At 44.2% G+C, this 288,358-nt stretch overlaps 9 protein-coding genes across 16 annotated transcripts in view; 4 read left to right on the top strand and 5 right to left on the bottom strand.

Moving 5' to 3' along the window:
- LOC109874443 (trace amine-associated receptor 13c-like) overlaps positions 1–2,705 on the bottom strand; it is a 10,871-nt gene extending 8,166 nt beyond the window's left edge. The window contains exon 1 of the mRNA XM_020466345.2: positions 2,407–2,705. The gene's annotated coding sequence lies outside the window, so the exon portion shown is untranslated. The remainder of the gene's footprint in view (positions 1–2,406) is intronic.
- A 19,409-nt stretch (positions 2,706–22,114) lies between these two features.
- On the top strand, positions 22,115–26,841 carry LOC109886717 (haptoglobin). 2 transcript variants are annotated; one of them, XM_020478327.2, is made up of 4 exons: positions 22,115–22,271; positions 24,457–24,575; positions 25,650–25,918; positions 26,103–26,841. In XM_020478327.2, exons 1-4 carry the CDS (start codon positions 22,267–22,269, stop codon positions 26,676–26,678), a joined length of 969 nt encoding a protein of 322 aa, XP_020333916.1. In that variant the 5' UTR covers positions 22,115–22,266; the 3' UTR covers positions 26,679–26,841. The 2 variants fall into 2 exon arrangements, with proteins under 2 accessions (XP_020333916.1, XP_020333920.1); XM_020478331.2 differs by lacking the exon at positions 24,457–24,575 and having other exon boundaries at positions 22,134–22,271; positions 26,103–26,836.
- Positions 26,842–38,974: 12,133 nt separating this feature from the next.
- LOC109886693 (sulfotransferase 2B1-like) lies at positions 38,975–54,184 on the bottom strand. Its single transcript, XM_020478313.2, has 6 exons — positions 53,924–54,184; positions 53,371–53,579; positions 53,121–53,247; positions 52,928–53,025; positions 42,316–42,496; positions 38,975–39,302 (listed from the first exon to the last, which is right to left on the bottom strand). The coding sequence occupies exons 1-5, from the start codon at positions 54,060–54,062 to the stop codon at positions 42,353–42,355; spliced, it is 717 nt and encodes a 238-aa protein (XP_020333902.2). The 5' UTR covers positions 54,063–54,184; the 3' UTR covers positions 38,975–39,302; positions 42,316–42,352.
- Positions 54,185–66,467: 12,283 nt separating this feature from the next.
- LOC109872820 (sulfotransferase 2B1) lies at positions 66,468–76,121 on the top strand. Its single transcript, XM_020464174.2, has 6 exons — positions 66,468–66,759; positions 67,104–67,312; positions 67,436–67,562; positions 67,658–67,755; positions 72,905–73,085; positions 75,723–76,121. Exons 1-6 carry the CDS (start codon positions 66,621–66,623, stop codon positions 75,917–75,919), a joined length of 951 nt encoding a protein of 316 aa, XP_020319763.2. The 5' UTR covers positions 66,468–66,620; the 3' UTR covers positions 75,920–76,121.
- A 9,984-nt stretch (positions 76,122–86,105) lies between these two features.
- On the top strand, positions 86,106–94,731 carry LOC109886682 (dipeptidase 1). Its single transcript, XM_020478306.2, has 10 exons — positions 86,106–86,506; positions 87,113–87,239; positions 87,496–87,628; positions 87,975–88,125; positions 88,658–88,727; positions 89,183–89,359; positions 90,214–90,298; positions 91,828–91,903; positions 93,800–93,935; positions 94,164–94,731. The coding sequence occupies exons 1-10, from the start codon at positions 86,379–86,381 to the stop codon at positions 94,353–94,355; spliced, it is 1,275 nt and encodes a 424-aa protein (XP_020333895.1). The 5' UTR covers positions 86,106–86,378; the 3' UTR covers positions 94,356–94,731.
- Positions 94,732–95,134: 403 nt separating this feature from the next.
- LOC109886671 (putative solute carrier family 22 member 31) lies at positions 95,135–113,561 on the bottom strand. Its single transcript, XM_020478297.2, has 9 exons — positions 113,070–113,561; positions 110,530–110,633; positions 110,181–110,335; positions 102,773–102,941; positions 100,303–100,448; positions 98,372–98,480; positions 97,973–98,187; positions 97,537–97,648; positions 95,135–97,437 (listed from the first exon to the last, which is right to left on the bottom strand). Exons 1-9 carry the CDS (start codon positions 113,457–113,459, stop codon positions 97,032–97,034), a joined length of 1,806 nt encoding a protein of 601 aa, XP_020333886.1. The 5' UTR covers positions 113,460–113,561; the 3' UTR covers positions 95,135–97,031.
- Positions 113,562–114,405: 844 nt separating this feature from the next.
- LOC109886640 (ankyrin repeat domain-containing protein 11) lies at positions 114,406–260,058 on the bottom strand. Of its 4 annotated transcripts, none has more exons than XM_020478272.2 (14): positions 259,498–259,979; positions 224,987–225,065; positions 171,154–171,221; positions 144,574–144,719; positions 140,209–140,341; positions 133,316–133,489; positions 132,058–132,258; positions 130,468–130,610; positions 130,230–130,377; positions 122,863–130,079; positions 122,565–122,663; positions 122,125–122,292; positions 121,387–121,479; positions 114,406–121,267 (listed from the first exon to the last, which is right to left on the bottom strand). In XM_020478272.2, the coding sequence occupies exons 4-14, from the start codon at positions 144,658–144,660 to the stop codon at positions 121,082–121,084; spliced, it is 8,649 nt and encodes a 2,882-aa protein (XP_020333861.2). In that variant the 5' UTR covers positions 144,661–144,719; positions 171,154–171,221; positions 224,987–225,065; positions 259,498–259,979; the 3' UTR covers positions 114,406–121,081. The 4 variants fall into 4 exon arrangements, with proteins under 4 accessions (XP_020333861.2, XP_020333881.2, XP_020333869.2 ...); XM_020478292.2 differs by having other exon boundaries at positions 122,149–122,292; XM_020478280.2 differs by lacking the exon at positions 171,154–171,221 and having other exon boundaries at positions 259,498–260,058.
- Positions 260,059–262,182: 2,124 nt separating this feature from the next.
- On the top strand, positions 262,183–268,461 carry spg7 (SPG7 matrix AAA peptidase subunit, paraplegin). Of its 4 annotated transcripts, none has more exons than XM_031809937.1 (18): positions 262,437–262,826; positions 262,924–263,150; positions 263,306–263,408; positions 263,519–263,611; positions 263,734–263,975; positions 264,373–264,512; positions 264,702–264,804; positions 264,893–265,018; positions 265,108–265,270; positions 265,386–265,559; positions 265,778–265,902; positions 265,984–266,086; positions 266,455–266,565; positions 266,681–266,796; positions 266,954–267,110; positions 267,190–267,353; positions 267,471–267,548; positions 267,704–268,461. In XM_031809937.1, the coding sequence occupies exons 2-18, from the start codon at positions 262,935–262,937 to the stop codon at positions 267,917–267,919; spliced, it is 2,430 nt and encodes an 809-aa protein (XP_031665797.1). In that variant the 5' UTR covers positions 262,437–262,826; positions 262,924–262,934; the 3' UTR covers positions 267,920–268,461. The 4 variants fall into 4 exon arrangements, with proteins under 4 accessions (XP_031665780.1, XP_031665797.1, XP_031665803.1 ...); XM_031809943.1 differs by having other exon boundaries at positions 262,442–262,475; positions 262,919–263,150; XM_031809928.1 differs by having other exon boundaries at positions 262,459–262,826; positions 262,919–263,150.
- Positions 268,462–268,568: 107 nt separating this feature from the next.
- On the bottom strand, positions 268,569–287,173 carry LOC109874426 (cadherin-15). The gene is made up of 14 exons (XM_031809912.1): positions 286,933–287,173; positions 274,159–274,323; positions 273,560–273,715; positions 273,022–273,166; positions 272,731–272,912; positions 272,432–272,560; positions 272,058–272,243; positions 271,567–271,811; positions 271,305–271,447; positions 270,974–271,207; positions 270,632–270,871; positions 270,372–270,517; positions 270,069–270,263; positions 268,569–269,954 (listed from the first exon to the last, which is right to left on the bottom strand). Exons 1-14 carry the CDS (start codon positions 286,999–287,001, stop codon positions 269,754–269,756), a joined length of 2,436 nt encoding a protein of 811 aa, XP_031665772.1. The 5' UTR covers positions 287,002–287,173; the 3' UTR covers positions 268,569–269,753.
- Between the last annotated feature and the right edge of the window lie 1,185 nt (positions 287,174–288,358).

The following is a 288,358-nucleotide window of genomic DNA, read 5'->3' as shown; positions in this document are numbered from 1 at the left end:
CATGTTTAAGATAATGCACACAAAATAATGGAGCCCTTAACCTTCACGGCACATTCAAAGTTGTTTTCTCTCTCCATGCAATCTTCGAACACAGACGTATGTGTGTGTGCAACAGTCATTTTTTGAGGTATCTGTACTTTACTATTTATATTTGACCATTTTTACTTCTACTTCACTAACTTCACTAACCAAGTAATGTACTTTTTACTCCATACATTTTCCCTAACACCCAGAAGTACTTGTTACGTTTTGAATGCTTAGCAAGACAGGAAAAAGGTCAATTTCACACACTTGGTCATCCCTTCTGCCTCTGGCAGACTCACTAAACACAAATGCCTTGTTTTTAAATCATGTTTGAGTGTTGGAGTGTGCCCCTGGCTATCTGTAAAAAAAGGCATTAAAAACAATGTGCTGTCTGGTTTGCTTAATATAAGGAATGTGAAATGATTTATACTTGTACTTTTAATACTTAAGTATATTTTAACAATTACATTTACTTTTGATATTTAAAACCAAATACTTTTAGACTTTTACTTTCCCTTTTACTTGAGTAATTTTCTATTTAAAAAATTAGTTTTTTACTTTTACTCAAGGATGACAATTCAGTACTTTTTCCACCACTGCACATAACTGAGATTTATAGCCGGTAAGATCCCTGAGTGGACCAAATCAAAATGGTGGGGATAGAGAAAATCTGATTACAGCTATTATTCTAAATTAAACTGAGCCTTACACTGAGCATTCCATCTCAATTATATGAGGATTAAGCACGACTAAGACTTGAAATAAAAATGCTGAACGAAAGAACTGAAGCATTTTGTTTGATGGCATACAGATTTATCTTTTGAGCTTCGGGGAGGTACAAGATCTGTACCCTTGTTAACCGTCTGGTTGTAACTAAAGTGGAGATGACAGGCGGAAATGTCCCCTGTGTGCCCATAGCAATGCCTGAGGCTGTGGGGGACACTGTCACAACAAATACACAACTGATCCTCACAGCAAGACATGACTTCATCCACACAATCTTTTAGTTTTACAACAAAACTAAAATCTCACAAACTCCAAACCAATGCAAATGACAAAGGAGAACCAGTATAACAATAGACGAACAAATGTCCTTGATACAAATTAAAATGGATATACAGGCGTCTGTGCAAAGTGAAATGCCTAAGTGGTAGGCAGAAGTGTGTGGTGAACCTATGAGGAGCAATGGTAGCTAGCTGGGTAAGGAGGGCTGACTGACCACGGGGCTGACCACGTGTTTGTCATGCATGCAGTGGATGTATATTTGTTTGTGTGGCGGGCGGTCTCCTTGGGTGAGAGGCAAGGCGTGGAGAAGGCTGTTGGATTAGGGGCTAGGTCAGGGCTCCCACCCTGGAGCAGGAATAATGGACTGGCCATCTCTACTCGATGTCCCCCCAAACCAGGGCTGTCTTTACTGTCATGGCCTAGCTGTACTAGAACACAGCAGTGACTCCTTCATCTCTCTCACACTCCCTCTCCTCCTTTTTACCCTTCTCCAAAGTCCACCCAATCTATGAAGACTCCCCATACTGCATATCTCTTCCCAGCCTTCCCTTTCCACACCTTCTCTCATCTACCTCTCTCTATCAATCCATTTTATTTTGCTGTTACCGAATGTGTGAAGAGCATTGTGAAAAGCGCTTTATTCCTGAATCTAGCTATCCGTTGATCTATAGGTGACTTGATCTTTGTTGTGTTTGTTAATCATGTACAGTAGTCTCATTGTTCTACTCCCTGTCAATATACTGTGGTCTCAATCACACTCATCTAACGAACAGGCACCCCACCCAGAGCACGTTACTCCATCAACTGTCCTGCTGTCTACAGCTCTAGGGAGAGACAGCAGCACAGGACTTAATGAACAAAGGCAACACATACTGTGAGTGTGACTGTATCTGTGTGTACGGTATGAGAGAGGGGAAAGAAGAGCGATACAGAGATACAGTACGTCATTGTTCTCTACACTCAATCATAAAAGTTCACTTTCCAAAGCACATCTTTGTTTTTTTGTTTTTTACCTGGAAGCCATATCAAATATATCTCAGATTATAAGTAAATGCATAGTAACAGCTCATTACCACAATTAAACTAAACAACACAGCTTCTGTCGACAGATCATATGGCTTCAGACAGAAGCTGTTTTTTTTTTTTTTTTTTACCGCAAACATAACATACAGTCTGCAAGCGCATGAAATATACATAACTCAGCATCTGGTAGATATTCAGTTTTCCCGATTATAAACAGATAGAAATGCCATGCACCGCAAGTGATTCATTTCAATAAAAAGGCTTACTTCAAGTCGAGCAAACCAAACACTATAATTTCAGTACAACATGCAGTTGAACACACGAACAGTATATAAACAATCAAGAGAATCTCACCTGCATTGTCACTGCACTTGTTAAAAGTCCACCTTTAGTGCCTGCAATATTGTGGAGAAGTATATGGTCCAATGGTCATTGATGCCCTTTTCGGAGTAAATCCGGCTGATAGGAGACAGGAAATGTATAGTCCTTGTATCACGCTGCCTCCACAGAATTCGTACACCTAAAGTAGACAGAGAAGCACTGCGTCACTGTACAGTCTTTCTTGCATTTTTTATTTACTTCACTCTCTGTGTTTCAGCCTTCTCTATCTCTGTCTGTCTCTCTCTCACCCTCTTTTGCTTTCTCTCTCTCTCTCTCTGGTAGTCTCTGAGTCTCTCTCACATGAGCACGCTTTCTTGCTCTTCCACAATTGCAGCTGCAAGCCACAGTCCACACACAGCAGCTTCTCTCTCCCAGTCTCTTTCCCCCACACTCTCCTTCCCACATCCCCTCCCCCTTCTGTCTCTCACCACTCCAAGCGACTTATATGCCTTATGTCTTGTGCGCTCTCTACACTCATATAAAAAAGGTGCTATCTATCCCCATAAGAGAACCATTTGACTAACCCTTTTTGGTTCTAAGTAGAACCCTTTTGGTTCCTGATAGAAACTTTTAGGGTTCCATGTAGAACCATTTCCACAGAGGGTTCTACGTGGAACTAGTGCTGAGCGATAAGTGTTTTTTGAGGTCGATTCGGATTCGGTTTCGGTTCGCAATTTATTTATTTTTAATGTTTTTTATTTTGTTTCCGATAATTTTTTTAAACATTAAATGCATTATGAAATAATGGCATTCAAATGATTTTAGAGCTTTTTCATGGAAATTCTGAAGCCAACAACAGTGAACATTCACATTTTTTTCCGTCAGGTCCACATTTGGTAGACATCAATAGAAAAATAGGAGATTACTATGAAATATTACAATATTTCAGTTGTGTATATTACTTAGTTTTTATTTGATGGCTTTGTTATTTTTAATTCCTTAAAGTCATCCTCTCATCTCTGCTCAGGCAGCAGCAGCTAGCCAGACAACGTTATCTCTGTTCTCCCCATATTGTACTGTCTTTAGTCATCCTATTCAGCTTGGAAAGCCTGCCTAAGTATGTTGCAGAGCTGTCTGACAAAATAATTTGACTTGCTCTTCAAAGTAGATAACCGACCTGGACTGGGGGGGTAGATGTAACTTAGTAAACGAAATCTGGGACATTTCAATTATACTGAACAAAAATATAAATGCAATGTGCAACAATTTCAAAGATTTTACTGAGTTACAGTTCATATAAGGAAATCAGTCAATTTAAATACATTCATTAGACCCTAATCTATGGATTTCACATGACTGGGAACACAGATATGCATCTGTTGGATCACAGATACATAAAACAACATTGGCCTCATTATGGGCCTCAGAAACTCGTCACGGTATTTATGAGCATTCAAATTGCCATCGATATAATTGTGTTCGTTGTCTGTATTTTATGCCTACCCATATCATAACCCCACCGCCACCATGGGGCACTATGTTCACAACGTTGACATCAGCAAACCGCTCGCCCACACAACGCCTTACATGTGGTCTGTGGTTGAGAGGCCACAGAACACATTTGGTCGTACTGCCAAATCCTTTAAAACAACGTTGGAGGCGGCTTCTGGTAGAGAAATTAACATTAAATTATCTGGCAACAGCTTTGGTGGACATTCTTGCAGTCAGCATGCCAATTGCACGCTCCCTCAAAACTTGAGACATCTGTGGCATTGTGTTGTGTGACAAAACTGCACATTTTAGAGTGGCCTTTTATTGTCCCCAGCACAAGGTGCACCTGTGTAATGATCATGCTGTTTATTCAGCTTTTTGATATGCCCCACCTGTCAGGTGGATGGATTATCTTGGCAAAAGAGAAATGCTCACTAACAAGGATGTAAACAAAATGTGAGAGAAATAAGCTTTTTGGATGGAACATTTCTGGGATATTTTATTTCAGCTCATGAAACATGGGACCAACACTTTACATGTTGAGTTTATATTTTTGTTCAATGTAGTATGATGTTACGAATTACAATTTGTATGATATGTTGCTAATTGCAATTTGTACAATATGTTATAAATTGCAAATAATACAATATGTTATGAATTTGCAAAACTTCAAATTTGTTGTGGCTAACGTTAGCTAGGTGGCTAACACTGACATTAACTATGTGGCTAACGTTAGCTAAGCTAGAGGATAGGGTTAGGGTTTATTGTTAGGGTTAAGGTTAGGAGTTTGGTTAAAGGGATAAGGTTAGGGGAAGGTTTAGCTAACTACTAAAAAGTAGTTGCTAATTAGCAAAAATGTTACATTTGTACATGATGAGATTCAAATATGCAACCTTTGGGTTGCTAGACCCATCCACCCTGACCAACCACCCAACTTTTGTTTTTGCCATAATTAACCTTCTGTCTTATGTAACCATACCAAACATAACACATCATACTAATTTGGAGGTCCCGGATTTACATTTACTATGTTACGTCTAGTCTATGAGACCAGGCTGAGATAAGGCATACTTTCACAAACTGTCTATCCCTCTCTCATTGTTGTGTCTGTACATCTCTCATGTGGTTTATGTGGTCTGTGTGTATCTAACCTAAAATAGCAGGCGTAAAAGTGTATCTCTGTCTGAGCTGGAAAGAACAGCCAGCTTGCAGTGGTGGAAAATGTACTCAATTGTCATACTTGAGTAAAAGTAAAGATACCTTAATAGAAAATGACTGAAGTAAAAGTGAAAGTCACCCAGTAAAATACGACTTCAGTAATTAGATTTTAATTTGACTAGGAAAGTCAGTTAAGAACAAATATTTATTATTTACAATGACTGCCTACCCTAGTCAAAACCGGACGAGGCTGGGCCAATTATGTGCCACCCTATGGGACTCTCAATCACGGCCGGATGTGATACAGCCTGGATTCAAACCAGGGACTGTAGTGACACTTCTTGCACGGAGATGCAGTGCCTTAGACCGCTGCGCCACTCGGGAGTAAAAATCTAAAAGTATTTGGTTTTAAATATGCTTAAGTATCAAAAATAAATGGAATTGCTAAAGTAAAAATAATTTCAAATTACTTATATTAAGCAAACCAGATGGCACAATGTTCCTGTTGTTTTTTTTTTTTTTATTGCGGATAGCCAGGGGCACACTCCAACACTCAGACAATGCATCTGCCCCACCTGCCCTGAATGACGGGTTGCCACTGGCTAGTACACATGATTCAATTACTTTGGATATGATCTAGAATATTTGTATTTGTCAAATGGCTGTTGAGCATCGTGTCACCAGAATAACACCCTCGATATTTATTGGAAAGGAGCACCAAGCTCACCACCGTGCACTTTCAACACTGTGAAATTCATCATAATATATTTCATCTGTTGCCTAATAAACTGCATGGTTTTATGAGTCGTAGTGGGAGGGCCACACAAAATATAATCGCGTGACAAGTTTACTTCGATATGATGGAAATTACATAAATATTTGAGCATAAAGGCGTTTACACCGCTATTTCTCCCATCATTAATTTTAAGGACACAAAACTATCCCACCATGTCGAACGAACTAAAAATTAAACGAATTAAAAACTGTGTATGAAAACGTGGTTAATGTAGTTAATTCCGACATTTCTGCGCTGAACTAGGTTGAATATTTGGTTAATGAAAACTACAACTCCCTTCAGCCCACTGTCCCACAAAGTTCTTGACTTGATTTCTCTTGTGAATGATTTGATTTCTCTCTAGAGAAACGACGCGTTGGGATCACAAAAATAACGAACTAAATGGAATTCATGTCATTGAACCGACATCGGTCAATTAGTTGTTGAATAACCCGAGAAAAAAAACGAAATTTCGGTTAATCGCTCAGCACTTCCCCTCTCTCCATCCCTCACTCCAGTGCTTAATTTTAGCCGGATCCTACCGGAACAGGATCTGGCACCTCTCCGTCTTGGACAGTTTCGTTTTGGCCTGATCCGGTACCTCTACCTCCGCGCAAAGGGTTGAAATACATTTGCCAAAGTTATAGTTACTGCTGTCTGTTCAGAAATAAATGAAATAATTCAGAATAGCCTTCTACACCGTAAATATCTTATTTAAAAAATTGCCTAGCTGTGAAGTGTGGCCCAATGATAAGGCATAGCCGACAGCCGGGAACGACAAATCTGTCCGTTAACAAACAGTTTGCAGACAAAATTGGCCTTTCCCAATATTTCAAATAGTCTACAATCGTGGGAAAACACAGGTTGGAAAGCAAATGGCTCCTGCTGAAAAGATAATTCACTAATCTGTCAGCTGTAGGCTACCAAAATATTTGATCAACTTGTCTTCCAAAAATTGTTTTATAAAGTATAATGAGAGAAAGTGGGAGAGGCTTTTGACACTAGCACATAGCCTTTTTAGGACTATAATGTACTCCTCATTTTGTAACATACAATTGTCTCCACACACCTAGGCAATTGATGGATTCAACGTCGTTTTCATTAATCTCCGATTCTCAGTTTGTCAGTGTCTAAATTGCCTGTCATTTAGATCATTTTGTGCTCAAGATAACTTGGAACTCAAAAAAAAAATAAGCTGAATCATGATGTCAGTGATCTTCAGGTCAGAAAGTCAGCTCTAGAAGAGGCCAGAGTTCCCCACGTGGAATTTCAAATTGGATAACATTCAAAAACAAATTTTCCCAGTCAGCTTGTTTTTTCCCCAATTTCACAGTTGTCTTGAACGCACTAAAGTCGAAGTCATAGATTTCCCAGCTCTGAGTTCACAGTTGTTTTGAATGCAGCATTAAAAAAGATTGTGCCAAAATCTCTAATCGTAAAATGACGTAGAATTGCATTAAATGCGTTTATAAAAAGGCCAACAATTTTTTGGACCCTAGGCCACAAACCTTTTTTCCCATGTGGGCAACTTCTGTAAATGCCTCTACTTACTGCTCTATGCCACTACGCAAATGTGATGATATGCATGCAATGCTTTCTTATAAAGGTTATATTTTTTTCTCATGCATTCCGATTACTCAGAGCTCCCCAGGTCACCCCCCTCTCGTGCTCACTTGTTTCGGCAACTCCTTATTTACAAATTAGGCACTGCCTAGCTCTTTTTTCTCCCTCAGTCAGTCATTTTGCAGTAACTCCACAGTCAACAACTCTACAGTTAACAATGTCTAGCCCAGGGGTGTCAAATTCGATTCCCAAGTGTCTGCGGGTTTTAGTTTTTTTCCTTTCAATAAAGACTTAGACAACCAGGTGAGGGAGTTCCTAACTAATTAGTGACCTTAATTAATCTATCAAGTACAAGGGTGGAGGGATAACCTGCAGACACTTGGCCCTCTGTGGAATGAGTTTGACACGTGATCTAACCCTTACCGAGCTCTCTCTCTCTCTCTGTGGCTTGTATTCTTTCCCCTGGCTTCCTTGTTTGGGCACTCTCTCCCTCCCCTACTCGCTCTCTCCTCTCCCCCCACTCTCTCTCCTCTTCCCCCTTTCTCTCCTTTCTCCCCTCTCTACTCTGTTCCTCTCTCATTCTTCCACCACTAGCAGTGCACTCTTAATCCCCCGCCAGAGTCCATGCCCTTGTGGAGCAGAGAGCATACGCTGGCGACCGTCAGCCCAGCCCCTAGTTGATGAGGTAGCAGCATATCGCTTAGGGGCCCTGGCATGGGTCACATCCTGCCACGGCCCTACCGCAGCCCTCAGGGAGGCACCATCCCAGTCAACTCCCCCCTCCACTATCATTGCACTTCATGTGTAAGCACTGAGCATGCATGGCTGCTTCACCCAATCATAATCATTTATCACAATAAAATAACAACAGTTTGCAGTTAACGGTAGATCCACATAGCCAGGTAAAACACTTCTTCAATCACTAGATGTAATATTGGGGTGGTGAACGATTAATGACTTACCACATAATTGTTAACAACATATAAATTAACTTCATATAAATGTACACACTCAATCTCATAGCAATATCACAAGGTCATTCTTCTTTCCGATTTGGATAATCTGTCAACGTCAAAGCATTCCCCCTGGCATGTCCATGTTTGTCTTGGCTTATAATGCATTTGTGTGGTATGGAGTCCACATACCTACAAACCCATAAGGCTATATTAAAATGGCGTGCTGACTGTTAATGGACTGGGACAAACATATGACTTCACTGTCTGTTGTGGCTTCAAGCTCATGTAATGAATAATACAAAAGTCAATGGGCCTGACAGTTGCTGTTTACATTTATATTTTCAGCACAGTGTCTTCCCTCCAAGATCACACTCAGTCAACTTGTCCTTGAATTACACAGACAAGATAGCAAAACAATACACAGAGAAAAGACAGTTAATTATCCTCTTTTAAAAGCTAATCAAATCAAATCAAATGTCTTTATATAGCCCTTCGTACAGCAGCTGATATCTCAAAGTGCTGTACAGAAACCCAGCTTAAAACCCCAAACAGCAAGCAATGCAGGTGTAGAAGCACGGTGGCTAGGAAAAACTCCCTAGAAAGGCCAAAACCTAGGAAGAAACCTAGAGAGGAACCAGGCTATGATGGGTGGCCAGTCCTCTTCTGGCTGTGCCGTGTGGAGATTATAACAGAACATGGCCAAGATGTTTTCAAATGTTCATAAATGACCAGCATGGTCAAATAATAATAATCACAGTAGTTGTCGAGGGTGCAGCAAGTCAGCACCTCAGGAGTAAATGTCAGTTGGCTTTTCATAGCCGATCTCTAGAGAGTTGAAAACAGCAGGTCTGGGACAGGTAGCACGTCCGGTGAACAGGTCAGGATTCCATAGCCGCAGGCAGAACAGTTGAAACTGGAGCAGGAGCACGGCCAGGTGGACTGGGGACAGCAAGGAGTCATCATGCCAGGTAGTCCTGAGGCATGGTCCTAGGGCTTAGGTCCTCCGAGAGAAAGAGAGAATTAGAGAGAACATACTTAAATTCACACAGGACACCGGATAAGACAGGAGAAGTACTCCAGATATAACAAACTGACCCTAGCCCCCCGACACAAACTACTGCAGCATAAATACTGGAGGCTGAGACAGGAGGGGTCAGGAGACACTGTGGCCCCATCCGATGATACCCCCTGACAGGGCCAAACAGGAAGGATATAACCCCACCCACTTTGCCAAAGCACAGCCCCCACACCACCAGAGGGATATCTTCAACCACCAACTTACCATCCTGAGACAAGGCCGAGTATAGCCCACAAATATCTCCGCCACGGCACAACCCAAGGGGGGGCACCAACCCAGACAGGAAGATCACGTCAGTGACTCAACCCACTCAAGTGACGCACCCCTCCTAGGGACGGCATGAAAGAGCACCAGTAAGCCAGTGACTCAGCCCCTGTAATAGGGTTAGAGGCAGAGAATCCCAGTGGAGAGAGGGGAACCGGCCAGGCAGAGACAGCAAGGGCGGTTCGTTGCTCCAGAGCCTTTCCGTTCACCTTCACACTCCTGGGCCAGCATGCAGTGACATAGCCTGATGCAAAATAGAAATTCCAGGAGAAAAACTCCCCATGTAACTAATTTGTGCTCTGAGTGAAAGTAAGCTCACCCATGCGGTTAATTTGACTAATTTTCTGAAATGACTTCTGTTTCTCATGAGGGGATGTAGCTAGCTAATGAGTTTGTCGGTCCACTCCAGCTGAATAATATGTATAGAGATCCTATTAAATAACTATTCTAGTATTCTAATTCATAATTTTATGGTCATATGACCCACAATGAGAGACAACTGGGGAATGCAGCTGATCGGTAGACTACTACACTGACATCACAATGTCAGACCCGGGAAGCACTGCTCCCATTGCCTTCCCATGCCCTCTGCCCATTTTCTCGGACGGTCACAGCACCCCATCCACCCTTTTCCCCACCCCCTCCCACTTAATGACCCCATACCTCATTATGATCTGCAAAGTCCCTTGGTGTCCTCTCACCATTTTTATTTTTAATTGAACCTTTATTTAACTAGGTAAGTCAGTTGAGAACAAATTCTTATTTACAATGATGGCCTACCAAAAGGCAAAAGGCCTCCTGCAGAGACGGGAGACTGGGATTTAAAAAATACAAATAAATACAATATAAATATAGGACAAAACACACATCACAACAAGAGAGACAACACAACACCTGGTCCCCCACAGCACAGCCTATCTCTTTAAAGGTACAGCACCCTGGTAAGAATGTACTGTATTTTCAACCATATGGCTGTCAGGTAGAGTCATAGCATCTGTACTGAGAGTGGTGTTATTGATATTTTTGCTACGAGTGCTTTACTATGTAGATTCTCCACTTGTCATTCCTGTCTTATAATCAATTTGATGTAGCCAATGGTAATCTGCAGTTTGAACCATAACAACGTTTTAGTAAAGGGATGAGGGATGGGACTGGAGAAATGAAACCACTTTCAAAGTTATAGACAGAGTTATGGATGCAAGGACTGACCATCCATGGTATCAAAGTTATAGTTTTAACCATGTTTTGAGGCTATACCGTGTTTGTTTACATTTACATTGTTTACAAACAATGGAGTTAAACAAGAGTATAGTTTGCATTCGGATGGGGTACAACAGTTAAACGAAGGACATGAGGCAATCCATAAATTATAAATGTATTGAAAAGTTATTGACAAGCAGCCAGCAGCCAGTCCTCCAGACTGCTGCCTGAGTGTCTTTGTCTGCTCACACAAGCTGTGCTCTGCTTTGATACCAACACAGAAATACAGTGCCTTGCGAAAGTATTCGGCCCCCTTGAACTTTGCGACCTTTTGCCACATTTCAGGCTTCAAACATAAAGATAAAAAACTGTATTTTTTTGTGAAGAATCAACAACAAGTGGGACACAATCATGAAGTGGAACGACATTTATTGGATATTTCAAACTTTTTTAACAAATCAAAAACTGAAAAATTGGGCGTGCAAAATTATTCAGCCCCTTTACTTTCAGTGCAGCAAACTCTCTCCAGAAGTTCAGTGAGGATCTCTGAATGATCCAATGTTGACCTAAATGACTAATGATGATAAATACAATCGACCTGTGTGTAATCAAGTCTCCGTATAAATGCACCTGCACTGTGATAGTCTCAGAGGTCCGTTAAAAGCGCAGAGAGCATCATGAAGAACAAGGAACACACCAGGCAGGTCCGAGATACTGTTGTGAAGAAGTTTAAAGCCGGATTTGGATACAAAAAGATTTCCCAAGCTTTAAACATCCCAAGGAGCACTGTGCAAGCGATAATATTGAAATGGAAGGAGTATCAGACCATTGCAAATCTACCAAGACCTGGCCGTCCCTCTAAACTTTCAGCTCATACAAGGAGAAGACTGATCAGAGATGCAGCCAAGAGGCCCATGATCACTCTGGATGAACTGCAGAGATCTACAGCTGAGGTGGGAGACTCTGTCCATAGGACAACAATCAGTCGTATATTGCACAAATCTGGCCTTTATGGAAGAGTGGCAAGAAGAAAGCCATTTCTTAAAGATATCCATAAAAAGTGTTGTTTAAAGTTTGCCACAAGCCACCTGGGAGACACACCAAACATGTGGAAGAAGGTGCTCTGGTCAGATGAAACCAAAATTGAACTTTTTGGCAACAATGCAAAATGTTATGTTTGGCATAAAAGCAACACAGCTCATCACCCTGAACACACCATCCTCACTGTCAAACATGGTGGTGGCAGCATCATGGTTTGGGCCTGCTTTTCTTCAGCAGGGACAGGGAAGATGGTTAAAATTGATGGGAAGATGGATGGAGCCAAATACAGGACCATTCTGGAAGAAAACCTGATGGAGTCTGCAAAAGACCTGAGACTGGGACGGAGATTTGTCTTCCAACAAGACAATGATCCAAAACATAAAGCAAAATCTACAATGGAATGGTTCAAAAATAAACATATCCAGGTGTTAGAATGGCCAAGTCAAAGTCCAGACCTGAATCCAATCGAGAATCTGTGGAAAGAACTGAAAACTGCTGTTCACAAATGCTCTCCATCCAACCTCACTGAGCTCGAGCTGTTTTGCAAGGAGGAATGGGAAAAAATGTCAGTCTCTCGATGTGCAAAACTGATAGAGACATACCCCAAGCGACTTACAGCTGTAATCGCAGCAAAAGGTGGCGCTACAAAGTATTAACTTAAGGGGGCTGAATAATTTTGCACGCCCAATATTTCCGTTTTTGATTTGTTAAAAAAGTTTGAAATATCCAATAAATGTCGTTCCACTTCATGATTGTGTCCCACTTGTTGTTGATTCTTCACAAAAAAATAAATATTTATATCTTTATGTTTGAAGCCTGAAATGTGGCAAAAGGTCGCAAAGTTCAAGGGGGCCGAATACTTTCGCAAGGCACTGTATATAGAAAGTCACTGATTTAATATTTGATATTTGTAACGAACATCGGTGTCTGTTTGTATGTGGTCTGACAGAGGTTTGAGGGCAGTGAAGGTCAAATGCATAAACATCATAAATGATTTCACTCTGAAGCAACAAATCTATAAATTAAACTGTCGACAGGATTATATCTTCGCCCCTTGGTGGAGTCATTCAAACTAAAAGACGTCAAGAAAAGTCAAGAAAGTAGACAGCCCACTTACCTGACTCTTGCTATTCAGAAGAGTATTTTTTTTATTAAGGGTCTGGAAAAATACACTGCACTATTTACATAGATAGAGAGGCTCCTCAATGGGAGCATCACTTGTGAATACAATTAATTCAACTGAAATACAATGAACTCTTATGACTCAGATTGGACATATTCTTTCAAAATAAAATATCAAAGAAAATAATGACGTCCAGACTTATGAAATTCCTGTAGTTGTCATTCAAGACTATGTGATAACTTGTTGATCTAAGGAGGTTTTGAATGTTATATGATCACATGACTCAGGCATGTGAGTAACCTGGTTCAAAGGGACAGTTCTCCATCCTCGGCAATCAATGAGTGGTGTAAACCTTTGTTGATTCCGTATTGAATAGCAGTGATTGAATCAACATGAATAAGCTTTAAACATTCGTGACCAAGACCTTTGTATCGACAGACATAGCTATCCTGATTTGTGCTGCAGAGAAAATAGAGAGGATCCCGAATGCATAGTACAGCAAGGTCAAAGTGTAAACCATACAGAGAACAGCTAAAGAGTAGTGCACCAAGTCTCTTTCTCCTGCTTTAAAAACCTTTTACAGCAGAGGACTAAATCAGCGTCACACAGAGTGTTTCTTGGTAGTCAAACAAATCTACTTTGAAACAAAAGTACTCCACTCGTAGGAGTGGAGTAGTTTGTTCATAACCATCCTCCTTTTTTGAGGCCACTAGGTCATTTGACTGCAGGAAAGGGCTACAGCTGGAATCCTTAATTGGTGAAACTGCCACGTCCGTTTGGGATATTACAACCACAAAGAAGTTACTGCAAACAACCAACACTGTTTTTTCCCTCTGACATCATTGCCCACGTGATAGAACAGCACAATATGTACTGCAATTTTTTGACGTCGCTGCCGGAGTCTCCTCTCCTCTGTTTCAACAACTAAAACAAAAACAATAATAAAAAAGATGCGCACACACACACACACACACACACACACACACACACACACACACACACACACACACACACACACACACACACACACACACACACACACGCACACACGCACACACGCACACACACACACACACACACACACACACACACACACACACACACACACACACACACACACACACACACACACACACACACACACACACACACACACACACACACACACACACACACACACACACACACACACACACACACAGAGACAGATTTGGCCCTCAGATCCTCAAGAAGTTCTACAGCTGCACCAATGAGAGCATCTTGACTGGCTGCTTCACTGTCTGGTATGGTAACTGCACCGCCCTCGACCACAAGGCTCTACAGAGGGTGGTGCGGACAGCCTAGTACTTCTCTGGGGCCGAACTCCATGCCATCCTGGACGTTTATACCAGGCGGTGTCTAAGGAAGGCCCAGGAAATTGCCAAAGACTTCAGCCACCTAAGCCATGGACTGTTCTCTGTGCTACCGGAGCAACAGGTCTCAGACTAACAGGCTCCAAGAATACTTCTATCTTGAAAGCAATTTGACTGCTGAATGGCTACTCAGACTATCTGTACTGACTCTACCTGCACTGGCTATATACAGATTCACATGTCTCTATCCACACAACACACACACGTAACACACTCACGCGTACTGATGTCACATGCAGTCGTGGCCAAACGTTTTGAGAATGACACAAATATTAATTTCCACAAAGATTGCTGCTTCAGTGTCTTTAGATATTTTTGTCAGATATTACTATGGAATACTGAAGTATAATTACAAGTGTCAAAGGCTTTAATTGACAATTACATGAAGTTGATGCAAAGAGTCATTATTTGCAGTGTTGACCCTTCTTTTTCAAGACCTCTGCAATCCACCCTGGCATGCTGTCAATTAACTTCTGGGCCACATCCTGACTGATGGCAGCCCATTCTTGCATAATCCATGCTTGGAGTTTGTCAGAATTTGTGGGTTTTTGTTTGTCCAGCCTCTTGAGGATTGACCACAAGTTCTCAATGGGATTAAGGTCTGGGGAGTTGCCTGGCCACGGACCCAAAATATCGACTTTCTTGGGCGCCCTGAAGCCTTCTTCACAACAATTGAACCGCTCTCCTTGAATGGTTGATTTAGGTGCAATCTTACTGGCAGCATTATCCTTGCCTGTGAAGCCCTTTTTGTGCAAATCAATGATGATAGCACGTGTTTCCTTTCAGTTAACCATGATTGACAGAGGAAGAACAATGATTCCAAGCACCACCCTCCTTTTGAAGATTCCAGTCTGTTATTCAAATTCAATCAGCATGACAGAGTGATCTCCAGCCTTGTCCTGGTCAACACTCACACCTGTGTTAACGAGAGAATCACTGACATGATGTGAGCTGGTCCTTTTGTGGCAGGGCTGAAATGCAGTGGAAATGTTTTTTGGGTATTCAGTTCATTTGCATGACAAAGAATTAATTGCAATTCATCTGATCACTATTCATACCATTCTGGAGTATATGCAAATTGCCATCATACAAACTGAGGCAGCAGACTTTGTGAAAATTAATATTTGTGTCATTCTCCAAACTTTTGGCCACGACTATACACACTCACTCACTCACTGCTGCTACTTTTCACTCTTATTATTATATCCTAATGCCTAGTCACGTTATATATTTATTTAACCTTTATTTAACTAGGCAAGTCAGTTAAGAACAAATACTTATTCACAATGACTGCCTACCCCGGCCAAACCCAGACGACACCGGGCCAACTGTGCACCACCCTATGGGTCTCCCAATCACGGCTGGATGTGATACAGCCTGGATTCAAACCAGGGACTGTAGTGACACCTCTTGCACTGAGATGCAGTGCCTTAGACCGCTGCGCCACTCGGGAGCCCCAGCCTCCTGTACATATTTACCTCAATTACCACGTATCCTTGCACGTTGATACGGTATTGGTACTCCTTGTATATAGCTTCATGCTTGTGTGTTTTATTTCTCACATTCTTTTAAATATTTTTATCTAAAACTCTACATCTTTGGGAAAGAGTTTGTAAGTAAGCATTTTACTGTTGTATTTGGCGCATGTAACAAATAACATTGGATTAGACACACACACACACACACACACACACACACACACACACACACACACACACACACACACACACACACACACACACACACACACACACACACACACACACACACACACACACACAGACACACGTGAAAACGCTAAATGAAATGTCTGCTGGCAGATGGCTGTTTTTATCTGTACACATACCTGTACATCATGTCCTGTCCTGTAGTGTGATACCCAACACAACACACAGGTTCCAGTCTGGAATCACAAGGGCTAAGGACAGTCAGTGGTTGTGAGAGTGAGCCACAATGACCTTACCAGTCTTATGTAACATCAGGCACTAAGAGCATGACAGTTCAGAGACATCAACAGCATTACAGTGGCAGGCAAGCAAGCAAGCAGGCAGGCAGGCAGGCAGGCAAGCATGGCATCCATCCCTCTGTCCTTGCATCAGTCATTGCCCACCTGTTTCAGAAACATGAATGAATGATACCAATGAGGCCATCAGAGAGACAATCTGCTAACTCGTTAGCCCTGACACAGTTCCTATTAACAATGGCTGTTTTATATGTTGTAATTACACTGATGAGGTACATGATACTGTTCAGCCAGTATTCATCCCTAGATCTACAGTAATATAAGTACACGACAACATACTGTACGCTGTACGCTCACCTATTTGCTACAAAGCACGTGAGCTTTTTTCTGTTTGTCAATGAAAGCCTCTCATTTTACATTTCATCGATACTATAGAAAACTAATTTTGCACAGACAAAACGGAGGATGGCTATGAACGAACTACTCCACTCCTACGAGTGGCCATAAGAATGAGATGGCACACTGATACATGTCAGAAGGTGCTTTGAACTGGGATGTGGTAGTAGCCCTGTCCTGCAGTCAAATTATCTAGTGGCCTCACGGGTGGAGTGAAATTCTTATTTTTCATAATTTAATAATTTATCAACATTATTAGATTTTTTTAATGCAGAAAATCCGGTGTTTCTATGTCTAACGGTTTTGTTATATTCAGTATTCTATGACGTATATAAGGTGTAATATTGGGATTCAAACTCAGAATTGAATACATCAGATAATGACCAGATCTCCCGGTGGAAGAAAGTCACATAATATTACAATTTATTTTCCCAACACCAGCAAATTCTTTAGTTGCAAGGCTGGACTTTTCCTAATGTTGAGCCAAGAAGCATGGCAAAAGGACAGACAACTTGTTTACTCAACTTTACCCTACTAGGCTACCTGTTCTTTCTCCCTCTGTCAACAGCCAAGTTGAATTCACATGATTTCACAAAGCTGGCACTCAGTCAGCTGTATAAGGAAATAAGCAAACAGGAAACCACTCACCCAGAGGCGACGCTCCTAGTGGCCGGCGACTTCAATGCAGGGAAACTTAAATCAGTTCTACCAAATTTCTATCAACATGTTAAATGTGCAACCAGAGGGAGAAAAATTCTAGATCACCTGTACTCCACACACAGATGTGTACAAAGCTCTCCCTCCATTTGGTAAATCCGACCACAGCTCTATCATCCTGATTCCTGCTTACAAGCAAAAATTAAAGCAGGAAGCACCAGTGACTCGGTCCAAAAAAAGTGGTCAGATGAAGCATATGCTAAACTACATGACTGAATTGCTATCATAGACTGGAACATATTCCTCGATTCTTCCAATGACATTGAGGAGTACACCATATCAGTCAGTGGCTTTATCAATAAGTGCATCAAGGACGTCGTCCTCACAGTGACTGTACGTACATACCCCAACCAGACACCATGGATTACAGGCAACATTCGCACTGAGCTAAAGCTGCCGCTTTCAAGGTGCGGTACTCTAACCCGGAAGCTTACAAGAAATCCTGCTATGCCTTGCGACAAACCATCAAACAGGCAAAGTGTCAATACATGGCTAAGATTGAATCATGTTACACTGTCTCCGATGCTCGTCTTAAGTGGCAGGGCTTGCAAACCATTACAGACAACAAAGAGAAGCACAGCCACAAGCTGCCCAGTGACACAAGCCTACCAGACGAGCTAAATCACTTCTATGCTTGCTTCGAGGCTAGCAACACTGAGGCATGCATGAGAGGATCAGCTGTTCAAGACGACTGTGTGATCATGCTCTCCGTAGCCGACGTGAGTAAGACCTTTAAACAGGTCAACATACTCAAGGCTATCCTTGGTGCGGCTGGCTTCCGGGGTGGATGTGCATTGTGTCAAGAAGCAGTTGTGTGTTTTTTTTTTTTTAAACATACACAAGGCCAGATGGATTACCAGGACGTGTGCTCCGGGCATGTGCTGACCAACTGGCAGGTGTCTTCACTGACATTTTCAACATGTCCCTGATTGAGTCTGTAATACCAACATGTTTCCACCATAGTCCACCATAGTCCTTGTGCCCAAGAACACTAAGGCAACCTGCCTAAATGACAACACGCCATGTAGCACTCACGTCCGTAGCTATGAAATGCTTTAAAAGGTTGGTAATGGCTCACATCAACACCATTATCCCAGAAACCATAGACCCACTCCAATTTGCATACCGCCCAAACAGATCCATAGATGATGCAATCTCTATTGCACTCCACACTGCCCTTTCCCACCTGGATAAAAGGAACACTTATGTGAGAATGCTATTCATTGACTACAGCTCAGCGTTCAACACCATAGTACCCTCAAAGTTCATCACTAAGCTAAGGATCCTGGGACTAAACACCTCCCTCTGCAACTTGATCCTGGACTTCCTGACGGGCTAGGTGGTTAGGGTAGGTAACAACACATCTGTGCCACGCTGGTCCTCAACACTGGAGCTCCTCAGGTGTGCGTGCTCAGTTCCCTCCTGTACTCCCTGTTCACCCACGACTGGCCAGGCACGACTCCAACCTCATCATTAAGTTTGCAGATGACACAACAGTAGGCCTGATCACGGACAACGACGAGACAGCCTATAGGGAGGAGGTCAGAGACCTGGCCGGGTGGTGCCAGAATAACAACCTATCCCTTAACGTAACCAAGACTAAGGAGATGATCGTGGACTACAGGAAAAGGAGGACCGAGCATGCCCCCATTCTCATCGACGAGGCTGGAGGCTGGAGTAGGTTGAGAGCTTCAAGTTCCTTGGTGTCCACATCAACAACAAACTAGAACGGTCCAAACACACCAAGACAGTCGTGAAGAGGGCACGACAAAGCCTATTCCCCCTCAGGAAACTAAAAAGATTTGACATGGGTCCTGAGATCCTCAAAATGTTATTTTTATTTTGTTACCTTTATTTAACTAGGCAAGTCAGTTAAGAACAAATTCTTATTTTCAATGACAGCCTATGAACAGTGGGTTAACTGCCTGTTCAGGGACAGAATGACAGATTTGTACCTTGTCAGCTCAGGGGTTTGAACTTGCAACCTTCCGGTTGCTAGTCCACCGCTCTAACACCTAGGCTACCCTGCCGCCCCAAAACGCTATCTGCATTGTGTCCCGCCATCCACCACCCGCCAACCCCTCTTTTACGTTACTGCTACTCTCTGTTTATCATATATGCATAGTCACTTTAACCATATCTACATGTACATACTACCACAATCAGTCTGACTAACCGGTGTCTGTATGTAGCCTCACTACTTTTATAGCCTCGATACTGTATATAGCCTGTCTTTCTACTGTTGTTTTATTTCTTTACTCACCTATTGTTCCCCTAATCCATTTTTTGCGCTATTGATTAGAGCCTGTAAGTAAGCATTTCACTGTAAGGTCTACTTTACACCTGCTGTATTCAGCGCACGTGACAAATAAACTTTGGTGCAAATCTCCTAGAGATGAACGTACTTGGTACAAAAAGTGCAAATCAATCCCAGAACAACAGCAAAGGACCTTGTGAAGATGGTGGAGGAAACAGGTACAAAAGTATCTATATCCACAGTAAAACGAGTCCTATATCAACATAAAGCCACTTAGAAAGGAAGGTCGCTCAGCAAGGAAGAAGCCACTGCTCCAAAACTGCCATAAAAAAGCCAGACTACAGTTTGCAACTGCACATGGGGACAAAGATCGTACTTTTTGGAGAAATGTCCTCTGGTCTGATGAAACAAAAATAGAACTGTTGGCCATAATGACCATCGTTATGCTTGGACGAAAAATGGGGAGGCTTGCAAGCCAAAGAACACCATCCCAACCGTGAAAGACGGGGGTGGCAGCATCATGTTGTGGGGGTGCTTTGCTGCAGGAGGGACTGGTGCGCTTCACAAAATAGATGGCATCATGAGGTAAAAAAATTATGTGGATATATTGAAACAACATCTCAAGACATCAGTCAGGAAGTTAAAACTTGGTCTCAAATGGGTCTTCCAAATGGACAATGACACCAAGCATACTTCCAAAGTTGTAGCAAAATGGCTTAAGGACAACAAAGTCAATGTATTGGAGTGGCGATCACAATGCCCTGACCTCAATCCTATAGAAAATCTGTGGGCAGAACTGAAAAAGCATGTGCAAGCAAGGAGGCCTACAAACCTGACTCACACCAGCTCTGTCAAGAGGAATGGGCCAAAATGTACCTAACTTATTGGGGGAAGCTTGAGGAAGGCTACCCAAAACCTTTGACCCAAGTTAAACATTTTAAAGGCAATGCTACCAAATACTATTTGAATGTATGTAAACTTCTGACCCACTGGGAATGTGATGAAAGAAATAAAAGCTTAAATAAATAATTCTCCCTACTATTATTCTTAAAATAAAGTGGTTATCCTAACTGACCTAAGACAGGGAACTTTTACTTGGATTAAATATCAGGAATTGTGAAAAACTGAGTTTAAATGTATTTGGCTAAGGTGTATGTAAATCTCCGACTTCAACTGTATATCTCCCTCACTAACTTCAAGCATCAGCTATCTGAGCAGCTTACCGATCGCTGCAGCTGTACATAGCCCATCTGTAAATCGCCCATCCAACTACCTACCTTATTCCCATATTGTTTTTATTTACTTTTTTTGCTCTTTTGCACAACAGTATTTCTACTTGCACATCATCATCATCTGCACATCTATCACTCCAGTGTTAATTTGCTAAATTGTAATTACTTCGCGACTATGGCCTGTTTATTGCCTTACTTCCTTACTCCATTTGCACACACTGTATATCGATTTTTTTTATTGTGTTATTGACTGTACTTTTGCTTATCCCACGTGTAACTCCGGGTTGTTGTTTTATGTCGCACTGCTTTGCTTTATCTTGGCCAGGTCGCAGTTGTAAATGAGAACTTGTTCACAACTGGCCTACCTGGATAAATAAATAAATAATAATTTTTTAAAATTTTAATAAAAAATAAAAAATCTGACATCAATGTGTGGGCAATTACAATAATTGAATATGGTCTATTTCAAACATTTTTATATAACATAAACATACTGTTGACATGTAGGCTATGGTGTAATGGAATGTGTTGCCTTGTGTGGTAGGTTTTCTGGGTTTTGACACTCTTATGTAGGTGTTATAACCAGCCATAAAATAACGCAATACAGTGTTATGACCATATTATAACTGACAAGTTATGTCAGCTGTTATGACATATTATGACATGGTTATGACTGTGTCATAATGTTTTATGACGCTGGATGTCAAGTACAGTGTTACCAAAGTGAGTCGTAAACAGCAAATGTGAGTCAACAACAAACAACAACAACAATTTTTATTGGGGTTTTCCAAATAGCATAATCAAGAAAATGTTTGGGGATTATGATGGTACCACATTTTTTAAATAACACACTCTGATGCGGCATTTATATGCACCTCATTTACTTTCAATAAACCAAATTGACACACAAATTATAGATGTGCTGTGTCCTGTTCTGATTTCATAATTCATACCCTATGAAATGATTTATCCCTCCGATGATCTTCTCTGATTCTAGTTGGCAGTGGCTGAGCTCCAGATGGGGCCAGGGTTTGGACACGATTCCAATAACGGGTTGGCATGAACAGAGATTTTGCAATCTCTCCGATTTTCGGGAATCAGAACTGAAGCTGTGTCCAGCAAAATTCCCATGGGTGGGCAGACAGGGGGCGAGTTCTCTTCTCGGCAGATATAAGGCCTTGGTCCTATAACTTCTCACGGAGTACATTGTCTTTACAGAGGAGACACAGCTCAACATACAAACTGATAAACAGATATTTCCATCAAAATGTGGTATGTTATACTTTTCATATTATTTCCTCAACGAAATCCTAGTAGCCTGGCAATTGTTGTCTTTGCAGTACCAATCCAAATTAATCTCTGGAATGTCTTTGGAAAATTGATCTTTGTGAAATGGCAGGGAAACGCAGCTACTTAAATCTTTCAAAAAACATTCAAACTGCTCTATCTAGAGACCTTTTCTAAATATAAGTAAACATGCAAGCCCCGTGAGTGTTTGGGCTCTGTCTGTCAAATCAAATCAAATCCAATTTTATTTGTCACATACACATGGTTAGCAGATGTTAATGCGAGTGTAGCGAAACGCTTGTGCTTCTAGTTCCGACAATGCAGTAATAACCAACAAGCAATCTAGCTAACAATTCCAAAACTACTACCTTATAGACACAAGTGTAAGGGGATAAAGAATATGTACATAAAGATATATGAATGAGTGATGGTACAGAGCGGCATAGGCAAGATACAGTAGATGGTATCGAGTACAGTATATACATATGAGATGAGTATGTAAACAAAGTGGCATAGTTAAAGTGGCTAGTGATACATGTATTACATAAAGATGTAGTAGATGATATAGAGTACAGTATATACGTATACATATGAGATGAATAATGTAGGGTATGTAAACATTATATTAGGTAGCATTGTTTAAAGTGGCTAGTGATATATTTTACATAATTCCCCATCAATTCCCATTATTAAAGTGGCTGGAGTTGAGTCAGTGTGTTGGCAGCAGCCACTCAATGTTAGTGGTGGCTGTTTAACAGTCTGATGGCCTTGAGATAGAAGCTGTTTTTCAGTCTCTCGGTCCCAGCTTTGATGCACCTGTACTGACCTCGCCTTCTGGATGATAGCGGCGTGAACAGGCAGTGGCTCGGGTGGTTGTTGTCCTTGATGATCTTTATGGCCTTCCTGTGACATCGGGTGGTGTAGGTGTCCTGGAGGGCAGGTAGTTTGCCCCCGGTGATGCGTTGTGCAGACCTCACTACCCTCTGGAGAGCCTTACGGTTGTGGGCGGAGCAGTTGCCGTACCAGGCGGTGATACAGCCCGCCAGGATGCTCTCGATTGTGCATCTGTAGAAGTTTGTGATTGCTTTTGGTGACAAGCCAAATTTCTTCAGCCTCCTGAGGTTGAAGAGGCGCTGCTGTGCCTTCTTCACGATGCTGTCTGTGTGGGTGGACCAATTCAGTTTGTCTGTGATGTGTACGCCGAGGAACTTAAAACTTACTACCCTCTCCACTACTGTTCCATCGATGTGGATAGGGGGGTGTTCCCTCTGCTGTTTCCTGAAGTCCACAATCATCTCCTTAGTTTTGTTGACGTTGAGTGTGAGGTTATTTTCCTGACACCACACTCCGAGGGCCCTCACCTCCTCCATGTAGGCCGTCTCGTCGTTGTTGGTAATCAAGCCTACCACTGTTGTGTCGTCCGCAAACTTGATTTATTGAGTTGGAGGCGTGCGTGGCCACGCAGTCGTGGGTGAACAGGAGAGTACAGGAGAGGGCTCAGAACGCACCCTTGTGGGGCCCCAGTGTTGAGGATCAGCGGGGTGGAGATGTTGTTGCCTACCCTCACCACCTGGGGGCGGCCCGTCAGGAAGTCCAGTACCCAGTTGCACAGGGCGGGGTCGAGACCCAGGGTCTCGAGCTTGATGACGAGCTTGGAGGGCACTATGGTGTTAAATGCCGAGCTGTAGTCGATGAACAGCATTCTCACATAGGTATTCCTCTTGTCCAGATGGGTTAGGGCAGTGTGCAGTGTGGTTGAGATTGCATCGTCTGTGGACCTATTTGGGCGGTAAGCAAATTGGAGTGGGTCTAGAGTGTCAGGTAGGGTGGAGGTGATATGGTCCTTGACTAGTCTCTCAAAGCACTTCATGATGACGGAAGTGAGTGCTAACTGAGTCGTTTCGCTCAGTTACGTTAGCATTCTTGGGAACAGGAACAATGGTGGCCCTCTTGAAGCATGTGGGAACAACAGACTGGGATAGGGATTGATTGAATATGTCCGTAAACACACCAGCCAGCTGGTCTGCGCATGCTCTGAGGGCGTGGCTGGGGATGCCGTCTGGGCCTGCAGCCTTGCGAGGGTTAACACGTTTAAATGTTTTCCTCACGTCGGCTGCAGTGAGGCTCTGTGTGTGTGTGTACTGTACTCATGTGTTCCTTCTGTCCGCAGGTCATCCCTGGCAGTGCTCCTCGTGGCCTCCTGTGTCTGTCTGGCACAGGTCAAAATCAAAACCAAAACCAAAACCAAAACCAAAAACAAATTAATTGATGAGATCTCAGACGATTCAGGTCTGTCTAACTGACACATAACCAACTCCCTGCTTTATGCCAATACGGGCTTACTTCTTCTGATTTAGATTGACATGTCAACAAAGTGAGAGGGATGAAACGTTTTCAAACAAAAACATGTACATTTTAAAGATCAAGGAGCCATTGACAACTTTTTTTAAATCCCATGTCTATGTTAAGGTGGGTATTAGTGACACCATTGATGCAGAATATCGCCCCAAAATATTGGACATACACATTCCACGTGTGTTTTCTCACGTGCAATTTGTCTATTTCCGAAACATATTATATTTGCTGGCCCATTGTGACTGGTTCGTGTAAGGATATCACTCACATTTCAATTACACTGTCATTCTCATCGGATGTTCTGAAGCCAATCTTCACTATGGCTCCCCTTACGCTACTCTGAGCTGAGCAGACACAAGTTGTTCCTATTCAGCCTGTTGGCCTCTGTAAGAGGAAGAGAATACAGTAGCTGTGGCTAAAATGAGTATGTCACCATCACTTTCAAGTGAAAACCTTGTTAAGTCTCACGGCTCACAGCTATTATCCTGATTATCTTAAAAATCGATTCATCAGCGACACACATGAGATGGATGAAAGCCTTGAAAAGTACAATTCCTCCAAAAATCCACCTCTCAACAAGCGTTTCAGGAAAATGTTTGAGAAGAGAAATGACACTAATTCCATCCTCATCTAGGTTTCTGAGTATTGTGACCTCCAAGGTAATTCTGTGAAAGCCAGCCTTGTCTGGCTCAAGTCAGGTCAACACTTATTTTTTCAGATAATAGTAGATGATTAATGAATTTACTGAACTTTTGTCAGGTCAAAGCTAAAAGGTTCCACAAAGCTATTACCAAATGCTGTGTGTATTCAAGTGAATAGTGCTGATTTTAGCAAACTCAAACTAAAACTAAGGCTGGAATTGTATTGAGCCACATTTCATTTTTCTGCAATAATCTTTTACAGTTGTGTTTGAGTTGCACAGCAGAATGTGCTAGGTGGTGCTGAGTTGGGGATGTTTTAACCATATAGAGATTGTATAGAAATAATGTTGTTGTGTTTCTTGCCCAGACTTGCGCTTCAGGCGTATGATTAGGGGCAGCCTGGCCCCTCATGTCCCCTGGCAGGCCATGGTCTACCTGAGTAAAAGCGTCATGAACGGGGGCTTCGCTGGGGGAGCTCTAATCTCTGACCGCTGGGTCCTGACCGCTGGCAGGAACTTGTTTGTCAGGAAGAGTAGACAGGACACCCGGGGGAAAGAACCAATCATCCCCAAGGTGTACTTAGGCATCACGCGACAATCCCAAGCCGATGACTCCAAAGAAGTTGCTGTAGAAAAGGTGAGCTAGTATGCCCATTACCATGTCTTTCAAACAATATTCAGACAATTCAGTATTTCAGCAAGCAGAACTGCACTGGGCTCTCTCACCTACATCATAATTTTCAGTCTTACAGGTAGTTAGAGCACAAATACAGTAGATCATCAAAAAGAGGTCCTATGAATTATTCCCTTCCCCCTTCTAGGTGGTTCTGCACCCAAGCTTCCAGAACGTGTCAGACTGGGACAACGACCTGGCTCTGATTCAGCTGAAGGAGCCATTCACACTGAGCGAGGATGTGATGCCCATCCCTCTGCCTGAGAGGGGTGAGGACCTGGCTGAGGCAGCCCAGGAGAAAGGCATCATCACAGGCTGGGGTTGGGGGGTCCTCTTCACCCCCACTGAGTCACTGAAACACCTGGTATTGCCTGTGGCATCGCATAGCTCCTGTAAGGCAGAGTACAACCCTGGTGGCCAAGTGCTGAAGAGCACTCCAACCGTAGATGACAACATGTTCTGTACTGGAGCCAGCAAGTACCAGGAGAATGTGTGCTTTGGGGACGCAGGCGGTGCCCTGGCAGTCCAGGACCCCAAAGATGGCAGAGTGTATGCTGCAGGGATCCTGTCCTTCGATAAGACCTGTGCTGTGGAGAAATACGCTGTCTACATGAAGCTCTCTGCCTACATGCCTTGGATCAACAGTGTCCTCAGGGGCGACAGTGAGACATCAGCCAGTCTCCGCTCCAGTGTAATGTCTGACATGTATTCGAGGCAGTTGTAGCCTCCACTCAGCACAGTTTCAGATATGAGAGCCGGGGCTCATAATCTCCATTATGCCTTTGCTAACAAAGTCATTTTCTGACTTGATCTTGTCAAACTCTCTCAAGTTATGACTTTCATTGAGTGTGTCTTCCGATTTTCAATAAATTCATCTCCCCTAAGAAGTTTGGTTTCCGATGTTTCACCTTATAACTTTTATTCACATTTTCTTCAACTCATATTAGAATGCTGGGAAACATGTTTTAGATCATCTCTACCAGCTGTAAGATGAGAGCATGTTAGAGCCATTAAAACAAGTAGCCTAAAGCCAGGACATGAGACAATTTAAGCAATGGAATTATTAAGGACAAATTGTTATCTGGCCAAGGAGGATATTGTGTTGAGACCAGCAAGGATTTTTAAATGGATTTGTCATGAAAATCATCCAAGAAGGAAATAACTTGTTCTAAAATAGAGCTGCATAAACAAGGGTCTAGAATCCCTCCCAGCAGGGGAATGGAGGTCCTGTCACTCCTGGTTAGTGACTAATTTAAATACAGAAGACAAAAGGCTTGTCACCATAGCTCAACACTAGTTAATAGCTCTCTTGCTTCTGTACCACAATCTGTTCAGTTTCAACAAGAGATATCTCAGAAATGGCGCTGAAGAGTATGGCTGACGTTTTACATGCCCGTAATCAATTACACTATTTTGTTCATTTTTCTGCGTTGTTTGTAACCTTTTTTAAAAACGTATTTTGTACATAATGTTGCTGCTACCGTCTCTTATGACCGAAAATAACTTCTGGACATCAGAACTGAGATTATTCACCACTACTCAAAGAGGCTTTTTCCTTTAACGAGTCATACGAGAAAAATATACTGCTGTCCCGGGAACAGGCCCAAATCCCTGTCATTTGCGTGAAGAAAAAGAGGCAAAGGAGGAAAAGAGGACGCAGATCGGGATGCGTTCTGAGAATCCGTAGGCGAGTGAGTAAACTCCCATTGCCATAAATTCTACTTGCTAACATGCAATCATTGGAAAATAAAATTGATGACCTAGGATTACGATTATCCTACCAACGGGACATTAAGAACTGTAATATCCTATGTTTCACCGAATCGTGGCTGAACAACGACACAGACAATATTGAGCTGGTGGGATTATCAATGCATTGGCAGAACAGAGAAGCTACGTCTGGTAAGACGAGGGGTGGGGATGTGTGTCTTTTTGTCAATAACAACTGTCTAATTTTAAAGAAGTCTCGAGGAACTGCTCGTCTGAGGTAGAGTACCATATGATAAGTTGTAGACCACACCATCTACCACAAGAGTTCTCAACTATATTATTCATAGCCTATTTACTAGCACAGACCGATGCTGGCACTAAGAGTGCACTCAACCAACTCTATAAGGCCATAAGCAAACAAGAAAATGCTCAGCCAGAAGTGACACTCCTAGCGGCCGGGGACTTTAATGCAGGCAAACTAAATCAGTTCTACCAAATCTTTACCAGCATGTCACATGTGCAACCAGAGGAAAAAAAACTCTAGCTCATATTTACTCCACACACAGAGATGTATACAAAGCTCTCCCCCGCTCTCCAATTGGCAAGTCCAACCATAATTCTAGCCCCGCTTAAAAGTAAAAACTAAAGCAGGAAGTACCAGTGACTCGCTCAATACGGAAGTGGTCAGATGCCACGGATGCTACGCTACAGGACTGTTTTGCTAGCACAGACTGGAATATGTTCCGGGATTCATCCAATGGCCTTGAGGAGTATACCACCTCAGTCATCGGCTTCATCAATAAGTGCATCGACGATGTCGTCCCCACAGTGACCGTACGTACATACCCCAACCAGAAGCCATGGATTACAGGCAACATCCCCATCGAGCTAAAGGCTAGAGCTGCCCCTCCAGCTATGCCCTCAGACAAACCATCAAACAAGGAAAGCGTCAATACAGGATTAAGATTGAATCCTACTACACCAGCTCTGACGCTCGTTGGATGTGGCAGGGCTTGAAAACTATTATGGACTACAAAGGGAAACCCAGACGCGAGCTGCCCAGTGACGCGAGCCTACCAGACGAACTAAATGCATTTTATGCTCGCTTCGAGGCAAGCAACACTGAAACATGCACAAGAGCACCAGCTGTTCTGGATGACTGTGTGATAACTCTCTCGGTAGCTGACGTGAGCAAGCCCTTTAAACAGGTCAACATTCACAAAGCCACGGGGCCAGATGTATTACCAGCATGCGCCAGCATGCGCTGACCAACTGGCAAGTGTCCTCACTGACATTTTCAACCTCTCCCTGACATGAGTCATGTTTCAAGCAGACCACCATAGTCCCTGTGCCCAAGGAAGCGAAGGTAACCTGCCAAAATGTTTACCGCCACGTAGCACTCACGTCGGCAGCGATGAAGTGTATAGCCTTGACATAGCATAGCCTTGACATAGCATAGCATAGCCTTGACATAGCATAGCATAGCATTAACGGGAGAGGTTGATGCGGCGCATTTATTTTGCGTGTGCTCAGGTAGGCTTTCCACTTTCCTCCGTTATTTATTTAGCAAAGATAACACAATCACTCCGGACATATACGAGCAAAAACTCATGACATAAATGTTACAGCAGCCTAGGCTACACCTAAACATTAGAAATCTGACATGCTGTATCGGATGAAAACGAGACGATATTTCCGTGTGATCAACTATTAAAAATTGTCCCACAGCTCTGGGACCTATGGTGCCACCAGTCTGCTTGCAGTTGTTATGTTGATGATCATTGATTTATTCAGGAACGTTTCTTAGTCCACTTTGATGTGTCAAGTGGGAGAGATGCGCGGTCTGTGTTTGACTTTAGGAATTTTGAGATGTCTGATGTCTGATGACGCTTCTGTAATGGAATGTATCTGCTATTTGTATTTCTAGCTAAGTCCCCTCCTGTTCCCTTATTAATAGCTGATGACTACTCCACTCCACTACCATTGTCAACTTTCTCCTGACATAAACTGAAGCCTCGTCTCATGTGCCCGCTCACATTTCCCCTCCAAGTACTGTGAGTACCCCTATCAATTTTCTCTCATTACTGTATGTAGAGTCAATCACATACAAAAACACAATCACAATATTACACATCAATGATTTTACTCCTTGCTCAGCTTTTCACCAAAATGTCTCGAAAGCCTAGCTTGATAGGAGCAATACCTCCTCGTTGTTTAGCAATATACAAGTGACAGCATTTAGGCTAGTATTGTGAGATATCAAATTCGGAACTAAATTGAGCTTCTTGATGTTAGTCTAGAGGGAGACACAATGGGTGCAATATGAATATGTCCATTTGGCTCCACAGTAGGATGTAATATTCTGTAAACTCATCACCACCTAGTGTTGAGAACTGAGGAGAACAGAGGGGAGGGCCATTTTGACATAATGAAATTCCAAGAAGGAGGTGAGCTCTTCCGCTGCCACATGTACAAAAATGACACGCTGTGGTTCTTGGTACTTCAACATCTACCTCTGTTGACAGCAGGTTGTCCAATTCCCTAAATTAAACAGTGGGGGGACGGAACCATTGATCTCAGGAGAAAAGAGTAGCTTACCTCAACCCAGAGGCTGTTATGACAGATGGGAAGATTCAATTCATACTTGATCATTGAAAATGTACCTTAGCAACTCTTCTATAATGTAGCTATTTCATTACAAGTGCATGTGCATAGCAACAGGAAATGGTTAACCAATCCTATTCCACTACCAGAATGACTCAACACGATTTCGAAGCCATTTGTCAATGAAAACACAACCTTCATGTTTGAGGATTAAGAAGGCATTTTTAAAGCAATTGGTAACAGAGTGACGTGGTGGGTTAAGAACTCTGTCAAGTTAAAATATCAATGTCCCTGTCAGGGTACATTACGCTCTACTAGTCTCAGTTTGTGCATCATGTTCCTGATGTGCTAGTTACATTAACAGTCCCTCGCCCCCGGATCAAGGGCTAGGCCTCATGGTTTCTTGCAGCACATTGGCGCTTAGACTCCGCAGCTTGTTCGTGTCATCACCTTATCCAACACATAGTCTAGCCTAGGCCGGTTCCTCAGGGGCCTACTGATAAAGTGCTCTCCCTAATCATTGTTACTACGTGACTTGCTGTGTACACTTGACATCTGTGTGAACTTTTGAAATTGTGTTGTCTTTTCCTGCAAGGATACACTGACAAACAACTGCAACGCTACTAGTGATGCAACTATTACAGTGCCTTGCGAAAGTATTCGGCCCCCTTGAACTTTGCGACCTTTTGCCACATTTCAGGCTTCAAACATAAAGATATAAAACTGTATTTTTTTGTGAAGAATCAACAAGTGGGACACAATCATGAAGTGGAACGACATTTATTGGATATTTCAAACTTTTTTAACAAATCAAAAATGGAAAAATTGGGCGTTATGTTTGGCGTAAAAGCAACACAGCTCGTCACCCTGAACACACCATCCCCACTGTCAAACATGGTGGTGGCAGCATCATGGTTTGGGCCTGCTTTTCTTCAGCAGGGACAGGGAAGATGGTTAAAATTGATGGGAAGATGGATGGAGCCAAATACAGGACCATTCTGGAAGAAAACCTGATGGAGTCTGCAAAAGACCTGAGACTGGGACGGAGATTTGTCTTCCAACAAGACAATGATCCAAAACATAAAGCAAAATCTACAATGGAATGGTTCAAAAATAAACATATCCAGGTGTTAGAATGGCCAAGTCAAAGTCCAGACCTGAATCCAATCGAGAATCTGTGGAAAGAACTGAAAACTGCTGTTCACAAATGCTCTCCATCCAACCTCAAGGAACTCCAGTGTATATTTTTCTTTGAGTTTAAGGTTATTGAAAAAAAATATGTTTATGTTGATATTGGGTGATCACAATGTGTTCTGAGGTCTGATTGGGAGACTGACTTTAATTTCCTGTCTTCCTGTTTCCCTTCTCATCTACATCCCCAGGAATTCCTGTGTGTGTGTGTTTCTGAGAACATGTATGTGAGTAAAAAACATTTTATTTCCCATAGGGCCTGAGTTATCATACCATTATTAGACGAGTAGAATGTGGCTTTAGAAGGAGCCTTATCGGAAAGCCTTTCATGTTGCTGAACTGACAAATAAAAGTCAAACAGTCATTCAGAGTAAAATCCATGAATAATATTTGTTTTCAATCGCTCTGACGTTGTGGAGAGGACTTTGGCTTTGTCTCATGTCCTCCACTGTATCTGGGAAACTAATATCTGCCAAGCCAACCAGGAAACATTCACAGCTGACATATTTACAGTGCCCGACCACACAAATGTGCCTTTTCAACATGCAACAATATCAGAGATACTGTGTATATCCACAGAAGCCTGTGAACTCTACCAGAGCGACTCCGTCTTCCACAGAAAATTCATATTGAACTAGTCCGATATTTAATTGTTATAGATATGGCTGGTATACAAACACGCATTTGATAACGCTAGTACACACTTAAAGAGTGTTTGTAGAGTGTTCTTTGGTAAGAGTAATGGTGTTATGTGGAATCATAATGACTCAACGAACCCTTCAAGCCCTTCAATGGTTATTGTCCTCCATCCACACCTGAGAAGCTGGGACAGTTCTGACTGGTTGTGGTGACTGTGGCCAACTCTCCCATGACTAAACTACTAGACTAAATGGTGTTGTATGAATGACAGCCCCTCACTCCAGGTGGGAGCTGAGGGGTAATGTTTTCCCAGTGGACAGAATACAGAGAAAGTAGAAAAGAGAGCTTTATATGGAGTTGAGAGGATTGTATGACAGGATGCCAGAGACACCAGCATGCAGAGATCAAGTCACTGAGAGATATGATGTAAGAGAATACATTATCATACAGGGCATCAGAAAACTTTTTGACAATTCTTCCATGTGTCCGAACCCCCTGCAACCCCAATCCCCTCCCGTTGAATGCAGTGTTTTATATCACACATACAGTGGGGATAATTGAATGAAGTCACTAATAGAGACAGGGAGTTATCACTATCTCCAAAAGCAGATTATCTGATTTGCTTATATCCCTGGCCTGTGCATAAGGGCTGAACAAACCTTCACTCTGAAAGTTACTGGATTTAAATAGATTACTATTCAGTGTTGCAGACAGCACCGTGTATGTGTGACATGCACACACGGCAGGGCGGCAGGGTAGCCTAGTGGTTAGAGCGTTGGTAACTGGAAGGTTGCAAGTTCAAATCCCCGAGCTGACAAGGTACAAATCTGTTGTTCTGCCCCTGAACAGGCAGTTAACCCACTGTTCCTAGGCCGTCATTGAAAATAAGAATTTGTTCTTAACTGACTTGCCTAGTAAAATAAAGGTAAAATAAAAAATAAAACATGTTTCATCTGTCCTTCTGTGGTTTCTCTGCCTTTGTCATCGATTCGGATTGAGTTTGCAGATTAGGTTATATAACATTACATGATCAAAACATAGATAAGGTAGATAAGCAGCAAAAGAATTACAATCAAATCACGTCAAATAATAACAAGAATTCGCTATTAGTTTTCTCTGTACCTGTCGGAATAATATAATAAGGACTAGCACATCCTTCAGCTATTATTAACAGAATACAAATGATTTTCCCTTCTGACCCTAGATTGGCACATCTCACCCTTTGACTGCACCAAGTGTAATTCTGTCTGACTACTGACATTACAAGCACTAGGAGGTTCAGTGTAGCATTTGAGACCTTTACAACAGTTATGACTGCAATGATGCTGTCTCTGTTGGAGGACACCAGCTTTCAGCCGCTTGATTATGTTTGAGAACCTATTTTACATTCAGATGAAGGACATGATTAATTATTGACTCAGGAGACGGCATTTCAGAGTTGTTACTTAGTTCACTGCTTCTTAGTTCCTGTATGTCAACATGCTGCCCAGACAAGAAGATAATAAGAAAAGAGGGAAGTTCAAATTCGATATTGAAGCCAATTGGCTGAGAAGATCAGGCACAAAATTATGTTTTTGACGGTCTGAATCTCTTGCAGAAAACGTTGCGGTTCTGTTTCAACTGAGCAGCAGCCACTGTGCACAAACTCAACTGCTTCACTCTTCATTCATTCTTATTTTTTCTTCTTGGGTCTGAGAGGCAGTGCTCATTGGCTTTGATGTCAATTGGTAATGCATTCCCGATTTAACAAGGTTCTGGCTGACAGAGTTTGATTGAACAAAAAAGGCCAAGGCTTAACTTCCTGAAGTGGATGAGATTATGTTGTAATTGGGACCAATTTGGATAGAGGCACAGAGAGGAAAGCCAACTTACACGCAACACTTACCTCTAGTCCCTTTCTATGCTGAAGTGAGTAGCATAGCCAATGAGGTTGACTTTTTAGGGAAGATCAAAATACGAATGATTCTGCTGCTGTTGGGAGTGGTTTGATGGTCTCCCCTTCATCACTATTCCTGATCAATTGTAGTGATTCAAATGCATAATTCACCTAATGCACATTTTTCAAATGTTCCATCTTACCTCTTCCGGAACATTTTCAATAATTTGATGCAATTTACAGGGACTTCATTCGGAATTGGAAACAGCCGATGATTCAATTTACTACCCTAGAGCATCCCAAATCTCCGGGTGGTCTGTTTTTTACCCAATTGTAAATTATATATTTTCCATATTGAGTTCCCCATGGAAAGCTTTCAAAAGTTGCATAGTCATTTTATGTAAACATGTTTCTCTGGCTAAAAGCTCTGATGTGTGAGAACCGAGTGATGATGACGATAATCATTTGGACAAACAGACAAACAGACAGGGATGCAGACAGGCAGGCCTGGTTTGGAACTTTAAGAACTGGGGACGTTGGTCCCAGATGGCACAGGAAGCCTGGCTGTCTCAGTTGCTCTTCCAAGACACCCCCTCCACTCATGAATGAAACGCTCATTACTGCCCAGGCCAGGCCAGGCTCTACACAGCTGCCCCATTATAACCAGGGTGAGCCGGACAGAAACACTGTGCGTGTGTGTGTGTGTCTGTCTGTCTGTGGGTCATCAGCATTGAGACTATGTACCCAACACCATCACTTTACACTCCATTACAGATTAAACTCATTCTGTTGCATGGCCTTTTAAGAGTCCTCTGTCTCTGTGGCTGAACGTCATGGATCAGCAGCTAATTCTAACAATATGTTCTATTCAGTATTCCAGAGACACTCAGCACTGTGTGTGTTTGTTAGCACATGAGTATAGTGTGCATGTATTGTGTAGTGTGCTTGCGTAACGTATGTGAAACGGCTAGCTAGTTAGCAGTGGTGCGCGCTAAATAGCATTTTAATCGGTGACTTCACTTGCTCTGAGACCTTGAAGTAGTGGTTCCCCTTGCACTGCAAAGGCCGAGGCTTTTGTGGAGCGATGGGTAATGATGCTTCGTGGGTGACTGTTGTTGATGTGTGCAGAGGGTCCCTGGTTCGCGCCCGGGTATGGGCGAGGGGACGGCCTAAAGTTATACTGTTACACTTGCATATAGTGTGCTGGCATATAGTGTGCTTGCATATGTCTTGTACTGTATGTTGGAAATATACTATAAGTTCTAGTCTATATCTGTGGAGCCTGTGCCTGTCTCTGAGCAGGATTGACTGTATTCTGTCTTTGTTGCTGGTTGGTGGGTTATAGACACTGGGCCAGGCTTCTTTTCTTCACAGTTCCCTCAGTGGCTAAGTGCCTTTCCATGTTCTGACATGATGGAGCATTACGATGGTCTAAATGAGAGGGGACAGGAATTAAATGTCTGTCACACCCGTTTTAGGCAGCAGCCTGCGATGGCCTTCTCTCTTGTCCTCACCCAGCCTTATTTACAGGAGAGGCAGCTGGACCATGGGCAGAGGGGGTACTCTCTCTCTGTCTCTCATGTTGTTCCATACTCATTTTCTGTCATATATTGCTCTCTCCTTCGCTTGATATACAACATTCAATTTCTTGCTCGCGACAATTTTCTTGATCGTCTCTCTCCCTCTATCTGACACACGCAGGGTCATCACCCAGGGAACAGTGGGGACGTTGAGGGTGGGTATTATGTTGGCTAAACACCCCAGAGCATGTCACACAGTTCCCCTGACATGAATCCATGTGAAAACATGTAGATGTTAAGATGGCTGGAGCCAGGACTGGACATGTGGACCTCAGTAGGGCATATAGGGCTCTTGGATGTGAGAAATATGCTCTTGATTCAACCATGATGAATAATTATAATGGATTGCATAAACAGTATAGTGCACAGTGACTAAACACTTTGGTCACACAACCATCAGTGTCATGCTACTCTCTGAAACTAAGGAGGGTTCTGGGGAGAGTCCTCTTCAGACAGACAACTCTCCCAACAAATCGTGAGGTTTGCTAAGGCAGGGCTTAAAATGTGGGCGGGAGTTGTTCTCATGTTTAGCTAGGGCAACAAGCAGATATGGCAGTGACGTCACCGGTGTGGCGCATCCCATTTCCAACTTGTCCTCCATGTCACAACTCACGCCGGAACTTCTACAGACGCGTATGCAGGAAAATTAGTACATTGTGGGATGCAACCCGTCTGTCTAGAGAGACCATTGTCATGCTACACATTGAAATGTTTTTACATCTGAAGGTCTGCTGAGATTTGTCTGACTTCACTCCCACCCAACAATTTCTCTGTTACTTAATCAAAGAAGAAAGTGACTCAGTGGAGTCTCATACAGTGAAAGCTGTAAAAGTTCAGAGCAGACCAGTACCTATATTCACCAAAGGTTGGGACAGATATTCGCAGTGACAATTCTCTCTCCTCTTAGCCCAGTGTACAGATGGAGGGGTGTGAAGAGGATCCCCACATGCGCTGTGTGTGTGTCTCAGTCGGAGCCTAGTAAAACTGAGGTGTTCTCTGGACAACAGGAGGACTCCTGAGCATCTTATCACAACAGAGTTTTTCTCCTCTTAGCCTGTTTCCATTCATTGTTTCACTGCGCATAACTTAATTAACAGTTGTTAGAATAACACATGCACTGCACAGTGTGCATTAGCATAGCTATGGTACTTCTATGAAGTGAATGTGAGGACGGCTATTGTGATGATTTTAGCCCTTTGCTGACCTCCTCACTCAGTTCTACATGTTTGCTAGGTGCAATTCCACGACAGGTTGGACCAAAGATATTTATGATGTTTTGGATCTTCCTGAAATAAAACCATATGAAGGCCCTTTGGGGAAGGATGTTTTGAATACCTTTTGAACTCTAAATCCAAAAATATTCATGAGAAATAATTGATTAAAATTGGTAAATTTGTGACACAACAATGATGAGTCTGTAGATGCTATAAAGTCAGTCTTGGTGTCATTTGAAATATGAGTAGTGTTTAGATTAATAATAGCTAAATGTCTTTACATTCATTGATCCAAAACATTATAGATATATCTATGTAAATGAAAATTCAACATACAATATATATACAAAAGTATGGGGACACCCCTTCGAGTTGATGGATTCTGATATTTCAGCTACACCCGTTGCTGACAGGTGTATAAATGGAGCACACATCCATGCAATCTCCATAGACAAACACTGGCAGTAGAATGGCTTTAATGAAAAGCTCAGTGACTTTCAACGTGGCACTGTCGTAGGATGCCACCTTTCCAACTGCTAGACCTTCCCCTGTCAACTGTAAGTGCTGTTATTGTGAAGTGGGAGCAACAACGGCTCAGCCGCGAAGTGGTAGGCCACACAAGCTCACAGAATGGGACCACCGAGTGCGGAATCGTATAGCGCGTAAAAATCGTTTGTCCTCAGTTGTAACACTCTCTACCGAGTTCCAAACTGCCTCTGGAAGCAACTTCAGCACAATAACGGTTTGTCGGGAGCTTCATGAAATGGGTTTCCATGGCCAAGCAGCCACACACAAGCCTAAGATCACCATGGACTCTGGAGCAGTGGAAACATGTTCTCTGGAGAACTGAATCCCACTTCCCCATCTGGCAGTCTGACAGACGAATCTGGATTTGGCGGATTCCAGGAGAACGCTACCTGCCCCAATGCAGTGTCAACTGTAAAGTTTGGTGGAGGAAGAATAATGGTCTGGGACTGTTTTTCATGGTTCGGGCTAGGCCCCTTAGTTCTAGTGAAGGGAAATCTTAACGCTAACGCATAAAATGTTATTCTAGATGATTCTGTGCTTGCAACTTTGTGGCAGCAGATTTGGGGAAGGCCCTTTCCTGTTCCTGCATGACAATGCTCCGGTTCACAAAGTGAGGTCCATACAGAAATAGTTTGTCGAGATCGGGTTGGAAGAACTTGACTGGCCTGCACAGAGCCCTGACCTCAACCCCATCAAACACCGACTGCGAGCCTGGCTTAATCGCCCAACATCAGTGCCTGACCTCACTAATGCTCTTGTGGCTGAATGGATGCAAGTCCCCGGAGCAATGTTCCAATATCTAGTGGAAAGCCTTCCCAGAAGAGTGGAGGCTGTTATAAAAGCAAAGGGGGACCAACTCAACATGAATGCCCATGATTTTGGAATGAAATGTTTGAGCAGGTGTCCACATGTAGTGTATAATATACATCAAAAGACCCATCTATTCTGAACTATAGATTCAGAGTTATATTTGGATGGTGTATGAGGGCGGCAGCAGGTCTCCACAGTGAAGTGAGTCTGGCAACACAACCACGTGCCACCCTCTGAGTGGCCAGGTGCAGTGCTCTAGCTCTGGCCCCTCCCCTGATAAACACATTCCTGCCAGGTATGTACTCTCTGAAGCACCACTTGTCTTGCCGTGTAAGTACTAATCAAGCAGCCGGAGTCTGAGAGCAACAGATGAAGATTGATGTCATTAGTTACTGAGGGGACACTCATTGGATCAGCTTGACACACTGCCACTCATTGGATCAGCTTGACACACTGCCACTCATTGGATCAGCTTGACACACTGCCACTCATTGGATCAGCTTGACACACTGCCACTCATTGGATCAGCTTGACACACTGCCACTCATTGATATAAACTGTGATCGGGAGGATTATGACCTTTTGTTAATGTGTTCGCATAACTTCCTCATCATGTTCCCATGAGCTGACAGGTTGTTCGGAGTCAAGCTATGTGACTGATGTAACAACAGCTTTTTATGTACACGTCAGCCTTTCTGGAGTTAATATATCATCCCTTCTGGTTAATGCACTGCCACAAACTGGGAGGTTTTCCAATGTGTCAATGTCAGGGAGTTAAATGTCCCCCTCGTGTCCCTTCATCTAGCTATTGCAGTTAACTGTAACATTTAGATTTTTTTTGAGTTGTTAAAACCCAACTACAACAAATAGGTCACACAATATTTTTGTTATATTAGCATATCAATTTTATTATATAGTTTTACTATATTGGGTTGTGTACATTATATGTACATTCACAAAAAGTGAGAGAATTCCAAGACTTGTATGAAGCGTATCCATCAATCTCCGGCGTCATGGAGGATAAGGGCCCTATCCTGATCCCCAGAGGCCTGTCCTCCTCCTCCTCCCCCACAGGACTCAGGAGGACACGCCCACATGAAGGTCATGGGACAGTCTTTCATCTGGTAGCTGTAGACGGTGTCAAAAATACCAATCTGCTCCTCTGTGAAAGTGTTTCTCCCAGTCACCGATTATACCTGTAAACAGAACAAGGCCTCCATTATTATGGCCAATCTCTCCACAGCACTGTAATTTTTATTAGGATTCCAATTAGCTAAGGCCATAACGCTAGCTAATCTTCCTGGGGTCCAACACCAATTAACAAGACATTACAAACAACCACAATCAAGACTTCAAACATTCAACAAGTAGACAATACAGATAATTAAAATACCTGACAGGAAACACATTTAACATTCAGTTGATACTTTCTATTTGCTGTCCAGGTATATGGTCTATCGCATTAGATGTTCTTTTATTTTTTTCTTGAAGGTGGATTTACTTTTTGCCTGAGAAATATGGATTGGTAAAAAGTTTCATTCAGCTATAGCTCTATATAAAACTGTAGATTTAAGGCAATTTGTCCTTGGCTTGATTTGTTTTTGCTACGCGGAATTTGTCTGTCTGGTTCGGTGGTTGTGTGTGTTGCTAGTATGTACTAATTGGACAGAAAAGTACTGTGTTTTTTAAATGTTTAAATATAACATTCCTAAAGAAAATCAGAAGACTAGATAGTAATTTGTTTTTAACGTGAAGCCATGAGAGATTCTGATGCATTTTAATAATATTCATTCGGTTAGAGCAATGAAGAGAATCTGGTAACCCTGTTTTGAGCCATTTGGAGCTTTTTTACATCTTTCTTTGCTGCAGGGGACCACACAACTGGACATTACTCTAAGTGTGATAGGACCATGGATTGACCATACAACTGGACATTAATCTAAGTGTGATAGGACCATGGATTGACCATACAACTGGACATTAATCTAAGTGTGATAGGACCATGGATTGACCATACAACTGGACATTACTCTAAGTGTGATAGGACCAGGGATAGACCATACAACTGGACATTACTCTAAGTGTGATAGGACCATGGATTGACCATACAACTGGACATTAATCTAAGTGTGATAGGACCAGGGATTGACCATATAACTGGACATTACTCTAAGTGTGATAGGACCAGGGATAGACCACACAACTGGACATTACTCTAAGTGTGATAGGACCATGGATTGACCATACAACTGGACATTAATCTAAGTGTGATAGGACCAGGGATTGACCATATAACTGGACATTACTCTAAGTGTGATAGGACCAGGGATTGACCATAAAACTGGACATTACTCTAAGTGTGATAGGACCAGAGATTGACCATATAACTGGACATTACTCTAAGTGTGATAGGACCAGGGATTGACCATATAACTGGACATTACTCTAAGTGTTATAGGACCAGGGATTGACCATACAACTGGACTTTACTCTAAGTGTGATAGGACCAGGGATTGACCATACAACTGGACGTTACTCTAAGTGTGATAGGACCAGGGATTGAATGACCTGATTCAGAGCGCTAGATGTTACATTTTATTGTAACAGAAATTCCCTTACCCATCTTAATAACAATATTATCTATGTGTTCTGACCATGATAAAGCTGCGTCCAACATCACGCCTAGCAGTTTTTTTTTTCACTTGCTCTACATGTATTCTATTCATCGACAAATTAAATTGGGGGTCATCAGCAAGCATATATCTTGAACCAAATACAATACATTTAGTTTTAGAAATGTTCAACACAAATTTGTTCATATCAACCCACTCAGACAACATTCTTAGTTCACCGCTCAGTACATCTGTTAGCTTATTACATTCTGATGCTGCACTATACATTGTAGAGTCATCAACATACATGACCACTCTTGCTTTGTTCATTACTGAAGGTAAATCATTAGTAAAGATAGAGTAGAGCAGTGGGCCTAGGCAGCTTCCTTGAGGAACACCACAATGCATATCTTTACTATTTGAAAAGCTACCATTAATGAACACTTTTCATTCTCCTGGATAGATAGCTGCATCCTTAAAACCATAACGTTTGAGTTTTCCTAGTAACAGTTCATGATCAATTACTTCAAAAGCAGCACTGAAATCCAACAACACTGCACCAACTAACTTCCTATCATCTATACTCTAACCAATCTGTCATTTGTGCTAAGGCCGTACTCGTAGAATGCCCTTTGTATGCATGCTGGAAACCCGTTATCAGATCATTACATGAGAAATAATACTTGATTTGTACAGATACAATTTTTTGCAATAATTTACTTAACACAGGCAGCAAGCTTATAGGACAACTTTTAGGACCAGTGAATTTATCCTTAGGTAGTGGAATAACCTTAGACTCTTTCCAGACTTCTGGGCACACCCCATACATCAAGCACTTATTAAAAATATGAGAAATCTTATCTGTACCAGGTGACTTGTCATCCAAAAGAGACAACAGCATCTTTTCTACCTCTTCTCATTCTACTTGATGAAATTTGAACCCGCATTGCCTCTCCTTCATGATACAATCTTTTATAAGGGTATATGACATGGAGCCATCAGTTGGAATCATAGCATTCCTCAACTTGTCCACTTTGGCCTGTAGAATATGAATTAAAGTAGTTTACGATGTCATGTGGTTTTGTAATAAATATACCCTCTGATTCAACAAAAGAGGCAGACATGTTTGAATTCCTACCCATAATAGTGTTCAACGTTCTCCACAGCTTTTTCCCATCACCCTTCATCAATTTTGTGCTGATAGAATCCCTTCTTGTTTCCTTTGTTTAGCTTGGTCACAAGATTTATTAATTTACATTTTTTTTTTGCTTATTATTTTTACTTATTTTGCTTATCAAACAAAGTACCAGATTTATCTGCTACTTTTTGGCATCACAACGTTGAATCATTACATTTCTCAGCTCATCATCAATCCATGGGGCACCATTTGACCTCGCAGTGCATTTTCTTAAAGGGACGTGCTTATCAGCTGTACTGATAAATAATTTCGTAAACAAACTTAGTGACATTTCAGGATCATCCTTACTACACACTTCTAACCATACTGTGAGTGCAGGGGAGGTCTATGGTACTGTTCTATCCTTCTGACACACAACTCTAGTCAGGATTGTACTCCTGTTGAGCAAGGGAGCCTCACCTTTCCTCATGAATTTGCCTTTGCTGTGGTCCATGATCTACTTTGGGTTCTGAGTGTAGTTCACCATGGCGTTATCGCTCATGCTGCTGAAGCTGCAGTGTCTCAGGGAGTTGGTTAACTCCTCGCCAACCAGGGGGCACTGCAGGAAAGAGCTGATCCTCTCCACCGAGCCTTGCAGGTCCTGAGGAAAGTCAATGCTCTTATTATAGATATGGACAAAGAGGGTGGTTTTCACAAAAGGCTGAATTGATCCTCTATTTCTAGTCTATCAACAGCATTTGTGGCATACTAAGACCAAACGCTCATTAGGTTGGATACAGTTGGTTGGTGGAACTCCACGATGGCGTAGCAGTGCAGACGCTGTTTGTTGTTCTCCCGTGCACATATTAAATATTTCTTATTTTTTGTATATATTTCCAATATATTTTTCCATTTTTTAAAATTAAATGTATCTTCCGGCAACCTGTCTCACCCAATGTGATACAGATCTGCTATTTTTGGACCTTATAGCCAGAACCTCAATCAGCAGCTAAACAGCTAATTAGCAATTTAGTCATTGTTAGCTACTGCAAGCGGCCTTTACTTTTAGCACAGACACCAGACTCTTTTAGCCTGGATAATTACTTTCCAGCCTGCACAGTGCGTTATCAACCCTGAGCAAATCGGACAGTTTTTTTCCTCCACGACAATGCCGGATTCCTGCCGTAAGCTCTGGATCATTACTCCAGATCATCGTTGCTATCTAGCTGCTACCGAGTGGCTATAGTGGCTAACACCCTTGTCCCGAAGCTAGCATCAGTTAGCCGAGAGCTAGGCGCATCTCCCGGCTAGCAAACAAAATTACTCCAGTGAGAATACCTATTTGCCAACTGGCCTGGACTCTGTCAACATGGAACCCCGCCATTCCATCATGACTGGTCTACCGACGTAATTCCATCCGCTGTGCCCCCAACTGACCTTTGCCGGATGTCGGAGCAGACGCTTCTACTAGCCCTGGCCTGCTAACTTTATTAACATATGATATATATTTTTTAACGCTGTGTCTCCCGCTTGCTAGCGTAGTAACGACTACCTAGCGGCTTCCCTATTTCATCTATTGCTGTTAACTGAACCCTATGATCACTTGGCTACATAGCTGATGCCTGCTGGACTGTTCATTAATCACGGTACTCCATTTTGTTTATCTGTCAGCCCCAGACTCGAACTCAGGACCTGTGTGTAGTTAACTGACCCTCTCTGCCCATTCATCGCCTTTTTACCTGTTGCTGTTGTCTTAGCTGATTAGCTGTTGTTGTCTTACCCGTTGTTGTCTTTGCTAGCTCTCCCAATCAACACCGTTGATTGCTTTATGCCTCGCTTTATGTCTCTTTCTAATGTCAATATGCCTTGTATACTGTTTAGGATATTTTTCATTGTTTTAGTTCACTGCGAAGCCCCAAGTCCCACTCAACATGCCTCAGATAACTGTTTTGTCCCACCACCCACACATGCGGTGACTTAACCCAGCATAACTTGTGCATCCAGAGATGCAACCTCTCTTATCGTCACTCAATGCCTAGGTTTATCTCCACTGTACCCTCACCCTACCATACCCATCTGTACATTATGCCCTGAATCTATCCTACCATGCCCAGAAATCTGCTCCTTTTATTCTCTGTCCCCAATGCACTAGACGACCAGTTTTGATAGCCTTTAGCCGTATCTTAATCCTCCTTTGTTCCTCGGGTGATGTGGAGGTTAACCCAGGCTCTGCGTGTCCCCGTGCGCTCTCATTTGTTGACTTCAGTAACCTGCAAAAGCCTTTGTTTCAAGCATGTTAACATCAGAAGCCTCCCCTAAGTTTGTTTTACTCACTACTTTAGCACACTCGGCCAACCCTGATATTCTTGCCGTGTCTGAATCCTGGCTTAGGATAGCCACCAACAATTCTGAGATTTCCATCCCCAACTACTACATTTTCCGTCAAGATAGAACTGCCAAAGGGGGAGGAGTTGCAATCTACTGCAGAGATAGCCTGCAAAGTTATGTCATACTTTACAGGTCTATGCCCAAACAGTTTGAACTTCTAATTGTTAACAATCTTTCCAGAAATAAGTATCTCACAGTTGCTGCCTGTTATAGACCACCCTCAGCTCCCAGCTGTGCCCTGGACACCATATGGGAATTGATTGCCCCCCATCTATCTTCAGAGTTCGTTCTGTTAGGTGACCTAATTTGGGATATGCTTAACACTCCGGGCAGTCCTACAATCTAAACTAGATTCCCTCAATCTCACACAAATTATCAAGGAACCCACCAGGTACAACCCCAAATCCGTAAATATGGGCACCCTCATAGATATTATCCTGACCAACTTGCCCTCCAAATACAGCTCTGCTGTTTTCAATCAGGATCTCAGCAATCACTGCCTCATTGCCTGCGTCCGCTGTCAAACGACCACCCCTCATCACTGTCAAACACTTCCTAAAACACTTCTGCGAGCAGGCCTTATAAATCGACCTGGCCCGGGTATCCTGGATGGATATTGACCTCATCCCGTCAGTAGAAAATGCCTGGTCGTTCTTTAAAAGTAATTTCCTCACCATCTTAAATAAGCATACCCCTTTCAAAAAATGTAGAACGTAGAACAGATACAGTCCTTGGTTCACTTCAGACCTGACTGCCCTCAACCAGCACAAAAACATCCTGTGGCGGACTTCACTAGCATCGAATAGTCCCCGCGATATATGCAACTTTTCAGGGAAGTCAGGAACCAATACACGCAGTCAGTCAGGAAAGCAAAGGCTAGCTTTTTCAAACTGAAATTTGCTAGGAATCACTGTCACCACTGAAAAATCCACGATAATCGAGAATTTCAAGAAGGATTTCTCTACGGCTGGCCATGCTTTCCTCCTGGCTACCCCAGCCCCGGCCAACAGCTCCACACCCCCCGCAGCTACTTGCCCAAACCTCCGCAATTTCTCCTTCACCCAAATCCAGATAGCAGATGTTCTGAAAGAGCTGCAAAACCTGGACCTAGGCTAGACAATCTGGACCCTCTCTTTCTAAAACTATTCACCGCCATTGTTGCAACCCCTATTACCAGTCTGTTCAACCTCTTTCGTATCGTCCGAGATCCCTAAAGATTGGAAAGCTGCCGCGGCCATTCCCCTCTTCAAAGGGGGTGACACTCTAGACCCAAACTGTTATAGACCTATATCCATCCTGGCCTGCCTGTCTAAAGTAATCAAAAGCCAAGTAACGAACAGATCACAGGGGCGGAGCTAGCATGTTGGAGTGAACGGCTGTGCGTGAGAGGCTCCTGCAACTTTTTTGCGAAATAATCTAATTTAACCTACTTTATGGCACTTTTTACAACAAACGTTTCTTTCTAATACAAGATTGTAATTTTTTATATGAAAATGCCGAGTAATAAGCGACCAAAGGACAATAAATCCACAGCGGCGGCCTACTCCCCACTAAACAACGAGACAGACATGGCGGGAGGCACATGCAACAACGTGACACTTACAGAACTTACCCGGGCTTTGGGGGAGCTACGTGTTGCTATAGCTGAGGATCTTAAGGCCACTATTGCTGAACTGGACACCAAAATCGAGAGCATCATTCGAACGGTCGCTTTGCATGGCCAGAGTATTGTGGACCTTGAGAAAGCTTCTGAATTCAACGCTGGTAGGATCGACGAGTTAGAGAAGCTATGCACGTCATTGCAGGATACTGTGCAGAGGCTTTCTGTGAAAGTGGTGGACCTGGAGGGCCGATCCAGACGTAATAACCTTCGCGTTGTTGGTCTGGCAGAGGGGGTAGAGGCGGGCTCTCGCCCCACCGACTTCTTCGCCAAGCTATTGAAGGATGCAATGGGATCGGATGTTTTGGATTCGGATTCCCAGCTGGACCGCGCACATCGCTCCCTTGTCCCAGTGCCTGGACCGGGCCAACGTCCTCGCCCAGTAATCATCTGTTGTCACAGTTTCAAGACCAAGGATCTTATCCTGCGTGAAGCTCGAATGAGGGGCAACCTGTCAAATAAAGGGCATCCATTCCGTGTCTATGAGGATTATGCGCCCGATGTGGCAAAGCATCGCGCCGACTACAGAGATGTCATGACCAAACTCTACAAACTCCATCTTCGCCCAGCCTTACTCTTCCCTGCAAGACTAAGAATTACCCCGCCTTCCGGTGAGAAGATTTGGCTCTCCTCGGTTTTGGACGCAGAGAAGTTTATCCGGGGATATACACCAAAATTAGAGTGCCTTGTTATTGCGTGTTAGGGTCTGCTCATGGACTCGAATCCATACTATACCATATTGGGTGAAAACGTATTAAACGGGCTCAACAAGGGCTACCGAACATGTAAGACGCTGAGCAGACCAATGAATGGCGGTCAGAGCTCTCATTTAACGTTAAATTCACTTTCATCCCGGCTGTGCTCAGAGCGATGCATATTTTTTACTTCCAGGTTTGATCACTGACACCTTCGGACGGATATACTTATATTCCCCCACTTTTGTTTTGTTTCGTTATTTATTTTACAATCCTTACATTATTCTTACTACCATACCATTTATTTATTGCTTGCGGGGGACTGGGGGTGATGGTTGGGAGGGGGCAGACACCTGGTTAGCAAGTTGATGTTTTGTGCCATTCTGCCTTTGTCTGGCCGTGGGCCTCTCTCCCGACTAGTCCCACCAGCCCTCTGCAGTGCTTATGTCTGTGTAGGTGTGCGTACATATAATTACTATTTGTACTTTATTACTATTTTCTCTTAGCATTTTAGTATTATGTATGTGTATATTTTAAATCAGTGTAGATTGTTATTCTGGGGTATGAATGTGTGTATGTGTATATGTGCATGTGGATGTATATACATATTCTTTAAATATCTATTTTTATATATGATTTATTTTGTGTGGGTATGTATACATACATGGATATGTATGTATATATGTGTGTATGTATATGTATGTATGTATATGTGTGTATGTATGTGTATGTATGTATATGTGTGTATGTGTGTGTATATGTATATGTGTGTATGTATGTATGTGTGTACATGTGTGTATGTGTATATGTATGTGTATGTATATATATGTATGTATATATATATATGTATGCATATATTATTCTTTCTTTCTTATTAAACATGTTTTTTTATGGGGGGAACGTTTAATTTAACAAATCCTTGTTCCGATCTCCTGACCCACAGTATGTAAAGGTACGGCTGACTATGTCGGTTGCGGATGGTTTATTTTTTGACCGGCAGTGCTTAGCAATATAATCTTGAGGCTATATCTTGCTTATCTCTGGGATTGACCCAGGATGACGCTTAAATGCGCAATATGTTTAAGTTGCAACTTATTCGGTTTAGGTTTATTAGATGCTAACTGAACACTTAACTCGCGGGAGCCTCCTCAGTTCAAATGTTAGTAGAAGTTCTAGGATAGTGAGAGGTGAACGTATAGTTGGGATTTTATTTTTGTTTTACCTCTTGTTCGAGGTCGCGCCATGCTTTTTTGGCATCGGCCAGACAATGTGTTTATTATTTTTATTTTTCCTTTTTTTTCTCTCCTGTTTGTACATGCCTGTTAAATGTGGGTTGATGGGGGGGTAAGTGTTGGGGAAATTAGGGGTACAGGGTGGGAAGTAAAGGTGCTTGCAGGGGGGGAGGGGTGGGTTGGATACTGCTCGGGTGTAGGTGCTACATATGCTGATCGTGATGGTTTGGTGCGCTTTCTTACCTTTTTATCAAGTTACATGGTATGCAGGCCACCATAGGAACTACAAGCGAGAGGAGGGCGGGGCTTACATTCACTTCCTGGAATGTCAAGGGTTTAAACGAACCAATTAAGAGGGGCAGGGTCCTAGCCCACTTGAAAGCTTAAATGTAGGTGGGTGGGGCAAGTGTATCACTCTAACTTCTCTGCCAAAACGAGAGGCACAGCGATTCTGGTACGGAAAGGAATTCCCTTTCTACATAAAACCACTATTGCGGATAAAGAGGGTCGGTATGTGATCGTAATAGGAGAAATCCACTCTACTTCAGTAACTCTACTAAATATCTATGGGCCAAACATTGACAACCCCTCTTTTTTCAAAAGAGTCCTTGCCCTGATTCCAGATATCTCCCATACTAACCTGGTCATTGGAGGGGACCTTAACTGTGTGCTAGACCAATATTTGGATAGATCCTCTACCCGGCGAACCCCTACCTCCTATTCAAGCGAATTCTTGAATACCTACATAAAAAATTCGAACTTATTTGATATATGGAGGATCGCTAACCCTACGGGTAGGGAATACTCCTTTTACTCTCATGTTCACAAGGTTTACACTCGAATTGACTACTTTTTGTTGGATGTTAGACTACTCCCCTATACCTGTAATGTGAGGTATCATGATATTATAATCTCGGACCACAGTCCACTCACCTTCTCCCTGAGATTGGGTGACATTGTACCAAATGAGAGGGTCTGGAGGTTGAATCCTCAGCTCCTCACAGAACCAACATTCTGTGAATATCTTAAAGACCAAATAATTTTTTTTTTGATACCAACGACAACACATAGACCTCCCCAGCATTATTGTGGGAAACACTGAAGGCTTATCTGAGAGGCTGTATCATCTCCTTTCAGGCTGCCAGGAGTAGGCAAAACAGAGGAAAACTGGAAGAACTGGAGGGACAAATTCACTTACTGGATAGGGAGAATGCTAGCCACCCATCTATGGAGAAACATAACAAAAATTACCTCTTTAAAATTTTTATATAATCAGATTCTCTCAGCTAAAATTGCTAAATCCTTTCTCTATGCCAAGCAAAAATATTTTGAGTTTGGTGACAAACCACACAAATTACTCGCCAGACAACTTCGAAAAAATGTGAGTGACCGAATGATTCACAGGGTTAAATCTGCATCTGCGGAATTACTCTCTTCCCCCAAAGACATCAATGACAGATTCCGGCAGTTTTATGAGACTCTATATACATCTAAAGCGGATCCTAACCCCTTAATTATGCAAACATTTTTGGAGGACTGTAATTTTCCTGCCCTGAACCAGGAAGATTCTAACTTCCTGAATAAGGAAATATCTCTTGATGAAATTCGAGAAACAATTAAATCTCTAAAGAGTGGCAAGACCCCGGGCCCAGATGGATACCCTGGTGAATTCTATAAAACATTCAGCAACATGCTCTCTCCCTACCTGCACAAAATGTTGGTTCAGGCCAATGAGGATGGAGCTCTCCCTTCTACTTTGGACGAAGCGTTCATTACAGTTATATATAAGAAGGGTAAAGATCCAGAAGAGGTAGGGTCATACAGACCAATATCTCTCCTTAATACAGACCAAAAGATTTTAGGAAAAACTCTGGCTAACAGGCTTAGCACTTTAATTGGCAAATTGGTCCATTCGGATCAGACCGGCTTTATCTCTAACAGAAACTCATTCTTCAATCTCAGGCGCCTCTTCAATATTATGCATTCTCAGAGGTTACCCAACGTGGACCTTGCCGTCATATCTCTTGACGCCGAAAAGGCCTTTGACCAAGTTGAGTGGCCCTATCTATTCAAGGTCCTACAGAAATTTAATATTGGAGATAGGTTCATAAATTGGATCCAGCTTTTATATAGGAACCCCTGTGCCAGAATACTCACTAACCAATCATTGTCGCCCCGATTTAACCTCAATAGGGGGACAAGGCAGGGTTGTGCGCTGTCACCTATGCTCTTCGCCCTAATTATCGAACCGCTCGCTCAGACGATTAGATCTCATGCAGCAATACACGGCTATAATACTAAAGATACCCTAAATAAGATCTCCCTATACGCAGATGACATCCTCCTCTATGTAACAGAACCCCAGGCTAGTATCCCAGCTATTCTTGATGTGATCAATTTGTTTGGTACCTTCTCGGGATACAGAATAAATTGGAACAAGAGTGAATTAATGCCCATACGGTCGCAAAATACCTCCTGGCTAGAACATCTCCTATTTAAGTTATCTTCAGAAAAATTTACCTACCTAGGAATTGTAGTTACCAAACAATACTCCTTACTATTTAAAGAGTATTTCCCCTCTCTGATACAAAAACTCAAAGCAAACATACTATTTTGGAGAACTCTACCAATTTCTCTGCTCGGAAGAATTAATGCCATTAAAATGGTCTTCCTCCCACAACTGCTCTACCTATATCAGAACATCCCAGTATTCATACCTAAATCCTTTCATAAACAACTGGACTCAATTATCAATCCTTTCATCTGGGATTATAAAACACACAGGATAGGTAAAAAACACCTCTGTAAATCCAAGATGGAAGGAGGATTTTCTCTCCCAAATTTTATATTTTATTACTGGGCCGCTAACCTCCGCGTTGTTACGTTTCTGCTGGACGACGTACTTCCGGCATCCAGCTGGCTTAGTATGGAACGTGAGGAGTGTCACCCCTTCTCTATTGGCGCTGTGATTTTGTCGCCTGTCAATCTGGAGATGTCACTTTATTGTAACAATCCTATTATACATAGCACAGTCCGAATCTGGAAGCAAATTAAAGTCCACTTTGAGCTTAGACCAATGTCATTCATTCAACAACAAAAAAAATCCAAAAAGGGGGGAAAAAAAATAAAATAAAAAAAAAACAGATCACTGACCATTTCGGATCCCACCATACCTTCTCCGCTGTGCAATCCGGTTTCCGAGCTGGTCACGGGTGCACCTCAGCCACGATCAAGGTACTAAACGATATCATAACCGCCATCGATAAAAGACAGTACTGTGCAACTGTCTTCATCGACCTGGCCAATGGTTCCAACTCAATCTCTGTATTCAATCACTGTATTCTTATCGGCAGACTCAACAGCCTTGGTTTCTCAAATGACTGCCTCACCTGGTTCACCAACTACTTCTCAGATAGAGTTCAGTGTGTCAAATCGGAGGGCCTGTTGTCCGGACCCCTGTCAGTCTCTATGGGGGTACCACTGGGTTCAATTCTCAGGCCGGCTCTTTTCTCTGTATATATCAACAATGTCGCTCTTGCTGCAGGTGATTCCCTGATCAACCTCTACACAGACGACACTATTCTGTATACATCGTGCCCTTCTTTGGACACTGTGTTAACAAACCTTCAAATGAGCTTCAATGCCATACAACACTCCTTCCGTGGCCTCCAACTGCTCTTAAATCACTAGTAAATCTAAATGCATGATTTTCAACCGATCGCTGCCCCGCACCCGCCGTCCGACTAGCATCACTACTCTGGACGGTTCTGACTTAGGTATTTACAGTTGTCCAGATATTCTAGATGTCTGGCTAGACTGTAAACTCTCCTTCCAGACTCATATTAAACATCTCCAATCCAAAATTAAATCTAGAGTCGGCTTCCTATTTTGCAACAAAGCCTCCTTCACTCATGCTACCAAACATACCCTCGTAAAACTTACTATCCTACCGACCCTCGACTTCGGTGATGTCATTTACAAAATAGCCTCCAAAACTCTACTCAGCAAACTGGATGCAGTCTATCACAGTGCCATCCGTTTTGTCACCAAAGCCCCATATACCACCCACTACTGCGACCTGTATGCTCACGTTGGCTGGCCCTCTACATATTCGTCGCCAGACCCACTGACTCCAGGTCATCTATAAGTCTTTGCTAGGTAAAGCTCCGCCTTATCTCAGCTCACTGGTCACCATAGCAACGCCCACCCTTGGCACACGCTCCAGCAGGTATATCTCACTGGTCATCCCGAAAGCCAACATCTCCTTTGGCCGCCTTTCCTTCCAGTTCTCTGCTGCCAATGACTGGAACGAATTGCAGAAATTGCTGAAGTTGGAGACTTATATCGCCCTCACTAACTTTAAGCAACAGCTATCTGAGCAGCTTAGCGATCGCTGCAGCTGTAAATAGCCCATCCAATCTACCTACCTCATCCCCATATTGTTTTTATTTACTTTGCTCTTTTGCACACCAGTAGTTCTACTTCCACATCATCATCTGCACATCTATCACTCCAGTGTTAATTTGCTCAATTGTAATTACTTCACTACTATGGCCTATTTATTGCCTTACCTCCTCACACCATTTGCACACACTGCATATAGATTTTTCTACTGTGTTATTGACTGTACGTTTGTTTATTCCATGTGTAACTGTGTTGTTGTTTGTGTCACACTGCTTTGCTTTATCTTGGCCAGGTCAGAGTTGTAAATGAGAACTTGTTCTCAACTGGCCTACCTGGATAAATAAAGGTGAAGTAAACATTATTTTTTATTTTTTTTATTAAAAAGAATCTGTGAATATCTACAATGCAATAATTAATTTTTCCTAAAGCTATGTTCACGTATGTCACTTAAAATAGCATCTCACAAAGGTCTATTTGTAATCTATGACTAATATTTTCATGTCTGAAGGATAGCCTATTTCTGTAGTTACACAACCTCAGAGACTCATGAGACTGTAATACAAGTGTTGTGTTCTGATGCGCTTAAATGGACACGTCTACAATATGGTTACGGGTGACACAACTGCAATGAGGAAGAGAGAATGTAATGGGATGTTTGCAATTGATGACAACAACAATACATATCAGACAGTGATAGACAAGAGTTATCCTACCAGCCACATCTCCTCATAAGAGATATAAAGAACATTTGCCAAGACTCCTGCTTGACTCGTCCAGCCTTTCACATGATCGAACCAAGACCCATAACTCACTGCAAAAAGGGTAAACGTTGGATTAGATCTGACTGTTAACAGTAGGATTAAATCCCAGAATTGCTTGAGGTACAAATCATTAGTGTCAACTCACCTGATCCCTTCAGAAAACTATTCAGAAACTCATCAAATGAATTGGGTTCTGGGAGGAACTTGGCCATTTTATGGAAGTGGTAATATGACACAGCAACATCTTTGGGGTTTCTGGCGACATAGATGACCTGAGAGATGGGGTGGAGATAGTGTCACTAACTATCAATATATTATTTTCATAGAGTTGCTTTACAAAATAGGAAATGTCTCACAGCTTTGAGAATAGTCTCTTCAACATAACCACATCCTACCTTAGCTTTGGAGCCCTGAAGCGCAGAAGACAGCAGGTTGTAGGGCAGGTGAGTGGTGATGATTCGGTCCCCCTGGGTGGCTTCCAGCACCTTTGCACTGCCATGCTGTTCCAGCCAGGGGGCTCGTGCCCAGTTGGGTACAGTTTTGGAGAGTTGTGGGTCCCCTCTGTTTTTCACAAGAGTGACAATCTCCTGCATCCAGGTAGTCCCTTTAACCAGAGATCACAAAGGGAAAGAAAGAAGAGTTAAAGAGAGAGAACTGTACATCTAAGACCTCTGTATTCATTGAATCCCTGCCTAAACCACTACTTCCATAAAGACAGATGGTCTGAGAGAAGTGGATCTTGAAAGCAATTAATCATTGACAAGTTAAACCAACAGTAACAATACAATAACCTACTGGAGTCTGTGCATATACAGTTATTAAAGCCCTGACCGTTTGCTTCAACTGCAAAGTGTGAAAGAGGAAAAAGTCCTGCAGTTGGCTAGTGTTGCAGTATGTCTAATGTGTTGTGACACCGAGCAGTGGTGTGACAGAGCTGTCCTGTCTCACCTGATTTGGGGTAGGTGGCGATGACAGTGTCCCTGTCCTGAAACTGGAAGTGGAGGGCATAGTTCAGGGAGTCCTGGGTGTGAATGTGCCCAGGGAATGCGATGTGATGGAAGGTCTCTGTCACGTCCAGCCTGGCCATGTCTGTCAGCTTGTCTACCTAACTGCCTGTCTCTCTCTGTCTGTTTTTCTGACTGACTATTTGTGAGGAGGGAAGTATGAGATGATCTGGCTTCCTACAGATCTTAAATAGCCAAGCAGTATGTCATGACGTTGGCCTGTGGGTAACACCAGCCTTAGTAAAGTTGAACATTTATTTTGAGGCCTTTAACTCTACAGCACTCATCAGTTCTCTTCTCAGAAGTCCATAGGTCATCCCTGTAGACTGCCCAAAACTAGTTCCTTACAGCTGTTGACTTATACAGTGGGCAAAAAAGTATTTAGTCAGCCACCAATTGTGCAAGTTCTCCCACTTAAAAAGATGAGAGAGGCCTGTAATTCTCATCATAGGTACACTTCAACTATGACAGACAAAATGAGAAATAAAAATCCAGAAAATCACATTGTAGGATTTTTTATGAATTTATATGCAAATGATGGTGGAAAATAAGTATTTGGTCAATAACAAAAGTTTATCTCAATACTTTGTTATATACCCTTTGTTGGCAATGACAGAGGTCAAATGTTTTCTGTAAGTCTTCACAAGGTTTTCACACACTGTTGCTGGTATCTCAGCCCATTCCTCCATGCAGATCTCCTCTAGAGCAGTGATGTTTTGGGGCTGTTGCTGGGCAACACGGACTTCAACTCCCTCCAAAGATTTTTTATGGGGTTGAGATCTGAAGACTGGCTAGGCCACTCCAGGACCTTGAAATGCTTCTTATTGTCATGCTGAAAGACCCAGCCACGTTTCATCTTCAGTGCCCTTGCTGATGGAAGGAGGTTTTCACTCAAAATCTCACGATACATGGCCCCATTCATTCTTTCCTTTACACGGATCAGTCGTCCTGGTCCCTTAGCAGAAAAACAGCCCCAAAGCATGATGTTTCCACCCCCATGCTTCACAGTAGGTATGGTGTTCTTTGGACGCAACTCAGCATTCTTTGTCCTCCAAACACGACGAGTTGAGTTTTTACCAAAAAGTTATATTTTGGTTTCATCTGACATTCTCCCAATCTTCTTCTGGATCATCCAAATGCTCTCTAGCAAACTTCAGATGGGCCTGGACATGTACTGGCTTAAGCAGGGGGACACGTCTGGCACTGCAGGATTTGAGTCCCTGGCGGCGTAGTGTGTTACTGATGGTAGGCTTTGTTACTTTGGTCCCAGCTCTCTGTAGGTCATTCACTAGGCCACCCCCGTGTGGTTCTGGGATTTTTGCTCACTGTTGTGATCATTTTGACCCCACGGGGTGAGATCTTGTGTGGAGCCCCAGATCGAGGGAGATTATCAGTGGTCTTGTATGTCTTCCTTTTCCTAATAATTGCTCCCACAGTTGATTTCTTCAAACCAAGCTGCTTACCTATTGCAGATTCAGTCTTCCCAGCCTGGTGCAGGTCTACAATTTTGTTTCTGGTGTCCTTTGGCAGCTCTTTGGTCTTGGCCATAGTGGAGTTTGGAGTGTGACTGTTTGAGGTTGTGGACAGTTGTCTTTTATACTGATAACAAGTTCAAACAGGTGCCATTAATACAGGTAACAAGTGGAGGACAGAGGAGCCTCTTAAAGAAGAAGTTACAGGTCTGTGAGAGCCAGAAATCTTGCTTGTTTGTAGTTGACCAAATACTTATTTTCCACCATAATTTGCAAAAAAAATCATTACAAATCCTTCAATGTTATTTTCTGGATATTTTTTTCTCATTTTGTCTGTCATAGTTGAAGAGTATGATGAATTACAGGCTTCTCTCATCTTTTTAAGAGGGAGAACTTGCACAATTGGCTAAATACCTTTTTGCCCCACTGTAGATAATTTTCTTTTGTACACCGGAAGTTGGGGCTGAGCAAAATTATCCGCACTGCCTGTACATAGAAACTGTCTCTGAGCCTGGTGGTCTGGGTCGTAAAGATGTAATCCTTAGTGGCTACATCCATTTTTGGACTTGAAATTAATTATATATACTCAATGATGCTTAAAGAATATAACTTATAAATGCCTCATGTGTCACATTCGTCATAATGATGAGACCAAGGCGCAGCGTATGTTGAGTTCCACATCATTTTAATGAAAGAGAAACTCACCAAAACAAAACAATAAATAACGAATGAAACGTGATATATAAAAATATTGAAATGAATGTGTCTTTTTCAGTATATTTAGTTATTGCTTGTTTTTCTAAAGTCTACCAGCCTTGCCAGAAGGCATGCCAGCTGAGATAGTTAGACAAACTCACTACTTTAACTTGATTGATAGCTTTAGTTATGAGGTTGGGAGATTAGGAACCTATCTGGGCTTTAAAGTGTCTAACCACTAGGCTACAGGGCGGCAGGTAGCCTAGTGGTTAGAGCGTTGGGCCAGTAACTGAAAGGTTGCTGGATCGAATCCCTGAGCTGACAAGGTAAAAAAAACTGTTGTTCTGCCCCTGAGCCAGGTAGTTAACCCACTGTTCCCCAGGTGCTGTGGATGTTGATTATGGCAGCCCCCTGCACCTCTCTGATGGGGTTGGGTTAAATGCAGAAGACACACTTCAGTTGAAGGCATTCAGTTGTACAACTAACTAGGTATCTCCCTTTCAAGCCAACTTCATTATTATTATTAAACAGGGTAAATCTGAGGAGGCATGTGCCCCTGTGCATAACGCCTGTGGTTCTGCCCTGGTTTCATGTCAGTCAGTCTGTCTGTCAATCTTCAGAGCCACAGTTAGAGGCAACAGGTGATACATACCGATCTTTAATCCTCAACCAATATACTGTAAATTGTACTGTAAGGATATGATTGATTGTAATTTTTCTTGATATCAAAAAATGGTTGTGTAGCAGTGGCAGCTCCTCAGTGAAATTGAATAAAAATGAAAATAGTGAAACATTTAAAAAGTTATCCTTTTTAGATAAAACTATACTAAACATATGTCACCAAATAATGTATTAAAATACACTGTTTTGCAATGAAGGTCGACAGTAACTTCAACAGCACTGTCTGGGTTAGCACCATGGTGTAGCCGGAGGACAGCTAGCTTCCGTCCTCCTCTACCTACATTGACTTCAATACAAAACCTAGGATACTCGTAGGCCTCACCCCCTTCCATAGACATACATGGTAATTATGACCACGTCCGTGTTCAGTTAGTGTAATTTATTTAAATTTGCTTGCAAACTTCAGTAGCTAGCTAGCTACCAGCACAAGTGTGCAATTTTCTCCGGCAGAATGTTAGAATGGCCAACACTGCCGAAATGTTTTGGACATTTTGTTGAAGAACCCCTTTCATTCTCTGGGATGCACGGAAAAGGTGTGAATTAAAAGTGAGTGTCGACCTCTGCCTGAGATCAGTTTCATGAAGACATTAAAAGATGAGGGTGTTCAATACTAACTTCAATCACATTTATGGCTGGTTAACAGGGAGCCTTTCACCAGGCCGCCTGTATTGCTGGCCTTGCCTGCTTTTTGGAAAGTCTAAGCCTTGGTCGAAGGGGGAACAGTGACCTTAAAAACATCAATCGTTCAGCTAAATGAAAAAACAAAGGGGGGCATGCAATAAATGCTTTTAGGAGGACACGACGAGAGGGAAAGTTCTGTTAACAAGGGCAACTACAAGGAGCTTGCAGAGGTAATTGCACATTATGTTGCTTTACTGGGATGTTGAAAACAATTCCAAATGATTAGATAGCTTCCATTACCTCATCCATTAAAGTTATATTAACTATATTTTGCGTATGCTCAGGTAGGCTTTCCACTTTCCTCCGTTATTTATTATGTCACTCCGGACATACACAGGCAAAAACTCATGACATAAATGGTGCAGCAGCCTAGGCTACACCTAAACATTAGACATGCTGTATCGGATGAAAACAAGACAATTTTTCAGTCTGATCAACTATTAAAAAATTACCCCACTGCTCTGGAACTAATGGTGCCACCAGTCTGCTTGCAGTTGTTATTGTCAGGTATGTTGATGATCAGGGCTTTGTCAGGAATGTTTCTTGGGCCACTTTGATATGTCAAGTGGGCGAGATGCGCAGTCTGTGTTTGACTTTATGAATTTTGAGATGTCTGAGTTTAACTTCATAGAGAAACTCGTTGTCCAAACCTATGATAGCGCAGCTGTAATGGAATGTATCTGCTATTTGTATTTCCAGCTAAGTCCCCTCCTGTTCCCTTATTAAGAGGTGATGACTATTCCACTCCACTACCATTGTCAACTTTCTCCTGACATGAACTGAAGCCTCGTCTCATGTGCCCGCTCATCCACTGGCACATTGAATATTTCCCCTCCAAGTACTGTGAGGACCCCTATCAATTTTCTCTCATTACTGTATGTAGAGTCAATCACATACAAAAACACAATCACAATATTACACATCAATGATTTTACCTCTTGCTCAGCTTTCCACCAAAATGTCTCGAAAGCCTAGCTTGATAGGAGCAATACCTCCTCGTTGTTTAGCAATATATAAGTGACAGCATTTAGGCTAGTATTGTAAGATATCAAATTCTGAACTAAATTGAGCTTCTTGATGTTAGTCTAGAGGGAGACACAATAGGTGCAATATGAATATGTCCATTTGGCTCCACAGTAGGATGTAATATTCTGTAAACTCATCACCACCTAGTGTTGAGAACTGAGGAGAACAGAGGGGAGGGCCATTTTGATATAATGAAATTCCAAGAAGGAGGTGCGCTCTTCCGCTGCCACATGTACAAAAATGACACGCTGTGGTTCTTGGTACTTCAACATCTACCTCTGTTGACAGCAGGTTGTCCAATTCCCTAAATTAAACAGTGGGGGGACGGAACCATTGATCTCAGGAGAAAAGAGTAGCTTACCTCAACCCAGAGGCTGTTATGACAGATGGGAAGATTCAATTCATACTTGATCATTGAAAATGTACCTTAGCCACTCTTCTATAATGTAGCTATTTCATTACAAGTGCATGTGCATAGCAACAGGAAATGGTTAACCAATCCTATTACACTACCAGAATGACTCAACACGATTTCGAAGCCAATTGTCAATGATGTTACTACGAGACTTGCTGTGTACACTTGACATCTGTGTGAGCTTTTGAAATTGTGTTGTCTTTTCTTGCAAGGATACACTGACAAACAACTGCAACGCTACTAGTGATGCAACTATTATAAAGAGAACATCAGGCATAATTAGTACTTTGTGTTAATGTTTGTACCTATTTTAAATACACATTTAAACACAGACAGCAAGTTCTGATATAATCACAGTCTTCTAAACAACTCTGATCTCCTTCATGGTCAACAGTGGAGCCCTTGTGTGCAGCGGTTGGCTTACCATTAGGCAGAAGAGGCAGTTGCCTCAGGCCTCATATATTGTATCATCAAGGGTGAGCTGGGCATAATTGAAAAAATAAATTACTTAGGTAAAGCAGATATTTTAGTTAACTAATTTCTTCAGTAAAAGACAGGTGCTGTTGATAATACTGCCATAGTCGTCGAGGCAGAGGCCATGTGTCTGATGCTGTCTGGCCAAAACGAGCATGGCATGTCAAACCTCAGACTGGACTCTGCCTGGAGCCTCCAAATCACCTAGTCCGCCCCTGCTTGCATGCAACTCTTTGAGGGAAGGTTTACAGTTCCATACATTACATATCATGAACTATTGCCCTCTCGCACACAGTTAAAAGCACTACCTCCTACACTTCTGATCCACTAACTGGCCTCTATAACCTTACACGACCTAGAGGGACCAAGACCACAGGGCAGAGTGGGTTTAAAGGCTACTGACACTCACTAGTTTCAATACCAGCATATCCCCACTTATATAATCAGAGGCTAAGCAACCAAGAGAATTCCTCTGTGTTAAGTAGCTGACAATTTGGCCCTGACATTTTTTGGACATCTTTTCTTTTAGACACTGAACAGTGAGTATTGAGGGTTGAGAAAAGTTCAAAGTCTATATACAGTGCCTTCAAAAAGTATTCATACCCCTTGACTTATTACAGCCTGAATTCAAAATGGATTTAAATAATAATAATTCTCACCCATCTACACACAATACCCCATAATGATAAAGTGAATGCATGTTTTTAGAAATGTTTGCAAATGTATTGAAAATTAAGTACAGAAATATTTCATTTACATAGTATTCACACTCCTGTGTCACACCCTGATCTGTTTCACCTGTCTATGTGATTGTCTCCACCCTCCTCTAGGTGTCGCCCATCTTCCCCATTTTACCCTGTGTATTTATACCTGTGAAGTCTGTTGCTAGTTTGTCTTGTTTGTTAAGTCAACCAGTGTTTTTGTTCTCAGCTCATGCTTTTCCCAGTCTCTCTTTTTCTCACCCTCTTGGTTTTGATTCTTGCCTGTCCTGACTCTGAGCCCGCCTGGCCGACCTGTCCCTTTGCCCCATCTCTGGATTTTTGACCTCTGCCTACCCTGACCTTAAACCATTGTTTATTCGATGTGTCTGCATCTGGATCTTACCTTCATACCTGATATCCTGAGTCAATACATGTTAGAATCATCTTTGGTAGTGATTACAGCTGTTAGTCTCTAAGAGCTTTGCACACCTGGATTGTGCAACATTTGCACACTATTTTTTAATTCTTCAACCTCTGTCAAGTTTGAACTTAGTTTGAAATGTTTCTTCGACCTGTAATATAACTTTTTGAAGTTTTTGTCCGAAGTAATGCTCGACCTGCACGAGTGTTTGGATATGTGTACCTAACTGCCCTAAAAAAAAGTAGCTACGAGGACATAAATAACGGACATTATCGAGCAAATCAAGCATTTATTGTGGAACTAGGATTCCTGGGAGTGCATTCTGAAGAAGATCATCAAAGGTAAGGGAACATTTGTTTTTTCTGGTTTCTGTTGACTCCAACATGGCGGCTAATTTTATTATTTTTCTGAGCGCCGTCTCAGATTATTGCATGGTTTGCTTTTTCCGTAAAGTTTTTAAAAAATCTGACACAGCTGTTGCATTAAGGAGAGGTATATCTATAATTCCATGTGTATAACTTGTATTATCATCTACATATATGATGAGTATTTCTGTTGAATCGATGTGGCTATGCAAAATCACTGGATGTTTTTGGAACTAGTGAACGTAACACGCCAATGTAAACTCAGATTTTTTAAATATAAATATGAACTTTATCAAACAAAACATACATGTATTGTGTAACATGAAGTCCTATGAGTGTCATCTGATGAAGATCATCAAAGGTTAGTGATTCATTTTATCTCTATTTGTGCTTTTTGTGACTCCTATCTTTGGCGTGAAAAATAGCTGTGTTTATTCTGTGGCTTGGTGGTGACCTAACATAATCGTTTGTGGTGCTTTCGTTGTAAAGCATATTTGAAATCGGACACTGTGGTGGAATTAACAACAAGATTACCTTTAAAACGGTATAAGATACATGTATGTTTGAGGAATTTAAATTATGAGATTTCTGTTTTGAATTTGGCGCCCTGCACTTTCACTGGCTGTTGTCATATCGATCCCGTTAACGGGATTGCAGCCATAAGAAGGACACATGTATCCTGTCCATTGTTTAGGGAAAGGAATGTGTCGCTACCTCGCTCTTCAACCAAAGATGATGAATTGAGGCGCAAAGTGAAGAGGAAATATTGTTAAAATAGGCCTATTGCAACCACAATTGGCCACCGATTTAACACAGGGTAATCCATTGTTAAACCATCAATTTGCACAAATCACCTGCACATCTTGTCTCAATTGCAACCATCATTGGCCACTGAATTACCGCTCCCTAAACCTGATGTCAGTGTTAACTTTTAGTAACCTACTGCTTGCTGTCAACATCTTTGAAGAAATGTTCTCCCTCTGGTGTGTATTATCATCGGAGTAAATTAAACATGCTTTCTTTTGTGGGGGGGGGGGGATTTATGAATGGAAAACTCTTTGGTGTAGCCGACTGTTCTTTTTATTCCCATTTATGTAATCGATTTAATTACAACTTGTCTTGAAAAGTACTGTCATTTCTTATCAAGATCGCAGGGGGGAGATATCCCTGCACTCTCCATATTTGAAATGTGTAACTAAATCAACCCAATTGTGATTGAGTAGAATCTATTATTTTAATGAAATTAAAATGTAGTCTAACAAGGTTATTTCAAATGGCACAAATATTATTAGGTCATTTAAGATGAAACGTTTGAATGAAGTGTAAACCTACTAATCCTATACTGGTATTTTACATTCATCAGCCTTACGGTTTCCGATCCCCTGATTTCAACTGGGATGGGAATAGATTGGCTAGACTAGGAAAGTTGCAGCTGCCTAGTATCAACGTGAGATCAGCTAAATCGCTGGTTGATGTATTTGGGTTTTGTGTTGCAAATAAGCTTCTTTTAGCATGCTGGTGCATGTAATCTCCCGTTTAGTATCATTTTGAGGCATAATTAACGGTTGACCTCAGCTATTCCAGGGTTTTCCGTGGTCTTTTCAAGACATTTTCTCTCACCCTCTCACTGTTCTACATTGTTAGGCCTATATGGGATCTGGAAGATAGAGGTTTCAGGTCAGGAACATTCAGACATGTTGAGTTTACACATGGACACTTTTACTGCTAAATAGCACATGACAGGTATTCCTAATAATCCGAAATAGTAAGCCTTAGACAAGTAAGCTTTGTCCAAGCCAGAACGACACATAGGGACAGGAGCAAGTACACCCCGTGGACATGACGCCAGTCGGTCGCAGGACCTCAACCCATTTCCTTAATGCAGAGTGCCAAGCAGAGAGGCATGAGGTTCAATCCCTGGTATGACTTGACCATGGATGGAACCCCCAATCTTCCTATCTCAGTGCAGACACTCCACAAGGCCACTGTGTTGGTTTAGTCATTTATGACTGAATTCAGAATATTTATGGATACCATTAGCTTATCACCCTGATTATTGTGAGGATCATCCCATAATAGTCTCTTATTAATGGTTACTTAGAAGTCTACTCTTAAAATAAGTGTTTGGAGGTAAAAGGTTAATTTGAATCAGATTACAGTCAGCTCTCTATCAGGAGCAGTAAAGAGAGCCATGACCATGGAGGTGAGCTGTGAAGGACATGACTTGTTTGCATTATGATAATCAACTCTTAGATAGAACATCCTTAGAGTGCCCTCAGGACTCTTCGCTCATCATCAACAACTCTCGTCCCCGAGTCAATTAAACAGTGGCAAAAATAAAACTCAACACTAGTATAATCAGGGACCCCAGTCACCCTCGTCATGAATCAAGCAAATCCTGCAGTCTGGCAGAGAGTACTGTAGTATTAAAGCTAGAATCCTTAATGGAAACAATAACAAAGTGGCCACCTTGCCTGTGTTTTGGTAAAAATCTGAGGGATGGGCTTAGAGAAATGTAACCACTTTCAAATGTATAGACAGAGCTATGAATGCAAGGATGCATGATATCAAAATGATAGTTTTGGGCTCTATTCAATTTGTATTGCTGAAGCATTACAGATTGCGCAATATAAATGTAAAGGTCATTTCCGATTGTGCCGACATATGCAGTGTTTACCGTGAATGCTGTCACCGCTAACGCAGAAACATTGCCTAAATTTCAATCATTCTGTAACACTGAATTTCCACAGAAAGGGTTGAAAAGAGGAGCCCTTAAAGATCCAAGGCAGCCATTTTTATCTCAATTTAAATCATTTATTGGTTACAATTAAATACCTTACTGTGATTGTTTCCTTTTGAACATTTTAATTGAAAACAAAAATAGCTTCTAAGCAAATGGCAAATTCTCAAGCAAGAATTTTGCTAGGTGATGTCACCTAGGCAGGTCAAAACTCCATCCCAGCAAAACAGGCAGATATTTCAGGTGGTCTTTTCAAACAGCACTTACACTTAAAGGGCATTATCATAATTTCTACAATTTCACAGTATTATTCCAACCTCATAGTGTGGAAATATATATAAAACATAGGGGGGAAATATTTCTGCTCTGGGCCTTTAACCATGTTTTGAGGCTATATAGTGTTTGTTAGTTTGTAAACAATGTAAAACAAACCTGTATTTTGGGTTCTGATGGGGTAGGACAGTTGAACTAAGCTCATGATGTCACGCCCTGACCTTAGATATCACTGTTTTTCTATATATTTTGTTTAGGTCAGGGTGTGACTAGGGTGGGAATGTTTTTCTACATTCTGTGTTTTGTATTTCTATGTTGGCCTGATATGGTTCCCAATCAGAGACAGCTGTTTATGGTTGTCTCTGATTGAGGATCATATTTAGGCAGCCCTTTTCCCCACTCTCTGCTGTGGGATCTTGTCTACATTGAGTTGCCTGAGTGAATACCAGTAACGTCACGTTTAATTTGTTCATTGTTTTGGTGAGTTTCAATTTCATTAAAATTATGTGTAACTCAACATACGCTGCTCCTTGGTCTCATCATTACGACGAATGTGACACGAGGCATTTATAAGTTAAATTCTTTAAGCATTGAGTATATATCATTAATTTCAAGTCCATGTATGTAGCCACTAAGGGTTACTTCTTCACGACCCAGACCACCAGGCTCAGAGACAGTTTCTATGTACAGGCAGTGCGGATGATTTTGCTCAGCCCCAACTTCCGGTATACAAAAGAAAATGATATATCTGGTACTACAGGTAATTCCCGTAGTACCAGTACCTACTGAACAGTAAAAGTTTTCCTGGGAAATTCCCAGACTTTGAACGATTTCTACAGCAACATTCACTCAGCTTTTCTCCCTCTCCTTTTCTCTTACAGTTCTCGTTGTATCGTACTTGTCATGTCTTTGGCTATGCCGGATTAATTGATATGACATGCTGTTGACCAACAGCGATCTTCCTGTCCTCGGCAGAATGTCTCTGGTGGTAAATTGAATACGTTGTAGTATCGTCGTTGTGTGTTAGACTGGATACGTCGTCTGTCCTTTCCTAGCCCACGTATACAGCGGCCGCTGCTAACTCAACGGCTAGGAGGCATCACTTCTGTAGTGAATAAGAGTCCAAAGCTCACGCTGAGGTTGGCTTCGTTCTGTAGTTATTATCTGAATCCTTCTGACATCGGACCGTCGCCCTAATGTACCCGGAACAGAAAGTAATTTGCCCTTTTAACGCAGAGCCTACTCGCGTACTCGGAACCGAAGGTTACCTTTTCGTCAAGGGCTTATATAGTGGAGGGAGAGAAGGGTGTGTTTCATAGTTTATAACCCATATCTCTTCACAGGGGTGGGCCACTGATTGAGCAGAGCTCTAACCTCAATTCTAACCTCAATTCCCAAACCCAATTCTCTCATTTGGAAGCTAAAATTACATTGAATCTTTTCACAAATAGTGTCATATTCAAACATTTAAATTCCAAAACAATTCCATGTGAATCTGATAACTAGAATGTGGAGACTTTCCCAGATACAGTTTGTCGTCCTGTCATCAGTCATAATGTCTCAGATGACAACCGAACTGACATCATATTCATGAAGTACCAACGCATATTTTCAACTGGTTCTATTACCGAAATATGGTTCCTTTCCCAAACTCTCTATGTTTAACAAAGGCTATACAAGAGTCCTTCAGAAGAGTCAAGAGAGAAAGGTATTTATGGGGGGGGTCATAAACCTTACCCACAGGCCAACGTCATGACAGTTCCCCCATGTTGGGTTCAATCTTGCGATTAACCTGCATGTTGCAAACCAACATAAAAATGGCCGTGGGTTGTCCTGGTTGTGGACCATCGTTGTGGTCCCTATCTGGTGGTCGACCCGGGTAGGGGTTTCTGTGAATAAAGAGGTGCACTCCATGGTTGGGCAGCAGATGTCCAGTTGGTGATCACTGTTGCAGTCCCCCCTCTGGTGGTCGACCTGGGTAGGGTGTCTGCAAATGACGAAGTCCGCTCCATGGCTCGGCAGCGGATGTCCGGATTGGGATCGCCGTTACGGACCCGTCGTCTGGTCGTCCAGACTGGAAGATCTGGGCAGTAACTTAACAACGCACACACATTCATGAAATATATCATTACATTTCCTCCCAAATGAGCAGCATTGTGGCACTAACTGATGGTTGTATGGGGGAGTTGTTTATGGCTCTATCACTTTGTACGTGCTGAAGAAAATGAATGAAAGCATAAATCAAACAAAATATAGTTATGACACCTTAATCATCTAATTGGACTGTATTCTATCTATGTCCATGGTCTTGTCAAAATGACCCTATCATGGCATTGTCTGATGTCATATCTAGGGATTTCCTAATTTGCGGGGTGTTGCTTAGGGTACTATCCTAAGTTGATAACTATATGATAAGTCTACAGCTGTAAGACACTAGTTTTGGGCAGTCTACAGGGATGACCTATGGACTTCTGAGAAGAGAACTGGTGAGTGCTGTAGCTGTAGAGTTAAAGGCCTCAAAATAGATGTTTAACTTTACTACGGCTGGTGTTACCCACAGGCCAACGTCATGACAGACTGCTTGGCTATTTAAGGTCTGTAGGAAGCCAGATCATCTCATACTTCCCTCCTCACAAATAGTCAGTCAGAGAAACAGACAGAGAGAGACAGGCAGTTAGGTAGACAAGCAGACAGACATGGCCAGGCTGGACGTGACAGAGACCTTCCATCACATCTCATTCCCTGGGCACATTCACACCCAGGACTCCCTGAACTATGCCCTCCACTTCCAGTTTCGGGACAGGGACACTGTCATCGCCACCTACCCCAAATCAGGTGAGACAGGACAGCTCTGTCACACCACTGCTCGGTGTCACAACACATTAGACATACTGCAACACTAGCCAACTGCAGGACCTTTCCTTCTGTCACACTTTGCAGTTGAAGCAAACGGTCGGGGCTTTAATAACTGTATATGCACAGACTCCAGTAGGTTATTGTATTGTTACTGTTGGTTTAACTTGTCAATGATTAATTGCTTTCAAGATCCACTTCTCTCAGACCATCTGTCTTTATGGAAGTAGTGGTTTAGGCAGGGATTCAATGAATACAGAGGTCTTAGATGTACAGTTCTCTCTCTTTAACTCTTCTTTCTTTCCCTTTGTGATCTCTGGTTAAAGGGACTACCTGGATGCAGGAGATTGTCACTCTTGTGAAAAACAGAGGGGACCCACAACTCTCCAAAACTGTGCCCAACTGGGCACGAGCCCCCTGGCTGGAACAGCATTACAGTGCAAAGGTGCTGGAGGCCACCCAGGGGGACCGAATCATCACCACTCACCTGCCCTACAACCTGCTGTCTTCTGCGCTTCAGGGCTCCAAAGCTAAGGTAGGATGTGGTTATGTTGAAGAGACTATTCTCAAAGCTGTGAGATATTTCCTATTTTGTAAAGCAACTCTATGAAAATAATATATTGATAGTTAGTGACACTATCTCCACCCCATCTCTCAGGTCATCTATGTCGCCAGAAACCCCAAAGATGTTGCTGTGTCATATTACCACTTCCATAAAATGGCCAAGTTCCTCCCAGAACCCAATTCATTTGATGAGTTTCTGAATAGTTTTCTGAAGGGATCAGGTGAGTTGACACTAATGATTTGTACCTCGAGCAATTCTGGGATTTAATCCTACTGTTAACAGTCAGATCTAATCCAACGGTTACCCTTTTTGCAGTGAGTTATGGGTCCTGGTTCGATCATGTGAAAGGCTGGACGAGTCAAGCAGGAGTCTTGGCAAATGTTCTTTATATCTCTTATGAGGAGATGTGGCTGGTAGGATAACTCTTGTCTATCACTGTCTGCTATGTATTGTTGTTGTCATCAATTGCAAACATCCCATTACATTCTCTCTTCCTCATTGCAGTTGAGTCACCCGTAACCATATTGTAGACGTGTCCATTTAAGCGCATCAGAACACAACACTTGTATTACAGTCTCATGAGTCTCTGAGGTTGTGTAACTACAGAAATAGGCTATCCTTCAGACATGAAAATATTAGTCATAGATTATAAATATGCCTTTGTGAGATTGTGACATTATGAAGTGACATTATGAAATACTACGCGAACATAGCTTTAGGAAAAATAAATGCTTGCTTTTTCACTGTTTTTATTTTTTATTTAACCAGGTAGGCCAGTTGAGAAGTTCTCATTTACAACTCCGACCTGGCCAAGATTATGCAAAGCGGTGTGACACAAACAACAACACAGTTACACATGGAATAAACAAACATACAGTCAATAACACAGTAGAAAAAGTCTATATGCAGTGTGTGCAAATGGTGTGAGGAGGTAAGGCAATAAATAGGCCATAGTAGCGAAGTAATTACAATTTAACACTGGAGTGATAGATGTGCAGATGATGATGTGGAAGTAGAACTAGAGCAAAGTAAATAAAAACAATATAGGGATGAGGTAGGTAGATTGGATGGGCTATTTACAGCTGCAGCGATTGGTAAGCTGCTCAAATAACTGATGCTTTAAGTTAGTGAGGGCGATATAAGTCTCCAACTTCAGCAATTTCTGCAATTCGTTCCAGTCATTGGCAGCAGAGAACTGGAAGGAAAGGCGGCCAAAGGAGATGTTGGCTTTCGGGATGACCAGTGAGATATACCTGCTGGAGCGCATGCTACGGGTGGGTGTTGCTATGGTGACCAGTGAGCTGAGATAAGGCGGAGCTTTACCTAGCAAAGACCTATAGATGACCTGGAGCCAATGGGTCTGGCGACGAATATGTAGAGGGCCAGCCGACGAGAGCATACAGGTTGCAGTGGTGGGTGGTATATGGGGCTTTGGTGACAAAACGGATGGCACTGTGATTGACTGCATCCATTTTGCTGTGTAGAGTGTTGGAGGCTATTTTGTAAATGACATCACCGAAGTCGAGGATCGGTAGAATAGTCCGTTTTACGATTGTATGTTTGGCAGCATGAGTGAAGGAGATTTTGTTGCGAAATAGGAAGCCGACTCTAGATTTAATTTTGGAATGTAGATGTTTAATATGAGACTGGAAGGAGAGTTTACAGTCTAGCCAGAAACCTAGGTATTTGTAGTTGTCCAGATATTCTAAGTCAGAACCGTCCAGAGTAGTGATGCTAGTCGGACGGCGGGTGTGGGCATTTAGTTTTACTAGTGATTTAAGAGCAGTTGGAGGCCACGGAAGGAGTGTGGCATTGAAGCTCGTTTGGAGGTTTGTTAACACAGTGTCCAAAGAAGGGCACGATGTATACAGAATGGGGTCGTCTGCGTAGAGGTGGATCAGGGAATCACCTGCAGCAAGAGCGACATTGTTGATATATACAGAGAAAAGAGTCGGCCCGAGAATTGAACCCAGTGGTACCCCCATTTAGACTGACAGGGGTCTGGACAACAGGCCCTCAGGTTTGACACACTGAACTCTATCTGAGAAGTAGTTGGTGAACCAGTTGAGGCAGTCATTTGAGAAACTGGCTGTTGAGTCTGCCGATAAGAATACGGTGATTGACAGAGTCGAAAGCCTTGGCCAGGTCGATGAAGACCGCTGCACAGTACTGTCTTTTATCGATGGCGGTTATGATATCGTTTAGTACCTTGAGCGTGGCTGAGGTGCACCCGTGACCAGCTTCGGAAACCGGATTGCATAGTGGAGAAGGTATGGTGGAATTCGAAATGGTCAGTGATCTGTTTGTTAACTTGGCTTTCGAAGACTTTAGAAAGGCAGGCCAGGATGGATATAGGTCTATAACAGTTTGGGTCTAGAGTGTCATCCCCTTTGAAGAGGGGGATGACCGCGGCAGCTCTCCAATCTTTAGGGATCTCGGACGATACGAAAGAGGTTTAATAGACTGGTATAGGGGTTGCAACAATGGCAGTGGATAATTTTAGAAAGAGAGGGTCCAGATTGTCTAGCCTGGCTGATTTGTACCGGTCCAGGTTTTGCAGCTCTTTCAGAACATCTGCTATCTGGATTTGGGTGAAGGAGAAATTGCGGAGGTTTGGGCAAGTAGTTGCGGGGGGTGCGGAGCTGTTGGCCGGGGCTGGGGTAGCCAGGAGGAAAGCATGGCCAGCCGTGGAGAAATCCTTCTTGAAATTCTCGATTATCGTGGGTTTATCAGTGGTGACAGTGTTTCCTAGCAAATTTCTGTTCGAAAAAGCTAGCCTTTGCTTTCCTAACTGACTGCATGTATTGGTTCCTGACTTCCCTGAAAAGTTGCATATCGCGGGGACAATTCGATGCTAGTGCAGTCCACCACAAGATGTTTTTGTGCTGGTCAAGAGCAGTCAGGTCTGAGGTGAACCAAGGACTGTTTTTTTAAAGGGGCATGCTTATTTAAGATGGTGAGGAAATTACTTTTAAAGAACGACCAGGCATCCTCGACTGTCGGGATGAGGTCAATATCCTTCCAGGATACCCAGGCCAGGTCAATTAGAAAGGCCTGCTAGCAGAAGTGTTTTAGGGAGCGTTTGACAGTGATGAGGCGTTGTCGTTTGACTGCGGACGCAGGCAATGAGGCAGTGATCGCTGACATCCTGATTGAAAACAGCAGAGGTATATTTGGAGGGCAAGTTGGTCAGGATAATATCTATGAGGGTGCCCATATTTACGGATTTGGGGTTGTACCTGGTGGGTTCCTTGATAATTTGTTAGATTGAGGGCATCTAGCTTAGATTGTAGGACTGCCCGGAGTGTTAAGCATATCCCAAATTAGGTCACCTAACAGAACGAACTCTGAAGATAGATGGGGGGCAATCAATTCACATATGGTGTCCAGGGCACAGCTGGGAGCTGAGAGTGGTCTATAACAGGCAGCAACAGTGAGATTATTATTGCTGGAAAGATTGTTAAAAATTAGAAGCTCAAACTGTTTGGGCATAGACATGGAAAGTATGACATAACTTTGCAGGTTATCTCTGCAGTAGATTGCAACTCCTCCCCCTTTGTTAGTTCCATCTTTTCGGAAAATGTAGTAGTTGGGGATGGAAATCTCAGAATTGTTGGTGGCCTTCCTAAGCCAGGATTCAGACACGGCAAGGACATCAGGGTTGGCCGAGTGTGCTAAAGTAGTGAGTAAAACAAACTTAGGGAGGAGGCTTCTGATGTTAACATGCTTGAAACAAAGGCTTTTGCGGTTACTGAAGTCAACAAATGAGAGCGCATGGGGACACGCAGAGCCTGGGTTAACCTCCACCACCCGAGGAACAAAGGAGGATTAGGATACGGCTAAAGGCTATCAAAACTGGTCGTCTAGTGCGTTGGGGACAGAGAATAAAAGGAGCAGATTTCTGGGCATGGTAGGATAGATTCAGGACATAATGTACAGATGGGTAATGGTAGGATGAGGGTACAGTGGAGATAAACCTAGGCATTGAGTGACTATAAGAGAGGTTGCATCTCTGGAGGCACTAGTTATGCTAGGTGAGGTCACCGCATGTGTGGGTGGTGGGACAAAACAGGTATCTGAGGCATGTTGAGTGGGACTAGGGGCTTCGCAGTGAACTAAAACAATGATAACTATCCTAAACAGTATACAATGCTTATTTACATTAGAAAAATACCTCAAGCGAGGCATAAAGCAATCACAGGTGTTGATTCGGAGAGCTAGCAAAGACAACAACGGGTAAGACAACAACAGCTAATCAGCTAAGACAACAACAACAGGTAAAAAGGCGATGAATGGGCAGAGAGGGTCAGTTAACTACGCACAGGTCCTGAGTTCGAGTCTGGGGCTGACAGATAAACAAAATGGAGTACTGTGATTAATGAACAGTCCAGCAGGCATCAGCTAAGTAGCCAAGTTATCATAGGGTTCAGTTAACAGCTAATAGATGAAATAGGGAAGCCGCTAGGTAGTTGTTAATAAAGCTAGGAAGCGGCAGACACAGCTTTGAAAAAAAAAAAAAAATAACTTTATAAAGTTAGCATGCCAGGGCTAATAGAAGCGTCTCCTCCGACGTCCGGCAAAGGTCAGTTGGGGACACAGCGGATGGAATTACGGCGGCAGACCAGTCATGATGGAACAGCGGGGCTCCATGTTGACAAAGAGTCCAGTCCAGTTGGCACATAGGTATTGTCACTGGAGTAACTTTGTTTGCTAGCCGGGAGATGCGCCTAGCTCTCGCGAAACTGATGATAGCTTCGGGACAAGGGCGTTAGCCACTATAGCCACTCGGTAGCAACTAGATAGCAACGATGATCCGATGCAAAGGTCGAGAGCTAATGGCTGGAATCCGGTAGTGTAGTGAATTCTAGTCGTGTTAGTGAAGAGTCCGGGAGGCATCAGCTGTGTGTCCAAGTAATCATAGGGTCCATTGAGCAAGCCGGGAGATGGGCCTGGCTCAAGGCTAGCTTCGGGGCTGGGCCACTCGGTGGCAGCTAGCTAGCTGCGATGATCTGGAGTAATGGTCCAGAGCTTACGGCAGGAATCCGGCATTTTCGTGGAGCAAATCGGAGGAAAACTGTCCGATTTGCTCAGGGTTGATAACGCACTGTGCAGGCTGGAAAGTAATTATCCAGGCTAAAAGAGTCTGGTGTCTGTGCTAAAGGTAAAGGCTGCTTGCAGTAGCTAACAATGACTAAATAGCTAATTAGCTGGTTAGCTGCTGATTGATGTTTTGGCTATAAGGTCTAAAAATAGCAGATCTGTATCACATTGGGTGAGGCGGGTTGCCGGAAGATAAATTTAGTTTAAAAAAAATCGATAAAGATAATGAACATATTTTGAAATATATACAAAAAATACGAAAAATAACACGGGAGAACGACAACGTCTGCACTGCTACACCATCGTGGAGTTGCACTAACCAACTGTATCCAACCTAATGAGCGTTTGGTCTTAGTTTGCCACAAATGTTGTTGATAGACCAGACATAGATGATCAATTCAGCCTTTTGTGAAAACCACCCTCTTTGTCCACATCTATAATAAGAGCATTGACTTTCCTCAGGACCTGCAAGGCTCGGTGGAGAGGATCAGCTCTTTCCTGCAGTGCCCCCTGGTTGGCGAGGAGTTAACCAACTCCCTGAGACACTGCAGCTTCAGCAGCATGAGCGATAACGCCATGGTGAACTACACTCAGATCCCAAAGGAGATCATGGACCACAGCAAAGGCAAATTCATGAGGAAAGGTGAGGCTCCCTTGCTCAACAGGAGTACAATCCTGACTAGAGTTGTGTGTCAGTCAGTGTCAGAAGGATAGAACAGTACCATAGACCTCCCCTGCACTCACAGCATGGTTAGAAGTGTGTAGTAAGGATGATCCTGAAATGTCACTAAATTTGTTTATGAAATTATTTATGAGTACAGCTGATAAGCACGTCCCTTTAAGAAAATGCACTGCGAGGTGAAATGGTGCCCCATGGATTGATGATGAGCTGAGCAATGATTCAACGTTGTGATGCCAAAAAAGTAGCAGATAAATCTGGTACTTTGTTTGATAAGCGAAGTTAATGTAAATTAATAAATCTAGTGACCAAGCTAAACAAAGGAAACAAAAAGGGATTCTATCAGCACAAAATTGATGAAGGGTGATGGGAAAAAGCTGTGGAGAACGTTGAACACTATTATGGGTAGGAATTCAAACATGTCTGCCACTTTTGTTGAATCATGGGGTATATTTATTACAAAACCACATGACATCGCAAACTACTTTAATTAATATTTTACTGCAAAGTGGACAAATTGAGGAATGCTATGATTCCAACTGATGGCTCCATGTCATATACCCTTATAAAAGATTGTATCATGAAGAGAGGCAATGCGGGTTCAAATTTCATCAAGTAGAAAGAGAAGAGCTAGAAAAGATGCTGTTGTCTCTTTTGGATGACAAGTCGCCTGGTACAGATAGTCTAGATGCCAAATTGCTTAGAGTTACAGCTAACCAAATATCTACACCAATCTCTCATATTTTTAATAAGTGCTTGATGTATGGGGTGTGCCCAGAAGTCTGGAAAGAGTCAAAGGTTATTCCACTACCTAAGGATTAAACATCTGCATTCACTGGTCCTAAAAGTCATCCTAAAAACTTGCTGCCTGTGTTAAGTAAATTATTGCAAACAATTGTATCTGTACAAATCAAGTATTATTTCTCATGTAATGATCTGATAACGGGTTTCCAGCATGCATACAAAGGGCATTCTACGAGTACAGCCTTAGCACAAATGACAGATTGGTTAGAGTATAGATGATAGGAAGTTAGTTGGTGCAGTGTTGTTGGATTTCAGTGCTGCTTTTGAAGTAATTGATCATGAACTGTTACTAGGAAAACTCAAATGTTATGGTTTTAAGGATGCAGCTATCTATCCAGGAGAATGAAAAGTGTTCATTAATGGTAGCTTTTCAAATAGTAAAGATATGCATTGTGGTGTTCCTCAAGGAAGCTGCCTAGGCCCACTGCTCTACTCTATCTTTACTAATGATTTACCTTCAGTAATGAACAAAGCAAGAGTGGTCATGTATGTTGATGACTCTACAATGTATAGTGCAGCATCAGAATGTAATAAGCTAACAGATGTACTGAGCGGTGAACTAAGAATGGTGTCTGAGTGGGTTGATATGAACAAATTGGTGTTGAACATTTCTAAAACTAAATGTATTGTATTTGGTTCAAGATATATGCTTGCTGATGACCCCCAATTTAATTTGTCGATGAATAGAATACATGTAGAGCAAGTGAAAAAAAAAACTACTAGGCGTGATGTTGGACGCAGCTTTATCATGGTCAGAACACATAGATAATATTGTTATTAAGATGGGTAAGGGAATTTCTGTTACAAGAAAATGTAACATCTAGCGCTCTGAATCAGGTCATTCAATCCCTGGTCCTATCACACTTAGAGTAACGTCCAGTTGTATGGTCAATCCCTGGTCCTATCACACTTAGAGTAATGTCCAGTTTTATGGTCAATCCCTGGTCCTATCACACTTAGATTAATGTCCAGTTGTATGGTCAATCCATGGTCCTATCACACTTAGAGTAATGTCCAGTTGTGTGGTCAATCCATGGTCCTATCACACTTAGAGTAATGTCCAGTTATATGGTCAATCCATGGTCCTATCACACTTAGAGTAATGTCCAGTTGTATGTTCCCCTGCAGCAAAGAAAGATATAAAAAAGCTCCAAATGGCTCAAAACAGGGTTACCAGATTCTCTTCATTGCTCTAACCGAATGAATATTATTAAAATGCATCAGAATCTCTCATGGCTTCACGTTAAAAACAAATTACTATCTATTCTTCTGATTTTCTTTAGGAATGTTATATTTAAAAAAGAAATTCAAACACAGTACTTTTCTGTCCAATTAGTACATACTAGCAACACACACAACCACCAAACCAGACAGACAAATTCAGCGCAGCTAAAACAAATCAAGCCAAGGACAAATTGCCTTAAATCTACAGTTTTATATAGAGCTATAGCTGAATGAAACTTTTTACCAATCCATATTTCTCAGGCAAAAAGTAAATCCACCTTCAAGAAAAAAATAAAAGAACATCTAATGCGATAGACCATATACCTGGACAGCAAATAGAAAGTATCAACTGAATGTTAAATGTGTTTCCTGTCAGGTATTTTAATGAACTGTATTGTCTACTTGTTGAATGTTTGAAGTCTTGATTGTGGTTGTTTGTAATGTCTTGTTAATTGGTGTTGGACCCCAGGAAGATTAGCTAGCGTTATGGCCTTAGCTAATGGGAATCCTAATAAAAATTACAGTGCTGTGGAGAGATTGGCCATAATAATGGAGGCCTTGTTCTGTTTACAGGTAAAATCGGTGACTGGAGATACACTTTCACAGAGGAGCAGATTGGTATTTTCGACACCGTCTACAGCTACCAGATGAAAGACTGTCCCTTGACCTTCATGTGGGCGTGTCCTCCTGAGTCCTGTGGGGAAGGAGGAGGAGGACAGGCCTCTGGGGATCAGGATAGGGCCCTTATCCTCCATGACGCCGGAGATTGATGGATACGCTTCATACAAGTCCTGGAATTCTCTCACTGATGTTCTGTGTTTTTGTGAATGTACATATAATGTACACAACCCAATATAGTAAAACTATATAATGAAATTGATATGCTAATATAACAAAAATATTGTGTGTGACCTATTTGTTGTTGTAGTTGGGTTTTTCCACCTCTATAAAAAATCGAAATGTTACAGTTAACTGAATGAGAGTGAAGTTTCTCCTCCATCTTGGCTTGTGCTGCAATAGCTAGATGATGGGACACGAGAGGGACACATTTAACTCCCTGACTTTGACACATTGGAAAACCTCCCAGTTTGTGGCAGTGCATCAAGCAGAAGGGATGATATATTAACTCCAGAAAGGCTGACGTGTACCTAAAAAGCTGTTGTTACATCAGTCACATAGCTTGACTCCGAACAACCTGGATTTCCCATATATACAGTGCCTTGCGAAAGTATTCGGCCCCCTTGAACTTTGCGACCTTTTGCCACATTTCAGGCTTCAAACATAAAGATATAAAACTGTATTTTTTTGTGAAGAATCAACAACAAGTGGGACACAATCATGAAGTGGAACGACATTTATTGGATATTTCAAACTTTTTTAACAAATCAAAAACTGAAAAATTGGGCGTTTAAAATTATTCAGCCCCCTTAAGTTAATACTTTGTAGCGCCACCTTTTGCTGCGATTACAGCTGTACGTCGCTTGGGGTATGTCTCTATCAGTTTTGCACATCGAAAGACTGAAATTCTTTCCCATTCCTCCTTGCAAAACAGCTCGAGCTCAGTGAGGTTGGATGGAGAGCATTTGTGAACAGCAGTTTTCAGTTCTTTCCACAGATTCTCGATTGGATTCAGGTCTGGACTTTGACTTGGCCATTCTAACACCTGGATATGTTTAGTTTTGAACCATTCCATTGTAGATTTTGCTTTATGTTTTGGATCATTGTCTTGTTGGAAGACAAATCTCCGTCCCAGTCTCAGGTCTTTTGCAGACTCCATCAGGTTTTCTTCCAGAATGGTCCTGTATTTGGATGGTGCATTTATACGGAGACTTGATTACACACAGGTGGATTGTATTTATCATCATTAGTCATTTAGGTCAACATTGGATCATTCAGAGATCCTCACTGAACTTCTGGAGAGAGTTTGCTGCACTGAAAGTAAAGGGGCTGAATAATTTTGCACGCCCAATTTTTCAGTTTTTGATTTGTTAAAAAAGTTTGAAATATCTGTCGTTCCACTTCATGATTGTGTCCCACTTGTTGTTGATTCTTCACAAAGAAATACAGTTTTATATCTTTATGTTTGAAGCCTGAAATGTGGCAAAAGGTCGCAAAGTTCAAGGGGGCCGAATACTTTCGCAAGGCACTGTAGCTCATCTACTTACTGTATGTCCATCAGCCCTGAGTATGTCCCTGAGTTGTTAGGAAACTATGTGACTGATGCTAACATATGGGCATATATGATCATTAGACCTATCTGATCCCAGATTCCATGTGCTGCTCAACTAAAATAATGTGAAAGATGGTGAGTTGTGTTATGAAAGCGTTCAAGACAGTACTGTCTCACCGACCAGAGATTGCGGTCAAGTGTCTTTATCATAGTGCTCCGGTTGTCTCATTGATGCTGCTAAAATATACAACCACATACAGTATGTCCACCTAATGCGTGTCATGTTATTCAGTCTGGGTTGGTTGTTGAAGTTGTCTTTGTGGGGGCTTGTGCGTCGTGGGTCTTGTGGTCAGTGATGTCAGGATTTACCACTGGATTCCATTACGAAGGCGTGTGCCAGAGCTGTTGCTGGGGATCAGCATGAACTCTGTCCCCAAGTGACATGCATCAGCAACATAAGTATAGGAAGTGGTTTAGTTAAAGAGGAAGTGGTCTATTATTTCACTAGTGGTGAGTTCCAAGTCACATGTGTCCCAATCACTCTTGGGCCTGTCAAGCTGTCAGCTCATGGGAACATGATGAGGAAGTTATGCGAACACTAACAAAAGGTCATAATCTTCCCGATCACAGTTTATATCAATGAGTGGCAGTGTGTCAAGCTGATCCAATGAGTGTCCCCTCAGCAACTAATGACATCAATCTTCATCTGCTGCTCTCAGACTCTGGCTACTTGATTAGTACTTACACGGCAAGACAAGTGGTGCTTCAGAGAGCACATACCTGTCAGGAATGTGTTTATCAGGGGAGGGGGCCAGAGCTAGAGCACTGCACCTGGCCACCCAGAGGGTGGCACGTGGTTGTGTTGCCAGGGCTAGGGCTCTGTGCAGGCCAGTCAAGTTCTTCCAACCTGATCTCGACAAACTATTTCTGTATGGACCTCACTTTGTGAACCGGAGCATTGTCATGCAGGAACAGGAAAGGGCCTTCCCCAAATCTGCTGCCACAAAGTTGGAAGCACAGAATCTTATAGAATAACATTATATGCTTTAGTGTTAAGATATCCCTTCACTAGAACTAAGGGGCCTAGCCTGAACCATGAAAAACTGTCCCAGACCATTATTCCTCCTTCACCAAACTTTACAGTTGACACTGTGCATTGGGGCAGGTAGCGTTTTCCTGGCATCCGCCAAACCCAGATTCATCTGTCAGATGGGGAAGCGTGATTCAGTTCTCCAGAGAACATGTTTCCACTGCTCCAGAGATCATGGTGATCTTAGGCTTGTGTGTGGCTGCTTGGCCATGGAAACCCATTTCATGAAGCTCCCGACAAACAGTTATTGTGCTGAAGTTGCTTCCAGAGGCAGTTTGGAACTCGGTAGAGAGTGTTGCAACCGAGGACAGATTAATTTTACGCGCTATACGATTCAGCACTCAGTGGTCCCATTCTGTGAGCTTGTGTGGCCTACCACTTCGCGGCTGAGCCGTTGTTGCTCCCACTTCACAATAACAGCACTTACAGTTGACAGGGGAAGGTCTAGCTGTTGGAAAGGTGGCATCCTATGACTGTGCCACATTGAAAGTCACTGAACCATTCTACTGCCAATGTTTGTCTATAGAGATTGCATGGATGTGTGCTCGATTTTATACACCTGTCACCAACGGGTGTATTTTGAATTTTCATTTACATAGAGATATCTATAATGTTTTGGATAAATGAATGTAAAGACATTTTGCTATTCTTAATCTAAACACTACTCATATTGCAAATGACACCAAGACTGACTTTGTAGCATCTACAGACTCATCATTGTAGTGTCACAAATGTCCCAATTTTAATCAATTATTTCTCATGAATAATCTAGGATTTAGTCTTCAAAAGGTATTCAAAACATCCTTCCCCAAAGGGCCTTCAAATGGTTTTATTTCAGGAAGATCCAAAACATAAATACCTTTGGTCCAACCTGTCGTGGAATTGCACCTAGCAAACAGGTAGAACTGAGTGAGGAGTAGGGCAGCAAAGGGCTAAAATCATCACAATAGCCATCCTCACATTCACTTCATAGAAGTACCATAGCTATGCTAATGCACACTGTGCAGTGCATGTGTTATTCTAACAACTGTTAATTAAGTTATGCGCAGTGAAACAATGAATGGAAACAGGCTAAGAGGAGAAAAACTCTGTTGTGATAAGATGCTCAGGAGTCCTCCTGTTGTCCAGAGAACACCTCAGTTTTACTAGGCTCCGACTGAGACACACACACAGCGCATGTGGGGATCCTCTTCACACCCCTCCATCTGTACACTGGGCTAAGAGGAGAGAGAATTGTCACTGCGAATATCTGTCCCAACCTTTGGTGAATATAGGTACTGGTCTGCTCTGAACTTTTACAGCTTTCACTGTATGAGACTCCACTGAGTCACTTTCTTCTTTGATTAAGTAACAGAGAAATTGTTGTGTGGGAGTGAAGTCAGACAAATCTCAGCAGACCTTCAGATGTAAAAACATTTCAATGTGCAGCATGACAATAGTCTCTCTAGACAGACACGTTGCATCCCGCAATGTACCAATTTTCCTGCATACGCGTCTGTAGAAGTTCCGGCGCGAGTTGTGACATGGAGGACAAGTTGGAAATGGGATGCGCCACACCGGTGATGTCACTGCCATATCTGCTTGTTGCCCTAGCTAAACATGAGAACAACTCCCGCCCACATTTTAAGCCCTGCCTTAGCAAACCTCACGATTTGTTGGGAGAGTTGTCTGTCTGAAGAGGACTCTCCCCAGAACCCTCCTTAGTTTCAGAGAGTAGCATGACACTGATGGTTGTGTGACCAAAGTGTTTAGTCACTGTGACCTATACTGTTTATGCAATCCATTATAATTATTCATCATGGTTGAATCAAGAACATATTTCTAACATCCAAGAGCCCTATATGCCCTACTGAGGTCCACATGTCACCCATGTCGTTATAGACCAGACCTGGCTCCAGCCATCTTAACATCTGTTTTCACATGGATTCATGTCAGGGGAACTGTGTGACATGCTCTGGGGTGTTTAGCCAACATAATACCCACCCTCAGCGTCCCCACTGTTCCCTGGGTGATGACCCTGCGTGTGTCAGAGAGAGGGAGAGAGATGATCAAGAAAACTGTCGCGAGCAAGAAATTGAATGTTGTATATCAAGCGAAGGAGAGAGCAATATATAATATATGACAGAAAATGAGTATGGAACAACGAGAGAGAGAGAGAGACAGGGAGACAGAGAGAGACAGAGACAGAGAGAACTCCCCCGCTACCCCCTCTGCCCATGGTCCAGCTGCCTCTCCTGTAAATAAGGCTGGGTGAGGACAAGAGAGAAGGCCATCGCGGGCTGCTGCCTAAAACAGGTGTGACAGACATTTAGTACCTTTCCCCTCTCATTTAGACCATCGTAATGCCCCATCATGTTAGAACGTGGAAAGGCACTTAGCCACTGAGGGAACTGTGAAGAAAAGAAGCCTGGCCCAGTGCCTTTAACCCACCAACCAGCCACAAAGACAGAATACAGTCACTCCTGCTCAGAGACAGGCACAGGCTCCACAGATATAGACTAGAACCCATAGTATATTTACAACATGCAAGACATATGCAGACACACATTCATGTGTACATGCATATTATACGCATGTGCTGGTTGGGTTCCATTGAAACATTAATAAAGTACATGTTGGTATTTTGAGTTCATCTCTATAATTCTATTGTTTATATTTGTTTAAGCATTATTTGTGCTTTGCCAGTCAGGGGTGCCAGTAATTTTGGAGACCACTGTAGTTCCAAACCAGGCCTGCCTGTCTGCATCCCTGTCTGTTTGTCTGTTTGTCCAAATGATTATCATCATCATCACTCGGTTCTCACACATCAGAGCTTTTAGCCAGAGAAACATGTTTACATAAAATGACTATGCAACTTTTGAAAGCTTTCCATGGGGAACTCAATATGGAAAATATATAATTTACAATTGGGTAAAAAAACAGACCAGAACATAATCTCATCCACTTCAGGAAGTTAAGCCTTGGCCTTTTTGTTCAATCAAACTCTGTCAGCCAGAACCTTGTTAAATCGGGAATACATTCCCAATTGACATCAAAGCCAATGAGCACTGCCTCTCAGACCCAAGAAGAAAAAATAAGAATGAATGAAGAGTGAAGCAGTTGAGTTTGTGCACAGTGGCTGCTGCTCAGTTGAAACAGAACCACAACGTTTCCTGCAAGAGATTCAGACCGTCAAAAACATAATTTCATGCCTGATCTTCTCAGCCAATTGGCTTCAATATCGTATTTGAACTTCCCTCTTTTCTTATTATCTTCTTGTCTGGGCAGCATGTTGACATACAGGAACTAAGAAGCAGTGAACTAAGTAACAACTCTGAAATGCCGTCTCCTGAGTCAATAATTAATCATGTCCTTCATCTGAATGTAAAATAGGTTCTCAAACATAATCAAGCGGCTGAAAGCTGGTGTCCTCCAACAGAGACAGCATCATTGCAGTCATAACTGTTGTAAAGGTCTCAAATGCTACACTGAACCTCCTAGTGCTTGTAATGTCAGTAGTCAGACAGAATTACACTTGGTGCAGTCAAAGGGTGAGATGTGCCAATCTAGGGTCAGAAGGGAAAATCATTTGTATTCTGTTAATAATAGCTGAAGGATGTGCTAGTCCTTATTATATTATTCCGACAGGTACAGAGAAAACTAATAGCGAATTCTTGTTATTATTTGACGTGATTTGATTGTAATTCTTTTCCTGCTTATCTACCTTATCTATGTTTTGATCATGTAATGTTATATAACCTAATCTGCAAACTCAATCCGAATCGATGACAAAGGCAGAGAAACCACAGAAGGACAGATGAAACATGTTTTATTTTTTATTTTACCTTTATTTTACTAGGCAAGTCAGTTAAGAACAAATTCTTATTTTCAATGACGGCCTAGGAACAGTGGGTTAACTGCCTGTTCAGGGGCAGAACAACAGATTTGTACCTTGTCAGCTCGGGGATTTGAACTTGCAACCTTCCAGTTACCAGTCCAACGCTCTAACCACTAGGCTACCCTGCCGCCCTGCCGTGTGTGCATGTCACACATACACGGTGCTGTCTGCAACACTGAATAGTAATCTATTTAAATCCAGTAACTTTCAGAGTGAAGGTTTGTTCAGCCCTTATGCACAGGCCAGGGATATAAGCAAATCAGATAATCTGCTTTTGGAGATAGTGATAACTCCCTGTCTCTATTAGTGACTTCATTCAATTATCCCCACTGTATGTGTGATATAAAACACTACATTCAACGGGAGGGGATTGGGGTTGCAAGGGGTTCGGACACATGGAAGAATTGTCAAAAAGTTTTCTGATGCCCTGTATGATAATGTATTCTCTTACATCATATCTCTCAGTGACTTGATCTCTGCATGCTGGTGTCTCTGGCATCCTGTCATACAATCCTCTCAACTCCATATAAAGCTCTCTTTTCTACTTTCTCTGTATTCTGTCCACTGGGAAAACATTACCCCTCAGCTCCCACCTGGAGTGAGGGGCTGTCATTCATACAACACCATTTAGTCTAGTAGTTTAGTCATGGGAGAGTTGGCCACAGTCACCACAACCAGTCAGAACTGTCCCAGCTTCTCAGGTGTGGATGGAGGACAATAACCATTGAAGGGCTTGAAGGGTTCGTTGAGTCATTATGATTCCACATAACACCATTACTCTTACCAAAGAACACTCTACAAACACTCTTTAAGTGTGTACTAGCGTTATCAAATGCGTGTTTGTATACCAGCCATATCTATAACAATTAAATATCGGACTAGTTCAATATGAATTTTCTGTGGAAGACGGAGTCGCTCTGGTAGAGTTCACAGGCTTCTGTGGATATACACAGTATCTCTGATATTGTTGCATGTTGAAAAGGCACATTTGTGTGGTCGGGCACTGTAAATATGTCAGCTGTGAATGTTTCCTGGTTGGCTTGGCAGATATTAGTTTCCCAGATACAGTGGAGGACATGAGACAAAGCCAAAGTCCTCTCCACAACGTCAGAGCGATTGAAAACAAATATTATTCATGGATTTTACTCTGAATGGCTGTTTGACTTTTATTTGTCAGTTCAGCAACATGAAAGGCTTTCCGATAAGTCTCCTTCTAAAGCCACATTCTACTCGTCTAATAATGGTATGATAACTCAGACCCTATGGGAAATAAAATGTTTTTTACTCACATACATGTTCTCAGAAACACACACACACACGCACACACACACACACACACACACACACACACGCACACACGCACACACGCACACACGCACACACGCACACACGCACACACGCACACACGCACAGGAATTCCTGGGGATGTAGATGAGAAGGGAAACGGGAAGACAGGAAATTAAAGTCAGCCTCCTAATCAGACCACAGAACACATTGTGATCACCCAATATCAACATAAAAGTACAAAGCGCCTCACGTTTCATAAACACGAGACAAATGTCTGGGGAATGAGCCCTCTCTCTCTCTGTCTGTCTGTCTGTCTGAGACTGAGTGTCTTACGTACGTTTAAAGACTGGGCAGAAAGTGTTAGCGATGGCTTTCTTAATTCAGAGTGGGGCTCCAGAAACATGGACATACACAGACCACTCTGCTCAACACGTAAGTGGACCACAATCATCTGTGAACACAAGTGGTCTAGATGAGCACTTATTCAGCCAAGGTAAAGATAAAGGATCTTAATTTGACCAGTTTCACAGTAGGAAAACAATCCTACAACAACAGGAAATGTGAATTATTGTATGGATTATAATTAATGGACGTTTATGTAGGGGTTGATAAAGTTTTAGTAAGGACAAATCAAGTCTGACATTTTTAAGTGGAAATTACAAACTTTATAAGCCTTTTTCACCTCGAATACAGTAGAAGTTTGCATTTCCAGCTATAGTCAAATCCAGTGGTGATTTTTGTAAATCTTGGTGGGACAAACAAAAAAATGTTGGGGAATGCATGCCAGCAAAGCCACTACACAACACAACACAAAACGAAACAATATCAACATCAATAATGACATCATTCAACAAGAAGCCATTTGACAGGAAGAACATGATATTTGCCGCTTAATGGAAAAAGAAGCCTTATCATATAAGATAAAAAAGAGCCTATAGACTGACTACAAGGGTTATGTACTAGCGTTCAGATATCCCACTGCTATATTGATACACAGAGACCAGATTCACTGCCTGTCATTTGAGAAAAGGATTAACGCTGAAAGCCAAATCATTTGATTTATTGAAAATGACAATTCAAAGCAGAACACATACCATTTGAGTTATGTACATTGCACCTAGTTAATTATCTAGGAGCTGTATGAATTAATGATCTTTCTCATCAAAGGTTAGAGAGGTACCATGAAGCAGAAGCTGTGCAGAGACAGCATAGCAAAGCAAAGTCTGGTTAAATTGTGGCCTAAGAGGGATAAAAGCAAGAATGACAAGAATATTCCTCTTTAATGATCATTTTCACTGAGGGTGCAGAGGTTAACCTTGTGTGAATTGAATGGACATTTTTCTTTGGCATCACCTTCATTAAAATAATAAAATACACACATTCATTCTCACCAGTCAGTCCATCATGTTGCATGCACTAACAACATAGAGGACATTAATACATTCAGTCGCAAACGACCACTGTCCCAACTGCACTAGATAGATAAGAACATATACAGATAAGTACATATACCGATACAATTTACTTTTACTTAGTTGTCCAACAGCACAAGGAACGAATGAATGTTTGAACCCGTTGTTCTGTTATTCTGAAGCACCGTTCAGAGGGAAGCCTCTCAAACTGAGGGTGTAGAGGGTGGGAGGGTCGCTAATAACAGCCAGTGTCTTCTTTTTGGTTGCCTTGTGGAACAGAATGTTCAAATACGCCTGTGGTCGACCAATTATTTTGCTGGCTGTGTTTACTATTCTGGTCAGTTTGCTGTTGCTCCTCTACGCTCAGATTACCATACCAGACTGTCATATTGAACACGAGGATGCTCTCCGCCAAGCTGCTGTACACCCTCTCCAGAACATCCTAGCTGACCCCAAACCCCTTTAATTTCCTGATTAAGAACAGGCGTTGGATTGCTTTTACATTTTTAAAATTCCTATTCCTCCAGGCTCTCTTTATCTCAGTTACGCCCACCACATCTTATCTATGGAATGCCAGCTGTAGGTTATTAGGCTCCTCTCGGTTCACACAGACATTTCATAAAACAGAAATGTCTTACTATTGGTTAAGTATATAATCGTTAACTATTACTATCAAACAAATCAGGTAAATATGTCATTTTTCGATCATACCTGTCATATGCAGGTATTGTGACTCAAATATAGATGTATTTATATTTGTGGACGTATAACAGTGACTCCACTCCGAGTAGAGTAGAAGGTTAACCCATCTTATTAAACTTGCACTGACCCCTGATAAACTCCGACCCTCAGCACATATTGTTGATGAGGTGCTCTCTACATATATTTAGAACACATGTTTATAACATTTATTTGAGTGGTCATGCCATCATCGGGCACATTCCAACGTTAATCCACATCTATATCATTACTGGGGTTGTCTTGCTTATGGATTTCAAACTTGAGGGAGTTGTACTGAACGTTACACATTAACCAATATGCACAACTTCATGTGTTGACTTTACAACCAAAGAGATAATGACAGAGTAGGCATAATAAACTCTCTCAAGTATTTGACCCTGGCCCACAAAGAGACACTTTGGGGACAGAGGAAGAGTTCGGAGGGAACACAGTGAACTGTGAAATCTGAAGAAGCACCAGACAGACCAAAGTCAAACTAACTTAGTGTAGGCTGAGGAATGTATTGAAACAAGTCAAAATACACTTTTTTGAGTTAGTAAGAAACAGAGTTAGAGAGAAAACCATAGTGGCTGTAGTGAACCAGAGAGGACAAGTCCAGGTCAGGCTGGATCAGATTGTGTGTTAGCTAGGGTGTAGTTTGACAGAGTAAGAGATGTTGTCTGGAGGTAGTGTATGGGGGACTCTGCTGATACTGTCCTGTGCTCTCAAGCTCTCCTTGACACAGGATGAACACATGAACAACGCACTGAGGCTAATGTCAGAGACACCACTGATTGATGGGTAAGTGACTAACACATATTTCTCTCCTCACAAGACCCTAGAATGGGTGATTTTGAATGTTTAAACCAAAATGAATCGTTTATAATACATTACATCGACATATTTGATTCACACTGTAATGTTAATGGCACAGAAGACGTGCCAATGTAAGGTGTGTATGTGTATAAAGACTGACGCTGGAGATGAGAAGCAGGTACGGGGAGTTGAACATTTAATGAGGAACGGACAGGTAACAGGACAGGAACAGCGTCAGCACACGGGTAAACAAGGACGTATGACAATCAATGCAGAAGCGGGGAACAGAGCGGGGAACCAGACAGATATAGGGGAGGTAATGACAGAGGGGATTGAGTCCAATGATCGCTGATGTGTGTGACGGGGGGGAAGGCAGGTATGCGTAATGGTGGTGGCAGGAGTGCGTCGTGCTCGGGAGTGAGCGGGGGCAGGCGTGACAGTATATGCTTCGCTAAGATTTTGGAGGCTGTTTTTTAACGTTTCAAGATGGTTCTGTCCTAATGTACAGTTAAATAATGGCTGTGTGTTAGCAGCACTGACTGCCCTGCATGAATAGTGTCATGCGTTGATCTCTCTGTCTTGACTCCACAGCCATAATGATCTGCCCTGGCAGTTGAGGATGAAGTTTAACAACCAGCTGAACAAAGTGGATCTGTACACCCTCAACAACACACACACCAACATCCCCAAGATCAGGGAGGGACGACTGGCAGCACAGGTACACACACGCATGCACCCACACAAACTGACAAGGACGCACAAAACGGTGTATGTGACGATAATAATACATGTATTAAATCAGGGACCCTAGCTTCAGCCGCGGGTCGATTTTTTTCTTCCTTGAGTGGATGGTCGGGGGGCCAGAACATAATTACAAATAATTTGTAGACTGCAAATTGACCACAAGAAGCCCGCCAGTTCGGGAACTCTGTATTACGTAATAAACTGATAAAACGTTTACTGTTTACTTGCAGTTCTGGGCAGCATATGTACCATGTGACACTCAGTACAAAGACGCAGCCAGACAAACTCTGGAGCAGATTGACGTCATCCACAGAATGTGCATGAAATACCCAGAAGCCTTCATGTTTGCTACCAGCAGCAAAGGTGAGAGTCATCTACAAAAAAAAGTGTAATCAAAAGTTATACAGTAAAGGGCTTTACTCAATTTATAAAGTTAAAGTGTTATAGATTCCACAATGTACATTTAAAGGTAATTTCCAATTGAGCCAACATATGCAGCGTTTACCGTGAATGCAGTCTCCGCCAACACGGGAACATTGCCTTTAAATTTCAATCACACTGTAGAGCTGAACATCCGCGATACGGATTGAATGGAGCCATACATTTGGTTATGAGAATGAAAGCCCTTTGGAACACTCAACTGTGAAATACCATAGATAACAGAGTTGCATTCACCCACCTGTATCATCAAGTATTTATTTTACCACAGATATCGTGGATGCCTTTAGTCAGAACAGGACAGCCAGTCTGATCGGGGTGGAAGGAGGACACTCTTTGGACAGCAGCCTGGGAACTCTGCGTACCATGTACCACCTGGGGGTCCGCTACCTCACCCTCACCCACAGCTGCAACACACCATGGTGAGTAGGCTCTGCTACCCTGCTGACGACAGGTCCACCCTGGTCTGGGGACTAGGTGCCACAGATTATACTTAGTAAGTGACAAGGTGCTCAACATTGTTTTTGTCGTACTTCATAGTTGAGATTCCTAAGCATATCAACGCTTTACACACCATATGATGCTCTCTCAAAGAACACTTCCAGTAAGATAGAAATGACACGAATGTAAATGAATGAGACACAACAGGTAACAGCTGAAACTGCTTATTAATAGACAACAAAAAAAGACTGTATTTCACTAAATTCTGTGGTGGGGAAAATAGGGGATTCCTGTCACCACCTGTTTCAGAGGTGTCATATTCTGGGGGAGTCGTCTAAACAGATGGGCCTGCTAATCAAACCATGGCCCTGGACAGACTACAGAGTCTAGTGAATCCCTCAGCCCCTCACTGATTCATATCATGTTAGCAGGATATAGGAGAGTGGAAGGGAAAGATCACTTCCAGAAGCTGGCCTAGTGTTTTACTGTGGTTGTGTGTGTTTTCCCCCCCAGGGCAGATAATTGGCTCGTGGATTCGGGAGCCGAGCCATCGCAACACAATGGACTGTCTGAGTTTGGCAAGGTTGGTCTATCACACTGAGCCACACACACACACACACACACACACACACACACATTGGAAATACCCCACTCATAACAAAGGTCAAATCTATGATACTATTTGGTGCGGCTTTTAATACTTCTGCTTCTGTCAAAAACATAGGCAATATTCCAAGTAAATATTTTTGTCAAATGAGCAATTCCTCAGAAACTATTGGGTTACCCTCAAAGACTAATTTTCGTCTAGTTTGCCTTTAGATGTTCATTTATGTTATAGCAGTATGATATCACTTGTATAAAACACACTGGATGAAAACAAGTTCATTCTCTTGATCCTAGCTACAAACCATATCATTAGGTTTGATAGGCTGAATGAATCACATAGAATTGTCTCTATAACACCAGTAGGGTGACACAGTAAGAGGGTCATTTCCCCCAGTCCTGGCAGAAACATTCATTTTTTTCTCCACCCGACAGCAACTGATATTTGAGATGAACCGCATTGGGATGTTGATTGACTTGGCCCACGTGTCAGAGAACGTGATGAACCAGGTTCTAGACCTGTCCAAAGCCCCAGTCATCTTCAGTCACTCCTCTGCCTACGCTGTGTGCCCACACAAGAGGAACGTGCCTGACGACGTCCTGAGGAAGGTGGTGAGTGAAGGGGGAGAGGGGCAAGGGGATAGTGGATTACAGAATATATATGAGGGACTTGGTCATTCCTTCTCCTTAGACCTCATCCCTTCCCACGAGGAGGGTGGTGAGTCAGGGGAGAAGGGTGAGAGACGAGGGGATAGAGTATTGGGAGTCGGGTAGTGAGAGGAGAAGGACTAGGAGAGCAGGTAGAGTGAGGGGATTGGAGGGTGAGGTGTATAAAGGAATTGGACCTGAGATTGAGTGGACGTGATCGGATGAAGGGGTATGTGACGGGGGATAAGGGGAAGAACATGGATTGAGGAAACAGACAGGGAACTGAAAAGGGGTTTAAGAGTGAAAAGGAGGTGTCTGGGAATATAGGCTGAGGGGAGGATGAGAAAGGGAAGGTTGAGGCAAAGGCAAAGAAGAGTAAGCAATAAGACTGAAAAAAAAGACGTGGTAATGTCTACAGTGATATTAAAACTACAAAGATATCAAAAGGAAGTTAGAAAAGCCATCAGATCTTTCCAGTACCTTGGAAAACAGACACAAACTAAAACGTTTTATTACACTATTAAACCCAGCTCACGTCAGAAGCATTTATTGTGAAATACCTCATGCTGACAATATAGCTTTACCAACAAGAGTACGGGAAACATTTGAGCTATTCAGTGGTAAGGGCCCATAAAACTACAGATGAAGGAACATTGTATTTCTATATAGCACCATAAATTGTTAACAACAGAACATAAAAGCCCAACTGACTACACCAACATGGTAGCTACAGTTCTTCATTGTAATGGTTAGTGAGTTGAGTTTATAGTTCTGACTTATCATACAGTTTATATGTCTGTGTCCTTTTTTCTCACCAGCAAAACAAAAAAGGAATTGTCATGGTGAACTTTTACAACGACTATGTCACATGCAGCAATACAGCCAACCTATCACAGGTGGCAGGTGAGTAGCTGAGTCATATGGTCATCATTTTTATCATTACTTTTTACTCTCCACCAATCACTCACTCACCCAACCTTGTCTCTCAATTTTTTATTATACAGTTTCTTCAGAAAGTATTCATACCCCTTGACCTGTTCTTCATTTAGTGTTAGTCTGAATTCAAAATGAATTCAAAAAATTTGAATTCTCACCCATCTACACACCATACCTCATAACGACAAAGTGAAAACATGTTTTTTTACATTTTTGCAAATGTATAAAAAAATACGCTGAAATATCACATTTACATAAATATTCAGACACTTCACTCAGTACTTTGTTGAAGCACCTTTGGCAGCGATTACAGCCTCGAGTCTTGACACCTGTATTTGGGGAGTTTCTCTTCATTCTTCTCTGCAGATCCTCTCCAGCTCTGAGGTTGGATGGGGAGCGTCGCTGAACAGCTATTTTCAGGTCTCTCCAGACATGTTCGATCGGGTTCAAGTCTGGGCTCTGGCTGAGCCATTCAAGGACATTGAGACTTGTGGTGAGACTCTTGCGTTGTCTTGCCTGTGTGCTTAGGGTCGTTGTCCTGTTGGAAGGTGAACCTTCGCCCCAGTCTGAGGTCCTGAGCGCTCTGGAGCAGATTTTCATCAATGATCTCTCTGTACTTTGCTCCGTTCATCTTTGCCTCGTTCTTGACTAGTCTTCCAGTCCCTGCCGCTGAAAAATATCCCCACAGTATGATGCTGCCACCCCCATGCTTCACCGTAGGGATGGTACCAGGTTTCCTCCAGATGTGACACTTGGCATTCACGCCAAAGAGTTCAATCTTGGTTTCATCTGACCAGAGAATCTTGTTTTTCATGGTCTGAGTCTTTAGGTGCCTTTTGGCAAATTCCAAGTGGGCTTTCGTGTGGCCACTCTACCATAAAGACCTGATTGGTGGAGTGCTGCAGAGATGGTTATTTTTCTGGATGGTTCTCCCATCTCCACAGAGGAACTCTGGAGCTCTGTCAGAGTGACCATCAGGTTCATGGCCACCTCCCTGACCAAGGCCCTTCTGTCCCATTTGTTCAGTTTGGCAAGCTATAGAAAGAGTCTTTGTGGTTCCAAACTTCTTTCAGTTAAGAATGTTGGAGGCCACTCTATTCTTGGGGACCTTCATAGCTGCATAAATGTTTTGGTACCCTTCCCCAGATCTGTGCCTCAACACAATCCTGTCCCGGAGCACTACGGACAAATCCTTTGACCTTATGGCTTGGTTTTTACTCTGACATGCACTGTCAAATAGACAGGTGTGTGCCCTTCCAAATGATGTCCAATCAATTGAATTTACTACAGGTGGACTCCAATCCAGTTGTAGAAACATCTCAAGGATGATCAATGGAAACAGGATGCACCTGAGCTCAATTTTGAGTCTGACAGCAAAGAGTCTGAATCAGTTTTAGAATAAGGCTGTAACGTAAAAATACATTGGAAAAAGGGAAGGGGTCTGAATACTTTCCGACTGCCCTGCATATTCACCTTTCTTTTCATGTTCAATCTAGATCACTTTGACCACATAAAGAATGTGGCTGGACACAGTATCATTGGTTTTGGTGGGGATTATGATGGAGTGGGCAGGTGAGTCGAGTGAATTGACCTAGGAGTTATTCACCTAGTTACAATAAAACACCAATGAACTTGATTGAGCAAAGTGTATTATCTTAAAAGGTGCTAATTGTAATATACCAGTAAAAAAGTATAAAGTCATACAGTGGGGCAAAAAAGTATTTAGTCAGCCACCAATTGTGCAAGTTCTCCCACTTCAAAATATGAGAGAGGCCTGTAATTTTCATCATAGGTACACTTCAACTATGACAGACGAAACGAGAAAAAAAATCCAGAAAATCACATTGTAGGATTTTTAATGAATTTATTTGCAAATTATGGTGGAAAATATGTATTTGGTCACCTACAAACAAGCAAGATTTCTGGCTCTCACAGACCTGTAACTTCTTCTTTATGAGGCTCCTCTGTCCTCCACTCGTTACCTGTATTAATGGCACCGGTTTAAACTTGTTATCAGTATAAAAGACACCTGTCCACAACCTCAAACAGTCACACTCCAAACTCCACTATGGCCAAGACCAAAGAGCTGTCAAAGGACACCAGAAACAAAATTGTAGACCTGCACCAGGCTGGGAAGACTGAATCTGCAATAGGTAAGCAGCTTGGTTTGAAGAAATCAACTGTGGGAGCAATTATTAGGAAATGGAAGACATACAAGACCACTGATAATCTCCCTCGATCTGGGGCTCCACGCAAGATCTCACCCCGTGGGGTCAAAATGATCACAAGAACGGTGAGCAAAAATCCCAGAACCACACGGGGGGACCTAGTGAATGACCTGCAGAGAGCTGGGACCAAAGTAACAAAGCCTACCATCAGTAACACACTACGCCGCCAGGGACTCAAATCCTGCAGTGCCAGATGTGTCCCTCTGCTTAAGCCAGTACATGTCCAGGCCCGTCTGAAGTTAGCTAGAGAGCATTTGGATGATCCAGAAGAAGATTGGGAGAATGTCATATGGTCAGATGAAACCAAAATATAACTTTTTGGTAAAAACTCAACTCGTCGTGTTTGGAGGACGAAGAATGCTGAGTTGCATCCAAAGAACACCATACCTACTGTGAAGCATAGGGGTGGAAACATCATGCTTTGGGGCTGTTTTTCTGCAAAGGGACCAGGACGACTGATCCGTGTAAAGGAAAGAATGAATGGGGCCATGTATCGTGAGATTTTGAGTGAAAACCTCCTTCCATCAGCAAGGGCATTGAAGATGTAACGTGGCTGGGTCTTTCAGCATGACAATGATCCCAAACACACCGCACGGGCAACGAAGGAGTGGCTTCGTAAGAAGCATTTCAAGGTCCTGGAGTGGCCTAGCCAGTCTCCAGATCTCAACCCCATCGAAAATCTTTGGAGGGAGTTGAAAGTCCGTGTTGCCCAGCAACAGCCCCAAAACATCACTGCTCTAGAGGAGATCTGCATGGAGGAATGGGCCAAAATACCAGCAACAGTGTGTGAAAACCTTGTGAAAACGTTTGACCTCTGTCATTGCCAACAAAGGGTATATAACAAAGTATTGAGATAAACTTTTGTTATTGACCAAATACTTATTTTTTGCAAATAAATTCATTAAAAATCTGTGATTTTCTGGATTTTTTCCTCATTTTGTCTGTCATAGTTGAAGTGTACCTATGATGAAAATTACAGGCCTCTTTCATCTTTTAAGTGGGAGAACTTGCACAATTGGTGGCTGACTAAATACTTTTTTGCCACACTGTATGTCTGAGTAGATATAGTAGTAGTATTTAAAAAATATATCAAAAGTCATGTCTGAGTAGTAGTAGTAAAATATTGTATACATTTTTTACATGGAAAGAAACCCATTCTGCTGGGGGTGGAGTTCAGAAGAATTGCATAATATTGGCTTCAGTTTGACACACACCCCTCTCTACCTGTGCTGTCTGTCAGGGTACCGGGGGGGCTGGAGGACGTGTCTAAGTACCCTGCTCTGGTGGCAGAGCTGCTGAGGAGAGGATGGACAGATGCTGAGGTGAAAGCTGCTCTGGGAGACAACCTTCTCAGAGTGTTCAGAGAGGTGGAGCATGTGAGTACGACAGTAAAAGTTACACACTGACCTCTACAGCTCAGCACCCCTCACAACACCACTGTTTCCACAAGATTGACATCAACACACAAGCCTCCATAGATCCATTTAAAAAAGGGCTGATGCAATACAGAATACAGTGTATACACAGAGATTACAGGCATATTTAATGCACTATTTGGTCCAGTGCTTTGTTACCCTCCCTGACTCTGAACTCCTATCTTCCAGGTACGAGACAGCCTGAAGGGTACGGCCCCAGATGATCTGCCCATCCCTTATGAAGAAGTGAAAAACGACTGCAGGACCAGCTACGGCTACCCTGTCCCCAACCCAGACAGTGCTGGAACTATTCTCTCCCTCAGCCCTCTGGCCCTGGTACTAACACTGACTCTGAGTAGCCTGCTCTCCTGGTCTCAATAAGGCCCCTCTATATAGACCATGCTGGGTGTGATGTTCTGTCGATGGCAGTAGGCTGCCCAAGGCATAGCTGGACCTTACCACTTGAGTTCTGTGGTCACTTCAACTTTCACAAGTTCTATTGGTGATGTAGTCCATGAACTGTGTTTGAAGGATTTGTACAACGAAATGTTAACATTAGTAAACCAGTAAATTCTTCTGAAACGGTGTTATACACATCACTGTTGACCTTATACCAAGTAAATCCATGACTAGGCAACTTTACATTTTAGAGTTGAAATTGAACGGTTAAATGTGGCCCTCAATAAACAAATAAATCGGGAAAATTGTGTAAGCACAAGTATTTTTGGGGTATAATAATAAACATCTAATAACTCGACCATGCTGTCTTACACCTTCCACTGCATCACTGCCTTCTTCACTTCAGTGTTGTACCATGAGCCATGTGACACAGGAAATACTAAACTGACTGAAAAGCTTTCAGAGGGGAGTTTATGGTTGAGAGACAACAGTGAGCATCCCAAATAATTGATAGGCTGTTCCAGATGTCATGTTCTAAAAGCCCTGACTGAGACAACTGCTGTACCTCGGTCTCCCTTTCCCTGTTCTTATACAGCCCTAGAGTCACGGAACACTGTCCATTGAGCACAATTTACTTCATTTTGACATACACAAAACAAAAACTCAAGGGCAGGTTAGAATGGTGTTTCACTCAACAAAACAGTGTCTATGATCCCATCTGGCTCCATCATTTTGAGAACGCTGTACAAACAGACATCGTGAACTTGGTAATGGTGTGTTTGGACTTACTCCAAGCCATCTTATTTTATTTACACTGAAATACGTTTCCAATTCTTCAAAATACAAAAATCTGACTTTGTTGATAAAACATAACACAAAGTTGAAAGACAGATGGTTTCGTACATTCAATACATTTATAAGAGAACACCACCATCTTGTGGTAAGCATTGTATCAGACATGTGAAGCACAGGGCAGAACTCTAAACATTTTCAGTTTTGGGCCATTCAAACTTACTGTTTAACGGATTTCATTTTTGAAAAGTGAGGCGAGCAAGCAAATCAAAGTTAAAAATAGAAGTGGATCAGCTTCAGAAAAATACTATAGCAACCTTAGTTCCAACACCCAGTGACCTCGTTAAGACCCCATTGATGTCAAAAGCAGAATAGCATTGTTGAAAATGTCCTGACCGGGTCTGTTCGTTTACCATAATCTGAAAGGAAGTTGTGCATCTCTTTACTTGATGCTTGAGGTCACTGTTATTCTATTTGTTTTTCTATGAGACATGCGAAGAGGGGCAAACAGTAGATAAACATTGTATGGCCTCAGCTTCCAGATTACTCAATGTGAACTTTCGAGAGTCAGTCAAGTTATTCATAGCTGAAAATAATATAATACTTTGTACATGTAATTTAATATAAGTATTTTTAGAAGGACAGAATATTGTCCGCTGTGGGGAAAAGTTGAGCAGCTGCATTTACATTTTTTCCTAATAAACTTACTGTACAAGGGACTATGTTCCCATGCAAGCAAAAGAGAGGGGGATGAAAAAGGAAGAGCGAATGAGTTAGAGTGTAAACATCCTATCCAACAATAACGTAAAACAGTTCCACAGCCAGGCCAAGAAGGGCAACACCTCAAACCACAGTCAAATACCAAAAAGAGCAGTGAAATGTGGTTCAATAGTTGATAAAAATGTATTTAATTAAATTACTTATAGAACATTAAGTATCATGTCCTAGCAACTGCCTTCTTTGAACAGGAAAGTTCACCGTTTAAGGCAGAGAGATGGACGTGATACAACTAAGCACAATGAGGTAAAGTCCCATTTGAAAGGTTATAATGACTCAGAGTAAAGGTCATATTTCAATCATTTTAACAACTTTGTTCCTGGTGCAAATCATCATGTGACAACATCTCATGTTCTTAAAACACGTCCAACAAGTGGACAGGATGGAATGACCTTTCACTGCTTAGGTCATATTATATTAATATTAAAATCAAACAATTGGCTACAATACATTCCAGTTTGAGCCAAACTGACTTCTATCTGTGAGGTCCCCTCGTTGATTCACCAATGAGTCAGATTAAGTAACAGTCAGGACCCTGCTCTTTCTCTTTGCAGTCACAGGCACAAGACAGCAGCACTGAAAAGCATGAGTCACCAGTTAAGTGGACAAGCAACGCTTCTCAAGTGAGCCTTAGTGGTTAATAAAGCCATAGCTCCCATGCTGCACAGCCTGGAGAAGAGAGGGCGTTAACACAGTCTTAGAAACAGCAGATCTCCATCAGTACAAAAACAAAGGACTAGCACAGTCTTTCAGCAGAGGCTGTGCAAGCACACACACACACAGATAGTTTTTGTTGTATTGTTTTAAACACTTGGCACAACAACAAAAAAGACAGACACAGTAGATACACACATCTCCAACTCTCCTCCCCTTCAAAATATCCAAGAAGACCCGTCGTTCAGAGCGATACGAGTCTGGATCACACCGTCTCAGTCTGGTGAAAGGGAACCAGGCAGCTAGCCCAGGATGATACCAGGGAGAGATATCCAGTGGGTTTGAGGTGAGGTCTCTCTGTGGGAGAGGAGGATGGGTGATGGTAGTTAGAGGCTGCTAAGATAAGTCCTCTCTTAGTGCCTCTTCCTCCAGTATTCAGTGCACAGCGCTGTTGGAAGGCATCAGTGGGGACTGGGAGGGCACAACGATCTTATAGGGTAAATTGTCTTCGATGAGCATCTTCCTGGTGGCGGTGACCAGGCGGGAGTAGTTATCAGGGTTGTACTCGGAGGCTCCACACCGGGTATAGAGCAGGGGCAGGGTGTCTTCACGGGACAGGAAGAGAGGGGGCCGTCGCTGGCCCTCTCCATCCTTCAGGGAGTCGGGTAGCGGCTTGCGCTTGCTCTCCGGCAGCAGCATGATGGACAGCACCGAGAGGACGGCGAAGGAGGCGAAGATGACGTGGTGGAGGAAGAAACCCCTGTTGTTCTGGAGCTCCATCACAGAGGAGGCAGCCATCCCCATACAGCCAGAGGCAAGCACCAGCCCCAGACAACCACCACTGAGGCAGAGGGAGAGAGAGGGTCAGGAGAGATATAGAGCTCACTAACATTGTCAAGGGCACCTGACCCAGCATTCTGAGAGTAGACATAATACTCACCGGACTACGGTGGGCATGACCTCACTGGCGAAGAATGCACTGAGCATGGCCAGGGCCTGGGAGAAGAGGAGCCCCAGCACAGACAGCACCAACACCAGCACTCCACAAAGATCTAGAGAAGGACAAGGACACGTCTTTCTGATGACTCACTAAACTAGGCAAACTAGGAAACAGGCAACTTAAAAGAAAATTGACCTGAAAAAAACTGAAAAAAATCTAATGGCCAATCAGAATCATAACAGTGACATCATTATGAATGAGGTCATTGTGGCAAACCTATGGCTACTGTATGAGGAGAAGAGTTACTAATGAACCATGTACAGGGGAGAGAAGACCGTATGAGACCCTGTATTGGTGCACTTAAAGAAAATGTGTGTATAGAAATAGTAAAGCAACGTAGTATCATCATCATAGAAATAAAGCAGGTTAAACCTACACTGTGTGAGGGCCAGCAGCAGCAGCGAGGACAGGCCGGTGATAATGGCAGACAGAAGCAGGATACCACGGCGACCAAAGAGGTTGACGGACAGGCAGAGGAAGATACATCCCAGAGCTCCAGTCAGCACACGCAGGAAGTAACTAAAGTAGAAGTTGTGGGAGTAGCTGTGAAGGTTCCTGATGAAACAGTACTGGATGCCTGTGCCTATGAACCTGGAGAAGGAGGAGAGTTCGGAAAGGTGAGGTCCTTGGCCCAAAACATGAAAGTTACTCTGTCCAAACTGTACTGTTAAAAGCAGCTGCGGTAAATGGTAACATTACCATTCCTCGTGGCTGTATTGTTCAGTGGGGGGAGTCATATAGAATGTCATACAAGCTGTGTTAGCTCCTAACTCACATAGTAAAGCTAAGGATGAGGCAGTTCCTCCAGATCACTCGGGTGGAATGCAACTCCAGGACTGAGTGGTAGCAAGGCTGGGTATCATCTGGGTACTCCGCATCGATCTCTACCGAGAAGAAAAGGAGAGGGAGGGAGGGAGGGAGAGGAGAGATATGAGCCTGCATTCACACTGCCAATACCAAAGCCAAAGGGCACTTGACCCAAACGCTGTTCACTCGGTACAAACATATAACCCACATTCCATAGGGAATCTCTCTCCTCAGAACCAGTGCCTACGATTAAATCACAATAAATGGAACCATTCAGTCGGACTAGAAGTTAAGAGCGTTGGGCCAGTAACCGAAAGGTCTCTGGTTCGAATCCCTGTGCCGACTAGTTGGAAAATCTGCCGGTGTGTCCTTGAGCAAGGCACTTAACCCTGATTGCTCCTGTAAGTCACTCTGGATAAGAGCATCTGATAAATTACCAAAATATAAAATGTCATGGGTCTTGATTTGGACTAAGGTAATTCCAGTTCGTGATTTAGTACACTACGGTCGCATTGAAATGTCCAACAAACAAAGAGCTCTTATCGTGACTACCACAGGTGTTGGATGCTCTCACTCATTAAGTGACTGGCTGCCTGTGAAAGGCTGTGCCTGTGAAAGAGCTCAGTTGTCTAGCTGGCACAGGTAACCAGGCACACTTCTGAACCATCTCAGAAATGTCCAATGCTACGTGTACCTCAAACAAAGTTCACTAATATTGGATATGAGGGAATGCTATGAGTGGACTGGATGGGTTGTCTGTTAGGTGTTGCTGTGCTGATTGTGTATAAGTGAAAACCAATAACCTAACATATGGGGAAACCTGGGCGTTTGGATGTATCGCCCAAAGCATTAGTTTACCTCTCTAACAATGCAGCTACAAGGTTAAGATAAAGATTTTTGGTTTGGGTGCCAGGCAGGTATTAAACCTGCTGAAAGGAAGAGAATAGGATAGAGAGAGTACAGCTACCACACACACACACACACACAGGCAGAAGTGGCTGCCTAGAGTAAAGCCTGTTTGCCAGGTATCCTCTCTCTCCACTGGCACACCACAGGGGTAACCCAACCAATAATAATAATAAGGATTAGAGCGACTCATAGGTAACCGACTATAGAGAACCCAGTCATCAACAAATGATTTGCAATACTCTGTGTTAGTTCCCAGAATGAAGAGTGAATGGGTGTATGAAATTGTGTGGGTATAGACAAAACAAAAAAAAGTACCTAAGTCTCTAAGGACAGAAAACCATAGGAACCAATATAAATCTAGTTCAATCAATAATCCCATATAATAAAACATCTCAACTGCACACTCTGTTGAACACCACTGTCACAAATATGTCCTGAAAGCAATATTAGGCCAGCAGTACTGAACATACTATGGCGTACAGCGCAAAACAAAAAAAAGAATCAGCTCCAGTGTGAAGCACTAGAGCGAGAGAGGGCTATGTCTTAGCTATAAACTCCAGGCTTTCAGTTGCACTCATCTGCCAGTCTGGTTTGTTGGTTTATTTGTCAACGCTTCGCAACAATGTTGATACTAATCCATGCGATCAATGACAAGAGCTGTCCCAACAGATTCAAAACACGACATTGAGCGGTAACACCGGCGATCGATTTAAACACTTTACGAACTAAGCACGCTGAAAATAAACAAGACTTCTGCAAAGAGACACACACAGTCAAAACTACCGCGTCAACCGACAGCTCTCACAGAGCGGAAGAGTCATTTTCATTTCCTCCTTCCTGACTTGCTGATGCGCTCTTAAAAGTGGCAACACACGGTAAAGGCTCCGTGCAGGATTTCGCCGCAACCGATTACACTACCAAAGGCAGCAGACATTATTCATTGACACAGACCAGCTAAAAGGGTCAGGATAGGGTGGGGGATGATGATACCTGAGAGCAGGTTCTCAGCAGGGTAGATGTCCTCCCTGAGATAGACTCTGTTTCTGGTGGAGAAGATCTGGAGACACCTCTTAGCCTGGTGGATCTGACCTGTGGCCAGAAGCCAGCGGGGTGACTCTGGAAACACTGATGGACAACTGAGGGGGATACGAGAAAACAGGAAAATAAAAACACACGTCTCTTTCTCCATCCATGACACTCTCTCTACTTCCTGTCCTTCCACAAAAATGCATAATAATATAACACACATCCCTCTTTCTCTATCCATGCCTTTAGACGTGCTGTCCCATGACATAAACAATATACACTATACCAGGGGTGGGCAAACTTTTTGGTTCGAGGGCCACATCGGCCACATTTTTTGGGGGGACCAATTGTTTGTTCAAGTCAATTTGCGGGGGCCTCCATAGTTGCGCAGCTGTCTAAGGGACTGCATCACAGTGCTTGAGGCGTCATTACAGACCCAGGTTCGATCCCAGGCTGTGTCACAGCTTGCCGTGACTGGGAGACCCATGAGGCGGCGCACAATTGGCCCAGCGCCGTCCGGGTTAGGGGAGGGTCTGGTAGGCCAAGATTCAAGATTTCCGCTCGAGTAACTCCTGTGGCAGGCCGGGCGAATGCACGCTGACACGGTAACCAGGTGTCCACGGTGTTTCCTCCGACACATTGGTGCGGCTGGTTTACGCGTTAAGTGGCATTGTGTCAAGAAGCAGTGCTGTTTGGCTGGGTTGTGTTTCGGAGGACACGCTCTCGACTTTCGCCTCTTCCGAGTCCGTACGGGAGTTGCAGCGATGGGACAAGACTAACTACCAATTGGATATCTGATAGGTGAGAATTGTCTGTTAATTGAATGATTAGAATATTCCGCCCTGAAACATATCATTGTATTGTATTGATTATAATGTATGAAATCATAATCAATAAATGTGTAGTCCTAGTCAGAATTAGGGTGAAACAATATACCTTTATGGTATTCTAAACACAGACTGTCTGAGCTTGGTGCCGACCTGACTAGAGATTTGTGAGAGGACGGGGAGTACGTCTCAAGGACAAAGTCACTATCTCTGTCGGCTGGGTAGTGAGACAGACAGTGTGTGCGTAGCAGGACATGTGTGTATGTGTGTGCGTATGTTTGTGTGTGCGTATGTTTGTGTGCGTATGTTTGTGTGTGCGTATGTTTGTGTGTATGTGTGTGCGTATGTTTGTGTGTATGTGTGTGCGTATGTTTGTGTGTATGTGTGTGCGTATGTTTGTGTGTATGTGTGTGCGTATGTTTGTGCGTATGTTTGTGCGTATGTTTGTGTGTATGTATGTTTGTGCGTATGTTTGTGCGTATGTGTGTGCGTATGTTTGTGTGTATGTGTGTGCGTATGTTTGTGTGTATGTGTGTGCGTATGTTTGTGCGTATGTTTGTGCGTATGTTTGTGTGCATATGTTTGTGCGTATGTTTGTGCGTATGTTTGTGCGTATGTGTGTGCGTATGTTTGTGTGTATGTGTGTGCGTATGTTTGTGTGTATGTGGGTGCGTATGTGTGTGCGTATGTGTGTGCGTATGTTTGTGTGTGCGTATGCGTATGTTTGTGTGTATGTGTGTGCGTATGTGTGTGCGTATGTTTGTGTGTGCGTATGTTTGTGTGTATGTGTGTGCGTATGTGTGTGCGTATGTGTGTGCGTATGTTTGTGCGTATGTGTGTGCGTATGTTTGTGTGTGCGTATGTTTGTGTGTATGTGTGTGCGTATGTTTGTGTGTGCGTATGTTTGTGTGTATGTGTGTGCGTATGTTTGTGCGTATGTTTGTGTGTATGTGTGTGCGTATGTTTGTGCGTATGTTTGTGCGTATGTGTGTGCGTATGTTTGTGCGTATGTTTGTGTGTATGTGTGTGCGTATGTTTGTGCGTATGTTTGTGTGTATGTGTGTGCGTATGTTTGTGTGTATGTGTGTGCGTATGTTTGTGCGTATGTTTGTGTGTATGTGTGTGCGTATGTTTGTGTGTGCGTATGTTTGTGTGTATGTGTGTGCATATGTTTGTGCGTATGTTTGTGTGTATGTGTGTGCGTATGTTTGTGTGTATGTGTGTGCGTATGTTTGTGTGTATGTGTGTATGTGTGTGTGTATGTGTGGGCGTGAGAAGTCAGTATAAAATGAATTGATTTGTATTCTTGACTTCAGAACGTTCCCGTGAATAAACATTTAACTTTGGTAGACTGGGCCTCTGTCTGTTTCCTTTTCTATCAGTATCTTACAAATCCTGATATAACAGACTAAGGGTAACTTAATTGAATTGGTAAATTCTCATGACAATATCACAAAATTTATGAGAAAAAAAACACAAAAAACAACAATTGAAAAAATAATAATAATAATTGTCTCGCGGGCTGAATTGAAGTACCCGGTGGGCCATACTTTGCCCCCCCTTGCACTATACCGGGTTTACACAAAAAGTGCTTATGACAGACTCACCACCAATAGGAGAGCAACAGGAGCAGTGGCAAGGTTGCCACTGCTTGAAGAACTGGCCAATCACGACAGAGCACCGCCAGCCCTGGCAACAAGAGCTCTGCCACAACGGCAAAGAAACCACTGACCATTTCAACCATGAGACGATGGGGAGGGTCACACAGCTCCAGTCCTGGAGAACACACAAAGGGAGATGGAGAGAGGATGAAGGAAGGAGATAGAGGAAAGAGAGAAAGAAAATGCAAATAGTAGCCTGACTGACCATAAAACTATTTGTGACCATTTGTGTGGTGTGAAATTCCTCTCTACTTTGACCTAAATTCCAATGCCCTAGTTCTTCTCCTTCAAAACCCCTCACAGAGAAAACAAAGGAAAAAAATACACATTTTCTTCCACTATGTTCTGTCCTGCTATTGTTCCCCCACTCCCCCTTTGAAGAACTCTCTGGCAGTAGATCACTGAGAGGCAGTCCTCCAGAATACAGCCTAAAACCTCAATTTAACCAGTGACCTTAGAGGAATGTAAGAAGAGCAAATGTGTGTGTGGGTGTGTTAAAGACAGACTGCGGTGGGCCTCCCTCTCAGGCTGTATCTAGCACCATTACTCCCACACACAGAATGGTCTTAAAAACACATGGAGCACTGCTTGACCACTTTCACTCAGCAAAGAACACACCATTTCACACAATTAGCTCACAATCACAGGAAGGTTACAGCAAGAAAACCCCAAACCCCCTAACAATGGAACGACTCTTGGTCTAGGGATGGTCTAGCCCAGAGAGCCTTGAGTTACCTCACACTCAAGCCATCTCTGAGAGAGGGAGGGGGTGTAAAGGGGGAAGGAGAGAGTCAGTGAATGAGTAATGCTCAGCTTGGCTCCAGACTGTTTATTTATCCGTTATTTTACCAGGTACGTTGACTGAGAACACGTTCTCATTTGCAGCAACGACCTGGGGAATAGTTACAGGGGAGAGGAGGGGGATGAATGAGCCAATTGTAAACTGGGGATTATTTGGTGACCGTGATGGTTTGAGGGCCAGATTGGGAATTTAGCCAGGACACCGGGGTTAACACCCCTACTCTTACGATAAGTGCCATGGGATCTTTAATCGCCTCAGAGAGTCAGGACACCCGTTTAACGTCCCATCCGACGTGCCCTTTGAACCCTAATAAGACAGCAGTGCAACAAGATGGCACCCGGTGACCCGGGTATGCGACCACCACCCCGACACAGTCAACCCCTAACCTGTCACCCTCCCCTATCCCTTAAACATCCCCCAATCACTTTTCCCTCCAGTGATCCTTAATGTTTATTGGCAACAGAGGGAAACCCCCAAGTGAGGAATCCAGAGGCTAGGGATTGGTGTGGGATCATGGGACATAAGGTAAGGACTTTCTAACCCCCATAGCAGCAATAGAGGGCTATGGTTAACCTGGAAGTAACAAACATAAATCTGGGACATTCCAAATAGTATGGCACGTTTCGTATGGTATTTATTCATTTGTGGCTATCCATCATCCATTTCGTACGATATGTTACGAATTGCAATTCGTACAATATGTTACGAATTCCAATTTGTTGTAGCTAATGTTAGCTAGGTAATTAACTTTAGCTGGGTTTGGAGTTAAGGTTAGGAGTTAGGTTAGGGGAAGGGTTAGCTAACATGCTAAGTTGCAAAGTAGCTTAAAAAATAGAAAGTAGTAGAAAATGTTAAAATCAAAAGTTGTCATTGATGAGATTCAAACCCACAATCTTCGGGTTGGTAGATGTTAGGCGTTCACGTTATATGCCCAGTCCACCCATCCACACTGCTTTTGTTTGCCTTCTGTCTTATGTAACCATACCAAACATAACATACTAATTTGTGTGTCTCCGATTTACTTATACTATGTTATGTCGAGTCTATGAGACCAGGTTGCTATGGGAAGTATGGGGGAATGCCACACAGCCTCTTTTTTTTATTTTTACAACGTATGTATTTGTTCTCAATGTGTTGACGTGAAACTGGTAACAGTTGAGAAAAAAGTCAATAGTTGGAAGAGTTGCAGAGTTAATTGAAAATAATGCCATTGTTGATTAGATACTTTTTCATCAGACTATTTTCTCTTTAACCATATGGACAATATTGACACACAAAAAAGGTAAACTATATATGAATACAGTTATCCAAGTATAAATGACCAGAGTTACGATAGATTACCAAAATGACTGAAGATTCCTGTAACTTTGGTATATTACCAGTAGCTTTGCAGTACTTTTAGAAGAGTGCAAATGACATGTAGTGGCAGCGAATTGTCTCAGTTCCATTGACTTCTATGCAATATTGACGTGATTGATTAATCTGTGTGCGCTATTGATTAAAGTAGAACAAGCTAATCAATTTCAGTCTGGAGTGACCGTTTGGTAACTGTTGATAGGTGAGCAGTTAAGGTACTAATTTAGCAAAATACAATGAACAAAAATATAAACGCAACTTCAAATATTTTACTGAGTTACAGTTAATATAAGGAAATCTGTCAAAAATAATAATAATTAGGCCCTATTCTATGGATTTCACATGAGAATACAGATATGCATCTTTTGGTTACAGATACCCAAATAATTTTTTTAAAAGTAGGGGCATGGATCAATATCTGGTGTGACCATCATTTGCCTCATGCAACGCGACATCTCCTTTGCATGGAGTTGATCAGGCTGTTGATTGTGCCCTGTGGAATGTTGTCCCACTCCTCTTCAATGACTCTGTGAAGTTGCTGGATATTGGCAGGAACTGGAACAAGCTCTCACACATGTTGATCCAGAGCATTCCAAACATGCTCAACATGTGACATGTCTGGTGAGTATGCAAGCCATGTGGAACATTTTCAGCTTCCAGGCATTGTGTACAGATTCTTGCGACATGGGGCCATGCATTATCATGCTGAAACAGGAGGTGATGGAGGCGGGTGAATGGCACGACAATGGGCCTCAAAATCTCGTCACAGTACCTCTGTGCATTCAAATTGCCATCGATAAAATGCAATTGCATTCCTTATACGTAGCTTATGCCTGCCCATACCATAACCCCACCGCCACCATGGGGCACTCTGTTCAAAGTTGACATCAGCAAATCGCTCGCACAAGCAACGCCATACACTCAGTCTGCCATCTACCCCGTACAGTTGAAACCGGGATTCATCCGTGAAGAGCACACTTCTCCAGCATGACAGTGGCCATCGAAGGTGAGCATTTGGCAAGAGCTCTGGTGGACATTCCTGCAGTCAGCATGCCAATTGCACTCTCCCTTAAAACTAGAGATATCTGTAACATTGTGTTGTGTGACATTTTAGAGTTTCCTTTTATTGTCCCCAGCACAATGTGCACATGCTATTTAATCAGCTTCTTGATATGCCACATCTGTCAGGTGGATGGATTATCTTGGCATAGGATAAATGCTCACTAACAGGGATGTAAACAAATTTGTGCACACAATTTTAGAGAAGTAAGCTTTTTGTAGCTATGGAAGATTTCTGGGAAATTTCATTTCAGCTTATGAAACCAACACTTTACATGTTGCATTTATATTTTTGTTCAGTATACAAGTGACGTGTGTATATAGGGAGCATTTAAAAAAATCTATTGTCTTCAACATCAGAACTTATTTCAGCATATTGATATGAATTTGGACATTTAAAACTGGTGTTTTGACACCATGACAACAGGAAGCAGCAACAGTATTTTTCTCAACTTATGTTTTAGTAATATAAACTCAGCAAAAAAATGAAATGTTCTCTCACTGCCAACTGTGTTTATTTTCAGCAAACTTAACGTGTAAATATTTGTATGAACATATCAAGATTCAACAACTGAGACATAAACTGAACAAGTTACACAGACATGTGTCTAACATAAATGGAATAATGTGTCCCTGAATAAAGGGGGGTCAAAATCAAAAGTAACAATCAGCATCTGCAGAAAGTACTGCAGTGCATCTCCTCCTCCTGGACTGCACCAGATTTGCCAGTTCTTGCTGTGAGATGTTACCCCACTCTTACAGTAAGGTACCTGCAAGTTCCTGGACATTTCTGGGGGGAACGGCCCTAGTCCTCACCCTCCGATCCAACAGGTCCCAGACGTACGCAATGGGATTTAGATCCGGGCTTCTCGCTGGCCATGGCAGAACACTGACATTCCTGTCTTGCAGGAAATCACGCACAGAACGAGCAGTATGGCTGGTGGCATTGTCATGCTGGAGGGTCATGTCAGGATGTGCCTGCAGGAAGGGTACCACATGAGGGAGGAGGATGTCTTCCCTGTTACGCACAGCGTTGAGATTTCCTGCAATGACAACAAGCTCATTTCTATGATGCTGTGAATACACCGCCCCAGACCATGACTGACCCTCCACCTCCAAATCGATCCCGCTCCAGAGTACAGGCCTCGGTGTAACGCTCATTCCTTAGACAATAAAAGCGAATCCAACCATCACCCCTGGTGAGACAAAACTGCGACTCTTCAGTGAAGAGCACTTTTTGCTAGCCCTGTCTGGTCCAGCGACGGTGGGTTTGTGCCCATAGGCAACGTTGTTGCCGGGTGATGTCTGGTGAGGACCTGCCTTACAACAGGCCTACAAGCCCTCAGTCCAGCCTCTCTCAGCCTATTGCAGACAGTCTGAGTACTGATGGAGGGATTGTGCGTTCCTGGTGTAAATCGGGTAGTTGTTGTTGCCATCCATAACCTTATTTTATTATTATTTATTTCACCTTTATTTAACCAGGTAGGCTAGTTGAGAACAAGTTCTCATTTACAACTGCAACCTGGCCAAGATAAAGCACAGCAGTTCGACACATACAACAACACAGAGTTACACATGGAATATACAAACATACAGTCAATAATACAGTAGAAAAAAATCTAAGTCTATGTACAGTGAGTGCAAATGAGGTAAGAAGGGAGGTAAAGGCAATAAATAGGCCATGGTGGTGATGTAATTACAACATAGCAATTAAACACTGGAATGGTAGATGTGCAAAAGATGAATGTGCAAGTAGAGATAATGGGGTGCAAAGGAGCAATATAAATAAATAAATACAGTATAGGGATGGGGTAGTTGAATTGGCTGTTTACCGATGGGCTATGTACAGGTGCAGTGATAAGTGAGCTGCTCTGACAGCTGGTGAGGGAGACATGACTCTCCAGCTTCAGTGATTTTTGCAGTTCGTTCCAGTCATTGGCAGCAGAGAATGGGGCCTGTCCCGCAGGTGTGATGTTCGGATGTACCAATCCTGTGCAGGTGGTTGTTACACGTGGTCTGCCACTGCGAGGATGATCAGCTGTCCGTCCTGTCACCCTGTAGGGCTGTCTTAGGAATCTCACAGTACGGACATTGCAATTTATTGCCCTGGCCACATCTGCAGTCCTCATGCCTCCTTGCAGCATGCCTAAGGCACGTTCACACAGATGAGCAGGGACCCTGGGCATCTTTCTTTTGGTGGTTTTTAGAGTCCTTTTTAGTGTCCTAAGTGTTCATAACTGTGACCTTAATTGCCTACCGCCTGTAAGCTGTTAGTGTCTTAACGACCGTTCCACAGGTGCATGTTCATTCATTGTTTATGGTTCATTGAACAAGCATGGGAAACAGTGTTTAAACCCTTTACAAATGAAGATCTGTGAAGTTATTTGGATTTTAATTATTATTTTTGAAAGACAGGGTCCTGAAAAAGGGACCTTTCTTTTTTTGTCGAGTTTACATGGTACTTATAATTTTTTAAACATGTTTCTACTTAAATCAGATAAAAACTACCAAATGAACCCAAAAATGTGCTAGGATTGATTGATTTTGATGATATTAGTGAAATTGTGAGAATGAGTTCGTCCTGGCTTCCCATAGATCATTGTCCCTACACAACGCTAAGGGAAGCACTTTGTGTGGGAGCTTTAGATATATGGGTTTGGTCTATAGTTATCCAACAGATGTTAGCCACTGACACACTTCTGAGTGAGAAGTAATAAAAACTGCTATTAAATATATTTAAATATATTTTGCCGACTGCTTTAATTCAGTTAAACAAAGTCGGATGTAGAACTCCCACCTGAACTGTCCAGAATACAGAAATCTACAATATGATCCACATGACCATTTCACAAATGATATTACATTTTGAAGAGGAAACGTGATTACATTTCACAGAAATACACTGCGCTGACGTAAGAACAATACCAGTAACTGCCCTAGGCTTGGGCAAAATACCGTATACAGGGGTATACCGTATACCGGGGTATTTAGAAATAGCCACAGGAGGCCTTTTTAATACAGTCAATACCGAAGTTTTTCAATAAATTTACATTTGTAGCTTTTTAAGTAAATACCTGCAGTCAACTTTTGCAATACTTTCGGAAATAAAGCAGACCGCGTTCTTCATTTCACCTTTCACATTACGAAGCTTACCGCAGTTCCCCAGAACAGTTGAGCCAGTTAAGTGTTTGTTTGTAAATTGCACAGCGGGGAAAAGCAGGAGCAGTTGAGTTTAGCTGTGAATTGACAGGGGTCGTGTTTCATATTTAAAGTCAACAGTTTTTTTTGCTTCAATAGTGATCAGGGCCATGCAACTACTAACTAAACCACTACTGTTTTCCTTCACAGAAAATACATTTGTGCAACACATTCAGAAAGTGCGCAACGCTATTTGGCTGGCAGCCACACAAGTGAATGAGCTTACAATGAAAAAGCACGTTTTTTTGTTGTTGCTTGAAGTTAATATTGCATTTTACCAGAGAAAAGTAGACGACTTCACCGAGAAAAGTACAGGAGAAAAGCAGCTACACATCAGTCAGAGCGCTGGCTGCTGATAGAATGCCCATTGGGGAATTCCCAGAGTGGAAAAGTGCAACTGAAGCACAAAATGTGTCTGATACAGAGCAGAAATTACAATAAGAAGCATTTTAGATCTGCGTTTACAAAAAAAACACAGCAAGATATTTCTTATGCGTTTTATATTTATTTTCTGGGTGAAAAACGCTTGTATTTTGCATTAACGCAACCCTCAAATTTACACTTGCTAGTTATCTACGTAAGTGGCTGAATTAATAAGGAGATGGGGCATCATATAGTGTTAGCTTTCTTCTGTGTTTGGAAAGTCAAAGCCCTTTGGATGACTTATCTGTACAGCTTCCCCTGCCATCATGGACAGTTTCTGCTTTGCGTGATGCATTATTGCCTGTACCTTCTTGCCCTTTGTGCTGTTGTCTGTGCCCAATCATGTTTGTACCCATGTTGTGCTGCTACCATGCGGTGTTGTCTTAGGTATCTTTTTATGCAGTGTTGTCTCTTGTCATGTGTGTTTTGTCTGATATGTTTATTTAATTTAAACTGCCCCATTAAGTGTGTACTCAGGAGTGAGCGGTATTAGTAGGGTGAGTCAAGTGTACTTACTGGTGAGGTAAGAGGAGAGGAAGACCCCAGCCAACATGGCGCCCTGAGACAGGCGTAGCAGCAGAAACACTACAGGGCTGTTGGACAGACACACAGCTACTCCTAACAGACCGGACAAAGAAACAGACAGCAGGAAGCCCTGTCGACGACCCAACCTGAACATAGAAAAGACAGTTAGAGACACATAGCTTCCCATGCACACATATTAAACATTCATAACAGCCTAATACCATCAATAACATAAACATGTTGAAATTAATACAATTGAAATTAATACAATTGTAGTTTACAATTATACAACAGAAATATCACGCACACACACACACACAAAATGCAGAAGTGTAGCTACCAGTCACACACTGTGCCCAGGAGGACATATCCCACAATCCACCCTGTCATGAAGCAGATGTGCTGTAGAGGAATCTTCCAGTAGTCAACACACACTAGGTTCCACTGTGGAGCAGAGAGAGAGAGAGAGAGCGCGAGATGGTGAGTCATTCCACCTCAAAAAGAACAATAAAGAGGATTGACACCCACCATCTCAGATTGTTCTGAAATAGTTTCTGTAGTTAGAAAAAGATAAGATAGTGGCCTCCTAAGTGAGAGGCCACAATCCGGGTTAGATCCCGGGCCGTGTTGCAGCCGGCCACAACCGGGAGACCCATGAGGCGGCGCACAATTGGCTTAGCGTCGTTCGGGTTAGGGGAGGGTTTGGCCAGCTGGAATGTCCTTGGCCCATCACGCTCTAGCTACTCCTTGTGCTGTACGGTGTTGGTACAGATGGTTTCCGGGTTAAGCGAGCAGTGTCAAGAAGCAGTACGGCTTGGCAGGGTCGTGTTTCGGAGGACGCATGGCTCTCGACCTTCGCCTCTCCCGAGTCTGTACGGGAGTTGCGGCGATGGGACAAGACTAACTACCAATTGGATAACACGAAATTGGGGAGAAAAAAGGGGTATTTTTTTTTACAAAAAAAATTCTAAAATAGATTAGCATTCCTGAAACATTATTTGTTGAAATATAATTTATTTAACGCAAATTGGCAATTTTAAATGTACAGGATTCATATAGTAACTATTTAGTTGCAATCAATTAGCTTAATTTCTCAGAGATAAAATTATTTTCAACAAAATAATGTTTCAGGAAGGCTAATCTTATCTGTTCCTAACTACAGAAATGATTTCAGAACAATCTGAGATGGCGGGTGTCATGGCTTTCTGAAATAACATGGAATGACCCTTTTGCCACATAGTTAGGAATGAGGTAAAAGAGCCAAGTCAATGGAGCCACTGAAATAATGACATAATGGGTGGCCTATTTCGTGGTCCAGGATTGCATTACCAGGGTAGAGAAATTCCGGTGGCAGATTGAACATACCCTATTTTTAAGGACTGTTAATAAACATGCTTGGAAAATGTTTGAAACTGTAGCTCCATTATCCCTTATTATTATATAAGTGAGAATTATAGGCCAGTGGCACACACACACACACACACACACACACTTGAGGGCAATGGAAATCCTTGTGCGAAGGAGGAGGAATTCAGCTGTGTGATAGATAGGTTTATCACATTAGAGCCACTGCACTGTTTGGTTTCCAGTGCCTTCCACCATTCTTCACCCTACTCTAACGCTTTCTTTCTTCCTCCCTCATTTTCTCCTTTTCCTTGCTTCATCTCTTGATCTGTCGCTATCATCCCACCCGTTAAAAATCAGGGGGGGGGGGGGGGGGGGGCTGGTTGCCAGGTAAACATGCGCGAGAAAATACACCACATCAGGACTACTGTCTGCCTTGTTGAATTCCTGTACAGCCGGCACACACACACTCTCTCTCACACACACACACCAGTATTTGCCTTGTGTCTGAACATTTGAGTAACTGCTGATACTTCTGTTTACCAAGATCCCGTTCCAGTATTTGCAGTGGGATGGGCCTGCCCCTTTTTTGATATTATAATGGGCTGGTGAGGTTTGTCCATGTGCAATAAGTCAACATTTAGTTAACTTTTCCCAAAACGCAAAACAGGACAGCGTTAGAGAGGCATTGACTGTGCTAGTCTGAAATAAGAATATAGGCCTAGTAGTAAAAAATATGAAAAGTGTTCCCTTAGAGCCAAATAAATTCAGTTGAACTCGAGTGTTCCTTGGTTATGAGATGGCTAAGGGTCAGTACAGAAAGATGAATGCTCATCCTAGACTGACCCCTCTCATGTGCTCTGTTGAGGACATATCTTCCCAGGAACTCCATCAGGGTGGAAAAACACGGTTGTCCCTGCATTTCCTGTTGTGCTGCTATCATCACATAATCACACATTCACCCATATTTCATGGCTCTGCACAGCAGTTTCGTTATGTAATTAACAGACTAATGTGATCTGATAAATAGTGCTAATAGGATTTTTTGTTGTTGAAATCTGGTAATCAAATTCAGCACATAACCAAAACACCATGTATCCTAGAGTTACAAACTCTAAAGCATGTTAACCAACAGCAGACTTGAGCAAATGAGTAGGACTAACAGGGCATGTGCCGTGTCATCTATTGACGTTATCTAGTTGGCCTATTGATGACCAACTCTAGCCCCAGCAGTCTGTCTGGGACAAGCTCAATTAACACAAATGGGAATTAAAAAGTTGCAAACCCCGAAGTAATAGGCTAAACCCAAATGTCCTTTGAGTAGCCGACTTTGAATGGATGAATAACATTCGACAGGGCTTGGCAAAGATATTTACACATTAGCCTGAAAAGGCGGCTACTTGTAAACCAAATCAGGTAAGGTAAATGCGTCGTCATAAAAACATCACTAGCACACGAATGATTGCTAATCTGGCAAAAGCACAAACTCTCCTAAAACAACCACAAACCATCGAATCCAAGTATATATTTGTTTACCTCTGTCACGTAGTTGCTCCGAAGCGCCGCAGCTTGGTCGTACTCCCATCCTCTCGTACATGGCACTAACTCCTTTGGAATGCTGTCTATGAAGTTGGAGACGTTTCTAGGGTACTTGTAAAGTTTACAGTGACTCAGTCCAGAACCATTCACCCACGGTATGGCAAAATTGAGATACCCTTGTCTGGAATAATTACTGAAAAGAAAACCCGAAGGTAAAAGGGTCGGGTCGGGTTTACAGTGGTACGACCCGGGAATCAGGGTGTAAAAAACGTCACAAAAAAGATTCAGCATCACAGCAAAATTCGGAAAACAGCTGAATATGGAAACAATTCTGTTATATCGTCCATATCCACCGATTTTGGTATAAATCTTCGTTTCAAAGTCCATTGTTAGAGACAATGCCGAGACAGCTGTTAGTCAGTAGTGTTGGACATCCACACACACCGCTGGGCATGGCAGGATAGGTTAGATGAGATAGCACAACTCAAGCCAAGTGGGCAGGTTGGTGAGTAACCGAAGTGTCATTGGTGGGAAGTCTATCTGCTCGTAGATCAGTGTTTGTACGCACTGTGGCCTAGGCCTATTTCGCACTGACAGATCGACATATTTCTTAACTTTATTTAGAGGATGATTTCAAATGGTTACCCTCTTCATATCTGGCTCATAAGTAACCTACTATAAATGCTTCTGTGTCAACAAATATAATGGCATCTACTGGTCATATTGCATGGCAAAACAATAGGCCTGTTATACCCACAGGTCTTTTAAGTTTTTCTCAAAAGTCAAAACCCCTCATGATCATAGATCTAAATGTCAGGCTAAACACACACTTTTCCAGGCGTCCTCCTGCTGGCCAAGCAAAAGATAAGAGCCAGTGTTTCCACTACCGCTGTATAGACAGTTTTCTAATTGGTTTCAGTTGACCACTTTGGTGCCACAGAAGCCTGAATGTTGCCTTGAGGGCCTTTGGGACAAACCAGGGATTAAATATAGGGATGAAATTCAAATGTAAATTAAATCTGGTGCAACACATCCCTTCTCATACTCAGACTGATGATTTGTTGAACATTGTCCCTGACAAATAAAGTATACATAGGTGTAAAGTGTTACACATGTGTACACTGATTGGTATTCTATCAACTTAACTTGCCTGTGATAAATGTGCTAACCAATCTTAATTAATAAAAATTAACTGTTGTTAAAGTTCCTCATTTGGCTCAGAAACTGTGTGCGCGTGTTGGCATGGTGCTAAAATAGATGTGCCCATCTCCCGAATGACACAAAGCATATTTAAGAGTGTATGAATGAGGACAAAGTAAAAGCAGAAAACAGGTAATATTTCAAAATTTTATTTACGAACATAATCTCTGAGGAACAACAGCAGTTCTCGCGCTCTCTGTACATGCAACTGTAGAAAATAACAATTTAGAATTTTTCTTATCAGTTTAGTCCTTTTTAATTTTCTCGCCTTTGTTTTTGCAGGAAATCAACACAGCTAGAGGTGAAAGTACTGGATCTTTTACAGCACTGACGATAGCATCAACAAACCCCTTCCCCCATAGCTGCTCCAACAATATGTACACAATTCAACTACATTGTACAAATAAAAAAAAGTGACGTTGTTACATCACCTGCAGCGAGCGCACTGTCTCGTTGCTGTTAGAACCCCACATTCTACGCAAGTTTAGACTAGTACAAAGAGGAGGGTGCAAAACGTCCTGGGATATTTATTTACAACTATGTACAATGTCTCCAACGCATTACAGGAGGAAAATTTACACAGCGGAGACCTTTAACTGAAACATACCACAGGTGTCAGAAAGATAATAAATAGGTTATTTGTCACCATTTAAAGAGTAGTTCTCCATGCTTTATTAGTCATTTCCCATTCTAATGAATCAGCTACTGTCTTGTTCAATAAAGGGAAAAAGGCTTGAAATTGTGATTCTATTATGTAAAATAACAGTATGTCCAGTTAAATATTAAATGAACACTCAGATGGACACAGTAGAGGTAACTTGTTGCAGACCGATGAGGTCACAGGGTAATCTAGGGCATGGCCAAGTGGTTCACAGTAGGGGGGAGAAGGGAATGAGACCGGTGTACATTTCCTAATATAAATGATTCTTCACTGGTGTGGCTTGGAAATAATATTTGGATGTGTGTATGAGACACCGGTGTCTCAACAAAAATCACAGGGGATGTTGTCTTGATCAACCAAATATATAAACATTTTTGAATGAAAAATCATTTGAATGGTTAATAAAACTATTGCTCTGTATGTTTGCTGCAAGCTTTGAATTCCAAGGTTAGATTTGACACTAATTAGCCATCACAATTTCAAGCCTTTGTGGTTCAATAAATGATGAAATAAAGAAATCAAGGCAGGGCTCAAACCGTTAAGGTGAGAGAGACGAAACCGAAACACACTTGATGTCTTGTAAACAATATTGAGGGTGTGGGGGTGTAGTAACGGTATACATTCTGCTCATAAGAAGTGATTGACATGCCACTGGTGTTTTATGCTTCGTACAGAAGAAAAAACCCAAGAGAAAAAGACAACACAACACACTCTGATCTAAAACACAAGAGGATTCTGTTGACAAAACTCCCTCTCCCCCGCAGAAAAAGCCCTAAAAAACTAAATCAAATAAAGAAAATTGAGGGCTTAAATCAAACTGCTGAAGTCTACATGACGCTGACTACCTGTGCTATGACATTTATTTATGCGTTTACTGCCTTATGACTAGATTTTCCTCTTTCAAAATGTCCAGGACTACAACTAGTCAACTGCCCGTACACTGGAGTAGCAACACCCATTGCACTTGAATAGACACCTCATACACACAGCTATGTTGAAAGTGTGTACATAACGTCACAAAATGTCACTTCATATTGTCATTAGGATGAATGTGCAGATCACAGACTCAATCTTTTTTTTAAATCAGGACCAACCAAAAATAAGGAAACAATCAATTCTCACAAATCAATATTCCAATTGGATAAAAAACATTTTTTTCTTAACTATCACTTTTGCACCATTCTTCCCCCCTTTGTGTACGAGTTAACTTAGTCTGCTTTTTGGTTCATAATTGTCTAGGCTTTACTCTTAGCATGGTAAACAACACAATAGAGCAAAGTATGATGGCCTACTGAATATGAATCAAACGGAACATTAAAACTTCCTGATACCCCTGACAAATACCTACACTTGGTACACTTGAGAAGCTAAAGTGAAACAAACTACCTGCCTGTTAATATCACCATCCACCAAATCGTTCTGAATAAACTATTATGAAACTTGCTTTTAGAGTGATTAGTCATAAAAAGGATTATTGACTAACAAAAAAGGAATTTGATTAAAAGGCTAATTAAAAAAATCTCATTCATGGTAATGTAAGTCAAACCTAGTTCTTTTAAAATCAAAGAAACAATTGACCACAGAGTAGTATGATCTTTACTTTGGCTCCACCCTTTGAGTATTCGAAGAGCAGCACCTTATACTGTAAACTTATCTCCACTACTGTACAAAACTAGATAAATAGAGGGGGTCCATACTTGCAAACATTAGAAAAAGTTTGAGTTTAAACTTTCTCTGTCTCAAAATATGCATCAGCCAATTCAAATCGCTGACATAGTTGTATTTGACAAGGCTACGGTAGCTGTTGCACATTACATAACCTGGCACATTTAGCCCTATGCTAGCCTGACCAGTTGGCAGTGATTATTTCCTGTAACAAATTCCACATCAGCCTATCAAAGATCTCAGACTTCACATCCACCAACCAATGGCATTACTTAATATAGATCAACTTGGCCAACAGAGGAATATTTTAAGCTTCCAAATTCAAGGTTTACATTTGTTCAACTTGGTCTGTAAAGTATAGCAACCCAATATTGCATGACACATCCTTGACTATGCTGCTACTAACGTTGGACAAAATTCAAAAGGCATGTTTTCGCACATATGACAAAATCACAAGTTTATGCTTATCCGTTTCACACACATCCATGTGCTTTTAGGGGGAAAAAAATATAAAAGGGTCATTTAAGTTTATCGTACATTGGCCCAAAAAAGTCAGACCGTTATGGTCTTGTCAAATAGCCGTCATGTACCCCTACTACCATCGCAGCGAGGAGTCATATGTTGCTAAGGCAATTATAGGCCCCTTCATGTCAAGCTTTTTTGTTGAAGATCCAATGGCAACATTTTTCTCTCAATATCTGTGTATCAATTAAGTACTCTACTGTGATTGTCAAAAATAAATAGCTTCTCCAGCAAGAACTTTGATAGGACTGTCTGGGAGTGGTCAGAGGGGCCTAATTGGAGTAACCTAATGGGAGGGATGCGTCACCTGAAATTGGTCTATTACACTTACATTCACCAGGCAGCCTAAAAAAAACACCCAGCCAAACCAGCTGATATTTCAAACAGCTCTTACACTAAAAGTGCATTATAATTTTGATCATATCTGTATTCCAACCTGTGTGGAAATATATATAAAGCAATGGAAAAAAAGTTTACTAGTGGTCCTCAAAGCTCGATTCAAATAACTAATATGTGATGATGTGGATGATTTTTATAATGCATATAAAATGTTGTAGCCTAAATAAGAAAATAAGTGGTGATTCTGGTCTAACAGTAAAGTTATACTATGCTATTATATTTGGTATGTTAGGCCTATGTAGAATACGAATGAATCATTAAGTGAACTTGCGAGACATTGATTCAGCTTTGATCTAAACTTCATTCAAATTCTTAAGTCTATTGACGTACCTGTGCAACAAATCTAATTAACCTAAAAAAAATCCCAATAAAAATCTGAGATATGTTGTTTTGCATGGGATGCATCTCAATCCACCACATCCACCCATGTCGGCCTTCCGTATCTGCTGTGGAAAGTGGCAGAGCTGTTTGTCAGACCAAGAGACATTTTGAAAATCATTCTTCTCACGAAAATGTCTGTAGCTTCCAAAAGGTTGGCCTACAAACTAATATGACCACACTATGGGAAGATGAGACTAAGAACAAAATGGGGTTTTAGTTTTGCTCTACAACCCCCACAACTGTCACGGGACATGTAACCCAGTATCGGTAATTCAAATTTAAGTAGAATTATGGAGGTAGTTTTGTGCCAAAAAAAGGGGTTAAATATGTGTCACCCCCAAAAATATATACACTTTTCCTGATCTCCCAGATATAAGACAGATACTTCAAAACCTTAATCCTTATGATTGACTTTTATTTTTTACACCGTCTGTTTTTCCATTTACGAATCAGTTACTCAATTAGTTTCTATAGCATAGTAGTAAAGCCCAAATTCAATATTTTATCATACCTAGTGGGGTCCTAAAATTCTAAATCAAATAGCTAAATAATCCACGGTATGACCATTTTAAAACCATTCCATATGTTAAACTCCCCTCACCTCAAGGCTTTGAGGTTCAACAAGCACCATTCTGAGAAGTGGCAGACAGTTGCAAATGACCAGGAGCCAGGCTCACTACATTGAGCTATTGGTACAGTTGAAACTTCATGTGTGTTTTTAAAACTTTGATTAGCAGATGGTACCGGTTGACATCTGTTAAGGATGCTCTCATGGAAAAGGGTTCTAATTGCATCCAAGTCAAGATTTGAAATTGGCTGATGCAGAATGTGTAACCTGACATAATCACTGCCTTCGGGCCAGGTTAGCATAGGGCTAAATGTGTCAGGTTATGTAATGGGAACAGCTAACATGGAGCATTTTATCACATGCAACTACGTCAAAGATTTGAATTGGCAGATGTGCATTTTGAGACAAACATTTTTACTTACAAAAATACATCTTATGTTCGCAAGTATGGACCCAGGGAGTTTGGAAGCGAACACATCCCATAATTAAAGCAAGAATTCATTTTTAAAACCAATATGGAATGTGGCCTGTATCTTGTGGATAAACAGCTTTGCTAAAAATTAAGATTCTAAACATTTCTTTAGGTAAGTAGTTTTAGGTGGTATACGGTAGAGATCAGGAACAACAATGCCAATCTGATGTGGCCTGAAAAACAGTTAACCTGTAAATGATGCCTATGACAGTGACATTCAAAAAGGGAAGTTAAGGATTTCAAATATTGAGTTGGCTGTCAGATTGTGGCCTGAAAGTTCTCCAACGTCATGATGAATATTATTCCTAAAGACCCAAACATACAATTAAAGTCCAATTAAATGGGTAGATGAAATTTCAAAAAATAAAGACAAAAATAAAATCCCATCCAGAATGAGAAAATAATGTGATGGTTTTGCTTGTTAGTGGCATTTCTTTCTTGACCAATCCAGATGTACCCTTGTTTGACTTGCCAAACACTGAGTAAATAAAAATATTCACTGTAAAAAGGCATTTTCTTGGTTTAGATTTTTTTCAGATATAATTGTGTAATAAAGCAATGACTAATATAACTATTCTATTCTTTAAATAATTTTATAACCATTTTGCTACATCTGAGGACTATAGTTGTGGCCCTTAGTTTGGGCATTGTTCAATACGGTGGGGTTTTGTATTACCTATGTATGTTGTGGGGATTCCAACCCAGGTAACTTATTTTGACCAGCCCTGGACAAAACCTATAGATGGGAACGTTACAACTGTGCACTGGAGTCTTTCAAATACTGACAACGTGTGCACATTTTGGCCCATGGGTATGAGGGGGAAAGTGCTGCCCGAAAGTGAACTGTACATACAAAGATCATTTTTATTCATTTATTTTTTTACACTTAACTGAGTGATGTTACAGTACATACGTTATTTACAACTGTGCAGTAATGTGTGGCAAAATAAATTATCTAGAAGGCAGCAAGAATACATTGGTTAACGAATATAAAAACTGTACATAATTTACGGAATACAATTTTTTTTCAGTTTTCTTTTTTCCCATTAAACTAATATTGGCTCTGTAGTGTTTCAAGTCACTTCCTCAGAAACAATTAAATGCCCAAGTAAAGAAAGACAAAAAGAAGAATATTCTCCTCTAAACCACCATCTGTTTAGTCTTGAATCGCAACATTCTTGAATTATTCTTTTATCCTGTTTTTCCATTTGCAGTCATAGTTGCAGGTGAACAGGTATGTGTGTTCTACCTATCTTGGCAGAGTGTCAGAGACTGGTTCTTCCTGCATGCAGAACCAGGTGACCAGACTCTAGTGGGGATGCTCCGGTTCATCCCCATTCTCTCCCTCACTCCTCTGCCCAGGCCATGAGGCGGAAGATGCCGCCTCTTCCCCTCCGACATTAACCCCCGACACACTATGGACCCTTGGCTGTACTCTGCTCCGGGGCAGGATGCTGGTTCTACCGGGTGTGGTGGTGGGCTGTGGACAGAGGGGACTGAAGCTCTCTGACTGAGTGTGGCCTTATGGTCCCGACCAGAGAGACAGCGTCCACACAGACCCTCCTGTCCTTTCAACAGCAAGAGGCTGGAGGTCCCGCAGATATTACTTGTTGCACCACCATATCGCGCATGCATGCCCTTCTGGCCATGTGCTGCGTTCTCAAAGCTCACCTGGAGCTCTGTGTCCACTGTGGTGCCTCCTTCTCATCCACCAGGAGATGATCCAGAATGGTGGGAGGGCTCCTCTCCAGCGTTCCTTTGTTGTTTGATTTTACGGGGACCAAAAAATTCAGAAAAATATTTCTATATCTTATCCCCTATTCTCTGTCCAAACATCACCTAAAAGGAAGGTGGTGTTGGGTGCTTCAAAGCAAAGCCGTTTAGCTTTTTATATTCTGAACAAAAGCATAAAAACTTGAGGGATGAAAGTGCAAGTTGTGTTTTTCCCCGGTAAAAAGATGCTTCCTCCTCTCATGGAAGAGAATCATTAGCAAGTTTTTTTTTCTTTGAATTTTTTCTATATAATATATAGGTTTTATTCCTGTTCAAACCGGCTAGCCCTTACCATACGTTCTGTTTGATGTCTCTTTGATAAGTGATGATATTTGACCTCTAACTCTGTGAACGAGTGCATGTTTCTGTCACGCGGGCAACAGCACAAAGTCATCGTTGACGTCAACCATTGGCACGTAGAAGGAGGGGACCTCGTTGACGCACAGAGACTTGTGTACAGCAGGGTCCAGCTCCTGCACCTTCAGTTGCCACTCCATCCTCTGCACCGCGTTCAGGGCAGCTGCCTCATGCTGCTGCCGCATTAACAGACACGTCTGAGAAGAGAGAGAGGCCATTATGAACCAGCAGAAATACAACTGCCATACACAGATAGCCCGCATTTCAACCACATAGCAAATGTGCCGTAAAAGATGAAGTACAGTCATATCGTTACCTTCATGCGGTCATATTTGTCATCCACGTCTTGGATCCAGGAAATGAACTGGCGAGCGTTGAAGCGATCTCTCACTGACTTGTTCTCATCACCCTGAGTTAAAGATGACAAGAATGTCAGATTTGATTTTTTATATGTACACTACCGTTCAAAAGTTCTGGGTCACTTAGAAATGTCTTTGTTTTTGAAAGAAAAGCACATTTGTTGTCCATTAAAATAGCATCAAATTGATCAGAAATATAGTGTAGACATTGTTAAATGACCAAACAGGATAAAATAATAATTCAAGAATGTTGCGATTCAATATTCTTGTCATTGCTTCTTTAATCAGAACAACAGTTTCAGCTGTGCTAATATAATTGCAAAAAGGTTTGCTAATGATTAATTAACCTTTTAAATTGATCAACTTGGATTAGCTAACACAACGTGCCATTGGAACACAGGAGTGACGGTTGCTGATAATGGGCCTCTCTCTGTACGCCTATGTTGATATTCCATTTAAAAAAATCTGCCATTTCCAGCTACAAGTCATTTACAACATTAACGATGTCTACACTGTATTTCTGATCAATTTGATGTTATTTCAGACAAAAAATTAGCGTTTCTTTCAAAAACAAGGACATTTCTAAGTGACCCCGAACTTTTGAGTGGTAGTGTATATAAAATATTAAGAGTAATTGGAAGAGCTGACTAAACAAATTCCGTGTTAATGGCCCTGTCTGTCAACTTTTTGCCCACCTTTTTAACCACCCACAGACGCACCTGACTCTCTGTTGGCATGTTGTACACCTCAGAGTCCAGTAACATTGTGCAGGCACTGAATGGGACGGCCTGATTGGCTATCGTCCTTGCCGCTCTGCAATGGACCCGCAGTACTTCTTGCTCACATGAGACAATAAGCTTTTCCTGGAAGGAGAGATATAGAAAGTCAATACAATAAGACTGGAGAGAGGGGAGACAGACTGGACTTTTAACTTTACTTTACGCAAAGTGATAAGGTTCATGTGAAATGTCACATTTTTTAAAACGATTGCTTGGTTGGAGAAATGCCTATTGCAGTTTGGATTTCTATTACATAGCAGCTTTGAACATTCATCAAAGGATTGTTCAAAGCACTCCTTCTCACTGCGACTTCAGAAGTAGATATTAGGGAGGGTACAGTGAGCCCGTGTTCTTACCCTCTCTATGCTGTGCTGCAGTCTCAGCTTCCCCCTCACTGTCTCCTGCTGTCTAAAGAGCTCCTTCAGGGGCTCCGATAACGATGGAGGTGGAGCAATCTGAGAAACCATAGCAATGATTTGAGATTATGATGTAACCAATCTTTCCATTGCAACAAAGTTCAAACTTTTGTTGTAAATGTGCTGTGCGGTTATTATAGGTTACAGAACGCAGTTACTTGACGTGTATTATTGTAATGAAATAAAATCTATGAATCAACAGAAGTGTGAACATTTGTAGGGGAAGGGAGGTACTCACCACTGGGATGTGCAGCTTGCTGAGAGGCTTGCCATCCAGCAGGTAGGAGCCTGTGTAGGTCACATACTCTGCGTAGCACTGAGGGGCCTGTGGTGTGATGTAGCACAAGATCTTCCTCTTCTCCTCAATTTTTTTCCTTATCTGCAGGTATTCGAAGTAAGGGTTAGAGCGGTCACTGTGGTAGGGTTCTATGTCATCCAGTTTGATGGCATTGACAATGACAGCCAGCGTCTGTTGAATCATCTCCCTGGTCTGCTGCATGGCTGTGTTGACCAGCTGAACCTGCGGTTTGGGGAACTTCCTCTTGCGTGGATGCTGCGTCTGGGATTCCTCTTCCTCCACAGGCCGCCCTTTAGTTTTGCTGACCACTACAGGAGGCGGCGGCGGAGGAGTCGGGGTAATGGCTGCTGTGGTGGAGATGGTGGTGACAAGTTCCTTTTCTTTCTCCAGAACAACAAAGGGGACAAAGGTAGGGGTGGGGATAGGGGTGGTTGTGGTTACAGCCATGCTCATGGTGACAGGGGTAGGGACAGATGGAGGTATCACGCTAGAAGGTATAATGCTGGTGGTTGTACTCTCTGCTACTACTCTACTACTCGGCTTTTTTGTGGTGGTGGTGGTATTCTCCTGTTTTGCCAGCATCTGGGCCCTGTTTCTGGTCATCCTCTGTGGTGGGAACTCCTCCACCTTCTTGGGAAGGTCAGTTGACAACGTTGTCAGAGTGACCGTGAGCTTAGACGTGGTCTCAAGAGCCTCCGAAACATGGACTGTTCCAGAAATCGTGACAGCAACTGGCAGAGGAACTGAGGGGACAGGACTGCAAGTTGGCCCAACAAAGGGATCTGATACCTGCCCACTTTGTTCTGGTTTAACAGTTGTCAAGGAGTCCATACATGGAGTAATTACAACTGATAAAGACTCGGTCAGTGACATCTGCTTGTGAAGCTGGGTATTGTTTGTATCAACAGCTGAGAACATGTTTCCATCGCTGTCATCAGTCTCTTCATATGTGGCTCTGTTTTCGAAGATCTGTGTTTTCACTAAGTTAATTTCAGGGACATTCTGAGGCTCAGACTCAAATTCTGGTTGGAAATTGTGTTTTGGTGAGGGCACAACCAAATCATGCAAAGAATCATTGAGTGTTAGGACTTCGGGAGGGCACAAGGGTTTGGCCAGGATAGGCAGGTCAACCTCCATAAGCTCTTCGCCCTCTATTGTTTCAATAGCAGGAGGCCTTATATGAGCAGATGGAGGCTTGTAGTCGGCTGGCTCTGCATCTCTGACGTCAAGCTCTGGCATCTCCTTGTCTGGCAGGGAGGTCGGGAGGGAGAGAGAAGGGAGGTCAGGTAGAGAGAAAGGGCCAAGATCATCCAGCTCATCCACTGTAGCTGAGAATGGGTCTGTCCAGGGCACCACTGGCTCGTTGCTTACTGCTAGAGGCATATGGCTCTCAGAAGTAAAGCCATGGGAGTTTTGTCTGCCGACTTGTACTGCACAAGAAAGCTCTGAGTCCATCTGGTGATTATCCTCCAAGTTTGGCTTGCAGTCTGTGAAGAAAGACTCTAACCTTGTGGAGGATGAGGTGGTTGTCAAGTAGTTTGGTTCCAATTCCATGGGTGTCATTTCAGGTCTTGCTGGAGAAATTGGAATGTCCTCCACAGCCTCTTTTTGCTCGTCAAAGTCAGGGTCAGGCACATAAGACCTGTAAGCAGCATATGGAGGGGTCACTGATGGATGGCCAGGTATGGCAGTAATGTGCTGCAAATCACTGTCTGAATGCGAGAAGGGGCTGGTTATCTTGGAGACAGCTGCCTCTATTTCCCCATAAGTCCTTTGAGGAGATTTCAAAATCATCTCAGAGTTCCAGCTGATGGTATGATCACTGGAGTTCTCCACCTGGTTGGGTGGTGGATGTGGGGGAGTCAACTGATGCACCTCTATAACTCTTCTGTCTGGAGATTCAGCCCAGCTTTTCCTCAAAGGCTCTTCAACTCTTGGAGGAGAGAATGAGCAGACGTCCCTCGTCTCCTCAGCAGCATGATGATCAGAATCTGTTGGTTCGTCAAGATCCCCTTCTTCCTCCTCCTCCTCTTCTTCTTCTTCCTCCCCCTCCTCTTCATAGTCTTCTTCCTCCTCCTCCTCCACAACAGGGGGCAGATACTCACTGCCACTGACTGGGTCAGAGGGAACAAGACTCTGCTCACTTTGATGAGGCTCAGAAAGGTCATCAATATCCAGGGGAGGAAGAGCAGCAGGTGCAGGGGTGGGTGGAGCAGCAATGTCCAGACACGGCTCCTGGGGGTCAGGTCTGTGGACTGGGGTTGAGGGCTTCATCAGGAAGTTGTTGTAGACACTCTCAGGTAGGTGTTCACAGGTCTCTGTGCCAGCCATTGCTGTGGTGGCCCCATCTAGTGCAGGTTCGGCAAGTTCCAGCCCGGGAGACAGCATTCTAATAGGTGAGAAGTAAGGAGGAGACAGACATTCAAGTCTCTCCACTGATGCTGACTTGTTTTCTGGAGGCTGGGAGGCTGCCAAGTCAAACTCAGAGGCGTCTGGCAAAATGTGTTGTAGAAACTTGCCAGCTTCAGCTTTGAACTCCTCTTCCAGGGGTCTTCTAACATCAGACGAAGCCGATCGACTGACAAGGGGCAACTGGAGATTCTTAGCCGGAGTTATACAAGTCCCTTCTTGGAAGGTGTGTGATGAGTTGGAGTACCTGTCAAAGAAGGATGGTGAGCAGGCATTCATAGACATGGCCATGGCTGATGAGTTCTGACAATCTAACCCATCAAACATTATATCAGGGTAGTCCTCTGCACTGCAGGATGGAGTCCGTGGCGTCTGCATGATTTCCTCATAGCTGGGACAAGAGATAACAGATGTGGGGGTGGGAACACCCGTTGGTCTATTCTGATCTTGCCGAGGTGAGGCAGGGAGATTTTCTTTCATCTGATGGCCTGCAAGCCAGTCCTTAGAATTTTGAGGGTCAATGGGTTGTGGCTTTCTTTCCGGAGACATCATTTGGGCTGGGAGACCAATATCTTTGAGCTTCTTCTCTTTCAATGCAGATTCTAAACTATTAGATTTTTTGGATGATAGTTCATTGCGATTTTTCTTTATTTCCTCAGTGGACTTCATTTTATCCCTAAGTTTGGGATCCCCTGATCTGTGTCTTAGTTTCTCCATCTGCTTCATCCTCTCCTTATGCTTCTTATGGCGTTCTTCAATCTCCTGGTCTTTTAAACCTAACATTTGCCCAAAGCTGGTTAGTCTGAGATCCCCATCCACCAGAAGCTTTGAACGTGGACGGTTGTCTTTGCGAGCTGTGTCTTTGGATTGAATTACTTTTTCATTTTCTTCTTTAACCTTGGACTTAACATGGTCCGCCCTACTGTCTTTGTCCAAAGAGTCTCGATTTCTTTCTTTTTTCACATCAAATTTGGGACTGTCTTCCTTTGATCTTTCCTTCAAATTGGTCATTTGAGGACTCTCTTTCATTCCACATTTAATCTCCTCCTTGGAGTGTTTAAGGGATCCAAAGCCATCCGTGTACTTGTGCTTCTCCTCTTTGACTTTCTCCTTATGTTTCTCTTTTTTCTTTTTGTCCTTGATCTTATCACTGATGACAGTACTCAATTTGTCTTTGTCAGCTTTTTTAGACATCTCCTTTTCAAACTCCAATGTCTTATCAAATTCATCTTTATCACCCTTAGACCCAAATGGAAATGTGTAAGGGTCCGCTTCTAATGGCATAGGCTCTTTCTCGAAGGGCAGACTTTCTCTGCGTCCATAGGATTCTCTTATTTCCTCGATCTTGTCTTGTTTATCCCCCTTTTCCTTCTTGACTTTGTCCTTCTCCTTGTCGTGACTCTTTTTGGACGACGATGAAGATGAATGCCGGTGCCTCTCTTTCTCTCTGAACTTGTCTTGAGGATTAGATATGGAGAGTGAGTCTCGTCTCTCATCAGTAATGTCTGGAAGGCTGATGTTGGAGGAATCATAGTAGCTGCTGAGCACTGGCTCATGACCCTGATCAGTGAAGCTGTCTGAGGATAACTCACTGTTCTTGTCATTGGAGTCATCCTTGTAGTCATTCATGGCCTCTTCCTCCAGCTTCTCCAAGAGCGACTTTTCATTTTCCCCACTCCCCTTTGAGGGCTTTCTGTCGTTAACATGATCTTGCTTGTCTTTATATTTACTCTTGGTCTTTTCCTCATTGGCGTCCCTCTTGTCCAGCAGCTTCTGCTTGTTTTTCTTCTCTTGGTTTGAGTCCACAGACATTCTGTCTTTGCGTTCCTTGTGTTTTGCATCAACAGAATCCTTATCTTTCTTGTGTTTCTCCAAGGAACCCTTCCTCTCTTTCCCCATATCAAATGTGGTCTTGTCTTTTTTCTTGTGGTCTTTTTCTTTCTGTTTTTCTGATGTGTGTTTGGCCTCAGCAGAATATTTTCTGGGTTTTTCCGTTTGGAAGTGATCAAGCTCATCCCTGTCAGATGTGGAGTCTTTCCTGTGAGAATCGGACAACCCAAGGGAATCACTTAACTTGGCCACACCCCCATTGTAATTGTCTTCTTCATCCTCACTTTCATCTGTGAAAATGTCTGCTATCTTGTACCATGTTTTCTCAGGTTTAACTTTCTCAGGTTTCCTTTCCTCCTTCTTCACCTCAAGGACATCTTTATCCCGGTCAGCATGCTTGTCCTGTGAAGCTTTTTCTTTCTTGTCCTTAGTTTGTTCTGAAGACACCTTCCGGTCCTTGTCTTTGTGTTTGTCTTTAGCTCCCTCCTTCTTGTCTTTAGAGCCTCTGTCTGTGTCCTTTTCTTTCAGAAGCTTCTCAGTTGAGGTCTTCTCAGGCTTCTCCTTGTCCTGTTCTATGGATCGGTCTTTAGGCTTTTCCTTGTGTTTGTCAGCTTTTGTCTTTTCTCTCTTTTCCACCCCATCTCCCTTTCTCTCCTTCTCTTTTCCAGAGTGGTTCCTCTCTCTAATTTCACATGGTTTGCTGACAGTTTCAGTTTCTTTGACGGAAGCATCGTTCCCATAATCGTCTCTTATGGACTCCTGTTTGATTTTCAAGTCCTTTCTTTCTTTAGTGAACTCATAGGAATCTTTTCGGTCTCTACTGCTGTCCGTGGAGTCCTTCTCTTTCTTCTCTTTGACAGTATCTGCAGATTCCTTTCGTTTCTTCTCCTTTTCCACAGAGTGGCTGGAGTTGAGTTTCTGTTTTTCGGTCAAATCCTTTTTCTTGTCACAGATTTTTTCTGAAGAGTCTTTCTCTTTCTTCTTGGAGGTAGGCTCTTTCTCTGACCGTTTGTCATTATGATCTAATTTCTTGTCTTTGATTTTGTTCTCCTTCCTCCGGTCTCTGCTCTCTATTTTTTCAGTCTCAACGATCAGCTTTACAGTGTTGCTTGCTTTATATTCTTTGTAGTCCTTCACAGGAGGAGCATCCCAGCTGTCATCTCCATATAGGTCGCAGTCAGAGGAAAGGTCTGACACCCATCGGTCGTGGTGGTCGTCTGAGGCACTGAGCTTGGTGTCTTCTAGGTTTAAGAAACGGTTACTGACATCATAGACTTCATAATCAGGCTCTTCCTTCAGAACCTTTTCTTTCTTAGATTTTTCCTTCTCCTCCCTGGAATTTTTCTCCTTATCCACCTTAATATGTTTTTCTTCTTTTTGCTCACTGCTCTTCCTGTCTGGTTTAGATGACTTGTCCTTTGACTTTTTCTTCTTCTCCTCCTTTTGAGTCTTTTGTTGTTTCTCCTCCTTGGGCTTCTCTTTTTCCTTGAGGCTCCTTTCTTTTTCAGTTTTCAAGGGCTTTTCCCTCTCCTCCTTGCTAGGTTTCTCCTTGGTGGACTCTTTTGTTTTCTTGGATTTCTCCTCCTTAGCAGTTCTTTGCACCTCTTTTCCAGAAGACCAGTCTCTGTCCTCAGATTTGCCCTTCGACAACCTGTCCTCCTTTTTCAAATGCTCTTTTTCATGTTTAGACAGCTTGACCTTGCTTTCAGCTGGGGACTCCGTCTCAACAAGGAGTGACTTCTGCCTTGAATCATCAAAATCAAATGAGAAGCTTTTAACAAATTTCTCGTTCATGTCTTGATTGAGCACTAAACTGGGAGCCTTTTCTTTCTCTTTGTTTTTGTGCTTGTGTTTGACTTTATGCTTTTTCAACACTTTGCCATCTTTATCCGTTTTGGAGACCGTACTATCTGTGTTGGAGTTCTTGTGAAAGTCAGAGTTCTTTTTGTCTAGTGCATTGGTGTGCACATTGTTTTTCCTTCTGTTTTCCTGTGCTTTCTTTCTCACCTGTTTCACTGACTCGACACTCGAGTCGGCAGAGGAGTAGTCCGACTCACTGGAAAGCCTTGTTCTAACCGAGTCAGAGAGAGAGCTTACATCTGACCATACAGGTGATGACACAGTCTTCCAGCCGTCTGTCCTCCACTGCTTTGGGTTATGCTCTGTCAGCGAGGGTGTCAGTTTCTGAGAGCTCATGCTTCCATGAGAAGAGGAAGAAGAGGATGCAGAGTGAGTACTGAACTCAGAGGATTCTTTTAGGCTCATTGTGGAGTCCTTTATACAGTTCGAGTTCTTCATAGAGCCTTCATCATCCTCACTCCCTATGTCCCCACAATCAGAGTCAGAAGTGCAGAATTTGTCATTGACTTTACCAAATCTGACCTCCTTACTGACATTTTTTGTCTCCTTCTTCCTCTTCTTCTTAACTTTAGTCTTCTCTTTCTGCTGCTTAGAGCTCAGTGTAGCAGAGTCCCGGGCCTTGGTATTAGTAGGTGGCACTGGTTGCCGTGGTGTGGGCATAGGTGTGAAACACAACGTTCCATCATCCTCGTCTGAGCTGTCAGAGAGAATCCGTCTAACAGCCTTCTTTGGTGTGAGCGAGTTGCTTTTGGAATAGGTTTTGACCACCTCCCCCTTCGGTACTGAAATTAAGCCGCCAGCCTTGGTGACACTGGGAGACTCCTTGCGGAACTCTTTCTTGAGCAAGTGCTTGTCGTCCACTGGAGGGACGCGCTCTTCCTCATCGTCCTCGTCAAACTCATACTCGTCCTTGACGGGGGTGGTTGTTGTGGATAGGGGCTGATCCAGCCCTTTCTTCCCTTTCAGCTTCAGGCCCTTCTCAAACTCGGAGTCTGTGTTATTTCCATCCACCGAACTGGATGGGGCAAATGATGGGGCATCTTCTTCCTCTGAAGATTCTGAAAAAACAACAACAAAAAAAACAGTTAAATAACAGCAAATATCTGTTGCACCCAGTGGTTAAAGGAAAAGCAAGGCAGTTAAAATACAAGTAACAGATGGCAGAGTGAAGGTGTTCAGAACTACTCATGGTATAAAATGTCACACACCTGACGAGCTCTCCTCACTGGAGGTATACGTGCCTTTTCCAAGCAACAGATTGAGCATCGTTGGGGAGTTAGCAACCTTCAACGCAGTTTCACCCCTTCTGTTGCTTTGTCGAGGGTCCCCTCCATACCTTAAAAGCAACTTTACCACCTACAAAGAAACATCGAAACATTTGTCTCAGTCCTAAACACAGCCGTTGGCTTTCTACATGAGCATTCGCAAGCGTTACACTGAAGTTACCTTGAAGTGCCCGTTGTTTGATGCGTCATGCAGAGGGGTGTCGTCATCCAGGCCCTTGGTGTTGACCTCTGCACCGGCTGCCAGCAGCTGCTTGGCCACGTCGTAGTAGCCTCGGTTGCACGCTTCATGCAGTGCAGTCCAGCCTGTGAATCCCAAACACAGTTAAATAACGGCTCTAATGTTTCTCAAACGCAGGATTCAGCGAGGAGGAGGAGGAGCAGAGAGAGCGAGGAGGAGGAAGAGCAGAGAGAGCGAGGAGGAGGAGGAGCAGAGAGAGCGAGGAGGAGGAGCAGAGAGAGCGAGGAGGAAGAGCAGAGAGAGCGAGGAGGAGGAGGAGGAGCAGAGAGAGCGAGGAGGAGGAGGAGCGGAGAGAGCGAGGAGGAGGAGGAGCAGAAAGAGCGAGGAGGAGGAGGAGCAGAGAGAGCGAGGAGGAGGAGGAGCAGAGAGAGCGAGGAGGAGGAGGAGCAGAGAGAGCGAGGAGGAGGAGGAGCAGAGAGAGCGAGGAGGAGGAGGAGCAGAGAGAGCGAGGAGGAGGAGGAGCAGAGAGAGCGAGGAGGAGGAGGAGCAGAGAGAGCGAGGAGGAGGAGGAGCAGAGAGAGCGAGGAGGAGGAGGAGCAGAGAGAGCGAGGAGGAGGAGGAGCAGAGAGAGCGAGGAGGAGGAGGAGCAGAGAGAGCGAGGAGGAGGAGGAGCAGAGAGAGCGAGGAGGAGGAGGAAGCAGAGAGAGCGAGGAGGAGGAGGAGCAGAGAGAGCGAGGAGGAGGAGGAGCAGAGAGAGCGAGGAGGAGGAAGAGCAGAGAGAGCGAGGAGGAGGAAGAGCAGAGAGAGCGAGGAGGAGGAGGAGCAGAGAGAGCGAGGAGGAGGAGGAGCAGAGAGAGCGAGGAGGAGGAGGAGCAGAGAGAGCGAGGAGGAGGAGGAGCAGAGAGAGCGAGGAGGAGGAGGAGCAGAGAGAGCGAGGAGGAGGAGGAGCAGAGAGAGCGAGGAGGAGGAGGAGCAGAGAGAGCGAGGAGGAGGAGGAGCAGAGAGAGCGAGGAGGAGGAGGAGCAGAGAGAGCGAGGAGGAGGAGGAGCAGAGAGAGCGAGGAGGAGGAGGAGCAGAGAGAGCGAGGAGGAGGAGGAGCAGAGAGAGCGAGGAGGAGGAGGAGCAGAGAGAGCGAGGAGGAGGAGGAGCAGAGAGAGCGAGGAGGAGGAGGAGCAGAGAGAGCGAGGAGGAGGAGGAGCAGAGAGAGCGAGGAGGAGGAGGAGCAGAGAGAGCGAGGAGGAGGAGGAGCAGAGAGAGCGAGGAGGAGGAGGAGCAGAGAGAGCGAGGAGGAGGAAGAGCAGAGAGGAGAGCGAGGAGGAGGAGGAAGAGCAGAGAGAGCGAGGAGGAGGAAGAGCAGAGAGCGAGGAGGAGGAGGAGCAGAGAGAGCGAGGAGGAGGAGGAGCAGAGAGAGCGAGGAGGAGGAGGAGCAGAGAGAGCGAGGAGGAGGAAGAGCAGAGAGAGCGAGGAGGAGGAAGAGCAGAGAGAGCGAGGAGGAGGAAGAGCAGAGAGAGCGAGGAGGAGGAAGAGTAGAGAGAGTAAGATGACCACCAGCCTGCAGGGGCAGCGACTCACCTGCGAAGTCTTTTACATTCACGTCCGCTCCCTCACTGATGAGCTCCTTGATGCGGCGTGCCTCTCCACGGATGGCTGACCGGTGAAGCCTCGTCTCGCCCCTCTCATTTCTCTTGTTTACTTTGTCTTTGGTTTTAGATGCAGAGTTTGGCGTTCCCTTCTGGCCCAGACTTGACTGTGACTGATGCTTTGGTGTTGTGTCTACAAGAACAGGACAAAAACAGAGTTTTAATAGAATTGGCATGATTCATTTCTATAGTAAAAACATACGCCAAATGAGCATAGGGCTACATATTACAGTACCATTATGTAACAGTGCAGAATATTTAATTGAAAAACAACTGTTACAGCTCCATCGCCTGTAGGTGGCGGTCTTGCTCAAAACATCAGGAGGAGAACTCCAAGACTCCCAATTGCTCGAGTTCATTTCATCACATTTAGTGGATTAAACCAAAGCCTTAACCACATTTACATTATTGAGTTTGCAGAGCGTGGTCCTGAATGCTATTTGAAACTCACTTCGCCTGGGTTCTGTCTTTAAGGCACAAACTCAGGCACGGCTGTTTAACAGCAGCAACCCGCCAAATAATACAAACAGCAGGCAACATATGACCCAAATCAGAAGCACAACTTAATGACTAACCCATAGAGATCAGCTCTATTACTTAATAAGAGGAAATATAGCCTACTAAAGCCTGTTTCCTCAACGTTTAAACCACAATGTTTTAACGACAGAACCTAAGTACAGCACTTGAGGAGGAAATGCTAAATCCAACTAATCTAATAACAGATAGCAGATATGAAATGAACAAAAAGCCTTGGTCTGGATATTGTGTGGTTTGGCCCAGATCTGATAGTGCACTATTAGGTCCCCTCAGACCCAATCCCTGGGGTAAGCTACTTTCATTTCCCTCATGGTTGAACACTACATCCTAAAACAAAGCAGCACAATTTACCATACAGGAACGTGATACCAACTTGTAGAGCCCAAAAATCTCCCACAAACAGCCAGTCCCAGAAAAGAACAGTGGATTAAGACAGCGGAGGTCCATTCCACTGTAATAATGGAAATTGATGAGGGTTATCTTGTACAATTTAATTCTAATTAAGCAGTGTGGTCTGTTCTTTAATGAAGCATGGTGCAAAAGTGTGGCTGGGACGCTAAGCACCAGGGACGCTAAGCACCAGGGACACAGCAACCCCCCCCCCCAACCCCCGCTGAACCCTCAGAGACGTGGCATCCATGACAAACGCGCACCTGGACTGTTGACTGACTCTTCAGCCGTCATCTGCATGAGAAGAGCCACCTGCTGCCGCTCAGAGAGGGGGTACCCGGCCCGGATCCCTGGCATGCCCATCCCAAACGGCAGGCCTGACTTCCTGGTGTTGGTGGGCTCCTTTTTAATGCGCTTCCGTTCCGGACCTTGCTTTTCTGTGAGGAGAGAGGGGAACAGACAATGTGAGGCCTATGGGAAGCACAGACACACATACAAACACAGGATTGCAAATTTCTCAGGTTATAATCGGCTTTTACTTCAGCAGTCAAATTGAAGTGATTTCAATTCTGACCACAACAACAGTCATTGATAACGGTCATTCAACATCTCCATGGCAACATGTCAGATAAGTGTCCTCTGTGATGTTCTAAGGAACCCCCTTGGTGAAACCCCTATCAACTTCTAGTCTAGTTTAGGCCACATCCATCTTCTGAGGCAGCTGATGGTGGTGGGCATTTAAACCCAGCTGCCCAGAGGCAGGGAGGGGTCAACTATTGACAGTCTGATGTTTATGTCTCCCTCAGGGGGTGTGTGACTTGGCATAGTGACAGTGATTACAAGATGGCCGGTGTTCATTTCAATGTGGACGAGCCAAGGTCATCACAATGGCGACTTGCCACTGGACAAAAATCAGCAGCTCCTCAAAGACACGCCCATCAATTATTTTCAGTGTCATGAGGAATGATCGAATCTCCACAGCAAATGTCAGTTTTACTTTACTATTGAGACACAAATACATAAACACTACATTTGCAACTGCTGGACGATTTGGAGGTACGCTCCGTCAATGTTTGAACAAGCCCAAACTGCGCCAGCTTCAAGATCCTCCCGAAACATTCTGACATCAATAAAAACAGATGGCATGGCCTTCAACTGCGTCCATGGAGACAACACACATCGTCGAATCAAAAGGGGAGATCTACAAGCCTGCTCGCTGTTGCTCTCAACACAGTGGATTGCTCAAGGCCACAAACAAGAATTAATAGGAGTAGGAAACATGGCAGCTCACACTTCCGGGCACAAAACCCTTTCCAGAGATTTTCCATAGTCAGAGCTGATGAACTTTCAGTAACATCTGTGAATACTTACGCCTAATATACCCCCACCCCTGATACACACTCACATCCTGAAAGGAATTTGCCATTTCGACACATTCCTTTTATTCAGACTTAAACAGCATGAACCACAGCAGTGGATGTTTCAGGCGGTGGATGTCGAGGACTGAAAACGCTAGAGTTGCTGTTCCAAGCCTTGACAGTGGGCCCCAGTCAGTAATGAGCCCGTTTCAGTACTTGAAAAGGGCTGCTATCAAACTACATTCAAGCTGCCTAACTACAATGACTTTTTCAGACGAGATTTTGGACATGCATTGAGTAGGCTAAGCGGCACGCAAACATGTGTGATGCATCTTCAATGTAAATGAGATACAATGGGAAGATGGGAAAACAACATAACAGCATGAAGTCAGCCTCACACACAACCCACATGGATGACCAGGATGGGATTAAGACAGAGGCATCTGAAAATGCAATGTAAGCCCATAGACATCCGTAGCTGGGTCTAATTAAACAATGAAATAGCTTTTTAAGAAACATTTAAGACTATATATATATATATATACACTAGCAAAAGAAGGCGTATGTATACAATGTCATTTTGGATTTTTCCTTTAACTTGAGAGATTTGATGGCAAAGTTGGAGGGAGACCAAACTACCTCACTGTTCCCAAGAACGCCAGCCTATGCCAGGGGCGGAGCCCACAGCAAGACGACAGTCAAGTTACAATGGGCCCATGACGCCACTGTGTCAGCCTATTGTGGAGACGTTGCTATCAGCTTCCCACAGTATGGGCAGGCAGAACCAGAACCAGCCTAACCAGAGGAACCAGGTAGGCCTAGTCCGTTTGTTGTGTCCCCAAATTCAATAGGACCACAAAGATGACAAGCTCATCTTTCTATCATTCCACTTGGGACATCAAACATGCTAACAGCCTGTCTTTCTCTGAGTGACAGCTATGAATATATTCCGACCAGTTCTGTCAGTTGGGGTTCCTGCCCCGTGGGAGACAATTATTATTAGAGGTAGACCAGATGAGCTCCGTTTGCTTTACTGCAATGTGTATGTAGGACTGGCCTTCCTGTGTGTTAACTTACGTAGAACATGGGAATCAACTGTGAAGACACGAGTGGGACGACTAGGCAGGGTGAGATCTCATGGTCAATGTGTAAATACATTAGCACCACAACTCTGTCTTCATTCTTAAACTGAGATCGAAACTGAAAACAAAGCATGAACACTTCTAGCGCTTACGACCACACATGCCAACACCACCACCGCCCAGTCACACAGGAGCCAGACACATTCATGCTTCTGTATGGGGATTACCCCCAGGAGAATGTCATGGCCTGGGACAGTGAGAGGCAATTCCCTCATACTCAGAAGACAGGGAGAGAAGAGAGAGCTCTGCTGTCAAGCAGCCCAGTCAGACACAGCCAGCAAACAGGAAATGAAGGAAGAAGAGACTGGAAGTGGCCACAGGATGTTGTGTCACTGCTTTGTTTTGTGCTTGGCTACGATGACGAGAGCAGAGGAAAGTGTTGGTGCAGAACAACATTCTTCAGTTGTGATGATCACAGAGAGCGGGACAGATCGGCAGACTACCGAAGGGCTTTCTCTCACACCGTGTTGGCCTACCTACTGCCGCTTACTGCTGGACCTCATCTCCATGTACAGAGTAGACTGGGCCATCCTGATGTAGGCTACAGTACATACAAGGGGTCAAAGGTGGTCTGGAGAAACAATGGAACCGTTTCAGAACGCCTGGACAGAGTGCAACTACTAGCCTATCTAATATACCTAGTGGAGACTCAAGCTCCAAAACAACTGAACCCGGACCAAATCTGATTTCAAGTCAAGTAACAGTGAATAATTCATGGATCTTCCAAAGGATGGGGGATGAAACATTAAAAACATTTCTTCCTCCAGGGATCTGAATAATAGTGGTGTGCAGCAGGCAGACAGGGCTGATTTGGGATGCGGTGGAGAAGATCTCAAGCCAGCAGCCCCCCCCCCCTGTCCCTACTGAAAGCAGCACCTGCTGCACCTGCTGATAAGACAGGCGTCCTGTATTCCTGCCATATCGTGAAGGTGATGATGTGTGTGCTAGCCTGCAAGTAGCTGATCTGCACTCATCACTGTCTCTTATCCGTCTCCCGCTCCTCATAGCTTTATCCAGAGCAGTCCCCTTGCTGAGCAGCCCTGGCCATAACTCCTACACTCCTGCTGCAAGGCCTGTGGATGGGCTCTACACCAATACAGGTTACAACAACCATCTGCTTGCTACACAAGCTACCATCTCTAGAAGAATGTCTTGTAAACTGTCAACACCGGTGTGTTCAAGATAACAGAGCAATCCCTGCAATTAGCTACATCGTTCATCTAACAGATGCCTCGGGGAGAAAACCTTCAGTAGAGATCGAGTGCCCTGTTAGAACCATAGAAATGGATGTTATGCACTCAGATAAGGCACAACCACACACACTGACTTCACTTTAAGTACTGACAGGGTAGTACTCGTCCTAGATAACTAACACTGTAGAAACACGGTCACCTTGTGGGTTCGGAGAGTGCAAAGACAACACAAATGCAGAACGAAGCAAATCCCTGTCTACAAAAGGACCAACAGTATGAACTACGCATTTCAAATGGAGTATGTAGCCTAGTCCATGTTCGATGAGCTCCCTGTGTCCTCTGTCTGTTCCCATCAAACCATCCAAATAATAAGGGGATGTGAAGGGTCTGACTTGCTCATCTTTCATAGCTGAACAACACAATCAAAAGTAGTCACGCCGTACATTTCTCAAAAGCCAATGTTATGCTACAAATTCAACAATAGCTGCCTCAAGCTATAGCTTTAAAAACACTCGCTCATAGGCCAACTATGGTCAGTCGTGTTACAGATCCTATGCAAAAATAGAGCATAGCCTCAGTCTGAACTCACCATCAGCACACTAGCGCGAGGAGCTGGAAGCACAGAGAGTGTATTCTCCCAGCAGCTCGCAGCACAGTGAAAACAATAGACCTGCAGTTCCTTCTCTGAGTAGGAGAGGAGCCACGCTGGACTGACGGCAATAACCTCAAGGCAGATTGAGAGAAATTGGCTATGACGTCATTAAGGAGGTTTCTGTTTCATCATTCGCGCTCTGTGTTGTTTTTTTCCCCACTCAGGGTGAGGAGGGTGGAGCAATGTGAAGGCTCTCTCTCCTGCAGAGGGTCATACGAAGCCCAGTCCACTAGGAGAGGACTAGTCCACTAGGAGAGGACTAGTCCACTAGGAGAGGACTAGTCCACTAGGAGAGGACTGTACAGCCTGCACTTCTCAAAGTTCACTACTGGAATCCTTATGGCTTTTCTGCAGGCACAAGTGAGCAGGCCAAGGGGCACACAAACCCTCCATACACGGGCCTACTGGGCCACAGTCTAGACTCTATCCCCACAATGTAGGGCCGTAGAAGGAGAGTTCACCATATCAAGGGGAGATGCAGTATCACCAGAAAGACACCATCGACGTCAGAGGGAGGGGATATGGCCGGCTGTAAAGTACTTAACAAATTCCATAGGGTAGAGACAATAACACAGCATGAAAGGAACTAGCTATCAAGGTCAAGACAACAGAAGAGGGGAAGTGTGTGTGTGTGTGTGTGTGTGTGTGTGTGTGTGTGTGTGTGTGAAACCACACACACACACACACTACAGTGTGTATATGGGTTAAATAAGGCGGCATGGAGACACCTAACACAATGAAGGATGAACCATTTAAATGAATGTTTCCATTGTACAGCCAGGTTTAAGACATGTGGATGGAAAAGACACTGAGGAGGATAACAGGCAGGGAACACGAAGACAAACGCAACCCGAAAGTGTATAAATTACGGTCTAGTTAATGTGAGAGACATCCAGCCTTGCTGTTGAGGCAGAGACTCCACCCTAACATTAGCATGACAATAGACAATCAGGGCACTGTTCTAGACAGGGGGAGGGGAGAAACTGAGGTGGGAGGCAACCTTTCTCTGCCAACAGCCTGCGAGAAGGTTACAGGGCCACTACCACCAGCATACACACAACCAAGCCACTATAGCTGTGACTAAAGTTACTACGCTCCTGATTTGGTCACTCAAGCTGCACTGAGAACACAAGTTCTATATTCAATATCTCTTCAAAACAGAGAAATACCATTTTCAAACGTTTCCTGCAAAAAGCCAACACACGTCAACAAAACAAAAAAGAGAGAAATGTACACAATGGGTTGGACTCCATATTACCCAAAGAAATAACAGCGGAAGTTCACAGCAGCATTTCAAACCAACCCAATAGCCCAGCACACAGATGTGGAATCCATTAGAGTACATGTTATTACAGACCATCAACAAATAATTTCAAGATCCTCAAAGATCAAGCCAAACAAGCTGGAACAGTAGTTCCCCCTTTCTCTCTTATTAAAGAATAACACAAGTGAGTGTCAATCCTTTCCAGGCCCTCGTGATTGACAAATCCTCACTTAATTGGCCCATGTTCCGTGTGGCCTTTTTTCTCTTTTTCCCAAATGATGGACAGTTGAACCAAGTTAAACCATGGCACACAGCCTTCTTCTTTGAGGTTATAAAGAAACACTGCCTGCAGGAGCTCCTCCATCACACCTCTCAGCCCAGCACCTCTTCAACCTCAGGAGGCTGAAGAAATTTAGCTTGGCCCATAAGACCCTCACAAACGTTTACAGAAGCACCATTGAGAGCATCCTGTGGGGCTGTATCACCGCCTGGTACGGCAACTGTACTGTCCACAACCGCAGGGCCCTCCAGAGGGTGGTGTGGTCAGCCAAATGCATCACCGGGGGCACACCGCCTGCCTTCCAGGATATCTACAGCAACCGGTGTCACAGGAAGGCCAAGAAACTCATCAAGGACCTCAGTCACCCGAGCCACGGCCTGTTCACCACGCTACCATCTAGAAGGCGAGGTCAGTACAGGTGCATCAAAGCTGAGACCGAGAGACTGAAAACTGCTTCTATTTCAAGGTCATCAGGCTGTTCAATATTTACCACTAGCTGGCCCCTGCCCAGTACCCTGGCCTGAACTTAAGTCACTTTCACGAGATGGCTACCACCCGGTTACACTACCATGCACCTTAGAGGCTTTTGCCCTATGCACATAGAGTCATGGAACACTGGTCACTTTAAGTAATGTTTACATACCGTTTTACCAAGTTCCTATGTATATACTGTATTCTAGTCAAGGCGTATCCGATTTAACTATTGCTGTACATTTGTATTTTTTTATTTTACCTTTATTTAACTAGGCAAGTCAGTTAAGAACAAATTCTTATTTTCAATGACGGCCTAGGAACAGTGGGTTAATTGCCTGTTCAGGGGCAGAACGACAGATTTGTACCTTGTCAGCTCGGGGGTTTGAACTTGCAACCTTCCGGTTACTAGTCCACCGCTCTAACCACTAGGCTACCCTGCCGCCCCCAGCACGGACAGTCCCACATATACTATTCTTCAGATATACTACATATTCTATCCATATTGACTATTACATCCCATCCCACCCACATTTATACTCTGGACTCCGACATCGCTCGTCCTAATACTTGTTAATCCCATTCTTTTTAGATATGTGTATAATTAGATATTATTTAACTGTTGGAGCTATGAACGCAAGCATTTTACTACACCCAGAGTAACAGCTGCTAAATATGTGTATGCAACCAATAAAATGTCATATAATTTCATTCTTCCAGCATGCAAAACTACACTTCCTGGCTGCAAGGCTGAGGAAGTGATGTCACGTCACATCCCCTCCCCCTCCAGTCTTACCTGAGTCAGAATCTTTCTGGTCTCCATTGGCTCCAACAGTGAAGGGAAGCTTCCTCTTGGATGCCTTCTCTTTCATCTCTTTGACGCCATCGCTGCGGTCCAATTTAGGAGTCTTGTTTGACAATACTTTATCCTGGCAAATAAGAAAGAAAACATGAACACCGTATTGCACAGCTAAACTCAGCAAAAAAAGAAACGTCCTCTTACTGTGTTTATTTTCAGCAACTGTGTAAATATTTGTATGAACATAAGATTCAAAAACAGACATAAACTGAACAAGTTCCACAAACATGTGACTAACTGAAATGGAATAATGTGTCCCTGAACAAAGGGGGGGGGGGGGTCAAAATCAAAATAAGTCAGATACACCTGTCAGTATCTGGTGTGGCCACCAGCTGCAGTAAGTACTGCAGTGCATCTCCTCCTCATGGACTGCACCAGATTTGCCAGTTCTTGCTGTGAGATGTTACCCCACTCTTCCACCAAGGCACCTGCAAGTTTCTCCTATTCCTCCCGGGAATGGACCTAGCCCTCACCCTCCGATTCAAGGCTCAATGGGATTGAGATCCGGGCTCTTCGCTGGCCATGACAGAACACCGACATTCCTGTCTTGCAGGAAATCATGCACAGAACGAGCAGTATGGCTGGTGGCATTGTCATGCTGGAGGGTCATGTCAGGATGTGCCTGCAGGAAGGGTAATACATGAGGGAGGAGGATGTCTTCCCTGTAACGCGCAGCGTTGAGATTGCCTGCAATGACAACAAGCTCACTCCGATGATGCTGTGACACACCGCCCCAGACCATGACGGACCCTCCTCCTTCGATCCCGCTCCAGAGTACAGGCCTCGGTGTAACACTCATTCCTTCGATGATAAACGTGAATCCGACCATCCCCCCTGGTGAGACAAAACCGCAACGTCAGTGAAGAGCACTTTTTGCCAGTCCTACCTGGTCCAGCGACGGTGGGTTTGTGCCTGTAGGCGCCTTTGTTGCCGGTGATGTCTGGTGAGGACCTGCCTTACAACAGGTCTACAAGCCCTCAGTCCAGCCTCTCTCAGCCTATTGCGGACAGTCTGATCACTGATGGAGGAATTGTGCGTTCCTGGTGTAACCCGGACAATTGTTGTTGCCACCCTGTACCTGTCCCGCAGGTGTGATTTTCAGATGTACCGATCCTATGCAGGTGTTGCTACATATGGTCTGCCACTGCAAGGACGATCAGCTGTCCGTCCTGTCTCCCTGTAGCGCTGTCTTAGGCGTCTCACAGTATGGACATTGAAATGTATTGCCCTGGCCACATCTGCAGTCCTCATGCCTCAGGCACGTTCACACAGATGAGCAGGGACCCTGGGCATCTTTCTTTTGGTGTTTTTCCAGAGTCTGTAGAAAGGCCTCTTTAGTGTCCTAAGTTTTCATAACTGTGACCTTAATTGCCTACCGCCTGTAAGCTGTTAGTGTCTTAACGACCGTTCCACAGGTGCATGTTCATGAATTATTTATGGTTCATTGAACAAGCATGGGAAACAGTGTTTAAACCCTTTACAATGAAGATCTGTGAAGTTATTTGGAATTTTACAAATTATTTTTGAAAGACAGGGTCCTGAAAAAGGGACTTTTTATTATAATTTTTTATTTATTTACCCTTTATTTAACTAGGCAAGTCAGTTAAAAACAAATTCTTATTTACAATGACGGCCTAGGAACATTCTCAGTTCGGGGATTCGATCTAGCAACCTTTCAGTTACCGGACCAATGCTCTAACCACTAATGCTCTAAACACCATTTGTAGACCTTCCCTAATGTTGGAGACTTCCCTTAGCACTGGGAGAAGACAGAGCCTGGACAGACAGAGACACAGGGACACAGCCTATCCAGGACAGGACACACTGGCAGAAGGACACAAAGAGAGACAGGCAGGTGGCAGCTGCGTATCCCAAAGCTTTACACTGCAGTGTGCTTCTGTCTGCCCTGAGACTTCCAGAGATTAGGGGATTTGCAGAGCGTGACTTTTCCATGGAATTCCGTCTCGGCGCTCCGGCAGCAGAGCAGCACAGACAGTCCCAGATCGGAGGAGAGAGCTGGAAGGAGAGGTGACACCGCAGGTGTCTGTGGTCCACGGCAACTGGATCCCATCAGAAGACCCCTTCCCTCCGTCAGCAAGCGGCCTGCTCCGTCACCAATGGCTCCCTTCGGCAGACGTTCTGTCTATACAGCACAGCGCTGCCTCTCCCTCAAAAGACTGCTGTTAAAGGGCCATGCAGCACGTCTGCTCAGGCCTGTCTGCTCTGCTCTAAGGAGAGCAAGGATTTCAGTGTACAGTGTTCCAAAGACAGGAAAATAAATCTCTCCTCTATGCAATATCCTGCTTGTATACTCAAATATCAGGCTAGTAAACTGCAACTTGGTGTTTTAAGTTTGTAGTCAAAGTTAAAAGAACTCTGAACTCCGATTTCAATGATTGCTACAATTAAAAACATCACAAACGATTATAAAACAAATACAACCTTATGTAATGCCTGTTTTTCTAACCACTAGATTTACAGGAGGGCCAGAGCAGCTGAGTTGTTGGCCGGGTGCTGACTGTGGTAAGGAAGGCTCATTAAAGAGCTCTGTGTAGGTGGCTGTTTACCACAGAGCTGGGATGCAGGACCCGATCCGGTCAGATAAAAAGGTGGCATGTAGCTCGCTCTTTCTCAGGCTAGTTCCCACTGCTGCACACTGCACAGTGGCACGCTCTGCAGCCCACCCTGGCAAGTCCCAGCCCCCAGCCCTCCTACAGTCATGAGACTATGATGTCATCCTTACAGTACAGCGTAGACACACAGCAAGCTCTTCCTGCTGCTTCGAGCTGGGCTTAGCAGTAACTCTGTACACCAGCGAGAGGGAGGGAGGGAACGAGAGACAATATACATAGGTCTACATGTAGGAGGAATTTCCAAACAGAAAGACAGTACACAGTATACAGACAGCTGACACAGGCACACACACACACACACAAAACAACATGTCAAGACAGACGGAGGCGTTAGCGCTAGGCAGAAAAAAAGAGCTGAATTAAGACAGCTATGAGCCACTGCTTCAAGGCTGCCTTCATGAGAAACCGTGTTTACTGGTCTCCTAGCAATGCTCTCGCTCCTCCTCTCCCTCCCAGAGTCTGATGCAATTCTGTGAGGAAGGTTGTACATAGCTGACACGCGTGTAAACTGCACCTCCGGGTTCACTGCTGCTGAACCACGATTACCATGATGTCATCATTCTGCGTCGAAGCTCACCGTTGCCAGCATGAAAAGCCACACGTTCACAAAAACACAAGCTGGCTTTAGCTGCCATTTGAAGGGACAGCTCTCCCCACTACTTAGGGGAAAACACCACTGAAATGACAACCTAATCCCTAGTATCACAACCATGTGGAGAAACAATAACACAGGAAATGACACCTGTTATTACGTTACCATTACAACTCTGTTCACATCTAATTAACAGCTCTGTTCATTAGAATCCACTTCTGGGAAATGATTTCAGTGGTCTAACATAGAATCTAGGGTGAAAATCTCTAGGAACTATACTCTCTTGTTTTGTCTGAGAGAGTAGAGTCTCAGTGTCAGGCTGACTGCAGCAGAATGCCCTGGCCTGCCTGCCCAGCAACTTAACGCTGCGTTTGATGCATAGGGATCTAAATTTGCCACACAGTGCCAGCAGCCTCCACTTCTTTGGTAAAGAATATAGAAGATTAGTTCATAGATAAAACCTGGACTACCTATTCAGATGAGCCATATATAGCTGGCTGGCTAACGCACATAACCTATGCTATATCATTAGTCATTAAGCTGATGCAACACTACATATACAGCCATTTCCCTGGCTCTAGGCTACATCTAGAAAAACAGAAAGCACGTCCGTGTTTAAAGGGGAGGGTTGTGTGATGTTATTCATAGCACATTCAATATAGTAGCAAAGAATGTTTTAGAGAGCGGGACACGTGTATAAATTGCAAGTGACGCAATAATTCACGTAGGTTAAAAAATAAATAAAAAGTTTGACAAAAGTGCACTTTGCAAACTTGTATTGTAAGTGTTCTCAACAAGTTTTTCTTCTACTGTAGAAATGTCACCATAGCCTACACCCAAAATAGGACCTCAGTCATAAGAAATAATCCCCCCAAAAAGCAACAATGGGCTTTTAGCCAGTTGAATGCCAACTCCCATCAAGCTGCTTATTAAAGTCCATAATGATTTGTACTGTGTAATGAGGACATGACCCCTCGGTGCAGGACTCCGCAGTGGGAGTGGTAAGGGGTGTGTGTGTGTGTGTGTGTGTGTAGATTTGTGGTGTGTCAGTACGTGTGTGATGCGTGTGTTTCTTACCTTCTTCCCACTCTGCTTCTCCACCATGTCAGTGTTGAGTGGGAAGTCTTCCAGCTGGGGGGTTTTTGAACCCCCACCCTTGGGCATCGTTCAGCTATCGCCACGCCAAACCTCATTCACGCTTCCATCGCATCGTCATCGACCGTCTGCCAAAGGAGAGGGCGAGCGAGATAGAGAGGGAAAGAGACACGTTAGCACTGGGCCACTCGCCTCCACAGAAAACATTTCCGCCCGCCACACCTTGATCCCATTAGCAGTACATCACACTACCCAATATCAACAATTACACCTGCACTCTGGTTTCAAAAGGTGAGGAAGAGCACGGGATAATGTCCCTGTTCCAGACCCACTCTCCACCCTAGAAGGGAAGAAATGCTCTGCCATATCCATAGGGTGAGAGAGATACTATAGTGGCCAATGCGAGTGAAAGACAGGCCTACAGAAGCAAGTCTAAGCAAGATTTTAATACAATCCTGAAAAGTAGCTAATCTCTTATTCACACAAAATACATTCCTAAATGAAACCAATGTCTTGATGTCAAAAACATGAGCAGAATAATTTAGGTTGGGCGAAATTGTGGAATGCCAGTAAAACATTTTTTAAAATAGTTTTTTTTACTGTTGGACAGGAGGAGACAAACATCTCAGCTTTCATTACTCCCGGTAACAGCTGAGGAATGTCTTCAGGGATATGGCACGTCTGGACAACAGCCCTGCTGCCCTACCCTGCCGAACATACATACTACACAGTGTTGGTGTGCTAGCAGGGAGTGGTGTGCTAGTGTGCTGCAGGGAGTGGTCTGCTAGTGTGCTGCATGGAGTGGTGTGCTAGCAGGGAGTGGTATGCTAGTGTGCTGCATGGAGTGGTGTGCTAGTGTGCTGCAGGGAGTGGTGTGCTAGCAGGGAGTGGTGTGCTAGTGTGCTGCATGGAGTGGTGTGCTTGGAGGGAGTGGTGTGCTAGTGTGCTGCAGGGAGTGGTGTGCTGCAGGGAGTGGTGCTAGTGTGCTACAGGGAGTGGTGTGCTAGTGTGCTGGAGGGAGTGGTGTGCTTGGAGGGAGTGATGTGCATGCAGGGAGTGATGTGCATGCAGGGAGTGATGTGCATGTGTGCTGTAGGGAGTGGTGTGCTAGCAGGGAGCGATGTGCTGCATGGAGTGATGTGCTTGGAGGGAGTGGTGTGCTAGTGTGCTGCATGGAGTGGTGTGCTAGCAGGGAGTGGTGTGCTAGTGTGCTGCATGGAGTGGTGTGCTAGCAGGGAGTGGTGTGCTAGTGTGCTGCATGGAGTGGTGTGCTGGCAGGGAGTGGTGTGCTAGTGTGGGAGGACTTTCTGAACCCACTGCTAGGTGCTAGCATGAAACCCTTTTTACATACTCTGCAGTGAGCTAGTGAGGCCTTGCTAAACCCTCTGCAGTGGTTTTATAGTAAAGGCCAACTCTGCAGTGAGCTAGTGATGCCTTACTAAACCATCTGCAGTGTTTTCATAGTGAGGCCTATTCTGCTGTAAGCTTAGTATGGCCTCTCTTGCCCAGTTCCCTCCTGCTGAATCACCATGCTACTAGATTAGCCCTATTCTCTTTAGTATCCACTGCCCTGTCTGCATGTGGAGAGGTCGCTTCCGAGCTCTTATGAATAAATTACAAGTAAAGAGTTCCTCAATATTTTTCTCTTTCATATTGCATTTTTCACCAGTGTGTGCAGAGGGCTGGGCTGGAGCCTGCCCCTCCTCCCTCTCTCCACTACCCGGGAACGCTGCCTGGCACTCAGCTCTGCCCTGGAGCCTGCCCCTCCTCCCTCTCTCCACTACCCGGGAACGCTGCCTGGCACTCAGCTCTGCCCTGGAGCCTGCCCCTCCTCCCTCTCTCCACTACCCGGGAACGCTGCCTGGCACTCAGCTCTGCCCTGGAGCCTGCCCCTCCTCCCTCTCTCCACTACCCGGGAACGCTGCCTGGCACTCAGCTCTGCCCTGGAGCCTGCCCCTCCTCACTCTCTCCACTACCCTGGAACGCTGCCTGGCACTCAGCTCTGCCCTGGAGCCTGCCCCTCCTCACTCTCTCCACTACCCAGGAACGCTGCCTGGCACTCAGCTCTGCCCTGGAGCCTGCCCCTCCTCACTCTCTCCACTACGCAGAAACGCTGCCTGGCACTCAGCTCTGCCCTGGAGCCTGCCCCTCCTCACTCTCTCCACTACCCAGAAACGCTGCCTGGCACTCAGCTCTGCCCTGGAGCCTGCCCCTCCTCCCTCTCTCCACTACCCAGAAACGCTGCCTGGCACTCAGCTCTGCCCTGGAGCCTGCCCCTCCTCACTCTCTCCACTACCCAGGAACGCTGCCTGGCACTCAGCTCTGCCCTGGAGCCTGCCCCTCCTCACTCTCTCCACTACGCAGAAACGCTGCCTGGCACTCAGCTCTGCCCTGGAGCCTGCCCCTCTTCACTCTCTCCACTACCCAGGAACGCTGCCTGGCACTCAGCTCTGCCCTGGAGCCTGCCCCTCCTCCCTCTCTCTACTACCCGGGAACGCTGCCTGGCGCTCAGCTCTGCCCTGGAGCCTGCCCCTCCTCACTCTCTCCACTACACGGGAACGCTGCCTGGCACTCAGCTCTGCCCTGGAGCCTGCCCCTCCTCCCTCTCTTCACTACCCAGGAACGCTGCCTGGCACTCAGCTCTGCCCTGGCGCCATGGTCCTCCCTCTGCAGCTCTCCTACTCAAAGACAGCTATTTATATCCCAGAGCCAGCGACACACAGTCAGAGGAACACTGCTCCCCTCTCCTCCTGGCATAAGGAAAGCGACACGCAGCAAACCTCTGCCTCCACCCCTGTTCTCTGGCCCCGTCCCCCAAAGCCCCACACACTCCAAGCTCACATTAAGCAGCACAAAGTGGCAAAGGGGTCAACTACTAACAGAGATAAACAAAGATTCTATGATCCACACAGTGTGCCGACCTAGTTTGAGCTATCTAGAACAATAAACTCCACACTATTTTAGGATAATCTAATCTACAACTCCAAACCTCCATTGTAAATTCACACATTGTGAATGAAACCAGTCTTTGATGTTAGTGGTGATCAATTGTAATTGATATTACAATTATTTTTCTAATAACTTAACCAAGTACAATTTCCCCTCCGCTATAACTGAGTGTGTATGTTGGTGCCTGTAATGCCCATGGGAGGGTCAATAAGAACCTATTACGTTTTCCTATATGGTTTCCACTGTGTACTGTATCAGTGACTGGCTTAGTAGAACACTAGCTTCTCTCCCCACTTAAAAAAATCATGTAATAACTATATTATATAATAGCACAGGCCTATATTATTATAGACAACATCAGTATTCAGATGCTGTGTTTCTTGACGTAATTTGGCACAGGGGCTAAGTAAGTGTGTTATTGGGTCCTCATTCAGTTCCTCTAGGGGTTTTTGGCAGAGAGTCTTCAATGCATTATCTGTGTGTTCTTGAGCTCTCATCTCTTAGTGGGGAGAGGAACATAGACGACACAGAACCCTAAGAGGAAACACAATAACATCCATTCCAAAACACAGGCCTCATTTCCTCCGCCTTCCACCCCATTCAAAAGCTGCACAGCATCTGCTATCAGTCTGTGTGTGCGTCACACAGAGGGGCCTCTCTCCACAAGCCAACAGCTCTAATTCATCACATATGAGTAAGTCTATGCACTGTAAGGTACTGTAGAGAGGCCGAGGCCCTGGTCCAATGCTGGATCCTGCAGCATCCGTTTCCCGCTCTTTTACACTGAACACAACAAACCCTGGCGCTCTTCCTTCCAACCCCATAAATACACACCATGTGTGCAGTCTGTCCACACCCCCCAGGGGTCCCATCCTGCCACTCTGTAAACAGGGTCTACCCTGGGGGCGGTCAGATTTTTTCAAAGCTATTGATGCAATGTTGAACAGTTATCTTGCTTCAGCATTACCTACATGAGTAATGAAATGACCTCACCGATTGAGTTTCACTTTGACATTGTTTTGTCTGGGAGGCTAGGTAAATAAAGCCCACGTCATCCTCACAGCACTGCTTACAGTGGAAGAGCAGCTCACCAGGAGCCAAATTGCAAATGCTAAAGGCCTATTGGAGAGAACATTGATCTGCTATCAAGGAACAGCAACATTTCAATAAGTGCGGTAAGTGTAAATGTGGCATTTTCAGGCAAAGTGCGGTACGTTCCTTATTTTGCTTGCAATATCTCATTGGAAATGTATTATCCGTTCAATTTCAACAGCATAAACACGGTGCACATGGCAGCCATGTTAAAGGTCTACATAAACAGTCTTTGATGTGGGTTGTTTTGGTGACAGCCCTTCCAGGCACCAATGTCACCTGACAGCAGTGATTGGTCATGTAACTAGGAACCACGCACTTAAGGCATTAGACAAAGCAAAAAGCATCGGCTTGCTAGCTAGCTGACTATTCTCAACTATGATTGGTGCTTGGAGAGGGTGGGTGGGTTCACACACAGGTTAGAGATGTTACTCTTAGCCTGAATCAGACTATCCCAACAGAGGCAGGGTTCATCGCACTGACCCAGTAGACGGGTGAAGAATGTGGTCTTTTATGGGTTCCCAATGGGGACGTTTTTACTGAGACTGACCCCTGGTCAGCAGAGCTGGAGGTTAGACTCTAAAGTGCTTTCTCCTGCTTCAACACTCCATTGAGGGCCCTCACCTTTTTCTCCTGCTTCAACACTCCATTGAGGGCCCTCACCTTTTTCTCCTGCTTCAACACAACAGTCCTCCTCTTTCTCCTGCTTCAACACAACATTGACAGTCCTCCTCTTTCTCCTGCTTCAACACAAGTTCTCCTCTTTCTCCTGCTTCAACACAACAGTGACAGTCCTCCTCTTTCTCCTGCTTCAACACAACAGTGACAGTCCTCTTTCTCCTGCTTCAACACAAGTGACAGTCCTCTTTCTCCTTCTTAAACACAACAGTGACAGTCCTCCTCTTCCTCCTGCTTCAACACAACAGTGACAGTCCTCCTCTTCCTCCTGCTTCAACACTACATTGACAGTCCTCTTTCTCCTGCTTCAACACAAGTGACAGTCCTCTTTCTCCTTCTTAAACACAACAGTGACAGTCCTCCTCTTCCTCCTGCTTCAACACAACATTGACAGTCCTCCTCTTTCTCCTGCTTCGACACTACATTGACAATCCTCCTCTTTCTCCTGCTTCAACACAAGTTCTCCTCTTTCTCCTGCTTCAACACTACATTGACAGTCCTCCTTTCTCCTGTTTCAACACTACATTGACAGTCCTCCTTTCTCCTGTTTCAACACTACATTGACGGTACTCCTTTCTCCTGTTTCAACACTACATTGACAGTCCTCCTCTCTCCTGTTTCAACACAACATTGACAGTCCTCTTTCTCCTGCTTTAACAAAACATTGACAGTCCTCCTCTTTCTCCTGCTTCAACACAACATTGACAGTCCTCTTTCTCCTGCTTCAACACAACATTGACAGTCCTCTTTCTCCTGCTTCAACACAACATTGACAGTCCTCCTTTCTCCTGTTTCAACACAACATTGACAGTCCTCCTTTCTCAACACTACATTGACAGTCCTCCTTTCTCAACACTACATTGACAGTCCTCCTTTCTCCTGTTTCAACACTACATTGACAGTCCTCCTCTTTCTCCTGCTTCAACACAACATTGTCAGTCCTCCTCTTTCTCCTGCTTCAACACAACATTGACAGTCCTCCTCTTTCTCCTGCTTCAACACTACATTGAGAGCCCTCACCTCTTTCTCCTGCTTCTACACTACACAGAGCCCTCACCTCTTTCTCCTGCTTCTACACTACACAGAGCCCTCACTTCTTTCTCCTGCTTCTACACTACACAGAACCCTCACCTCTTCTCCTGCTTCTACACTACATAGAGCCCTCACCTCCTGCTTCTACACTACACAGAGCCCTCACCTCTTCTCCTGCTTCTACACTACATAGAGCCCTCACCTCTTCTCCTGCTTCTACACTACACAGAGCCCTCACCTCTTCTCCTGCTTCTACACTACACTGTGGCAGAAAATAGACGTTTTATAACTGTGCTGCTATGACTTTTGTATCTTCTTTGATGTCTGCAGGGCTCTCCCCAAAGAACGTAAGAGGGGCGCTTTGCCACATTTTGGACTTGGCTGCACCACTATGTAAAAAATAAATAAAAATTGGTCTTGTCATTCTGTGGGAGAAATAAATATTCCAAACTGACTCTGGGACAGTTGAGGGACGCTATATCCCCAAATCATACCACTTTACATAAAAAAAGAATTTCAAAAAAGCAATAAGGCTGATGCAACAGATCAGAACATTTAACTTAAAAAGTTGATCAAATATTTCTTCACAATATAAGCGAAGCAAGGAGTACATGGCAGTTGACTATAAGCTCGTCATCAAGCTCGAGACCCTGGGTCTCGACCCCGCCCTGTGCAACTGGGTACTGGACTTCCTGACGGGCCGTCCCCAGGTGGTGAGGGTAGGCAACAACATTTCCACCCCGCTGATCCTCAACACTGGGGCCCCACAAGGGTGCGTTCTGAGCCCTCTCCTGTACTCCCTGTTCACCCACGACTACGTGGCCACGCACGCCTCCAACTCAATCGTCAAGTTTGCGGACGACACAACAGTGGTAGGCTTGATTACCAACAACGACGAGACGGCCTACAGGGAGGAGGTGAGGGCCCTCGGAGTGTGGTGTCAGGAAAATAACCTCACACTCAACGTCAACAAAACAAAGGAGATGATTGTGGACTTCAGGAAACAGCAGAGGGAACACCCCCCCTATCCACATTGATGGAACAGTAGTGGAGAGGGTAATAAGTTTTAAGTTCCTCGGTGTACACATCACAGACAAACTGAATTGGTCCACCCACACAGACAGCATCGTGAAGAAGGCGCAGCAGCGCCTCTTCAACCTCAGGAGGCTGAAGAAATTCGGCTTGTCACCAAAAGCACTCACAAACTTCTACAGATGCACAATCGAGAGCATCCTGTCGGGCTGTATCACCGCCTGGTACGGCAACTGCTCCGCCCACAACCGTAAGGCTCTCCAGAGGGTAGTGAGGTCTGTCCCTCCAGGACACCTACACCACCCGATGTCACAGGAAGGCCATAAAGATCATCAAGGACAACAACCACCCGAGCCACTGCCTGTTCACCCCGCTATCATCCAGAAGGCGAGGTCAGTACAGGTGAATCAAAGCTGGGACCGAGAGACTGAAAAACAGCTTCTATCTCAAGGCCATCAGACTGTTAAAACCTCTTAAGCCTACGGGGGCGCTATTTCATTTTTGGATAAAAAGACGTTCCCGTTTTAAGCGCAATATATCGTCACAAAAACATGCTCGACTATGCATGGAATTGGTAGCTTTGGAAAGAAGACACTGACGTTTCCAGAACTGCAAAGATTTTCACTGTGAGTGCCCCAGAACTCATGCTACAGGCGAAACCAAGATGTTTCTGCAACCAGGAAATGAACAGGATTTCTGAGGCACCGATTTGCATCATCTCCTTATATGGCTGTGAATGGGACAGGAATGAGCCTGCCCTTTCTATCGTTTCCCCAAGGGGTCTGGAGCATTGTGACGTATTTGCAGGCATATCATTGGAAGATTGACCATAAGAGACTACATTTTCCAAGTGTCCCGCACGGTGTCCTGCGTGGAAATTGATGCGCAAAACTCAGGTGCTGGTATTTTTCCATGGAATTCAGAGAAAAACCATGCTTCCACGAACGGCATATCAATGAAGAGATATGTGAAAAAACACCTTGAGGATTGATTCAAACAACGTTTGCCATGTTTTGGTCGATATTATGGAGTTAATTCGGAAAAAAGTTCGACGTTTTGGTGACTGAATTTTCGGTTAGTTTCGGTAGCCAAATGTGTAGTAACAAAATGGAGCGATTTGTCCTACACAAAGAATCTTTCAGGAAAAACTGGACATCTGCTATGTAACTGAGAGTCTCCTCATTGAAACATCTGAAGTTCTTCAAAGGTAAATTATTTTATTTGATTACTTTGCTGGTTTTTGTGAAAATGTTATGTGCTAAATGCTACGCTAAATGCTACGGCAGCCATTATCACTCTTACACAAATGATTGATTTTCTATGGTTCAAAAGCATATTTTGAAAATCTGAGATGACAGTGTTGTTAAGAAAAGGCTAAGCTTGAGAGCAGGCATATTTATTTCATTTCATTTGCGATTTTGAGAAATCGTTAACGTTGCGTTATGGTAATGAGCCTGAGGGTGTAGTTACGCTACCGGATCCGGTATCGGTAGTTCAGAAAGGTTAAACATCCACCACTAACATTGAGTGGCTGCTGCCAACACACTGACTCAACTCCAGCCACTTTAATAATGGGAATTGATGGGAAATTATGTAAAATATATCACTAGCCACTTTAAACAATGCTACCTAATATAATGTTTACATACCCTACATTATTCATCTCATATGTATACGTATATACTGTACTCTATATCATCTACTGCATCCTTATGTAATACATGTATCACTAGCCACTTTAACTATGCCACTTTGTTTACATACTCATCTCATATGTATATACTGCACTCGATACCATCTACTGTATCTTGCCTATGCCGCTCTGTACCATCACTCATTCATATATCTTATGTACATATTCTTTATCCCCTTACACTTGTGTCTATAAGGTAGTAGTTTTGGAATTGTTAGCTAGATTACTTGTTGGTTATTACTGCATTGTCGGAACTAGAAGCACAAGCATTTCGCTACACTCACATTAACATCTGCTAACCATGTGTATGTATACAATTTGATTTGATTTGAAATGCAATTAGCAGTAAAACACCGCTCTCAAATGCGCACCGCACATGTGAACAGTTTTATGTGACAGAGATGAAAATATCAGTTTGAAACTTTGAAAGAGGGGAGATCTAAAGATCCAACAATGATCATGGGTTTCTAATATGACTAGGATCATGCCTTTTGCTGGTGGACAATGAAAGAAAGTTGATTTGAAAACCAATCGAACACGAGAAACGCTGGTTTCAATTAGGGGTGTGAACGTTTAAACATTAAAATTAAGTTGGGATCCTTAACGTTAAGACAAATCCCTCTGGAAATTGTACTGGTCTATAAAGGAATGATGCTTCTGAAGCAGGACTAAAGTCCATCACTAGGCAACGAGAACGGTCAATCAAATAATCAAGCTGCTGCAATGCAGCCCGCTTGCCTGGTACCTTAACTTCCCAAGACAATTAGGAAAAATAAAGCATCTAGCTACTATACCATAAAAAACTGCAGCATATCAATCAGCGATGCTTATTGTCTTGAAAAAAAATATAACATTTTATGCCGGAGCAGAATTCTACTGTCGGAAAAAGGTACATACCGGCATTCTTAAAAGTGATCAATTGTCGCTATCGACATGTTACTGTAGCTGCGTTCTGTGTCTGTAAAGGTTTGCGGTAGAGATAACGTCATTGCCCGGGAACACATATGTAATAGGACCATTATCGTGCATTGTAAATTGACATGGAATTTAATTATTTTTTCATATACATATATATACACACTGCTCAAAAAATAAAGGGAACACTTAAACACCACAATGTAACTCCAAGTCAATCACACTTCTGTGAAATCAAACTGTCCACTTAGGAAGCAACACTGATTGACAATAAATTCACATGCTGTTGTGCAAATGGAATAGACAACAGGTGGAAATTATAGGCAATTAGCAAGACACCCCCAATAAAGGAGTGGTTCTGCAGGTGGTGACCACAGACCACTTCTCAGTTCCTATGCTTCCTGGCTGATGTTTTGGTCACTTTTGAATGCTGGTGGTGCTTTCACTCTAGTGGTAGCACGAGACGGAGTCTACAACCCACACAAGTGGCTCAGGTAGTGCAGCTCATCCAGGATGGCACATCAATGCGAGCTGTGGCAAGAAGATTTGCTATGTCTGTCAGCGTAGTGTCCAGAGCATGGAGGCGCTTACCAGGAGACAGGCCAGTACATCAGGAGACGTGGAGAAGGCAACATTCCAGCAGCAGGACCGCTACCTCCGCCTTTGTGCAAGGAGGAACAGGAGGAGCACTGCCAGAGCCCTGCAAAATTGCAGATTCAGTCTTCCCAGCCTGGTGCAGGTCTACAATTTTGTTTCTGGTGTCCTTTGACAGCACTTTGGTCTTGGCCATAGTGGAGTTTGGGGTGTGACTGTTTGAGGTTGTGGACAGGTGTCTTTTATACTGATAACAAGTTCAAAACAGGTGCCGTTAATACAGGTAACAAGTGGAGGACAGAGGAGCCTCTTAAAGAAGAAGTTACAGGTATGTGAGAGCCAGAAATCTTGCTTGTTTGTAGGTGACCAAATACTTATTTTCCACCATAATTTGCAAATAAATTCATAAAGAAATACTACAATGTGATTTTCTGGATTTCTTTTTCTCATTTTGTCTGTCATAGTTGAAGTGTACCTTTGATGAAAATTACAGGCCTCTCATCTTTTTAAGTGGGAGAACTTGCATAATTGGTGGCTGACTAAATACTTTTTTGCCCCACTGTTTATATGTAATTAAAAGTCTGGCTACATTTTCTGGTGCCTCCCTCATGTCAGCATCGGTGTGGACATGAGAGGGTGTAGCCAATATGCATAGGCTATCACCTACACATTGACATGTAGGCAAATGATGTCAATTTGCATATACTTACGTTTTTTGGGTCTTCAAATAAATGTAATTGGATATTTTGTGATTTGGAAACCAAAACACATTAAGACATTATTTTACTGTAATAGAGGAGAACTTTTTGTAACAATACCCTTTTTACATCTGGACTCCCAAAATTAAGAACAGAGCAGACCCTACTAACATGAATGCTTAGTTTGTCACGCGGTGCCGCCAGCAGCATTTTGGCCATAGACTTGTGATAGCTGTCTAGTCTGTTTGATAAACGTGCAATGAGAATAATAAAAAAAAAAACATTTCTATAAGGAATTGGGAACTCATTCTGAGAAATAATCTTCTTATGCAGGTAGGCCACTTGATTTCAATGTTCTAAACAACGTGAACAGGCTGTTGTTCAAACAGTTGAGACAGACAGGAGGATGTACCGTTCTACAGTATTAGCAAGCAAATAGAGCCACGTTGGCTAGATTTGAAATATAAAGATTAGCTGTCTATATACGAGCGGGTGAGCATGTGCTTGAGAGATTGTTTATGAGACCTGTTTTCATTTTCTATGCCTGCTACCAGAAGTTATGCATTATGCATCGGTCTGGTAAAAAAAAAATGTAATAACATAAAGGGGGAATTTTAATAGACAGACTTGAAAGCCAGATCAGTGATTATAGCAAAAAGCAGTTTATACTATTTTGATAAAATAATTAGTGGGTCTAATGGTTGAAGGCTTATATTTAGCCGAGGTATAATTTGACAAAGCCCTGAATTCATTAGATTATTACCGACTGTTTGAAATGCAGTGTATTTAGCTTTAAATTGTGCAACAAAGCTTACTTTGAACCCCCCCCCCAAAAAACCAACATTTAAGCCATATCATCCCAGCCCTACCCCTAATATCACAACAGTCCAGGCCTTCTGACACACTGAATTACTCTTGCCAGTTCTGTTGAGCATTGAAAAATGAAATTACTAGTATAATTCTAGGAAAACTGCTGTGGAAAATAGTATATAGTGCACTGTGTTTGCTATTTTATTTGTTATAATTTTAGGCTCTAGATTGCAGGAAATGGTGTTTCAAGTGTTAAAGGATGTAAAAAAAAGTCAAAACAGGGACACAGCACACCTCCGGGTCTCACCTCAATGATCCGTACCACCTTGTTAAAAAAGAGAACCCTGGTCTGGAATACTATGGTAAAAATATTCCATGTTAATTACATAGCCATGATACTAACAGATGATTATGTTGCTGCACAAAAACCTAATGTCATTCTGAGACAGCACTGTGTGTTGTTCCCAGGTATCTTCCAATAGGATCCACAGGGTCCTATTGTGAAGGCCTCTGTCCCCCTCACTGTCCACTGACATGGTAGGACCCATGAGGAGAACACACACCGCTAATAATCTCCAGTCTCCACTCGCAAGCAACGTCATCTGGCTTACAAACACATTTACTGGACACGCTGCTTATGAACATGAAACAGTCGGGATACACAACTACCGTAATTCCTTTGGGATGATAAAACAAACAAGCCCCTAAAATTATAGCAAGCCTTAGTCAACAGACAGTCCTCTGGGAGCTTGTGTGCAGCGGTGGGGTTGAGTTCACTTTTCCCACTGCGTGGGCCGAGCCTCTCCATACGTTTAACAGTATCACATGACCAGCTAGCACGGATATACACACAGAGAAAGAGAGAGAACATATCTACTCCTCCGCCATGAGCTGCAGGGACTCTAGGTCCACACAGCAAAGTAAAGTTTCAATGAAAATCACAGAAGCGGGCTGAGGAAGCAATATTTCCCCATTGAAAGCAGTTCAGCCAAGCCTCTTATATAACTGGATAATAGCTCCCATCCAAATGTTGTGAATGAGATATATAGAGATATATGAAGAATGACACCAACACATCCTTCTAGAGCAACTTCTCCCAACCATTCAGGAACAGTTTGGTGACAAACAATGCCTTTTCCAGCATGATGGAGCACCTTGCCATGAGGCAAAAGTGATAACGAAGTGGCTCGTTGAACAAAACATCAATATTTTGGGTCCATGGCCAGGAAACTCTCCAGACCTTAAACACACTGAACAAAATATAACACACAACATGCAACTATTTCAAAGATTTTACTGAGTTACAGTTCATAAGGAAATCAGTAAATCAAAAATAAATAAATTAGGCCCTAATCTACGGATTTCACATAACTGGGAATACAGCTATTGGTTACAGATACGTGGATCAGAAAACCAGTCAGTATCTGGTGTGACCACAATTTACCTCATGCAGCACGACATCTCCGTCGCATAGAGTTGATCAGGCCTGTGGAATGTTGTCCCACTCCTCTTTATGGCTATGCGAAGTTACTGGATATTGGTGGGAACTGGAACACGATGTTGTACACGTCGATGCAGAGCATCCCAAACCTGTTCAATGGGTGACATGTCTGGTGAGTATGCAGGCCATGGAAGAACTGGGACATTTTCAGCTTCCAGGAATTGTGGACAGATCCTTGCGACATGGGGCAGAGTATTAACATGCTGAAACATGAGGTGATGGCGGCAGATGAATGGCACGACAATGGGCCTCAGGATCTCATCACGGTATCTCTGCGCATTCAAATTGCCATCGATAAAATGCAACTGTGTTTGTTGTCCATAGCTTACACGTGCCCATATCACAACCGCACCATGAACATGGGGGCACTCTGTTCACAACTTTGACATCAGCAAACCGCTCACCCACACAACGCCATACACGTATTCTGCTATTGCCAAATTCTCTAAAACGATGTTGGAGACAGCTTATGGTAGGGAAATGAACTTCTCTTGCAAAAGCTCTGGTGGACATTCCTGCAGTCAGCATGCCAATTGCACGCTCCCTCAAAACGTGACACATCTGTGGCATTGGGTTGTGTGACAAAACTGCCCATTTTAGAGTGGCCTTACTGTCCCCAGCACAAGGTCCACCTGTGTAATGATCATGCAGTTTAATCAGCTTCATGATATGCCACACCTGTCAGGTGGATGGATTATCTTGGCAAAGGAGAAATGTACACTAACAGGGATGTAAACACATGTGCACAACATTTGAGAGAAATAAGCTTTTCGTGCCTATGTGCAATTTCTGGGATCTTTTATTGCAGCTCATGAAACATGGGGACACTTGACATGTTGCGTTTATATTTTTGTTCAGTGTATATTCATGTCGTAGTTTCCAGTCAACTCCATTTCACTGAAAAGTTACTTCAACAAGTGAATGCTAGCGATGGCTAGCTATATTAGCTATTCTACCAGTCTGTCTTAATGAGTGTTATCATACTAACAGCACACCCTGCACACGGAAATACACAAACATTCCCAGCCAATGATAAAACAGTCATGGTATTTCATTTAAGAGAATGAACAAGATTTAACAAGGCAACCTTGGGGTTAATTTTTTACATCCGTACCCCAGTACGACCCACGTGCCCGCAGCGAAACGTCACGCCGTGAGGAACTATTAATGAGACAAAAAGATTCAGCGGAGCTTCCTGGTACCCCAACATTAAGCCACCAGTGATTTGGAGGAGGACCACATCAGCATTCTGAGTGTGGCAAACCCTGTAGGGACAGGGGCAGAGAACCCCAAGGAGAAGACAGGGAGGGGGGGGGGGAAGTCTGTGGGTCTGCCAGACTGGATAATAGCTCTGTGAGGCGCACACACAAACAACACGCGCACACAGGATGGAAATAGAGTGAAATAAATGCTTTGATACGGTTTGGATGACGTCACTCCTTCTGGCACGCGATACCATGTGACTGAGTAAGAATTGGACGCACAAAAAAACTAAAAACAATTGCAGGCATCAGAGAAATGGGAAAGGTGGTAGAAATAAGCAATCTCTGTTTCAGCCCGAGGTGGTAGAGAGGAGGTGGAGATGTTACAGCCAGGACTCGTCATATCTCTCTCTCTCCGCTTCATGTCTCCCTCCATCGAGCCACTCCCTCTGCGGTCAGACAGAGGCCAACGCTTCACCTCACTGCGGGATGTCGTTCTTTCACACACGCACGCACGCACACACATGCAGCGCCAATGAGGGGTATTCTGAAAGCCCCTGCTGCTACTGAAGATGAAAAGCAGATCGGTAGCCCCCCCCCCGCTCCTAACTCAGGCCTGTCATCAGGTCCACACCACTGCATTTTCCACGACAGCAGATGCTCTCATTCTAAAAATGTATGAAGCTAAACTGCCACAGACGCAGCAGCTGCACATAGTCATTCGGCATGGCGAGTGTATTTTGGGAGACTTGCCATATTATTCTCTCCATGCCTCTCTGCTAGATACGGAAACAACTGCACATTCTCCGGCATTCAATTTCTTGTGCTGTAATGTCTGTTATGGTTATAGTGTATGATCAATCACCAGCCTACACTGTCCGTCATTCATCGCTGTCATAATCATGGTTTGCTAGATCACAGGAGTTATTGAGAGCTACCTAATGAGGGGAGAGCAGGAGCAGTGAGGCCCTTACTGCTGTGTGTACCATCCCGGCGGCTGTGCAGTCTATTTACATTTCATATAGGAGAAGGGCGCAGCAGCTAGCCCTGTTTAGTGTGCAAATAGAGCCAGTCTGGCCCACTCCAGTACCCAGGCAACCAGTACCCAGATTGGCGGTGCAGCCCCTGACCCGTAATTCATTTCATTAGAGACCTTTGTAGGGAGGGGGAAAGACAAACAAGCCGAGTAGGGATGCATTAAGATGAACGGAGTGGCCTGGGGGGTGGAGATGGGATGGAGGGGGCTCTGTCTCATCTCTCTCACCTGAGAGACCATAGGTCAGACAGACAGGACCTCCATCCAGACTGGACAGCGCCACCTGTCCACCCATCAGTCTCTGGTCTGAGAGCAGGGGGCTGGAGAGGCTGGAATCCAATAACTTCATCTGATACTCGGAGCACGACGGCTACCTCTATCTCCCCTACCTCTATCTCTCCACTGTGGAGAGCACTCTGGCCAATACAGCTCTGTGCTGCTGCTTGAATGAGTCTCTCTGGTAAATCATCTCGTCTTTCTCAGCCAGTGACCTCAGTGAAGTGAGGTTGTGCCATATATTCTGCCATGCATCAGGGAAAGCTAGAGAGACTGGGGGAAAAAACCCTGTATATTTTCTACCCTCATATCATAAGGCTTCATCTCTTTGTTGCTGACTCACTCATCTTAGTGCTCCTCCCCCTCCACGCATCCTTCCATCCCTCATCCTCCTTTCTCTTCTCCCATCCAAAGCTCAGCATCTGATCCTACCATCTCCTGGACAAACAGAAATGAGAGAAAGGCAGAGCGCCTGACATAGCCACAATAATAATACACACTGGGCTTGTTGCCTAGCAACGCGGGGACAGGGCACATGTACCGAACGAGCTGACAGAAAGAGAGAGCGTGTGAGAGGGGGTGAGGGATGGAGAGAAAGCCAACAGCACTGGAGTAATCATGGTAATGTATGCCTCTGCATACTAAGCCTAGCCAGCGATGAGGATCCATTTCTGCCCTTCACCTTCTGAAAGAGTAAGACTATTTTCCCTGTGCAGTATCTCCACCCTAGTCTAACAGAGATGGGGATATTCCACATTAAACACCATGTATACACAGACATCCACAGAGACACGTCCGGGGCTCGAGAGATGCTCGAGGTGTCGCAGTCGTCATGCTGCCCGGTCCTAACTAGCCTCTGAAAACATCAATGGAGAGCAGTAAGGAGACTGTGTAGTTTTCCCAAGCAACCAATGCTAGCCAAGAAGCTACCTAGTTTGTTTTGATTCAATGAAGAGATAGCGGGCTAATTATTATATTATTGAGTAGCTTGTATCTAGGAGCAGGATGGGCATGGTACGGTTAGCAGCTATACTGCACACTGAAATGTCAACCATCCTGTTATCGACATACAGGGTACTGGGATTGGTGGCAATTGCACACCCTTATTTACCTTGATTGACTCCTTTTAAATAAAGTGAACGGATTGAGGCACTTCAGCTAATTAAGGACTCTACCAGTGATGAGGGGAGGCCCCTGATCCGAAGGAGGGGAACTAGGGTAGTAGAACAGGGACTGGGCGGAGACAGACGGATTTAAGGAACAACTACAGTATGGCGAGGGAGGGCAACACACGTTACTCTAAAAGTCACACTGTCTCTACATAAGCCGGGTAGATTTCACCCTCTAACGTACACGAACATAAAACATCGAGGCTAAGCTGGAGCTTTAAATCATGAATTCGGGGGGGGGGGGCGTGCACGCCGAATCCCAAACAAATTCGGGAAAATGGGCCAGTCGACTACTCTGCCCAAGCATTATGCATACACACACACACTCACACACTCACAACTTAAAACCATGCACACAAAGCACCCAGCTAGCTTCAAACCTGCAGCCCAGCAGGCCATCTCCATAATGAATAGTAAATCTGCTTTTCTCTACGATAGCTATGGCATCACTAGTAGGGTGCTCTGAATGGTTATTGGATTTCCACCTAGTACTGCACACGCATTGGCCATATAAAAAAGGCCATTTCATAATGCATATTCATATAGATCAATGGAGCGTGTAACAGGGAGTCCATCAAATCAGAAGTGTATTAACGTTGGGCCTATCAGCAGTGAGGAGGTGGAGATGCTTGATGCTATTGCCATGGCAGCGAGCTAGATAAAGCCATACTTAACGAGGATCCCAGCAAAACAAAGCCTAGCTCACTGCTACAACGGCACTGCTGTAGTATTTACTTACGTCCATGGGACCTGTTAAGTGTCATTACAGTAACTCACTTGGGGCCATCATCCCACCCAAGTGCATTTGCACCAAACCTGCATCTCAAAGATCTAGAAATTAACATCGGGGATCCCAACGATGAGAAACAAGACTGGGCCATCTCACTCTACTTCCTCTGAATGTAGAAGGCAGCTGGGGGTAACCGCAGTAGTTCCTCAGAACTCAACGGCCTATCTGGGAGGGCCACGATGGGATTAGCTTTGAGCAGCTTCCCACAAGCTCCTTCACACGCATGTAGGCTAATACACACAGTAACAAGCCTCCGCACCTCACTCAACCCCTTCCACCCACCTCACTCAACACCCCCCTCCCCCCCGACGCACTCCACAACTAATGAGCTGAAGTCTGAAACTCACAGTCCTGAGAGGGGGAGGGCCTGAAGACCTGCCGTGCCTCAGTGGAGGAGAGCATACACACATACGTGAACAATGTAGGCTTACGTGTGTGTACGTAGATCAAACATGCACCTATGGGGGGCAAAGAGCAGCATGCCATTGAATGTCTAGGCCAGGTTGCAGAACGTAGAGCAGTCAGAAACCAAGCACCGTTCTGCTTATAAATAAACAACCTGTTAGTGCGTGACACACCCACATCTGTGGAGGGAGCTGTGTGTTGTTCTCCAAGCCAAATCTTGTCAGGATGAGACTGCAGCCAAAGAAAAGCGGGGGAACGGCAGAACGAACCCCGCCCCCATCAAACAAACCACTTACGACCTCACACTGGACATGAGGCCCATCTTTCAATTCCCTACTCCTGAACTGAAATGAACACACGCTATGGGAGACTGACACATTTCCGCCTTTGAAATTATATTACCATCTCGAATCAAAATGCTAGCGTTAAATTCTTATGGCTGCAGGGGCAGTATTGAGTAACTTGGATGAAAGGTGCCCAGAGGGGCCCAGAGTAAACTGCCTGCTCCTCATTCCCATTTGCCAATATATGCATATTATTATTAGTATTGGATAGAAACCACTCTGAAGTTTCTAAAACTGTTTGAATGATGTCTGTGAGTATAACAGAACTCATATGGCAGGCAAAAACCTGAGAAGAAATCCAAACAGGAAGTGGGAAATCTGAGGTTGGTCGATTTATAACCCAGCCCCTATTGAATACACAGTGGGATATTGGTTATGTTGCACTTCCTACGGCTTCCACTAGATGTCAACCGTCTTTAGAAACGAGGCTTCTACTGTGTTGTGGAGCCGGATGGGAGCTGTTTGAGTCAGTGGTCTGGCAGAGAGGCAGGTCCTGGTCATGCGCATTTCACATGATAGCGACCTACATTCCATGGCTTTTCTACAGACAATGGAATTTTCCAGTTGGAGCGTTATTGAAGATTTTTGATAAAAACATCCTAAAGATTGATTCTATACTTAGTTTGAAATGTTTATACGACCTGTAATATAATATAGTTTTCGTCCGATGTTCGGCTGGACCTGCACGAGCGTTTGGATTTGTGTACTAATCGCCCTAACAAAAGTAGCTACTTAGCCATAAATATTGGACATTATTGAACTAAAACAAACATTTAATGTGGAACTGGGATTCCTGGGAGTGCATTTTGATGAAGATCACCAAAGGGAATATTTATAATGTTACTTCTGATTTCTCCAACATGGCGGATATATTTTTTTCTTTTCTTAGCGCCGTTCTCAGATTATTGCATGGTTTGCTTTTTCCGTAAAGTTTTTTTGAAATATGACACCACGGTTGCATTAAGGAGAGGTATATCTATATTTCCATGTCTAACAATAGTATTTTCATCGACATTTATAATGAGTATTTCTGTAAAATGATATGGCTCTCTGCAATATCACCGGATGTTTTAGAACTACTGAACGTAGCACACCAATGTAAACACCGCTTTTTATTATATAAATATGAACTTTATCAAACAAAACATACATGTAACATGAAGTCCTATGAGTGTCATCTGATGAAGATCAAAGGTTAGTGATTAATTTGATCTATATTTGTGTTTTTTGTGACTCCTCTCTTTGGCTGGAAAAATGGCTGTGTTTTTCTGTGAGTTGGTGGTGACCTAAATCATTTGTGGTGCTTTCGCTGTAAAGCCTATTTGAAATCTGACACTGTGGTGGGATTAACAACAAGATTACCTTTAAAACGGTATAAAATACATGTTTAAGGAATTTTAATTATGATATTTCTGTTTTGAATTTGGCACCCTGCACTTTCACAGACGTTTTAAGGACACCAGTGTAGTATCAACATGGTTTCTGTGCACTGAAAGGACCCAAGTATCCAAACTCATGAAAATTCTGCTCAGTTGTTTCCCATTTACTGTGCTACAGATGAATCAAATGAAAGGAGAGAGAAAGAAGAAATAGCTAGCATGGTTTCTCACATAACATTCAGCAGGAACGTCACTGCCTACCAGTGTGTATGTGTATATAATCAGTTTGTGTGAATTAGTGTGTGTGTGTGTGTGTGTGTGTGTGTGTGTGTGTGTGTGTGTGTGTGTGTGTGTGTGTGTGTGTATGTGTGTGTAAGAGATAAATGTGAGGCGCTGTGACTAGGGCTCCATTAATTAAGGATTATGGGAGGAGGTAAAAATAACTGTGGAGCGGAGCAGGATAATGAACAAAGCACGGGGGAGGAACACAGGGAGATGGGATGTGACCTTTACCAAAATGAGTACGAAAACATCATCAAAACAATCCGCCATCAAGCTCTGCCTGCACCCATCTTGTCGTGCCAGGATGAAAAAGCTGTCAAAACCTTTCCCCGACGTAACGGGATTACGCAGTCATGTGTGAAAGACACTCAGTAGATTACTGATGGGATGGGAAGCGTGGAGGTTTACCAGAGAGAACATGGCTGGAGAGGTTTCTCAGGCCTCTCAGGCATACTAGTGTTGTAAATGTCTGCCGCTGCTTGGTTAGCTCCTCGTCAGTCAGTAGCCTAGATCTTACTGTGTGTCTGTGTGTGTGTGTCTGTGTGTGTGTGTCTGTGTGTGTGTGTGTCTGTGTGTGTGTGTGTCTGTGTGTCTGTGTGTGTGTGTGTCTGTGTGTGTGTGTGTCTGTGTGTGTGTGTGTCTGTGTGTGTGTGTGTCTGTGTGTGTGTGTGTCTGTGTGTGTGTGTGTCTGTGTGTGTGTGTGTGTCTGTGTGTGTGTGTGTGTCTGTGTGTGTGTGTCTGTGTGTGTGTGTGTGTGTCTGTGTGTGTGTGTGTGTGTCTGTGTGTGTCTGTGTGTGTGTGTGTGTCTGTGTGTCTGTGTGTGTCTGTGTGTGTGTGTGTGTGTGTCTGTGTGTGTCTGTGTGTGTGTGTGTGTGTGTCTGTGTGTGTGTGTGTGTCTGTGTGTGTGTGTGTGTGTCTGTCTGTCTGTGTGTGTGTGTCTGTCTGTGTGTGTGTGTCTGTCTGTGTGTCTGTGTCTGTGTGTCTGTCTGTGTGTCTGTGTGTGTGTCTGTGTCTGTGTGTGTGTCTCTGTGTGTGTGTCTGTGTGTGTGTCTGTGTGTGTGTCTGTGTGTGTGTGTCTGTGTGTGTGTGTGTGTTTCTGGGGCTCCTAAGAGAAGGCTCAGGCGCCAAGACAGGCCGAGGCCCCAGAGCCCAGACCACAGGCAGGCTGACAGGGGACAGTTGGCAGGGCTGCCTGAGACAACAGCATAAACAACCATGAGGAGTGGAAACCCGATCCCTCACAGTGGAAAAAACCCTCAGCGCACCAGGCAGAAAGAACAGCAGAGAAAACACTTCCATTATACCACCTCATTCTACATGGAGCCTCTCTGGCTGGGGAGCAGATTCACAGGAATCCTGGCCTGACACACACACGTCCTCTCTTGCTCTATGGGGAAGTTGATTGGGAGCGTTCCGGGGGACCAAACAGAATTCTAATTTGTCCTGGTTCAGCAGTGGCATGAGAGGAGCCGCTCCCTCAGATCCCAGATGAATTATATATCTATAAGCCAGATGAAAGGCCTCTAACAGCACAGCATGGCAGTCTGAGAGCTGGGGCGGGGCCTGGGGTGCTGCTATGCACCCCCAACTGCCCACTGGGAGGTGGCTGGCTAAATAGGGTACAGCCAGGGATACATCGTGTGTGTGTGTGTGTGTGTGTGTGGCTAGACTAAGGGAACCAATGGGCTGGAAAACACTGAAAGCTTGGCCAAGGTGAACGTCACACTCTAACGAGCTCAGAAGTTATTTCCCAGCGCCCACGCCCCCCTGGGGATCGCTGTATAACTTTGGAACATGTTCCCCACCAAGCACATAAGCAATTACAGCCACAACAGATGACCTGGAGCAGGCTGGCTCCACTAAATATGCTCTTTCCTTCTGAATACATTCCACCTCCAGCTCTGTCGTTCAGTCACTCCCTGTTTCCCCTTTCTATCCTCTCTGCAATGTTGTCCTCCCATACATGTATTCTCATTGCTACTAAATGAAATCACCATTGGCCACCACTGAGCCCCACATATCCAGGGCAGCCCCTTCCCTCAGACAGACACACTGTGTCCACAGCCAGCCAGACCTGAGCCCCACATATCCAGGGCAGCCCCTTCCCTCAGACAGACACACTGTGTCCACAGCCGGCCAGAGCTGAGCCACACAATGGAACAATCAATACTCTCATTAGACAAGTAGACCCGCACCAATTAGTGGTTTGGACTAGTGCCATCCAAGAACCCTTCCACTGAACCAATGACACCGGTCACCAAATATGTCAGTTTCCAATGACTAGGCTACATGGGCTAGTCAGAGGGGACGTGAATGGATTAGTATGGAGTGATTCTCTCTGCTGCCTGCAGTGGATTCTAATGCAGGTCTGTTATACCCAATTCACATAGGACTTGCGGTACATTGCCTGAAAAAAGAATTGAGCAATGTTTATATGGTCCCCTTTCAAAAAGCCAAATGTTCACCACATTCTTGTCACCATTTGCCTTTCATATCGCCATTGCTTTTGCCAGGAAGGAGCGAGAGACATTAAACTTGGACCCTGTTGTGATCATTGTCATGGTAACCAGAGTGACAGGAAGCTCGTGAATGCACATTTCTCTGACAGAAATATGATTACGCGATCATTTGGTGGAAATAAAAGTTTCGGCTTTGATACCGAAAATACCTTTCAGATAAAGAAAACGCGAAAAAGTTGGCGGTATGGTAAAGTCGGTGGAAAAATGTCTTGGTATGAAAGGGATATTCTTCCCTCCTCAATGAAGCCAAGGCAAGCTGAAGCGTCACTGAGCTGTGACTGGCTGCCCATGTTGTGTGTGTTACTGGGCAGTAAACAAACTCCACACATGTGTAAGGGGAGAAGAACGAGTAAAACACTTGATTAAGAGAGAGGGTGTATTCCGTTTAAATAACAAATATCTGGACGCACAGGCAGAGAGAGCGAGCAAGAGAGAGGAGAGGGAGAGAGCAAGAGAGAGGAGAGAGAAAAATGAGTGAGAAAAAGTAGAGAGAGTGATTGAGAAATAGGCTAATAGCTATAAGCTCACATGATTTCACAAGGCTGAAGGAAAGATGGAATGAAACAGTCTTCCTTCCCCCTCATCGCGGACTACCAGACGATGTGAGAGCAGCAGCCACTGAATTCAGAGCACAGCCTCACGCTACAATGCATTCTGGGAAGCCCTCTCCATTAGCAGCGCTGGAGCGGCACACACACACAGGCCTTGTTCAAGGGAGCAGATGGAATTGGGAGGTGGTGGGGAAAGGAAAGGAAGCCCTGCTACCTTCCAGTCAAACGTCACCTCTTCCTTCTCAGAAAAACAGCTAAGCTTGGAGAGATACCTAGCTAGCAAAGAGAGCTGCACAGCACACAACAGGGTTTTAGCCTGCAGTGGAGACACAATGGCAACAGACTCACATTCTGAGCTTGTACAGAACCATGGACATCTCTGAGAACAGCTTGGCCGTGCCATTTCCTGGGGCAGCACTGAACCAGACTAGCACCATTTGCCCTGGTGCTCCCTCCCCCACACTGACTGCAGAGTAGAGCAGGCCTTGGGGCCGGTTGGCACAACGCTGCTGGAGTAAATATCAGTAAATTGGGAAAAGTAATGAATCATCCTCGCTTCCAGCAGCCAGTATTGGGTCTGAGTGCTTTTAAGAGGCTCCGAGCAGACTTCCCCACTGATTTTAATACAGGCCTTTAAGTTTTAACAAAGCCAACCCGTTCACCACTTTAACCCAGGCCTCCTCCATTATTGTGGCTCCTGCAGAATGTACCATGTGGAATAGCATACATCTGTACCCAGTGAGAGACTATCTGGCCCTAGTATTATAGAGGTAGAAGGAGGGGGAAGGCTGACACGGTCATACCAGACCATTTCTCACAGGAGCTATTTGCATTCAGTAAGAAGGCGTAATGTTCTTCTGTTTATGTCAGTGCAATGCCGACAGGGCACAGCTCTGCTGCATGGTATGCTGTATGGTTCCCTATAGGGGTGGCTGGCTGGGCTAAAATGGCTCTAGTTTGCTCAAGCCAGTGAACCAGGGCTGTGTGGGCGGCTTCAGCAGGATATCAGGGTGTTCGGGACACACTCACTCCAGCTATGAGCAGAGCCCTCTGTGTAAAACAAAAGATCTGAGTCACAAGACCCCCCCCCCCCCCGGCGGAGATGGTCAGCTGAACATGGCAGTCTGTCCACATTCACCACATGTGAGGGGTGAGCGTCAACAATGACTTCACAAATCCAGACCAATGTTTTCCTTTGACAACCATACATCAAAGAAATTGTTCTCTTGCACTCTGGGCCAAGAAATGTGCTTTCCTTCAATGTGTGCCTCGGTTGACTGTGGTGGAAAAACACTTGTATAGCTGTGGCTTGTGTTCCCCCTTCCCATAGTGTCTGTATTTGAGCCTTGCGCCTGCTCCTGGCCCCAGGCAGGACAAAGAGCTCTGGCTATTGAGCCCTGGCCTGATTTAGCCCAGGCAGGGAGCAGCCGCAGTGTTTGGCCCCTATTGGGTTTCAGCTCAATGGCTGGACAGGCTTCTCTGTGACAATGGCCACTCTGTTCTGGAGCCTCATTGGGGGAGTGGGGAGGTCATGACCCCTCAGACTCAGGGAGGGGGTTGATGAGGGTAAAAAATGGGGGCGACAGACAATTTGGCTCAAACTAGTGCATTGTGGATCTCTTCTCAACTTATTCCTCTCTCCTCTTTTCCATGTCAAGAATACAAATGAATGACCTGTCCAGCAGAAACCATGTGAAATACTTAACACTAGAAAGTCCTCAAGGGACACCCCCTTCCAGCCAATGACGTGTCTTTTGGACATTTCAATCTGCACCTATCTCTTCATACAATTTCACAATTCATAGTACTGTCACCTATCAGACTATTGCCAATTTAATCTTGTCGTTAGGCTAACTCGATTAATATGCGTGAAATGAGTTTTAATATAGTTTAGGTATCGTTTTTATTTGCCATCTGCGCAGGCTGGCTGGATGGCTGTGAATGACTGGTGGTGAATGGGGGGTGTGACATGTCCTCTTATAACTGCGTACAACACAAATTACTGTTTGTGATATTAAGATTCTAACAGTGTGTTGTTATACAACTCTAAAAATGGCTGAGTAATTCAACATAAATGAGTTGTCCACATGACATTGTCGGCTTTTCTACTGTTGCAAGCACACAACTTCATCCATCACATGGATTCTGTAGCTTTTTATTATTACTTTTTATTTGAGTCTACTTGGTCAAAAAAATAATAATCTTGAACTGCACTGTTGGTTAAGGGCTTGTAAGTAAGCATTTCACGGTAAAGTCCACACTTGTTGTATCGGCGCGTGTGGAAAATAAAGTTTGATTTCCTATGGCCTGTGTTGGCCAAGCTTTCAACCCCATGACATCAAATATAAAGTGAGTCAAAACACCAGCCTGACTCATCACATTGCATCAATGGAGGGAAAAGACATGAATACCAGAGCCACAACACCCTTTCCCTGTGTGTGTCTGTGTGTGTCTGTCTGTGTGTGTGTGTGTGTGTGTCTGTGTGTGTGTGTGTGTGTGTGTGTGTGTGTGTGTGTGTGTGTGTGTGTGTGTGTGTGTGTCTATATATATATATATATATATATATATATATATATATATATATATATATAAGGTGAATATATATAAGCCAGGCCATGTGTGTGTGTTTCCAGCTCTACAGTCCTATACAGAGGCGCAGGCCTGAGGGGATAGTTCTCCCCCTTTTTCACAGGGCATCACCATTCTGTCTGTCATCAAAGCTGCAAGACACTTCCAGACACCAACTCCAACCAGATGTATGCAATTTAGACAATTAAAGCTTTCCCCTAAAATTTGGCAGCTCTACCGCAACACAGGCACTTCTCATCAGCCTGAGCCTCACATAGTCCCGACCTAACCCAGAGAGCTACATCAGCTCTCTCTCACTCTCTACCCATGTCTCAAACATCCAGCCCCGCTCTTGTATGTCTGAAAGCTTTACACAGCAGAAAGAGAGGCAAAGAGACAGGAGAGGCCTGCCTGAAGCTATAAGCTCTCCCTCTCTCCTTCCCTCTTTCAGCCTGGAATTTCCTGTTGATGGCCCACTGCTAACACCACACTCACTCTCATGGAAATATTTGACAAGCTGCAAACATTTTATCTCCACGAGCAGGAAGGCAATCAGCCAATCAGCGAAGAGAGGGAGGGAATGAGAGTGGAGAGAAAAATGAGAAACGTGTCATTGAGGGTTTTGGCGTACCAGGAGTTGCACCACACTGGCCCAGAGTCCTAATTATCCAGCCAGAGACAAGGCCTGGTAAGGCTGTAATGATACACCACTGCTCGTGATACTGACACCTCTTGATAGCACAGAGATTAGATCTCCGCTGGTCTTGTCAGGCAGCCTGGCAGCCTGCAGCATGGGACTGGGCCAGCAGACATGTGGAGTAGAGAGAGAAAGAGCTGCTGATATAATACAGCTCTATCAGATAAGCCAGGCCAGGGAAAGAGAGGGGGACGTGGGAAGGAAGGAGGGAACATCAGGTAGGCTGGCCTGGGCTGAGACGGATAGACATGTGGGCAACAGATTGGATGCGTTAGCTAGTGTCAGTGGTAATTGTTTTTTGTTTGGGCTGGGTGGAAAACACAGCCGAGGAGGGCGGCCCCGGGTCTTACCAGTTGAACAGCAGGGGCACGGGATCCACGACAGCCTGGGCGCTCACAGGACAAGGGGTGCATTGAAACTGGGGAGAAGGGAAAGATGATACACGCATGAAAATGTGCAGACTGCATACCCGGCCACTCATGTTCCCTCCACATAGCTCTCATTTTCCCCAACCTCCCTAGTGGTTTCCTGACTCTCTCCCTTTGCATGTCTCTCTTATGTTCCAGTATAGCGTTGCTCCTAAATGGACTTGACCAACACTGTGAAAGGTAGTCAAATACATCTCAGCCCAAATAAGGACATAATGACGGGATGTTTTTTTGAGAGTGTGGTTGAGTGACTCATCAAAATCCTCAGTATGCTCCTTTGATCAAGAGGCACGCTCACACTGACGTAAAAGAAGACACAGAAAGGGGAACACAAAAGGACACACATGTGCCGCACGCTATAGGCTCCGAAAAGTAGGCCAGGGAATCGAGCTGTTCTTCAAGGCCTCTGCTTCATTTCTAAATGCCTGTGACAGGCGTCTGCATCCAGCCAGCCTTCCATCCCCCACCACAAGACTCCTGTTTAGTGTTCCCCTGACACACATCTTTCCAGGTCTTCCCTCTTCAGTGTCATCACACACACACACACACACACACACGATTGCATAACAGCATGTGAGGAGCGGGGGCCCCTGTGCTGTGAGTGGGGGGGCATTGGGAGAGGGCTGGGGCTCCACTCAGTCTGAGCAGAAGGCCATATTCATATGCAGATACTGGGGGCCATGTGTGGAGAACAGGAGAAGAATTGCCTTCCCACACTGGAACCAATCACTTGTTCACAGTGAAGACTTCCAGGAAAACAGAAATGGAAACAAATAAAAACAAAGCAATTACACACCTTCTTTCCACCTTTTGTGTAACTTAAATAGGGCTGCCTTTATAAACAGTCCCAGACAAATATGAAGAGGGTCTTAAAGCGGATTTCAATTTCATCTGCCGGGCCGCAGCAGCCAACAGGTAAAAAAAAGATTGGGGAGGCTCAATCTCAACTTGGCATAATGGCCCCATTTTAAAAATTTAATTGTGTCACTAAGATAACAACTTTAAGAGCAGAACACATCCACTATGGCTATGAGCTTGAGTTTACAGCCAAAACACTTAAGGTTACTAAAAGCTCTACGCAGATGCAAGATTGAGTGTTGCTCATCCCCTACCTGGGCTCGAACCAGGAACCCTCTGCACACATCGACAACAGCCACCCTCAAAGCATCGTTACCCATCGCACCACAAAAGCTGTGGCCCTTGCAGAGCAAGGGGAACAACTACTTCAAGGTCTCGGAGCGAGTGACGTCACCGATTGAAACGCTATTAGCGCGCACCCCGCTAATTAGCTAGCCATTTCACATCGGTTACATCAGCAACTGTTCAACCAGTAAACCAAACAACAAGAACACACCCAAAAAAGTATTCTGCTTAGAAGTAATAACTTGGCCTGTAATAACTGATTACAATGTATTGTGAAATGGTAAAACCTGCTGGAGCCAACTAGCTAGCCATGTGGTTTATTGCTCTGTGAGAAAACATGACATTGTTTTTTTTAGCTGATATGGGAATGAATACACAAGCAGCATATCAAACAGGGGCAGTGTTTAACTTCTTTGGGGTAGGGGGCAGTATTGGGTAGCTTGGATGAAAAACGTGCCCAAGTTAAGCTGCCTGCTACTAAGCCGTAAAAGCTAGAAAATGCATATAAGTAGTACATTTGGATAGAAACCACTCTGAAGTTTCTAAAAAACTGTTTGAATGATGTCTGTGAGTATAACAGAACTCATATGGCAGGCAAAAACATGAGAAAAAATCCAACCAGGAAGTGGGAAATCTGAGGTTTGTAGTGTTTCAACTCAGCCAACAGTGGGGAATTAGTTATGTTTCACTTCCCAAGGATTCCACTAGATGTCAACAGTATTTATAACCTGTTTTGAGGATTCTACTCTAAAGGAGGGGCTCATAAGAGCTCTTTGAGTGAGTGGTCTGGCAGAGTGCCACAGCCTCGGTCTGGCGCGCTCACGTGAAAGTTAGCTCCGTTCCACTTCATTTGTACAGACAAAGGAATTGCCCAGTTGGAACATTAATGAAGTTTTATGCTAAAAACATCCTAAATATTGATTCCATACTTAGGTTGGCATGTTTCTACAAGCTGTAACGAAACTTTTTGAACTTCTCATCCGACGTTCGGCGCGATCTGAACGCGCTTTTGGATTTGTTTACCAAACGCCCTAACAAAAGAAGATATTTGGACATAACGGATGGACATTATCAAACAAATCAAACATTTTATGGTGGAACTGGGATTATTGGGAGTGCAATCTGATGAAGATCATCAAAGGTAATTGAATATTTAAAATGCTATTTCTGAGTAATGTTGACTACCCAATAATGGCAGGTATCTTTTTGGCTGCTTTGTTGTCTAAAGGCTGTACTCAGATTATTGCATGGTTTGCTTTCTCCGTAAAGTTTTTTTGAAATCTGACTTCTGGTTGCATTAAGGAGAAGTTTATCTAAAGTTCCATGTATAATAGTCGTATCTTTATCAATGTTTATTATGAGTATTTCTGTAAATTGATGTGGCTCTCTGCAATATCACCGCATGTTTTAGAACTACTGAACGTAAAGCGCCAATGTAAACTCAGATTTTTTAAAAATAAATATGAACTTTATCAAACAAAACATACGTGTGTTGTGTAACATGAAGTCCTATGAGTGTCATCTGATGAAGATCAAAGGTTAGTGATTCATTTTCTCTATTTCTGCTTTTTGTGACTCCTCTCTTTGGCTGGAAAAAATGGCTGTGTTTTTCTGTGGCTTGGTGGTGACCTAACAATTGTTTGTGGTGCTTTTGCTGTACATCCCTTTTGAAATCAGACACTGTGGCTAGATTAACAAGAATTGTATCTTTAAAATGGTGTAAAATATTTGTATGCTTGAAGATTCTTGTTGTTTTGAATTTGGCGCCCTGCACTTTCACTGGCTGTTGCGGCTAGCAGAACCCCAGTCCTAGGCAGGTTAACATTCTTAAGGATCGGACACTTTTTTTCCTCTCCAATTTTCGCCAAAAATGTCATACCCAAATCTGGGTATGCCTGTAGCTCAGGACCTGAAGCAGACATCCATATTCTTGATACCATTTGAAAGGAAACACTTCGAATTTTGTGGAAATATGTAGGAGAACATAACACATTAGATCTGGTAAAAGATAAAATATATATATATTTTTTCCCCCGTCATCATTGAAACACAAGAGTAAGGTCACACTATTATATCAGCTGAGGCGCAATTTGATGGCAGACACTAGATGGCAGCAGTGTGCAAAGTTTTAGACCGATCCAATGAACCATTGTATTTCTGCTGAACATGTATCAAGACTGGCCAAAATGTGCCTAATTGGTTTATTAATACATTTTCAAGTTCATAACTGTGCATAACTTGTATTCGGAGCACGTGACAAATAAACTTTGATTGGACTTGCACTCTCCTCAAACAATAGCATGGTATTATTTCACTGTAATAGCTATGGTAAACTGGACAGTGCAGTTAGATTAACACAAATTTAAGCTTTCTGCCCATATCAGATATGTCTATGCCCTGAGAAATCTTCCTGTTACTTAAAACATCATGCTAGTCACATTAATGCATGTTAGATCAACTGTCCCGAGGTTAAGGTCACATCGGCAAGTGTAAGAATATTTGCTTGGGCATGTTTTTCAATTAGAAATGTGATTATTTCACATGGAGATGTGGGTGCTGACAGATAGGAGCTAGAAGCAGAGCTGCCCTAAGCAAGTTATTTCTTACATTATTAGCCCAGGAATATTTTGTGTTATTGCATACAGACGGAACGAACGTTTGGATATCAGAGTGGAGGTAAATCACCAGCATTACGACCAGGAATACGACTTTGTATGTTTCATGATTAACTACTCATGGTGTGATTGTGATAATGTACAGAAACTCAAGTCCTTTTGTTCACCCAACCTAGAATACCTCAATCAAATGCAGACCGTATTACCTCCCAAGAGAATTCTCTTCGGTTATAGTCACAGCCGTGTATACTCCCCATTAAGCAGATCCCACGACGGCCCTCAAAACTACACTGGACTTTATACAAACTGGAAACCACATGTCCTGAGGCTACATTTATTGTAGCATGGGATTTTTTTTAAATGTGCGTAAAACACTATCGAAGTGCTACCAACACATTGAATCCATGCTTCAAGATTGTTTTGATCACGCGGACTGGGATATGTTCCGGGTAAAGAAAGCAAAGGTAACTGAACTAAATGACTATTGCCCCGTAGCACTCACTTAAGTCATCATGAAGTTCTTTGAGGAGGTTAGGTTAAGGATCATATCACCTCTACCTTACCTGACACCCTCTTACATTTGCTTACCGCCCCAATAGATTCGCAGACAATGCAATCACCATCACACTGCACACCGCCCTATCCCATCTGGACAAGAGGTAGACCTACAAAAGAATGCTGTTCTTTGACTATAGCGCAGCATTCAACACCATATTACCCTCCAAGCTCATCATTAATATGTCCCCTGGGTCTGAACCTCACCCTGTGCAATTGGGTCCTGGACTTCCTGTCGGGCCGCCCACAGATGGTAAAGGTAGGAAACGACACCTCCACTTCGTTGAATCTCAACACAGGGGACCCACAAGGGTGTGTACTCAGCCCCTTCCTGTACTTTGTGTTCACCCATGACTGCATAGCCACACGCCTCCAACTCAATCATGAAGTTTGTAGACACAAGGGTAGTAGGCCTGATTACCAACAATGATGAGACAGCACGGTGCCTGGAAGCGTGGTGCCAGGAAAATAACCTCTCACTCAACATCAACAAAACAAAGAAGCTGATCGTGGACTTCAGGAAACAGCAGAGGGAGCACCCCCATATCCACAATGACGGGACCACAGTGGAGAAGGTGGAAAGCTTCGAATTCCTCGGCATACACATCACTGACGATCTGCAACGGTCCACCCACAGAGACAGTGTGGTGAAGCAGGTGCAAAGGCACCTCTTCAACCTCAGGAGGCTTAAACATATGCACAATTGAGAGCCTCCTGTCGGGCTGTATCACCGTCTGGTCCGGCAACTGCACTGCCCGCAACCGCAGGGCTCTCCAGAGGGTGGTGCAGTCTGCCCAACGCATCACCAGGGGCAAACTACCTGCCCTCCAGGACATCTACAGCTCCTGATGTCACAGAAAGGCCAAAAAGTTCATCAAGGACAACAAGCACCCAAGCCACTGCCTGTTCACCCCGCTATCATCCAGAAGGCGAGGTCAGTACAGGTGCATCAAAGCTGGGACAGAGAGACTGAAAAACAGCTATCTCAAGGCCACCAGACTGTTAAATAGCCATCACTAGCCAGCTTCCACCCGGTTACATAATCCTGCACCTTAGAGGCTGCTGCCCTATATACATAGACTTGAAATCATTGGCCACTTTAATAATGGAATACTAGTCACTTTAATAATGTTTACATACATATTGCTTTACTCATCTCTAATGTATTTCAGTCTATGCCACTCCGACATTGTTCGTCCTAATATTTATATATTTCTTAATCCTATTCTGTTACTTTTAGATGTGTGTATTGTTAGATATTACTGCACTGTTGGAGCTAGAAACACAAGAATTTCGCTACACCCGCAATGACATCTGCTAAACGTGTATGTGACCAATAAAATTTGATTTGATTAGCTAGGCTGCCAACTTGCTAATACTACATACAAGGGAAGGCGATTCTTCATTGGTTTCACAAAATGAAAAGACAAAAAAATAAACATTGCTATTGCCCCCCTTGTGAGTGGCGAGGATATCACATTACCTAAAAAGGTATCCGCTACTCCAAATATCCCATTCTGCCCACGAACACACACCTAGATCAATGGAGTGAAGCTTGTCATAGCCTTTTGGCCTGGCTACAAACAAGAACGTACCTGTGGACGGCCTCCTACCCAATGATTTGCATTTGTTGACAACAAACCGTTGGTTTTAGGTGTTAACTGTTCCATCTAGGCAGTAAGAAACTAAATGTATCAGAAAAGGATATGATTCCCATTAGAAGAAAGTCGTTTCCCATTAGACAAGAACACACGATGGGTGGTTTCCTGGAGTCAGGGTTTGCATTAGCTTTCAGAAATATGCACTAGCAAAATGCAGACCATCAAAATCTGCATTTGAAAACATTTCACCTGCATTTTATATTGAAAGTCAACAGTGTTCATTTGCTTCAATAGATTGATCAAGGACATGTAACCATGGTTTTTATTCACACAAAATAAATTCATGCAACACAATCAGCAGAAATCAGATGACAACAGAAGTGCAACACTATTTGGCTAGCAGCCACAAAAAGAAATTAGCATAGAAATAAGCAAGGGATTTTTTTTTGCTAAAATGATGCATGGCCATCAGATTTCTCCTTCTAATCATAGAATGAATGTTACCACCTATATTTCCTTATGTTAATCGTGCATTTTCATTTGCTACAGGAGAAAAACTACCCCAGAGAAAAGTACTTCAGTCAAGAGTGTTGACGGAATGCCCGTTCGTGAATGCAGGAATAAGATTTATCAAGACAAGAGTAAATATTTATCAGCGTGAAGAAGTGCAACTGAAGCACACTAAATTAGTCCATTTACATCATGATTTGGAGCTAAATGTGGCTGAAGCCGAGCAGAAATTACAATAAGCATTTCAGATCTGCGTTTATAAAATGCAGCAAAATATTTAAGTGTTTTATTTTTTTCTGAGTGAAAAATGCAGAATTCTAAGTTAACGCGAACGCCGGGAGTTACATGTGTGTTAGCTGGAGGCATTGTAAGGGCTACTACCTACAGTAGGCATGGTTCTCCCTCCGTTATGAAACCGCTGCCTTGTGCTCCCTTCAATAATAAACCTCTGCCTCTCCTCCGCCAAAAGGTATAATAGGACCAATTCTTAGTGTTTCTAATGTATGAGACAATCAAGGAAAGTGCAAGATATGTCTGCACACTTTTTCCACTTCACACAGGCCTAAACTCTGCACTCCAGCCTGCTAAACGAATTAGGGCAGAATGTAATGAATTTAAAAGCAAATAAATCTGTTAGTGTCGACCAGATAAGGTGAGAGCAGAGGCAGAGAGTGGGCCAGAGCTCTCTCGGGTAGGCCAGCGTCTCAGCTCAAAGTCAGCTTAGATCAGAGCAAACCCCAACTCACTGTACCATCCCGTACAGCCCCTGCCCTACACAGCCCACATCCCACCAGGAGAGCGGGGAGACAAACACAGAAAAACTGTCCTATAATAGGCCAGCCAGTCACTCACTTTACCAGAGTGCATAAGTAAAACACACAGCTAATGACCATTGTTTCACACTCTCATTCTTGGAGATCTAGCTGACAAAATTGGCAGTAAGTAACAGTACATCAGACCAGCACAAACGAAGTAACAAGCTATTCTGCTCCCATGTGATTTTAAGCCATCAACAATACAACACTCAGTGGAGAAGATTCTGACATTTCTGAAACAGGAAAAGTAGCCTATGCTTTCTGGTTGGTTGCTAGTGGATTTCAGCAATTAGGTCAGAGCAAAGTCTGAGGGCTGTGTAGAGGAGAAGGGTTGTGTTTAAACATGACATGTTCCCTCTGCTTTGCATTCCTTGATTTTAGTTCTAGTACATTGAAAGGCCAGGTGAACATGAAACTCTGGGACAACATCACCACAGAACTTCCCATGGGAACTGGCCTGGCAAATTTCACACAAAACACTGCATGACAACATAATGCTTCTAAAATGAGAACACAAATCAATCATGACAAATAGCTCACAAATCAGAGATAAACTCAGCAAAAAAAAATATTTCTCAGGACCCTGTCTTTCAAAGAATTCATAAAAATTCGAATAACTTCACAGATCTTCATTGTAAAGGGTTTAAACCGTTTCCCATGTGTGTTCAATGAACCATAAACAATTAATGAACATGCACCTATGGAACGGTCGTTAAGACACTAACACGCTTACAGACGGTAGGCAATTAAGGTCACAGTTATGAAAACTTAGGACACTAAAGAGGCCTTTCTACAGACTCTGGAAAAACACCAAAAGAAAGATGCCCAGGGTCCCTGCTCATCTGTGTGAACGCGCCTTACAGGCTGACTACACTGCTCGCGTTGCAAAATAAATGTAGAAATCTATATTATTCAATTATTGCACCCACATGGCTCTCGCAGGAGGAGGAGAGATGACTAGAAACGATTCGGTTGACCATTTTATGTGTGGATTAATTGTCGGAGAAGAGGACCTTGTGCATTTCAGGTAAAATAACAATCTTTATATCCCAGGCCAAATTAGCTAGCAACAGTAAGCTAACTAAATAGCACAAATTAGCAAACAAGTGCAAGCTAGCTAGCTAAATGGCCATAAAGGTTTAATGCGACCTGTCCCAAAATTAATGTAATTGGTTCAGAGTTTGTTTTGATATTTTAACCTGCGTGTCGTGATAGAGATTGGTGTGAGGGGACAAAATAAATGTATGCACGATAGCGCACTCGCGCAGTCGGTTTGGGTTCAGTGTTAGGTATGCTACAAGGAGGCATGAGGACTGCAGATGTGGCCAGGGCAATAAATTACAATGTCCGTACTGTGAGACGCCTAAGACAGCGCTACAGGGAGACAGGACAGACAGCTGATTGTCCAAGCAGTGGCAGACCACGTGTAATACCTGCACAAGATGGGTACATCCGAATATCACACCTGCAGGACAGGTACAGGAAGGCAACAACTGCCCGAGTTACACCAGGAACGCACAATCTCTCCATCAGTGCTCAGACTGTCCGCAATAGGCTGAGAGAGGTTGGACTGAGGGCTTGTAGGCCTGTTGCAAGGCAGGTCCTCACCAAACATCACCGGCAATAACATTGCCTATGGGCACAAACCCCCCGTCGCTGGAACAGACAGGACTGGCAAAAGGTGCTCTTCATTGACGGGTCACAGTTTTGTCTCACCAGGGGTGATGGTCGGATTCACGTTTATCGTTGAAGGAAAGAGCGTTACACCGAGGCCTGTACTCTGGAGAGGGATCGATTTGGAGGTGGAGGGTCCGTCATGGTCTGGGGCGGTGTGTCACAGCATCATCGGACTGAGCTTGTTGTCATTGCAGGCAATCTCAATGCTGTGCGTTGCAGAGAAGACATCCTCCTCCCTCATGTGGTACCCTTCCTGCAGGCTCATCCTGACATGACTCTCCAGCATGAGAAATGCCACCAGCCATACTGCTCGTTCTGTGCGTGATTTCCTGCAAGACAGGAATGTCAGTGTTATGCCATAGCCAGCGAACAGCCTCGATCTCAATCCCATTGAGCACATCTGGGACCTGTTGGATCGGAGGGTGAGGGCTAGGGCTATTCCCCCCAGAAATGTCCGGGAAGTTATAGGTGCCTTGGTGGAAGAGTGGGGTATCATCTCACAGCAAGAACTGGCAAATCTGGTGCAGTCCATGAGGAGGAGATTATTTTTACCCCCCCCCTTTGTTCAGGGGCACATTATTCCATTTATGTTAGTCACATGTCTGTGGAACTTGTTCAGTTTGTGCCTCAGTTGTTGAATCTTATGATCATACAAATATTTCCACATGTTAAGTTTGCTGAAAATAAACGCAGTTGACAGCGAGAGGACGTTTGTTTTTTTGCTGAGTTTACTTGGTCAAAATAAATGCAGAGAAAAATGTATTCAAATTAAACAATGGTGCTCTAACCCAATCCAAACCACATTCATGGTCTCTCTTTCTTGCCTTCTGCATGTGAGAATCTGTGGAGTGCAAAAATCCGTGGGCATGTGAAACGTAGAGATTCACAGTGACCTACATAGGCAGTGTGTGGAAGAGAGGGTTGTGCTTCCGCATAGAGAAGTATTTACTTGGCTCCATTCGGCATGCACCTTCATAGGGGAGGGGAGGAAAAACAGAGGAGAGGGGAGAAGGGGCTATGAACAAAGAGGACAGAGGGAACAGAGGGAGAGAGCAACAGAACTTTAATAACATTGCAAGGTAGAATATAGAGATGACATTAGGGAGAGAGAATGGAGTGATTCTCTTCCTCCAACAGAAGAGGCCAGAGAACTTGAGGAGGAGAGGACAGGGGAAGATAGTTGGAGAGGGAACAACGAGGGGGCGGAAGTAATCTTTGATTCAGCCATTACTGGACCTTCCTGACTGCACCCCTGCCCAAATCTCTAGTACTTTCCCCACTCGCAGACACAGCACTTGATCGATTCAAAAGATGGACAGACACAGGAGCCAAACACATTCCCCACAATGCATCACAGAGTCACGTAAACACGCACAGACACACAAAAACACTCTCCCCTCTTAGAGACGACACATATTCCCAAAAGACTTCTCCAGCTGCATTCACAATAATCCACTCATACTTCAGGAGAGTATAGCACAATAAATTGAAAGTAAAGTAAATGAATCTGCTCAATGCCTTGGATCTATAGGCATAGATATATAGGAGCTTTCCTAGTATAAGCCTATTGAACTGCCTCTGGAGCACATGAGGGCAACAGAATTCCATGTTTAATCAATAGGCTCTGCAGAAGTATTCAGTTCCCTTTGAAGCCCAGCCCTGGATCTGGTTTCCTAATCACCTCCCCATCCCCCCAGCCTTTCCAATACAATGTCGCTGTTTTCACACACGGCATGAGGCCGAGCTGGGTCAGCCTGTTTAGGGAGAGGGAGAGAGACCTGTCCCTGGCTAAAACACAAATTGACAAGGTTGGACAAAAACCCAGACTAGGGTCAGCATTCAACGCAACTAGCGTTCTGCACACAGCTAGCTAATGGTGGAATTATCTTCCTCCAATGGTGGGCCTGCTTTACTGAAATCAATTACACAGCTCTCATCCAATCACAACAGCAGGAGAGGTTTCTGCCTGATATTTGAAAAACCAACAACATTCTATGCAGCAATATGTTGAGAATGTGTTGAGCTGTTCTAAATTGTCATGTAGGAAAATATCTTTATACAAAGAAACAAAACCACAAGAACAAAGTGTGGGTTTGTGTTATGCTGAAAACAAAACTAAACCCAAGGGTCTTAAAAGGATACTTTGGGGTTTTGGCAATAAGGCACTGCATCCACTTCCCCAGAGTCAGATTACGTCATGGATACCACTTTTTATGTCTGTGTCCAGTATGAAGGAAATTAGACGTGACTTTGTGTACCAACACTAACTAGCATTAGCGCAATGACAGGAAGTCTAAGGGTATCGACTAGCATGCTAGCAGAAACACAGACGGCCAGTCATTACCATCTACTGGCATGCTAAAAGATGCCCATAGACTTCCAGTCGTTGCGCTCATGCAAATCAGCAAAATGCGCTAGCTGGCAACTTCCTTCAAAGTGCTCACAGAGACATAAAAAAAAAGGTATCCACAAGTTTATCTGACTCTTGGGAAGTAGATAAAGGGCCTCATGGCCAAAATCCCAAAGTATCCCTTTAAGACTGGTAGCGGGTTAGCTCAGAGAAAACACCCTATGCTGAGGGAGGAATTGCTCAGCAAAAGACAAAACAGGCTAGTTCGTGTGCTCATCCCCGTACTGCCTAAGCAGATTGTTCAGCATTTCCTAATTGTTCAGCATTTCCCGACAGAGCGAAGAAAAAAAATGAAAGAAGAAAAAAAGAGAAGAGGTGGAGAAGGAAGCAACAGAAACAGGGCATTGATCAGCCAGGAGGGGAGGCCTAACAAACCCAGCAGGAGCTGCAGTGATACACACCAATACTGATGGGCCTACAAACAGAGCATTTAACAGACACAAACCAAACACATGGGTTGTTCTCAATGACGTGTATAAACCCTGGATTGCTGATTCTATGTATTGGCCATGGAGATGCTTTGACACCACCAGTCGGCCATATTGGCACTCCCCAGTAGGAACGGTCCTTCATAAGAATCAATGTATTTCTACAGTATTTCAATTAAATGTTTCAAAGACAAAATTGCATGCATTTAAGTTATATTTTTTTTTTGTAATAGTAGTAGTAGTAGTAGTAGTAGTAGTAGTAGTAGTAGTAGTAGTAGTAGTAGTGACACTAACATCAGTACTCCCCCAAAAAATAATTTAAAAGTATGCATACGGGTGTCTAATAGAATAAATGTATCAAAAACAAAATGTAGACATGAATGCATTTATGCAGCTTGCAAATTATATATATTTTTTACAATGGTGGAGGAGTACAAAGATGGCTGTGCCGTGGCTTCAATACAGTGCACCCAATGTCAGTTGGGGGCACTGGCCAAGCATTGTGCAGAGTGAAGCCCGGCCAGTTAACAGTGTTGTTCTGGGTCAAGATTCTCCAGCTCGTCTTACTGCATTAAGAGGGGAGGGGAGGAGACTGTTCTGAGGAGATTCAGCTTTCCTCTCCTCTGTGTGTCTGGTTTCTGCTGTGTCACCACTCACCACTAAAGCTGGTGGGTCTGATCACACAGCCTCAGCCAGAGAGCTTGGCCAGCACCAAAACCAACTCACTTCGTAGACGCACTCACACATGAACGCACACACTTACTCACAGCTGTAAAACTAACACAACAGTGCACAAATAGGACGGAGCCTACCTTAATCCCTGTGAAACCAAAGACACCTGGCTTTGACCACCCAAGAAACCGAGGAGCAACATGAATGCTCCTGTATTTCAATGCAACATCAAGGTAGGAGTGTCTGGATCAGACCCAGTCAAATGCTAAGTCTCTGTCACTGACAGCTTCAAACGTGTACCTGCTGGTTCCAACACACCAACACCACAATCATCTTCTTCATCTTCTTTGGGTGGTAAATTGGAGACCAGACAGCTTGTCTCCTCATCCCCTCACATCCCAGTCAGAATGGTGAGAATTGAGGACAAGCACATGGAGGCCCAGGCCTGAGACCCAGGATGTCTGCTTTCAATCACAGCCCTCTTTTAAACAAACAACCTCTGACATGGTCTCCTCTGAAACCCTCTCCTCTGCCCTCTTTCTCCTAGATAACCTCTGTTGCAACAGGCAGCGGTGGAACCAGGACTTTATTAAATGATGGTGGTAGTGTAGTGCCTAGCCCTATTAGGGGATTTAACATTTCAGGCTATTCCGTTAAAAACAAACCAGAGCCTAGGTGCACTTTGTAATCAAAATTTAAATTGCCATCGCCGCATTTCAAAACAGTCTTTTGGTCAGGCGCAGCCAGGAACTACTTCTGTACGATGGCGAGTAGTGGAGGTAGATAAGCCAGGAGGATTCTCCATCATTTCAAATCTCCAGTTTGGGAACAGTTTGTCTCCTCAGACAAGGGTGATGGACAGAGTTGTGGATAAAACATTAATATAATACCGGCACCGCTCAACAAGGATAGCCTATGTAGCTGTCAACACCTCAAACATGTGGACACATTTATACCGAAATCACACCCGTATTCCTGCCACCATCCCCCTGTATTCCTACCACCACCCCCCATCCCCATATTCCTACCACCATCCCCCCATTCCTACCACCATCCCCCCATCCCCATATTCCTACAACCATCCCCCCATATTCCTACCACCACCCCCCATCCCCATATTCCTACCACCACCCCCCATCCCCATATTCCTACCACCACCCCCCATCCCCATATTCCTACCGGCGGAGTGAGACGGAAACACAAAGACACAATTGTCTCCCCACTCTGGATTCAAGCAGACCTTGGCATTTGATTCTGACCGGGCCAAAGAAATTACAAGAGCGATAGGGGTTTATAGCCGTAAACATTCGCCCATTGTCGGTGGTTGAGAATAAGGGGTTTCATTCAGCACCTCGTGAAACTACTCGATCCACATTACTAACTTCCTCTCCCACCTATTTCAGCAAACAGGTAGTACCTGCTCTATATAAGCAAGCTAAAGCCCCAGTTGTCAATGAATTGGGCATTGCACCTGTGTTTGAGCAAACTACAGATGGATGGACCTACAGAGAGCCACTTAAAAAAATGAAACATTCACCCATTTTGAATGCTATATTGTTTTGTGCATCTCTGAGCTATGTTTTATTGATTCCCGGGGTCATTTCCTGTGTGTCTGAGCTGTTGCCATTCAAGAAGGCAGGAAATTGGCCGGTATGATGTAGCATTGCAATAAAGCCGCTCGTTACACTGGAAGTTATAGGAATAGGACTTTAGGATCGTGAAAACGTTGATCATGTGTCAGATTTCAACACTGGCCAAAGTCATAACGCAGGAGGTTGTCTTCTCTTGAATGAGCCATTGATCATATTTTTTGTGATTATTCCTCCCGCTAGCTAGCTACACTTAATGACCAAAAGTATGTGGACACATGATCGTCGAACATCGCACTCCAAAATCATGGGCATTAATATGGAGTTGGTCCCCCCTTTCCTGCTATAACAGCCTCCACTCTTCTGGGAAGGCTTCCAACTAGATGTTGGAACATTGCTGCGGGAACTTGCTTCCATTCAGCAACAAGAGCATTAGTTTGGTCGGGCACTGATGTTGGGCCATTGGGCCTGGCTCGCAGTCAGCGTTCCAATTAATCCCAAAGGTGTTTGATGGGGTTGAGGTCAGTGCTCTGAAGGCCAGTCAAGTTCCTCCACACCGATCGACAAACCATTCATGTATGGACCTTGCTTTGCAAACAGGGTCATTGTCATGCTGAAACAGGAAAGGGCCTTCCCCAAACTGATGCCACAAAGTTGGAAGCACAGAATCGTCTAGAATGTCATTGTATGCTGTAGCGTTACAAATCCTCATTCACAGGGGCACGAACCCTGATAAACAGCCCCAGACCATTATTCCTCTTCCATCAAACTTTACAGGACACTATGCATTAGGACAGGTAGCGTTTTCCTGGCATCTGCCAAACCCAGATTCATCAGTCGGACTGCCAGATGGTGAAGTGCGATACATCACTCCACAGAACAAGTCTTAACTGACTTGCCTAGTTAAATAAAGGTTAAATAAAAATAAAATAAATATGCCCTAGTGTAAGGTAAGCGCTTAATAAGGAGTTGATTGGACTGCATGCTTGGAGGAGCATGTTGCCTGGGCAGTAGCAGGAGGCAGCACTGAGGTGTGACCAGTGGAGGGGAGAGCGTTGGGAGGGGAGAGGGAAGGTGAGAGACACTAAAAGGAGCATGTGAATTATTGATGATTGAGCCAGCAGTCCAGGCCACAGTGCTAATGCAGAGGGCTTCTTCATAAAGCAGCCTGGATACGATTACACATTACATCATCCCTCCCCTAACATCCCATCCTTTCCCTTCCCCCCAGCCTGCCCCTAGACTCTGCTCCCCCATCTGCAGCACACACTCTTTGGGATGCATTATTAAATCAGGCCCGGGGATTGCACCGGCCTGCTGAATCCAGATGCACTACGTTTCTCTCTTCCCTCTCGTTCTCTCCCTCTCAAACACACACATATAGATAGATCAAACAAGTGCTTCACCAGTCAGGAATTATGGAAGAGGAAGATGTGATATAAGTATTGAGAATAAAGAATGAAAATGCTATATCATTAGCTTTTAGAAATCAGCATTTTCAAAACGTAGAGCATTAAAAGAAATCTACATTTTAAACCATTTCACCTGCATTTTACATTGAAAGTCAAGTGTTTGCGCAGGTAGCCTAGCGGTTAAGAGCATTAGGCCAGTAACCAAAAGGTTTCTGGTTTGAATCCATGGGCCGGCAAGGTGGAAAACTCTACGGTTCTGCCCTGAAACAAGGCAGTTAATCCCCAACAACAATTTCTCCCCAAGCTCCGATAGCTCCGTGCAACGGACTCGGTACCCCCCTTTCCCTTAGAGTGATCAGGGACGTGCAACTGTAGTTTTCATTCACACAAAAAACGAATGCAACACATTCGGCAGAAAATACCTTTGTTCTCATCAGATGACAACAGAAATGCAACACTATTTGTCCAACGGCCACACATAGGTCAATTAGCTTACAATGAAAAAGAAAGGTATTTGTTATTGCAAAAACGATGCATGGCTACCCAAATGCTTATGTTAAATCGTAGAATGTAGCCAGCTACATTTTTTAAATGTTTTCCTCCAAATCGTTATCTTGCTACAGGAGAAAAACTACACCAGACAAAAGTACATCAGTCAGAGCGCAGTCCGCTGGTCGAATGCCCGTTCGTGAACGCGGGAAACTGATTTATCAACAGACAGCAAAGATTTCTCATCCGAGTGGAGAAGTGCAACTGAAGCACAAAATCAGTCCTTTTACATTCATGATTTGGATCGAACTGTGACTGAAGCCGAGTAGAAATTACAATAAGAAGCGTTTGAGATATGAGCTTACAAAACGCAGCATGACTCAGCGTTAACGCCACTCTTGGTAGCATAGTTCCCAAACAACTTCACAGAGAAGTGCCTGTGCAGCGCAACGGCAACAGACAGCTGGACTGAACCATTCTACACTATGCTTAGGTAGGAGTACTGACCCCCTCCCCCCGCTCTGCACAGAGCTCATGTGAGCACTGTGTGTTTGCCTCTAGCCAGCACCGTGTGGCCTGCAGGAAACGGTAGGAATGAGACAGAGGAAGGAAAGAGAGGAGGCCTGGAGGAGAAATTAACTGGAGGAACAAAGGGACAAGAGGGAAACAGGGAGAGCGGGTGAGATAAGGAGTCGGATGGACCTAGGGCCTGTTTACACCGCTGTTTTTACCACTGTTGGACAACGGATGGGGACTCAAAGGATATTTATGATGAGTGTGTATCACGAAAACCGTTGTACAACTGTGGTATTACCGTGTAAGAGTACGAGTACGAGTAAGAAGGCATCACCTGCATACTTTTCTCTGTTTTTGGGGAGGCGATCACACAGGTAGTTGGCTAAATATCGCACAACAACTACAGCAACTTCCTCGTGAGTCAATTGCCAAAGTGTAACCTAGGCGACACCACTGGAAAGACGGTGTAAATCAAAGCACACAAAACTACCGCTACAGAAAGCATTACGAGGCTTGTGGACACAACATCTTATTCCCAACCAGTATCGAACCAAATCACAGCTGAAGCCTGGAAGTTGTTTCAGTAATATTTACCAAGCAGACCTCCCACCCTCCTTATGCACACAAACTACAAACATGTAGAGTGCTTGCTTGGCGCCATCAAACATAGATTGCAAAACCCATTGGCCACCGCTCTGTGCCTCTCCCACAGTGAAAAGTGCATGGGCTCATGTTAGCGAAAGGAGCGCGGGAGACAACAGGAAGTGCAGAGGAGAGGAGTGGGGGTGCAGCCTAAAGCCTCAGACCAGGAAAGAAAAGAAGGGAGAGCGAGAGAACGAGAGAGAGGGAGTGTAGGCCGAGCACAGAAATGAATAAAGATAACATTACCTCTCTAACACAGAGGCAGAGTGAGATGTCTATTCAGTCTGTTTCAATCCTCAAGGCCACACATTCTATGAGCTTTTCAACATGGATATACATGTGTGTGAGCAAGTGTGTGAGCAAGAGTGTTAACTTTGCAGTAGACCAGCATCAGTCTGTTTTGGTTAGAGGAGTGTGTGTGTGTGTGTTTCTGCTGCAGCAGTTAGCCAGTTAACAGCCTGCACACAGCAGAGCACGATGAGCCTGAGATGCTGCCACTGCCTCCAGATATTCATTGTTGCATGTGGAGCCTGAGCCGCCAGCCCTGGCCTTCCCCTCCCCCTCCCCTTCACTGCGGCAGCGCAGATGGTAGCTGTGTGACCTCGCCATTCCTGCCTCCTTGTTTTGATCCTGCAGTCCTGATTGTTCAGGCTAATCCCACACTCCCAGAGTCCTTGGCAGAGTGACAGGACTGTTATTAAGCACACAAAGGCTTTAAGTCCCGAATACTGTCATCGCTGCCCCTCTGTATTTGGTTCTCCCGGTCTGTGTTGATGAAGCCAGCTCGGCCAGCCTCTCCCTCCATGGCTCTCCCCAGACGTGTCTGATCAGAGAGATCCACCTCGCCTCAAAATTTCCCTGCCTACAGCACGAACAGAAACCTGCCTCTACTCCTCTCCCTGTCACAAACACTAAGAACTGCCTCTCCTCCTCTCCCTGTCGCAAATGAAACCTGCCTCTCCTCCACTCCCTGTCACAACACTGACACCTGCATATCCTCCTCTCCCAATCACAACAGAGACCTGTCTCTCCTCCTCTCCCTATCACAACACTGAGACCTGTCTCTCCTCCTCTTCCTATCACAACACTGAGACCTGTCTCTCCTCCTCTTCCTTTCACAACACTGAGACCTGCCTCTCCTCCTATCACAACACTGAGACCCGTCTCCTCTCCTCTCCTCTCCCTGTCACAACACTGAAAGCTGCCTCTCCTCCTCCCCCTATCAACACTTAGACCTGCCTCTCCTCCTCTCCCTTTCACAACACGGAGACCTGCCTCTCCTCCACAACACTGAAACCTGCCTCTCCTCCTCACAACATTGAGAGGCCTGACACTCCTATCACAACACGGAGACCTGCATCTCCCCCCCCCCCCATCACAACGATGAGACCTGCCACTCTTCCTATCAAAACAATGAGACCTGCCTCTCCTCTCCCTGTCATAACAGAAACAGTCTTCTCCTCCTCTCCCTATCACAACACTGAACTGCCTCAAATCCTCTCCCTCAAAACCTGCCTCAAATTATATCCGTCACAACTGAAACCTGCACCTCCTCCTCCTCCCCTTCGAAACAGAGACCCGCCTCGCCTCTCCATATCGCAACAGAGACCCGCCTCTCCATATCGCAACAGAGACCCGCCTCTCCATATCGAAAAAACAGAGACCCGCCTCTCCACATCGAAAAAACAGAGACCCGCCTCTCCACATCGAAAAAACAGAGACCCGCCTCTCCACATCGAAAAAACAGAGACCCGCCTCTCCACATCGAAAAAACAGAGACCCGCCTCTCCACATCGAAAAAACAGAGACCCGCCTCTCCACATCGAAAAAACAGAGACCCGCCTCTCCACATCGAAAAAACAGAGACCCGCCTCTCCACATCGAAAAAACAGAGACCCGCCTCTCCACATCGAAAAAACAGAGACCCGCCTCTCCACATCGAAAAACAGAGACCCGCCTCTCCACATCGAAAAAACAGAGACCCGCCTCTCCACATCGAAAAAACAGAGACCCGCCTCTCCACATCGAAAAAACAGAGACCCGCCTCTCCACATCGAAAAAACAGAGACCCGCCTCTCCACATCGAAAAAACAGAGACCCGCCTCTCCACATCGAAAAAACAGAGACCCGCCTCTCCACATCGAAAAAACAGAGACCCGCCTCTCCACATCGAAAAAACAGAGACCCGCCTCTCCACATCGAAAAAACAGAGACCCGCCTCTCCACATCGAAAAAACAGAGACCCGCCTCTCCACATCGAAAAAACAGAGACCCGCCTCTCCACATCGAAAAACAGAGACCCGCCTCTCCACATCGAAAAAACAGAGACCCGCCTCTCCACATCGAAAAAACAGAGACCCGCCTCTCCACATCGAAAAACAGAGACCCGCCTCTCCACATCGAAAAAACAGAGACCCGCCTCTCCACATCGAAAAAACAGAGACCCGCCTCTCCACATCGAAAAAACAGAGACCCGCCTCTCCACATCGAAAAAACAGAGACCCGCCTCTCCACATCGAAAAAACAGAGACCCGCCTCTCCACATCGAAAAAACAGAGACCCGCCTCTCCACATCGAAAAAACAGAGACCCGCCTCTCCATATCGAAAAAACAGAGACCCGCCTCTCCATATCGAAAAAACAGAGACCCGCCTCTCCATATCGAAAAAACAGAGACCCGCCTCTCCATATCGAAAAAACAGAGACCCGCCTCTCCATATCGAAAAAACAGAGACCCGCCTCTCCATATCGAAAAAACAGAGACCCGCCTCTCCATATCGAAAAAACAGAGACCCGCCTCTCCATATCGAAAAAACAGAGACCCGCCTCTCCATATCGAAAAAACAGAGACCCGCCTCTCCATATCGAAAAAACAGAGACCCGCCTCTCCATATCGAAAAAACAGAGACCCGCCTCTCCATATCGAAAAAACAGAGACCCGCCTCTCCATATCGAAGAAACAGAGACCCGCCTCTCCATATCGAAGAAACAGAGACCCGCCTCTCCATATCGAAACAGAGACCCGCCTCTCCATATCGAAAAAACAGAGACCCGCCTCTCCATATCGAAAAAACAGAGACCCGCCTCTCCATATCGAAACAGAGACCCGCCTCTCCATATCGAAACAGAGACCCGCCTCTCCATATCGAAACAGAGACCCGCCTCTCCATATCGAAACAGAGACCCGCATCTCCTCCTCTTCCTGTCACAACGCTGAAACCTGCCTCTCCTCCTATCACAACGCTGAGACCTGCCTCTCCTCCTATCACAACGCTGAGACCTGCCTCTCCTCCTATCACAACGCTGAGACCTGCCTCTCCTCCTATCACAACGCTGAGACCTGCCTCTCCTCCTATCACAACGCTGAGACCTGCCTCTCCTCCTATCACAACGCTGAGACCTGCCTCTCCTCCTATCACAACGCTGAGACCTGCCTCTCCTCCTATCACAACGCTGAGACCTGCCTCTCCTCCTATCACAACGCTGAGACCTGCCTCTCCTCCTATCACAACGCTGAGACCTGCCTCTCCTCCTATCACAACGCTGAGACCTGCCTCTCCTCCTATCACAACGCTGAGACCTGCCTCTCCTCCTATCACAACGCTGAGACCTGCCTCTCCTCCTGTCAAAACACTGAAACCTGCCTCTCCTCCTGTCAAAACACTGAACCTGCCTCTCCTCCTGTCAAAACACTGAAACCTGCCTCTCCTCCTGTCAAAACACTGAACCTGCCTCTCCTCCTGTCAAAACACTGAAACCTGCCTCTCCTCCTGTCAAAACACTGAAACCTGCCTCTCCTCCTGTCAAAACACTGAAACCTGCCTCTCCTCCTGTCAAAACACTGAAACCTGCCTCTCCTCCTGTCAAAACACTGAAACCTGCCTCTCCTCCTGTCAAAACACTGAAACCTGCCTCTCCTCCTGTCAAAACACTGAAACCTGCCTCTCCTCCTGTCAAAACACTGAAACCTGCCTCTCCTCCTGTCAAAACACTGAAACCTGCCTCTCCTCCTGTCAAAACACTGAAACCTGCCTCTCCTCCTGTCAAAACACTGAAACCTGACTCTCCTCCTGTCAAAACACTGAAATATGACTCTCCTCCTCTCCCTGTCACAACAGAAACATGCCCCTCCCCCCATCACAACACTCAGACCTGCCTCTCCTCCTCCCCCTATCACAACACTGAGACCTGTCTCTCCTCCTATCGTCACAATAGAAAGATGCCTCTCCTCCTCTCCGTGACAACAGAAACCTGCCCCTCCCCCTATCACAACACAGACCAGCCTCTCCTCCTATCACAACACTGAGACCGGTCTCTCCTCCTCTCCCTGTCACAACACTGAGACCTGTCTCTCCTCCTATCGTCACAATAGAAAGATGCCTCTCCTCCTCTCCCTGTCATAACAGAAACCTGCCCTCCCCCTATCAGAACACTGAGACCAGCCTCTCCTCCTATCACAACACTGAAACCTGCCCCTCCTCCTGTCCCTATCACAACACTGAGACCTGCCTCTCCTCCTCTCCCTGTCACAACACTGAGACCTGCCTCCTCTCCTTGTCACAACAGAAACCTGCACCTCATCAACTTCCTGTTACAGAAACATGCCTCTCCTCCTCTCCTTGTTACAACACTCAGACCTGGCTCTCCTCCTCTCCATATCACAACAGAAAGCTGCCTCTACTCCTCTCCCCATTCACAACAGAAACCTGCCTCTACTCCTCCCCATGTCACAACACTGAGACCTGCCCCCTCCTCTCCGTCACAACACTGAGACCTGCCCCCTCTTGCTCTCCGTCACAACAGAAACCTTCCTCCTCTCCTCTCCCTGTCACAACAGAGACCTGCCCCGCCCTCCTTTCGGAAAAGCTGACCACGACGCCATTTTGTTACTTCCAGCCTACAGACTTAAACAAGAAGCTCCCGCGCTCAGGTCTGTTCGACGTTGGTCCGACAAATCTGATTCCACGCTTCAAGACTGCTTCTATCACGTGGATTGGGATATGTTCCGCATTGTGTCCAACAACAACATTGACGAATACGCTGATTCGGTGAGCGAGTTCATTAAAAAGTGCACCGGCGATGTTATACCCAGAGCCACAATTAAAACATTCCCAAACCAGAAACTGTGGATTGATGGCAGTATTCGCGTGAAACTAAAAGCACGAACCACTGCTTTTAACCAGGGCAATGTGACCGGAAACATGACCGACTACAAACAGTGTAGCTATTCCCTCCGCAAGGCAATGAAACAAGCTAAGTGTCAGTATAGAGACGAAGTAGAGTCGCAATTCAACAGCTCAGACACAAGAGGTATGTGGCAGGGTCTACAGTCAATCACTGTTTACAGAAAACCAAAAAAAGAAAACCAGCCCCATCGCGGACCAGGAGGTCTTGCTCCCAGACAGACTAAATAACTTCTTTGCTCGCTTTGAGGACAATACAGTGCCACTGACACGGCCCGCTACCAAAAACCTGCAGACTCCCCTTCACTGCAGCCGACGTGAGTAAAACATTTAAACGTGTTAACCCTTGCAAGGCTGCAGGCACAGACGGCATCCCCAGCCGTGTCCTCAGAGCATGCGCAGACCAGCTGGCTGGCTGGTTTTTACGGACATATTCAATCAATCCTTATCCCAGTCTGCTGTCCCCACATGATTCAAGAGGGCCACCATTGTTCCTGTTCCCAAGAAAGCTAAGGTAACGGAGCTAATCGACTTCCGCCCCGTAGCACTCACTTCATTCATCATGAAGCGCTTTGAGAGTCAAGGACCATATCACCTCCACCCTACCCGACACCCTTGACCCACTCCAATTTGCTTACCGCCCCAATAGGTCCACAGACGACGCAATCGCAACCACACTGCCCTAACAAATCTGGACAAGAGGAATACCTACGTGAGAATGCTGTTCATAGACTACAGCTCAGCATTTAACACCATAGTACCCCCACCCTGGGTCTCGACCCCACCCGGTGCAACTGGGTACTGGACTTCCTGACGGGCCGCCCCCAGGTGGTGAGGGTAGGTAACAACATCTCCACCCCGCTATTCCTCAACAATGAGGCCCCAACAAGGGTGCGTTCTGAGCCCTATCCTGTACTCCCTGTTCACTACAACTGCGTGGCCATGCACGCCTCCAACTCAATCATGAAGTTTGCGGACGACACTACAGTGGTAGGCTTGATTACCAACAACGACGAGACTGCCTACAGGGAGGAGGTGAGGGCCCTCGGAGTGTGGTGTCAGGAAAATAACCTCACACTCAACGTCAACAAAACAAAGGAGATGATTGTGGACTTCAGGAAACAGCAGAGGGAGCACCCCCCCTATCCACATTGACGGGACAGTAGTGGAGAGGGTAGTAAGTTTTAAGTTCCTCGGCGAACACATCACGGACAAACTGAATTGGTCCACCCACACAGACAGCATGTTGAAGAAGGCATAGCAGCGCCTGTTCAACCTCAGAAGGCTGAAGAAATTCAGCTTGTCACCAAAAGCACTCACAAACTTCTACAGATGCACAATCGAGAGCATCCTGTCGGGCTGTATCACCGCCTGGTACAGCAACTGCTCCGCCCACAACCGTAAGGCTCTCCAGAGGGTAGTGAGGTCTGCACAACGCATCACCGGGGGCAAACTACCTGCCCTCCAGGACACAACAACCACCCGAGCCACTGCCTGTTCACCCCGCTATCATCCAGAAGGCGAGGTCGGTACAGGTGCATCAAAGCAGGGACCGAGAGACTGAAAAACAGCTTCTATCTCAAGGCCATCAGACCACTAACATTGAGTGGCTGCTGCCAACATACTGGCTCAACTCCAGCCACTTTAATAATGGAAATTGATGGAAATTGACATAAAATATATCACTTGCCACTTTAAACAATGCCACTTAATATAATGTTTACATACCCTACATTACTCATCTCATATGTATATGTATTTACTGTACTCTATATCATCTACTGCATCTTTATGTAATACATGTATCACTAGCCACTTTAAATATGCCACTTTGTTTACATACTCATCTCATATGTATATACTGTACTCTATACTAGAGGTCGACAGATTATGATTTTTCAACGCCGATACCGATTACTGGAGGACCAAAAAAGCTGATGCCGATTAAATCGGCCGATTTGTAATAATGACAATTACAACAATACTGAATGAACACTTATTTGAACTTAATATAATACATCCATGAAATCAATTTAGCCTCAAGTAGATAATGAAACATGTGTAATTTGGTTTAAATAATGCAAAAACAAAGTGCTGGAGAAGAACGTAAAAGTGCAATATGTGCCACGTAAGAAAGCTAACGTTTCAGTTCCTTGCTCAGAACATTAGAACATATGAAAGCTGGTGGTTCCTTTTAACATGAGTCTTCAATATTCTCAGGTAAGAAGTTTTAGGTTGTAGTTATTATAGGACTATTTCCCTCTATACCATTTGTATTTCATTAACCTTCAACTATTGGATGTTCTTATAGGCACTTTAGTATTGCCAGTGTAACAGTATAGCTTCCGTCCCTCTGCTCCCTGGGCTCGAACCAGCAACACAACGACAACAGCCACCACATCGAAGCAGATTTACCCATGCAGAGCAAGGGAAACAACCACCCCAAGGCTCAGAGCGAGTGACGTTTGAAACGCTATTAGCGCGCGCTAGATAGCCAGCCATTTCACTTCGGTCACACCAGCCTAATCTCGGGAGTTGATAGGCTTGAAGTCATAAACAGCGCAATGCTTGACGCACAACGAAGAGCTGCTGGCAAAACGCACAAAAGTGCTGTTTGAATGAATGTTTACGCGCCTGCTTCTGCCTACCACCGCTCAGTCAGATACTTCGATACTTGTATGCTCAGTCAGATTATATGCAACACAGGACACGCTAGATAATATCTAGTAATATCATCAACCATGTGTAGTTAACTAGTGATTATGATTGATTGTTTTTTATAAAGATAAGTTTAATGCTAGCTAGCAATTTACCTTGGCTTACTGTATTTGCGTAACAGGCAGTCTCCTTGTGGAGTGCAACGAGAGAGAGGCAGGTTGTTATTGCGTTGGACTAGTTAACTGTAAGGTTGTAAAATTGGATCCCCCGAGCTGACAAGGTGAAAATCTGTCTTTCTGCCCCCTGAACGAGGCAGTTAAACCACCGTTCCTAGGCCGTCATTGAAAATAAGAATGTGTTCTTAACCGACTTGCCTAGTTAAATAAAGATGAAATAAATTATTAAATGGCGCGCAAAAATACCGATTTCCGATTGATATGGAAACTTGAAATCGCCCTTAATTAATCGGCCATTCCGATTAATCGGTCGACCTCTACTCTGTACCATCTACTGCATCTTGCCTATGCCGTTCTGTACCATCACTCATTTATATCTTTATGTACAAATTCTTTATCCCTTTACACTTGTGTGTGTGTATATGGGAGTAGTTGTGGAATTTTTAGGTTAGATTACTCAACATATTACTGCATTATCGGAACTAGAAGCACAAGCATTTCGTTACACTCGCAGTAACATCTGCTAACCATGTGTGAGACAAATAACTTTGATTTGCCTCTCCTCCTCTCCCTGTCACAACACTGAGACCTGCCCCTCCTGCTCTCCATCCCAACAGAAACCTGCCTCTTCTCTCCCTATCACAACACTGAGACCTGCCCCTGCCTCCCCTCCTCTCGCTGTCACAACAGATACATGCCCCTCCTCTCCGTCCCAACAGAAACCTGCCTCTCCTCCTCTCGCTGTCACAGATACATGCCCCTCCTCTCCGTCCCAACAGAAACCTGCCTCTCCTCCTCTCCCTGTCACAACACTGAGACCTGCAACCCCTCCTCTCCATCACAACAGAAACCTGCCTCCTCTCCCTGTTATAACACTGAGACCTGCCACTCCTCCTGACTCAATCACAACAGAAACCGTTCTCTCATCCTCTCCATATCACAACAGAAACCGGCCTCTCCTCCTCTCCATATCACAACAGAAACCGGCCTCTCCTCCTCACTACAGAAACCTGCCTCTCCTCCACTCAATATCACAACAGAAACAGACCTCTCCTCCTCTCCCTGTCATAAAATAAACCTGCCTCTCCCTGCCATAAAATAAACCTGCCTCTCCTCCTCTCCCTGTCACAACAGAAACCTGCATCTCCTCCTCTCCCTGTCACAACCCTGAGACCTGCCTCCACTCCTCCCCCAATCACAACAGAAACCTGCCTCTCCTCCCCGTCACAACTAGAGGTCGACAGATTAATCGGAATGGCCGATTATTTAGGGCCGATTTCAAGTTTACATAACAATCGGAAATCGGTATTTTTGGGCGCCGATTTGCCATTTAAAAAAATATTTATACACGTTTATTTAAGAACACATTCTTATTTTCAATGACGGCCTAGGAATGGTGGGTTAACTGCCTCAGTCAGGGGGAGAACATATTTTCACCGTGTCAGCTCGGGGGATCCAATCTTGCAACCTTACAATTAACTAGTCAAACGCAATACCGACCTGCCTCTCCTCCACTCCCCGTCACAACAGAAACCTGCCTCCCCTCCACTCCCCGTCACCACAGAAACCTGCCTCTCCTCCACTCCCCGTCACAACAGAAACCTGCCTCTCCTCCACTCCCCGTCACAACAGAAACCTGCCTCCACTCCCCGTCACAACAGAAACCTGCCTCCACTCCCCGTCACAACAGAAACCTGCCTCCACTCCCCGTCACAACAGAAACCTGCCTCCACTCCCCGTCACAACAGAAACCTGCCTCCACTCCCCGTCACAACAGAAACCTGCCTCCACTCCCCGTCACAACAGAAACCTGCCTCCACTCCCCGTCACAACAGAAACCTGCCTCCACTCCCCGTCACAACAGAAACCTGCCTCCACTCCCCGTCACAACAGAAACCTGCCTCCACTCCCCGTCACAACAGAAACCTGCCTCCACTCCCCGTCACAACAGAAACCTGCCTCCACTCCCCGTCACAACAGAAACCTGCCTCCACTCCCCGTCACAACAGAAACCTGCCTCCACTCCCCGTCACAACAGAAACCTGCCTCCACTCCCCGTCACAACAGAAACCTGCCTCCACTCCCCGTCACAACAGAAACCTGCCTCCACTCCCCGTCACAACAGAAACCTGCCTCCACTCCCCGTTACAACAGAAACCTGCCTCCACTCCCCGTCACAACAGAAATGTGTCTCCACTCCCCATCACAACAGAAATGTGTATCTCCTCCTCTATTCAATTCAAGGGGCTTTATTGGCATGGGAAACATGATTCCATCTCACTCTATCATGTTGTTCCCTTCCTGCCCTTTTTATGCCTAGCTTGGTGAGAGAGGTCAGTCTTCTTTTGCCTAGATGACAGATGGACAATAATTATGTGAAGTCAAAGGGCTTGGACTGTAACACAGCTCTGTCCACCTTCTTCCAACCTTCTCAGGCTATCAAATTAAAAGACATCCGAACCCGAGAATACTAGAGCAGCATGTTGCTTAGCAACCCATGCAAGCCACACTGCAAATGTCCATGTAAGGGGCAAGGCAGAGTGTGACGTGTACGCACACGGATATATACGTACACACGTTCCAAGTCCTGGCTGTCTGGCAGGTTCAGAGTCCTGGCTGCACACACGCCTAAGTACACCGCCAATATCAAGTCAATTTGCGTGTGCTTTAAAGCATAACAGACGGAGACCCCTGTACAGCCAGGTTGCACAAAACATAACGCAGCTGGCAAACTGTTCTGGCCAATTTACCTTAGATCGATGTGCTAAATTAACAACATTGACTCTAAAGTAGCATGCTACAATCACAGGTCCCCTGAACGGAATATAGGCCGTTCCTATAGGTGTGTGTTCGTGCTCTGTGGGTTGTATGTCTAGAAGGTTGCAGCTTTTGGACTACAGAAAACGGAAGGCGAGCATGCCCCAACCACATCGACCGGGCTATAGTGGAGTGGATCGAGAGCTTGAAGTTCCTCGGTGTCCACATCACTAAGGAATTACATGGTCCACGCATGATGGATTGCCGTCTCTGCCTTCTTGACTCATGTGCTGTTGTCTGTGCCCAATAATGTGTTGTACACCGTTTATTGCTGCTACCATGTGGTGCTGCTGCCAAAGTGTTTCTACCATGTTGTTGTCAAGTGTTGCTGCCTAGCTAGCTGTGTTGTTGTCTTAGGTCTCTCTTCATGTAGTGTTGTGATGTTTGTTTTTGTCCTATATTTTGTCCCCGCAGGAGGCCTTTTGCCTTTTGGTAGGCAGTTGTTGTAAATCAGAATTGCCTAGTTAAATAAAAGGTTCCATACTGTTAAAGACTCCAGCCAACCTGGTCACAGACTGTTCTCTGCTACGGTACCAACAGGATCCTGAACAGCTTCCACCCCCAAGCCATAACACTACTAAATAGTTCATTAAATAGCTGCCTGCGTTGACCCTTATTGCACAAACTCCTTTGACGCTGCTGCTACTGTTTATTATCTAGCCTATTGCCTCGCCACTTGACCTCTACTTAGATGTCCATTACCTTCTACTTCCGCACAGCGACTGTCCTAGTACCCTGTGTGTATAGCCAAGTTATCGTTACTCAAAGTGCATTTATCCCTTGTGTTTCTCTCTGCATTGTTAGGAAGGGCCCGTAAGTCAGCATTGCACTGAGTGTGTTCACCAAGCATGTGACATACAATTGGATTTGATTGAGCCACACAGCTGTGGTGTTAGGCGGGTTGCTAGGCAAGGCACGGCAGGAAAGGGGTGTAAAAAAGGTGCGAGGGGCTCAGCAGCAGGAAGAGGTCAGACAGAAGGAAACGAGAGGCAGAGGTGCAGTCTGAAGACGCATCGTAAACGAGAGCATTTTTACACTTTTACAACACCGCCATATTTACCAACACAAAAGGCCCGGTGCAGAGTACTGCCCTCTCACCCAACAGCTGTCATTTACGGAGCCTGACTAACATCTACGGTGGCCCTTCTAAACCAAAATACCACTCCATTCAACACAACCAGTTTTTCCTCCCCTGAAAATATACAGGAAAGACTAATTCCAGCTACATTTAGTTTGTTGAAAGGCAGAGACAGGGTCCATGAAAGACTGTCTTGGAGGTGGTGGTGATGGGCTATAGCCAACCGCCTTCTGTACTTAAGAATCAGGTTTAACGATCAATAAGAAGAGGGCGCTTCTTGGTGCTGTCGCTGCCACATTGCAAAAAAAGTCTGGGCCTGATATGAAAGCAGCTCGGCTCCCACAGTACAGCACAGCGAAGACACTCACTTTCACACATCAGTCACACACTCACAAAGCCCTCAGTCACATTTCGACCACACTATTCAGTTCAGTCACATGCACACTAGGCTCCAACTCCCCTCTTTCTCGCTTTCTCTCACACATGCGTCCTCTGACAGTGGGGCATACAGACGACTAATAGCAGAAACAAGTCTCTCTGGTCCGTGTTAAAATAGGCCTGTGGCTGAGGAGAGGAGCTGAGTGTCAGGCAGCTGCCCACACGCCTGCAGCAGGATCTGGACTCCAGTTTTGGAGCCAAGTCCCAGGCTTGTATACAGGATCGGATGTCATATTGGAAAAGCTTTATGAAAGAGCTACGTGAGGTAACGCAAGTAACGACTGGATGTGTATCATGAGTTCAAACACTCCAGCTTCTCGTGAGAAGAGGAGAGGTGCAGCCAGTGTGACGGGTGTGTGTGTGTGTGTGTGTGTGTGTGTGTGTGTGTGTGTGTGTGTGTGTGTGTGTGTGTATGTATATAGGTGGGCGAGCATGTCGGGGCGAGCATGTCGGGGCCTGATGACGGAGAGGAACCATCACTGGGCTACAGGGTAGCACAATGTTCTCTCTCACGTGACTCAATGCTAACGGGGGTGTGAAAGGCAAACCGGGGAGGGCAGGACCCAGTCAACACCTGCTCCAGCAATCCCTGACACTCCAAGGATCTAGCTGCTCCCCACAGCATCGGCCAACACCCACACCAACCAGTCCGTCAGTCGGTCAGTGTAGTGTGCAGCTCCCTACTCTAAACTATGGTGCCTTAACACTGAGCGCACTGCTGTCAGGTCAGAATGACCCCACCACGCAACCCATAGCCCTCCACACACACACACACACACTGAGACTAGACCTTGGATCATAATGAGGTGTGATCCCAGATTGAGCGTTTGAACCACTGGCAGAGAGGGACTGTGCTCTGTTAGCCAACGTGTGTTAGAGTGAACCTGCACCGCGCCTCCCTGTCCTTGAGGAAGCAGCAGCGTTTCGGTTACTGCGTCACTCTTGGGTCAACAAGAATCATGGCAGCAGCACTTCCTGACTTCATATCGGCCTTCCCCACAGATTGAAATAGTATCCTCCCTCACGCCATGCAACACGCACCAATACATCCCTAATCCACACTCAAACACCCTTCCCTTCACAATAGCAACATCAGCTGACAAACACACACACACACTTCCTCTAATCAAAGTGAGCCTGAGCTGTCAGGGTGATGTTGATTTCACCTGTATTGAGTAGTAAAAGACAAGCAATTTAGAGAATAAATACATCTAAGTTCTAATCCTTATTTTTCAAAAACAAACATTTCTCATTACACACTTGCCAACAGCCTTAGACAATCAGTTTCCTTTCATTTATCCAACGCTCATTTATCCGTCTCCCAGAGTAAACCGCTGGGCAACTGAACTCCGCAGCACTCCACCTCTCCTCTGGCCCATGACATCACTCCTCCAAAGCTGCTCTATATATAGCTGCTCACCTCCTGCTGTGTCTCACTACTCTGTCAATGCCCAGGCCTGGCTCCCTCCCTCCCTGGCTCGCTCCCTCCCTCCCTGGCTCGCTCCCTCCCTCCGATGGCTCATGTCTCAGCCAGCCTGGGGGGAGGATGGGCCGCTCGTAAAAGGATTGAGGGGCAAGGGAGAGAAGGAAAAGGCCATGGTTGAAAGAAGAGATAAGGAAAGGGGGGGGGGGGGGGGGGGGGGGTTATTGAGAAAGGGATCAGGGAGGGGGGCTGGGATGGCGTGAATAATACAGCTGTAAATCAGGCTGTCTATAAACTGTGTGGCCTGTTCCATCTCTGTGAAACCCGCTCACATGTTCCCTCATTACGTTTCATCAGAGCGCCCCACTGTCCCTGTCTACCCAGCCACATGACTTCAAACAAAGCATGAAGAGCACAGCTCAGCTCTGGGCTCTGCTACACTGCAATACTACACTCTGCAACAGCGGTCTGCCTGCACAGAGAGGAGCTGCTGGGGTAGGGGCAGGCAGGAGCAGTGTACACCATGTGCCTTGCTGTGACTGCCATTTCAAACATCCTCCCTCCACAGAATTACATCCTGTGAAGATAACCTGTGTGTGTGTGTCACAATTTATTCAGGGTCACATTTTTGCCAGTAGAGTGAGAAAACCATTGAGCGGGAGGAAGTGCAAGAGACGAGCAGTGCTTCTTCTGTCTAGCGACTCTCCACATTCAGAGCAGTCCCATTTAAAGATTGGTACCATTATTGTGACACATTGGGTAACGAACACCAGAGAGCATTTGACGCCAAGTGTGAGGTAGAACAGATTCCCAAAGCAGCAGCTAGAGAAGGAGGGGCGAAGCCGACAAACATTTTTCTGTCCACATCTCCCGGAAGCCGACCCCCATGGAGAGAGGCCGCTCCCCACATGCCTGAGATGAAAGGCCCTTGTACAAGGCACCAGGAAACAGCAGCACTACCCCCTGTAGTACCAGCACCCTATAGGCTTACAGCCACAGGGCTCCAGAGAGCAGCCTGAGAGAACCAGCCAAGGGAAACAAGGCCTAGAGACAAACTAACAGGCCACGGTCAAGGAGAGAAGAGAAACCGGAAATTCTCCCCAAACAACATATATTCACTCACTCCGATCTGATGGCTTTTTTCAGCTGTGCTCCCACAGATTCAATTAACAAATTGGACATTGTAAAAGTTTAGAACTAGCTAGCCCATATTTATGTTTTCCTGCCAAGTACCCTCATTGCCAATGGATGATTTTACCATGTAAAAGAATATCAGTTTGAGTGGTACATCAAAATCCCTCACCCATCTCACCACTTCATCCACTACGTGGCCACAGCCTGCAGTAAAATCTCCCATTACTCAACGGGGAGGTTTCCCCTGGAGTGAATGGTTCGTCACTCCGTGGTCATGCCCAGCAGCTATGGTCAGAGCAGAGGCCTGGAAAAACCCAACTCTTCCAGTCACGTCTTAGGAAAGGTCACCCTGACCAGACGACACTGGGCCTTTCATTCCCCGCTCCAGGTCCTCTATTTGCACCACCATGAAAACCGTGGAGCTTGGACAAATGAGCCACTCGAGCAGCCCCACATCTCTCCTTCAGCTCAGTGTCAGGGAAGGGCAACAGCACAAGGCCTCTCAGGGCCGAGGGAGAATGAAACATGTTCAGAGAACACATGCATCACCGTGACCCAACAAGACGTCAAGTGTTAGCATGTAGGCGCTATTATCTAAACCAGGGTGCAGAGTGAAGGAGTCTCGGGAAGATATGCTGCAGCCTGCAAGCAACACACACAACGTGTAGCCTAACCGCAAAGGCACGTCCATTCCGTCAAGCAGAATTCACCAATTTCTTTGATGTATACAGAATTTAGAGTCGCAAATCCCAACACATCCACACTGACCTTATCTACCGTTACACTCCCAGGCAGCCTATTCTACCCATCCATTCTCATTCCATGAAGTCCCATTTACATTCCTCATGAGTCACTGGTGAGATGAGAACAACCAGCAAGAACAGCTGCCCTCTGTCACCTCTTCAAACACAGACACACCACATGTCCAAGCTCCCATCTCTCTACTGTGTCGGGATTGGGGACTTGGGCCGCAGTAACAGGTGGGCTTGCATGCAATTCAGAGTTTAGTAGATTATCTGGCCGAGGCTCCGGAGAGAGTCGGAGAGAGGGAGGCCTGTTCTGCTGCTGTTGTGAGTGTCTCTCTGCAGGGCAGGTGAACAGCAGATCCACCTCATCTCATTCCCTGTCACGTACAGCCCCAGCACTCACTCCATTACCCCCTCGCAACACCGAGCGCCGTCCACCAGGCAGTTGCCATGGCAACGCCCGCTGGGGGAACATAGAAGCGAGTAGATGGAGGGAGAGGGCCGTGTGTGTTGCTTGCCAGCCTGCCCTGGGCCCATTACTGTAGACTGAGGTTCTGCAAAGGAACGGAAAATCTGCATATCCTCAGAGACTGGGAAGAGAGAGATAGAAATACCTTACGACCCACTGTCTTGCTAACGAGGTTATCTTCTAAATATAGAGAGGATGGAAAGGCAACATGATGAATTGTATGTTGTGATCATTGGCTCTAGGAGCAGCCAGCCTTCCTTCCCTTCACTCTCTCAGGCCTGTGATGGGGGCTGCTTTCCACTGTGCTTCCCTAATGAGGAGAGCACAGGAGATGAGATGCACACCCAACTGGGGGGACAGGTCAGCCTATCAAATGATATTGAACACCTCCAATGCAGGAAATAAACCAGAGCCAAACCGGTCTGAAAAGAGATCAATGTAGATAACAATACAGCCAGATCCGAAAGCCACAACTGAACTCAATGACCCAACAGGAGGAAACCAGATTAGATAAACATCCACATTAGACCAAGCCTCAACGCACACTCACACAGTCCAAACAGTATCAGGCCACCACTACACCACCTGCACCACCTGCACCTTCCCCAAACAAGAACCGTAGGCTAATTACACCCATTAGAGCTGTCTGTCTCAGCAGAGCTGCTGTGTGGCTGGGCGTTGACAGTTAGTTACATAATCTAATAAGAGACCAATTAAATAATTGGCATAATGACTATTACTCAATAAGCCGCACTGCTTCTTGACACAATGCCCTCTTAACCCGGAAGCCAGGCGCACCAATGTGTCAGAAGAAACACCGTACACCTGGCGACCGGGTCAGCGAGCAACGCGCTCAGCCCTCCACAGGAGTCCCTAGAGTGGGATGCGACAAGGGCATCCCTGCCGTCCAAACCCTCCCCTAACCCGGGTGGGCCAATTGTGCCCCACCCCATGGGTCTCCCAGTCGCGGCTGTCTGCGACAGAACATGGACTCGAACCAGGATCTCTAGTGGCACAGCTATCACTGCAATGCAGTACCTTAGACCACAGCGCCACTCGGGAGGCCCAAGGCCTAAATATTTTCAACAGTAGGAATGGCAGCATACGGCTGACAATGAAAACATCTCTGCAGGTAGCTCTCCAACAGAGCCAAGCACTTGTAATGCACTCTTCTCCCTGAGCTCCCCAGGGGCCCACTGCACCAACAACCGGACCCCGGTGAGGCTCCACCCTGGGCTGGGCTGAGCTCCGAGCACTAAGCCCCGATCGAACGTGTCAGCCGCTCTTACGCTGATGATAGTATCGATCAGCTCATTGCGTTTCTTTCACACCCACCCAACAGAGAGGCTGGGATCACACACACACACACAGGATTCCCCAGATCATCATCCCCAGGAGAATAGACCAATTTGTTTTCATTATGAATCCACTTAAATGGTTTGTTTGTTTTTTTGAGACGGTCCAAAATTGTACTTTTCCTGATGATATTAAAAACTCTACATATCACTAAAAACTCAACATATCACACTGATCATCATACGAACAACACCAATAAGAAACCCCGTGCAACCGGATCCTACTTCCTCCATACTCTGATGGTATAGCTTGTAGCCGGGCGGGCGGATTACAGCACCATGTGCATTTAACGCTGTATCGGAATAAACGCTGTGTGTTCTGTTCTCTCGGAGTGGAAAACAGTCATGATGCAACTAGTTTATGTCCTTTAATCAACTTCTGCTTTCTGCCTGATGAGTAACACCACAGTGAATATTGGGATATGAACGGTTAGGAGAGAGGATAGATTAGACTATATGACAGCAAAGGGAAAATCGCCGGGGAAACGGAGAAAGGGGAGGAGAGCGGTGGTCTACAAGGGGAGGAGAGCGGTGGTCTACAAGGGGAGGAGAGCAGTGGTCTACAAGGGGAGGAGAGCAGTGGTCTACAAGGGGAGGAGAGCGGTGGTCTACAAGGGGAGGAGAGCGGTGGTCTACAAGGGGAGGAGAGCAGTGGTCTACAAGGGGAGGAGAGCAGTGGTCTACAAGGGGAGGAGAGCAGTGGTCTACAAGGGGAGGAGAGCAGTGGTCTACAAGGGGAGGAGAGCAGTGGTCTACAAGGGGAGGAGAGCAGTGGTCTACAAGGGGAGGAGAGCAGTGGTCTCGAAGGGGTGGGGAGAGGGAAAAAATGAGAGATAACAGGGAGAGTGAAGTAGCCACTATACGCTAGGAATTTACAGCTAGAGTTAAAACCACTCAGCTGAAATAGTACAGAACTTGACTAGACAGTATAACAGCAAAATCCTGCTCCATCAGCACTTACAGACCTGGGAGCTGCAACTCTCGGTCTAGAAAATTAACAGCCCTAATGGCCTTCTTAGGTTATGATTGCCACATGGCACGATCCAGGCAAATCAGTTGGATTTCTGCATAAGCTTCTACTTAAGTTACAACAAAAAAAATGCAGAGAGGAAAGGACACAGAATTATTCTTTACGTTGTCCTTTGAGCAGAGGCAACCAACATCCCAGGTGTCCCACTTGACCCCAGTGGTGCCACATAAGCCATTCCATTTGCTACCGTTGGTGTGTGTGGGTGGGTTGATGGATGGATGAGTGAGTCACTCCTAACAACTGTCCATGGCTTGGATGAAAACAGAACACGAGGAGGAAAGGTTTAGGATTAGAGAATACTACATGTAGCCTGCATCGTAATTCTGCAGTGCCATTTCAGCATTCAATAACAAGCATGTGATCACATATGTGCCCTTCGGCCTACACTACGAGGACCATAAAGTAAACAAAGAGTGTGAGATTGTAAACTAGAATATTTGCAACCTAGGAAACCTCTACACCTCCACAAGGCATGAGTGCTAGTAGGAAACATGCATTGTGTTTCCCTGCACACCGTTCCCCCAGACAGTGATAAGCGCGAGCTGGGCCGTGCTGCAGACAGGACTAAGGCCTCACAAGGTGCTACCACTCTGACATATGGCGCTCGACCTTCGCGACTACAGCCCTGTTCACACCACTGCCTCGTTTAATAAAGGCAAGGAAGGAGGGGGGGTTATTATAAAAAATATGTCTGTCTAAAAACCATGGGAGCGGGATTCATTCATGGTGCAGCTCAAGTTCCTCATCTCAGAGCAGCTCAGATGAGTTTCCGCTGCCATAAACGAGGTTCACAGGTGTGAGGCCCAGGCCCCTCCGCTTCTCTCCTCCTTCTCTGTCTGTCCGTCTACAGAATGGAGAAATGCCCCACACCAGATCCTGTTTCCCCGAACCACCCCCTTCGTTTCCTCCCTCCTGCAGAATCCGGAGCCCAGACCACAGATCGGTGAGGGAGATGAGGAGCCCAGCAATAAATCTGGCTGATGCAATCTAATGGAACATTGTATTAGGGCGGGCTCAGTGCTCTGCTCGGTAAATAATGGAGTTCTTGCAGCCAGGAGAGATAATGCTTCCACCCCAGGGAGAGAGAGAAAGCCTCAGGAACACCATTATGAGATTCAATGGAAACTCAAAACAGGCTGGCGTTCCTGGATGGCTGGAGGCTTGCTCAGTCACGTCTGTACTGTTTGCTCACCACTGATACAGGTACTGATACAGGTACTCCGGCTTGGTCAGGGACCAGGAATGAAGGATGAACTAATTTAACTAACAGAGAAAACTCTTGAAGAAATAGGGCTTACATGCGGACCAAACCGCCCACGTTGCAAAATAAAATGTACACATATGCTATTCAATCGTTTCATCCAAACTGCTCACAAGCCTCTGTGTAGTCAGGCGCTAAAATAGAAATACGCTATATTTAAGACGCTTGAAGCGCCACAAGTCCCGCCTCTCCCATCTCATTGATTTTAGGAGCATATACCCACATGGGTGAATGAAAGATGAACGAGGTCCACATTCCAGTCGGTGGCGGTTCTGCACCTTAAAAATGTGTTTGCCAACCACCACAAAAAAAACACAAAAAAATAATGTGGATTAATTGTAAGAATAGAGAACACATGATTTTGTATGACTCAAAATTCTAGAAAGACCAGGCAAAAAAGACCATACGCATTTCAGGTAAAAAAAAAAAATGTTTATCTCCTAGGACAAATTAGCTAGCAACAGCAAGCTATCAAAATGTCCATGAATGTTCCATGTGTTTTTCAACCTGTCCCCAATTTAATATGTACTTACATACTTACTGACTTTGTCCCCATTGGGGAAATTTTGTTGCAGTGTCATGTACACGTTTAAAGTGGCCTTGAAGTAGTTGTTCCCCTTACTCTGCAAGGGCCGCGCCTTTTGTGGAGCGATGGGTAACGATGCTTCGAGGGTGGCTGTTGTCGATGTGTTCCTGGTTCGAGCCCAGGAAGGGACGAGGAGAGGGACGGAAGCTATTCTGTTACACTGGCAATACTAAAGTGCCTATAAGAACATCCAATAGTCAATGGTATATGAAATACAAATCGTATAGAGAGAAATAGTCCTTTAATTCCTATAATAACTACAATCTAAAAATTCTTACCTGGGAATATTGAAGACTCATGTTAAAAGGAACAACCAGCTTTCATATGTTCTCATGTTCTGAGCAAGGAACTGAAACGTTAGCTTTCTTACATAGCACATATTGCACTTTTACTTTCTTCTCCAACACTTTGTTTTTGCATTATTTAAACCAAATTGAACATGTTTAATTATTTATTTGAGGCTAAATTGATCTTATTGATGTATTAAATTAAGTTAAAATAAGTGTTCATTCAGTATTGTTGTAATTGTCATTATTACAAATAAATAAATACATCAGCTTTTTTTGGGGTCCTCCAATAAAATCAGTATTGGCGTTGAAAAATCATAATCGGTTGACCTCTAATACATACCAACAAAAAAAGACAACTAATATTGTTGGTTCCCCGTTGGTTTTTGCGATTTTAACCTGTACGTCATGAACGCGTCTGGCGCGGAAAGGCAAAATCAACATGCGCACGATGGCGGACGCACGCACAGAGTCCGTTTGGTGAGCATGTTAATACATAGGCCTATACCCAGAGAGTGAGTGATAATGAACAGTTGAATAATTGACGTAATTGAAGAGCTGCAGACAGATCTCACATGCAGTGCCTTCGGAAAGTATTCAGACCCTGTGATTTCTTCCACATTTTGTTTCCTTGCCTTATTCCAAAATTGATTAAATAAAACCTTTTCCTCAATCAATCTACACAAAATACCCCATAATGACAAAGGGAAAACAGGTTTAGACACACATATTCATATATATACACACACTGCTCAAAAAAATAAAGGGAACACTTAAACAACACAATGTAACTCCAAGTCAATCACACTTCTGTGAAATCAAACTGTCCACTTAGGAAGCAACACCGATTGACAATAAATTTCACATGCTGTTGTGCAAATGGAATAGACAACGGGTAGAAATTATAGGCAATTAGCAAGACACCCCCAATAAAGGAGTGGTTCTGTAGGTGATAACCACAGACCACTTCTCAGTTCCTATGCTTCCTGGCTGATGTTTTGGTCACTTTTGAATGCTGGCGGTGCTTTCACTCTAGTGGTAGCATGAGACGGCGTCTACAACCCACACAAGTGGCTCAGGTAGTGCAGCTCATCCAGGATGGCACATCAATGAGAGCTGTGGCAAGAAGGTTTGCTGTGTCTGTCAGCGTGGTGTCCAGAGCATGGAGGCGCTACCAGGAGACAGGCCAGTACATCAGGAGATGTGGAGGAGGCCGTAGGAGGGCAACAACCCAGTAGCAGGACCGCTACCTCCGCCTTTGTGCAAGGAGGAGCAGGAGGAGCACTGCCAGAGCCCTGCAAAATGACCTCCAGCAGGCCACAAATGTGCATGTCTGCTCAAACGGTCAGAAACAGACTCCATGAGGGTGATACGAGGGCCCGACGTCCACAGGTGGGGGTTGTGCTTACAGCCCAACACCGTGCAGGACATTAGGCATTTGCCAGAGAACACCAAGATTGACTGTGCTCTTCACAGATGAAAGCAGGTTCACACTGAGCACATGCGACAGACGTGACAAGAGTCTGGAGACGCCGTGGAGAACGTTCTGCTGCCTGCAACATCCTCCAACATGACCGGTTTGGCGGTGGGTCAGTCATGGTGTGGGGTGGCATTTCTTTGGGGGGCTGCACAGCCCTCCATGTGCTCGCCAGAGGTAGCCTGACTGCCATTAGTTACCGAGATGAGATCCTCAGACCCCTTGTGAGACCATATGCTGGTGCGGTTGGCCCTGGGTTCCTCCTAATGCAAGACAATGCTAGACCTCATGTGGCTGGAGTGTGTCAGCAGTTCCTGCAAGAGGAAGGCATTGATGCTATGGACTGGCCCGCCCGTTCCCCAGACCTGAATCCAATTGAGCACATCTGGGACATCATGTCTCGCACCACAGACTGTCCAGGAGTTGGCAGATGTTTTAGTCCAGGTCTGGGAGGAGATCCCTCAGGAGACCATCCGCCACCTCATCAGGAGCATGCCCAGGCGTTGTAGGGAGGTCATACAGGCACGTGGAGGCCACACACACACACACACACTACTGAGCCTCAGTTTGACTTGTTTTAAGGACATTACATCAAAGTTGGATCAGCCTGCAGTGTGGTTTTCCGCTTTAATTCTAAGTGTGACTCCAAATCCATGGCTTGATACATTTGATTTCCAATGATAATTTGTGTGATTTTGTTGTCAGCACATTCAACTATGTAAAGAAAAAAGTATTTAATAAGAATATTTTATTCATTCAGATCTAGGATGTGTTATTTTAGTGTTCCCTTTATTTTTTTGAGCAGTGTATATACATACATATACATACTGTCCCGAAGGCGAAGGTTCACCTTCCAACACAACAACGACCCTAAGCACACAGCCAAGACAATGCAGGAGTGGCTTCGGGACAAGTCTCTGAACCTCCTTGAGTTGCCCAGCCAGAGCCCAGACTTGAAACCGATCAAACATCTCTGGAGAGACCTGAAAATAGCTGTGCAGCGACACTCCCCATCCAACCTGACAGAAGAATGGGAGAAACTCCCCAAATACAGTTGTGCCAAGCTTGTAGTGTCATACCCAAGAAGACTCGAGGCTGTAATCGCTGCCAAAAGCGCTACAAAAAAGCAAAGTAAAGAGTCTGAATACTTACGTAAATGTGATAGTTTTTGCTTTGTCATTATGACGTAGTGCGTGTAGATTGAGGAGGGGGAAACAATTGAATCCATTTTAGAATAAGGCTGTAAGGTAACAAAATGTGGAAAAGGTCAAAGGGGTCTGAATACTTTCTGAACGCACTGCATCTACACTTAACATATAAACAACCTCCAAACTACAGCAGCACTCAGGCTGTGTGGGTGATTATCACAACCTGCCGGGATTGGCAGTCCCATAGGGCGGTGCACAATTGGGGTAGGCCATCATTGTAAATAACAATGTTCTTAAATGACTTGCCTTGTTAAATAAAAGGTTAAATGAAGATTATTTGTTGTTGTTGATGTAGAGCAATTACACAGGAAGCACAGATAAACCACATTTTTCTTCCCGAGAAGGAGAGAAAGAGAGGAGAGAAAAGAGAAGGAGAGAGAGATTGAATTAAAATATGATAATTGCCGTACTATTTCAGTCCAGAATATATCAGCTATTCCGGTGTTGTGAGTCTCTCCTGGGACTACCATGACAAACAAGGCGAATGTGGAGTACTCTGAACCCAGAGGGACATGCCATTTTGACAGGAACACATTCCTGGCTGAGGGAAATAGTAAGAGCTGGTCAAAGAGCTGCTTGAGAAGCAGAGGGGAAGTTGTTGTTGCAGCAGCAGCTGGGGAAACATGGTAGTTCCCCCAACAACGCAACAATCAAAATGACCTTGCACAACTGTTACAAATAGCCTACCGAATAATAATGCACATGAGGCGCTGGATGGAATGAGGGCGAGTTTTCTAATTTAGGCAAAAAATAAATAACTCCTCGTGGGCCATGTCTACGGCAAAGGAGGGCAAATGAGGTAAACAGAAACTAGGTATTTGGCAATGCCACTCTGTATCCTTGAAGAATGCGAGACTTAATAAGGAAAGTTAACTTCAATTAATGATGTAGTTTTGCTTAACTAGAATACTGCTGTGTCAGTATAACAAGAACTACAGCACAACACTCTGAACCCCAGAATCCATCAGGAGAAGCAGGGCTGCCACTGGAGAGAGTCCAGTCCATTTCTTCAGAAACCTCTGACATAAAAACACACACACATGCAATCCCTGCTCTCCCCTTCACTGCTTCTTTCAGAGTGGAAGTCAAAATTCCGAGCTTCACTAAGTCCAAGTCAAACACAAGAGGCGGTGACAAGGGTAGCAAACCATGTCCAAGACAGACACGGTAGGTTCCTGGCAGGCCCCATTGCAAGGAAGCAGACAACTTAATCTGAAAAGTAAACCACACCAAAACAGAAACCCTTAAATCTGGAGCTAAATGTGAGGCCCTCTGTCCTCTGGGTTCTGGACCGGAGGCTGGGTGAGAGCCATTTACTTGGGCCCTATAGCAATGGGCTCCATGGTCCAAGTGTTCCACCTCATCAGTCACACCATGCATCATCAACAGCTCCAACCATCACCGTTCCAATCCAGGCCTCAAATGAACAGAGACCGAGAGCTGCTTTCTGTTCCCCAAACAATAACAGAATGTGTGGGGGACATAAAGCCTCCCTGGCGATCATTGGGAGGTCTTTAAGTCTTAGTCAGAGGTCACCAGAAAAAAGACTTTTGTCCAGAGAGACTTGAGAAGTGAAAGGAGAACAAAAGCAGGACAATGAGAGAGAGGAGAGAGTCCCCCTACAGCCCTGCATCAGGTTGGGTCAGGTTGAATAATGCACAGCCTCCCTTCCCCACCAAACAAAAAGGAGAAGCCAAGCCAAGCCTAAACAGCCCAGAGGACGCCGTGGATGGCCAAAGGGGTGAGGTTGGGGCCTCAGGGGGGCCTATAGCGTGGCCCTTTGTTAAGAAGCAGCAAGAGATGGTATCACAGACTTTAGCTTACTCGAAGATTAAACCATGGATTGAAATGACGGTTTGGCTGCTATTCTCTTCACTGATGAGTAAAGCTAGTATTCATTACAGAACCAGAAAGAGCTGCTGCCAGATAACAGAATTGGTCATATGGCAGTGCAACAGATGGAGACTATCTGGAAAGGGAACACAATCTAAGACACAACCCTGAATTCCCTGTCTGTAGGCAGTGGACACCTAACAGACCAAGCAACACACTAGGGCTTCTCCAAAAGAGAGATTAAATCTGCATCGGATGAAACCCGATTCCCACCTTGTAATCTCCTCAGGATCCCACTGGCAGGGTGCAGGTCGTCACAGAGCCTGCCTCCTCTCATCAATTACCCTGGAGTTTGTATTGATCCTCCCAGAGGGGCTTCTATTTAAAGCATTGGTGCCAGGAGGGAGAGAGAAACCATCAAAACAGTTGGCTGAGCAAAAATGGATTAACAAGTAACAAGGGGCCTGGCCCTAGATCTGCATTTGGAGATAGCAGGTGAGCATGCTTAGGCCTAGTATATGTAGACCAGAGGTTCTCAGTAGCAGGGTAGTCAGATTCAAACTAAGCCCATGTCTACCGCCCACTGAGACAGACAGACTTTTCGCTCACAGACAGCGGTCATCTGACCGAGTTGGCAGGCAGCCAGTGGTTATCACAGGGGTGTGATGTGTCTTCATTTCCATAAACCTGGAGCGGCAGTACACCAGGCCCTTTCTCCGCAGGAGAGAGGAGAGGGAGATTGAGTGTGAGAGAGCAGATAGGGGGACCGAGAGAGAGAGGATGAGGGAGCACACTGTTGCCCCCCATGGAGACGGCCATATGTCACCCTGACCACTTCTCATCAGACACTGATGGTCCGCCATAGTGGATATGACATGGCTTGGATGAACACTGAGGTGGCTAGAGCGAGCCATGAGCGAGTTCCTTCCTTCCTGCCTGGACAGACAGGCCCGTGAGAGGCGTGGGAAGGCCCATCTGCTGCCTCGTCTGTTCCCCTGCTTGGCTCCGTCAGAGAGCATGGAAACACAGAGATGCTCAGTGACTCGATCTCCCCCCCGCTCTTTATCACCATCTCTGTGAACAGCTGAACAACAACTCAGTCCAAAACATCAATCAATCTACTGCTCTGTTTCTCAGGATCTATCTATATCCCCATTATACTGGCCCTAAGGGTATACTACACAGCAGGAGCAATGAGGTAGCCAGATAACTTGACTAACTATTCTGAAATAACTTGTATTTTTTGGAAAGATCCTCTTGAAATGGGCATGGTCTAATTGACTCAACAACCAAAAAACGCTTATCTAAGTTTAGCTTTCTTAATGAACCAGAAAGCCTATAGCAATTTATGGTTAACTCATTGATCCTGCTTTGTTGTATGCCCCTCTGTCGTAAGAAGGTCCATTCCAACCCAGAGTGCTAAAGGCTTATGACAGGGCAACACATTTTGTTTACATCAAAGGAGGTAGATGGAAAGTGCAGAGCTTTACAATAGTTTTTGTATTAAAAAACAGACCCCCAACTTTACAGAATGTAACGAGGCACTTTAAGCAATAACCCCCCCCCACCCCCCTCCCTTAGCTAAAATGGAAACTTAGTGAGATGGGGGACATCTTCACATAAAACAGCAATTACAATTCCAAGCAGGAATTCTCCCCAGCATACAAGCCTGGGCCGATTCAGAGCTGATTCCAGTCGGCCAGCTGGAGTGAATCAAAGCCAGGAGAAGAGATGGGGCACACACACACACACACAGGGCCAACATTATGTGTCTGCTGTCTGTCGCTGTGAGCCCACTGGTAGAGGAACACCTGGATCCGGAGAGACAGAGCAAAGAGAAGCCCGGGCCTGCTAACCCTCTTTGTTTCTCTGCATGCACGGGCCAGGACACACAACAGGCAACAACAAAAATGTCCTGCACCCCTCGCAACAGAAAAGGAAACACACGCTTTTAGATTTCATTCAGATAGTCCTAAGTAGTTTAAAACAGGCAGGCACAAAAAAAAAAAAAACTGCTTCATTGGTTGTGTACAGACATGAGACCGAGCGTCATATTTGGAGGACCAACCACATCACGGAGACAGAGGCTGCACCAACACTACACTGACAACGGAGGTGGTAGCTGGTGGTAATGCAGCTGGCCTCTGGGAGGAATTCACAGGAGGAGGAAGCCTATGAAATCACATGTTCTAAACGGGTGTAGACCAACCAGCTGTCAGAGCAGCTCACAGATCACTGCACCTGTACATAGCCCATCTATCTACCTACCTCATCCCCATACTGTATTTATTTATTTATTTTGCTCCTTTGCACCCCCCCAGTATGTCTACTTGCACATTTCTCTCTACTTGCCAATCTACCATTCCAGTGTTCAATTGCTATATTGTAATTACTTTGCCACCATGGCCTATTTATTTCCTTAACTTACATAATTTGCACTCACTGTATATAGACTTTGTTTTTTTGTTCTACTGTATTATTGACTGTATGTTTTGTTTATTCCATGTTTATCTCTGTGTTGTGTTGAACGCTACGCTTTATCTTGGCCAGGTCGCAGAACTTGTTCTCAACTAGTGGTAGGCTAGGTTAAATAAAGGTGAAATAAATCAAATGAAAAATAATAAAATAAACTGAAATGCTTACTTAAGGGTCCTTTTCCAATAATGCAAAGTTTAAAAACATCAAATAAAAAGTGACACGAGGAATAAACACAGTGAATAATGAGTTCAAAATAACATAGCTATATACAGGGAGTACTGAGTCGATGGGCAGGGCTATGAGGTAACTACCGGTATGTACATATAGGTACAGGATAGATAATAAACAGAGCAGTAGCAGCAGCGTATGTGGTGAATGTTAAAGTGTGTGTGTGTTGGGTGTGTGTGTGTGTGTGTGTGTGTTTTCAGAGAATCAGTGCAAGAGTGTTAGAACAGGTATTAACCAAACTGAGGTATAGGGAGCCTAGTCAAATACTTAACATCCAATCACATTAACCGTTACTCTCTTGTGGGAGACCTTCACTCTTGCGCAGACATTTAGAAACAAAACACAAAAATAAGCCACGGGAGTTTTTTTGAGCGAGAATAAAGACGACTTTCAAGTAGTAAGGCATGTATAAAAGAAACAGATACCATTAATAACAAGGGGCTTCTAGACGAGTCTTATATGGTGAGCTCCCGAGTGGCTAGGACAGGCAAGCCCTATACTATTGTGAAGGTCTTAATTCTCCCTGCTGCCGCAGATATGGCTGGGACAATGCTGGGGGAAAAGGCCAAAACAAACTATACAGACACTGCCTTCATCAAACAACACTGTTTCACGACACATCAGTAACCTATCAGGAGATGTTTTGAAACAATTACTGCTTCGCATACAAGCCAGTGAATTATATGCGTTACAGCTGGATGAGTCAGACGTGGCTGGCCTGGCACAGCTCCTGGTATATGTCCGTTACGCTTATGGGGGGTCAATTAAGGAAGATATCCTCTTCTGCAAACCACGGAAACAAGGACAACATGAGAGGATATTTTTAAAGTATTGGACAGCAATGTGACATCAAATGGACTTTGGTGGTCAAGATGTGTTGATATCTGTACTGATGGCACAAAAGCCATGACAGGGAGACATGGTAACACGTGTGCAAGCAGTTGGTCCCGATGCCACTTGGGTACACTGCAGCATCCACCGAGGGGCTCTTGCTGCCAAGGGAATGCCTGACAGCTTGAAAGACGTTTTGGACACTACAGTGAAAATGGTTAACTTTGTAAAAGTAATGCCCCTGAACTCTCGTGCATATTCTGCATTATGCAATGATATGGGAAGCGACCATGTAACGCTTTTACAACATACAACAGTGCGCTGGTTATCAAGGGGCAAAGTATTGACACATTTTTTGGAATTGAGAGACAAGCTTAAAAAAATGTTCTTTACTGACCATCATTTTCACTTGTCTGACCGCTTGCATGATGAGGAGTTTCTCACACGACTGGCCTATCTGGGTGACGTTAATTCTCACCCGAATGATCTGAATCTATGATTACAGGGACTCTCAGCAGCTAGGCTAACTGATTTGAGGGTGTCAGAAGCCACTGCCAGATTTCTGGATTGGGCTGCGCTCAGGGTGTCCGGCCTTGGCAAATTGCGCTGTTAAGACACTGATGCCTTTTGCAACCACGTACCTATGTGAGAGTGGATTCTCAGCCCTCACTAGCATGAAAACTAAATACAGGCACAGACTGTGTGGAAAAGGACAGACTCTCCAATACAACCCAACATTTCAGAGTTATGTGCATACTTTCAAGCACACCCGTCTCATTCATCTGTGGTGAGTTATTCACAATTTACGATGAACAAATAAGGTTCTATATGTAAGATGGCTAAATAAAGAGCAAAATTATTGATGATGATTATGATTATAATGATAATTATTATTATTATTTGCCCTGGTCCTATAAGAGCTCTGTCACTTCCCACGAGCCGGTTTGTGACAAACTCACACTCCTTATGTTAAATAAATGTAATACATGAGTGTGTGTGGCAAGCTTATTACAATGACAGCAATAACAACATTTGAGAGTGCACTGACCCTGGTACTAGAGGGGGTTGAATGTTTGAAGGGGTACGGGACTGTAAAAAGTTTGGTAACCACAGTGTTAAAAAAAAACTAAAAAGGCTCAATGCAGGTAGTCCGGGTAACCCTTTGATTAGCTATTCAGTAGCCTTGTTCAGCAGTCCTATGGCTTGGGGATAGAAGCGGTTCGGGGTCCTGTCGGTTTCAGACTTGGTGCACTGGTACTGCTTGCAGTGCGGTAGCAGAGAGAACACTATGGCTTGGGTGGCTGGAGTGCAGAATTGGTCATGAACCCACTAAGACGGCTGCTATCCACTTCAGCGACATCATGATTTAACAGGATGCTGACGAGAGACCGGTCCAGCTGCTGAACTATAGGTCCTTGTTGTTCAGTCATACACTGCTAGTACCCACTGTGTTTGCGTAAGGCTTTACCACTCTGTGACAACAAGCATTCGGCTCAATAACCAACATGAGATAACAGTGAATTGGCACAACACCAAACAAACCTCAACCACAAAAGAAGCCATAGGATTTCACTAAGATAGCATATCGGTTAAATCAAATTGTATTGGTCACATACAAGTGACTAGCAGATGTTATTGGGGGTGTAGCGAAATGCTTGTGCTTCCAGCTCCGACAGTGCAGTAATATCTAACAAACAGTTAGCCTAGCTACTGAACAGTTCCATTCATTCAGACAACATTAAAACGTGCCGTTCCCTCTCTGTAACAACGAGATGACACAAACCCACTGATTGGCCAGGGCTCCAATCAGTTGATTGAAAAAAGGGGGGGAAAGTAATTTCACAGTTCCAACCAAGCCAAGGGGCCAAATGACAGGTGTACTAGACCAGAGGGAGCTCATTTGATGGTGACGTAGTCGTCTTCTGCTGTAGCCAACACACAGAGAACAATGGAGGGCACCTGTAGGAAAATAATCACATGAGACAGAGAGCTCCGAGCCTCTCAGAGCAGAGCCCAGGACGGGTTAATACGACAATCAACAACCTTTATGCAACCAGCAGCAGGACAGGGCCAATGACCAGCCAATGACTATTTCTTGTTTTGAATTATCACAGCAAGCAAAGGTCACCCCCTCTGTCAAGGGGGAGAGAGGCATGCAGACATACAGTGGGCTGGTGAACAAGGTCATACCATCCCAGGAGTGGTATTGGCTTACTACCAAGCCAGGGCTACTTGAAACCAAGGTCACAGTGCTCTGGCTGCTGGAGTGACAGCGGACTGAACCGAAAAGCTGGAAGCAGGATTGGGTTGCCACTGCCTTCCAGTGGGCTGGGCTGCCGTGCTACAGTTCTGTCCGCCCAGGCCCGAGCACTTTGCTCCAGGCTCCCCTGAGAGGTGGGCTGGGTGGGGAGCACAGGGAATTCAGATTACTGGAAGAAAAAATTACATTCACTGCAGAGTTTCCTGAAATCAGATCCCGCCTGACATAAATCAGAAACGGAGCCATTATGGCTGCCATTATGGTAAGAAACCAGAGACGAGGGATCAAGCTACTCCACTCATTCACACGTGAATAAGTGGCTCCCTAAAATAGGCCTGTCTACTACCAGAGCACTCGGATAGAGCAGGAGATAAGGCTGTGTGTGTGTTTAATACTAACTCAATACATTCCATTCACCGTCACAAGGGTATAGCTTACCATGACACTGTCAGGCTCTCGCCAGCACAGCCCAGGCCCAATGTTAGGGGGTCTTCCCCATGTTGTTCAGCAGGCCCAGGCCCCATCACTGTGTCTGTCTGTGCCTCAGCTTCTCCTCTCCCACTCAACACTACATTAGCCTGCTAATCTCCAGCCCTGTGCAAACAGCTCAGTCATCATGATCCAGGGAGAAGAGAGGGGAGGGGGAGGGGGGGGGAGAGACCTGGCAGCAGTCAGGGGAAAAACCACAGCGTCACTCGGGGATGGGGGAAGGACAAGGAAGAGGATAATGGTTGTTGTGGCTCCTCTTTCTACCATCTTTCCCGCTCGCTGACTTCAGAGTTCCACAGACACAATCATCTCAGAAATTGTACACAATAGCTGCAAGTGAAATAGTAAGAAAAGTAAAGCTATCGAAAGCAAATCGTTGAGGCAATGTTTAGAGATATTAATTGATCATGTTCTATCGATCTTAAAATATGATTCTCTATTTTCTCCATTATTCATTTTAATACGGAGTACTCAAATCCCACAGACATTGACAGTAAAGTCAGAAATAGATGAAAACCCTAGGTGTTGTGGAATGAGAAGTAGACTTGCTGCCCAGAAGTTGGGCTGACCAGTCTGGTGACATTGACCAATTTTCTTATTTTTATTAAACCTTCATTTAACTAGGCAAGTCAGTTAAGAACAAATACTTATTTACAACGACAGCCTACTGGGGAACAGTGGGTAAAACTGCCTTTTTACCTTGACAGCTCGGGATTCGATCCCAGTTACTGGCCCAACGCTCTAACCACTAGGCTACCTGCCGCCCCGCCCCAGAAAGGGAGACGAAGGTAAGGCAGAAATAACCAATTAATCTGTACTAAGTCCCATCACTCATATCAAACTGTCCTTTCCCGTAAATACAACACTAACAAAGTGCAGAAGAGCACTGTGGTGTAGGCCTTTTCACAGTCAGGCTTCTGAGCTGACACTAAACTCCACCAGTCAGATAAAGGAAAAAGATCCATTCCTTCCATATTTCCAACACGTTACATTACAAATAATCCAATTACAGCTTGCAGATTGAGCTGAAAGGGTCAGATAATGTACAGTGTCTCCATGTTCCTTAAATCACCCAGCCAGAGTTCTAAACACCCGAGCAAACAGGCAGAAACACAGGCTGCCAGGAGATGCTGTGGGAGGGCCCCTATAACTCACATTAGAACAAACACAATCATTTGTTCCACTGGGTTTTGTGGTTCATGCCCCCTCCTCCCCCGTCAGATTTGATGGGGGGAGTGTTTGATCCTCTGAGGAGACGAGGGGTGGAGGAGGTACAGTAGAGAGGCCCAGAGAGGGAGACACTGGGTGCCTGGTGGGTACATAGCACTGTTCAGAAGGTATTGTACTGGAGGGAGAGAGGCAGCGAACAGGCTAGGACCAGTCACTCTGGTCTCTTGGACCCTGATTGAACAGAATCCCGTGAGGCCATTGTCTAGTCTTGTCCAATGCACTGTCATATCTTTTGGTTCAAGGCACACAGCAGCCCGTAAAGAGGTTACTGTTATTCCCAGCGCTAAGCCAAAGCCCAGCTCTAAAAATTAGGCTGAAGATCTAAACACAGACTTTGTGGACGGACGACTCACTGATGGGAACTTTGCTTTGGAAAAGGGGAGGTAGAACATTTAAAGACATTCTGTCCCATCTTCAAAAACAGTCAGCCAACTCCTCAGCATCCAGACACACACTATAAATCTGATCATTTCAGAGTAGCACTGGCTATCTATCATCACAGCCAGTCAGCCAGTCCCATCTCCTATGCAGTCAGTACGATGCTGTGGTGGGCGAGTTTGGTTCTGACCGAGTGTGTGGGAGTGGAGGGACAGACACTGGCCTGCCTGGCTGTCAGCAGCTCTGAGCCATACCCTTGAGCAGAGCATGAGAATCAACCCTGACCTTCTAGCAGCACATTCTTTTCAAGCAGGCAGCATAACATCTCTTAATTAAAAAACAGATACGTCCTGTTCTCCTCTCCACCACAAACTGCATTCAAAGCACTGTTCTCTTTTGACACATTCAAGACTTAAATATTTTCCCTTCCCATCTCCCCACCACTTCCCTTTCAAACCACTTCATACCTCAGAGGAGAGAGCCCTGTAGTCGACACTTACAAACTATTTTCTATGTAGCCGGCACGCTGTTTATCCTTTTCATTCTCACACCTACATGCTAATTTCCAAAGCCCAATGTGGTGCTAGGACCAACCTGCCATCAAAAACCATTTCAGTGGCAGAGTCGGACATGACCCCCTGTACCTTCCTATTACTACCACTTCCTCCAACTTCTCCAGCAGCCATGGAGCTTCGCCATCTGCAAAGAGAAAACACACAATACAACGTTTCTGCCATCAAGCCATGCCCAAAGGTCGGTGTCTCAGCCCGTTTATCAAAAGGGTTATATTTGACTCGAGCTGGTGACCGCACACTTCCGAAATCCGCATTTATAGTTGTGTCCTGTGAGTGGACAGACAGAAAGACAGCTGGATGCTACCTACCGCCTAGCTACGGTGGGTATCACCGATATGTGATGACTCCAAATCGGCATTACGGTCTGGCTCATGGAAAACGCAGCCATGTATCTTTCAAATAACCTGCATTTGGCGATACTATGTTCTCGAGACGGGAAAAATAGTATCGTATAAAACACCTGTGTCCAGTTGCATGTGGTTCAACAAAAAACAGAGAACATTCTGAAAGTTATTAAATCCATGTTCTGCGCTGCCCAAATAGCTTCCTCGCCATCTTAGCTACCGCACACCTAGCATTTCCCAGCATCTTGGCAGGAACTAGGATTGTCTATGTGCCTCGGCCAAGTGTAGAAGTAGATGGCGGCACGTCACAGATCGACCAAAACAAAGATCTACACACGCAAGAGGCATTTCTCACTCAATACAAAACATGGATTTAATATCTTTCAGAATTATCTCTGGTTTTTGTAACCACCTGCACATTTATAAAGATGCACCTTTTCCGGTTTCGAGAACAAAGAAAGAGTTGGCAAGTGCAGGTAAGTTGAAAAATACATGGAGGCGTTTTCCATCAGCCAGGCTATAACGCTGGTTGGAGTCGTCACATATTGGCGATACGCACCACAGCTACCAACATCCTTCCCTCTGCAGTGGGATGAGAGAGAGAGCTAGTTGCCACTTCCTTTCAGGGTGGGTTTGAACTTGAGCCAATCAGCAGCTGCGCTGATTAATGGAACAATGACATCACACTCTTGGATATTATCTTAAAGAACGGTTCCTCCTCGGTGCTTAGCTCCAATGACTTGGAACAGAATGGCAAGAAAAACCTTGGGCAAAGGCGCCATTTTACCCCCTACCAATCCTGCTCTTCACATTATGCCGCAAGCCTACTAAATGAACAAACTGTCAAACTTCTGCTCAAATAAGCTATAGAATCACGAGGCATGGGCTTATACCAGAGAACAATATAACCACAATACAGGTCTGCAACCTAAGTGGTTTAATGGGGCACAATAGTCTAGTCAGTGGGGATAACCCCAAACAAGAATATTACATACGAGAGAAAAACAATACGACACGCCAACACCACAAAGGTTCAATCCTTTGAACGGTCCACAACCTCCTATATCATCTCATCATTCAACATGCGTACAAGGAAACCTAATCACACCAAAGTTCCCGCTCCTTCTGCCTCGAGTTCACATTCCTCAGCTAAAGATATGAGTGAAATGCCAATTTGCAGGGTAATGATGCAGAGTTGCTCTCCTCCCTGGCCACAGAGCCATGCCTGTTTGGAGCACACAGACTCTTTCAATAGAGCATTAGCATGTGGCCTGCCAGGAGGAGAGGTAGGCGGGTGGGAGCGGGGTCTGGGGGAACAAAGCCCTTATAGTCGTCTCAAGCCAGGCTATGAGAGTTATGTAATATGACTGGCAGGGCCCACTTTCCTGTTCAGAGTGTTGCAGACTAATCCCATTGAAGAACAGGCCTACTTTAGAAAGGGAGAGGGAGAGAAAAAAATCTACACGCTGGTAAAGAGTAGAGGCAAAACAGTGCAGGAGAACATTCACAGGAGAGACACCCTTTCATCTGCACTACCATCCAACACAGCACAACTCCCAACCAGCAGATAACGCTGACAATAATATCAGCACTGCCGAGGGCTGGGAGCAGGCTAAACACAGAGAGACAGAGAGCGAGCGAGAGAGAGACAGGGAGTGGCAAAGAGAGAGAGGAGAGAGAGGGGGGACAGAGCATGAAACAGAGGGAGAGAGAGGTACACAGTAATCCTATGTCTGTTTCTGCTAACCATTGGCAAAGTGGAGGATGTAGAGCAGTTAAAAATAAAATCTGATTCTGATTTACTCTACTGGTGCCTGGAAACCATGTGACTGGTATCACATGAGGAGAGGTGGGGGTGGGGACGAGAGAAACGGTACTGACAGCATAATGAGCTTTTTGATCAGTTTCCATGGTTTCCACTGACAGTAAGCAGATACGGTGTGATTTCAGAGGTAAACATCACCAGCTCCCGTTGCTCAGAGTCTGGCTAAAGAGAAGGCTACAGGAAGACAAAACGAGAGTAGGGAGAGAACGAAAGGGGAGATCGATTGTACAGCCCCCATGCTGAAAGTCTGTGCCGGGGCTGTGCGCCGTGGGGAAAAGGCAGCAGTCTCTTCAGAGGCGTGGGGCTGCCACCACTTACTGATCAAGCAGCACGGTCACATGAGCCGCATGCAGGAGAGGGACTCTTCATTAGTGACACTGAGCTCTACGGGAGCGGTGACCTACTTTCCAAACCAAGTCGCTCACCACACAAACAGCCACACACACACACACACACACACACAAAAGCCCACACCAGCTAAAACACAGAACCCCTTTAACAAAGGGACAGGAAGGCAGGGCCTGGGCATGCACTAAGTCCTGCTCTTAATACACACATTCCAGTCGAGAGTGCAGGGCTTTAAAGCGGCCAGTTGGTACTAGCACTGCTCCTGTCTGTCTATGTCTCAGTTCAACAGCAAACCCTCCCTATAGTGGCATATGAGTGTAGTTTATTTAGAATCTGTGATGGTTTGGCGAAAAGTGGCCAGTCAAAACAACAAGACTGCTGGAGTACAGGAATAAGGGCCTTAGAAAACAAACCCCTTTCTGTAAACATAAAAAATAAAAAAAATAAAAAGATACTGCGTGTTCAAACCTTCAGTACATCGTAACAAACACAGTGCCAAGAAAAAGAGATGGCTCCAGAGAATGTAGCAATACATACCGATTCCATGGCTGTCCGCGGATGGGTGACGTTAAAATCCTGCTTTAAAAAGGGCTGCAGTAGAGAAGTCCAACGAATCCTACAAAACAAAACAAAACGGGAGGATTAGTTACCGAGATGCTGGCTGGCGTTTCACATTCCTAATGAGATCTGGCGTAGGGAGTCATCTTCTCCCATTCAGGTTGTGCTATTCCCCCAACATTGTATGGCTTCCAGAAGAGGCTGGTCTTAGTGCAACCTTTCAAAAGGTTAAAGCCTCACTATGCCAGCCTCTCCTACCCCTGTAGACAGCCCCTCACAACCAACCCCACAGCCACAGCCCCCCAGCCAGCCCCCCAGCCACAGCCAGCCCCTCAACCCCCGAGCCATAGCCAGCCCCTCAACCCCCGAGCCATAGCCAGCCCCTCAACCCTAGCTTTGTCCAAACTGAGGGCAGGGGTTTATCAGGATTTGAACGATAGAGGGGCTTTTCAAAGGCCTTCAGTTGTGCCACCTCGGTTACATTCCTGTGTCGCTGTCACCTAGCCCCTCGTTCACATTTGTTCCATGGCAGTTGTTCAAATACCAGTGAGTGTGTCCACTAGCACAAATGATAAGTTGACCACACACACCCGCAGTTAGGCTCAGTGGTATTGTGGAAAAGTATATGTATAAAGGATAGAGAATAACATGATTTCAGTCTTAGAGTGAGTTATTAACCAAGAGTTTGTTTCTTTTCAGAAATGAATTAAATATAAAAACGGGCTTTCGCTTGCATCTTGTCCTCTTCCCTTCTGAAGAGACCAGGTGCAAAGTGTACCAAATCTGTCAGACTGCCATTAAACTGTACAAGGCCATGAAAGCAACATTTCATCCCATTAGTAGAGATGTTAACGGTTACATCGGTTAGCCAGCGAAAATATATTTGACCGGTCACATCCAGTCTATAGGTTAATTTGCATCATTTTGTGGAATTATATTGCAGCGTGTATTTTCGTTAGTCGTCAAGAATCTTATTTATCACACGCGCAAACCTTACAGAGCCTAGTTTGAGGAGCAGAATAGCCTATTGCCTGTCAGACAACGCAAGATGAGCTCCTCAAAAAGCTGGTACTGGAGTGCTTTTATAAGCAGCCATTGCACAACAAATATGCAATGTAAAAAATAAAAATCTGTTTTAACAAATTCTAAAATGTTTTGAAGGCCACGATTAAAAGCAGCTAGTATTTCTCAAGCCTGCTTTAAAAAAAAGGGCTGCAGTAGAGAAGTCCAGAGAATCCTACAAAACAAAATCGCCATGAGTGCATAGGCTATAAGTCAATGGTAGGCAGGCTGTCAAGCGTGTCACCCACCGATATGCAATGTGAGCTGGAGGCTGCATAATAGTTTGAAACGTGAACATTTTACTTCAAATGAGAAATGCCTTACCTTGCTTCAAAGAAGCCTCACCAAAATCCAGCCATAGAAAAGTGGAAGCAGTTATTTTAGAAAGACTTCCTGATGCCATTAACCAGCATTTCTCTGTTGTTCTATTGGTTTTCATATCAACTTTCTTTCGCTGTTCAGAACCCAAAGGCACAATCCTAGTCATATTAGCAACTCATCGTAGTTGATGTTATTAGATTCCCCCTCGGTTTCCGAGATTTTCATTTGTCACATTCTTATTATGTCGCATTTTTCAGCGCCGCTGGCATCAGGTGCCCTGTTTAGAACAGTGTTTTCAGCTCCGCTGGCATCAGGTGCCCTGTTAAGAACAGTGTTTTCAGCTCCGCTGGCATCAGGTGCCCTGTTTAGAACAGTGTTTTCAGCTCCGCTGTGCCACGAGAATTTCTATCCCAATGTTCTAACTGAACTATTTTATCTGTCTAATTCCTGAAGGTTGTAAATCTCCAGATCAAAGAAATAGACAGTCTCAGCCAATAGATCAAAACTTTATTCCGTCTTCAAAATGAGAACACAATATTTTTATTGCACACACAAATGAACAGTAGAAACTCCACCTCTTTAGGTGGGCTGAATTATTACACAATTCACATACATTGTTTGTCACACTTCGGCAACATGTTTCCTCATCTTCTGCAAGCCTAGCCATTTTTAAAAATTATTATTATTTTTAATTTTACCCCCCAATTTTTTCTCCCCAATTGTTTAGTAGCTACTATCTTGTCTCATCGCTACAACTCCCATACGGGCTCGGGAGAGACGAAGGTTGAAAGTCATGCGTCCTCCGATACACAACCCAACCAAGCCGCACTGCTTCTTAACACAGCGCGCATCCAACCCGGAAGCCAGCCGCACCAATGTGTCGGAGTAAACACTGTGCACCTGGCAATCTTGGTTAGCGCGCACTGCGCCCGGCCCGCCACAGGAGTCACTGGTGCGCGATGAGACAAGGATATCCCTACTGGCCAAACCCTCCCTAACCCGGACGACGCTAGGCCAATTGTGTGTCGCGGCCTGTTACGACAGAGCCTGGTCGCGAACCCAGAGTCTCTGGTGGCACAGCTGGCGCTGCAGTACAGCGCCCTTAACCACTGCGCCACCCGGGAGGCCCCAGACTAGCCATTTCTTTTTTTTTCTCCTCCCTAGGGTGGGGAGGCCTCATTCCAGTTATTAGTTTCACCGTTATCACACTTGAAATAGTAACACAATAGCCTAGTCTTAAAAAGTCTAGTCACACACATTATTGGATTATGACTAACACATTTCATACAAGTATATGGTTTCAGGGTGAAATACTTTAGTCATTGTCTTAAACATCCAAATTCTATCAATCCACCCTTTGACTAAATATTACATCTTGATACAATTTGTTTATTTAAAAAAAAATCGCATAACACCCATAAATGTACAACGTCTATTTCACCTCACCTGGGTATAGTTCTATTTCTACTTCCAGTTATAACTCTTCCTTTTGAGATTTTCACTATAACCTTCACACGTTAGAACTAAGTAAAGTTTTAAATTGTGGATCATCGGGGTCGAATTAGTCATCGTCGTTCAACATTCCAGGAGGCATGTAGCGTTCATCCCACTGGTCTGAGTCAGGTATGGGCTCATACCTCACCATCTGCTGGGTCACAGCAGATTCCAACGCCGTGCTTCCCAACTCTCTGACACAGGGAATAAGACAACCACATGGAATAAGACAACCACATAATACGGGCATACCCATACAAGCAATAGCAGCCCCCAAGATGGTAGCTACTATGGTTTTCCATTTGCCAAACATTTCATCAAACCACCCTGTGATGTATTAACCCCCAAGTTCTTAGCACATTCTTCACTAAGATCAGTCAACCCAGCCAATACCTTCGTGACGCTTCCGCCTGGTGCGGTGTTATTTGGAATGAAAGTACAGCAATGAACCCTTATTCTACATACCCCGCCCTTTTCGGCCAATAATATATCGAGAGCCAGCCTATTTTGCCAGGTCATGAGGGAAGTGGGAAAATTTTTACTGCATCTTCGGTTTCATTCATGAATCTCTTGATTTTAATAGATGTAATTAATCCAATCCAAAATTGTATTTATTGTCAATCGCCAAAAGAACGTAGTGGTAAAGCCTTCACCTATTTGATTCATAGCTTTGTATTCATCTGGAACTCCCCTAGGGATGCCAACAGCATCCATCTAGACAGGGCTACTCCCATCCTGGTCAAAACTCCTCCTGTGCCTACTTTGGCCTTCTATAACTGGCCTCTGATTACTAATTATAACTGGCTGGACCAATAACACCAGGGCACAAGTACCTACCCACCCTTTTGGTAGTATCTGTCAGAAACGTCCTTTGCTGGTACAATCCCACCATTCAGCCATTATAGGGGCTGTGAGGTTCAGAATTTTCTCCTGTGCTTCCAAATCTAAGTCAGTCACATTAACTACCGTCGTACAGCCATTAGATTCACCTACATTCTGCCCCTCTCTGATTCCTATTTTGTAGGTCACTATTTTGTAGGTCACACTTGAGCGCACACAGTGATGATAGGTCAGGATAGGGAATCTTCGTTAGGGAGGTAACCCCCGGACCCTATTGGTACTCGGTTCTGTTCCCTAACTCTGTGTGTGTTCAGCAGTGTTTGTATGTGTTCCTACCTTTTTGTAGTGGGTAACGCCAAGCGGCTCTCTCAGCTATTCTAACGGCAAAAGCGGTTACCAACAAAACCTGGTATGGCCCTTCCCAACGGGACTGCTTCCAGTCTTTTCTCCTCAGGGACTGGATCCACACCCAGTCTCCTAGTTGTATTGAGTGAATCACCTTCTGTAATTCACCTGTGGGACACAAAATCTTTGACATACGAGTGTGGTGAACAAACAATCTTCTCATGTGTTCTGCTAGAGTATGTTCTACTTCTATGTGGGCCTGCTCGGGTCCTCCCAATTCAGACATTCTGTATGGTCGACCAAACACTTTCTCGAAGGGGACAGCCCATTTTTAACTGAAGTTTCCCTAATAGTCATTAATACTATTGGTAAACATTGTACCCAATTTCTACCTGTGCTCATGTGTGTTTTCCTTAATTGTGTCACTCCTGTGTTCAATTAATCCTGCCGATTGTGGGTAATATGAACCGTATCTTTTCCTATTTAAAATGTTCCATTTCTGGCCTCTCTTTTACCTGCTTAACCAAAAATGTAATCCGTTGTCTAAAGAAATAGATTCTAGTAAACCAAATCTAGGGATAATATCTTGACCCAATGCTTTAGCTATCGTAATCATGTCCGCCAAGTAAGTTGGGAACGCTTCTACCCATTTAATATATTTATCTATTATTGTTAAACACCACTTCTTTTCCTCACTTCGGGATAGCTCAAAATAGTCCATTTCCAATTGTTAGAATGGATATTCTACCTGGGGGGTATTCCCCCAGAGGCGCTCTTACTCTACCTTGATGTGTTATCCCATAGGCCACAAAGTGTTTCCTAACCTGCTATACCCACCCCCCTGTTGACACATGGCTCTGCCCATGTGTCAATATTGCCGCATATCTAAACCGTGACTTAGGTAAATTATCCTTATGCCAAACATTATTCTGTAGGACCGCCCCTTTTCTTTTCCACATGTCCAATTCCTTTTGGGGCGCCCTGTCTTGGCTATCCTGTAACAATTCTCTTCCAATTGTTCTGACTTCTTTAAGATTTATCTGTGATGCTGTGTATGGTTTCTGTTCCTGTTGTAATGCCTAATCTATGTTGGCCAATTCAAATACCTCGCAGTCTAGATCACTCTCACTATCCAGTCATGCTTCCTCTTCTTCAGAGTCTTCCGGACTCATCCTATTCTTGTTCTGTCTGTCTCGGTACGGTCTTTGTCTCTCATCCTTTGGAGGAGCTCAGATGTCCTGTTTTGTCACAATTAAAACACTTTCTATCGTCTGATCCTGTACATTTTTTCCCCTTCTCTGTTGGGTCCCTTCCCCTTAAAGCCTCCTTTATGCTGGTCTACTATTTCCCCAAGAGTTACTATTAGATACTCTGCTCCTTTCTGTTCTTTCTTATTCTTCTCCTCTTTCCCATGGTGTTCATGGTGAATTGCATACCTCTTCACTTCCGCCAAAGTGGCAGTTCCCCATCCTATCAGAATCTTTTTTTATTGCCTGACAAGTTTCACATCTCAGAGCAATCAAAAAAATGCTATCTCCTCCCGGTCCAGGATCTACCAATCCACTATTTGCATTAAATAGCTCCCTCAATCTTACCAAATACTGACTGACTGTGTCCCTGCTTACAGTCATAGATGAGAAAACTCTATAATCGTAATCCCTAAGATTATTACATAGAGGATTCAGTTTGTCTCGATACCCTCCTGGACCCTTCTATCCCTGTCTTTGGGTATACTATTTAAATAGAAAATCTTCTAATAATTCAAACTAATGCAAAACATAGCATATGTTTCATGTGTACAAATTAAATCTCTCCTTCAGGAGTCCACTATTTTATCTAACAATAACATGGGTTAATCATAAATCAGTCCCATCAATTAAGTTATATATGTTGCATAGTGTGGGATCTATTATGTACAGTAATTTGCCATCCCTAAGAACTGCAACATATTTCTTTTCATAATTCATTTTAACGCTTATAAAATCACTTTCTATTTCCATCCATTTCCTGCCCTGTTGGCTTAAAATATGTCCTAAATACATGACATAAGTCTACCATAATTAAAACTTATTCTTGCTAACTTTTTAACCTTATTCAACAAAAAAATACTATAATATCAATTTTACAGACTTGTGTTAAATTTCTCACGGAAATATCATCTACATACAACAACAGCTAACTACCTAAGGGAGAATACAAGTTAGATTGGTAACTAAACATTACTTAAGCAAAAATAGTGGGACTTTCAAAATAACCGTAAAACAATTTATAAACCCACCTTCGCCCTAAAATTATAAATCCAAACCATCTGGGTGAAATAAAATTTAAGACAAACTTATTTACCAAATCACAGAAATATCTACTATCTATTTTTAACAAATTTAGGAGAGTACTAGAACCAGGGACGCAAAAAACAAAAAAACAAAAACTCTTGAAAATAATACTTCTATTTACTCCTTATAAATCCAGCACCACCTAAGCACCACCATTTCGGACTAAAAACATGGACAAGTTTCAAAACTCATCTTCTCCTCCAGTAATAATATCATTATCCATTATTTAATTAAACATAGGTTTAATCCCTGCCATTACTTCTGGTTTCAATAAATACTGCCTTCAATAAGGTCAACAAAATAATTTAGGAGTAACAGTTACACTCCCACACTCCCGTCCTTTTAACCGTGACATATCCGGTATCCGTGTCTAGCCTGAAACATTCAGTCAGTCCTTCCATATCCCTCCTGAACCCTTCTACTCCAGTTTTTGGAATAATCCTTCCACTGCTAGACTTTCTGGGCTCAGGGGAAGGGGGGAGCCTAACTTTTTTCTGTCTCATCTCCATATCTCTGTCTCTCTCCCTCTCGTTGTCTCAGTCGCTCTCTGCTCTCGCTATCTTTATTACTTTCTTCTTCTTTCTTTACACTTGCCTTCTTTTCCGGGCTTCAGACAGCCACACCCTGGCTGTATCAAACCCTCAACCTGCTGTTTCCCTTGATTATTGACACACGTTTAATGTATCTGCTTTATTATAGTTTATCTACATCTAGGCACCCTTCAAAACCATACTTCCTCTACTTAGGTCAATCCTTTCTATGGGTAATTAAATTTTCCTTACAGTTTACTATGACATTGAATGCTTACAGGAATTTAATCTGGTCCATTACTAGTCAACCTTTTTGTAAGTCCAATTCTTCCCCAAACCTGCTGTTTCCCTTATATTATCTCCAGTTTACATGCACTTCTATTTAATCATAGATGCGAGTTTGTCTACGTCTAGATGTCCTTCATACACATAGTTCTTTCTCCACTTAGGACCATAATAGATGTTCCTCTTATCCTTGGATTCCACATACCCCTCATGCCCGGTTAATTCCGGGACCTCCTTTGAGGATTTACTTCCCATGTTAGTAAACCCTCTCCTTTGTTCCCTTGGAACTAGGAATAATTAGTATTATGACTTGATAGATTATCACACATATACGGGTTCAACGATCTTAAAAATCGATTTAATCGTTTGTGGCTTTTGACCTGTTAATATAGCTCACACGTACGCACCTATTCTTTTGACCGTCCCAGACTGTCTCAATATCAGATTATTTTTAGGGTCTATTTTGGTAATGGCCTCAACTACCTTGAGTCATTGCGGACCCAATTCCTCCTGTTTTATTCTATATTCAACCTCGCCCAGTTTTACATTTACAGTGGGGCAAGAAAGTATTCAGTCAGCCACCAATTGTGCAAGTTCTCCCACTTAAAAAGATGAGGCCTGTAATTTTCATCATAGGTACACTTCAATTATGACAGCCCCAAATTCTTTTTTTGCCCCACTGTATATCTAGAAAATTGACGTTGAGCTTTCTCTATATAAATTCCTGAAAATGATATACCGAATAAGAATCCTGTTTGATTCTAGTGATTATCACCTTACCTACAGATTTTTTTTTACAATGTATACGTCTAATGCAAGTTTAGATCCTACCCCCAAAATCCATGACTACTGACCTTATTCCTGCAGCAGAGAATTCAATGTAGGTTGGATCTCATCACCGTTCCTGTCGTGTACAAGTTTGCCTGAAATGGACCCTCAATTTCAGAGGTCAGGCCTTTGTCTTACGGATTCCTGATCCGCCCGTGCACGGTTTCCGTGTCCCCTGGGACGACAGAAACAGGTATTGAGATCCGGCTCGAAGGACCAAGTTGTCACGAGAGTTTCTATCCCAATGTTCTAACTGAACTATTTTGTCTGTCTAATTCCTGAAGGTTGTATATCTCCAGTTCAAAGAAATTGACAGTCTCAGCCAATAGATCAATACTTTATTCAGAGAGCGCTCGGTCTTCAAAATGAGAACTATCTTTTTATAACACACATACAAATGAACTCACATCAGTAGAAACTCAACCTCTTTAGGTGGGCTGTATTTTTCCACAATTCACATACATTGTCAGACTTCTGCAACTTGTTTCATCGTCTTCTGCATGCCTTGCCGTTTCTAACCGTTTCTCTCCTTCCTAGGGTGGTGAGGCCTCATTCCAGTTATTAGTTTCACCGTTATCAACACAAGTCGACAGTTCAGTTGTCCTTGAATGTCTCAACTATACCCTGCTCATATTGCGAAATAGTAACACAATGGCCTAGTGTTAAAAAGCCTAGTCGCACATATTATTGGATTATGACTGTAGCACATTTCATACAATTATATGGTTTCAGGGTGGAATACTTTAGTCATCGTCTTAAAACATACAAATTCTATCACGCTGGCATTAGATGCTCTGTTTACAGTGTTTCCCACGAATGGCATTTTGGCAAATGTTTGAAAATTATGTTTTATTGGCGGTTTCATTACAACAGTTGCATGTTCAATAATAGGCTATATAGCCTTTTGACTAAGATAGAAGCATATTGTTGCATGCGTTCATTAAACTCTTAATGAAAAATGGCAGTTCCTTGTATGCATGCATTGCAATTTCTGTAGGTCCCGTCTTTTTACTGTTTCAATAGTCATAGATTAAGAAAATGTTACATCTGCAATTCTTTTTAATGGATGTCAATCTTAGCAGCTAGCAATGGGACAGCAAGAATCTCAAGTTAACATAACAACTGAAGTGACTGAAGTGACTGACACTAGAGCCCAGGCCAGGCCAAGGGCTGGAGGTGCCAGGGCAAAAAAGACAGGCAGGCCAGATTAAAGGGGCCAGGCCTCACTGGGCTGGGTGGTGTGTCTGGTTGGTTCTCCCAGCAGGAATCCAGGGATTGGACTAATCCAGAATGGAGAGTAGAGCACTCCCTCATAATGGGGCTTGAATACAGGCTTGTAATCTTACTAAGAAAATCCCCCGGCCACACAGTGACAAAGTACACTCCCTTTAAGCCGTGTCATGCTAAAACACGCAAGACATCACTCATGGATAACACAGATCAGTCTCTGGCAGACCAACCCAGGGTAAGCTCTTGGTTGGGTAGACTATGGACATCTGAGGATATCATGCCAGGGTTAAATTCAACTTGACACTGAGTGAAAAGTCGTATGGGGCTTTAAATCCTGATTGGAGAAAGAAAACATCTACGATAAACGCCAAACTCGCCGATTTCCCTTTGTGCACTTATGAACAAATGAGCAAGACAAGTTTCCTTTAAGTCACTGATAAGAGCCCCTACTACTAGCAAACACACTGCACATTAAAACTCCATTATCTGTCTACGGAGGATCTCTCTCCCTCTAGGGCTGGCCAGAGTTTTTACTCCATTCGTAGGATGGACGCTATGTTGACCTTAAAAGGGAAACAGAGCCTGAGAAGCCAAGCTCCAGCGCTTTGCCGCAGCTCTCTGGGAGCTAGTTATTTTCCTCCTGAAAGAGGATGCTTCCACAATTATTCATACACTGGGAGGGATTACCAAAGACAGGAGTCCAGTTTCACCACAGGGCATGGGCCAGGCTCTGCAGACTTCATGCCAACATAGTTGAGACTGTTTAAGCTACCAGTCATTGCAAGGCGCCCAAGCCTACACTTCTCAAACATCTCAAGCAGGATGACTCAGCCAAAAACACATGGCTCCTACCTTGTGGTAATGTGGTGGCCCCCTCATGCCCGGCACAAGACTCAACGAGAAGAGACAGCTATGTCTGTAGGCAGGGGGCAGGGAAGACCAGGTATTTTAAAACAAGTTCATCCTGTGTCAGTATTTGAGGCTTCCTGAAAGTGTGTTTGCCCTGGCTGTAGCGAGGCAGAAGTACACAAATGCTCTTGTGCAAATATCCATAGTCCCGTCTGGCAGAGGCAGCTGGGCAGGATGTGACATATGTTTGGCGCGGCGGCTCAAGTGGAGACGGCAGAGACATCCGACTGGTTTTAAAAAATACACACACCCATGAGGTAATTTAGTACTTGCTGACGTTGAGCTGGACTAGAAGTCACCCGTTCACACACACACACACACACACACACACACACACACACACACAGAGGCAGTGCAGGGAGCTGCCAGTCCAATGTGTCCAGGAATTGTACATTTATGACTGGGGAAGTAGTAAAGTCTAACAGGACCAAACTGGACCTTTAATCTCTACCACATGGGTGGACAGACTGCTGGGAGCACCGACACGCCACCATAGGTTTGGCCATTCACAGTAAAACCCAGAAATCCTAGTTACTTAGACTTAACTGAAGGGTTGCAGGGCATGTGGGGAGCCTGAGCTATTTCTGGCCCATTTTAAGAGCCTCTTTGCAGGGGCAGGGAGGCCTGTCTGCAGAGAGAAGGGAGATGCTGATGTTATATTCATTTTCTTTCCCTTTTGGTTCTGTGTTACAGCTTGGTGCCCCTCCAGGGTCTCCCACCAAAGAGTGTGTGTGTTTGGCATACAGTGGCCATCAAGGCGCAACGTCTACAGGTTACTACTCCAATTTATTTCTGTGTGCTAATATACATGTTTAGCAGGGTTCTCTGGTGAATGAGACCGGTTCCCCAAAACCAGCCGTGTTTACAAAACTTGTGTTGAGCCACACTGAGGCACTGAAGTACTCATTTGTAATGGCTGCATCTATCCTGGCTAATTAGGTTTGACTCAGCACAACGGGAGATTGAGAAGGCAGGCAACAAGTAAAAACTGCCGATTGAGGCACAAAACCTGGCACAAAATTGTCACAAATATCCAGAGATACTAATCAGCATGGCTTTTAGGTGAGCCTACCAGAAAGACCAGGGTTAGAGAGCATTGTCAGCACACAACTAGCCTGTAGCTTCACATCCAAACATGCTGCAGGACATAGGCCTACAAGTACTAGCTAGTTCTCTCTCCTTCTGGCTAACATCCCTGTTCTGCTCCTACAGGGGTAAGGTTTTATGATATGGCCTAGTTGATGAGAAGAAATCCAAGTAAAGCAGGACATATAGGAGTTGACCTAAACATGCAGAAGGTCAGAGGTGAGAGTTCAAGCCTCCACTCCCTTACCCCCATCCTGACAGTAAGCAGTCGCAGCTCAGGACATAGGTATTCTTTCGCATGTTTGGCTATTTGAAGTGGAAATACTAACACTGTTCTAAAACCAATCCCTACTAGATCTGGGGTATTTCAACATCAACAGGGGAATGCCAAATACTGGACTTTGTTCATGGGGAGTGGTGTGCACATATGTGCATGATAAGGCAAGTCATACCTCTGACAAGTTTGAGAACCTGGCCAGTGTTGATTTCAACTACGGTCTCTGTATACTCATGAGTCCAGCTTTGAGGCCCAACGTCCAGGGTTTTGGAGTTGGGAGAGCAGCAGTCATGGCCAATCCTAAAAACCTAGCCAGACAATGGCTGCCAGGGCTGCTCTGTTAAAACCATACCACACTGGGTCCAGATAACTGGCTGGAAATAAGACAGAGGGAACACACACAACAACATTAAAACTCAGACCCTCGATCTCAAACACAAAACAATTACACATGCCATAGAGCCATAGCTATTTAAAGTGTATATTTCCGGTGATTAGTCTATGTTGCAATGGTGATACGGCTGAAAACACTGTCTGTGTCTGCAGGAGAGGGGGGGGGGGGGAATACTGGACGCAAGAGTGTAGACACATGCTATTCTGAAGCTCAAAGCAAAGACTGGAAAATATGGAAAAGAGAGCCGAGCTACTGAGAGGAGAGGTCAGTCCCATTAGAGCTTTAGTAATATGGCTGGGGGAGGGTAAAGTGAGTGGGGCTCTAAAAACAACAGGCTGGACTGTGTTGTTTCAGCCCGGGCTGCCACTGTGTGTCTGCGGCCTGGCCCGTGGCTTGTGCGAACATGCAGGCTTATGTGGGGCACCAGTGCATTGTGGGATTACGGCGGAGACGGGTGGTCTAATGGTCACCCGAGGGCATGCACAGCCATCCTTTATCGTGCCTCTTTTCTGCCCCCCCCCCCCTCTATTCTGCTCCCCAGGGCTTCGGATTAGAGGAAGCGCCACCATTTTCACAATCTGGTCAGCTCCATTTATCTGGGAAATCAGAACGACGAGGCAGACCCACCCCCTTCTTTCCCTGTGTCCCTGGGATACAGAGCACCTCTCCAGTCCTCTAGCTGCCCTATCAAGAACACATCTGACGGAGCTGACAGCAGCCTGGGACTGGGACACTAGCTTCGACCTTTGTCTGAACACTGAACAAGCATCACAGAGCAGACACGGACACAGGGGGACAGGGAGTCTGCACTGCTCACCTACAGAGCAGCATGCACACAGACAGCATTTCCCTTAGCTCCATTTTTTTGTGGGCGGGGCACCAAGCTGCTCAGGGTGGCGTTGTTATTCAAAACTTGTTTGAAGAGTGAATTTTTTCAAATCTGTCCCAAAATACAAGTATTACTAAATAGAATACAGGAATAGACCTACTGTTGTGAATTATTCTTGAAAACAATATGTTAACCAAGTTACCCAAATAGCTGGAGTGTTGTGTACCAGGGAAGGATATTACACATTTCCAGTAGGATCTAAAACAGCAGGAGCTCTGTAAACCCAAACTGAAAACAATGAGACTAAATGGCAATTTGGGTTTCCGTTATTTAGATCAGTTGTGTTAATACCGTGAATGATTCACTAGACCAAACACACAACAAGCTCATTTCACTTCAGAATTGGATGTTCAGCCACGTTTCTAAAACGTCAAATTTCAAAGTGTAAGGTTAAGTTTTGGCATTAACGCCGAATGGTTAAGGCTTAAGGTTTGGGGTAGGCTTGACTACAATCTCAAAAACAACTTTCTATCTGGATTTGAACACGCAAACTCTGGATTCAGAGGCAGATGCTTACATGCATCCGCCATCCCAGTCCACAACGACCTAGCTAAACCCACTTGAAGGTAACGTCCTCAGACATGGAGAGACGTCTTATACTGGCTTGTATCACGTGTGAGCTGGCTGCAAAAACGAGTAGGAGTTCAAAGCAATTCAAAACATGATAAATAAGTAGTACGGCATGGGTGTGTGAAAGGAATCATTTGGGTGTTGGCAGCCTGCTACCCGAGCAGTCCTCATTTTTTTTAACATTGGTGCACACAGCGCCGTTTCTTTGCTTCCATTCGTTCACAAAAGCATAGCCTCCATCTACCCCCTTTGACGAGACACAGGCACTTACTATCGAGACAGGGGTCACGTAAGAGATCAGAAAGCAGCATTTTCTCTCAGGGGAGTGCAACTAAACTTTTCCACAGTGCAGCACATTCAGAAAATAGCTTCATTTTCATCAGATGACAGAAGCGCAACGCTATTTGGCCAGGAGACACACAAGTAAATGAGCCTAAAATGAAAAAGCAAGGTCTTTTTTGCAAAAACTATGCATGGTCATCATATAAAAAAAAAAATATCATAGAAGAAAATGCAGCCAGCTATATTTCTTAATGTTTCGCTTTAAGTTAATCTAGCATTTTACCAGAGAAAAGTAGACGACTTCACCGGGAAAAGTACAGGAGAAAATTAGCTACACACATCTGTGTGCAGTCTCGTGATCGAATACTCATTAGTGAATTCTCAGAGTCCCGTTATAGAATACTCATTAGTGAATTCTCAAGAGTGGAGCACAAAATGCGTCTGATCCCGAACAGATATTACAATAAGCATTTTAGATCTGCATTTACAAAACGCAGCAAGACATTTGTGTGAAAAATTACCTGTGAGAGCTGATATGTAAACAAGGGGTGCATGTTATTTTCCACCTTATCCAATATCTCACCCTGTCCGCCTCTCAAAGCCCCCACAATAACTTACAGCTCTGAACAACCGCAGCTTAATATGACTGACGCGAGAGTCCAGTGGCAGCCTGCAATATTTCAAGCATCAAGTATCAGCTGCATGCTTATTTTAATATCTTAGAGGAAAATTTGATTCAGCCATCCCATCTGGAACCTGACACTGCCACCTGAGAGGGGGGGGGGTTAGGGAAGGAGGGATGTGCGCGGCATGTGAGAGAGACCTGCACACTGCCCCTCTTCAAAAACCTCTACATTATTGATCAGGCTGGCTCCTGCATGCCAAACCACCTCACTGCCAGCGCAGGCAGGCGAGGCTGCAGAGAAGCAGTCAGACAGGGGGACTGAGAACAGAGCCAACACCACAGGCACAAACACTCCTTGCTGTTTGCACTCACGTGCACATCCATGTTTTGTATTCTAAAGACCGCAGTGAAATGGGAAATGACCTAACATTTACTGATTATTCATGAACAATAACACATGCCCCATCGTTTCTTACATCATGGCCTTTGATAGGTTCTTAGCAGAATAAAACAAAATGTTCAACAAGGTACTTAAAGCTACACACTGAAATAGTGGAAGTTTTAGTCCTGAACATGGTATTGATGACAGAGTTTGACTACTGATTTTTTAAATGATATATAATCATTTTTTTAAAGATATTTGCATATGGAAAAGATAAGCTTGTGCCTTCAACTAGGCCCCCATAACAGGCATTCCTGCAAAATGAACATTGCACTTTGACCACAGTTCAGACATATGGATCTCATTGACTTCTAAACTGGAATCCAATTCAACACGATTTTGAACCTCCCCAAAACAAGCGATGTCATAAGAAATGCCAATGTCCATCTGAAAGGATGTGCATTATTACCCCAGGCCCACGTAGAGAAGGCCTCCAACATGGCCAGGGTAGGTTAAGGATAGTCCTACGCGACAACCACATCCCCTCTGCATTCTATCTTAAGACGAATGCTCTAACTAAGTCGCTCTGGATAAGAGCGTTTGCTAAATCACCAGAATGTAAAATGGGATGAGGAACAAGTATGAAGGGAAGATGGGCAGAGTGATGCAACCAGATGGTGAGAAGATAGAAGTTAGAAAATAAAAAAGGACGAAATGAAGGGATTTTATCAAATGAAGGAAGAGAGCCAGGAAGGAGATGGGAGGGTTGACTTGAGAATCAGCACCATTCCTGACACAGTGACCAGTACTTGTTTGTTCAGCACAGCCACATCGGGCTCACACACTCGATCAGCAAAACACCCAACATTCTGCTGTTGTCAAGGTAACCATTTCTCCGTACTGCGAAACCCACATTCCCACTGGCCCGAATCCAAAACGTGTGCTTTTAACGTATGTGTGCTTTCTCCTGGAGAGTTTCTGCTTCCTTTTTAAAGAAATAACAAAACCCTTCACAGAATTCAAGAGGAAACATGAGTATGATAAATGAGTGAGTTGTGGACGAGGAGGTCAAAATGAAATCCAACCTCCCCTATGGGGGGGCAGACATCCCTGGTCTCCTGTTGATACGGTCTTCTGAAATAACAGACAATAACACTGCCATTTCAAAATGGCCCCTAATTAAACCTTAAAGACTTTCTAAATGTCAGGCAGGCAGCAGACATGCACACACATCTTCACTACCATGGCTGAGTGGTTGTTTGTGACTGACTAGTTCACAGACCCGACTGTCTACCACATACACATGCCCTAGTGCAACAGCAGAGGTGGATTAAGGGTCAGCCTGAGAACACATATTTAACAACCCCACCCGCCCATCCATCCATCCATTACGTTTTAGAAGACCCAAAAACGGAGACGTCAGAAAATGCACAAAAAAATAATAATTCTAAACCAACCCCCATAGTCTTCCCTAATCTAAAACTCAGCAGCACATCTCTCAGTACCAAGTCCAACCCCATCTCATTCTACAGCCCATCATCGCCATCACCACGGTGATGTGTACATTGATATTACATTTACACTCCTCTGCAGAAGCAAATCAGAGGGTGAATGCCAGGTTGTCAGACTGCCTGTGCAGATTTAGCCATGACATTTAAGAAATATTATTTTCCAATTTTACCGTATTATTCATTGGAGAACAGCAGTGGATAGGAAGATGGTTTTTATTTAAACAAGGTAGGCCAGCTGTAAATGAGAAATTGTTCTCAGTATTTACAATGCTAGTTTAGATTGCTAATATACTTGTTCTCATTTACAACTGTGATTTGGCTACGATAAAGCAAAGCAGTCAGAGAAAAACAAAAGTTACACATGGGATAAACAAACGTATAGTCAATGGGTGTTGCTATTGTGACCAGTGAGCTGAGATAAGGCGGGGCTTTACATAGCAAAGACTTATAGATGACCTGGAGCCAGTGGGTTTGGCGACGAATATGAAGTGAGGACCAGCCAACGAGAGCATACAGTTTGCAGTGTTGGGTAGTATATGGGGCTTTGGTGACAAAACGGATGGCACTGTGATAGACTACATCAAATTTATTGAGTAGGGAATTGGAGGCTATTTTGTAAATGATATCGCTGAAGTCAAGGATCGGTAGGATAGTTCGTTTTACGAGGGTATGTTTGACAGCATGGGTGAAAGAGGCTTTATTGCGAAATAGGAAGCCGAATCTAAATTCTGATTATAGATGCTTAATGTGAGTCTGGAAGGAGAGTTTACAGTCTAGCCAGACACCTAGGTATTTGTAGTTGTCCATATATTCTAAGTCAAAACTGTCCAGAGTAGTGATGCTAGCCGGGCGGCCGGGTGCGGGTAGAGATTGGTTGAAACGCATGCATTTAGTTTTACTAGCATTTAAGATCAGTCGGAGGCCACGGAAGGAGTGCTGTATGGCATTGAAGCTCATTTGGAGGTTTGTTACACAGTGTCCAAAGAAGGGCCAGAAGTATACAGAATGGTGTTGTCTGCATAGAGGTGGATCAGAGAATCACCAGCAGCAAGAACCACATCATTGATATATACAGAGAAAAGAGTCTATTTCCAAAACTGCAAAGATATTGTCTGAGAGTGCCACAGAACTAATGCTACAGGCGAAACCAAGATGAAATTTCATACAGGAAGTGAGCCAGATTTTGAATGCGCTGTGTTCCAATGTCTCCTTATATGGCTGTGAATGCGCAAGGAATGAGCCTACACTTTGTCGTTTCCCCAAGGTGTCTGCAGCATTGTGACATTTGTAGGCATATCATTGGAAAATTGACCATAAGAGACTACATTTACCAGGTGTCCGCTCGGTGTCCTCCGTCGAAACTATTGCGTAATCTCCAGGTGCGTGCATTTTCCCATTTTGTTCAGAGGAGAAACCAAACTGCCACGAGTGATTTATCATCGAATAGATGTGAAAAACACCTTGAGGATTGATTCTAAACAACGTTTGCCATGTTTGTCGATATTATGGAGTTAATTTGGGAAAAAGTTTGCCGTTGTAATGACTGAATTTTTTTTTTTTTTTTTCAAACGTGATGAACAAAACGGATCGATTTCTCCGACACAAACAAAACGGAGCGATTTCTCCGACACAAATAATATTTTTGGAAAAACTGAAGATTTGCTATCTAACTGAGAGTCTCCTCATTGAAAACATCCGAAGTTCTTCAAAGGTAAATGATTTTATTTGAATGCTTTTCATGTTTTTGTGAAAATGTTGCCTGCTGAATGCTAGGCTTAATGCTATGCTAGCTATCAATACTCTTACACAAATGCTTGTGTAGCTATGGTTGAAAAGCATTTTTTTTAAATCTGAGATGACAGTGTTGTTAACAAAAGGCTAAGCTTGTGAGCCAATATATTTATTTCATTTCATTTGCGATTTTCATGAATAGTTAACGTTGCGTTATGGTAATGAGCTTGAGGCTATAATTACGCTCCCGGATACGGGATTGCTCGTCGCAACAGGTTAAGCATGTCCCACTTTAGGTCACCTAACAGTAGGGGGGGGCAATCAATTCGCAAATGGAGTCCAGGGGACAACTGGGGGTGAGGGGGGGGGGGGGGGGTCTATAGCAAGCAGCAACAGTGAGAGACTTATTTCTAGAAAGGTGGATTTGTAGAAGCTCGAATTGTTTGGGCACAGACCTGGATAGCATGACATAACTCTGCAGGAGATTGCGATCCCTTTGGCAGTTCTATCTTGGAGGAGAATGTTGTAGTTGGAAATCTCAGAATTTTTGGTGGCCTTCCTAAGCCAGGATTCAGACATGGTTAGGTCATCCGGGTTGGCGGAGTGTGCTAAAGCAGTGAAATCAATAAAACAAACTTAGGGAAGAGGCGTCTTATGTTAACATGCATGAAACAAAGGCTTTTACGGTTACAGAAGTCAACAAATGATAGCGCCTGGGGAATGGGTGTGGTACTGGGGTCCACAGGGCATGGGTTAACCTCTACATCACCAGAGGAACAGACGAGGAGTAGGATAAGGGTATGGCTAAAAGCTATAAGAACTGGTCGTCTAATGCTTTGGGAACAGAGAATAAAATATTTCTGGGAGTGGTATAATAAATTCAGGGCATAACGTACAAACAAGGGTTTGGTAGGATGGGAGTACAGTGAAGGTAAACCTAGGCTTTGAGTGACAGAGGTTTCGCCTCTGGTGGGACCAGTTAAGCCAGGTGAGGTCTCTGCATGTGTGGGGGGTGGGACAAAAGAGATCTAAGGCAAGGTGAGGGGGACTGAGGGCTCTACAGTGAAATAAAACAATAAGGACTAGCCGAGACAGCAGTAGACAAGCCATGTTGACATTAGGGAGAGGCATAAAGCAGTCACATATGCTGACCGGGAGAGCTAAGACAACAACAAGTAAATGGCAATGAACGGCAGAGCGGGTCAGTTAGGTACATACAGGACCTGAGAGGCTGGGGCCGACAGAAACAAAATGAGGTACCGTTATTATTATTATGTTATTGAAACAGTCAAGGGGGCATCAGCTGTGTAGCAGAGTGATCATCGGGTCCAAAGAACAGCAATAGGTGAGTCAGGGAGCCGTTCTGTAGTCAGTACTACGCTAGGCGAGTGGGAGACACTGCTCGTAGAAAGCTAGCGGGCCGGGCAAGAAGATGGGTCTTCGGCGGCATCGCAATGGAAAAGCCCATTGGGGCGACCACGTCGGCGGACCAGTCGTGATGGATCGGCAGGGCTCCGCCAATTGGCTAAAGGCAAAAGAGGCATTGTAGCTCTAGAAGTAGCTGGTATATGGGCCTAGCTCGTGGCTAGCTCAAAGCTAACTGGTGCTTGCTTCAGGACAGAGGCGTTAGCTAACAGTAGCCACTCGGTAGCAGCTAGCTTGCTGCGATGATCCAAAGCGGCAGGAATCCAGTGATGTGGTAGGGAGAAGCAGTCCGATACGCTCTGGATTGATATCACGCAGAGCAGAGTGGCATGTATTGTCCGAGCTGAAGCTGGCGGTGTCTGAGCTAAAAGGTGAAGACCGCTAGCCGTGGCTAACAAAGACTAGTAGTTAGTTAGCTGGCTAGCTCCTGACAGAGGTTCCAGTTATAAGGAATAAAAACAGCAGATTTGTACCACATTGGGTGAGGCGGGTTAAAGGAAAGTATATTTAGTTCATAGATAGAAAGTGAGATTAAAATGTATACAAGATTTATTTTTTTAAGAGGCTACTTAGACAAACACACGACCGACTGTTACGCCATCTTGGAACGAAAAGTTGACTAATAAACCAGAGCGCACTTCTCCCATTGAATATTTTTCTTGCCCGGCCCGCTAGCTTTCTACGAGCAGTGTCTCCCCATCTTGGATGGGTAGCTATTTACATTAACAATTAAGGGGTTTAAATCCATTTGAACCCCGGGAAAGAGAGAGGTGTATCAGAATAATTAACACTACCATTACCACCAACATTTCTTCATTTGACATTGATATGCCCAGAGGAAACCAATAGGTAGAACACACCTGGTAAGAGAGGCTACATGTGTGTGAGAAAACATTTTAAAATGAGCATTATCCTCCACCCATCTCCAGCCCCCTCATGTTGGAGATGTGATGGCTGCACTGAAATAATGAAGTAAACAACATCTGACTGAGTCACAGCAGAAATGGAGGCAGGGAAGGGAACAGCGCTGTGTTTCTGTGGAGCAGCTCACTGCATAAGCAGCCTCACGCACTTAACATTCTGAGACGAACAGGGCTGCAGGAGCCTTGGCTGGTGCACTGACACGGTCTTCGAATGCAGAGAGAAATGGCAGCGAGAGAAACAGAAAGAGCAGTGATTAAAAATGGAATGGAAAACATGGTTGGGGAGATTAACTAGAGGACGAGCCCTGGAGGGGGTAAAGGCGTCAGCATGCTTCAATTCGGCTGGTACCTAGCCGAACTGTGCTTGCATTCTCCCTTAAAAGACCTTTGCTTGAAAAACAAGAAAAGGGCGGCTAGGATGTTTGATGCAGTATTTCTCAAGTTAAAACATTTGCATGAGGACGAGTTGTCTCTCGTTGAATGACTACACACACTTTGCTGAAGACTCCCTACAGAGTTCAGCTTGCATCGAGAAAAATGTGACCTAACAGCCGGGAAAAAAACCTTATCGAAGTCCAAAACGAAGAAAAACATCTAAATGTCGTCGTAATATATGCAAACTCTTCCGAACAGTATCGGCTGGGAAGCATGCGGACGCCTTAAGAGTGACATTATGATGAGAAAGAAAAGTGACATGGAGGGAAACTGCGACAAGCTTCTCAGAAACCCATAAGATGGCCTCAGTATCGTAGGTTATACTAGCAGCAAAGACTCCCCTCACCCAAGTATATAAGAACTAAGGTGGCCAATTACCCTAGAGAGAGCAAAGTAATAAAAAAATTAAGAAGATTATTCCTCAAAGTCAAAGATGTCATTTTCTCACTGATGTAAGATCTGCTGCTAGAGAGCCTACCTGACCGTTTCAAGTACCATTTTGTTAGTCATTTCCTGTTCCCATGGCAGCAAAGGCAGAGGGGTTTCAATGATGGCGAGTGAATCTGAAGAAGGGAGGGAGGGAGGTGCAGGAAGCAGCCCATGGCACATCATCCCCCATACAGCCACCCTAAATCAATTCTGCATTAAGACTGCCCATAGCCATCCACCCACTCACTCACCAGCTCTCTCTCAGCCAGGCAGCCAGACACAACCGATTCATCTAATCTGCTGCTACACCAGCTGACTTACAGGACATGGACATAATACCTGTGGTGCAGAAACCAATGACTGTTATGGTTGTTTAAGCACAGTCAACACTCTTCTCCCTCATCAAGGCAGTATGGGTCATGTGGTAATGTGCTCTGAAGGGGATTTCCATTCCCATAGCTTTGAGAGGCACGCCGTCCCTGAACAGGGGCCTCACTGTAACGGTAGCTGACCACCATGGCTATTGGCTAGCTGTGGGTGTCAGGTGTGTGTGGGGCGGAGGAGGTATTTCAGAGGATCTCTGTCCTCTGTCACTTCCAATCCTCCCCCATCAGCCAGGAGCCAAACTACCAGCCACCAACCCCCCACCCTCCACCTCTAACAGACACAGTCCCTGTGATTTATCATTTTCTCCTCATCGGAAACCTGTCTGCCAAGGAGAAGTGGATATGCATGAATTAAGGCTGGGCAGAAATTACTGCCAAGTCCACAGAGGGGATGGGGAACATTTGTGTGGCAGTATGCGTGTACATGCTTGTGGTGTGTGTGCAAGTCTGTGTGTGGTCACTAGTGAAGGGTATATTTAGTTCTGCTTCCCAAATACCACCTGGAAGATGAAGCATTGAAAACATCACAGATTGCAGCTACAGCCAGCCTTAACTTCTTTGGGGTAGGGGGCAGTATTTTCATGTCCGGATGAAAAGAGTAAACGGCCTGCTACAAAGCCATAAAAGCTAGAATATGCATATTATTAGTAGATCTGGATAGAAACTCTGAAGTTTCAAAAAACGGTTTGAATGATATAACAGAACTCATATGGCAGAAAAATATCCAACCAGGAAGTGGGAAATCTGAGGTTGGTCGATTTTCAACTCAGCTCCTATTGAAGATACAGTGGGATATTGGTAATGTTGCACTTCCTAAGGCTTCCACTAGATGTCAACAGTCTTTAGAACCTTGTGTGATGCTTCTACTGTGAAGTGGGGTCAAAGGAGAAGGGAATGAGTAAGGTCTGCCATGAGCTGACCATGCGCGTTCACATGAGGGAGCTCTGTTCCATCGCACTTCTGAAGACAATGGAATTCTCCGGTTGGAACATTATTGAAGATTTATGTTTAAAACATCCTAAAGATTGATTCAATACATCGTTTGACATGTTTTTACTGACTGTTACGGAACTTTGACATTTCGTCTGCTTTTGGTGAACGCGCTTCATGACTTTGGATTTGTTTACCAAACGCGCGAACAAAGGTAACTATTTGGACATAAAATGATGAACATTACCAAACATTTCTTGTGGGAGTCCTGGGAGTGCATTCCGACGAGGATCAGCAAAGGTCTTGATCGGGCTCTGAGCACCGACTCAGATTATTGCATGGTTTGCTTTTTCTGTTTTTTTTTTTTTTTTAATCTGACACAGCGGTTGCATTAAGGAGAAGTGTATCTAAAATTCCATGCATTACAGTTGTATCTTTTAGCAATGTTTATTATGAGTATTCCTGTAAATTGATGTGACTCTCCGCAAAATCAACGGGTGTTTTGGAACTTCTGAGCGTAAGGCGCCAAATGTAAACTCAGATTTTTGGATATAAATATGATCTTTACCGAACAAAACATACATGTATTGTGTAACATGAAGTCATATGATGTCATCTGATGAAGAGCATCAAAGGTTAGTGATTAATTTCATCTATATTTCTGCTTTTTGTGAATCCTCTCTTTGGCTGGAAAAATGGCTGTGTTATTCTGTGAATAGGCACTCGCCTAACAATCGTTTGGTTTGCTTTCGTCGTAAAGCCTTTTTGAAATCAGACACTGTGGCTGGATTTACAACAAGTGTATCATTAAAATGGTGTAGAATACATGTATGTTTGAGGAATTTTTATTATGGGATTTCTGTTGTTTTGAATTTGACGCCCTGCAGTTTCACTGGCTGTTGAAGAGGTGGGGCGCTACCGTCTCACGTACACTAGAGAGGTTAACAGGGCTCAGAACAACACGATGTGCGGAGGTGTTACCAAACAAACACTCATTCACACACAGATATAGAATCACACAGGATTCTAACAGGTAGAGGCCACGCTTAAGGCTGTGGTGGTCACTCTCACTTCATCACTGATGGTGCTGGGCATGGGGCCTGGTTGTGGGAAAGATGCATCAACTTCTCACAGGCAGGGCTGGCATGCAGCGCTGTACAAAACACTACAGCTAGGTCGGACAGGTTGTCATTAGGGAACCCAATAACCCTTCATAACAACCCTCTCCACTATCATTCTGTGCTCATACCGCCTCGCTCTCTCTTTTAAGGGCACACGCACATTGAGATTAATACACGTTTAAGCTTGAATCGTATGTCAACATGATGTTCCTTTTTTAGATTAGAGAGAAATCAGTGGTGACGTCGCAAAAAAGGCAGGAGAACAGCATGTCTACTCCCGTAAAAAAAAGAGCCGTAGCCTATTTAAAATCTTGGTAATGTTGCAGTGGATCTGTCTTTTTAAGTGGTAAGAATCAGTATCACATGACAGTGTCAAATGAAAAGCGAAGAGCTCACAGCAGCTAGCAGGCGGACTATTCTGGCCTGAAGAGTCATTTGATTCAGAATCCAAGTCCATTCATATGTTATCAGCAGTACCATTAGCCCTTCTTCTAACCTTCCACTGCCAGGAAACACACACACACACACACACACCCCCCCCAGCACAGATGAATCTGAGGTTGGAGCATGTTGGCTAAAAAAAGCTCTTAATGAAGTGCATGCTGCAGAGGCTTTGATCACACAGATTAAAAGAGAGATGCCTCTCCACCTCCTGCCTTACATTCGAGGTGCTGCATACCTGGCATTCTCTCACTGAAGGAGAAGTGAACTTTCACAACAGCCTTCTTTCACTCAGAATTGACATGTTGCAGAGACACTGTAGGAAACCTATGACTTGGCAAACAAACTTTGCAGAAACAATGGGGATGGGAAAACCGCTGGTACCGCATAGCCCCTCTCCCAAACACAGACACGCTAAAGTGTGTCAGTGATTTACTCAATGAAGGAAACGAGGCAAACAGTTAGCTCCAACGCCCTTCACTTCCGGTGAACAGCGTTTCCTGAAGAACTCGAGCTATGCATAGGTAGAGTGCCTTGCCAACTGTGTGAGGAAGTATAGCAGCACTTTAAGCAGAGACACAATCTAGCGAGACCATCCCGAGCAGAAAAGTTGTTCGTAGTGATGTGACTCCAAGTCACAGTAGTGCATGGCTGCACTACTGTGGGGTCAAAGGAGAAGGGAATGAGTAAGGTCAGAAATGTTTGGTAGCTTTAGTCAGCTGTACCTGTGTCAAGAGTGTCAAGAGTGCAGTAGCTTTCATCCTATAACTTGTTCTCCAACTTTCTTTCTTTTTTAAATAGTAAGCCAACATGTCTCCAGAACTTATTTCCATGACTGTTCAAAACTCATTTTCTCATCCTCTCTCGTGTCTATATAGCAGCCATGCACTACTGGTCACCTACTCATTCAAGAGAGAGTCTCTTTATTTTTACATTGTAGAACACTAATAGACATCAAAACTATGAAATAACACATATAGAATCATGTACTAACCAACAACCACAACAAAAAGTGTTGAACAAATAGCCACCATTTGCCTTGACGACAACTCTTGGCATTCTCTCAACCAGCTTCATGAGGTAGTCACCTGGAACGCATTTCAATTAACATGTGTGCCTTGCTAAAAAGTTAGTGTTGGACAAGGTAGAGGGGGACATTGAGGATAGCCCTATTTGATAGTTCATTAGAGTTACCAGCCTCAGAAATTGCAGCCCAAATAAATGCTTCAGAGTTCATGTAACGTCAACTGTTCAGAGACTGCGTGAATCAGGCCTTCGTGGTCAAATTGCTGCCAAGACACCACTACTAAAGGACACCAATAAGAAAAAGACTTGCTTGGGCCAAGAAACACAAGCAATGGACATTAAACCAGTGGAAATTTGAGATGTTTGATTCCAACCGCGGTGTCTTTGTGAGACGCAGTGTGGGTGAACGGATGATCTCCGCATGTGTATTTCCCACCGTAAAGTATGGAGGTGCTTTGCTGGTGACACTGATTTATTTAGAATTCAGGGCACACTTAACCAGCATGGCTACCACGGCATTCTGCAGCGATACGCCATCCCATCTGGTTTACGCGACTATCATTTGTTTTTCAACAGGACAATGGCCCAAAACACACCTCCAGGGTGTGTAAGAGCTATTTGACCAAGAAGGAGAGTGATGAGTGCTGCAGCAGATGACCTGGCCTCCACAATCACCCGACCTCAACCCAATTGAGATGGTTTGGGATGAGTCGGACCGCAGAGTAAAGGAAAAGCAGCCAACAAGTGCTCAACATATGTCAACTCCTTCAAGACAGTTGGAAAAGCATTCCAGGTGAAGCTGGTTGAGAAAATGCCAAGAGTGTGGAAAGCGGTCATCAAGGCAAAGAGTGGCTATATGAAGAATCTCTAATATAAAACATATTTTGATTTGTTGAACACGTTTTGGATTACTACATGATTCCATAGTTTTGATGTCTTCACTATTAGTCTACAATGTAGAAAACAGTCAAACTCAAAACCCTTGAATGAGTAGGTGTACTAAAACGTTTGACCGGTAGTCTATAGTGAGCAATGCATTTGGAAGATCAAATCACATTTTTTTATTATTATTATTTTTTGATATCGCTGAATCAAAATACATATAGAATCATGAGAATCGCAATATCTTATTGTGAGGTCCCTGGCAATTCCCAGCCCTAGTTGTTTGTGTGGGTGTATGTGTGGTTCAGGAGGGTGTTTGTTTAGCTAGCATGACTGTGCAGGACATGGCCACACCTGGTGGCTGTGCTGGGGCCAGCCAGGAATGCAGATAAGCATGACTGACTGACAGTAGCAAGAAGGGGCACAGCAGGACTCAACCCTGTGAAGTTTCTCAGCGGGTGGCTGGTCAGCGCTCTTACTTGCACTTTCAAGTGCTCCAAAAATAACCATGTTACACACAATTGAATAATTCATAATGTAAAACATTCATAATAGAACAGCAATAGCCTTAAATAGATTTCAATGTGGACCCTGCAACTGGAATGGTTCTATGAAAGTGCACCGCAAGTTCCACATGAAATTGAAAACCGGCACCTTCAGACCAGGATTAGCCAAGATTTTTAAAATCTCCCGTTCAAAACGAGACATCATTCCGGGAAATTAGCATGGAATTTCAAACCTACGGCAGAGTACAGGCACGTTAGGCTTTCTACATGGAAAATAACATCTGTGCCATAATTGTAGTTGAAAAATGGCGTTGGAAGCATACGTAATTAGCAAGTAATAAATTGTTCTGTCCTACTTACATACTCACTCAAGCAAGATAAGGCTGGAGTGTTTCTATAAAAAGCAACACTACCGAGTGGAGTTTGACACACGTAGGACAAATAATGAAAGTAGGCCAACATTTGGCAGTAGGATGATTAACATTCTCAACATCAAAACAACAGCTTAAGGAGTAGCATGATAAGTAACTAAAGTAACTAAACTGGTGTTTAGGTTATCTGAATATTATATTGATACTTTGACTCCCAAGTACCGATTTTGCTAGGTAGCATTAGCTAGCGCTAGTTGGCTGTTTAACACGGCTGTAGTAGTGATCAACTCCACTCAAGGTTTTGCCTTTAGAATGAGAAAATTAACAACTAAGGACACAGGTTATTATTATTATTATTATTTTTAACTACTCCCATTGACTTACCAAACACCAATTTGGTTTGTCGAGTCGATGTTGCGCCTGAGAGTATGAAAACTCAGTGCTGAAGGTGTTTTCCCCCAAGCGGACCATTCCAGTTAACTGCAGGAGGTACAGTGCATTTGGAAAGTATTCAGACTCCTTCCCTTCCCAATTGTTGTTACATTACAGCCTTATTCTAAAATGTATTTTAATACATGTTTTTCCTCATTCATTTACACACACAATACCACATAATGACAAAGAAAAAACATGTTTAGAATTTACATAAGTATTCGAACCCTTTGATATGAGACTCGAAATTGAGCTCAGGTTAATCCTGTTTCAATTGATCATCCTTCAGATGTTTCTACAACTAGATTGAATTTACCACAGGTGGACTCCAATTGATTGGACATCATTTGGAAAGGCACACAAAATTGTCTGTAGAGACAGATCTGGGGAAGGGTACCAAAACATTTCTGCAGCATTGAAGGTCCCCAAGGACACAGTGGAAATAGTTTAGAACCACCAAGACTCTTCCTAGAGCAGGACGCCCGGCCAAACTGAGCAATCGGGGGAGAAGAGCCTTTGTCAGGGAGGTGACCAAGAACCCAATGGTCACTCTGTGGAGATGGGAGAACCTTCCAGAAGGCCAACCATCAATGCAGCACTCCACCAATCAGGCCGTTATGGTGGAGTGGCCAAATGGAAGCCACTCCTCAGTAAAAGGCACAACAGCCCTCTGGGAGTTTGCCAAGTAACCTAAAGGTCTCAGACCATGAGAAACAAGATCCTTTGGTCTGATGAAACCAAGACTGAACTCTTTGGCCTAAATGCCAAGCGTCACATCTGGAGGAAACCAGGCACAGCTCATCACCTGGCCAACACCATCCTTAAGGTGAAGCATTATGGTGGCAGCATCATGCTGTTGGGAACCTTTTCAGCTGCAGGAAACTAGGAGACTAGTCATGATTGAGACAATGATGAACGGAGCAAAGTACATAGAGATCCTTGATGAAAACCTGCTCCGGAGACATCAGGACCTCAGACTGAAGCAAAGTTTTCCCTTCCAACAGGACAACGACCCTAAGCATACAGCCAAGACAATGCAGGAGTGGCTTCGGGACAAGTCTCTAAATGTCCTTGAGGGGCCAAGACTTGAACCTGATCAAACATATCTGGAGAGATCTGAAAATTGCTGTGTAGCAACGCTCTCCATCCAACCTGACAGAGCTTGAGAGGATCTGCAGAGAAGCTCCCCAAATACAGGTGTGCCAAGCTTGTAGCGTCATACCCAAGAATACACCGGCTGTAATTGCTGCCAAAAAAGGTGCTTCAACATAGTACTGAGAAAAGAGTCTGAATACTTATGCAAGTGTGATATGTTTTTAATATATGTGCAAAAATTTCTACAAACCTGTTTTTTTCTTTGTCATTATGGGGTATTGATGAGTAAAAGTTTAAACAATTTTAGGAAAAGGCTGTAACGTAACAAAATGTGGAAAAGATCAAGGGGTCTGAAAACTTTCCAAATGCACGGTATGAGACACTTTAGGGAAAGCAGGTGTCAACCAGCACCTCAGCCAGCAGGAGTTGACTATCTATAGACTCAAACACCACAAACTAGTTTGAAGGGCAGTTGGCTTGGCTTCAAGAGGAAACAGTATTTGGGTGCAAAACAAACTGAAGCATGCTTTAACCTTAGAAGGAACTATGCAAGGCCATCCCAACAGTTAGGTGAAGGTGCCCACAGGGTAAGTACGACAAACATAAACCTGTCCAAATGAACAGCATGTAGAATAACAACCCACCGCCCCACCAGACAGAGCCTCTAAATCATTGTCACACTTCACAAAGGAGCTTCAAGCAATCCTGGAAAGCTAGCTATACGAACCTAGCCATGACACAGTGGCCTCATTTGTCTGAAACATAGTTGTCTATCAAACCCTAATGAGTAACAGAAAGTTCCTGTGTGCAGGCTTAGTTTAACATCCAAGATCACAGTGTGACACCCATTAGAACTGGCAACGAGAAGGTCTGAATGAAATGCATAATAACAACCAGAGTATAGGCTAGTGGAAACAAGCCAAAGAATATGGTGGAAACAATGTGATGAAAGAATCCTAACTAATGTGTGGTTAAAATACATTGCCAATTTGCAAAGCGCAAAAGCAAACGAAAACTTCAGCTGCTAATTGTTATAAAGAGATTGACCAACAAACAAACTCCACAAATCAAAGCGTGGTTGTCTATAAAAAAAAAAAAGTTTAAAAAAAGAATAGCTGAGTGGTGAAAATGTCCTTGGTGGTCAAAGGAGGGTGCTTACGGCCTTTGTGTGATGTATATGGCACCACGGCCGGTGAAAACAAAGCGTCATAGCCCCGTGGTGGACGTCCTCTTTGGTTAGGTCTGCTTTTCTGTCACGCACTGCCCCACGCCCCCCACCCCCTTCCTGTCGCTGCATTTCAATGTAAATGGGCCGATTGAATGGCTGCAGCTGCCCCGTCAAAAGGACAGCAGAGCTGAAGGCCCCAGTGATTGAGATTCAGCCAGTTCAAGCTCCCCCACCCACCCCATCACAGGAGACATACGAGCCCACGACAACCCACAGGAAATTCAACTGGCTACTGCTCTAATTCTCTGGCACAACTCTGGCCAGTAGCCTAAACCCATTTCTAAAATGGCAGTCCTCTTCCCAAGCATGTTTTTTTTGTATGTGATCGAGAGGCATTTCAAATCTATGGATAAAACTCTGCTCACTTAGAACTTGAGCAACAGAGGGAGATGAGAAAAAAAGAAAGACTAAAACATTTACGAGTGAGGAGGAGTGATTGAAGCAAGGCAAGCAAGGCCTCTTTCGGCCCAGACAGCAGTAGAGGACGCGTCAGAGCTCTCCTCTTTCAGGGGCTCACAGGCAGTGTCTGAAGAACTGGCCAGCTACAAAAGGACATTCTCAGTGCCACGTATGGATAAAACACCACGCAGTGCTCTACACATCCAATCAAAACACCAACTGTTGTCTTCAGGTTTACATGACCCCCCCCCTCTGATCCTTCCCAGCTCACATCTGCCCACGTTAGCAACGCTGTAGTCTCCCCCACACTCGACAGTAACTGCTCTCTCATACGCAAACAACTTCTTGAACATAAAGTGCTGGACTTTTTGGGAGGAAATACACAAAAGTACAACAGTATCCATCTGTAAACAAGGAAGCAAAAGCCCATCATTAAAGCATTTGCGTCATGACTTTTGGAAAACAATGTATTGGTCTCTGAAAAATAACACTGCGTGCCTCTCACCTAAAAGCAATAACAAAATGTTCTACTTCAAGTGTCCCCTTACCAACAGATCAAAAACAAAACTGTTCAAAGTTGTGTTTTAAAAATGCAGCAAACCAGAGGATGGGAGACCCGTTCCCTTTAATCTAAGAGTCAGCGAAGAAATATTATCAAAAGTGCTGCAGTGGAAGACGTGAGCAAAACCTGTGACCAGTAGAGGAGGCATCAGACACAGGACTACACAAACCCCAAATGAGGCTTCCCCAGAGCAAGGAGAATGGGACACAGCCATGTTGTTATATATATATATATATATATATATATATATATATATATGTGTGTGAGAGAGAGAGATGGGACACAGCCATGTTGTTATATATATATATATATATATATATATATATGTGTGTGAGAGAGAGAGATGGGACACAGCCATGTTGTTATATATATATATATATGTGTGTGAGAGAGAGAGATGGGACACAGCCATGTTGTTATATATATATATATATATGTGTGTGAGAGAGAGAGATGGGACACAGCCATGTTGTTATATATATATATATATATATATATATATATATATATATATATATATATATATATATATATATGTGTGTGAGAGAGAGAGATGGGACACAGCCATGTTGTTATATATATATATATATATGTGTGTGAGAGAGAGAGATGGGACACAGCCATGTTGTTATATATATATATATATGTGTGTGAGAGAGAGAGATGGGACACAGCCATGTTGTTATATATATATATATATATGTGTGTGAGAGAGAGAGATGGGACACAGCCATGTTGTTATATATATATATATATATATATATATGTGTGTGAGAGAGAGAGATGGGACACAGCCATGTTGTTATATATATATATATATATATATATATATATGTGTGTGAGAGAGAGAGATGGGACACAGCCATGTTGTTATATATATATATATATATATATATATATGTGTGTGAGAGAGAGAGATGGGACACAGCCATGTTGTTATATATATATATATATATATGTGTGTGAGAGAGAGAGATGGGACACAGCCATGTTGTTATATATATATATATATGTGTGTGAGAGAGAGAGATGGGACACAGCCATGTTGTTATATATATATATATATATATATATATATATATATATATATATATATATGTGTGAGAGAGAGAGATGGGACACAGCCATGTTGTTATATATATATATATATATGTGTGAGAGAGAGATGGGAACCAATTTCAAAGAGGTTTAAATGGCATTTGACGGTCCAGAGATTGCACTAGCTGGGAGAAAGCTATAAAAGATTGACACTGCCAAGAAAAAAGGGAAGCAAAAGAGAAGCAGTAGTAGACATCCTTGTTTGCAACAGACCAACACTCAGCACTGGGAGAGGGTTTGGTAGGAAGAAGCCAGACCGTGTGAGGTCTTTCGGCTGTATTCTACCTGTGCCTACACACGATGGGTTCTTCTTTCCCATTTCAACTTGAATAAGTAGGTTACCGCAACAACACGCACCCCTACTGCTGCTTATGTCAGGCACTGTCAGTACGGTGGACCCACATAATGTTGCATGGTAAGCATTTCACTGTAAGGTCTACACCTGTTGTATTCGGCACACGTGACAAATAAAATTGGATTTGATCAACAAAATGTAAAAGCTCCATTCTGTGGGCACAAAGCTTTTGAAACACTGCTGGCCAATATGGAACACTGGCTATACCTAAATTCTGTCCACAGTATTGGTGGGGCTAGCTAAATGACTGGGTTTCTCATCATAACAAAACCTTCCTTCCCACATTCAAACATGTGGCCTGGAACCAGAATAAACAGAAAGAAAAAAAACACTGATTCAAGAGCCAAAACCTTGTCAGAGCTATGACCCAAGTCAATGGAAACGGTTGCCTGTGTATAAACATTGTTAATCTTTAGGTGAGCAGTTTCTCAGCCCTGCATGCCACAACAAGTGTGGGGGCAATGCAGCTACTGCACACTGACCCCAGGGCAAAAGCATAGAGAGGATGTGGTGGGACGAACCACAGACAGTCGCAGTTCTGATGTTTTGCTGTGTCTTTCCTGCACTGCAGGTTTAGATAGTCGCACAGAGCAGCAACGTAAACACAGTAGAGGGCTGCAAGACAGAGGAAGTACAGACTTGCGGAAGCCACGCCACTCTCCTCTACACAAGATATAACATGCCAAACTGAGCAAGGCCGTCCAATCCAGACTGCCAGAGAGGCATTGTGAGGTACACTCATTGTTCCCCACTGCGATTTATATTTGTGCCCATTATTAGCCTGCCTGATAGTGCTGAAGGTGTCACGTTACACACTGTAGGCAGGAGAGGGCACAGTGGGACCATGTCAAATAGTGGCACTGCCATGACCACGAACAGGCTAAAACGCTCAGAAGACTTGGGCCAGGACACAACAGGAATCACGGCCCCTGAACCTGAGTAAAAGAGGTTCACTTAGGCAGCTGAAGATGGAGCACACAGGACGGCACAGAATGGCTGCCTTGAACAGGAAATCGTTCTGAGAAATCCCAGCTCTCAACACAGCTCCTGACCTCACTGACCCAGGCAGGACACAATTTCCTGTCTCAGGCTTACACACTACAACAGGACACACTGGTGAAAATCAAGGCTATAAAGTTCTCCAAAACCTCATCCTAAAGCTGAAACTAACATGGGGAGTGTACCAAGCGTATATATCAAGTAACGTGTTTTCTACAAGGGTACTAGGGCTACATATAGCAGAAAGTTGATTTAATACATCAAACACAGAGCCTTGGTGGATTTACATCAAAAATGAGGGGGGAAGAAGTTGCAAAATAACAACAGAAACTTAGAGACATGAAATTGGCACTTCCAACATCTTGACAAAGGTGGTGGGGGATTACATGCATTGCTGTGTATGCAATGAATTTCAATGTGAACGCCCAACAAGCTGAAGAGCTCAGAGTATCTCTGTAAGAAAATACAGCCAGCAGCTCCACTGCAGTGTTTTCAACAGAACTGATACTGCACCAAAACGTTATCAACAACAGTCTACTCCAAGTAGAGTGGTCGTTCGTTAGGAACCTTGCCCTTCTTTTCATGCTCTCCCACAACCAGAAGTCAAAGCCTTACTGTTGTGACTTATTGTTGAGTTCAAATATTCATACCATTCCACAGCCTCTCAAATGATAGAGCCTGTCAAGCAATGGAATGATATTGGCACTAATATAGGAACTAATTTGAACACTGCACACCTGTGTTACTTTAATGGTAACCATAATGATGTTCTTGTTAGGACAGAGTAAATGACATTTCACAGTAACTGTGTTAATACATTACAGTAAAATATTCTAATCAAAATACCAATCCTGGATCCATGGACCCATGAGTCAAACAGGAAAATGGCCAAATCGAGGAGAAGTCAAGCAACTTCGGAGAGCACGTCTTAGTTGATCTCACCACTGCATTACATCAACATAACCAATTATTTCATCCCATCTGTGTCTTTTTCCAAAAATAAATAAGCAGTTGAGTTGTATGAAATAACGTCACTGGCAGTGATACAACATCCCCTTGAACACATGGTGTTATTCTTTCTTTTTTTTTTACAAAATACATCAGCCTCTTCGCCTGAAGAAGTGTAGGCTATTACATGGATGGCACTGAAGCCTTTCAAATACATTTGTGAGTATATCCTAAACACCTATGCAACTAAATATCTAGCTATAACATTAACAGGATCTGTAGGTCAACAAACGACTCGCAGGCTAGTTTTTAGCTAGTATGCCACACTTTTCGCCTAAATTAAGTCCTTATACCTGTCATCTTGCTAGTTAAACGCGTACGCAGTTAGAATGCTGAGTCGGGGGGAGGGTCAGCTAGCTTCATAACACATTTCTTCGACTCGAGCATGAAGCCATGTTATCTAGTTAGCTTAACAGCTAAGGCTAACGGTATAACAAGCTAAGCATATCTAGTTCGTTAACGTTATTCGCCTAACAAACACAGCCAGCTAGCCAACTAATGTTATTGCGTCTTACCTTCAACAGAATCTGAGTTACGTCGACAAGCTTATTCCCGATATTCCTGTCCGATGCTTGTTTTTCCCATTTGAGGCCCTCTGGTTCAGCAATCTGCCGTCCGTAGACATCCGAGAAATGCTGCAAACATCTCAGTTGATAATCAGACTATTGGAAGCTAACGTTAGCAAGCTAGGCTGGCTAGTATTTCTAGGCTAGTGCTAACTAGCTTGCTAATTCCTGAACACCAACAACCGACAGAGAAAGCTTAAAATCTCCTCGAAAACGTCCGTGTACACTTTTTATTTTGTCCCCATGGTCTGAATTGAAGATTTGTATGCTCAGTAATCAAAACTGGAGCCTTGAAAGGTAAACTTAATGTAGCTAAAAACGATATTTTGTTACCGGCTTAATCTTCTTTAACGACCCCTTGCAAACTGTTTCCAGACGGGCTTCGATATGCGTCTGAAGGAAAGAGGCCAAATGAAACACTGATTGTGGTTGGTTCTTGAATGTGGGCGTGTACTATTTGTGCACTGATGAAACTGGCGCCATTATGGATCAAATCAAAGTACTAAATCTACATTGTACAATAATATGAAGGCGCGAACATGGTTGACCGAGTACTTCAGTTTCCATGGTTGGGGACCCATCTCCATTACACATTTGGGAGAGCAAGCAAAGGAAATGGAGTACGAAAGGTTGGGTGCACTTGGCTTACCTCGCCCAGCGTGATGGAGTGAGACACCTCATATCGTATTATTATTATTCACGTGAACAAACATATTATTGCATACTTGAATATTATCGTAGTCCAACTCATGATGTCAGTATAACCAAAGCACCTTTACAGGTAACTAGTACCCTAGTTTGACCCAAATGTCCAGATCACAGGTAGGACAGGTCTGAATAGCCTATTTCACTTCCAAAACATTTTTTCTCAGTGCTTTCGTCAATACATGATTTCCTACCGTTGACAACTACAGTCTCAATATCATAATGTTGTTGATGATGAGCTCTGCACACTTTGAAAGTCAGACGGGTTTGGGTTGTTTGGTAATGCATATCGATTGCACCCATTGACTAGCGGCCTCTGCTGGGCGACAAAATGACATGCACGGAGATGTAAGAAGAGCTATTATTGGTTAAGATAGTATTTTTTTATTGAATCTGTTTCCTCGTTGGCTTATTTAAATGTTCGTCACGGTGATGGGATGGGCCTTTATTTGGACTTTCTAAACATTATTTGTTTTGAGGTCCTCGACCATATTAAATGGACATAAACGTTGTACTGCATGCTTTCAGGATATTTGTTTTGTGTGACATGCTTCGTAAACAACAGGTGTGGACTAACAGTGAAATGCTTACTTTACGGGCCCTTCCCAACAATGCAGAGAGAAAGAAAATAGAAAAATAATTGTAAATAGTAAAGTAAAACACATAATAATATTAGATACACAATAAGTAACAACAAAAAATAACTTGGCTATATAGAAGAGGTACCAGTACTGAGTCCATGTGCAGGGGTACGAGGTAATTGGGGTAGATATGTACATATAACTAGAAATAAAGGGACAGATAATAAACAATAGCAGCAGTGTATGTAAATCAAAAAAGTTTGTGCAAAATGGGTAAATGCAGATATTTGGTTAACTATTTATGAATCTGTACCTCTATATGGTTAACTATTTAACTAATTGATACCGCTTGCCATGCAGTAGCAGGAGAGAACACTTTGACAATTTTCAGGGCTTTCCTCTGACACCACCAAGTATAGAGGTCCTGGATGGCAGGGAGCTTGACTCCAGTGATGTACTGGGCCACACGCACTACCCTCTGTAACACCTTGCGGACAGATGCCAAGCAGTTGCCATACCAAGCAGTGATGCAGCTATGGAACTTTTTGAGGATCTGAAAGGCCCATTGCAAATTATTTTCAGCCTCCTGGGGGGAAGAGGTGTTGTCATGACCTCTTCACAATTGTGTTGGGAAGCACTCAAACTGCTCCACTTCAGTCTTGTACCACAGAGTATATACATTTTTGGTATTGTCTACCAGGCTACTTTTTTATTTATTTAACCTAAATTTAAGAACAAATTCTTATTTACAATGACGGCCTACACCGGCCAAACCCAGACGACGCTGGGCCAATTGCGCGCCGCCGAATCACAGCCAGTTTGATACAGCCTGGAATCGAACCAGGGTATCTGTAGTGACACCTCAAGCACTGAGATGCAGTGCATTAGACCACTGCTCCACTCAGGAGCCTCCAAACAATCAGATTTTCTCTGATATTTCTTAGGCAGGGCAGCTTTTACAATCACAATGTCATGCCTTTATGAACAAGAAAACAACTAAACTTTCCAAGCTGTTTTTCACCATGATTTTACTGATAAAAGTATTAGAAATGTTATTTTTTTCAAAATATAAACACAATGAATGCTCGATGCCATAGCTACCTCTGGTGGCTACTTTTGTAACTACAGCAAAGAAGTCCATAGAGACATTATTTAGCATACACAAGAGGCAGATACAGTAAAATACAATGATGTTATAGCGCACAAGCACATTGTCAATAATACGTGTATTTTTGTATTTTATTACAGTTAGCATCTATTCTATGTGCCATTTTTATCTCAATGAACGTGTTTCCTGGATGTGAAAATCCTGCGCAGGTAGAACGCTCATGAAGCAACATCGTGACGTAATCCGACAAGGGTCAAAGGGACGGTCAGTACTGAATATTCTCTTTTATGTACTGTAGCTACTGTAACTGTGAGCAACCGGAAAAGGTCCTAGTCTAATATTAGTTTATTGACAATAAATTATATATTTTCTGCAAATTGAAAGTTATGTCTATCTCAGCGTGAACATAGAATCAAATAAAATATATAGATACTCTTTGGTCAAGTGACACGTATCTCTTGGGGTTAAAGTTCGGGGTTCAGCAAACACTTTTTAAGTGCGTCAGGATATGTATGTGCTTATTTGCTCTCTTGGTCAGTTTAACAAGGGATTTTACCTATTTAATTCACTGACCTTGCTTCAATGATACAAATTCGTTACCAAAACAGAATGATGGGTACATCTACATTTCAGAGCATATCAAAGGATTTGTGAACGAAATCTTGTCGTTTAAGATACATAGACAGTTGTACATGTACTGAGGACTGGTCGTTGTAAGGAGTGAAATGTCTTTAATGTAGCACACCATCTTTATTATTCTTGTCATGTTGAATAACAACAGCTAACGATGTAGTTCGCTTTTTTTTTATAACAAAATACCGCGCTGACCACTGCTGCAATCTCAAGGTCGAAGCCTATTGTCATTACTGAAATTTGCTAGCCAGGTAGTGAATGCACTGTTAATGGTGACCATGTCAGTTTTATTAGCTAGCCAGCTGTACTGTGTTTGTATCTAACCTGTGCGAATGTTCGGTAGTCTAGCAGGCAGGGAAATGGCAGCTCTGCGACGTGCCAGTTCTTGTAGAAAGTACAAGACCATAATATGGACCGTGTCGGGACGCAACAACTGTCAATTTGTCAACAAGCGTCCAAACAACGATGGCGCCAAACTGCAGCAATCGACATGTATGAACTGTAAAATATTATCATGCTCACTTCGTCCATTTGTGACTCAACCACATAATGGCCTCAACCCTGGGCTCATTCAGGTTAGTTGCCTGTCTTTGTTTCCACCATGACAATAGCTGACTGTCATTCAAATCACAATGGCCACGCCACTCCTCTGTTATGTACTTAGCTCCTGTAACTGTGAGCAACAGGAAAAGGTCCTGGTCTAATATTATGCTACTACTTCTTTCTCCAGCAACTGCTACACAGACCCATGAGTCCCAGATTGACTGCAATAAGTAAGCTAATGATCAAGAACAGCTTGTTCAAAAACCCTGTTGACCTGTGGAATATTTTAGGTAAGCAGTCCCCCCCCCCCCCCCCCCCCCACACACACACACACACACACTCATTTGAAGATGATCTAATATTTCCCAGTCTGACACTGACGCGTACCCTATCATTACAGGTTCCACAAATTATTTCAGCACATCTCAGTCTAAACAACAAGATCAAAAGAACAGTGATGGACCCAAGGGAAAAACTCCAGAGGAAGATGAAGGTCAGTAAGGAACCTCAACACTGCTTTGCATTCAGGCTACAGTCCTTTATACTAGCTATCTTGTGCCATGAATACACAGGTGAGATGTTAGCTGCACCTCTTAATTCCCCATTGTCTTTCAGAGGAGAAGAAGCGACGGGAGCAAGAGGATCAGATGTACAGGGAACGTCTGCGCACTCTCTTCATCATCGCCCTGGTCATGAGCCTCCTCAACTCCATCAATACCAGCGGGGGAAACATCTCCTGGAATGACTTTGTCAATGAGATGCTGGCCAAGGGTGAGGTGTCTCGTGTGCAGGTGGTCCCGGAGAGTGACATCGTGGAAATCTACCTCCACCCTGGAGCAGTCATCTTCGGAAGGCCTGTACGTTCCTTTTCCTCATTCTAGAATCTGGACACTGATGTACAGTATACTACAAAGCAGAAACTGGCTAACCCCTTGATAACTTGCCTAAATATTCAGTTTTTTTTTTTTAAAGATGAGCTTGGTCTAATTGATTCAACAAATGAAAACGCGTATCTAAATTTAGCTTTTTAATGAACCAGAAAATCAATAGTTATTTTGGGTTGCTTATCAATGTTAGCTGGCTGACTCATTGATCCTACTTTGTAGTATACCCCTCAGCTTTTAGTGTTGATACATTCCATCCCCACTTTTATGTTGTGATGGCCATGTCACCTATTTATAAGCACAGGAATCTAGATGATGTTCAGTGAAATATGCCCCCCTTCACACGCTTCCTCCGTCCATCTGTGTGCAGAGGCTGGCTCTGATGTACCGTATGCAGGTGGCCAACATTGACAAATTTGAGGAGAAGCTCAGAGCTGCAGAAGAGGAGCTTAACATTGACGCCAAGGACAGGATCCCAGTCTCCTACAAGCGCACTGGCTTCTTTGGAAAGTGAGTACCTGACTCTCAACCAACAGCTGTATCTGTATGTGATCATGCAAGAATTAATATCACATGGATGCCATGGTTAGGTAATATGATTATACCTCAATAACATGTCATATGTTTATACCTCAATAACATGTAATATGTGTTTCCATGACATTGGTACAATATTGCTTTTGTCTCTTTCTGTCACAGTGCACTTTATGCCCTTGGAATGGCTGCCATTGGGGTGGCAATCCTGTGGTATATTTTCCGCCTGGCTGGCATGGGTGGAAAAGAGGGCGGCTTCAGTGCATTTGTAAGTAGGGGCTGTTGAACTGTTTTCCCTTTACTAGTCTTAGCCATTTTGTTGTGTTTCTCATGCTTGTCTGTGATGTGCTCAACAGAACCAGCTGAAAATGGCCAAGTTCACTATTGTGAATGGCAAGTCTGGGAAGGGTGTGAGTTTCAAAGATGTGGCGGGCATGCACGAGGCAAAGATGGAGGTGAAGGAGTTTGTTGACTATTTGAAGGTAAGAGGGCAAATGTAAAGAGGTGATTTGTGTGACGGTTATTAGCAATGTCAACAGGTGTCTTGCTGACTCCTGATTTCTCTTGGCAGTGCCCAGACAGGTACCTCAACCTGGGGGCCAAAGTTCCTAAGGGCTCCCTGCTGCTGGGGCCCCCAGGCTGTGGAAAGACTCTGCTGGCCAAGGCTGTGGCCACAGAGGCACAGGTGCCCTTCCTGGCCATGGCAGGCTCTGAGTTTGTGGAAGTCATTGGGGGTAAGATTTGCACTGTTTCCAATCAGAAGTCATATCTGTTAAGTTGTCCAAAGAAGACTGCAAGGTGGACAGCAAGTCCAAGCAATAATAAAGTATCTTTTGTCTGTAAGTGCAGGTCTTGGTGCTGCCAGGGTGAGGAGTCTGTTCAAAGAGGCGCGTGCTCGAGCCCCCTGCATCGTCTACATAGATGAGATTGATGCTGTGGGAAAGAAGCGCTCCAATAACATGTCTGGCTTCTCGAACACAGAGGAAGAGCAGACCCTCAATCAACTGCTGGTGGAGATGGATGGTGAGGAGGGGGTTTGTTTTGAGTTAACCGAGATTAGGGTTACACAAATAATAGCTTTCCGCTACTTCGTCACGGTTATCAATCTCTTTATCATAACTGACATGTGAAGGTTTTAAGTATTTTTGGGGGGGAACATAATACATGTGTCTCATGTCTTTTTTTGCTATTCAGCAACATTGTTTGCACTTATATACTGTTCATTACCGTTCTCCCAATAGGAATGGGCACTACTGACCATGTGATAGTCCTGGCCTCCACAAACCGGGCTGACATTTTGGACAATGCTCTCATGAGACCAGGGAGACTGGACAGGCACATATTTATCGACTTCCCCACTCTGCAGGTACAGTGCCCTGTCCTCTGAAAGTATCTATGTCCAGAAGTATTAAGTGTGCATGAGCTGTTTCCTTCTTGTGCATTTCAGGAGAGGAAGGAGATCTACGAGCAGCACCTGAAGATACTCAAGCTCACCCACCCAGCCGGCAGCTATTCCCTGCGTCTGGCAGAGCTCACCCCAGGGTTCAGTGGTATGTACACACATGGCTGAAGTTACTCAGTGGTTCGAGCCCTGAATGCTTATTTGGCTGACAGCCATGGTATATCAGACTGTATACCACAGGTATGACAAAACCCTTTACGTTGGTAACCAATTTGTAACAGCAATAAGGCACCTTGGGGGTTTGTGATATATGGCCAATATTCCATGGCTAAGGGCTGTGTCCAGGCCCTTAGCCGTGGTATATTGGCCATATACCACACCTCCTCGGGCCTTATTGCTTAAATAGCACCCCTCTAAAACAACTGTATATTCACCTTCTTGTATGCTGTCACAACATAGGCTCACAGTTTTTAGAATACACTGATTTACTAACGGGAATGTGTATTACTCTCTCAGGGGCAGACATTGCCAATATCTGTAACGAAGCAGCCCTGCACGCTGCCAGGGAAGGCTACAAGTCCATCGACACCTTCAACTTTGAGTACGCTGTGGAGAGAGTCCTAGCCGGTACGAGGTCATTACGATGTCTATGAATGTCTGCCACCGTGAAACTCACTCACCAAATTTCTTGTGGTAGAGATTGATTTCTGGTCCCTTATTGACTTTCTCCGTTTGTATCCAGGAAGTGTGAAGAAAAGTAAGATCCTGTCCAAAGAGGAGCAGAGGATTGTAGCGTTCCATGAGTCTGGCCATGCCCTGGTTGGATGGCTGTTAGAGCACACAGAGGCACTCATGAAGGTGACACCACCTCCATAGCTGTATATCCACTAATGTCGGTGTCTTTGATCAATGCGATATTGTTGAATACTATGGAGAAATGAACAGGACCAAAAACATAGTAGATGGCAATATATTTTACAATGGTGATATATTCGCTGGTTGTCTTGTTTGCCAGGTGTCCATTGCCCCCAGGACCAACGCTGCCCTCGGCTTTGCCCAGATCCTGCCCAGAGACCAGTACCTGTTCTCCAAAGAACAGCTGTTTGAGAGGATGTGTATGGCTCTAGGAGGAAGTGCCTCGGAGGCCATCACCTTCAACAAGGTCACCACAGGTAGGTTGTCTGACCATTCTTCACAACATACACACACCTATAGCATTCAGTGTGTGAGACGTGTTGGTCTGTGCGCTAGGTGCCCAGGATGACCTGCGGAAGGTGACTCGTGTGGCCTACTCCATGGTGAAGCAGTATGGCATGTCCTCCAGTGTGGGTCAGGTGTCCTTCCCTGAGACAGAGGAGCAGGGAGCTGTCGGACGCAGGCCCTTCAGCCAGGGCCTCCAGCAGCAGATGGACCACGTAAGTCTGCACCTGCGAAACATTACGAGTAGAAGATTCCCCTGTTGTAAGTTTACCTGTAGTTCTGTTCATTGGAGATAACCTTGTGAAGGATGGCTTGTATTTTGGTTCTTGCAGGAAGCGAAGCTGTTGATAGCACGTGCCTACAGACAGACCGAGAAACTGCTTCTGGATAACAGAGACAAGCTGATAATGGTAAGACCCTCATTCCACACTTGTTTGCCATATTTTTGTGTGAGGTGGTGTCTACATAGCTACCATATTTAAACACTCATCATGCATTGTATTCCATTGTCAAACAATTTTGCGTTCACAGTTGGCTAACAGGCTTTCTCTGTGTGTATTTTCAGTTGGCCAATGCTCTTCTGGAGCGGGAAGTGGTGAACTATGAGGACATCGAGGCTCTGCTGGGACCCCCTCCCCACGGGCCCAAGAAGATGATCGCCCCTCAAAGCTGGATCGAAGCAGAGAAGGACAAGCAGGACACAGGGGAGGATGATGAGCCACGCCCACCTCCTCGTAGGAAGGACGATAATGATGAACATCTGAACCTGAGGCCTGTATGACCCGGTCAGTCTCAACACTCCTCTGCAAGAATCTGTACACACACTCCTCCAGCAATATAATGTAGGAGGACCAGAGCCCCTCTCTGTGAGGTTGCAAGGTTCCAGTGCACAAATCACCATAAACAGTTAAGTGCCACCTCACCTGCTTTTCCTGGTGGATATCAGTTCAGTTTGTTGATAAATGTCCATTCACTACAGTGAGGTGTAACTAGATGAGGTGTATCTGTTAGTGGTGAGTTACAGTGAACTCATAGACCTTTTAGGTCCTCTAGGGTCCTCTTTCACTTCCTTAGAGGGAACATTTGTTGGGCCTTTTTTAGGTTTTCAGAGTATTTTAACCATACTCTGGGTAAGTGGCACCTGGTCTGGGTCAGCCTTAGCATGGCATAAATGGTGTACCAATAAAGGTTGTTCATTGCTGCAGTGCATATGCAGTTCATTGTATTATGGGCAGAATTCTACCTTGAGTTGTAAAATGGTGATTTGCTCCAAAATCCCTGTGATGCTCAGGGGTGTTTAAATAAAGCTTTATTTCAACTGTCCTTGAGTTGCCAGCGCCATCTTGTTGTTCTGTTTACCAAACTTGAATATGACTTCAAGAAAATGTCCTCTATTTTGAGTATTTATAAATGAATAGTAATATGAGAACTGCTTTGAAACATTTTTATGTATTATGTCAAGTATTTATTTATAATTTATACATGTCAATCAAGAAAACAAAAATGTCACATCCAAATCATTGGTTCTCACAGGAGTTTGAGTATTGCATTATGTTGGAAGGAAAACTGTCCACCAAGCCATATCTCCTCAAATGTAATAGCATTGGTTATTGGCTTCAAATGTTTTAATTGTAGGTGTCAAACTGAAATGGCAGGAGAATTATCAAAGTGTATAGACCTCCCAAGTGGAGTTTGTTTTAGGAGTTGAGGATTAATGTAATATTATTAGGGGGAAACTAAATTAAAGAAATGGAAAATATATGTACAAAATATTTATAAAAAAGAAAAACGTAACACTAACAGCATTTAGAAAATCAAAATGTTTTCATATGGTAGAGATCACATACAGTATTTTAAAAGTTAATACCAGACATGGGTACAATTCCACATTTCCCTTTTATAGCATGCTTAGCCCTTTTTGCCATCACTGTTTAAGTACATGGTCAACCTTTCTCTACATTCCTCTCACATAAAAAGCTTTCTACAAAACACAAACCAAAAAATGATTAGAGAAACCTCCAAGACGACACACCTGACTGGTAAGGCCACTGTGGTTTTAAGTGGCTCTGTGGACTGACTGACTGGAGGACTACAGTGCATATTTCTCTTCTCTCATTGGTATGCTCTACCATGTGTTTCCTTCCCTCCCTTCGCCATTCACACGCATACCACTCAGCACAAGGTGAACCATTCATATGTTGCAGAATGCTGTGTGGTTGTCTCATCAAGCTGGTCAGAAAGTCGCTGAACTGGGAGGAGAATATCAACATTATCCATGATAGTCCTGAAAATGACAACGGTGACCTTTTACAGTTGCAAAGAGAGGGATTGGAGGAGGACAATATGTAGTGTCAAAAGAGCCTAAAGAATTGAGCTAATGCATTGCTGGAGACAATTGGAAACATAAAGGAATAGGAACAAAGAGATCCACTCTAAACTTCTGCCAATCAGTCAAAATCTTACCCTGTCCTACACTGAGGATGATCTCAGGTTCTAGCTACAAGAAGAAGAGGGAGGATGTATGATGAAGAATAGGGAGTTGGGTGGAGTTTAGATGGCATCTGAGGATAAAGCTACGGTAAATGTACTGGTAGCTAAATAACCAGGCAGTCTCCTTAGCGTGGGTCGTACATGTTGGCCAGTTTCTTAAAGCGTGGTCCCCAGTCGTTGAGGTAGTCATAGTCCTGGTCGCCGTCTGAGCTGGCTGAGGCGATGGAGCTCAGGCTGCCTGCCAGGGAGCCATCACCCTCATAGTCATAGATCAGAGCTGTGTCGTAGGGAGGGATGTTGGGGTCATGGTCTGCTGCCTCCAGGCCCTGTGGAGACACAAATAGGCAAGAAATACATTTGTTTCTCTCTGGGGATTTGGACTGTTCTTATTTCAACGGACTAAAACAATAGGCCAGGGCCATGATGGAATCCTTTCTCACATCATTGATGAAGTCCTCAATGTCAGTGGGGTCCGCTGGGGGTTTCCGTGGATACGAGGGGGAGGGCAGGTTGTCTGGGTAGTCTTTCCTGAGTGGCTGCTTTCCCCTGGGGATGCCAGAGACGGGAGGGTAGTAGGATATTGGGAGTGGTCCCACATCCGTTGGGTTCCTCAGAAGGTCAATGTTGAAGGCATTCTAGTGAGAGTAAAGGATGAGGAATATGAAGTGTCTGTAGGACAAGAGAGGCGATGTTGTCACCAGATAACTTGGTTCTGCCAGCTGTAACGTGTTATAATGTCTGACCTCATCCTCCTCTCCACCACCCTGCTCGTCATAGTTCAGGATATTGTCACGGATGTCTTCGTCTGAATCCCCCACCAACAGCCCTTCTCCTTTCTTCATATGATGCCGTCTGCAGTTACCCACGGCTACAGCCAGGAGTAGCAACACTGAGAACACAGAGACCCATCTCACTGCACAGAAACATTTGGGAAAATGTGTGTGTTCATGTAGCGATGTGCTTTGTTCAGGTGTTGTGAGGGTTTACATGAGGTATAGCTTACACAGCAGGAGTGCGATGCTGGCCATGATGACCAGTAAGGCAATGAAGCTGACACCAACTCGTGTTCCGAATATGGCAGCAGCTTCGGTCTTACATTCACCGTCTTTCCCACACGGACACACAGTCACATTGACCTGAGCATATGCACTGAGACTTGGGGTGCCAGAGTCAGTCACCAACACAGTGACAGCATATTCCCCTGTCTCCAGCTCTACCAGGGGTTGCAGCACTGCATGAGTCTCTGGAGAGAGAGAGAGAGTGACACAAACACAGATAGAGGGAGTTGGAATGAGAAGACATAACATATGTCCTGGACGATAGGAGTATCTAATTCTGTCCTTACCATTGACCTGTATGATGGTCCAGTTGGCAGACACATTCATGTCTTGCAGGTGGAAGGTGAAGGGTTCAGCGTGAGGGGGCAGGTCCTCATCCACAGCAGTCAGGAACAGACCAGATGTCTTCCGGCCTGACTCGCTGCACACCGTCCCCATCAGGGGGAACAGCTGAGGGAGGAAGTCATTGGTCTCCCACAACGTGATCACCAGAGACGCTGTGGTCGAGATTCCACCAGCGTCTAGGAGGAAATGGCATCATTATTTACTGTCACTTCCTGCTTGACCTGACGCCTCAAGTTACGTGAGGTGAAGCAGTGGCTAACTCGGGATACTCACCTGTGTCTGTGACTCTGATGACTGCATTGTACATGTTGTTCTTGACGTGAGGGGAGAGGACATTGAACGGTTTCCTGGCTGCGATTTCTCCAGTCTCGTGATTGATTATAAGCCATCCCTCAGGATCTCTGAGTATGTCATACCTGATTGAAATGACAGCAATGTTTTCATTTCCTTATAGACACAGATAGTATATAAACGTATATTCTTATATATTCAGTGTAAACACAAATGAAAGAGTTCTCCAGTGCACCAATCTTACTTGAGTTTTGCATTATCGGGATCGTAGGCGATGTTACTGGCCAGCACGGTGCCAGGGTCCACAGACTCAGGAACCAAGATCTCTATGGGGTCTTTAATAAAGCGTGGGGCCTCGTTCTCATTCACCACGGTCACCACCACTGTGGCACTGCTTACAGGGTTCTTGGGGGCCTTGATGCTGAGAGGGTTCACATTCTCCACTGTCAGAGTCAGAGTATACACCTCTTGGGACTCGTAGTCCAGAGCCTGCAATAACAAACAAAAAAGGCAGAGGTTTTGAAAGACAACTTGGATAGTTAGTCACCACTAGATGGGGTAACAGTGTCATGTATCAAGGCCTGGCTCTGACTGTGTGTGAACACATGCTCTATACTCTATATAGGCTTTATATAAACTGGATTAACTGATTGTCATGTTTGTCATTCTAACATGGAGCCAGAATGTCCCCCACACATTCCCTCCTGTCCTCCTGCCGGATGGAGAATAACTTACCTTCACCACTGACAGAATACCCTCGTTGGTCACAGGGTCTGTGCGAATGGCAAAGTTCCTAGAGGGGTTGCCCTTGGCGATGGTGTATTTTGTCTCCCAGTTTCCTGTCCCTGGCTCATCATTGTCTGTGGCATTGACCCAGCCAATCACGAAGTCTATTTTGTTCTCCACAGCTGACATAGTGTACTGTATTCAGGAAACAGAGACACAACGCAGTTGTGTTGTGTTTAGTTTATATAAACACATGTGAATGTGCATGTCTATATTTTTAAGCTGGCCTGAATGATGTGTCCATATCGTTTATATCATCTGATAAAAGGCAATTGATGGAAGGGAGCTAACAGTTTCCTGAGAGATTAAACAGTGAAACTCACCTGGTCTGGGGAGAATCGTGGGGGGTTGTTGTTGATGTCAGTCACATGTATGACTGCATTCGCAAGACTGGTTAACCCCATGCCTGACATGTCAGCAACCTGCAGTTTCAACCGAAAGCCTTTAACCACCTGTAAGGAATGCACAGACGTTCACAGTCATTTATGGCACATACAGCATATTATTTTACATGAATTACTTTTTCCTTTCAAACACCTTTCAAAATATTGTGCTTCTGTTGAACCAGAAAGGGCATGACCTAAATAATGGGTCAATGAAAAGACAAAGAAAGAGCCCCTACCTCCCAGTCTAGACCCACGTCTCGTGTGTAAATGGCCCCTGTCTCGTTGTTGATGCCAAACATGGTCTTGTTGATGCGGAGAAGCGGGATGCTCTCCTGGCCAATGATGGAGTAGCTCAGGATAGCGTTGTCTGTGGTTGGGTCGTCAGCATCAGTCGCAGTCACAGACATCACAGATGTGCCTGTTTAAACAACAACAATCACTCTCTCAGTTCACTACCCAATCAGTTGGCATTTTGTGTACCGACTGCGTGTACATCCACAGCGTGTGTAGGTGATGCATCTGTTTACCCGGTACGGAGAATTCATAAACGGATCCAGCAAACTCTTTCTGGGAGAAGTTGGGCCGGTTATCATTTTGATCCAGCACTACGATCTCAATGGTGGAGGGATTCTCCAGTCTCTCTCCACTGGGCGACAGGGCAAAGGCTTTCAGCTGCCGAGAACAGAAACGGGACATTACTCTTATGTTTCTCCACATCCTCTTTTCATTCATAATGTTTGCTGTTCTTACACAATTCTCAGCTTATTGACTGTGATTGATTTGGGTCTATATTCAGCTGCTCATGTAGACCTGCGAAGAAAACAACCCACTATAGTAACATACTTCCCTTCTCACTCAACCAAGACAGTCAATTTAACAAAATCGCATTGGTAGACATTCAGTTGAAAAACATTGGATGACATGCTAACATTGAATAACATGCTATTATGTCATGTGACATTCATTGTTACCCAAACAAAAGAAGGGTTCTGGCTGACCTGCGGTAACCTAGTATAATTTATGTGTCAAAGGCAATAGTGCTAATGTCTCTCCTGTGAGTTGTACCGTGAAGCTTCTGTATTTCTCTCTGTCCAGGGGAATCATGCTCCTGATCCAGCCTGTTTTATCGTCTATCTCAAACAGGTTCTTAGGGTCCTGGTCAACCCCTGGTCCTTCCAGCTTGTAGATCACTTCTCCAGTGAAAATCTTGTCTGATTTGATCTGGGGAAACAAATAGCACAGGAGGATGGCTGGGTGAGAATCTCATTGGAAGAGTGAGAGGAGAGTGAACTGAACAGAACAGCACATAGAGTACCAGGTGTGATTGTGGTCACTGATGGGAACAGGGAGGGAGAGCAACAGCACATAACTGGTTAGTGGTTCTGGAGGTCAGAGAGGCCAGCGTGGCTCTTTCATGCTCAGTTTAAATGGCTGTCTGTCTGGACAATAGCCATGTTCACTTTAGTCTGAGAGTAGTAGGTTGTCTTGATCACACGTGACTGATCTTACATACCATGTTTGGTAAGATCAATTTCACTGGACCAAAAAGTGTCAGTGTTACCCTAACATTTACGTTGTAGTCACTTAGCCAACACTCTCATCAGTTAATGTGTACAATATAGAGGCCCTAACATCAGTATAGATGAGATGACGTGATTCAGTACCTGGACCAGGTTTTCAGGGACTTGCTTGCTGTTCTCCAGCACCCTGATTGGAGGGATGATCCAGTCCCTCTTCACCCTGCTCAGACCCCCACTGCTCCTCTGTCTCCATGGATACAGGGCCGCTGGGTTCAAGTCCTCCCTGCCCGCTTGGTCACTGCTCCCGACCTGGGGGCAACAGCATGGGATTAATTTAAGAGACCATTTAGATGGTCTGAGTGAGGGCCATACATTTCTGGATGAATGAAGTCGTTTAAATCATGATTCACATTCTTCATGTCAAGGAGTACAGAACCCAAATACATTTGTATATTTTTGGTAGTCGTGTTGTGGCTACTAATATCAGTTGGTGAGGGATGCAGCAGCTGGCCTCTCTCTGCGGCCTGGTGGTGGTTGAATGGTGACCCCCCCGTCCCCCCCCCCGTCCCTAAAGTGGGTGAGGGGGTGGAGAGGCATGGGTTCAGATTTCACACACTACAGCTCCAGCGCTTAATTTGTAAATTGGGAGGTGCTGGAAACAAAAAGTGAGCCCGAGAGGGGGGTGCTCTGGGGGGGTGCTCTGAAGTACCAGAACGTATGAAAATAAATCACAATTGTAATAAAGAAATGGTGCTTGCATAAGTTGCACACATGGGGACAATTATTTTGTAGCCTAGCGTCCAGGGAAAAATGTAGATGACTGGAGACTTTACCTCACAAATGATCTAAATGACAGGCTACTTTTACAATGACAGACAGAATCTGAGATCAATAAAAAAAAAACATTGTCTTGAATCCCTCAATAGCCAAGGTGTGTGGAGACATACACTAAGTATACCAAACATTAGGAACACATCCCACAGGGATGCTGGCCCATGTTGCCTGCGATGCTTTCCACAGTTGTGTCAAGTTGTCTGGATGTCCTTTGGGTGGTGGACCATTTTTGATACACACGGGAAACTGTTGAGCGTGAAAAACCCAGCAGTGTTGCAGTTCTTGACACAAACGGTTTCTCCTGGCACCTACTATCCAGCCTGGTCTCGTAGACTAAGTAAATGTAAATCCTGGATGCTCAAATTAGTATGATGTGTTATGTTTGGCAGATAGTTACTTAAGGTAGGGTGGTTGGATGGGTGGAACAACCTTAGCATTTTAGCTAATTAGCAACTTTTCAACTACTTACTACTTTTTATCTACTTTACAACTACTTAGCATGTTAGCTAACCCTTCCCCTAACCTTAACACTTTTAGTTATCCCTAACCCTAACATTAACCTTTCTCCTAAACCTAACCCTAACATTAACCCCTAGCCAATCTAATGTTAGTCAGCAAGCTAACATTGGCCACCTAGCTAGAATTTGTATATCATTATATCATATGTTTTGCAAATTTGTAGCATATACAGTTGAAGTTGGAAGTTTACATACACTCAGTTTTTCACAATTCCTGACATTTAGTCCTAGTAAAAAATGTCCTGTCTAAGGTCAGTTAGGATCACCACTTTATTTTAAGAACGTGAAATGTCAGGATTATAGTTGAGAGTGATTTATTTCAGCTTTTATTTCTTTCATCACATTCCCAGTGGGTCAGCAGTTTACATACACTCAATTAGTATTTGGTAGTATTGTCTTTAAATTGTTTAACTTGGGTCAAACATTTCGGGTAGCCTTCCACAAGCTTCCCACAATAAGTTGGGTGAATTTTGGCCCATTCCTCCTGACAGAGCTGGTGTAACTGAGTCGGGTTTGTAGGCCTCCTTGCTCGCACACGCTTTTTCAGTTCTGCCCACACATTTTATTTTGGATTGAGGTCAGGGCTTGGTGATGGCCACTCCAATACCTTGACTTTGTTGTCTTTAAGCCATTTTGCCCCAACTTTGGAAGTATGCTTGGGGTCGTTGTCCATTTGGAAGACCCATTTGCGACCAAGCTTTAACTTCCTGATTGATGTCTTGAGATATATATCCACATAATCCATGCTTCAATATATCCACATAATTTTGCCATCTATTTTGTGAAGTGCACCAGTCCCTCCTGCAGCAAAACATCCCCACAACATGATGCTGCCAACCCGTGCTTTATGGTTGGGATGGTGTTTAAACAGTTCTATTTTTGTTTAATCAGACCAGAGGACATTTCTCCAAAAAAGTACGATCTTTGTCCCTATGTGCAGTTGCAAACCATAGTCTGGCTTTTTTATGGCTGTTTTGGAGCAGTGGCTTCTTCCTTGCTGAGCGACCTTTCAGGTTATGTCGATATAGCACTCGTTTTACTGTGGATATAGATACTTTTGTACCTGTTTCCTCCAGCATCTTCACAAGGTCTTTTGCTATTGTTCTGGAATTTATTTGCACTTTTCGCACCAAAGTACGTTCATCTCTAGGAGACAGAACGTGTCTCCTTCCTGAGCGGTATGACGGCTGCGTGGTCCCATGGTGTTTATACTTTCGTACTATTGTTTTACAGATGAACGTAGTACCTTCAGGTGTTTGGAAATTGCTCCCAAGGTTGAACCAGACTTGTGGAGGTCTACATTTGTTTTCCTGAGGTTTTGGCTGATTTCTTTTGATTTTCCCATGATGTCAAGCAAAGAGGCACTGAGTTTGAAGGTAGGCGTTGAAATACGTCCACAGGTACACCTCTAATTGACTCAAATGATGTCAATTAGCCTATTAGAAGCTTCTAAAGCCATGACATCATTTTCTGGAATTTTCCAAGCTGTTTAAAGGCACAGACAACTTAGTGTATGTAAACTTCTGACACACTGGAATTGTGATACAGTGAATTATAAGTGAAATAATCTGTCTGTAAACAATTTTTGGAAAAATTACTTGTGTCTTGCACAAAGTAGATGTCCTAACTGACTTGCCAAAACTATAGTTTGTTAACACGAAATGTGTGGAGTGGTTGAAAAACAAGATTTAATGACTCCAACCTAAGTGTATGTAAACTTCCAACTTCAACTGTAGTATGTTTTGCAAATTCATAACATATTGTACGTTTTAAAAATTCGTAACATATAATATGAATTATATTTCATAACATGTCTACGAAATAGGTGATGGACATCCACAAGTGAATACATACCATACGAAACGTAATATACCATACTAAATGGAGTATCTCGGATTCACGTACAGAATAATACGAAATGGTCTTAGACCAGGTTGTACTACCATGCCCCATTCAAAAGCACTTAAATCTGCTATCTTCCCCATTCAGCCTTTGAATGGCACACACACAAGCCATGTCTCAAGGCTTAAAAATCCTTCTTTAACCTCTCTCCTCCCCTTCACCCACACTGATTGGAGTGGATTTATTAAGTGATATCAATAAGGGATCCATTCACCTGGATTCACCTGGTCAGTCTATCTCATGGAAAGAGCAGGTGTTCTTAATGTTTTGTATACTCAGTGCATATTGTACACTGAACAAAAATATAAACGCAACATGCAGCAATATCAAAGATGATACTGAGTTACAGTTCATATAAGGAAATCAGTCAATTGAAATAAATTCATTTGGCCCTAATCTATGGATTTCATGTCTGAGAATACAGATACAGTATTAGCCCCCTTTCTGATTTTCTGTACTTTTGTATATTTTTGATACTGTATGTTATCAGATCTTCAACCAAAACCTAATATTAGATAAAAGGATCCTGAGTTTATAAATCACCCCAAAAATATGATACTTATTTTATTTATTTAATTAACAGCTATGCAACACTCAATTCCCTGTGTGAAAAAGTAATTGCCCCCTTACACTAAATAACTGGTTGTGCCACCTTTTAGCTGCAATCTCTGCAGCCAAACGCTTCCTGTAGTTGTTGATCAGTCTCTCACGTCGCTGTGGTGGACATTTTGCCCACTCTTCCATGCAGAACTGCTTTAACTAAGCGACAGGGTTTTCAAGCGTATACTGTTTGTTTCAAGTCCTGCCACAACATCTCAATTGGGATTAGGTCTGGACTTTGACTAGGCCATTCCTAAACTGCAAATCTGTTGCTTTTTAGCCATTTTCATGTAGAATTGATTGTATTTTGGATCGTTGACTTCCTGTATGACCCAGCTGCGCTTCAGCTTCAGCTCACAAATGGATGGCCTAACATTCTCCTATAGAATTATCTGATACAGAGCAGAATTCATGGCTCATGGTTCATGGTTATTCATGGTTCCTTCTATTAAGACAAGTCGTCCAGGTCCTGAGGCAGCAAAGCATCCCCAAACCATCACACTACCACCACCATGCTGACCATTGGTATGAGGTTCTTACTGTGGAATGCAGTGTTTGGTTTTCACCAGACATAATGTGACCCATCTCATCCAAAAAGTTGACTCAAGTTTGCCAAAAAGCACCTGGAAGATCATCAAGACTCTTGGAAGAATGTCAAAAGTATAACTTTTTGGACGACATGGGGTCCCATCATGCCTGCCAAAAAACAATTACTCTCGTGTTCATTCTCATTCTCTATCACGCACGCTCTGCCTTTATCTCAAGCACACACTCAGACACACTCAGAAACACTCACACCAGCTGTCACCTATGGATTTAGTTCCTGTGATTTCCCACCCTCTCTCTTTCTCACACTTACAGACTCCCCTTTATGTTCAACTTTGCACCTGACTAGGGGTTGGGGGTCACCTTACGAATCCGCTCTGATGACAGAATTCCTCACACACACATTCAAACACACATTCCTTAAGAAAGACACCACCTGTCATCACTCTTCAGAAGAAAAATCTCAGCATTTAGTGGTAACAACATGATCACGGTCATTGGCAGATAAGTATTGTCTATATAAAAATAACACTTTTTGTTCTCATTCAGCTTTTCATCGTCAATCATAAAGTCTGTAGTAACAACTTGTAATTTCAGAGTAATAACATGTTAACACAACTAAACAGAATATGGAACATTGACCATAGCCCATTCCTCACGTGACTCTTTCCATACATAAAGACACTGATATGCGGAATACATTATTAGATTGAATCACTATTGTATATTGGGACATGGTGGCCCTTCCCTGTCCCTTAGGCCTGGAGATATGGCACACTGGCACTTTGTTACGCTGCTGTAGCGTACAGTCTGAGGGGAATACCAACTATGTGCAGGCTGAGTTAGGAGCAGACTAATCTTAGAGTGCTCTATATTCCTGACCCTGACCCTAAGCCACTGGTGTAGCCCTGCCTACACTCATGCAGAGATGTTTACACTCACATACCAGTCTAGACAGCAAATCCTTCTCACCTTCCACTACCGCTCTGATCACAGATCAGAGATCAAGCTACGGCCAGTCAGAGGCCAAAGGCCCTGTTCAATCAAAATCTGTAACTGGATGATGCGGTTAAGACTGAAACTACATTCCTGTTGAATTCCTGATTCAACCGCTCTACTCGGCAACTTGTGAATTCAAACAGGTTCTTTGTGGTTGTGGGGTTACTGGTTTTGATTGAATACAACAACAGCTCAGGAAGAATAACTTAAGTAAAATAATAGCATATACTATCAGAATTAGAGAAATAGATGTTGAGGTCTAGCCTTGTGAACCAAAACTGAACACTGCTCCTGTTTAGTTTTGTGAGATCAGGTTGTTGAATGGGGCTAGAGGTCTAATTTGGAATGAGCCTGCTACATTCTGAAGAGAATCAGTGAACAGACACAGTTAAAATCATTGTGTTGATCTCCTGTGGTCTCAACTCCATCTGGGTGGCAAACAAAACCAGGAGGGCTCTGTAATGTCTTCATCTCTTTTCCAGTTCAGCAGTGACTGGGCTACACCTAGGAGTCATCTTACCAATTAGCACCAGTCACCTCTGACAGCTAGGGTGAAGGACAGCAGGCCTCCTCTTTCTTCTCACCAACATGAACTGTTTTAGGGACTTTTTCCCAGATACTTTTACACCTTGGCCTCTCACCCCGTGGCCAGCAGTTGCCTGGTGTCTCTTGGGGGTCAACACCCCCGTTAACACAGTGAGGTGTACTGCCCTCTGAAGTAGGTAGGTAGGACTGCGCTCTGACGTAAGTGGGTGGGACTGTGCTCTGAAGTAGGTAGGTAGGACTGCCCTCTGAAGTAAGTAGGTAGGACTTTGCTCTGAAGTAGGTAGGTAGGACTGCGCTCTGAAGTAGGTAGGTAGGACTGCGCTCTGAAGTAGGTAGGTAGGACTGCGCTCTGAAGTAGGTAGGTAGGACTGCGCTCTGAAGTAAGTAGGTAGGACTGCGCTCTGAAGTAGGTAGGTAGGACTGCGCTCTGAAGTAGGTAGGTAGGGTAAGGAATATTTTTCTATGAGTCTGCTGTTGACATAAAGTGTCTCGCGGTACCAAACCAGATCATACTTTATACACAACCTTTCAATTGTTTATTTGTGTTGATTTGCAGACTGGTTAATGACACGGCCAAGAAGAGGGAATAAGCTGGCAAACGTATTGGGAAAGTTAAAGTTAAGGTATCAGAACAGATGTGTTATTGCGTTCAGCGTTGCTGATATCAAGGTCAACACCAAGCTTGATATACAACTATGCAGAGTATCTCAATAAATTGTATTTCAAAATCACTGTGTATTTCACAATCAAAACATCCATGATCTTATTTGCGGTGTGTGATAACGTTTACTGTCAAAAGGTTTGCGGCAACGTTTCCACGTATTAAGCGGTTGCTGTGACGAAAATACTGCTCAGACTGACCCCACACTGAGGAGCTGAATCGAGACTGTCATGGGTAGTGCCAGCAGCAAGGACCCTTGGCAACTCTCTCGGTTGTCTCTAAAAATAGCTTTGAATGTGTGCCAATCTCTCATTTAGATCCTGCATTTTGTGAATGAAACTTAGCTGCTAAGAGACCAACATCTGTCCCATGGAGTGGACAATTATTTACTGAAGCTTGGTCGATAGAACATTATGCCGTTGATTACTATAGTATCCAAGGATGAAATGATTCAAATTCATGCTGTTGAGTCAAGGATGCTCAGTCAGGGGAGGGATTTCAAATGATAAACAACAACAAAAAACAAGTGCCTTGAAAATGAGAGAGAAAAAAGTTACACACACACACACCCATGGGTATGACATGGTGGGGGAGCATGACTGATACCCTTCCCTTATCTCTTCGGAGCTGTTACAAGCTTGCACCAACTGTATGAGGTATGTCATGAGAGTAGTAACTCTGTTTGAAATATGTATTTGTGGTTTACAGTAGTAGCTGCTGTGTGATTAAAAACAACTATTTTTGCTTAATTCACTCCATTTACCCAGCTGGTCATAGGGTCGTAGTCAGTGAGACACAGATATTTACCGTCACTCATACATATCTAGACAGAAACATAAGGCTTTTAGAATTACAGTATGCTCTTGCTAGAGTTCCAATTCTATGTCTGCTTTGTTACGGATTCGAACAGTAAGTCATAACTTTAGAGACTTGCCTCTCTAAAATAGAATATAAAATAGACCCCTGAGTCAGCCATGTGCTAGCTGAGTGGAGGTACAGTCTGTGTATGTGAACTGGCCAGAGTGCCACAGCATGAGCAGGAGGGGAAGAGGGAGAGAATGCAGGCAGCATGCCTGACAATCCCTCTGGTCATGGGGTGGAGGGTCAGACAGGTGCCCCTGTTCCCCTCATGTTCCCCCTCCGTGACTGTTCCAAAGGCTCATTCATTGTCTTGTAATGAGCAGCTATCTACCTCGCTTCCCAACCCCTCAGCTATGGCTTCTTCTTGGGCCTCCTATTTTTGGGGGTACGAGCCAGGGTTTCACAAAAGCAGATGTCTGAGCTTCATGAATGCTGACCTAGTGGGGACGGCGAGAGTTACTTAGGACTCCGCTCCCAGAGTGTGGGAGTGAAAATAGCACTTGTTAATTTGGAGTGGAATTTGATTAAAACCTGAGGGAGGTTGTACCAGGACCAAAACCACTTCCTCAGCTCATGATGTCACCTTTATTTCTTTCTCCCAGCTCTGGCTCAGGAGTCTTCCCACCACCACCTTCACCACCACCACCCTCACCACCACTCCTACCACCACCACAACCATCCCTACCACCACCACCACCCTTACCACCATCCACCCCTACAACCAACACCCCTACCACCACCACCTCCACCACTACCCCTTCTTCGCTCCAGGGTCAGTCCTCTTTCAGCGGGTCATGATAGAAGTCCAAGGAGAGACCATTACCGTGCCCATTAACACTGCTGTTTTTGTTCCATCGGCCTTGTCTGCCACTGCCATTCCCTTATCTCATTCGAAATAAAATACATTACCTTTTGTGTCAGAGAGAAAACATCCTTTGATGCAAGGCATCAGGTGCTCTGAATGAGATGGGATAACAAGTGTCCCATTTCAAAAATGTATTTTCCTGTTCCTTTCCATGTAATGTTTGTCACATCTGTTGTGAATGGAACATGAACACAAAGACTAAATGGAACCTGTTTTCTAACAACATGAAGAGAGAGACCCTATCCTTTGAAGGGTCACTAATTGGTCAATGACTCAGCTGGTGAAAATGGAGGTAACACCAAAGCCTGTTACAACATTGTCTCTTTCCTCATTTGTCTTTCCTTCATCTTCGTGTCCTTTCTCCTCACCTCACATTGGAGGGGAAGATCCAAGGCCTCTCCACTCAGATCTTTGAGAAAGAGGTGAGGAGAGTGGATGCCAGCAATCAAGGAAATATGAATTGGGAAAGAGCCATTGGGATAGATAATCTCTGGTAACAGTGCACTGGCATGGTGGTTTTAATGTTGATTCTGCCCCTGTAGTGGAGGCCCTTCCTGTTCCTGAAACCCAAGTCTGTGTAAAACAGAAAGCATCCACACAGACAGAACAGGCCTGTGATTCAGACGCTGAGCAGCTGTACTGAGTGATTTCTTCCAATGAGCATGAACTCAGTACCGGCTGCTGCTTTATGGACGGATTTGTCCCTGATTTCATGGTTTAGGGAGTGGCCGACTCCTCTTTCCGCTGCGGGGATTACTGAGCAGGACAAATGGCATCAAGTACGCATCTGGGAACAGCTGCTTGCCAACATGACCGTCTCTATGAACAGAGCTCTGTAAGGCAACACAACCCTCTTTCTTTCCAAGTGATATTCTCAAAAACAACACAGCCTTTCTCCCATTGGGGTAGATGTAGTAGGTGTTTGTGAAATATCGCCAGCCACTTTCCACTCACTGGGTTGTAACACCTCAAACTCACATAGGTTAAACTTACACACAGAGCTAAAATAGTTATCTGATGTGCTGTATGTAACCTGAGTAACTAGGATCCTCAGGTATGAAGGATCTTGTTCTGTGGTTTTAGGTCTCTCACATCGGTCCACTCACAGATAGATTACTGAAATAGATTACATAATTCTATCCTCCCGATTCCTGCTTACAAGCAAAAATTAAAGCAGGAAGCACCAGTGACTCAGATGAAAAAGTGGTCAGATGAAGCAGATGCTAAGCTACAAGACTGTTTTGCTAGCACAGACTGGAATATGTTCAGGGATTCTTCCGATGGCATTGAGGAGTACACCACATCAGGCATTGGCTTCATCAATAAGTGCATCGATGACATTGTTCCCACAGTGACCGTACGTACATACCCCAACCAGAAGCCATGGATTACAGGCTACATCCGCACTGAGCTAAAGGCTAGAGCTGCAGCTATCAAGGAGCGGGACTCTAACCCGGAAGCTTATAAGAAATCCCGCTATGCCCTCCGACGATCCATCAGCAAATAAAACTGAAACATGCATGAGAGCACCAGCTGTTCTGGACGACAGTGTGATCACACTCTCCGCAGCCAATGTGAGTAAAACCTTTAAACAGGTCAACATTTACAAGGCCGCAGGGCCAGACTGATTACCAGGACGTGTACTGCGAGCATGCGCTGACCAACTGGCAAGTGTCTTCACTGACATTTTCAACCTCTCCCTGTCCGAATCTGTAATACCAACATGTTTTAAGCAGACCACCATAGTCCCTGTGCCCAAGAACACTAAAGTAACCTGCCTAAACAACTACCGACCCATAGCACTCACGTCTGTAGCCATGAAGTGCTTTGAAAGGCTGGTCATGGTGCACATCAACACCATTATTCCTTAGACCCTAGACCCACTCCAATTTGCATACCGCCCTAACAGATCCACAGATGATGTAATCTCTATTGCACTCCACACTGCCCATTCCCACCTGTACAAAAGGAACACCTATGTGAGAATGCTATTCACTGACTACAGCTCAGCGTTCAACACCATAGTGCCCTCAAAGCTCATCAACAAGCTGAGGACCCTGGGACTAAACACCTCCCTCTGCAACTGGATCCTGGACTTCCTGACTGGCCGCCCCCAGGTGGTAAGGGTAGGTAACAACACATCTGCCACGCTGATCCTCAACACAGGGGCCCCTCAGGGGTGCGTGCTCAGTCCCCTCTTATACTCCCTGTTCACTCATGACTGCACGGCCAGGCACGAATCCAACACCATCATTAAGTTTGCCGATGACACAACAGTGGTGATCAACGACGAGACAGCCTAAAAGGAGGAGGTCAGAGACCTGGCCGTGTGGTGCCAGGACAACAACCTCTCCCTCAACATGATCAAGACAAAGGAGATGATTGTGGACTACAGGAAAAGGAGGACCGAGCACACCCCCATTCTCATCGATGGGGCTGTAGTGGAGCAGGTTGAGAGCTTCAAGTTCCTTGGTGTCCAGATTCAAGTTCCTTGGTGTCCAACAAACTAACATGGTCAAAGCACACCAAGACAGTTGTGAAGAGGGCACGACAAAACCTATTCCCCCTCACGAGACTGAAAAGATTTGGCACGGGTCGTCAGATCTTCAAAAGGTTCTACAGCTGCACCATCGAGAGCATGACTGCCTGGTATGGCAACTGCTCAGCCTCCGATGCAAGGCACTACAGAAGGTAGTGCGTACAGCCCAGTACATCACTGGGGCCAAGTTTCCTGCCATCCAGGACCTCTATACCAGGCGGTGTCAGAGGAAGGCCCTAAAAATGCTCAAAGTCTACAGCCGCCGTAGTCATAGACTGTTCTCTCTGACCGATGGCTGGCGGCAAGTCTAGGTCCAAGAGGCTTCTAAACAGCTTCTATCCCCAAGCCATAAGACTCCTGAACATCTAATCAAATGGCTACCCAGACTATTTTCATTGCCCACCCCCTCTTTTACACTGCTGCTACTCTCTGTTATTATCTATGCATAGTCACTTTAATAACTCTACCTACATGTACATATTATCTCAATTACCTCAACTAACCGGTGCCCTCGCACATTGACTCTGTACCGGTACCCCCTGTATAATATTATTGTTATTGTACTGCTGCTCTTTAATTACTTGTTCCTTTAATTTCTTATTCGTATTTTTTTAACTGCATTGTTGGTTAGGTGCTTGTAAGTGAGCATTTCACTATTGTATTTGACACGTGACTAATTAAATGTGATTTGAAGTGTATGGATAATCCAAATCATATGTATGTATGGGCCTTCAAGTGTAGAGTGGGCATTGGGCTATAGTCTATTGTTGATGGTCCCGGTGTTCATGTTCTTTGTTATGTGTTTGTACTTAAAGTGTATTACTTTCAGATTACACATTTTGTGATGCAAGCTAAGCCCCGTAGGTTGCGTCATCACATACCTGTTCCTCTAAATCACAGGAAGACACATGACCGACGGCTGGCGGCAAACTGTGACTGACTGGCATTCCCCGCGGCTGTTTCAATGATCTATTACGACCATCTTCTACAGCTGATGTCGTTTACCATGTGGTTCTCGAATTGGATACACGAATAAAGAAAATGTGACTCAGATAGTTGCCCTTACCCATTTTTAGAACTATGTCATTATAAAAATATACAGTAGGCTACGCACTTTGCCATCATCAATTCAAAGCCATTGCTTAAAAAATTGTTTGAAATCTTGCTATCCATACTTTTGGAAATGAATTAGCTGCAAACCTGCAACATCCATAATGATTTCAGGCCATTCAACAGAAGAGGTTACTGAGGGCCAATTGTCTAAGTCTCCAACCTGGGTTCCATTACATGTATAAACAGCCCTAGTGACTGAATGAGTTTTGAAGTTATGTTAGTAAAATGTCTGTTTACAATGTCATCCATTATGTGTCTTATAATGGTGTTGATGACAAGCCTGCTAACAGTCGAGCCCTGATTTCCGCCTTATGTATAAAACATCAGCATTCGTTGGTCATTTACAAGAGTATTCATCATCTGATCTACAACGGTTCTGAAATGTTTAGATTAGCCAATAGCCACGTTCACCTCTTCACATGATGTTTATCACTTGTATTGATGAAAATCAGTTTGTTATGTTAAACATAGCATATTTCATCAAATCAAACATAAACCATAGATTGACTAAATAAACAGCTAAAAGTTTGTCCCACCACAGCTAACCCCTAACTCCTGCACTGTGGAAATATAGAACAAACCCAGCTAAAACGACTTAAATCACATTTAAACTGCTTTAAATAACACATATACATCAAAGTAAAAGTCTGACAAGCATACTGTGAGAAAATATTAAATGTATCCCTTTGTAGCTCAGTTGGTAGAGCATGGCGCTTGTAATACCACTGCAGTGGGTTCGATTCCCAGGACCAGCCATATGTAAAATGTAAGCACGGATGACTGTAAGGCGCTTTGGATAAAAGTGTCTTCTAAATGGCATATATATTATAGCCTGAAGTTGAAATGGCTCCAATTCTGTGTGATTTAAGAAAGTGTAGGGCATGAAGTCTATAGAGTGACACCACAGTACTCAAAGTAGAATGATATTTCCTACCTGACCAAGGCCAGCCACCAGCACACACAGCACTGCCAACCCCCTTGATGCCATCTCCTGTGCCAGCATGTGATCTTCTCAACGAACTCCAACACGTACTGTACCCAATGACCACGGTGGATCCTCTTTCTCAAACCAGTTTTAAGAGAAGCTCAGGGTTCCTGACAGTACTGGGCAATGGAACCAAATGTCTCAAATCCAAACCCCCTGTGTGTCTCTCTCCCTCTCTTTCTCTGGGCAGTGAGTGCAGAGGCGATTGAGTGACAGCACATGTGCACTGGGGTGCATGGGAGGGCTGAAGTCTGAAATTCTAACCCCTTAGCCCTCCGAGTCTCCAACTGGGACACACCCCAGCTATGGGCAGGGAAATAGGGGGGGGGGGGGTCACTGGATGCAGAGAGAGAGATAGGGAGAGAGAAAAGGCGAGAGAGAGAAAGATGGATATATAGAGAGGATTGAGATAGCAAGAAAGAGAGCGAGAGACAGAGAGAAAGAAAATGTAAAGAGAGGGACAGAGGGAAGAGTAAAGGAGAGATGGAGAGAAACAAAGGTAGAAAGAGAATGAGATAGTGAGGGAACGAGAGAGAAAGAGGAAAATAAAGGAGTGTGGAGAGGAGAGCAGAAGAGCAGCTGGTGGATGTACTGTGTGGAGAGAGCCCTGGGGAAGGTCAGTCCTCAGCAGCAGTGTTCAGTCGGTCACTGCTCTGCTCTGGCCTGCCTGCTGTCCCTGACCCTGGACCACACAGCCCAGGAGGAGCCTCTACTGTATGTACACACTCGCACTCAACACTGCACTCACCCTCAACGTACTAATACAGTATTCATTGTCGCAAACAGAACACATGTCCAAAACAAAGTCATCTGACAATTCCCTAAATTCAGTTGGTGAAGGTCCTCTCTCTACAGTTCTGAACAGGTCATTTGCTTTTCACTAACTCTGGCACAGACACAAGCCTGTTGCCCAGTTGGAGGTAATTACATGTCCTAAGGGTGCATATGGAACCTTTACTGCCCATGCAGTTCTGTTATGTGTATGTTGGGTCCTCAGAAATACAGACCATTTTCCCAACACCCTTTCATCTTCACCTGTTTGGAACACCATGTCAAAACAGCGGGTGAAGAAGATCTTACTGCTCTCTGTGCATTATAGTATGGCACTTCTTTTAAGGCATTGGGGAATCTTTCAATGTGCTGTATCTTTCAAAATGCATCCTTGAAGTGTGCCTGACTCTGCTGTTGTGAGGAGTCTTTAAAGAGCAGAGAGGAGGAGGTAGTGTTAAGTTTGTGGAGATGTGGAGCTAGGCCTCTCACCCAGTCCAGACTGTTGTTTTTCTCCCCAGAGAGTGCTGCTCACTTACTGATCTCTGTTTTTCACCCTCTGTGCTGACTGCTGATTGATATGAGGCGGCCAGAGGTGAGGAGAGTG

This window comes from Oncorhynchus kisutch, linkage group LG3 (assembly GCF_002021735.2).
Source record: "Oncorhynchus kisutch isolate 150728-3 linkage group LG3, Okis_V2, whole genome shotgun sequence".
Lineage (NCBI taxonomy): Eukaryota > Metazoa > Chordata > Actinopteri > Salmoniformes > Salmonidae > Oncorhynchus > Oncorhynchus kisutch.
This window is presented reverse-complemented; position numbering and strand designations above follow the sequence as displayed.

What these genes read in the sequence shown, in the direction of transcription:
- LOC109886682 (XM_020478306.2), top strand. Translation starts at nt 86,379, where the DNA reads ATGTTGTCTGGAGGTAGTGTATGGGGGACTCTGCTGATACTGTCCTGT. An exon ending in GTTTGCTACCAGCAGCAAAG is followed by an intron (nt 87,629 to 87,974) that starts GTGAGAGTCATC and finishes ATTTTACCACAG; the next exon opens with ATATCGTGGATGCCTTTAGT. An exon ending in TGTTCAGAGAGGTGGAGCAT is followed by an intron (nt 93,936 to 94,163) that starts GTGAGTACGACA and finishes CCTATCTTCCAG; the next exon opens with GTACGAGACAGCCTGAAGGG.
- LOC109874426 (XM_031809912.1), bottom strand. Translation starts at nt 287,001, where the DNA reads ATGCTGGCACAGGAGATGGCATCAAGGGGGTTGGCAGTGCTGTGTGTG. An exon ending in AGAAATACAGAAGCTTCACG is followed by an intron (nt 273,167 to 273,559) that starts GTACAACTCACA and finishes TGTTCTCGGCAG; the next exon opens with CTGAAAGCCTTTGCCCTGTC. An exon ending in TTGAGGACTTCATCAATGAT is followed by an intron (nt 269,955 to 270,068) that starts GTGAGAAAGGAT and finishes GTGTCTCCACAG; the next exon opens with GGCCTGGAGGCAGCAGACCA.
- spg7 (XM_031809920.1), top strand. Translation starts at nt 262,908, where the DNA reads ATGTTCGGTAGTCTAGCAGGCAGGGAAATGGCAGCTCTGCGACGTGCC. An exon ending in TGACCTGTGGAATATTTTAG is followed by an intron (nt 263,409 to 263,518) that starts GTAAGCAGTCCC and finishes CTATCATTACAG; the next exon opens with GTTCCACAAATTATTTCAGC. An exon ending in TCGACTTCCCCACTCTGCAG is followed by an intron (nt 265,903 to 265,983) that starts GTACAGTGCCCT and finishes TGTGCATTTCAG; the next exon opens with GAGAGGAAGGAGATCTACGA.
- LOC109886671 (XM_020478297.2), bottom strand. Translation starts at nt 113,459, where the DNA reads ATGGACTTTGAAACGAAGATTTATACCAAAATCGGTGGATATGGACGA. An exon ending in CTGGGCACAGTGTGTGACTG is followed by an intron (nt 110,336 to 110,529) that starts GTAGCTACACTT and finishes TTCTATGTTCAG; the next exon opens with GTTGGGTCGTCGACAGGGCT. An exon ending in CTGTTGCTCTCCTATTGGTG is followed by an intron (nt 100,449 to 102,772) that starts GTGAGTCTGTCA and finishes TATCCCCCTCAG; the next exon opens with TTGTCCATCAGTGTTTCCAG.
- LOC109886640 (XM_020478280.2), bottom strand. Translation starts at nt 144,660, where the DNA reads ATGCCCAAGGGTGGGGGTTCAAAAACCCCCCAGCTGGAAGACTTCCCA. An exon ending in CAAACAACGGGCACTTCAAG is followed by an intron (nt 130,378 to 130,467) that starts GTAACTTCAGTG and finishes GTTTCTTTGTAG; the next exon opens with GTGGTAAAGTTGCTTTTAAG. An exon ending in CAGTGAGGAGAGCTCGTCAG is followed by an intron (nt 130,080 to 130,229) that starts GTGTGTGACATT and finishes TTGTTTTTTCAG; the next exon opens with AATCTTCAGAGGAAGAAGAT.
- LOC109886693 (XM_020478313.2), bottom strand. Translation starts at nt 54,062, where the DNA reads ATGGCCAGGCTGGACGTGACAGAGACCTTCCATCACATCGCATTCCCT. An exon ending in CGCCACCTACCCCAAATCAG is followed by an intron (nt 53,580 to 53,923) that starts GTGAGACAGGAC and finishes CTCTGGTTAAAG; the next exon opens with GGACTACCTGGATGCAGGAG. An exon ending in TAGTTTTCTGAAGGGATCAG is followed by an intron (nt 53,026 to 53,120) that starts GTGAGTTGACAC and finishes CCCTTTTTGCAG; the next exon opens with TGAGTTATGGGTCTTGGTTC.
- LOC109872820 (XM_020464174.2), top strand. Translation starts at nt 66,621, where the DNA reads ATGGCCAGGCTGGACGTGACAGAGACCTTCCATCACATCTCATTCCCT. An exon ending in TTCAGGGCTCCAAAGCTAAG is followed by an intron (nt 67,313 to 67,435) that starts GTAGGATGTGGT and finishes CCCATCTCTCAG; the next exon opens with GTCATCTATGTCGCCAGAAA. An exon ending in TAGTTTTCTGAAGGGATCAG is followed by an intron (nt 67,563 to 67,657) that starts GTGAGTTGACAC and finishes CCCTTTTTGCAG; the next exon opens with TGAGTTATGGGTCCTGGTTC.
- LOC109886717 (XM_020478327.2), top strand. An exon ending in TGAGATCTCAGACGATTCAG is followed by an intron (nt 24,576 to 25,649) that starts GTCTGTCTAACT and finishes TTTCTTGCCCAG; the next exon opens with ACTTGCGCTTCAGGCGTATG. An exon ending in AAGAAGTTGCTGTAGAAAAG is followed by an intron (nt 25,919 to 26,102) that starts GTGAGCTAGTAT and finishes TCCCCCTTCTAG; the next exon opens with GTGGTTCTGCACCCAAGCTT.